Source organism: Phaethon aethereus (assembly GCF_964289735.1).
Source record: "Phaethon aethereus genome assembly, chromosome: 2".
NCBI lineage: Eukaryota > Metazoa > Chordata > Aves > Phaethontiformes > Phaethontidae > Phaethon > Phaethon aethereus.
This window is the reverse complement of record NC_138582.1, coordinates 51,190,544-51,478,901: the sequence shown is the minus strand read 5'-3', so window position 1 is coordinate 51,478,901 and position 288,358 is coordinate 51,190,544. Positions and strand designations below refer to the sequence as shown.

The 288,358-nt window shown below is 41.1% G+C and overlaps 1 protein-coding gene across 1 annotated transcript; it reads right to left on the bottom strand.

Moving 5' to 3' along the window:
* Positions 1-103,220: 103,220 nt before the first annotated feature.
* Positions 103,221-222,473, bottom strand: CDH2 (cadherin 2). The gene is made up of 16 exons (XM_081996546.1): positions 220,966-222,473; positions 210,008-210,119; positions 141,703-141,929; positions 139,711-139,857; positions 138,431-138,586; positions 136,564-136,708; positions 135,329-135,501; positions 130,753-130,890; positions 130,205-130,390; positions 127,682-127,938; positions 126,134-126,276; positions 124,651-124,884; positions 124,089-124,322; positions 122,218-122,357; positions 110,769-110,933; positions 103,221-103,491 (listed from the first exon to the last, which is right to left on the bottom strand). The coding sequence occupies exons 1-16, from the start codon at positions 221,038-221,040 to the stop codon at positions 103,285-103,287; spliced, it is 2,739 nt and encodes a 912-aa protein (XP_081852672.1). The 5' UTR covers positions 221,041-222,473; the 3' UTR covers positions 103,221-103,284.
* Positions 222,474-288,358: the final 65,885 nt, after the last annotated feature.

Here is a 288,358-nt window from a genome sequence, read left to right as displayed (position 1 = left end):
ACAGATATACAGCTGCATTTATTTGAAAATTTAAGAAGATATTTTCATAGCAGTTTACCATATAATGGGGAAGACTTTAAATTTTCATTTGCACAAATACCGTCAAAATGAGATAGTAGATACTTGTCAGTTACAAGTAAATAAATCCTAATCCTTGAGGGAAAATGGGCATTGAATGCAATAGTTCACTTGTCAGCCCTTTGGATAAACTGGTGATTAAAGAAAAACACTTTGTAATGCGTGATTTAACCCTGCTGATTTCGTTACAATGATCTGAATGAGACACATATGATGAAGTGACTTAAGACCCCCGAATCTCTGGACTGTAAAAGGAGAAAGCAGTCTCTAAAAGGAGCCTGGTGAGACATGATCCCCCCACCTCCCCAACTTGATACCCTGCTGATCCCTTATAGGTTTGTTGTGGAGGAAAATGCTAAGGTCTGGAGTCTAAAGAGGACTTTATTGCCGTGGTGGTGGTGGTACTTTATTTGACTTATGGTGCCTGGTCCTCCAAGCCTGGTCCACAACCCTGACTGGATGGGCAGCACAACATCTAGGGAAACCAAGTGCCTGAGAACGAGACTCACAAAAAGCCTCCCACTCAGCTCGAACTCCCCACACAAAAACCTCTCCCTAAAAATCCAGGAAAAAAACATGTTATTTCTCTCTTGTATGTTAATGTTGATCAAGTAGCTGTTGCAAGAGTGCACCAGGCTCTGTCCAAACCTCTCAGAGGAGGAAGAAAACGTAGATCCCAACCAGTTTGGGCATGAACTGGGCTCTGGACTGCTTAACCACACCTCCTACGTGTTCTGGTCATGCTCAAAAGCAGATCCTAACGCACGGGGAGCCTGCAGCAGCCCACGTGCAGTGGAGCTGGGTGGCAGCCTCCCCGCAGCCCTGAAGATCGCAATTTTTCATTGGGAACCATAGACTTTACTTCAGCCACTTTTGGGATCTGTGCCTAAGTTTCTTTCCGGCATTTTCTCTCCAGCTTCCGCATAACTGGGGGGCTTTTTACAGGGCCTGTAAAAAGGCCACGGGGTGGGGGGGGGGGGGAAGCAGAGGCTGCTCAGGGGATGGGAAACAAGGGTGAAGGCAGAGGCACAGCTGGCGGGCGCTCAGGCTGGAATGCGCCCCGAGGCTGGGGTGGCATCGTTTCCAAGGTGGCTGTGCTCCCACACCGCTTGCTCAGCTGGCACGGGCTTTTTCTCTGCAAGATGCAAACATATAGAAGGGTGTGAAAGTAAACGTCCTTCCTTCATCCGACCCATCCACTGATCCCACAGCCCACTCCTATCTCTACACCCGTGGGTGCAAGCTATCATCTGTCACAGGGTGTGCATCTTCCTGGGACAGATTTTTCATGCCTGGAGAAGACAATCTGCACATGGATATGTCTTTTCAGGTATATATCCTGTAGGGTACAATCCAGGCCAAAAGCATATCTTATTCCCCTCCTTTATATGCCCTTTTAGTAATTTCAAAACCTGTCTACCTTCCCTGCTTTTTATGGGTGTTTTTCATACAACTTTTAATTAGCAATAACTTTTCACATTAAAATTTAATTAATTTTTCCCCCCATAGTGAATCATTGGTCAACAATTCTCAGCAAGTCGTATTAAAATCTGATGTAATTACTCTCTGCACATCCTCCGAACATTACAAACTCTTGGTTCTTATGGTCACAATGATTAAACAATTGAATTTGCTGAATATTATTTTTAGAGCTTACATATCCACCAATTCAAATGTATTGGTCCTTTGTGCTAGACTGTAAAAACTACACTTCACCCAGCCAAGCTACTCAGCTAAATCCTTTCTATCAGATTGGAATTGGAAAGGACCGTGGAGTTTGTAGGAAAATTTGTAAGTGCCATTCTTCTTTTTGTTCTTATTTCTTGGATTGCTGATTGCATTCTCCCCTGTCTGCCTCACTGGATTTTCCACCAGGGATTTACGACAGCTCACTCTATAAAGAAGGAAATAACAAAATAATTAATGACCCATTGACGTCTGCCAGTTCTGAAGAGGTTATTTACCTGGAGTTTTCAAGTATTTCATAATTATTTGACACTACTGACTGCTTTTGCCAAGTCCACATATTTCTGCACGCCTGCTGCAGACTGCAAAAATACATGCCAGGGTTCCAATTATGCACCAGCTCAGCCCAACACGTAGCTCTTCCACTCAATTTACAATGTTCACAGGTGTTCCTTAGGATTCAGCGTGCACTGCACCACTCATCACATACCTGCCATCTCTTCTTAAGTGTCAAAGGCTCATTTTGCCTTCTTTGTCCCTCCTCGCTCTCTATACTTGCACATAAATCACTCCTGTTAGTGGCGCATAAACTGCAAGATTCTTGCCATGATGCTTCATTGAGGCCACTTTGCAATGAGTTTAGAAAACAAATGGGTAGAAAATTAATTATTTAAAATGCAGAAGACCTCTGGTCTATGTTTCTAAGAGCTGGCCTACATTTACAAAGCAAAAGTCCTGTTTAAGCAGAACTAGATTAAATGCACGAGAGATCTTATTGACATTTGGTTTCTCAATAGCTTTTGAGACAGAAAGACCCCACTCTCTGAGTGAAGATCAGTGCCTTCCCGAGTCTGAAGGCAGATTGCATTTCTCTATCTTTCCTTACAAATCACAGGTGTTGCAGAACCTTCACATCCACCCACCATCCGGTGAGTATTAACATTAAACCCTGCTCTCCATTCCAGATGGGCTTGATTTTGATTGACTGTGATTCCTCTGCACCAATAAAGGTGCCCCTTTGGGTGTTAGTGCAGGTGATCAGGGCAACTGAAACCTGGTTTTACAGAAACAAGGGTATACACTGTCCCCTTTCTCAAGCTAGTAGTGAATCCGTTCACAGTCTTTTTATACTTATGACAACATGTTATATTTCAGAAAGTAATCTGATAGCGAAAAAGCAAATACATCACAACTGTCATAACTAAATAAAAGGGAATAAAAGATGTTTCCTAGGACTAGTCACTAGTTTCAAAATTCAACTTCAAGGATTTAGGTGCAAGGATCTAATTCTTTGTTCAGACAACTGGCCAACAATAACAGCAGCCTTGAATTTTTTCCTCCTTTAATAGAGGGATCATGCTAGAATGACTGATAAATCCTTGTATATGCACAGCTCCCCATGAGCTAGGCGTTTCTTTTAAAGAGAGGGAAGATAATTTTCCAGGTTCTGCCTAGCTGCGGTTATCAACAGGCAGGTTTCCTAGGACAAAATTATAGTGCACGTATGAAAAGATGACTAAGATGAGGGGGAAAAAAAAAACCAAAACCCAAAAAGGAACTGCTAAATCACACTGCTATGAAGCTTTCTTCCAGTCAACGTCTCAAGAGGAAAATGTACAAAACCAGCTATGAGGGGAAACCATTACAGTGGGGTTGTGTGTTTTTTTGTTGTTGTTGTTTTCCTTCCCACCAATGCTTTGGCTACCACTTACTAGACTGCTCCTGACATAGCTACGTAGGCAGGAGATGTATTCGGACAGAACACAAAGAGGTAGAAATGCAACAGGGAAGGACAAAAACAGCTTACAACACCAGGACAATTTTGCACACTGATGCTCTTCAGATCAAGGAAGTAAAGCCTGTGGGGAGGACAAGGGGCTGGAAAGGGGGTTATATTAAGTATCACATGAAAAATCAGTTGCTACCAGGGCTTTAAATGAACTAGTTTGTCCCTTCTCTTTTATTATCTTCCAGCATTGCTTATTTCCTCTCTACCTGAAAAGTAGCTCACGTGTTGGCAAGAATTTTTACTCACAAAGGGAAGAACAAGACCTTTTCTAAATCACAGCTAAGACCTAGCATCCGCATTTTCTGATAAACACAACAAAACTTGCACTTCGTTTGAGGACAGACAGAAAAATGAGATGACAAAAGCCGTGTGAAACTTGATAATAACAACAGCAACAGTCTGCGTGGCTGAGGCAAGAGTTTTACACTGCTTTGCTGTCTGTGTGAGCTCACAGTAATGTTCACTTTTAGTTTTGAAAGTTACAAAAGAAAAATTACACCCTTTAGCTAGGACAAAGGCACTGTGAGCCCACAATAAACTTTCTGATGCAGAAAGTCTACTCTTCCAAACCTGCGATGCTAGGTGAGACTCACGCACTGTAAGCAAAGCACATTCCAGCTGATTAGGTCCTCTATCATGTGCTGCTTAGCACACAAACTCTTGCTTCCTTAAAAATACTTCCATAGTTAATGTCTGTCACATGAACTATTAATAACAGGACTCTAAAACGGTGCCAGCACAGCCAGTTGTAAGCCACGCTACTTTATTCCTAAATACTAAGTGTAAATATGAAAATGGAATTGGAACAGGCCTGGCTCAGTGTTTTTTAATACTGAGTTTAGATTCTGCCCTTCAGAGCACACGTAACTGGTTTCTCTTTCGGTGTTACTCTTCCCTTACGTGTGTTTGATAGGTGCGTAAATGCATCCCATAGCCCTGGTGAAACACGTGCTCATATAATATCCTCAGAAGGGCCACTTTTCAGGGAGAAATAAAAGACTGCAGTGGCAACTGCAGAACAAACATGAGTTGACTACTTTAGTATTGTCACTGCAAGGATTAGTCCTTATGAAAACTCACTTACGGTTTGTCATATTTGTGACTAGGCAGCTGTGGAAACATATAAGAAGCCTACACAGATTTGCTGTTTCCTGCCAGCTCACAAAACCAAGGCAGTGTGGCTCAGAGAAGCGGGGTACAACATAAATGATGTAGTAAATCTTAGCAAGCCAGTTCAACTTTATGGCATGCTGCATGAGGGAGAAGGTCCAGAATTTTGTAGTTATCTGGTTCTCCAAGGCAGCTCACTTGAATGTCACTCACTGCACCACTGAGGGAGTTCTTGTTTTAGCATTTGCAAGTTGGAGAGCTGGGGTGATTTCAGCACACAAACTCCCAGAGCATGCCCTTCTCCGTCTAAATGCTGGGCAGCAGCTATTGCTCATTGCAGATTCACAACACAGCCCAGACCCACCTCTCCCTCCTTGCTTCATGGGCTGGAAGTGTTGGTTGTGTGCAGCTGGTCAAAGAGAGCCTCGAGCACCTGGTTATTCTCATTTCCCTCCTGCACCTTTCCCCACTGCTCACTACAGCTCTGATTGCCTAGAGTGGCTGTGGAAGAAGATTAGCAACTAGAGACAAGCTAAATGAGTCTTCTTTAAGGCAGATATGAGAATTTCATTGCAGTGTCACCATCCCTGTTTTCAGCCCTGAGGTAGCATCACCCCAAGAAGAAAAGCACAAGGAGAATTAGGAGCGAGGGAAAAATGATTACTGCTGGACTAGAAACTCCCTTAACACCTTAATCTCCCACAAAGCTTTGCAATTCTCTCCCTCCACTCACAGGTAATGTATATACAGACACCTACATACCCAGAAAAGCATAAGCCTTTTACTAATGCAGCTTGATAAAATATCCAACAGTAATTCTTGGTGTTATTTTTTTCCTCAGTGGGCAGAACTTTCTCAGGAGCTTATGTGAAGCTTAAGTTTTCCAAGGAAGAGGTAATTTTGAGTCCTAGCACCTTCATTCTCTCCTAAGAAGTGTATAGTACCTTGTCTGTAAAAGATGAAACAAACATCAAAACCAAACAAAAAGAAGAGACACCACTGCCCATGCTTCTCTGCAGAAGAACAAAATAAATAGATGACAGATGGTAGACACATCGCTTAGGCAATACGGAAAGTTGCTCAGAGGCCATCGTTGTAAATGAAATATAAGGCTCTGTGGAACAGAAAATAGAATTAGAGGTTGATGATTGTTAGGGGGAGGGCTGGAAACTGGAATCCTCTTCCCCGTATTGAACGCTGTTTTCAATTCACTTGTGTTGACTGGGCACCTGAAACTCTATTGGTATGACATTATTTTGAATTTCCTGGTTTGAGGACTTCCCTGATTTCAGGACAGGTCCCAGAATATCTTAACAAAATAGCCTGAGATGATTCTAAGACGTCCTGAAGTACCACTGGGCTACTGTGCATTTGCCACTTTATTTTAATGAAGTCACTGCAACATGACATTCTGTCATCCAGAATAGCAAAAGCCTCATTACATGCTGCAATAATTTAAGCTCGTCTATTTATTTTTAGGTTTAATGTATTTCCTTATTTTTTGTTGCTCTGCTTCCTCTCTTTGGTCATGGTGAGTGTGTACATTAGTAATCTAATTCAACTGTTTCACTCCGTGGATCTGTTCCTACTGGGCTGCATTCCCCGATATATCAGCAGTACCCAATACCAACTCTTAGATTTGTCCCACCTGTTTTATTGAGCTTACCCTGATACGCTGTAGCAAATTATTATTCTACAATGCACTGCCTAGTTATTTTTCAAATGTACCATAGACCTTGCCCACCTTGCTTTTGTAGGAGACCCTATTATTAGTGGTATTGCTTTACATATTATTCCCACATATGTTACAGATTATAAAGTAGTCACAACAAATATGCCAGTGAAAGCTGTTCTCTGATCAGCCTTTCTTCTTCTGCTAAAGAAGTTTCTTTTCTGAACAAGAAAAAGTCATTAAGATGTTTTTACTCAAGCAAGAAAACAAGTGAGCAAAAGGTTGGGTCAGAAAAAATAAACATCAGATAAAGTGAGGCAGAGGACTCCAGAAAAAGTGCAGAATAATTACTGTCAATAACTTGTTATTCATTTGATTGTTGCCAATCTAGTGGATTTTCATTGTATAATACCGAGATAAGAGATTACTGTTAGGAATTACAAGAAGGAAGACCGGAAGGATAACAACCAGCTAGCCAAGCTGTAAATATTCTCAAAATCAGGCTGCATTTGCAAAAACCTGACAGTGGAACTGCATTAGATTATATTAAGATCATACGAGCAGCATAAAAATGCCCTGAATCAATCCTATGTACCTGTCTACCCAACTGGAGGCTAAGCAGTGACAGATGTAGGGCAAGGACACATCAGTCTCCCTCAGCATTTCCCCAGCTGCAGGCAGCCCTACCCCAACCACAGAGAGCAAATAGGTGTTTCCAGGCTGGAAAGCTGCTAAGAGAAGCTCTGCACCCCCGTCCGCGTGTTGTAGAACAATGAGGTAGTGGAACTGAAGCAAGAGAGCAAGGTAGCTCTGTGAAAGCCCCCTGCTAGCAAGGGGAGGGGTGGATTTCGGATGGGTCTGTCTCATAGGCGGCTATCACTACTGACTGACAGGCCAGCAGACTTGTAGATTTTGCTCGGTCTGTGACCCTTTTGTAATGTTAAGCCTAATCACATGGCGTGTGCACGCAAGACAAGACCCAGAGCTCTGGATTTAAGCAAGCCTTTCTGACCTTCAGGGAGTATGTGAACTTTAATACAGCTCTGCCATGAAAAAATAAACAGAACCACTCTACTATCTCTTTTTTAAACAAGCAAGGAAGCAAACAAATCTCCGTGTCCTTTACAGCTGTGAAGCTGTGGTGAAGCAATTCTGTGTATCTGGCCGGTGGAGAGCACACTCTCCACCTGTGTGAAGCTGGATACCCAGTAGTGTCTCTCCCCGCACAGACCCTGGGGCTTTCATGGCAACTGAAGCCCTTGTCCAGCCATGCCCACCTCCCCAGAAGTGGTCACAAATTGCCCTGTGCAGGGGAGGGAGATTCCATATCACCTTCGTGCAAAGAAGTAGATACACACGTGGACAATTGTAACTGCAGTGATCTTGGGATAAGGAGACAGCGTAGATTAAAACTTCTCAATTAAACCTCAGTCTTCCATGGAAACTACTAGTGTTTGACATCCTCTTGTGGTGAATCTGTAAGTATTAATTCAGAACACGTAACTACCTGACTCCCCTGGTCCCTTTCTGCAGCAATTCATACAGCCACAGAATCACAGAATCATTAAGGTTGGAAAAGACCTTTAAGATCATCAAGTCCAACCATCAAGCCAACACCACCATGCCCACTAAACCATAACCTGAAGTGCCACATCTACATGTTTTTTGAACACTTCCAGTGATGGTGACTCCACCACCTCCCTGGGCAGTCTGTGTATAGTCAGACTGTGTAGGGGAATTTCCAGTCCCAACTTCAGATTGGGGTCCATGTTGAGCACCCACAGAAGATAACCAGCAGGGTGAAACGTAGGCTCAAAAATATTAAGTGCTTCACAGAACATGCAGATGAGGTTGTAAATAAGACTGTGAGTTCAAAACTAACTAAAAAAAAAATATTCAGGGGATTTACTAATGGCATCAACATGGTGCTCTGTAAGGATCTGTCTTGTGTCCACCAGCTTTCAATATTGTTTTTAGTGGGCTGGATGATGGAAAGGATAATGTTTCCTAAATCTACAGGTTACACCAACATGGAAAGAGAGAAAGGGAAGAAAGAAAGAAAATTCTGACAAATTGGAATCACAAATTGAAAAAATGAGCTCCACTTTATTAAGGACAAATAGAAGTTTTTAAACTAGGCAGAAACGATCACCTGAATGAACACAGCTGGTGAACATCTGGACATGTAGGAGTTCTGCAGAAAAGAACTTGCATTATGTAACACATGAGTAAATAAAATCAGATTTGTCAAAAAAAACACCCCAAAAAAGTAAGCAGCATCGTGCACTGTATAAACACGAGCAAAACCTACAATAAAATGACATTTTTCTTTTCTTTCGATTGTAAAGATTCAGGTGAAATAATGTGTTCATTTTTAGGTACTGTGTTACGAAGGGAGAGGCAGGGGGTGGAAAAAAGAATAAAATTGAATACGAATAGGCACAACTTGCAACACAAGAGATTTGGCATAGACATCGGGGAAAAACTTTCTAGTGTTAAGTATAGCAAGGCACAGGAATAGATTGCCTGGGAAACCTCCCAAAATAGGTTGGCATCTGTCAGCTAATGATGTAAGTATAGCTGATCCTACTGTGGATAAAAGGATGGATCGGATGATCTCTTTATTCTCTGATTTTTTACAAAATACAGTATTAAATATACATTTAAGCAGATGCAAAAAATGCTACTGGCTTCTAATGACCATGTTACATCACACAGCTTAAACTGCAGAAAGAAAAAAGGAAGATTCTACATGTTTAGCCTCCTACAACATTTTTTTAGTTATTATTATTTAAAGGAAAAAAAAATCTTGTGAATAATAAGACGTTAGCATTTAAATTACTCCAGCTGTGTATTAAAGCTCATATCTTCCCAGAAATAAGCAATGTCCTCTCTTTGACTGCTGATGTTTGTATGGAGACAAATTACCTGTGCACATGGCTGTAGCCTCACAATGCAAGTCAGTCAATGTAATATGAAGAATATTGGAGGACAAAGTGCTGAAGGAACTTAAATCATGACTTTACTTTTATTCAGATAGAGAAGGGGTGTGTTTGTGTGTGTGCACACACAAATACAGGTAGGTTTCTATGTATATACCCATTCATGGCTACATTCACATTGTATCAAAGTTATATTTATCTTCTTGTGGTTTTTTCTTCCTTTTAAATTCTATTAAAGGACTCTGGCTTTACAACTTTATAGTGTTTTTAAGCAGGTAATGGCAGTTTGAATGCAGTGGTGTCAGTACCAGCCTCTTATCCACACAGGCAGAGGAAATTTTTAGAGACGACTACAAATGGTTCTTTGCACTGAGTTACAATCTAAGCAAAACACTCATTGAGCACACACAGAGGTGGTCTTATTTTAAACCTTCTTCCTTCATCTCCAGCCAAAAAAATCCTTAGCATTTGCTATATCCAGGCCAAGCTTTCATCTTCAGCTTGTTGCGCAATATTATTGTACTAGGAAAACATAGGGAGAATGTTTGGATAATGGATTATACTTTTCAACCTCAGGTAATTCAAAAGGTTGAAGGGATTTTGCTCAGTGTTACACCCAGTAAACAGAGTATCACCTTTCAGCACAGCCAGGAATGGAAATGTTCAGCTGAAAATGTAAGCGTGTTAGTAAATTATGAATGTGAAGAAAGAAAATGATACTGTTTTGCTATAAAGGTTCAAAATATCCACTGAAATGGCTCTAAGCAAACCTCAAATCTTCCAGTCACATGCAACTCCCAACACTTCTTATTTAACTTGCTATAAGGACTAAAAAAAGTAAACAGATTTTTATATTAAACAGCTTTTCTCTTTTAGAGAGATTCCAAAATGCTTTAAGGGTTCAAGCAATCAAATACAGCTATGGAGCGAAGCCACAGTTTCAGAAATGCACAAACTGCATGTGCCAATTTTTCTAAATGCTTAACTAAAAACTGAAGTTATAAACCCAGTAATGGCACAGGTTATCAAAGGGGTGCCTGGAAGAACGTTCTGTTACTGCGAGATGGAGCTATGGGCTCCAGGGCTATGTCAGGTATGTTCTCAACTCTTGTCAAGGATCCCTTGATTAAGAAAATAGTCCAGCTAAGACATTGTTTAAATTTCCTCCAGTACTTCTGGTGTCTATGATTTCACACAAAGCAAACCTGAGCTAGGGCGTAGGTCTTGCAAACCACCTTACTGAAACTGTCTACAGCCACTAACTGATAAAGTCATTATCAATGGTGACCTTCTAGTGCTCTCTTGGTGGAAGCTTACTTTGCAATAAGCTGGTGGTCATCTCTTGCCCCTACCCTGCTCACCACCACATCTGCTCAGACAGGTTCCACCTGTGTGCTTGCACAGAGCCAGGGACGTGTTGGCTGGAAGGGACCTCTGGAGGTCATCTAAGGCTACTGACTGTGCAAAGCAGGGCCCTTGTCCCACACTAGGTCAAGGTCAGCTGTAGGTGATAATGCAAAGTTTTTATACATCTGCCATAATATTCCTTTCTTCATCTCTCTCTCTCTCTTGGTCTCAGCTGGGCTTCTTAAGCTTGTCAGGAACTTCATGAACACTCAGACCTGCAAAAACACATGCATAGTCTTCTGCACCACACACTGCAGTCTGCATACAGATTTATCACAGAGCCACCTGCTTGAATAGCCAAAATGGTGAGAATACACCTCGTTATTAGGTATGTATGAATGGCTGCTCAGGTATGCAGGAGAGAGTGGCAACTCTCACATTTGGACCTACAGGGCTGTCAAAGTGACCTCTTAATAGACTGGCAGGCTCTGTAAATATCATTCATTCATTTTATCAGCTTATTTGTTAGAGCTTGAATCTCTTTCTGATATGTTTGCCTACTCCCAATTTTCAAAGGTCAGTTTGGCTAGTATGAATTATATTCATGATTCACAGAATTACACTCCCTTGTAACACTGCCAAGAAAACAAGCTGAAACACTGTATAACAGCCCCAGGACTAACATTCACTCTTCACCAGTTATTCTGGGGTTTATCTCTAATGCTGCAAGAAGGAGCCACTTCTATTGCTACCACGAGCAGCAAAGAGATTCAGATTCTGGTGAGCAAGCTCTCTTCAAGCTTGAGCGGCTGCCGTTGTTCATCCATTAACTGTAGGTCTTGCTCATACTGTCCCTTCATGCTTACTGAGTTTTGATTGCTTTGGCTGGGAGTAACAGAGAGACTGTGGTTGTTATCAGCAAACACTGTCGATCAGCTTATTTGTTGACTTTGGTGCAGAAATTCACTCACTTGGCTTTGCACTCCATACACAGCCCTGGTAGTGCGTTGCTCTGTAAAACAAATGTGTTCCTCTTTATTCTTCCTTTTTGTTGCCAAATCTCATCGATACTGAAATGGTGTCCTGGTATATGGTGATAGAAAGCAGCACACAGGCAACACATTTAATCCATAGCATTTTGTTTCTTCATTTTCAGTTTACAGCTGGCTGTTTCCAAGTGATGGACCCATCGGTGTTTACCTTCAAATTAAAAGATATAACTGCCTGGAATTTCACCACTAGATATGAAAGACCTGTAGTAAATACACTGCCTTTGGATATGAAGTTTAATAAGCTTAGTGCAATTGCTCTGTAGCATTAGAGATTAATTTCAATGCCACCATATTTCTCAATTTAAAAACATTTGTCCATTAATTGCCTGTTTAACATTATGTACTAAAGGCATTTGCGGCAGCCTGTTATTAAGGTAAATAAATACTATTTTCCTCTCCTCAGTGCAGTTACCAAAGAGCACACTGTTTCATTAGCCTGCTACAGACAGCCTGCCTGTGCCCCACGGCCACCAGCCTGCACCCCACGGCTGCCTGCCTGTGCCCCACGGCTGCCTGCCTGTGCCCCATGGCCACCAGCCTGCGCCCCACGGCTACCAGCCTGCGCCCCACGGCTGCCTGCCTGCGCCCCACGGCTGCCTGCCTGTCAGCTGGGCATCCCACAGCCCTCTGCCAGTGATCAGCGCCAAAGAGGTGGAGGCTCTGACACCGACTCTCTTCCCTTTGCTGTGAAGCTCAGCTCTCGTCTTGATCACAGCCGTCCCTGCTTAGGATACTCCCCGTGTTTAAACATTCCTGTCTTTCCTTGCAATGTTGCAGAGAATGCCGCATATCTTCAGAGTCCTGAGCGTCTCCTGCTTTTCCAGGCATCCTGCATGCTTGGCTGCCTCCAGATACCTTCCTCAGGAGTGTCAAGTGCCAGCAAAACGTTCCTCAGGGAGTTTTTTTGTTCTTAACGGCCTTCTCAGACAGGCCACGATGGAATTAGGAATCAGTGTGGTGATTTCATTGGGCAGTTTGCTTTATTTTCTGCACACCGGAGATTTTCCCTCCATCTGCTCTCATGGGAATCAGAACTACAGTCCTTAAATGGGGAAGTTGGATTGAAATTGGTGTATTTTACTAGCATGAGGGCTGAGCAGAAATTAAAAAGCCAGATACCGAAGGAGCGTTATTTCTAGATGATTCTCAAAGCTGAATACTGTGAACTGTCATTTTTCTTTTTCTTATCTTGGTATAGGCCGGGAATGCGTCTTCTTCAGCCAAACTGCACATGGTGACATCTAAACCTGGGCATGGAATACCCTTGCCTGACTTTGAAGAAGCTCCTGAACTCTTTCTGCAGTGTTTACTTCTGTCAGTGTTACTCCCTCAAGCTCCCTTCCCACATTTGCAACGTCCCGATGCCTCGTGGTTTGCCGGCAACTTACAGTAATAATATTTAGTAGTTACATCAGCAATAAGAAAGTGCAGAATTATGCCAGATCTCCTCCCAGTTATGTTTAATGACAAGTAAGCCTACATTTCAATACTCAAAGCACACTGCAACAACAAAACATGTCAGGACTAAGGGCAGAAATTGGTTTAATCACGTGGAACATTTTATATGAAGAAAAGGTCTAATGTTACTTTGACTAAGTTAAGATAGCATTAAATAAGAGACGCTATCTTAATGTAGAGCCAATCAGAACTATTAAAATCCTGCTTTATAAAAATTAACTTTTTCTATAGAAAAATATCTGCTGTTAGACTAACAGAAGTGAGTCAGAAAAAAAATTACCCCTGGACTGATCAAGAACATTTCCAGCCTGAACCACATTACTTAGCAGACATTGGTTTTATTAGTCACATGGTGGTGTTCCTATTATGCAGCTGAGTGCATATTCAAACTCCTTGAGCAACAGGGATTGCCTGGGCAAAATATAATATTTGGCTTCTAAGGACACCTTTAAATAAATTGCTAAAATGTATTTTCTACAAACATGGAGGACAAAGTTCTCTTCACTTGAATGCTCACAGAAAGAGAAAACAAAAGGAGTAGAGGCAAACATTGTTGCTTTCAACACAGCTCTACGTTACAGCAAATAAACAGAAAATGCTTTTACTGTCTCCAATCCAAGATTTCAAACGTCTCCTCTTTCTGGATTAGGAGGGAAAGAAGACATTTCAAACTAGGAAGAAAAAGAGGCCTCGACACACAGCGGTGAGGGTCGCCAGTTGTGGGGGATCAGATTGAGTCTCAGTTACCAGTTTGTTAGTTCTACAAAACACAACTACTATAGGAAGAGCTGAGTCAACACTGTCACAGCACAGCTGGTGGCAGAGGTTTATGTTACTGATTTGAATTAGTGAGTCAAATACTGAAACTTTAAGCCCCTGGTCCTTGTCCTAGCGTAGGGTTATTGCTCATCCTGGGACACGTTCCTCGTTCTTTCCAGAAACGCCTTCTTATTCCCTTGAAAACTTTTGGTCTAGAAGAACTGAAAATTCCCAGCAAAAGACAGTTTTGTCAGGTGCTATTTTAAAGAGAGGAGATGGTGACTTATGTGAAGATCGTCTCCTTATACCCAACCTCAAGTTTACTAGTGGGTTTTGCTATACAATGCTGAATGAATCTAAGTGTAGCAGGGAAATCTCCTTCTCAGAGAAGGATGAAAAGCGTTTTTCAATTGCATTGCATACGAATGGCTCACTGTATCAGGATGGTTCTTCACCTTAGAGACTACGTAAATTCAGCTTCTCTAAGACTCAAACTTTCCAGTCATCCAAAGGCAAAAGGTCACTACTGGTACACATTAGGAGTAAAGTCTTCAACACAGAACCACACTACAAATACATTTTCTCATTTAGCTCTGAGTATTGCTAAGCCTTACTATTTAATAGGTAAAATCTCTTTAGATGCAAAACTTCATACACAAAGCAGGCACCACTAATAAAATGTTGTTCTGTGTCATCTGGCAAATCAGGAAACTCCTGGCCACATTAATCAATAGGGAGCAATCACTTCAAAAAGTCCATGTTTCTGACTAAATGCATGCATGTTGAAATTAATGTAAATGGATAATAAAAAATGTTTTCACACTTTACTGGAAAGTAATGGTAGAAATCATTATACTAATGGCTTATGAACTTTATATGTTAGAGTGATGTACAATGGAAATATTATGATCAGCAGCAGACTTTCTATTCTGCACTTGACCTAATAAATTAATGGAAATTAATGCACAGCATTTCATTTCTGTTAATATTTTATGTTAACTACAGAGGAAATACAAGTGATGTTCTGTCCCTCATCAAGTCTTAACTTCCAGTCTTCGTTTGCACTCGCATAACAGTCTCTCTAGCTACACTGGACTAAAACCAACACAGCTTCTCTAATGTGGATGCAGTTAAATCTTCATACCAATAGAGCTATTCTCAGAGGAGGAAGACAGTAAATTGGTTTTATGTCTTACCCATGTCTGCACCTGTGCCATCAACAACAGACTTGTTTCATTTATTTTTAATTTTAATGTGATTGGTATTTTTAACATATATGAAGAGCTTCTGTGTTTGGATTGAACTTAATTTATAAATTGACATCAGTATTTCTCCAGCACTGAATCCACACATTCTTGTTAACTTCATGCTGTGTCTAACGCTATCATTGATATTTAAGGTAAGCATTGCTGTGCCGTTGGGAACAACCCATGGTGTCCACATGGACAGCTGCTGCAGCTCAGCAGAATGGCAGCAGCATACCAAACCCCTGTTACTCAGCTATGCTTGGAGTTGCAACAGCCCTGAGTTACTGTCCTGGTTTCAGCTGGGATAGGGTTAATTTTCTTCATAGGAGCTAGTGTGAGACTGTGTTTTGGTTTTGGGATGAGAAAATGTTGATAACGTGCTGATGTTTTGAGTTGTTGCTGAGCAGTCAAGGACAGTCCAGCTGCTTGTGATGGCCTGCCAGCAAGAAGGCTGGGGGTACACGGGGAGCTGGGAGGGGACACAGCCAGGACAGCTGACCCAGGCTGACCAAAGAGATATTCCATACCATACAACGTCATGCTCAGTATATAAAGCTAGGACGAAGAAGAAGGAAGGGCTGGACGGACGTTCAGAGTGATGGCGTCTGTCTTCCCAAGTAACCATTACACATGATGGAGCCCTGCTTCCCTGGAGATGGCTGAACCCCTGCCTGCCCATGGGGAGTGGTGAATAAATTGCTTGTGTGCGCGGCTTTTGCTTTCCCTGTTAAACTGTCTTTATCTCAACCCATGAGTTTCCTCACTTTTACTCTTCCGATTTTCTGCCCCGTCCCACCATGGGGAAGTGAGCGTGGGGCTTATTGCTGGCTGAGGCTAAACCACAACAGTTACATAGTTTGCTGGAATTACTTGAGGTGAGGGATCCTATATCACCATAGCTTTCACACCCTCTACTTAAGGTGATTCTGCTAGTAAAACACCCTAACACAGTCAATTATGACCTTAATTTTTTTGCCACTGTCACTTAGGCTGTTCTGCCGCACCACCTGAGCTACTTACCTGTTATACAGGATTCAGCTATAGTTAGAGTGCACACTATAGATATATTCACAAATTAAGTTGTGTAGAACCTTTGTCCTCATATATCTGTGTCCACATTTTTGGGAAAGGGAGCCCTTATACCAGCAGAGTTAAAGCAGAGTAAAGGAATATGGCTTTACACTCCGTAAAACAAAAGATTTGGGGCAAGAACAACTCAGCCATCTCTCTCTCAATGAAAAAGAAAAAGAAAGAAAAAAAAAAGCAACTTGCCACATTTTCATAGAAACACAGTGATGTTTGCAAAATCTAGAATAATTATAACACTTCAGTTAGATCAGGCCATTGCCGAAAAGAAAAAAAACCTGACGTTCAGAATCTCCCTTCTGAACAACTTCCTCATCAGCAGGTCCTTCCAGCCAGGTCACCGGTGTAACGGGTCAAGGAAGGTTTTGAGGTCCTCATGACGGCTCGCTCCCAGCCGTCAGTGCATCCAGAGCCAGGAGGGGACAGAGGGGACATCACCTCTGGGGACGCCGACAGAAATAGACATTTGCGTGTAGGGTTTTGTTCTTATCGGCAGGAAAATGCCTTTGAGGAATAAAGCCTAGATTACACAAAAGCATAAAAGCAGAACTCCTTTTTTCGTCTGCAGGTACTTCCGTTAGAAAAGTTCGGGCCTGCTGCTCACAGAGACCTCGGTGCCAATGAGAGTCTGCCCTTGCACAACTGTGGCAGAAGAAAAGAGCCTCAAAGCAGAAATCAGCACATGCCAATTTTAAGGCTCCTTGCAAAGGCCATATGGATAGCAAAAATCATGTGCAAGGCGCTTGTTCCCCTCGTGCGTGTCCACACGTAGACGGGGCGCACAGCCTGCTGAGCCCGTGCTTTGCCCTGGGCAGCCATGACTGCCTTCCCAATTAAAAAGCCACGCGGCAGCAGCAGCATTCGCGTGACACCACAGTCGGACTAACAAAAATGTGATGAATTACATGGCTTTCATGTGAGAGCTGACTCACCCCCAGCTTACTCACAGCACAGAACGCTTCCTGCGCTGAGCTTTGTAAATGTACCCTTAGAGACACTGCAGACTACTATTATAAACACGTAAATACAGAGAAGTAACTTTCTTATTGTAAGCTTCTCTCCCCTCATTTCAGAGCATTCTTTTCCATCAAGCCCTTATGTCTTGCTGTCTATTCCTCAAAAGCCAGGCAAGAGTAAATTGAGATTCTCTGAGGGATAGGCTTAGAATGAGAACATGCACAGTACTTCAGAGAAAAAAAAGAAAAAAAGATTTTCCAACTCACATAAAATTGGACTTTCTAGTTAAATACAATTTCTCTGCAATTATTATTGTCTAGTATTTCAGCTGACTCAGCTATTGCCTATAAACACAACTGTTACCAAAGAATGCTCAGTCTCCAGAATAGTCAATTTAACAAAAAGCTGGAGTCTTGCAAAAGCATGATCAGAAACATAGCAGCGTTTTACAGAACCTAAGAGAGGAAATAAAGCAGTGACTTAATGCTGAAAGACTTCACAGGTAGTCAGTAAGCTACCAAGCACCACTCCATTCACTGAAAGAAGGAACTTGGATGTGTATTAAACAATTTGAATAACAGAATAATAGGCAAGGGTTCCTCAGCTAACACTGAACGAGCTCCAAGGTGTCTCTTCAGGGTACAACCCAAGAGGTAAAGGGCGTCAATCTACATGTATTAGAGACACAAAGGAGAGGAACCCCCTCTGCTGTTGCTGAGGTTTCTACTTGTGTCAGTGCTGTTTGATGGCTGTGACACTGGGCTACGACAAGCAGGGGGGAACTAACAAATCCATCCACCTTCACTGAGGATGAGCTCAGGAGTCTTCCAGTGAAGGGGTACTGTTTGGTTCACGCCAAGGGATGACATGCACCTGCAAGGAAAAATTAACTGTTCCTCTCTTGCCTACCACTGCATGACACCAGGATCTTTTTCAAGGTCATTTGAGAAATGAGTCTGGCTTCTGAGGCACAATTTTTTTCCTCTTCTTTAGCTGTATAACAATATTGACAGCTCAGTGGTATGACAAATATATTTCAGATGTTCCCTGAACCGGTTTCTTGCCAATGAAGTGGAGTCACCTGACTCATGTAGGAAGGCGGTATGTAATGATTCTGTTTTGCTTTACAGCTAGAGCAGACAGGCAAGGATGATACAATGCCTTCAACACTCTTGACATGATTGATATGTGTCCATATTCCCAAGTGTAATAGTGCAAAATAAAACTACAAGGAAGTAGGCTCTGATCAGGGTGTACTGTAAGCACAGTAGTAGAGCTGGTTGCACTCCTGCTTGGTGAAGGCAGGAGAGATTGGTTAATACACTAATGGGCACGTTGCTACCTAGCTAGCATAAACCAACCCTGCCATTAAATAAAAGAAAATAAACATGACTAAACAGTCTGTCAAAGTACTATCAAGAGAAGAGAAATATTGAGGCAATGTCAGTCTGGTTGCCACCAGGCATGGCTTGATGTTCGTGGAGAGTGACATTGTGAAATGCTCCTGAGAAATCTCCCTTTGGCATGGGAGAGAGTTTTCACATTTACCCTAGAACCACTTACTGAGCTATTTGCACTCACTGCCACATGAGTTTCTGTCAAGAGGATAGCTGGGAGATCTGGCAGAAAAATGTTTCTTAGGGTGCCATTCACTAAGAAATACATGATACAATTAATCCAACTTTTCTGGGTTGTTTCAACCATAATGCAAACACTACCCATCTTGAAAACACAGAGATGCTCTAGATGTGGAACAGAATTTTGATGAGACCAAAGGGGAGACAAAACTAGGGAATGTCAGGAGAAACATGTGCTCCTTTTGTCCTGCATGGCAAAGATGAATTACAGCTTCAAAAATCTTTCCCCTTTCTGCAGTTCCAAATTGTAGCAAAAAGGGAGATAGAAATATTTTGGTGAGGGTGAGGAGGAAAGAGGGGCATTAGTTGCTTGCTTGCTGTTTTAAAAAAATAAAATAACTTTTCAAATAAAAATCTTGGAAACAAGATGAAAGGCACATTTCCAGAAACATCAACCTTCTGGAGACAAATAATCTATTGTTTGGTTTGCATAGATTCTGGTGCCTGGTCATTTTTTACTAATGCTCACAATCTGGAACAACATTATTAATAATAATAAGTAGTCCAGGTAACTACTGGATGGTGTTTGACAATATGAACTGATCAACCCTATCACACTGTTGCAAAGTTAACTGTGCCTGATTTCCTAGACTTTTAGGTAGCTCTTCTTTCAGACATATATGCTTTTAAGTATCATATGTTTAAAGCATCGTAGCACAGCTGATGTGCTTAGATATTAAACACCTGCTTAAATCTTTCTGCTCCACTACGTCATGCTGGATCATTACCTGACTGCACAAAGTTTCATTCTCCAAGTGGCAAATCTTCCCATGCTTTTGGACACAGAGTCAGGCTTTCAGACCAAATTGCCTGCCTTCTGCAAAATTATTCTGCAGGAGTAGAAGGAGCATGGCTGAGCAAGTTAGACAAAGCCTTGCATTTTAATGCTCTCTCTCCTTCACAGTCCTTTTTCTTTGAGCAACAAAATCATCTTCAAAACATGTTTTCTGTTCATTAAGACAATGATCTTGGCCCTGCTGCTCTCCCTGCTTCATTTACATGATCTATTGAAAGTAACTCTGCTAATGCTAATCACATACTGCTGTGTTGACAATACAGCCAATCTGATTTCTGCTCAACTAATGCACTTGGATTCTAAAAACCCTGGATTTCAGGTGACTAGCACAAAATTCAATGATACCTGCAAGTTATCCAGTGCTTCACCAACACAAGGTATTAGTTAATTTCTTACTTACTGTCTTTGCACAAGAGCACCAGGTGATTGCTCTTTTGAGGCACTCATCCCAAATCCTGGCTGCACAATTCACATGCCCGCTGCACAGGCGGTCTGGATTCTAAAAGGTAAAAGCAATAGGGTGTATTTGCAACTCTATAACAGTGGGAATTAAAAGCATAAATCCTATCATCGTGTACAGGAGCTGTGTAACTTAGTCCTTGTTAAGTGTGTGGAAAATTTGAACTAATCAGGCCACCACCGAGAGGTACAATTTGCAGGGGGCCACTCAGTATAAAACGTGTTAGGACTTTTCAGGTTCATTCTCCCTTCTATGCATTTTAGACTTTTTGCCTTACTTTGACCCTTTCCAGCTATTTAAAGGATGTTAAGTGCTTTGTTCATTGCAATTCGCAGTCCATAGCTCCTATCCTTTCTTTCATCTCTGAAGAGAAAGACAAGAAAAAAGAAAAAAGGGTGGGAAAAAAAAGCCTCTCTGTCCTCTGTACGGTCATGTGGCCGATGTTAATGTTTTTTACAGAAGTGACTCACCTGGGATGTTTTACTTGTTCCATTTTGACTGATGTTATTAAAGGTCTTTGGAGATACTTTTATTTCATCCTTCTGTTCTAGTTTAGCAAGGGTGATGACATACCGACTGAAATGTCTGGAGGCTTGTTAGCAAAAACCCTGTCACCAGGAGGGATCAAAGTGTTTTTGTGCTGGGTCCCTAGAGCACCAATCCTGGCAATACAGCTGGACTCGGATGCAGTCTCCACATGGTCTAACATGACAAGCAGCTGGATCCTCAAGCCAACAGACAGAGAGTTGTTTTCTCAGGATGAATAGCGTTTCCCAAAACCAAAGCGTGAAAAGAGCATCATTGCCAGAAAACCTTACTTAATTTATTTCAGGTTGTAAGGGGAAAAAATGTTTCTTCTTTCATCTTACTGAGAAGAAGAAACTGGTTCTTCTCCCTGCAAAAAAAAAACACAGAATGAGGACCTGAGCAAACTCATCCCTGCACATCAAATTTTTGAACAACAGAGGAGTTGGGAACAATTCACTTCAATTCACTTCAATGAGGCCAGCCCTCTGTGTGGATAAGTAATGGTTTTAAGCTGAAAATGAGCCTGAGACTGACTGTTAAATGTATATGTAATCATTGCAGTCTAGCTGGCGGATGATCCACAAACACAAGCTGGCTGTACATCAGTAATCAAATAATTGACTGGCTGACAACTGAGACCCGTATTTGGCTTGATGCCCCTGACTAGATGGGAAATGGCATTTCCTGCGTCTTGATAAAGCAGATGTCACTTAGTCCCTCCAGCAAAATACATGGCACCGGGGCCATCTTTAGTAAAGGTTCCTTCCTACACATGTAGGATGGGTCAGTTAAAAAATATACCCCTCTTCCTGCAGTTTTATTAAGCAGTGGCTTTTAACAGGCTAAACATTTAGGGGAAAAATTTACACAACAGATACCTCTTCATAGCTGACTAAATCTGTTGCCGTGCTGCTTTCCTGGGCTGGTGCTCCTGCTCGCATTTAGGTTGTGCCCTTCCCTGAGGGACACACCCTCCTTCTCAGAAAAGCAGGCATAGGGCAGGGGCTGCCGAGTTCGGAGCGGCTTGCGTGTTAACTGCATCTTGGGCCCTCTGTAGTCCTGAGCAAGTTGTTTTTTCTGTCTCAGTTTCCATTAATTTAGCCTACAAGCTTCCATTCTTTTTGTGGTTTGCAGGTACAGAAATAGTAACTGTTACTGCAGTTAGTAAATAGCACGTGATTGACGTTTTCCAGTTTGACCCTGTGTTTGTGAATAATATGTGCCTTTCTCTGGCAGTTTACTACATAGACGTGGATTTAACTTAAAATCCCCAAGCCGTCTTGCGCGTTGTTTACTTCGCCGCCCAGCACGAGAGTTGTGTGGAAGGTAGAGTCAGCTTCTCAGGGGACAGCCAGGGACGCGGAGGAAGCAACGTGCAGTATGTGCAAGTATCAGACTCTCCTCTTCCTATCACTAGTTTTCAGTTGCTTTACCTCCCTGGACCAGCTCACCTCAAAATCACCCAAACACCAGCACGGAAGGGAAGAACGAAGATGAAGGAGGGATAGGGCGTCAACTGCAATGCCAGCAGGCAGCGGCCCCTCTGAACGTGAGATCAGGCTCCCAGTAGATACAGCCTTTCCCAGAGGGAAGGGGAAGTAGTTTAGTTCTGTCCCTCTGGGAGAAATAACAGTGCTGCCATCTTGTCAGAGCTCAGCGCTGCCAGTCTGTTTTGCCAAGAAGCATTTGGGACTGCAGCGTAGATGCTCAATTGATTAAATATGAAGAATTTGCATTACCAGATTACTCCACTAATCCATCCTGCTCCACATTCTGTCCCTGACAGCAGCCAGCACAGGTTCTTCAGAGACTGGAGCGAAGCCCTCATTACAGACAATTTTACAGCTAATAAAATTCTAAAAGCCTGTATGCAGACAAATCCCTGCAGTTTTCACGTAAGGAGTTTGCACGAGTTAAAGCTGAGACCTGACCGTAGGATTTGGCCTAGCAGAAAATGTCAAGCCCCTGTTACCCTCAGAGCTTATGCTGCTGATAAACAATGAAAACACAGAAGCATGACTAGAGTTATCCGCACAATAACAAAGGACTGTCCTTAAAGAACTAGCCTTTATTTAGAGTTGCATTTAGAGGGAAGACGGGTACATCTTCCTGTGGCTGCCTTTTCCTTCCCGCCCCAACTGCAGATGTCTGAAAGCATCTCTCCAGGACGAGTGCTGCAGGCAGGATTCCACATGCAAAACGCAACCCCTGTGTAATCCGTCAGGCTGGTTAGGGTGCTTGGTATGCTGCAAGGATAGCCAAGCTGAACTTAAGGAGGCAAAAATCGATTCATAAACAATGTTTGGATTTGATAACTGTCCAAACGTTCACCGCTTGGGTGAAGATAATTGTACTTGCATGCATTTCTGAAATCTATGGCCAGGGTGAAAATAGGTATCATTCAATAACTCATCTCTCAACAGTAGCTGTAAATATACTGGCTGATCTATAAAGATGGCTTGGATTACTTTTTTGCATTGCTTCCTCCACTAGTTCTTCGTCACCTCCTTTTTCTGCTACTCTCCCCACCTCCCTGGAATTAGCTTTTATTTGCACAATCCCTATAGTACAAGCGTGTCATACATTTATACCACAGCCTGTTACCGCCCCACATGATGAATACAAAAGGCCCAACGTTGTTATAAGCATTAACACATGCAAGCAACAACAACCACTGCAAAGGACTGCTTTGGAAGGTGGTAGCAAGGTCTAGTGGGCTTTTCATTCTGGATCAGTGAGAGTGATAGACATTTCTAGGCATGTCTTTGGGCTAGACAGTTGTTTAGGCATAGTCTGTAGTCAAGGGCTGTATATAGCTCACTTCTGCAGGGCCAGAAGCAACATGAAGCACTCGGAATATTTAATGAAGCTGCGATTCCTTAGTAGGTGAGGTTGATCCAAGGCAGCTGTGCCCTAGCCCGGCATTGCATCCAGCAGCTCTGCCCCCAGCTGTGCTCTTCCCCATTCCTTGCACCAGGATTGATACCCACACAGCTGCATGAAGAGCTTGTTTGAGGAGCTGAAACTAACTGTATAAAACTAAAAAAAAAAAAAAGTTCAGGAGCATTCAGTTGGTTCAGATCTTATCCTATGACCTTAAAAGCAGCAGCTAAAAGACAAAGGTGGGTACATAAAACTGGGGTCAGAAGTGATGGAGGAATCAGACCAGCTCTGTTTTAGACTAGATTACGTTGCATAGCATGATATTCTTACTCACTTCAGGGCTTTCACTTACACCACTTTTGGGAGGCAAAGAGACTTCAGTACTTTATGCCTTCTTTGCCTCAGTCTTTGATAGCCAGTCCAGGTATCCGCAGGGCATTCAGCCCCCTGAGCTGGAAGACAGGGATGGAGAGCAGAATAAACTCCCATAATCCAGGAGGAAGCAGTTAAGGACCTGTTAAGCCACCTGGACACCCACAAGTCTCTGGGGCCTGATGGGATGGCCACCCAAGAGTACTGAGAGAGCTGGCGGAGGAGCTTGCCAAGCCACTCTCCATCATTTTTCAGCAGTCCTGGTTAACAGGGGAGGTCCCAGAAGACTGGAGGCTTGCCAATGTGACGCCCATCTACAAGAAAGGCTGGAAGGAGGATCCTGGGAACTACAGGCCTGTCAGCTTGACCTCCGTACTGGGGAAGATCATGGAGCGGTTGGTCTTGAGAGTGCTCCCAGGGCATCTGCAGGACAACCAAGGGATCAGGCCCAGCCAGCATGGGTTCATGAAAGGCAGGTCCTGCCTGACCAACCTGATTTCCTTCTATGACCAGGTGACCTGCCTGGTGGATGAGGGAAAGGTTGTGGACGTTGTCTACCTGGACTTTAGTAAAGCCTTTGACAGCGTCTCCCACAACATTCTCCTGGCGAAACTCATGGTTCATGGCTTAGACATGTTTACTCTTTGCTGGGTAAAGAACTGTCTGGATGGCCGAGCCCAGAGAGTTGTGGTGAACGGCCTTAAATCCAGCTGGCGGCCGGTCACAAACGGTGTTCCCCAGGGCTTGGTTCTGGGGCCAGTCTTGTTCAATATCTTTATCGAAGATCTGGATGAGGGGATCGAGTGCTCCCTCAGTAAGTTTACAGACGACACCAAGTTGGGTGGGAGTGTTGATCTGCTGGAGGGTAGGAGGGCTCTGCAGAGGGATCTGGACAGGCTGGATCGATGGGCAGAGGTCAACTGTATGAGATTTAATAAGGCCAAGTGCAGGGTCATGCACTTGGGTCACAACAACCCCATGCAACACTACAGGCTTGGGGAGGAGTGGCTGGAGAGCTGCCTGGCAGAAAAGGACCTGGTGGTGCTGGTTGACAGCCGGCTGAACAGGAGCCGGCAGTGTGCCCAGGTGGCCAAGAAGGCCAACAGTGCCCTGGCCTGTATCAGAAATAGTGTGGCCAGCCGGAGTAGGGAAGTGATCACGCCCCTGTACTCGGCACTGGTGAGGCCGCACCTTGAATCCTGTGTTCAGTTTTGGGCCCCTCACTACAAGAAGGATGCTGAGGTGCTGGAGCGTGTCCAGAGAAGGGCAACGAAGCTGGTGAGGGGTCTGGAGCACAAGTCTTATGAGGAGCAGCTGAGGGAACTGGGGTTGTTCAGTCTGAAGAAGAGGAGACTGAGGGGGGACCTTATTGCTCCCTACAACTACCTGAAAGGGGGGTTGTGGCGACAAGGGTGTTGGTCTCTTCTCCCAAGTAACTAATGATAGGGAGAGGAAATGTCCTCAAGTTGCACCAGGGGAGGTTTAGATTGGATATTAGGAAAAATGTCTTCACCGAGAGTGTGGTCAAGCATTGGAACAGGTTGCCCAGGGAGGTGGTGGAGTCGCCATCTCTGGAAGTGTTCAAAAAATGTGTGGATGTGGCACTTCAGGACATGGTTTAGGGGACATGGTGACGCTGGATTAATGGTTGGACTTGATGATCTTGAAGGTCCTTTCCAACCTTAGTGATTTTGTGATTCTGTGATATACCCCTGAGTCCCCACACCTCACCACATTAGGGTCCGTCATGCAATGTAAATGTAAATGTAAACAAATGTGAACTCTTGGGGGAAGGATCTTGACTCGGACAGTAGAACCAGGCTTCTGGTAACACTGAGAAGAGTGAAGGGTTTTGTGGCGGTTGGTGCTCCCAGTCCTGGAGGAGAGTTGTGGTGGGGGATACAGAAAGGCATCGGCACTGTTTTTGCCTGTGCACCCCTAGTCCTTCAGTTCTCCTTACATGCATATACCTACCATCATGAGGATACTTAAATACCATATAAATTTATTTATAAATTCTCTCCATTACCTTTACTGGCCCATCCATTAGAACAATTTGCATTACATGGTCTGCAGAAACCTCGCAGTCTGTATCACTTAACAATAGTCCATAAGGCAATTGTGGCTCTAAGGCCTAAGTCAGCATAAACTTGTCTTGCCACCAAGTAATTATTAGGGCAGCAGATCTCCCCACTTGGGCTTCTCATTCCCATCCCTATGCCATTTCTTCTTCTGCATGGGGCACAGGAAAGGAGGTGATGCAGGGGCAGGATCAAGTGGGTGTGCATGGCACAGCTTCCTCTGGCTGTAGTACTGGTCTTAACTGTCTGAAAGCAAAAGTGAAACAATAGCCTAAGGAACTGGGCATATTGCTGTAGGCTTAAATTTGCTGACTGATGACCTCCTGCCCCTCTGAAAACATTGTCTAAGGGTTCACAGAATAGAGGAGGCTGTAACACCATGGCATTACACTATCCTGTGTGTATCAGAGCTGCTTCAAAGAGGAGGAGGACAACTGCCATCTGACACAATGCAATCAGACCTCTGGCTTCTCCTCCATACCTTTGGGATTTATGGTCTTTTCCTTTTTTTTTAACCTTCAGTCCTCCTGCAAACCTAATCTATCTCTTATCCTACACAAGCATGTAAAGGTTAAGCTTGAGTGACACAAAGTTCATAGAGAGGTAAGCATCTATTATTACTTCTAAGCACAAGTCAACTTACTTCTCTACTATCCTCATGTTAACGTTTCACTTTTAACATGAAAGAGTTCTATAAGGCGGCACAAAACACATGGTGAGGGCAAGGAGTATGTGCTGAAGCAGGTATATTCACTGCTTGCCTCTTGGACGGTGTATGAAGTACAAGCAAAATGTTGCATCTTTTCATGCATTAACCTGATTTGCAGTGGTACATGTGACTACATGGGAAACAAAATAATTGGGTGGGGGGAGTAATACAGAGAGGGAGCCCTTAGCTGCTCCTCTCTTTCAGGCTGATGAACAGCAATTGCACAGTGTTGTATTATGGCCCGGAGACTGCCTAAATCCTAGATTAAACAATCATGGACTGGACTGCTGACTCCACTACATTCCTGTGCAGCCTGGTGCCACAGATATCCATCCTGTTGTCACTTCTGTTTAATAATAAAAACCCTTTCCGCTTTGTATTGTGCTACACACGGGAAAAAAAACAACGGAAAGAACACTCTGGGTGCAAAGTCAACTGTTCAAAGGTTAGAAAATGGCAGCTTTAAGATTTTCTGACCCCCTTCCACTTACAATACAGCCTCTAATTATAAGACCACATGCTATTTTTTCCTAATGAAACCCTGTGCCTCAGTGCAATAGATGGTGCCAATGCACAGCTGTGAAATATATTGTTTCATTCCCTTCGCCTACCATCTAGTTCCAAGCTCTGCTTAACTGTACACTAACCAAATCCCTTCCCTCTCTATAAAATAATTCATCTCTTCATGGACTCTCCTGTGGTGCTCCTCAATGTGCCACTTGAATGCTTCAGAAGCAGAAGTTAATTTATCTTTAAATTAGAGAGGAGTTTATATTCCCTCCATTTTAAAGATGGGAAGCTGATGAAGCGAGGCTGCACTTAGAAAGCACAGCAATCCACTAAAATGTGCCCTTGCACCCTGTTTCCTCCAGTCATCCAGCCAGGTGCCCAGGCTGGAGCGTATGCTTGTCTCAAGGTCTGCAGGCAGGGGTGAGTGTCTACCCCCAAAAACGGGGCTGTGAGAAGGGGGGTAGGCACCTCCACTGCATCTCTCTGTCGTGGAGTTGCAACACAGCACATGCAGCCACTGCTACCGTGCGCTCCTGGTTTATGCATAACTGAAGTGAGATGAAGTTAAAAAAGCAGCAGATATTTCTCAAGAGCCACACAGATAGGTCCCAGATTTTTAGAGGACTTTTACTTCAACACTGTCAAATATGGCCACCCTTGAGTTTACGTAAAACCATAACTGCTCAGCATTTTGCCGTGGGGATGTAAAATCTTCAAGATCTCCAGTCAGGGAACTAGGGAACCCAGTCAAAGCCTGTGCTGATAGATTTTCTCTGCTGCCGTATTTAGTCCAACATTTTTGCAAATGGAAGGGTGTCCACACATAAAATACAGGATCTTTAGAGTGGACCAGACACTTCCAAGTGACTTGGTGCCTACAGCCAGTAAAGGGTTATAGCTCCATCATTCCTCCAAAGGAGAGGGTTTGCATGCTTGTGCAGAAGGACCCTGCAGCCTTATCACAGCAAGATGTAAATTCCCACAAGCAACTCCGTGGCCACGGTGGCACAGGTTATCAGTGCTCTGGAGTCTGGACAACCACCAACAGCCAACAGCTCTCACTAATGTTTTGGCCATTTAGTAACGAGATCAGCAGCAGAAAACACCTACCTCCTCCGGAGGAGGATTTGTAGATATTTGCTGGTGTCTGAGGCACGGCAAGGCTGGAACTGCAGATCCCCTGCCAGGGAAGGATCCCCTTCCCGTGTGTCCTGATAGCCATGAGCACTCCTCTTGGCCCTCCCAGGGCTCACCCATTTTGATGTTATCCCTTCCCACCAAGTCTGACCCTGACTCTTCCCCGTGCTGTTTCTTTTTTCTAGCCATAGCAGAAATAAAAAGCATCTGTTTAGTTACTCAGAGAGGAACCTTTTTACTGCATTTCCCAGGCCTTTCATTAATAAGCCTGTCTCATAATGTTTATTTTGTTCACCCCAAGGACTTGGAATAGCCTTCTTCCCTTTCAGATCTTTGAATATCCTTTATTCATTTCTTGTTTTGTCTGCCCGCATCTCCTCCCTGAAAGTGCTGACCGGTCAGTTTTTCTAGACCCAGTGTACTTCCAGCGCCTGGTCTTTTTTATTTTACCCTCAGATCCCAAAGCAGTCTCTCATAGCCCCATTGACTCCTTTGTATCTTTTGAATTTTTAATTTACAGTGAAATTGTCTTCAACGATACAGTAATTACTATTACATTTATAATCTAGCCTGCTTTCACCTTCCGAGGTAGCGGTCTGGGAGCTGTATTTGCTGCCCACAGGGACTCACTCCCTGGCTGGCTGTGTTTGTTGGAACATTTTGCTTCAGGCATGACATTGCTTCCTCGCCCCAGTCACAGAGACTTTAGGGAGGACTCCTTGCACTGAATGGCAGCCACCTTTCCTTTTCAAACCTCGGAGATTTCAGGGAATTGTCAAACAGCCAAGAGGTGTTGCTGTACTTAAAGCAATCACCTCCTAAATAGCACCGAATTAAAACAGCTTGTGCTTGTTATACCCATGGTTCTCTCAATCAAAAAGCAAAAGGTACTTTTTTAAGATATGCTCTTTTCCTGAGAGTCTGTCAGGTGATGTTTATGCTGGAGTGAAGACTCACTGTAATAATCTTTCTTTGGCAGCATTTGCCGCACAACTCGACTGGTTCCTACCCCAGCAACGTGTGTGATCTGACAGCTCTTTCCCTTCTACTGTTCCTCTCCCATCTCTAACGAGTTTTGTCCTCAGCCCCTGCGAGCTGCTCTCAAGCTTCCCACCCGTTTCCATCCCTCTGCTCCCAGGTTTCGTCGCCGGTGTGTGAGCAGCGGAGGGGCCGCTGCCCGCTCCCTCGCTGCGAGGGTGCTCCCCGGGTCACTCTGTCCAGCACGCAGCGAATTTGTCATTTAGTGTTGCTTTCTGCCTCTTCCTTTTAACTTCCCCTACTCCTAACATGAATGTTTGGGCACATTTTCATATTCCTCCATTTTAAATGTGTTTTCTTTTTCAAACTATTTACTACCCTGCTGAAGTGAGACCCACCTCCTCTGCACTACATCACTCAAAACCAAAACATGCAGCTATCGAGCTTCCCCAAATAAGCCAGAAAGCCCAGTGAGGGAATTCCCATCCCATCGCCCACAGTTTCTTTTGACCCCATAAACCAACCCATTTCCTCTCACTCCCCAGCTGCTCCCAAGGCAGCTGCACCGGCGGCACGGCAGGACCCACGGCGTGGTTCTGGGCATGTGGTTTGCCCTGCAGCCAGCAGCTGGGCATGCAGCCCCACGCAGGTGGGACAACAGGGCTCTGCTTGCTTGCGGGCAAAGGGAGAGGAGGACTAAGTTTTGCTGATAAGGGCATAAGCAGAGAGGAGAAGAAAGAGAGGAGTCAATCTTTGCAGGGAGGAAGAGAGAGGAAGGATTTAAGGGCAAGAGGCAGTCTTAGAAGGAAATAAAAAATAGAATCCACTCCTAATTTCTAGAAAGTGCCATTCCCAGCCCCCTCCACTTATCAGCTATCACAGCAACTAATAATATCATCAGATCACTCAGAAGGCGGAAAGGATGGAAAGCTATAAGAGCAACAGCTTGACTCCTGAGAAAAAGTCTCTGCTTATAACCTGGAGCTTCTCTGACATGGCTGCTGCCTGCCGCTAGTGCTTTAATACAGTAATAACCTTCCCTGCATCTGTTTATGTGGAAACTGTTTAATCCAGTCACATCATCACGAGGAACAGGCTGTGGCACCCCCACACACTCCAGGATGAACCTTTTGCCTTCCTCCTTCACGTGGCAGCAGCGGGATCACAACATATTCACTTAGTCCTCAATTCTCTACCTAAGTCTCAAAAGTCCTATTTCATGGTATCAAATACTAAACGTGGGCTGATGGTTAATTTTCAGCACAGGTTATGTACTATTCCAGAGCAGTGATCTATAGGTCTAATACTCTGATATGTGCTATATACCTGTTCAGTATATAACCACACATTTAGAGAAATACTGTTGACTTGCCATGCAGCTATTTAAAATGGATTAAAAGCAGCCTCAATTTTCACATCTGCTCCCAAATCTCCTTGCAAATTTGCAACATCAGTTTTCTTTAGACGCTTTTTTTTTCCTTCTCACACATATCACTTTTCCTGGAGTACAAGACATGCAAGATAACAAATTAAAACTGTATGAGTGATCATTCTCACACACACCTGGCACTGACTGGCCTCCCTTTTGGTGGGACATAGCCCCCAAGATATTATTCAGGTCTCACTTCACCATGTCTGGTACATTTTAAGCCTTCAGGGTCCAAACAGAAACCAAACCTCAACGTAGCATAAAAAATGTAAGCCCACTCCAGGGGTATAGTCCATCTATAGCTTTGAGTCTCTTTTAGTGCATATGCCCTCCCCTCCTCCCCGAAAGACAAATCCTAACTTTTCTGGCCTCAGACTCCCAAGCTCTGTTGATTTACAGAGAGGCATCTGAAGAACTTGCGATGGTCAGCTCTTGCATGTTTTTTTCTGCTCCTGAGCCGCTGCACTAATGGTTTGAGCCCTTACAGAGAGCACCAGAGCAGCTGTACTTGGGTTACATCAAAGGTCCAGCAAGTCCAGTACCTCATCTTTAACAGGAGGCAATAGCAGATGCTCATTATAAGCTGCTATCAGTTTACATTAATATGCCAGGCTGCACAAATCACAGCTGAAGCCTCTGACTCATCATCTATCTTGGAGTTAGCTGCCCTTGTTACAACTCTCGCTCCTGTTTTTGGGAGTAGTTCTGGTAGGGAGACGGTAATCGGTTTAGCTGCGGCTGTACATAAGGAAAAGTGAAGCAGAGTCTCTAGACTCTTCCACATGTTTCAAGAGAGACTTCGTCCTTTTCAGTCAGAATTTGAACCAAGCGTCCAAATTGCTATAGCTGTCTGCCTAGCCTCATTCTTCTGCCCCTGACCCCAAGAATGAAAGTATTTCTTCTAAAGCTTTTCTGTATTGTAGATTCACCTAGAAAAAGAAAATGTGTTTGAATGTGTAAAATAAACAGTAGAATTAAAAGATTTTCCACCTTTGTCAGTTTGAGCATGTAGGTACTACTTGCAATAAAGAGAGCTGGAAAATTCTTAGATCAAGCTGATCTTTAAGTTGGAAGATGTCCCTTAAAGTTATCCCCCTTGGGGTACAGTTTTACACATTTGAAGGGCTATTAAATCCCATAGAAATCATCATGGATTTTCGCTGGTGGGAAAGGCCATGGATATACAGCTTCTTGTAAGAACAGGTATTTTTGTTTGGAACTGCAGCTGGACAGATAAAGTTTGGATCAGGGTTGCCTTGTATTAGATCACCTGGTAAATTTGCTTTGATTAATGGGCTCATATGTGCTTAAGTAATTTACAAACTACACCGTTACCTGATGAAGCATTAGGAAGTACGGAGGCAAGTAACAAGTATTACTTCTTTCAGAAGGAAGGTTAAGTAGCAAGAGACAATGGACAAAATCTGACCTTTGTAATATTGGTATGGTATGAGAATAGCTTGGTTATTAGCAGATGGCAGGACAGGTTAATATTTTGGCTTTAAACTCATTAACTTTAGGGGCAAGTAGCATATCTTTAGCACTGGGCCTGAAATCATCACTGCTTTACTCTTACTTAGTTTGGAATTATGGAAGACTATAGGGAAACAACACTAGCCAAAATTGGAATGCAGTACTAGATAGAAAAATGAACTTTCACTTAAAATCACATTTTCACAGGAAGTACCCAGGCTCTTGCAATTTTTTTTTTCATTGTCAAAATATTGAATGCTTGGGCAGCACCAGAACTCTCTCAATTTATCTCTGAAAAATATTCCTTCCTCTTCCCTCCTTTCCTAGACAGAAAATCCCATTTTTTTCCTTGCATGGAACCTAGTCTCCTCATCAAGCCCACAAGTAAATCAAAAATGTTTACTACTTTTGCATGTGTACTATGCAAAGTAATGAAGATAGGGGCTGTAGAACCTCTGTGTACTCTGTTTTTTTCAACCCCATCATCCTTCATGGTTACAGCTTTTTCTTCTTTTTCTTTTTCTTCTCTTTCTTTTTCTTCTCTGTATTCCTTATGCCTTCTTTTTGCTAGACTGTAATCATAAAAAGAAATACTTGAAGGCAAAATTCATAACAACAACAGGTTGGAACTACTGCCAGATTTTAAAAACCATTGTTTAATTGAAAAGTTATAAAGTAAAAGCAAGTACATGAATTGTTGAAATTGTCTGCATGAAACATTTATAGTGAAAAACTCCATTCCATAAAGATAGATGGAAGAACATCTCTTATGCAAAAATAAAACAATTTATTTGCCTGAGAAGCTGACATCTTATAAGCGGGCCTCTGGAGAACAAACTGGAACACAGAGCTGCAGAAAAATGCAAACCCTACTTGCTTGAAGAATTCCTGCATCCACATGAGTGACCTAAGGGAGGGGATGGGGAGCCAAAGGTGGCACTGAGATGTAATGAATTAACCTGCCTCCTCCCATGTGAAGTGTAAATAAGAATCAAAGGGATCTTTATCCCACTGACAATATGGTATGCAAGGTCACATGGCCTAATATTTTAAGAGGATTAGAGATAAATCTCTGCAAACTTTGAAATGGCCCAACCAAGCTTGTGAGCTTTTCAATTTAAATGGGTGCACAGCATGACTTCTACAATCAGCTGGAATTTGGCAGGATGAGATGTAGTGAAGTGGACTCTGAAACAATTCAGTCCTGCAGTGATTGGTTTTACAGGGTATCTGTTAATTTGGAGCTGTGCAGGAGGTGGAAACAAAGCAGATCACCAAAAGAGCTCGACACTTAATTATGAACAAGGTTTGTGTGAAAAGGAAAAAATCCTTGATATTTATTATTCACCAAATTAAGAACAGGATTTCTATAGTTTTGCTTCATTTCTAGGAGAACTGCAAACACCAGGGTCTAACTGGAGCATCACAAACCACTTAAGCAGCCCTTCCGTCACTCTCAAAAGCCATAGTTCCCTGAAAACATGCAAAGCATACAGGAGAAATCCCTGCTCTGGACAGTGAAGAACAGCCTTTTACTAAAACATCTCTATTTGAACCTCAAATGTTATCACACGCAAGATGCATGTGGAGTAAATCTATTCACCAGATGGGGAAAATTGCTAATTGTCCATCAGAATCTAGCCACCAGCTGGCAGGCAACTACCATCACACGGACACGAAGCAATCCCAATAACCACACATCAAAATAGCATGACAACATGCATTTGACCTGAACCATCAATTGTCATTAGGGGCACAGCTGACAAAAAGAAAAAAATATATCTGCTCTGAAAGCAAAATGTGTGAATTCATGTGCCTGTGTTTTATTGGAACAGTTTCCATGTTAAGAACAGTAGTAGTAAAGCAGTTGGGAAGATAGATTCCCTCCAATGCTGGTGGCTGCCCTTTGGTGCTCTCACTTGATCCTCCACATTTGGAGAGATGTGGACATTTGCTTTCCAGAGTAGTGTCCCAGACAAGTACTTTTCAAATATTTGTGCCAACCTGGCACCTGCAATTATCTAGGAATTGAAACTGCTGCTGATCTGCCAGAAAGTTTGGAAAGATTCGATAATTTTGGCACGAGTGCAGAACCCTTCTAGATCTTAAGAAAATGTTTGTTTTCTGAAAAAATGAGAACAACTTAAATTATTTATGGAAAAGAAGGAACTGATGAATTCTGGCTAGCTCTGTATCTTTTATCCTTTCATGTGGAAGTGCTGATGCGAACACGCAGCATTTCCTTTCCTTTACCACAGCCAATGGTTTTTCTACAGCTCTGTCATGTCCACTTTCTTCCAGCCTTCCTGCTGCTTCTACTAAATGAATTCATGACTTAGCCAACAGGGTCTTGGGTGAAATGGAAAACTGCAGGAGAGACAGTGAATTTTTCAGGAGAAAATGTCAGGAGTTTTTAACCAACCACAAGACCCGCTCAGAAGGCAATGTTCAGCATGTGTGGAGTGAGACTCCTTGAGTAACCCTTAAAACAACAAAAAAAAGTGCTGCTTCAAAAGTTTTCTTCTTTTCAATGTTATTCAGTACCAGTGTGTTCCTAGAGGCTCCCCTGGCAAAACACGTCGGAGGCAGCAGGACCAAGAAACTGCCGGGCGGGCTCAGCGTTCTCCTGATGCAGTTCATTAAATCAGACTCTGCCCTGTACTCCTGTGTGTCCCTGAGAGGTCAAAACAGAAGTGTTGGGCGGGGTTAGGTTAAAAAAAATAAGAACAAAAACCACTCAAGAAAACAGCATTTTTAGAAGGCACAGTCAAGTAAGCAACATTCTACATAATAACCCAGTTTTAAGCACCTATCTGAAGATCTTAATTAGCCCATTCTGCTGTTAATTTCACATATCCCCTCTTTGCCTTCAGTATCTTTATAGAACAATTTGCAGGCAACTGCATCTATGTTTAAACCCGTACCCATCTAGGCAGGATATGATTATGATTATTTATGATTAGTCCTCCAAGCATTCCCACTTGATCGGCATAAGAACACTGAGAAATTAACTCCCTGCACTCCTGTCCCTAAGTAACCCCCTGGACCCCACTAGAATAATAAATGTTTTTTCCCAACAAACCTTTTATGGGTTATTTTTCCTTTTCTGATAAACTCTTGTTAGTTTTACAGAACATTCTCAACTATGTTTTTACTTGAAAGAAGATGATTATCTTCTTAGTCTTCGATATTCTTGTGACAAAATGCCAGTCTGCAATTTGGGGCCAGCAGTTTTATCTGTTCCTGTCCCAGGTAAGGTGCCTCAGGACCATGCTTGTCAGTGTTAGACGTGGCAGCAGCTGCCAGCGCCCTCGAGACTGGAACGGGCACAGAAACAGTGACACCGGCATGGCCCATCGGTTCACCCAGGCATCCCCTTATGGGCCCAGGAGAGCACCTCATCTCTGGGTCTGGAGACTCCAGATGTCCTGGCTACAGCTTGGACCCTGTGGTATGGTCAGAAGAAGAGGTTTGGTTTATTTGAGCAGGGATGACCATCAGGTACCCCTCAGGCAGCACTGCTCAGTGGGATTTGGGCTCCTTATTATCCCCTGTCCCATTTTTGATTCTCCTTTTTGCTGCCGTCATACCTCCCTTTACCTACCGCAGCCTCTTCCCAAATAAACAGCAGCCCTTTTTTTCCCACGAGTGCCAGTTTTGTTACATCTATGCCCAAACAAAGTATTACTGATACGGTTATCTAGGCACTGGTGGCCTTGCAGGACTGTGCCCAGGAAGGTCCCCAGCACTCCCCGGCTCAGTTTTCTGTGAAGCCTGGCCGTTTCTCACATAGCTCCCTCTTAGCCACCTGTGAAATCCAGCCATCCCTCATGGCGCTATCTCTAACTTCGGTCAGCTCCTCATGCAGTTATCTGTCACATCCAGCAATTTCCCATGTCACGTCCCATCCTTTTCTGCTGAACATCCCACCTGGTTGGCTTAATGGCAGGGCAGAACCCCGCCAGAGGTACAGAGGTTTGCCTGCAGCCCTAAGAATCAGGTGAGGAGACCCAGCATCCGAGTCACTTCTCTCTTCCAAAGTGAAATGTCCTTTTGTGCACAAAAGATACTGTGCGCTCGTGTCCAGCATTTCCTGATCCTTCCCCAGAGGCCACTCCGAAGGTTTTTTCCAGCTTCTCATTCATTGCTCCTTTTCTGGGCTGTAACTGAGGCGATACACTGTACTTTTCGGAAGAGTTAGTTTCTGCCAACAAGCCTAACAGCAATATGCTTGTCTGCAGCGGGAGACGTGAAAATGGGAGGCCCTTCACATCTTGAACGTAACATATCTATGAAGCGGTCTGGTTGAAGTTTAGCTGCTCAGTGAGATGGCAATAAAATGAAGTTTTGTGTTACAGGTAAATTGATCGAAAAGAATATGCAATCCCTGATTACCTTCTTGTAATCTGTCCCCCTTATATCAGCTCTGGTTGTTCATCTGACCCCACAGCAGGCTGCTGCAAAAGGGAAAATACCGCAGGAAGTTCTTCAACAGCATAGACAGCAACTCATGAATGCAAGCTTAGTTTACGCTTCAGGCTCAATTCATTTTTGATTCGAATCATAGGCAGAGATGCCTCTTCAAAGTAAATGCAATCTGGAAGACTCAGACTTCTGCACTCACACTGAGCCATGTGCAAAGCCAGTGGAGAAGCCAACTATCCCAGACATGGAAGACCTCTCTCACCAAATGGGACACTGGGGTGATACTTCCATAAATTCCACTTCTTCATACATAGCTACTGCAGCTAGATTACTTCTTTTTGTGGAAAGCAGATATGACATTATGTTTATGTTTCCCAGGTTATATTTTATTTTCCATAAGCAAGGAAAAAAGTTCCATCTTTCTAAAAAATTGGCTTCCTTCCAGATTTCTCTGGATAGTTACCTCAAAAATGAAAGCATTGGGTGAGGAAAAATGTGGGAGAAAGACGGACTTCACAACTCTATGAGAGTTATATTCCGAAGCCGTTCATTGTCTTGTCTGACTCCAATATATATCATAATTTTTGCTTAGTCACTGCGCAGACACTCGTGATTGATTGGTTACAGCTTGTTATGCACATTATTGCAATTGGCTATATACAAAATATCACGCGCTGTCCACGCGCCTCTCACACAGTGAGGATTGGCTGCCTGCAGGTGTTCCTGCGCTCCTTTGCTTCCTCTTAGTTGTTTACCACGGCTCCTTCTCCTCAAGGCCGAGCCGTGCAGATATCCAGCTCTTTACCAGCTTCTCAATGCCACAGCTCCTTCTCCTTAAGGTCGAGCCGTGCAGAGTGATCCCAACAGAAAAACAGTAATTTTTGAAAGGTCCTGAGATATATATTTAATGTAGAACTATTAATATCTTTGTTGGACGACACAACAATATAACATCTGAAAGACGCCAATACATTTTCAACATCGAAGAGGCAGAATACTTTATACTAAAATTTCAATATATTGACTTGGCCTCCTACCATTCATAAGCATTTGAAGCCCTCACCTCTGCTGTGGATGTCCAGACAGTCCCGTTATAGAGCAGAAAAGATTTTCTTTTGTAAATTTACATGGTATCAACATAATCCCACCTAACAAAATGCAAAGGGAGGACAATAAAGGTTGTAGCTTCTCTGGGGTTAGAAGTGCATTATGGGTAGCAAGTAGAAAATGCCGGCACTAACCATCAACCAAGTGAGCAGATTTAGCACATCACAGAATTTAATGAGTCTGCATGTAAAAGACGATAGCAATTCTTTCCTCAAAACTACCTCCTTGCTTGCAGCACAGCAAATGCAATTTAACTTGTTGAAGGAACGGAGACTGTTCTCACTGAAATGTGGAGAGAGGTGAATGAAGATGCCATAGTCCCTAATGCAAGGAATGCAATAGGACCTTCTGTCCTAATTTGCTCTGCCTTCCTTCAGCTTGACGTCCCTGAGTGAGGGACTCCTAGCTGCACTCCTACATGTTTAATATGTGATGTTCCTAGCAAAATATGTTTGCTGAAGCACTTGATACTTTCATGCTGTGGTTCTCCCTCCCCATCCTCCTAGTAGCCTTTCTAGGTAAGGTCTTTCTTTAATAAAACAGAAAAAAAAAAAAAAAGTAAGTAAGGTGGAGGACAACTAGCAAAGGGAATGAAAACAGAAAGCTGAAAAATAAGACAAAGCACAACCTGGCCATGTGTCATTGAGATTCCCATGTTAGTTTATTTCCACCCAGTATCGAAGTTCCCCAGGCCACATTCACATGCTAGAAATGGTCCACCTGAAATAAATAGCCTGTCTCCTCACTGAGAAGCCGCCACAGGCCTGGAAAACAATCAGCCACAAGGGACTGAAACAAAATGATGGGAAGAGTATAAGAATCATATAGAAACACTGAACCAAGACAAAGCAGAGGAGTCTGGAGCATCATCACCTCTTTGAAAGGAACCTGAAGGGAGAGAGCTAGCAACTTCCAAGGGATCAACTTCTGTTTGGATGCTCAGCACAAACTGGGACTTGAGGTAGGTCCCTGACATGAAGCAACTGCATTTCAAGCTGCTTTCCTCCTGTCAGGCAGCTGGCCATCTTTCTTGGTAGAAAGGAGAAGCTGAGGAGTGGCAAAAAGGACTGATAGAGAAAAAATGAAAACAGAAATGAAACACCTGTAAGACTGATTTGCTGTACTGCAGAAAGCACACACTCTGGTTTCTTACCTCCCATGACTCAGACAACTGTCCAGGGAATGAGAGAATTGCATCATGATAGTACACAGATCTTGACTGAGGAGTTACAAGGTCAAGAGTTTGCCTTAAGAGTGATGAGGGAAGAATTGATCCGAATAGAAATAGTTAAGCATATTTAAGAATTAAGATACATTAAAGGAAATGCCTCATTTGCTTTCTCACTCCATTATCTCTAACGTCACTGTAGTTCTGTCATGAGAGGACATGTTTCTAAGGGTCTTTTTTCCACATGGACTCACTTTCTTCCCAGTGTGGTCTTTTCTCATCAGTCACTCCCAGCCTCTCCTCTCTGTCCTCTAAATGTCTTGCTCCAGCTGATTGTCTTCACCCTTCCTGAACGGTGGCTCCCTCAGCTCATGCTGCGTTCACACCTTCTCCCACCTCCTGCAGCCTGCACAACTATGCCCTGCCGCTCCAATCACTCCAATACTTCACAAGCACAGCAGTCGTCTTCCTGCAGGGTGACACCCAACTGCATCATGCAGAACCGTGAAATCCAGGAATTAAACATGATATTCTGCAAGAGAGTGATTAGAAGAGGACTGTGTGTTCATCCAAAATAGGACCGATCACAGTAATGTACCATTCAAACAAGGACAGGTAATGGCAGAGCTATGTGCACCAAATATATTGTCATGGGGATTGGAGGCCCTGCTTGTTAAAAGTCCTACTACTCAATTTAAAGAACAGTTGAGTAGCTTACTTCGCCTCTGACGGAGTCTGCTGCTTGTCTGCCAGCTGTCATATTGTCCCTATCTGAAGGAGTGTTTGTACTTGGAGCTCATAAAATATAATTCTGATGAGCTCTCTTTGCCTTTATAAGGACATAGTTTATATTGTGCTGAAGGTATTTTCAGACATGTTCTCAAGGGAAAAATAAATCCAACACTCCAGAGAGAAGCTTCACCTTAAAACTGAAGTTGCACAAATGGTGCACATCTTTTCACCAAGACTACATAGTGCAGTTCTGCAGTAGAATTCCTTGTGGTATGTGTTTACCAGTTGATTTTGTCTCTATAATCATGACAGAGGTGTATGTGTTTTGCTTAAGAGAAGAAAAAGTGTTAGCCCTTTCCCCCTGTCTCTAGTACATAAATACTTTATGCAGAACTTGTACCTCCAGTGGAGTAGGAAAAGTTTGTGAGTCCTTAGTATACCACAATCTCATCACCAAGATTTGTGAGTCCTCAGTATACCAGAATCTCATCACCAAAATACACAACCCACGTGTCCTTACAAGCCGTGAAAAGTGTCATGCACTAAAACTGTGTGTGATTTTACCAAAAAACAGTGGAGGGATGTTTTTCTACGCAAGTAGCTTCCTATTTTTAACATCTCTACACTTGGATGATACTCAAGGAGGGGGAAAAAAGTATATTCCAACATAAACAAGGACAAACATTATCAGTTTGAAAACCTACATAAACAACAGTACCCACTTCAGCTACATCTCACGTAAAGGGGGAACTCATCCAAAAATTGGTCCCAGACTTGTAGAGTGCTCCATGCACATGGCAAGATGCACTTACAAAGCTATTGAGGTCTACAGAGGAAGGCCACGTCAAATCATGCCCATACGTTCCTCTAAGCAACTCCACAGGCAAAACCTAAGCACTTGAGCAAATCATGAAGACCACAACAGCACACCAGGAGATGGGGAATAAGAGTATCTTCTGCTGCCTCTTCCAACTGTGTAGACTGATACATGCCAATCAGAGAACAAAAAACCAAAGCAAGGATACCTTATATCAAAGCACTCCCCAAGCCAGGTTAAAGTTAGAAATTAAGGAAGTGGCAAGAAATTTACTGTGTTACAATTAGTTATGACCATGCTGAGAAGAAAAGCAGACTGCCAGTGCTATTTGTCCTATTAAATCATTGCCTAAAGCATATCGACTGTATTCTTACAGTCAGGAACCCAGGAAGCTCTTTTCCCAGTCATGTGCCTTGTTCTTTGGGTAAAGAGTCACACTTGCTCAAGAAATATTACTTCTTTCTACAACAGAGAGGCAGAACGTTACCCCCAAAATAGTCTGTCTGTTGAGGTGCTCTTGCAAGAGGCAGGCATTTTAAATCACTAACTCTTCAAAAATGCGCTACACCCAAGCATCTGGTCACCTGGGTGGATGCTATCACAACTATGCAACTATGTAAAATTGAGGCAGCATTCAAAGCCTCAAGGCTTTTTAGAAAGGTTTGCCAGAATCCCTGTGTTTTGCACAGAACACAACGCTGCTGGCAAATGTGAAAAGCAGGTACATCAAAGGAAGCTGGCCATAAAACTCCCACATTTTTAGCTCATGACCAGATTTAGGTGGGAGATAGCTGCTGAAGTGGAGCTGTCAATACAGCAGAAGCTCTGGGACCAGGCAGAGCAAGTTTCATCGCTGAAGCTGCATTTGAGTTCTCAAATTCCAGGTCAGGGTACAGGCCCAGAGTGTCTTCCAACCACAGAAACACACCAGCAAACAGCTGCAAAAAAAAGATTTTTGCAAAAAAAAAAAAAAAAAGATTTATCTGCAAAAAAGAGATTTATCTGGACAGTCAGGGAAGTGTATCCTAAGGTTATGACGTTAAATTTGGATGCGGAATTGGAGAACTTTACACAAGAAAAGAAAATTGACTACCATTTTTCAGATGCCGAATAGGACAGGCTTTAGACAGGACTTTTTTTTCAGTCTTAGGAACAGAAGTCCTTTTGTGGACTTGGGTTCTTGTCATGTAGTTATCTGATCCATGTAAAAGATGGTACTTCTGACATTCCTTCACCCCTTCCAGTGCCTCAAAAAGGATCCACAAGCAGATCACACATCAAAGATTACCTTGGATTTGCCCAGCCAAACCCACCTAGCTGGATGGTGCAGACAGGCAGAGAGCTGGGTCTTCACCTTCTAAAAAGAAACGGTAGACTTTTAATAGCTGACAGGCCATTTGCTGGGGCTCACTTCTTTGCATTGCTGTACTATTTTGTACTTTGAAGCTTTTTGTAGACCTAAATGAACAGGAAAGTGAATGAAACTGCTGCAGTCCCACGACTATGTGCTGGAAATGGGCAATATTCAGCAACCCAGTTGAGGAGGAAAAGCTGGGAGAGGGTCCACAGTCCATCCAGATAATAGTTGAAGCTCCTGTTTTGATTTTTGTGCACTTGGTGGGATGGGCCGAAGCTACCTGAAGAGTGGCCTGTGACACAGGCCAATCTTAGAACTGTTGACTGACAGCTATGGTTTGGGCTTAGCAAATACTTAGATGACGTTTCAAGGTTTTGAAGATAATCCTCATGGGCTGAGATTGGGAATAAGACACTTTGTGGCTCTGAACTTTTTCTTGTCACGCCAGTTACTTGCTCTCGCCACAGGGCAGCCAGTAAAGGGTGGTTTTCCGAACCCCCAGGGGACCTTAGCTCCCTCAGGGCCTACATTGTTTCACCACGTGTTCTTGAAAGTCTTGCAGGAGACTGCAGGACTCCATAGAGAACCAAAATGAATAAGGCAGTGAGTGAAACAGGGAAGGAGGAGTGGAAATATCAGATAAGATATAATGCTTCTGTATTTTTGGCCCAAGAGTGAAGGAGCTTGTTACTGCCCATCATGACAGCAATTTCTTACTTTGGCCCCAGTTCTCACTTTTTTCTTTCTTTCTCTCTCCTTTTTATCTCTATTCAAATTTCTTTCTTCTCATTTTTTTCCCCCTTAACAGTGTATCTGCCTCTGTTGCTGTGACTGCAGCTTATATCTATACTCAAAATACCTTGAATCTATGAACTTGCAGTAGCTCAAAGTAAAAAGCAAACCAAGGAGATGAGTAAATATTTGGGCAGCTACACAGCTGCTGGTAGTTGGGATAGTTAGTTTAAGGCCATCTTAGGCCTCCTTGCACCCCTATCCTGCTCTGTCACTATAACTGCAGCAGCATCTCATAGTAATTGGCATCATGTTTGGGTTTTAGTTAGTTTTCTATCAGTATTTCCAAAGGTTTTACTATGGAGGGGTAAAGCCTGTTGGAGAAAGCCCCATGCAATAGATAGTGCTGATATTCTCTGAACCTCTGCTCTGTAGATGGAAGAGCGTCAAAAGAATAAGGAAAGTTCAGTAATATATATATATAAAATATTTATATATACACACACATATATATATGATCCATACATGTATTTGGTTATATCCCAGTTCCATGTAAGGTGATAATGAGCCTGACACACTCTTTACCTCCAGATAACCTGATCTTCACATAAAAAAAACCCATATGTGTGAGGCAAATAGGAGCCACAGCTTGCTCCAAGAGGCAATCAAGAAGCAACCATTGTATTTTTTTTCTCTAAATCAAGTTTTAGAAGATAATTAGTTTATTCACATAAGTATCTGTTTCCTCACTCATGTTCCAGTCATCTGTGGTACAATTAAATGCATGAAATAAGAGAGTTTTCCCTGGACAATGCTAAATTACCGTCTATTGGAAAGTTGTTTTCAAGAAATTCATGATAAAGGCAAGGCTGTTGATCTACATAGGCAGAAAAACATATCATGCCAAGTTTTATTTATGTATGTTTTTGGTTTTTCACTGTTTTGTCAAACACCCTGCAGCACAGTTCAGTGATAGTGGGTAGTGTTTGAATGAATGGGTAAAGGATGTCAAACTGAGTGTACAAGAATGAAAGCATTGGCCTTGACTATGGAAGGTCTGGTTGATTTAAAAGCTAATTCAATGATACAAACCTTCACTCAGCTGGTTTGCCAAAAGTATGCAAGCAGACTTTTTCCTCTTCTTTTTTCCTTCCTGTCTTTTGAATGTGTGTTGCAGGCCTCAGGCATCTGTTCACAGGCTTTCTCATTCCTACCGTGAGAAAAAGCTTCTCACCTGCCTGAAAGATGGAGTTAGGACACCACGCCACTCTTAATTAGTTGTGAGTTTTCTTCCATCCCTTTGGTTCTGGGCATGCCTTTTTTTGTGTTGCTCATGCCTCGTAAACCTCCCTTAGCTACATTGCCTCAAGACACTCACAGCCTGGTACAGCAAGTTGTGAGATGCTCAGCAGTTGCCTCTGATCAGTGCTGGTCCTCTGTGAGCTGGCTGCTGTGCCGTGGGGCGGATGGGGTGGGCATGAGGCAGGGATGGGAACTCTGGCTGCTTGGGGATGGAGCTGATCACCTCCTCATTAGCCTTGTTTCCAGCCCACTGGCCTGCAGAATAACAGTCTGGAGGTCACTTGCTGGCCTGGATCTCCAGCTGGGCTCATCGTGACACCTAGTCGGGAGCTCGGGCTGTCTCATCCCGTTATAATTGGATCAGTCTTCTGGCTTGTCTAGGCAATAGAAGAGTTCTGTAACATTTTCATGGATATTCTGATACTGTATGTACTTACCTTGTCACAACCAAAGTGGCTTAGTCACGTAAGAAGAAAGGAAAAGAATAAATCTGTCAGATCCTGCAGGATAAAAATGTCCTTCTTGAATCAATCTTCATCTGACGGTAGTGTAATTATGGATTGTTTACCAAGATCCAGTCTTCTACTCAGAGCACAAAAATTACCAACGTGTCTGGCGCTAGTAAATTAGATAATGCACAGGGTGATTTGTCGTTATTACAGTTCATTAGCTCTTTTCATGTTTAAACTTGCCCTTTCCAAAGACAGATTTTTTTGGGGTGTCTGGAAGATACCACATGCTTCAGTCACGACTCAACTGGTATGTTAATCGTTGCACTGGATTAATTCTGCCCTCTCCCAGAAAACAGCATTAAAAGCTTTATAAAGTGAGAGCAAAGCAAGCAAGCCACAAATAGACAAATAAGTCTTTGCCAATAGAGATGCTGTAAGGTCAGGAACTGTATCAGCAGCCACGGTGTGAAAGTTACTGTTCTGTTGCCTATTCCTGTGACACTGTCCCCATCCTCTGTTCCCCAGCCTTTAAGAAAGGGGATCTTTTAATGGGAGTATGTGAAACTCCCGGAGGTCTGACAGAACTGTCTGAACTGGACCACTTGGAAGTGATGGCATCCTAAAATCCTTTCCCTTCTAGGTGGGAAAATGTTACTGTGCTGCCCTCTAATGCTCACAGCCTTGCATTCACTCGCGGGTGGGGAGGTTTAAGGTTAGTGCCGCTGAATAGGCAAAACACCGCTACTTTGTCTGCTCGCATGACATAAAATTGGAAAAACAAGCTTTATGCTAAATTCAGTGTCGCTTTTCCTGTGCAAGCACACTTGTTATTACGCAGTGAAAGCATGAATTACTGAGTGCTTTGGGGCTGTAATCCAATTTGTGGATATTTCATTTAAAGTGTGCCATGCGTGAATTGTCCCACAGTGATGTATTGATAGGCCTTAGGCTGATACTGTCACTGAGAGGTAAAATAAGGCAACTCAGCACAACTGGAAAAAATAGGGGAACTTTTTTTGAACAAAATCATGATAGCCCTGTTAGGTTCCTGTTCCTTTAAATTTGAGAGTGTATAAAAATGATGCTCCCTGGTCTATTATATCTTGCAGAACCATTTCACAGGATCACTTAATCTTTTCCAGGAGCTTTCCTACCCTGAGTTTCTTATTGTTCTCCTTCTGCATCACCTAAAACCTGTCAAAACTTAAAACCGCTATCCTAATCCAAGATTGACCGTCTGTGCTTTCATACATCCTGTTCTGCACTTAAATAGATGCCAGCAGATCCCCCTCCTCTTCTTGCTTGCCAAGAGGTGCAGAAAAGTGGGGGTGGGCAGGAGCTTCAGTTTAAGGCTCAGCAGCGTTCAGCCCTCATCTAGCTTCAAAACTTGACCTTGGAGTCTGAGAGCTACGGCGACAGCAGCAGCCACACGAGTACTACCAGGGTGGGGGCAGGAGGAGGAAGAGGAGGGAGGGAAGGGATGCAAGCAGGGAAACTTGTCCACAGAAACCCAGTGAGGGACAGGATCTAAACTAGCTTATCAAGCTGCATAAATATTAATCGTATCGTTTAAGCGGACGTTCTGCCCCATCTGCAGAGCTTCACTGTAAGAGGTTTCTCTAATAGGGCATGATGTCTCCAAGCGCCTTTTATTAATAATTAAAATGCTGTATCTCGAATTACCACCCGGTTCATGGAAGATAACGCCGTGTTGGCAGTGTCAAGCAGGGGAGATCCTGGTGCATAATGCCGAGGTGAAGGGGTTAGGTATGCAGCCTTCTGCCTTTCTCTTCATTATTTACATTTCAGTGCTTCCTAAAAGCCATGAGATTATGCCATTCTTGTGCTAGGCTCCTTGCTCCACACCTCTTTTCCCCATTTGCAAAATGACAATGCTTTCACTTGTCAAGCACTTTGAGGCCTACCAATGAAAAACATCATGTATGAGCTGGCCTGAAAAAGGACTCGTGTGCCCAAGAGCTCATTTGTTAGAATATACCAGTGGGGTTATTAAATACTAGTACCAACAAATCTTGCCTTCACTGTGCCCTTAGACTGTCACGGGGAAGCTCTCTCCAGGCACATAGTAAGAGATGGTTCTGGAAAAAGAAAATACACATTAAGGAAAGAAAATACACATTTAAGAATTCCTTTCTGCTGAGGAGGGACAGGAGACAAATGCAGCACAGAGATTCGGCAGTTCTTCAGCTAGGAGCGCTGAAGGGCACCAACAAGACTCAAGTGGTGAGGGTAGAGGAGTGTCAGTGCCATGGACTGGCCAGAAAGGTGGAAAGGTAAAGCACCGATTCATCGTATGGCTTGCAGCACACGGGAATGCATGTGTGACCAGCAACAACCCTCCTTCAGCAATCTCAGCAATCTTTCCCTCAGCCAGAGGGAGCGGGAAAGAGTAGTAATTAAGGGGGAAGATACAATCAATCCAGATACAAAATACTTTAATTGCAAGTTTGTTCTTTTTTTCCTTTGGAGCTGAATTTACCTCTGGCAACAGGCATAAAAATCTGTCTGTGGCCACTGGTCTGACAAAGTGCAGGGAATGAAGTAGAAATGGCACAGACAGGACTGAGCCCACACAATGCAAAACAGACCCTGGCACAGAGATGTCTAAGGAGATATTCCAAGTAGTATGGTTAATGTAGTGTAATCCATACTGTATCAAGATTATGTGTTTAGCTCTGCATGTGGTGAAGCTGGAGCGACCAGAACTCTGCTGGGTTGTGGCATTACAGTGCATCCAAGCTCAGAATGACTTTTCTCTGGCCAGCTGGGATGTCCCTAGATCACCCTCTGCTTCCTTTTTGATCCAAAATGAGTGGAGCAAGTGAATTTGTGGGCACCTGCAACTGGATCCATACTTGGAGGTCTCAGTGTTTACATCAGTGCAAGCAGGTCTTGCATCTAGTTGTATTTGAAATTCCTTTTGTCAGAAATTTCTTTTTGTGTCTAGAATGATGTAAAAGGGTTTCAGAACTGGGCTTACATCATTTGCAAAACAATGTCTTCCACATTTTTAACTACTGTACAGATATACTTTACGTGTGTGTGTGGGGAATCACTGATGGGAGTTGAAGTTGCCAAGGCAGCTTTGAGTGAGCTACCAGATTTTTCCAGACATGGAAAGCTACTTGTTCTCATCTGCTCTTGCTATAAGATTACCTTAATTCTAAGAGGAACCTGGATGCCAGCTTTAGTAGTCAACAAAACTGGAAGAAGAAAAAGAAATACCTAAGAAGCAGATGTTGATGAGATTGTTTAGAAAAAGATTTGTTTAGTATTAAAGAGCTGACAGTGCAACAAGGCACTCCTCACATGAATGGAGATGGACATTTTTATTTCCTTTTTGGTAACTATTTTAGTACCCATTACCTTCTTCACTTTCCTTTTGTGTTCCTTTTGTGATTGTTTTCTAATTTTTTGTTCTCAGGGTAGCTGGTTCACAGGAGGCTCTTAATCTTTTGTCTAGGTGTTGCAATTGTTTGAAAACAAATTAGATAGCTGAACTGAGGGGCAAGAGAATTAAGAGACATGTCTGAGGTCACACAATAGGTTAATGGCTAATCACAGTTTGAATCCAGGAATTTCTAGTTATTAGACTTTTGCTGCAATAGACTGTGTTGTCTCTTGCAACTCTGGAGTGCTATAATATCACTTGAAAATTGATGTAAGGGTTGCATAGGTGAAAATTAAAAATGCGGTCAGGAGAAAAAACCTGACTTATCAGGAATCACTAACAAGCATTGAACACCAATCACTTCTTAAACAAACAGACTGGACTCTGCTGAGATATATTTGATACCTGCAGCACAATTAGTCAACTCTTGGAAGTAGCAATTGTCAGTAATAATATCTTATCTGTAGATCACGGAATACTTGGTCAAGACTATTCTTGTGATAAAAAATTTCTTCTTTTTGTTTCCTTGGTGGAATATGCTGGCACTTACTTCTCTGCTGGGAATGTTATGTGGGAGAAATTCTGGAAGAAGGCAGAGTACTGCTCTCCTTCACCTGTCTCCTTCCAATTAAACCTCCACGGATTTATGTCTTAATAAAACGGCAGTTATACTTTCTTTTTTCAATTCATCTTTGTTGTTAAAAACCACTACTCCAAACATAATAGGTATTGTCTGCAATTGCTTAAATTGGGCATAAACATTTATTGCCTTTCTAGCTAACAAATGCAACCTTGCTGTTCATGGGAATGAGGCAAATTCCAGTCAAGGTCAAGTGACCTGATGTTTTCAGGCAGCCTCATTACCCACATTAGCACTGTAGAAGATGAAGCAGAACATCTGGTAGTGCCATAAAAATGATAGAAATGTATGTATACTTGCTTTAGCTCTTCATGCCAACATTATGCTTGTGCTCCCATTTTGGGTCAGTGTTCAGAAGTACTGATAGAGTCTCAGTGTTTAAGGTTTAGCTCAAAAAGTTTCTTGGTCTCTGCAATTCCCTATGTCTGAAACAAAATCATGGGGATACCGACAATGGCATCCCTGCTGCTTGCCAGCACTATCAGATTTCAGCCAATCTGATACGCATGTTGTCTCGTGCGTCTGACACCTGGGAGGTAGCTGTTTATTGGAGAGCTATCAGTATTCCTCTGCCGTCACGTCTATCAGTGAAGTTTTCTCACCACAATGAAAATGAGCTACAGAACTGGAAGAAAAGAGGATGCTTGGCAGCGTGACAATTTCTGTGCTCCTCTATTGCTGCCCTCTGATGAGTTTCTGCCCCAGTGGCTTTGCAGTATGCCTTTCACACTCTTTGGAGGGCATGGAAGGGCAGCAGCATCTCACCAACCTCTGAAGGAGGAACCCCTCTAGCTCATTCGAGGTGCACGTGAGGAATTTATTCAGCTCCTTGTTTTTTTGCCTGACTCCAACCCTGATAAGGGTAGTTCTGTGTCTATTTTGCATCTGTGGGTTATGGTCACATACTGACAGCTGAAAGACATTGTTTTCTGGCTTTGCATTCCTCCTGAAGTCTGACACATCTGAGGCGTGGAAGGAGGGAAGTGCAAGATCTGGCTCACCAGCTCCTTGTCATATGGAAATGCTGCTGTTCAGAGTATCTTTAGTACAGAACTTAGAGGAGCTTCCCCTCCCTTTGAGGCAGGGGAGCACTGCAGAAGAGTGGGGCTGGGCTGAAAAACTGCCTGAAATACATGTACAGCATGGTCCATCTACACAGTATGACTGCTTTGTATCCCATTAGCATTCCTGTTCATTTCAGTATAGTGCAAATGTCTCTATTCAGAATTCAAGAACTCCTGCTGCAGGTGCTGTGATGGTCAAAAGCTGGACCTTTTGTGATCAAAAGATCCCAGAAACCCAGTCAATCCCAGAAGCTAGAGAATTAAGGTAATGAAAACAGAAGGATATCTACCAAAGGGCTGCTGTGATGTATGCTGTGTTGGTCTGGACCTGTGATGTAGAAGGTAGCTAGGAAAACAGGGAAGAGCCTGGTGAGGAAGTATCAGACTCCTCCATGAAACTGGTCCTCCCCCACTCCCACCCATTCTTTCCTGACCTGCATGTTTTCAGCTAAAGTCTAGAAGGGATAGCAAGGTCATCCTCCAGTGAAAATATTTCAGCCTCAGTCCTCATGCTGCTGTGGCCGGGGATAATAAACACAAGCTCTACACACTTCTGGTGACCGGTTGGAAACCGCTGCAGACAACAGAGCATAGGAACAACACAGTGATTAACAGTGAGCCATGCTGCCCTTTCCAAGGTGGCCTTAGTGGAGTTCCATGCAGAGATGTGACACCGAGATAACCTAAACCCCCCACTTCACTCCCTATGCTGTATTGCTTTAGCACGCTTCCTTGCCTGTATTTTAAAGTGCCTGCAATTCAGTCTCATTTAAAACCTCATCAGTACTCACTAGAGAGTTGGGGTTTAGAACCTCAGTCAATTAAGTCCATGTAGATGAGTAATAGGAGTAAAACACAGTTTTCAGTGCAGAAAAAGAAAGAAAAAAGAAGAAAAAAGATTCTACAGCCTAGCTATTCAAAAGCAATTATATTTTTAGTTACACAGAGAGACATTTTCAGACTTCTAATTGCTCCAAATCTATCTGCTAAAGAGTCATTCCATTCCATTTTAACCCCTCTCTGACACCAGGAACTAATGTTGTAATTGAACTGTGTCATCAGTGATCTCAGTTCAAAATCATTAGTGGAGTTATTCTTTTTCATATTTGCTCTAACATTATTGCTCATTGCCTACAGGCATGGGGCCAGATTTGCTGCCAGCATATGTGGGTACAACACCACTGAGATCGGTGCTGTTGTGTCCAATTAGGCCTGTGATGAGGCTGGCCCCATGTGCTACAAGCCTTCATTAACCAATATATTCCCATTACAGACTGTGTTCTGTTCACCCAACTATATCCTCTTAAACATGTGGGAACGCAGTAGAATAAAACTCAGTAACGTCATGTTTTTGAATCCCTCCCAACTTTTTTATGTCATAACCCTATTTTGGGGCAATTTCATATTCACACACGTGATTCTGATTTCATGTGCAGACAATAAAGGAACAATACTTTTAAGTAAGGTGGGCTGCAATGTGCTCTCAGGTTTGTAATACTTTGTTGATATTACTGTGTGTATATAAAATACCCGGGATCATCTCCTTCCTTTCCACAGACCTTATTTGAGGAATGAAAGAAACTGAATCAGAATAATTACAGTAAACATGTTAATAAGATTGCATGCAGTTTACATGTCAAATTACAGTACAAGTTTTGTTGTACTTATAAAAAAGAAACATTAAATGTCAGGGACATTGCTAAATGCAGGCCTAGAAAGTGATATTTAACCATATACAATATGATAGTTATTGGCAACCGATAATGTGAGTCCTATAGCAATCCTTTAATTAAGATTTTACCCAGATTTCTACTTTAAACCCTGCCATAAAAATATGCTCTGTACTATAATTTGGAATACAGATCTTAGCACAGCAGTGATTTTTTTGTTTTGTTTTTAATTCCAAAAAATCATTCAGCCATTTTACAGCAGAGAAAGATAAAGAGTACGCTGGAAGTTTCCAAGCCCTCAGTTATGATCTTGCACAACTCCTCTGAGCCCAAGATTAATGCTTGCAAATGCAATAACTCAATCTCATTCCCACGGCATTAGACAGATTAGAGCTCAGCATTTAGTTGGTGAGTACTGGAAGAGTTTGCTTGTGCCAGTGTCTATCAAACCAGTTGATTCATAACCCACCTTACTACTCCAAGCACAAGTTGACCAGATAAATGTAATTATTTATGGCCTAATTCAGCTTGTGTCCCCCCTTGATGGAGCGTACACCATTTAGCTGTGTTTGTTAGCATATACCCAAAGCTCTTGTCAGTACAACTCACTGGCTTGAGCACAACCATGCGACTAACCTTGGCAGGGCCAGAGCTGGCTCATCCCTCATTAGTGCAGGGGACAAGAGAAGGTGGTTTGTGATCATCTACATATGGCTGCGTAGACAGCACCCGAGGAGAAACTCCTTTCTGGGCCAAACTAACTATGACCTGTTAGAAGTGTCACATTGAGAGGAGCAAGCCCATTTCCATTTTTACCTACCTCATATTGAAACCTGGCTCCCCAGGGACAGAAAAAACTGAGCTTGTATCTGGGCCAAGACCCTGGTTAACTAGGTCACCACCATGACTGTGCCACCTGCAGTCAGCTCAGCTCCCAGGGGAAGAGCAAATGCCATGTGGTGGCAACCACAGTGCCGCACATGCTTCCAACAGTTCTGCCGAAGGGAATGGTCCTGCTCTCTCCCGACTCCGGCTGAACAGCTCTTTCCTCTCTGTTGGAGAGAGCGTCAGTGCTAGCGAAGGCACACAGCGGTACGGAGTGGGGAACCGGTCCTGGGTAAAACTCACCGGAGGGGCAGGGGAAAGAGAGAGAGAGAGAAACCGCTTAGTTTCAACCTCCGTGGGTTCCCAACCTTATTGCCCTCCAGCCACATGAGCACTTGCGGCATCATCCACATGCAAAGGCTGATGCCTGAGCAACGGGGGGGGGTGACCAGTGTGGGAGCGGTGGAGGGCGCGGGATGACTTGCAGCAGCACTGCTGGCTGAGGGCAATTTCAGGTCCACGGGGGAAATCCACAGCTTGGAAATTCAGGCACGGCCGTTTAGTGACAGCCAGCATCGCTCCCTAATCTACCGTCTCTGTTTTGAGAATCCAGTTTTTGACTCAGTCTATGATCAATACCTAATAGCTTTTGTAATTTTGAGGACATAGCAGCATTAGAAATTACTAACAGCCTGAACATTTGGCTCAATGTGTATACACGTGCTTCTTTCTCTGAAGCTTAATAAGAGTTTGTATGTCATTATCACACAATTTTATCTAAATTTACTTCAGTTTTATTATTATATTACTACCAAATCAAGAATATGATTTATTTCCAGTATTTACTTAGCATAATAAAACCTGAAAAAATAACTAACAACAAAGCGAAAAAAATTTCCCAAGCACAATTAGAATTAATAGACTCTAAAGACCCCGTACTCCCAGCTCCTTTCACTTTAGGTAGGCATTAGCCTGAGCTTTTCTAAAGCCCGGTAGCGCTTTGGCTTAGTCCCCAAGCTCAGAACCCACCCACATAAACATCCCTGACCTTTTCATGGCAACTGGAGGAAGGCTGTGTGAAAACCTCTCTACAGCCTGCCACCGACCTACTTTTCCCCGACGTTCCTCGTTCACCCAAAAGTAGCTTCACTTCAGCAGCACCAAATGCATCCAGATCATACAGGAGGCAAGACACTAGTATAAATGTTGATTATTCTTATTAGCTGTTGGAGAATAATCATTATCATTACCTTTCTGAAATTAGGTTCCACATTAATGTTTTCCTGTGGTGCCCTTTATATTAAACAATAGAGGTTTAATCTGCATCTACAGTTTTTCTTGCTTCTCTGGGTTTATTTTATCACCTTAACATTCCTCTAATAGAAGGTATTTTTGGCATGTGAAATTATGAGTGTGTATTGTAAACCAATTAAGTTTTATTTAAAAAAAAAAAGCAAAAAGTGTGATAGGCAATGGAAAAATATCATGAGGCACTGAGAAATGCTTGAATTTCGTGATAGTTCCTGCCTTCAGAAACTGTTCTGTTTAGCCAATCTGCTAAACCATTGGAACAATTTTATTTTTAGATTATATGGCTCCTGTGCTAACATTTTTCCTGGTCTGTAGAACTAATTACCATCCCATATACTATTGTACATACCTTCAGCTTAAATCAAAAGTTAGATGTATTCAGTGATTCTTTCTAAAGGAGCAGGAGACAAAGATATGCATGCACTCGGACTAATTTTATCCTGTGGAAAATTTCATTTTACCAACCTTCATATTTTAAAGAGTTAATTTCCATTTTGACTGTGTTTTATTAATAGGCCACTGGAAGCTTATAAACACTTCAAGGCTTTTAAGACTGTGTTTTTGCAAAAATGATTAATTATGCAGTGTTATGGATTATGATGCCCTCTTTTCCATGGTTTCCGGACTTCTTGCTTGTTGTCATGTAGTTCCAACAGTTTGATGAACACAAGAATATTTTGCCCCTGTTTGTTCTAAAAGAAAGTGTGATTCTTTATAAAGGACATATTGTGAATCGAAAAGCTGACACTTGCACAGGCAGGTTTTCCTGTGGTGCATACCACATAAAACTGCTCGATTCTTTTTGAAAGACTGATTTAGTAGTCGTGCAAAAACCCAGACTATCAGCTGCAGAGATTGACGATCTGTGGCAGTGGCAGTGGCAATCATTGAGACTGATTTCCCACACAATATAGACAATATACGTTCCCTCTTTAATTCTTTCAAAAGAGAGAATTTTTCCTCCTGAACATGAGAGCTATTTTATCTATGAGACAGCAAAGGGACAATGTCACCTTCTACCATGTTTCTTCATTTTTTACTGAAACAATGTCTGAATAGTTTCTTTACAAAAGTAATTCATAGATTCTTTATGAATCATGTGAACTGGAGCTGAGTAAATCTTGAAACAGGGATCTCTACTGGAGAGTATCAATTTCAATTCTTAATTAATTAGACAGTGTGTCCCAGCCCTCCTAAAACAGACATACCTTTTCTACTGTCTTCCTGAGAATATCACAGTGAGTGACTTTATTCCCAGGAATATTACTGCTTTTCTCAACACACAGACACTCAGAGAAATTGCACTTTTGACTTAATTGCAAATTCCCACATCGGAAACCTGACCTAACAGGCCTATATGACTCTGCCTGGAGGACAACCCCTCACTGCAACAAAACGTTTTTTCGAATGCAGGCAGGGAACAGCTGATATGCCAGGAACTGTGCACGGATGTTGGCCGTCTGTAGGGCGGTCTGATGGCCAAGTACGTTCAGGAGCCCTGGAGCTGCTTCACTGGTGAGGCACCAACAGAAAGATGTGCTGATCATGAAGAATCACACTGTGACCTGGCCTGTCCATCCATGTAGAGAAGCATGGTGGGGAGGAAGAGAAATCTCGTGTTACCTGAGGGATTTTTCTTGTAACAGGAGACAAGAGACAAGAAATCTTTATCTTCTGCAGCAAACAGACAGACATGGGTGCCTGTTTCTCTTGTCCCTAATATAATAGCATGCCCAACTGAGCCTGCACAGACAAGAAAATAGATGAGCCTCGAAGGCAAAAATGACCTATCTCCTCTCTAGTGGGGGTGGAAGGAGTTGCTGTGACCTACAGCCTGGCTTGCACTTTGCAAGAGCTGGGCAGCCACATAAAGCCTTTTCTCCAGGGACACTGGGGGATGCAGTTCTTATCTGCGTGAGCAGTTAGCACGGAAACAAACCATTTACTTAGTTTCATGGCTAAAAAAATCCTCTGTTAGGATCTGACATACCAATTCATAATCACATTTTGACTTTCTTTGTGTTTTCCACCCTTTTTCTTGGAGTAGTTTGCACACATTGATGAACTCCACCTTGCATGAAGCGCAGGGTACAGTTCCAACCCCATGTTACAGAAGGCAGAGGCAAAGTACGCTGACCAAAAGAGTGTGGACACGTGTCGTCTTTTATGTACACCTAAGCTGACAGAAGGAGCTACTGCAGCTTACCCAGCGCCCGGGGCTAACCACCGCTCTCCCAGCAGAAGCCATCGCTCCTCCAGGCTACCTCAGCTCCTGATGGCAAAGCTCCCCAACCCATTTCAGCCTAAACAAGTGGGCCTTGCTTAAGAGGGGCGTGAGTAAATCTCTGCTAACCCAGTTGGATTCAAGTACATTCCTGAGGGCAGCTCAGGCTGGATTGCCTCTGGCAAGGGTGGGTAGCCAGGAGGCAGGGGTGGACTGGCAAGCTTTTCAGCTGGCACTGCTGCAGCTGGAAAAAGGATGTGTGCTCACACAGTGACTTGCCCAGGGTCAGACTGTAACATAAACAGACTTACAGTTGCTTTAGTTAATAAGCAGAGGATAAGCACAGGGAAGGCAGGAAAAATTTCATAGCAGAAATTCTGCCGTGCAGTAAAAAGGGAAGATGTAAGAAAAGCCAACGGGAACAACAGTTTTCTTTGTTAGAATAAAGTCCCTTTTTCAATATTAGAAGAAAGCACCTTTGTTGCGATTCTTCACTTTTTGCAACAAAGTCTTTACACAAACAGCTCCTAGTTTTATGAGGCAGCAACAAAACAATCCTTCTCCAGAACCATCAGACAGTGATAATTAAAGCTGCTCTTGAGGAGACTGGATTTGAACCACCACTTGACAGAGAGCGAGCATTATGCAGTACCCTGCGCTCCCTCTGCATCACACAGTCTTTCCGTCACACTGAACTCACTAAAAATGAAAGTTAAACCACATCAGGCAAACACATAATGATCTTGTGCTACAATGTTTAATAAGTTAATCAAGTATGTTAATGATATATATTTACAAGAAAGGAATTTGACTCAAAATCAAGTCAGGAAACAACAAAGGCTAGTAATAAGAATAGCTTTGCATTGACGAAGTCCAGATGAATATGAGATAATTTGGGCATCAAAAAGAACAGAGAAACCGGTACTAGATGGAGCTATGAAGAAGATCTGAATTTCACAGCATATCCTATAACAAAAGTCATTACTGATGGCAATAGCAAAACAACTTGTCTATACAGGATATGAGTAGAATTCAGTGGATTAAATTGTCTAAAACTGTACCACATTTCATATTTACTTTTAAAAGTGGCTTGATACTGTGGAATTTGTATCTGAATCCCAAAGTCTTAGAACATCTGGAATGTCTCAGGTTTTTGTTTCATTCATTAGAAATGGAGGCAGTTGTGAGGTTACAGTTTCAAACTTTACTTGCTCTCTACATCATAAAGCCTTAGTTAAGGTTTCTGTTTGGTCATTTTTCATGTCTTCAAAAATAAAATTACTGGAGTAGAACCATCCCACCGTAAAAGTCCCGGTTTTAGATAAGAAATGGCACCCTTGATCTCCTCAAAACTGTGAGACTCATTTGGATGGCTGAAAATGAAGAAAGACCAAAATGCACCCCAACTAGGACTTAGTGACATGACTTTGAAGAGATTTTGTAATGAATAGAAAACCCATTTTATCTCTATTTTCTTTCCGTTAGAGCGGAAAATTATTGGTCCTCTCTGTGTTCAGAGTTGAGAGTGTCTAATTTCCAAAGGCTAGAGGAAAAGAACCAGTAAGCCTCATTGCAATATTGCATAAGTGTGAAAAAAATTGTAGGTTTTTTCAGTGACGTCGATGTGCTGGGCAGATGAAGGGTGAACCCAGAGGTGCTGCAAGGCATAGCAGCCTCCCTCGTTATTGCCCTGCTGTGCTGCACTCCTACCCCTTCAACTTTTGTTGAACCAAGGTGGCACGCTCACAGGGTGCAGTGTCACCCTGTGTGAGGACACTCCGAAGGACTGATGTGTTTTGCAAGGTTAACACTTTTTGACAAATTGTGAGTGCTGCCTAATATTTTATTTCTGAAATTCAACTTTATTTGTATTAGGGGCTGCACTAACAGCTACTAGCTCTTCATCAGAAGGTTAAACATCTCACTGAAAGACAAAAGACAGCGTTAAAGTGCTTGAACAGTTAATAATATTTTCCTCTAGTATAAACTTCATAACCCAGGTGTTAAAACCACTTGGAGTTCTAAATGATGACTCGTGTAAACTCATCACGTCTCATCGTCAGTGGCTTTCCAATGACAACTTTATAAAATCCCACCTAAGACCAGCAGCCAGCAGGGTAGATCACCTGATGTCTCTGAAAGGTTTTGGTGAGGCTGCTTTGATGGCCAGAATTCATCATGCCGCAGACCCTGGCAGAGAGGCAGACTACAAGCGACTGTCTGCATGAAGGAACGGAAGGTTTCCTGGTGCTGCTTCTCTCCTCCTTTGTTCCTCTCCTGCTCTCATCTCAAGGGCTACTTTCCCTTGGTCTTTCTGACAGTTGGACTTTTACCTCCCAGTTCCTCTCTCATCAGTTGTTCCACTTTTTAAGTAAAACACATAGACTAGGTGGCAAGAAGAGGTTTCATGGACTTCAGTGAACATCTTTTTCCTTCAGGGTTAACCTCGTTGCACACACTGATGTTTTCCTGTACTGTCCTTGGCTCCTTTTTTTTACTTTCTCTACACTGAAAAGCTTAGCCTCAAAATGCATTTTCCTCTCAGCCCTTGCAGCAGGAAAAAAGCAGCGGTGCCATAGCTTTGTTTTTTTAATTTCTTACTGTTGTTGGAGACACTATTTCTTTTCCACTACAGCAGACTGGCTGTCTATGTCTAGCTAAGAAATGACTGAAAATAATAATAAAGCAGTTTAATGCATTGAATATCTGTGCAAGGCACGCACTTAATCCCGAGACTTTTCTCCTCTTCACATGCTCCTTAGTCCCTGTTATTGTTCACTCAGCATTTTATAATGACAGGCATAAACATTATAGAACCGTGCAGCTGGAGCATGCCTGAATGCAAATTACCTCACGCAGGAAATTGTGTAATGCACTCAGTACCTGAAAATAAAGATCCAGATAATGAAAATGGAGATAGTTCTCTGGATGTGAGTGGAATTATGCTAATTTACAGCAGCTAAGGGTTTTCCTATGCATATGTCTCAACAAGCAGGTGAAAAACAGCTTGTCCTGTTACTAATTGGCATCTTTCCTGGCACCATACCTCCCTCCCCCCCCAAATTAGATGTAAATTGCCCCTCTTCCCTCAGGATTGACATACTGGGACATGGGGGGTTTGAATTGGACATGGTTTAGGTATTAAAAGGTTTTAAGAGCACAGATGTGTCAATCCAGCACAAAGGTTAAATTCCTTCAGGGAGAAAAAGCTCTACAGTCCTGTCCTTTGCCTTGAACTGATATGTCCTCCAGATAAAATGCCAGAGAGTTCAGGAGGTAAGGAGCCGATTTAGAAAATTGTAATGAAGGGAAAACAGGGTCTTTGGCAAGCAGTTGATGCACTGTAGCTAGCAGAGAAAGCAAGTCAATTGAGCTATGATGACAGAATGATGATGATTACTGAGTCCTTCTCAGTAATTCCTTTCTCTGCCTGTACTTTACAAAATTTAAAAGGGATTATTATGTTCCCTGGACAACTAAGAAAAGCAGACCTAAAATTAATTAGTTTTACAGCATCCTTTCACAGAGCAAATGCATTTTACACCAAAGACCCCGACACAGTTTCTGTTTTGGAGGTGGCAAATGGAAGTAACAAATACTGTAGAGAGAATAGGTTGGGCTAAAGTTCCTTTATGGAGATTTTGCTTATACTGACTATATGCTTTGGTTTAATTACTGCTTTATGAAGAACTCCAGTTGCCTCATGTGCCATACAAGTCTTAAGGAGGCATTTGTAGAGTTTCTTACCCTTCAGTTTCCCTCATGGATAATGTTGATCCATCTGCCTCAAAAGCCATTGAGGTTCTGAGTCGATGCGAGGAAGGAATGGCGAATACCCCATTACCCCATGCCTTACATCTTGAGTGGTTATTTACACCTCAACAGAAGCAGACTAAATCAAAATTACACTTTCTGGTACTTTGTGTTACGCAAATTGTTCTACAAGGGGTAATACCAACGCAGAATGAGGTCCAGAGACCCACAGGAAAAGACTTGCACAGTAATTAAATGTGAGCTGAGTGAAAGGCTAATGGTAATTCACAGGACGAAGAGCTAAATGTCTTCATTTTGCAGCATGTGAAGGAACATTCAGGAACAAGGCAGTCACTTAGAGCAAAACACAGCCTTCACATAAACCTTTAAAGACATTGCACAGGCATTTGCAATGGAAGAATTACATGATAGCAGAGGATATCATTCTACCATCAGACTCAAAAATTCTCACACCTTTAATATCGTATGAGTGGAGATGTCTCCAACTGATAGACATGAATTCTTCTGTGCCGATTTGCCCAGAGCATTATCACCCTTGGCTCATTGTGACAGCAATAAAAAACATGTTGCACACAAACTAATGTACACCGCAAGTTCCCATGCTGGAAAGCACAATATCTGTCAGTGTAACACCCCCCCATGCATGTCCCCAATCTTACTTTATTTTCATTAGTTTTGTCAAAAAACATGAATTCATCCACAGCCTAGGAGGCAGTTTGCATGTAAGGAAAACAGAATTAAGTTCAGAAGCTACGTGACACTACAGAAAACCAGCATCCGAGTAATAGCTCATCTATCCCAAAATGTAGTACAGGACTAATTAGGAAAATACTTGAAATAGTGCATGTCAAAACTTAATATTCAGCACTGTGTAAATAATATTCAGTCATGGCATTCCTCAATCTGACCTGAAAAATAGCTGCCTGAAGGTGCAACTGGACTTGTCTCTTCATCATTCAACACCATTGCTATTCCTTCCCCAAACAGACCTGAGATAAAAGCGAGCTAGAGAAAAAAATGAAAAGCCTTATGCAACTGTGCTCTTGAATGTCTGTCTGGGTTTCTTGGTAATGTGACATCAACAGTGTGAACACGTTGGTTTTAAATTCCTTCAGTGGTCATCAAGAAAAAGTGCAGAAAGGTCAGGGTAGCACAAAACTAATACTGGTTCTATTATTATTTTTGTCCCTATTAGCTCCCTAACAGGAAGAAACTGCTACCTCGGCCTCAGTGAAGAGCAAGAGAGGAGCATTCATCATTTTGCTTTATTTCAGAAAATTCATTTAATTATACTACACTAGACACCAAGCCACTTCAGCTGGCTTTTGGGGAGAACTGTGTATTATATTATACTGTATTGTAGTGTATTGAAAAGTGCATCTATTTCAAGCTCTATGGAGGTCAGCAGAGGACGACGTTATTAAAAAGATTTGAAGAATGGTATGAAAAACATGACATTTTTCAAGGTTCTGTTGCGGTCCTGAATCCTTTAACATTTACGCACAAATTGGGTGTGATAAACAAAAGCAGGCATACAGCTAAGATGAGGGGTTATCACTGGGACAGGCAGCAAGGCCCATTGCAAGATCAAAGTTAATGTCTCTCCATCCGTGGGGAACTTTGAGGAATGTGAAGTCAGAAATTTGAATATAGGATTTTTCTCCTGGGTGCCATCAAATTCCTGTTCTGTTTCACTTGATTGAATGGGATCTGCATCAGGGACTTCCTATATTCCTGCCTAATCAGGTGAAAACACACTGAAAGATGTGACCAGCCATCTGTAGGGAACAATTTCTGGGCAACAGATAGGTGCACACATTTGCCTTGCTATAAACTGATTCAGCCCAGGATTCATCACCCATCCTGAGGCCCTGCTCCAAAATGCACTGTGATGGATTATATATGTCATTTCCAGAAACATCTGAGAACATGTCTCTGTGGGCTACATTTATCAGCACAAATACAAATATCCTTTGTTACGGTGGGTCTCAGGCCTCGTCTAGGCTAGAAGTAAGGGTGATTGCTGCAACATCTTGGTTTTTCAGATGCTTTCACAGGGGGAATGTAATGAAGTTCAGGAATTAAAGTTTTACTGCGTTTTGGGGTTTATTTTTTTTTAGTTGGGGAAAGAAGGCATAGGCCAGCGAAAATAGGATGTCCCATGAGTGATGTGCAAAAGTTCTCAAGCAAGCTGCTTTCCACGTAAAGGATAGGTTTTGTTTTCTCCTCTTCTTTGTGCTGGGGATACAGGTCACTCCTCTGTCAGTATGTGAAATAATATTGCAAGACAGCACACAATGTGACTGAACAAAACTTTCAAGACACTGACCCAACAGTAAATAACTACTTTTTTCACTTTGTATTTAAAATAACTGCTGTCTTTGCTATCAGCAGCACAGCTTGTGATGTGGCACCTGTGACCAATTTCTGCAAAAGAAAACTGTACAGTCATCTCTTTTTGTTTTAAGTAGGTGCAGTAGGACTGGGAGATGTAGCGACGTGTAGAATCCCAGCAGTGAGTTTATGAATGATGCATGAAACAAAATCCCTCTCTGCCTGACGCACAAAGGGAATATCAGACAGGGTTTTGAGACCACTGCTGGGCTGGGTTGGTCTGCTTGATGTAATATTCAGCTCAGACACAGCCAGGAAAGTCCACCGAGCACACTAATTTCAAAGTAAATGCATAAAAACACAATGAGAAAAAACAGAGAGATAATGATATTAAATTATTTGGCATAGTGGGTTTTTTCCCTCTTCCTCCCTCTCCCTTGCTACTATTCCCTTTCCCAAAGCAGCTGCCTTCACAGATTGGGCAAGAGTAAAGAGTGTTTTCATGACTCCTTAAATACATTCTTTAGAAAGGTATCTTAGTGAAATATGCCTACTACATTTCCAAGGGAGGTCTTTCACTTAAAAACAGTGATCCGTGACCTTTTTAATAATGAAATCTCTCCCCCTATCCCTATTGCTTATACTAGTAGAGGGATCTAAGAAATACTGGAAGTTATTTCTGTGGTGTAAAAAGAAATCTATCCTTTCCTTTCTATCAGTCCATTCTGCTCTTTCAGATGAAGGACCAAGAAACAGTGGTTATATAAGGACCAAGTTCATATGGGCATGTATCTGAAAGGTGGGGTTTCATTTCTTAAATGACCACCGAACATGATCCAAAGCCTAGTGAAGTCAAAAGGTCAAAAGGCGTCTTTCAATTACAAGGTATTTTGCATGAAGATTTTTTTTACACTGTTTTATACTTCACTTGGAGTTCTAAATTCTGAGTCACAGAAAACTTGTCTACAAAATATAGCACAGGAGATGGAAACTACACTAGAAAACAATTTATTTTCAGTTAAATACTTCAGCATAGGCAATTATTATTTACCTAAACCTGTTACTGATTAACAGGCATTTGTAATAGCCTTTAACTGAATTGCTTGCGCCAATGGAGAGATGCGTATGAGAATCAATGTATCTGTCAGTCCCAGCAAAGATAACAAATCAGCAGGCAGAATAAGTCATCTTACTTTCATGAAAAAGCCAAACATGGAAATTTGTTTTCTTGATGCTGATGGACCATCAAAAATTCCGTATCAGCGTAATCTGAAAAAAAAATTTTGTTCCCTATTTCCTACATCTCCACACAGATAATCTTCAAAATGTAAGTGCTAAGACTCACTACCTTCTCCAGCATTTGTTAATATGTAGGGCTGCAAGAACTTTTATCTTTTATTAGATTTACAAAACAATTAGAGAAAAAAGTAAGTACAGACTTTGGACTTCTTTTTTGACATCTGGTAAGAAGCAGCACATCAAAAAGAAAGCTAAAAAGTTAGATATATTTGCTCGTAGCTTAATCTAATTTTGCTAATTCATTAGATCACTTGAGAGGAAAGCATTGACAGAGATATGACACACATTAACAGGGAGAGAGCAGACAGATCTTATGGAACAGACACAAAAAAGAAACCATTCATGTCCTTGAAAACAGGGTCGGATGGCAAATTGTAATGGCACATAATGTGATAACTTCATTATTCCCCTTTTTAGTAACCAAAGGAGTTACAAATTTTAATTCTAGACTTAGCATTTGAAGGGATTTGTAGGTCTCCCTTGAGGTTTGCCACTGAGAAGTCAGAGAGGCTTTCTGAAACATACTAGAGCTGAAGATTTCTACCCTTTATTGATTATCTGCAAAGTTTATTTCTTATTTCTGCACACGGATTATTCTGTTTCACAATGACAGCACTGGCTGCATAGGATATCAATTTTCAAGGAGAATGTGCACAGATTCAAAGTATTTTTATAGGTCTATTTGTGGAGACATTCTAGATGTATACGTTACATGGTCCTGGAAGACTTGGGTCCATTTTTAAGTATTAGTGTGTGGAAAGTTTTCATGAGTTTATTGAGGATGGTATTGTTTGAGAAGCAGAAATGAGGATTTTTGAAAATGTATTTACATGTGTTATTTCTAAGGTCTTAATGCATAATCTATTTCGATTCCAGGAGATGCAACAAGTACACAGAGACTGCAACCCATTTTGCAGAAACTGAGGGACTACTACTCAAGGTGTACTTGAGGACACTCTTTCACCAGTCTTTTGAGGATACTCTTATATACTTAAAAAGTAAGACTGAGGAACTCAAGGTAACAACTCGGATATATGAATCAGTTATATCAGTCAGGAATGTTTATAGAGAGGAAAAAGTGGGAAAAGCCTGTGTTATTGCAGAAGATGAGAAGAACTTCAAAGCCAGCCTTGAAGCGTTGGTCCTTCGAGGGAGCCTAAGTGAGGGGGTGGGAAGTGAACTGTTCATCATAGATCTGTCAGAAAAAAATCTGGTGTCAGTGTTGTTTAGGAAGCACACCCAAGCCTGACCACTCTCTGCGGTCCATTCCCTCCTACCCTACTCCTCAGCTTCCACAGTTGTTGCTTCTGGTGTCAGAGGGTGCATCCCTGCCTTTGCTCTTAGCATCTGTTTATGGGCCTCTGGTCCATGAATCAGTCTCACCGCTTTTTGAACCTGTTGAAAATATCTGCCTCTACAACCTCTGTGGCAACAAATTCCAGGTCATTATATTCGTATAAAAAGTACTTTCTTTTGTATGTTGTGAGCCCACCTCCTGCTAACAGTCCATGAGTGCTCCTTAGTTCAATTATTGCAAGCTTGGTCAGTAACAGTTCTGCATTCATCTTGTCCACAGCCTCTGTGATTTTATAAATCTTCATTTATCCATTCATTATCCCCCTGTCCCATTTCTGCTGCATGGCACAGAATACAATGTAAGAGTGTATCTAACAGTGGTCAGGTAGAGCTGAGGCTAGAAATAAATTATATTGGCAGACAAAAACAGTATATTCCTTGCTTTCATATGTCAGTGCACAATTACATTTGAAGATCAGCCCTTCAGTGGCGGCTGGATACCTAGTTGTTTTTTTGAAGTTTTTCCAGGGAACAGCTGCTCATTCCTTTCTCTGTGGAATGCCTATCATATTTGGAGCACTGAAGCATCATAATTTTAATTCAGAGGTGTGAGTGCAGAGCAAAAGGCAATTTGAAGGCAGGAAACCTTGGGGCAGCCCCTATATCATAACGTTCACAGGATGCCCCTCCAGGTCTGCTGTCACCTGCACGGAGAAGTAAGAAAAAAGCAAGGCTAGATACTGCACAGCACAGAAGTCCAGGGGCCAAAACCGGTCCCTGGGTATCCAACATATTGCTCTGGAGTGAAGTGAGCTGCTACCTCCAGCAACCCAGCATTTAACACATCTGACACAAGACAGCAAACTAGCCAGCTGCTTCCAACTGGTGGTTACTGGCCAGGAGAGAAGAAGAAAGGAGAAGCTGGTGTATAGGAGTACCCGCTAAGATGAAGACAAAAACGGGGAGAACAATTAACCTCTGACATACAATGTAACATATTATGGTCATCACCAGCTTAATTGACTAGAGTGGCTGCATCAGGAACATGCTCTTACATGTGCATAAGTCTTGCAATGTTCATTTGCAAAATGCCATGTATTTGCATTGTATGGAGGTAATTTGCATTTCAGTTCCCCAGTCATTTTCAGACAGGTGAATGTTAATGAAGCTACCCAGGTACCAAAATACTAGGGAGATTTAGAATTAAAAAAAAAAAATAATCAAAGCCTCTGAACCACATTAAAGTACAAGAGTACAAGACATCTAAAGATTTAAAGGAGGATACAATTCTGATCAGGTCTTGGGAAAACTTTACTCATGAGACGTTCCAGTGACTGGCACAGGCCAGCCCATAGCATGGTATCTTGGAGCCTGGAGACACAAGTTCTCTTTCCAAGTCCCTCAATTGTTTCATCTTCTTGAACAGATTCGTTTGCCATTTATCCTGGGGACAGGGAGGAAGGCTGTATGCAAACTGATTCTGCACGTCAGCACACACAAGCTCTACAAAGCACCTTGCTAACAGACACAGCACATACTTGAGCAAGCAGGGAAGAATGGGTGGTTTGGTGCAAGTACATAGGAGCTGGAAGAAAATGGGTAACATTTGATTAGGTCTATCTGCAGATTCCTCATCCCTAAAATGGAGCCATTGGCACTTCACTCCATTGTAATACAGTTTCAGATCACGGGAGTAAAAGCATGACAAAACATTTGGGAACGCTTGAATTCTTCATATTAATAGAGTGACCAGCCATCTGCTTCTCTGCCCATGCTTATGGGCTGTTGCTCCATACTTAAGCACCCATTCACACAAGAGGAATTTTTGTGTGGCAGGCAGCTAGGACTCTGTCATATAGGTCTTCACAAACATTGCAGTGTGTTTTCCCAGGCATTTTTAAATTTGTCTCCAAACACATCAGTTTGCCTGTGTGATTTAGATTTAGATCTGTGCAATTAGATGTTATTTTTGTGACAAAACTGCCTTGGGAAGTTTCTCTGTGCTGCCCTGACCCAGCCGCTGCCCCTCTGCAGAAGTTTGGTGTCTCCTTGAGGGAGGCGATGATACTGTTTGTGGAACACTCTGCATCTCAGACACTTGATATACAGTCCAGGGCAAAAAGAAAACCTCCATTAAAAAGGCTTTTGTCCTTGTTTTTGTTTTTTTTGCTTTTTAACGCAGATCTCCCTAATCTGCTCCATGAAATGATCGCACAAGCAGTTGTGCTGGGACATCTAAATGAGTGTGGGAGCAGGCATAAAGGGCTGGAGGGCAGCGGAGGAAGGGCAGCTCATTTCTCCACCAAGGAACACATCCCATGTAACTAATCCTAACAGCTCTCTACAACAATGAACCAGAACTGCAAGTCTTCTAAACTATTTACTGTACTCGATTCATGCATTTCACTCTTGAAATATTCTAGGTGTGGGTGAATTTTTTAAAAAACACTTCTCTTTTTTTTTTCACTAAGGCATACTGACAAGAGACTATTCATTTCTTCCAAAATAGAGTGCCAGACAGTTAAATGCAGCTTTAAGCTAAAAGATTTTTTTTTTTCTATGTAACATCTTTCTTGTCAGTGGAATAAACAACCAGCATGTATTTCCAGCTGGTGCTCAATTCTTCCTCATATCTGAGTCAGCCCTTGTACATTTTTATATGAGTGCTGTTGTTGCTGTTTAAAGTATGCAGATCATTGGGTATTTGTTTGCTCAGTGAAGCAATTTTTTCCCCTGGGATAAATAATTGTGGGTATTTTATTTATGAAAAGCTCAGTACTGAACATGCTCATACCAGTCCAGCAAAGAATGTAAGTGTGTGCTTAATTTCAGGAGTATAATTTCTGTGGTGCTCATCAGGGACACTATTTACCTGCAGAGAGCAAAGCATGTGTCTTGCTGGATTACAGCCAGCGTGTTCAGAACCTCCCAAAACTGAGCTCATAGCTAATTGAAGTTACTACATGCACTTCAGGAGGAGTTAGCCACCTAAATACCATTGGATATCTGGTCTTAAATCCTCCTTGGAATCCTACTAATTCCTTTTTTTCAGTTATATTTTACAGTAGTTCATACACAGCTGCATGCTATTTATGTTTCCAGAAACATCCTTTTAACAGTTTTAAATTGGTTTCCTTTTCACCTTATGGTGTCTCTGTATTTTTCTATTATGGAAGCAAACTTGTGTGTCTGTCTGACCTTCTCTGTTCTAGTCAGTATTGGATATATTTCTGCTATATCATAATTGATTTGTTTCTCTCTAAAGCATTCACCTTTATAATCACTACACACAGAGTAGACAACTTGCTATTCCTCTGATTTTTTTTTTCTTGCCCTTCTCTGGACGCATTCGCTTTCTAGTGCTACCCTTTTTGAAGTGTTGTGCCCAGAATTGTAAACAGTATTCAAGGTGAAGGTATGCTCTCAGTTTACGTTACGATACATTCTTAGTATCATTCTTTTTCTTTCTTAATACAGCCTCTTATTTAACTTGAAGCTCAGCTTCCATCAACAGGTGGTTTTCATCAAGGAGACTGCAATGAAGCCACCTTTGTTTTTTCTGCAGGCACACGAACTCAGAACTGATCAGTCTATACGCAGGTCAGTATTTTGCTGTCAATTTGCTTCCCTTCAAATTCTTTGACTACCAACATTTTATCTTGGGATTAAATGTCTCCTTCTCAGGCCCTTTCCAACCCAAAGGTTCAAACCTGGAGAAACACTGGTCCACACAACAAATCATGGCTGAGTTACCATCTAATTTACCCTTCCTTCACCTGCTTCCCAGTACAGCTTAGATCATTCTCCACACAGACATCCGGCTGAGGTCACAGTCCTATTGAAAATATAGGTAGGTAACTCCCCCTTCCATCCCCTGCACAATGCCTACGGATAAGCAAGAAAACAAACAGAAGTCCTACAGATACAGATCTCCCAGGATGAAACTTCTTGTTGTTCCAGCAGCAAGTTCCACTACCTAGGGGTAAGGCACTCCCTTGTTCAGACATGTAGCACAGCCTATGTTCCTAAAACAGTTCTTTCTTTTTTAGCTGTAACAAGGCCATTTTGTACTGTTCACAAGCTTTGCTGTATCCTCCTTCACTTCTTTACACAAACATTGATGAATATACTGGATCCTTCCAGTCAAATGTTTTTTTATTTATTTTGCAAGTCAACCCCTCCCCAAGCTGAAAACAAACTGCTTACTATAACCAATGCTGCTGACAACTTAGCAGTTTCTAATTAATTATATGACCATTCTTTCTCATCCCACAACTGCATAGCTGCCTTTGTGGTCTCCCAAGGGACATTGTCAGGAAATCTACAGCAGGTGGGAGGGCTCATGTGTCATCTCCTACAAATGAAGGCTGAGAGACTACTTACCCAAGCTCAAGCATAAATAAGTACCCTAAAATTAGCTGGGCATTTGGTGGCAGCAGCTGTATGGAGCAATGCACTGCAAGATGTAGAAACAGATGGCACAGCAGAAAATGTGGGTGTTGTGTTTGCTGTCCAACTGGAGGCCTCTCTCCTTCCTTCCTCTAACATCGTTGCAGGTTTTACTGTAGATAAAGTGGGGTTCCCTTTCTGACCCCCTTCCTGCTGCTTCTGCAGTCAGCTTTTCTGGAACTTGCCTCCATTCATAGTTGGTCATTCCTACTGCTTCTTTTCTGGTTTTGACTTCTTTCTACTAGAGCCTTCTTCTTTCGTCTGTACTCTTACATTTTTTACTCATCACCATGACACTCGCTTTACATGGTAGCAATAAGCACAAAAGTATGTTTTGACATTCACGAGGGAGGCAAGTGTACATATCATCATTTATGTCAAAGCAGTCATTGGAAAAATTTTAACTATTTACACCAAAGTATATGCATGGATATATGTTCTGCCACAAAAATGCCAGGATACACAGGGAAAAGCTCTTTTATTTTTTTGCAGAAAAGAACCATGGGGAACCAGTAAAGTTTTGGTAAAGTTCTGCAAACTTTCAAATTACTTATTTCCAAAGCAATGATTTTTTTTTCAATTTAGTTGAACATTAGGGCAATTTGGCTCAAAGAGGTTTCTTCAGCACATGTCACTAAGCTCTTTCAGGCACAGATAGCTCTAGACCTGGGACACCCACTGACTTTCTGCAGCAGTAGTGTTACACAGCACTTCTTGGGGGGTAGGAAATAAAAAGCAGAAAACTTGGCTAATGAAAACTACAAATTTAAGAGCAGATTAAGTGGGAGTATCTAATGTGTTTCAGGATGCAAGGGGGCATAGTATACACAGAGGACATACCAGTGCAACCTTCGGGGACACCAGTGCAATGTAGGCATTTCAGCCAAAAGCCTAGCACAACTCCACAAAAACAGAGTAAGACACCCATCACTTCCTAAGAGACAGTGACTTCTCTCAGCCGGACAAAGACCAGCCCTCTCCTCAGGAAGCATACAAGCAGTGCCACAGCTAAGTCTTCTCCTGGACCTTCTGTGTCTCCACTCTACTGTGGTACACCTTCCTCTGCTGGTCTTCACAGCTTGTCTTTCCATACGACTCTTCTCCCACCCTCCCAAAAAGTCCCTCTGCAGCATGGTTTTGTAAAGCCCCTCTGGCCTCTTGCCTTCCTTTGCCGGTGCTGATACAGTTCTCCTGATCTGCTGGCCATACTTTCCTTCCACATGAGCTGCCTCGCAGATCCTTTATCTACCTTCATTCTTTTGAAGTCTTCCACTTTGTGAAGTGCAGAAGTTACTGGGTCCACCCATGGGAGACCCCCGCTGTTGCAGAGACACTCAGAAACAGCCTGTCAGGAAAATCAGTGAGTGGCAAAAGGCAGTAGAAGAGCATTACTGAAACGTCCCCACCTCCTGCTCTGCCCATCATCTCACTGGGGGAAAGATAAAGTAAGTTGAGACTGGGGATAAGCATTTTACCTATGTGTTTGTAAGTGCTCATATTCTCTTTTTCTCTGTGATCATAAGTTTTTGTTTATTGGCAATGAATTATGTAAAATTCCTCCACTTGAGACCGCTTTTCCCAGGACACCCTCATGATTCACTCTGCTTGTGGGACTTCCAGTTTACAAATGCATATGTATATAGACGGAGACAAGGAATGCATTCTTATCCTCCACACCCTAGCTTTCCCTAACTACTTTTGTCCTATAATAGCTATGGATGTAAGCCCTGTGCACTTGTAAACCAGATGACAAACTGAACAGTACTTGTGTTCACATACTCCTGACAAACACAAGCCACAAAATCCCCAGGCGTTCACCAGCCTGCCGAAAATTGTTATGACCTTCACTTTGACGTGGGATAGAGTATCTGGGGGCAGAAAGTAGTTGCTGATCTGTGATTGCTTTTGAGGCAGTGAATCATAGTCATGTTATCCCAGGACAACAGGGTTGCATGTCTTCCAAATCACTGAAAATTTCAATTTCAGTCATCGTATGACCTGATTTGATAAGAGCTTCTACATGTCTTTCATCTATTGGAAATAACTGAACAGCAATCTTTAGAGCCATTGCAGTCTTCCTTTACAGTTGCTACAATCCATTCTCGTTAATTAAAACCTGGAAATGAGATTTACATTGCATTCCAGAATCTTCAACATACAAACATCATGTATGAAGCTGTTTGTAATCCAACATGGACATTAGGGACTGCAGCAGCAAGGCTCTGTTTTCTTGTGAAAAGCAACTCCGGTGAAGTTTGGGCCACCAATTTAAAAGTGTTTTCTTTCTGTTTAATTTTGGAGAAAAATCACAGGAAGTGTTAGGGTTGACACTGTTTGCTCATGCTGTGGCTTGTATAAAGCAAAAATTTACATTTTTCCCAAATTCTGCCAGAGTACACAATGAACAGAGAAGAAATATACTTAAATTTATAAGTGTAGGCATACCATAAGGAACTGGATATCAAGGTATAAATGCTTTCTGTTCTTTAGGAAAAAATATCGTTGCAATCACAGGCTGTAGGAACTAGCAGTTATTCTGAAGCTTAAAAGAAACTCACTTTTTGGCTATAAAATAGTTATTATTCATTTTGCCCAGGTTAACTTTATTTTTCTTCTAAAGGAGCTTTGACACTTCAAACTGGCATTCATGAATTTAGTGTAAATCTTTGCAGTATTAACCAAGTGAAAAGCTGGCTGCAGAAAATGAGAAACATGACCTATGGAATAGCCCATTTAAACAGAAGCATGAGAAGTTAGGGTTCGGCCTACTTGCAAGCACTAAACAAGGTCCTCAGACATCTTTGCACTGCCTGTCTACAGAGATTGCTCCATCCCAGTGTCACAGTAGTTCTCAAATATGTGTTAAAATATTTTCTATATAATCTTCTTTCTTTCTGTTTTCCATCTCTTTCCTAAGAAGTTAGTTTTAAAATTAGTACTACTACGTAAAAATTTCCTTAGGATCATAATTTAAAAATGAAACTGAATTAGGTCTGGTGATGTTCTAACCCACTTTGTGCTTGTCTTTTACATGCCTCTAAGCAAGTAAATTTTGCTAACATAAGTGCTCAGAAAAAGTTTTGAAATTCACAGTAAGAGACAGTGTATTTTAGGGCATTTGATGTTGTTTATGCAGAAAGTGTCCGACCTTCCAAAATCTTTTCACACATCCTTAGCGCAGAGACCAGGCAATGATTCAGGAAATGTTTTGGACACACCTTCTGATAATTAGGAGTGCAGATGCAGCCATACCACCAGAGTGGTAATATGTTCACTGCAAAGTTAATTTGGGGAATTAGCATCAGGAAGGATGAGCAGAAAAAGCAGCCAGGTTGAAAAGCCAGATGATGTCACTGTCTCTACTGGTGATGCACTTGTATTATTGTTTCTGGATCATATATCACTGTTTCTTAAGGCTGCAGAAAGTGAAGCTACTCCAGATGATTCCTTCTCAGGGAAATACTGGAGAACCTGTCAGTAATTTAGTGGTTTAGAGTTGGCACTGTAGATGTTCTCCAAAAAGGGTACCCTAGGTGCAACAACAGTATAGTCACAGTGTGGAAAAATAGTCACGGACACTGAAGAATTCAGTTGCTGCTCTTCTTTTGTGGCAATAAAACCATACATCTCTCAGATAAAACACATCATCTTTCCAACCATAACACAGACCTCTCTGCCTCCCCACAGAAATAGTAAGATGGAGCCACTCAGAAACTTTATGTGGATGAGTGTGGCTGGCTTTGAGTGGAGGTATCTGTGAAACAACACAAGAAGAAACACAAATCCCCCTTTATTTTCAATAGAAACATTGCCTGACAAAAATCAAAAGGTTGAAGCTGAATGTTGACTGAAACCCACTTTGAGCTGTGAGCAAACACATTGTCTCCCAGTGTTTAATTCTTTCCACATTAAGGGCTACATAAGTAGAAAGGGATTAGCTCAAAGACACCCATCTCTGTCATCCATTTTTACTCCTAACACAGAGCTCTGAGGCCCACGAACTTTGGCGAACAGCAGAGGTCACAAGGGTCTCTTCATATACCAGTTGCAAAGAGAATGTAAATGAAGATAGGCAAAGGATGTCAGATTTCAAATGAGAAGTGGGAGTAATAACAGTGAATGTGTGAAATTATCCACCCAAGCAGCTAAGACTAGAAGGACATCTAGGGAAATACTGAACACACCAGACAGAGTATTTCAGTGCACATCAGCACAAGAAAAAAAAAAAAAAGATTCCAGTGGAGAAAAGCTGAAAAGCTGAACTCACACTGTGCATGAGAATGGGATTATCATAATTCTTTCACCTCTGAACTTGCAGAGAGTGAACAAAATCAATATTCCAATCAAAATATTAGAAGATTGTTGCACCCATACGAAAACTCTGCGTTTGGTCACCATGTGTTCCCAACAGTTGGCAAAAGAAGGCAAAGCATCTGATTGCTTTGTAGCAGCCTTTCAAATATCTTTCATATCAATGTTGGAACATCCTGTAGAAGGAATAATTTCTCATGGAACTACAGATGGTTTTGAAAGTGATGTGGGTAAGGCAGTGATAGAACAAACTAGAGCAGCTATAATCTCCATAAAGTGCGTGGAGGCACACCAGGCGAGTAAAAATCTGTGCATGGCACAAGAACAAATGCAAAGGCTGACATAAGATTGCACAGTAAGATCTGTTTAAAAAGAAACTGTGTGATAGCAGATCAAGGAAATAAATGCACTCTTGTACTCAAAAAAGAGAATGAGCTTAGGCAAAAGTCCCCAACAAATCTCAGAGCTGTGAGCAGCTAACAAAATCCTCATAGATGACAGCTTTGAAGAAAAATAGTTTTACAGAAAAGGCACTGGGCTGAGCCTCAGGAGGTTGGTGTCCCCATTGCTACACTGATGCACATGGTCTCTGGGACTCTGGAGGGGAAAAAAGATTCAACAAAGCTTTCCTTTATAAAATGGAGATAATATTTCCCTTCCCTGACATACTTTGCTTTATCTATTTATGAGGCAAGAACATCTTTGCATTCACTCTCAGCTGAACCTGCCAGGAGTTACTGTGGAAAACAGCATTCCAGGGACACCTTACAGAAGAAAGTATGTACCAAGAGAACCGTTCTGAAAACCTGCAGACTCAGAAGGAGAATATGAGGCCATGAATGCCACTTACACAGAGCACATCTTTCATGGGATGGCAGGGAGGCTGAATCCACTTGCTTCTTTTCATGTCAGTCTAGGTACTTTTATGCTCTACAGATTGTCAGCAGGTAAATCTGACGGCCAAAATGGGGTGTCTTGAAGTCCATTGGCACGCATTCAACCAAAAGGACTTTTAACGGTCCCTTTGACCCTGCTTTGAGCAGACTGAAAGACATCCTGAGGTCTGTTCCAGCCCAACTGATTCAGTGACTCCATTGTTCTATGAAACGCTCTGACTAAAGGATAAACAAAATTAATGACATGATTTCTGTCCAGCAAATGGGCACAATTAGTGTCTGACCTTATGATATGGGTTGACACATGCTGAAGGAACAGGTCGAGCTCCATTCCTGAATATCTCCATCAGCCCTGCTCCTAGCCATGCCCTCCCACTGCTCACTTTGAGATGACTCTTGTACTTGTGTAAGTCACAGAGCAAGCCACACCAGCCTAATCAGATGGCAAAAAGGGACAAGGTGAAGCAGTTTCATTTGAGATCCGATGAGCCATTGTAAAGGAATCAGGAGGGAAAGTTGGTGGCTGGGGACAGAGATGGGGAGTGGAAAGAGGAGAACGGATGGAGAAAGGAGGAGTCAGAATAAAGGTTACCACAGCTTCCCCCTTTGTCAGTGGTGAACTTGTACATCAGCTTGGCTATATTGTGAAAATGTACCCTAAAACCAGGGTGATTTTAGATCTGCAGTTGATCTCAAAATTATCCCACTCTACCCATATCCTGTCAAGCCACCCTGTGATGTATGGGCACAGCAAGCAGGGGCTTTTAGACCTCAGCAGAACTCTGAACTCAGGAATTAAGTAGTAGTGACAAAGTCTTACGCAGCACAGAAAAAGTCGATGCTCTTGTGCACTGTGTGCTGTCATGACGACACTGTAACATGGTGAAGGAGAGGCTGGGAAAATGAGCATGGTAGAGAAAACATGGTCTGAGTGGCTTGATCCTTTACAACGCAGACATGGAGTTACGGCGAGGATGGAGGAGAACCAGAGTTTACATTCAAGGAAAGGACAGCTCTGTGCCTGCGGGACAAAGCTGGCTCACAGCTTGTCAGCAGCAGAGGCAAACTCCAGCGTCAGGGCAGCGCAGGACGGGCGGGTGAGGCCGTGCGGAACAGGCAGGTGTTGGCACGGGGGAAGCACATGCAGTTGCCACTCTTACCTCTTCTCTGCTGCCTTCTTCCTCGCCAGACCCAGCTAGCAAAGCCAGGCTGCCTGTCATTGCCTATTACTTCTCACCAGAGGCACATTTACCTTCTCACTCCCTCCTCCAGCCAGTGATGCTGCTCTCACCCAGCAGGGCAATGCTCAGCCCCTTCTGAGGCTTTGCTTTGCTGCCCCATATAGGCAGTTGCCTAAAGCCAGCCCGGCTACCAAATAATTTCCTACCAAGTAAGAACAGTAAACCTGAAAAGGAGAGTACACTCCCACTCACACCACAAATTCCAGCATCAATATCCATACACAGTCATCTGAACACACACAGGGCTCCTGATTATACACTGTCCTCTCTGATTTATTCTGAATGGGGCAACATGATGACCGCAGTGCAGTGCTCCATAGCCTCATAACAGGATGTGTCTCTCTGCAATGACCTGCCTGTTGCAGGCAAACAACTTCGTGTATGTATGTGTCTTTGTTCCCAAGGCTATGCAGCAAAAAAACCCCAACACCAAAATGCACTATAGGGGTCATAAATGGAAAACAACAAGCCTTTGACGCAGGAAAATGATACACTCAGGCAAAAGCTCAGGATAACCTAGAGCTGCTGAAATCATGATGAGTGGTACAAAAGTATCAGTGATAATGGACATGGAGCTTGCTAGGCAGAAGAACACATGCTATGTAACAATGGCCTTATTAGTGAATGGCATTTAGGGACAGTCAAAGTAGACATACAAAGATTGTAAGCCATAAGAAGTGATCGTCTTGCAAGAAAACGTCACCCCAGACAGAATAAACCCAGAGCTGTAAGTATACACTTCGTAACATTAAGGAAAATTTAATACCAAAGAACTGGAAAGGACTCATTCCAAAATAAAAGGGATGGCTTTAGATCAGTGTACTTGCTTCTAAATTTGAGCTTCTTCACAGTTCACAAGTGTTTAAAACCATGTTTTTAAACCAGATCTCCTCCACAATAAAATGGTTACAGTTGACACTGTGCTAAAATGGCAGCAGCGGTTGGCTCATCCCAGCTCTTGAATGGAACACATGGAGCTTCTAGGGCTACCTAGAACCTGCTGTTCACATAGTCTGACCAAATGAAGTGTACCCTGAAGGTGACTGCATGATTTAGGAACATTAAGGAGAAAGAAGAGGAGCTTTGAGAAAACCTCTACCTTATATCTGGCAGCCGTGGTGCCCAGTAGCTAAGCGCTGGGCAAGGATCACCTTTTGGGGCAGTGAAAGCTGCCCTGGCAAGGGCAAAGCAAATTCAAAACAGCCTGAGTAACATTAGGACTGCGCATGGGTTGGGTGCACTGATGACTCTGACCATGTCTGAGAACAGAATTGCCTCCATTCTGGTTGCTTTCACGTTTTGTGCTGCTTTAGTCTATTATTTCCATTACTTACCGATTGTCCTCAATTTCTTCTTCTCCCTAGTCTGAATATGCGGGATAACACTTGGTAGGAATGCAAACATTTCTTTGGTTCAGCAAACCTTACTGGTTCCTCAACTATCGCAGTCTAATCCCCTTATTTTCTTCGCTGTTTCCGAATGGCACCAGTTGGTGCTAATACAAAAGAACAACCCCATGGGGAGCACCACCGTAGCCTCGCAAAGCTCCAACAGATGAGCTGGGACCAGTTTTGCCACAGGCTTGTAATCGGTGCCTCCAGCTGCCCACCCTTCCCTCCAGCTGCCACCCCCAAGGCCTCAGAGAACATTCCTGTGTTTCAGTGGCACCCACTTTGCAGTCCTACATGTTCATCTGATCCACCAGAGAGGAAGGGTTGGACTGCTGGAGAGATGTGGAGTGGTAACACATGGCCCTTTCTATTTTGAGGTGAAAGCCTCCAATGGATGGGCTACAATAAACAGCTGGGGCAGTAACACCTTCAGTGGCCACAAGTGTTTTCTCACTGAGGGAGTGAGCTAGATCTGTATGGGGTACATAGACAGGGCTGCTGCCTGAGTGAGTGATTTCTGCAGAACAGATCTGCAGTTCCTTCTTGCCAAGAAAAAGCACTAATGTGACTTTGCAAAGTTTTTCCCTCCTAAGGTCAACTCAGAGAAGAGTTCAGCAAGCCCAGAGCTGTATTTCTTTTCTTTGGATGAATGGCTACCCTAAATTGTTACAGAGGTGCAATTTAAAAGAGCTGGTAACAGGTTTGCCAAAGTCTTCTCTGTAGAATCCATATCAGCTTGTACTCATAATAGCATTTCAAACCATCATGTACTGAAGTCCTGAGCATCTGGGCCAGGAAATGGCAATGGGAATTAGCATTTCTCCTCTGCTAGACCCCAGTATGCTACCCTGTGGCTATTACAGCCATCTATTTTGCATTCTGGTTCCCCTGTGATATCCACAATAAACAGTAAATAGTGCACTTGGTAATAACTTCTCCAAAGGCAAAAAAAAAACCACTCAGCAAAAAAAGCATAATGTAGACATACTCTGTAGGAGTTTCCAAGATGGTTTGCAGCAGCTACTCAGGCATCAGTGCCAAACAAAATTATCTGAGTGGTAGATAAAAGTCCCCAACCAGCTGCCACCAGCTGTAGCAGACCAAGTTAGAAATAATGAAAGGAAGGGTTTTTTTCCTGAGCATTACAAGAAATGGAAGCAGAACTATGTAGAGTGTCTGCACCTTCTAAAGACTCTTTTGTTGCACATAATCCTTATAGCAATTTACATATGTCACCGTCTGCTGGTACCCTCCGTTACTGCATTGCAATATTATATTACTCTACAACTTAACAAGATGATTCATAAAATTCCCATGACTATGTTTAGAAAAGAGTGGATTGAAGATGTCAATGTAATGGAAATGGCCAAACTAATGTGAAAGCACCAGAGCTTGAGATAAGTTTGCAAAGTTCAGCCCATATTTTCACATGGAGAACCACACAAGAGGTTTTAGAAAGCCAGGTCTGGGAATGGGGAAAGGGACTGCCACCCAAAATAACTTGCTACAGAATGACAGAGGGATTTGTTTGATTGCTTGTTATGGATGAGAGAAAGAAAAAGGTCTACAGGCAGCCAGGGACAAAGTAGCACTTTAATCAATTTGCTGTCCAGTCCTTAGAAGCCCAGCTTTTGCCTTTCCATCCTTTTACTTCTGCCCGAGTTCTTGTTTAAACTCCAGTCCTGCAGTCACTTATTTCAATTTTTTGTTCAGCTTTTTTACAGTGATCTTCTCCAGCTTTTTTGGGTGATCTTGAAGAATAGCTGGCAGCTCTACTTCCCTTTTGGACGGTGAATCTGCCTAATAATGCTTTCTTCATCCCAAGGTGAGAACAGTCAATTCTTCACCATGGATCAGTGCAGTGCTCACAGGCTAACATTGTGTAATGGTGAATCCAGGGAGTTTTACAGGCTTTATATTAAAAAATCTTTCATAAATTACTCTCTGTATGAAAATATTGTGTAAAAAAAAAAAAGTAAAAACACCTCATGGCAGCTTTGCTCTCCTGCATACATAGATTTAATATGTCCATCTATGGCTTTTCTTCATAGCCAAAAATGTTGCATTTCTAACTGCAGGGAAATTAATAAAAATGGTCTACCCTGAGGTAAAGAATACAGTGAGGACAAGTTGTGTTACGTTTCCTTCCAGGTAAATTTACTCCAGGTGTGACTTCAAGTGGGGAATAGGGTTAGTCTAGGTGAATTCCTGAGGGAACTGGCTGATGTAGTTGCCAAGCCACTCTTCATGATATTTGAAAAGTCCTGGCAGTCAGGTGAAGTCCCTGGAGACTGGAAAAAGGGAAACATTGCACCTATTTCTCAGAAGGGTAGAAAGAAGGGCTTCATCAAAAGAAACATGGCCAGCAGATCGAGGGAGGGGATTCTGTCCCTCTACTCCACTCTGGTGAGTCCCCACCTGGAGTCCCATGTCCAGCTCTGGAGCTCTCAGCACGGGAAAGACATGGACCTGTTGGAGAGGGTCCGGAGGAGGGCCATTAAAACAATCAAAGGGTTGGAACACCTCTCCTCTGAAGAAAGGCTGAGAGAGTTGGGGTTGTTCAGCCTGGAGAAGAGAAGGCTCCGGGGAGACCTTACTGCAGCCTTCCAGTGCTTAAAGGGGGCTTCTAAGAAAGATGGGGACAGATGTTTTAGCAGGGCCTGTTGCGATAGGACAAGAGGTAATGGTTTTAAACTAAAAGAGGGTAGATTTTGACTAGGTAGAAGGTAGACACTTTTCACAGTGAAGGTGGTAAAACACTGGCACAGGTTGCCCAGTAGATGTCCCATCCCTGGAAACATCAAGGTCAGGTTGGACAGGGCTCTGAGCAACCTGGTCTAGTTGAAGATGTCCCTACTCACTGCAGGAGGATTGGACTAGACGGTCTTTAAATGTCCCTTCCAACCCAAAGATTCTATGATTTTATGAATTTACCTTGAAGTGAAACTTTGGTATGTAGTTTTCATTATGCTTTTTCTTTGGGATAGACAATGCTTAGACCAATGTAAAAAACACTGCTTGTTTAGCAATAAAGTCCAGACCTCAGAGAAGCACCGAAAAAAAAGAAACAAATAGCAGAATAGAAATTGCAGAGGACAAAATGTAAAAAATACACCGCAGTTGCTTAGCTGTGTCATCTTCCTCATCTTCTGCTATCACCACCTCTTTTTTTTTTTTCCCTACAAAACTGGTAATTGCTTATGTTCCTGGCAATACTTATTCATGTTATAGTCTCTGCAGTATAACTGAATTAAAGAGCCACAGCCTCTGTGTTTCTAACAACAACATAAATAAGAACACTTTATAGTAGTAGTGCCTTGAATGCAAATGTTTGCCTAGGAAACATTTAATTATTCTTCGGGGCAAGCCTTGACTATTGACTGCAGGTGTCATGCCTGGCATTAGTGTAGGCACTTTCAGCACTGCTGGGGGATTACCATCACCTCCGAAATTCCCAACAAAGAGTATCTCAGTAACAAAAAAGGAATTTGGGGATTATTCTTTGGTGAGGGGGTATCTCTGTGGCTTTGGATGGAATATCCATTATATATATCCATTATATACATCCAATATCCAGTAATCTTCTAATCTAAGCTTGAAGTCAGCTATTAAAAACTGCAACTTTGAACCATCTGTTTACTTTAATCATCAGTTTATAGACATTAGATTTTCTTTGTCCAGGTGTCATTGTATGCATTTCACACGAATATTGTTACTTCATCTTTTTGTAGTCTTACATTCAGGAGACATGCTCTAAGCTTTGGGTAAAAAAGATTTGTAAGATAAGAGTTAAATGCTGTACTTTATTTTAAGGAACAAGTCACGTTTGAGAAACAGCTTTATCTAGAAAGGAATTTGAATTTTTTTGTAGCTTATCATGTTTCTGTTGTATTCGGGCGAAATGTCACATATTGGCACCTATAGGGGAGCTATTGTCAGTGACCTTTACACTACCTTGAAAAAGCAATAGAAACTTCTTTTTTTTTTTCCCCTGGTGCTCAATGAAAGAAGAGGGGAAATGACTCTGAACTCTTTCATGAGCAGCTAAATCTTCACTTACTTACTTCCTAAAAACAGTCCTTGTCCAGAGCAGGTAAGGAGGATCCCTGTCAATAGAAAGAACCTAAATAAATCAAATAAATTCTGAGGAAATCTTAGAGTAAAACTGCATTGTTCATGGCATTAAAACACCAATGTATTTGCAACCTCAAATATTTTCTTTTTCTTCACGAGGCTATGGCTCTCCACATAGGGAGACATAAAAGTGAGTGCTCCACTGTTCAAAACAAAAATTAAGACCAGTCTGCACAGCATTGTAGATTAAACAAGAGAAAATGTTAGGTAATTAAATGCTAATGATTCAAGCTGGGTGCTTATGTTTTGGATTACTTGCCTAATAATGTTAGCATTTAAATGGTCAGCTTTGAAGTTAACAAACAGCCCATTAGGATGCAACTGGGGAGTTGTGGGCTCTTTGGGTGCCGTTGTATCAGTCTGGCTGGCTGCAGACTCAACAAAATAGCAGTGATGGGATTTACATAGCGAAGACTATTTTTGCAATTGGAAGGGCTAGGAGCTTTTTGCTCTTAGTGAAAGCTTATATTATTGAAAACACAGCATGTGGGAAAAGCTTAAATCTACTCATTTCTTCTGAGTCCTGGAATTTCTATTGTCCCTGCTGACTGCTTAAATAAAAATCACTTGGTTCCCAAGTGCTGGCTCTGTACAGTGATCATCCTACTGCAGCCTTCAAAACCCTACCAGATTGTTGACTCCTCGGTGGTATTGCTGGGTATTTGCAAGGGTTAATATAAAAATGCACTCCTGTCAGTGAAAGTTAAAGGAGCTGCAGTGATGAAAATTTCATCACATAATGAAAAATCCTCAAAGTAGTGGCTACTTAAAGGACAGAAATAATTAAGACATAATTGTCAATGGAACAGAACATTCTCCAGGATAATGGGCTCCTGCAGACACAAGAATAGCATGGCAAAGCCAAAGCATTTATGGAGAATAAATGGCACGGTGCAGCTCAGGTTCTTTCCTCTTCCAAGCGCACAGCACTCATCCAGTGACCATGGTCTGTTATTCCAAATCATTGATGTAGGCTTAATTATTTTATCTAATGGAGGTTGATGCAGGAGTTACTGTGCCACTGTAGACCTATTGCATTTTGAGTGCCTCTGACAAGGAAGGCACTGTGGATTTCAGTGCCTGGATTTCATCAAACGTTTTGTTATCCCTACTGTGACTGCTATTCCCTGTACTTACCATGTGGTGTTATCCAAGGAGACCTGGCTTTGCATTATCAAAAGGGGAGTGCTGTGACAGTTTGATGTTTCTTGGTGGCAACTGTAAATATTGACATTTTAGTGACTATCACAGTGGGAACTTGATGCAACTCATTAAAGGTAATGGGGCTTTTTTACTGCATTTAAAGTGAATAATTTCAGGCCCTGTTTGGTGCATTAAGAGGAGGAGAACAGTTCTTAAATTGGCTTTGTTTTCTGATGTCTTCTACATGATGTATAAATGCCAGAACAGTCTCCTCATAAAACTATCATCTTTCTTACTTGTTGGTTTTGATTTTTTGTGATCTATTAAAAGATTTATTAAAAATGCCAGAAAAAATGTACTGCTGGATCTCAGATCTTAATTGAAGAAATAGGTGATCCGGATGTTTAGCAAAGACTTCGTTGTGCCAAAAATGTGAAATAGTGAAATAGTTCTTAGTTAGAAACATAAATCAGTTACACTAAAACAATTTATTTCAATTATTCATTTGCTACCTTTATGCTTGTGACGTAATTTCTGTAATTTATTATAGGTTTCTTTCTCAGAAATGTTAGATACAACTTCTATTTATTTTGGTCTTCTGTTCCATCCTGTGTTGACTTAGGAAGAATATCCTTTAAGGGATATTTCTACATGTTACCACCCACACATGACATGACCAGCAAAATGATGGCTCTTTTAATGCTGTGTGGGCTGTCTGTAGCTGTACAAAAGGGCATAGACTTGGCCCTCTGTATTTCATGCAAAGGCTGAATGCATTAACTTAGCAGGTTGTGCAAAAAAAAAAAAAAAAAAGAAAAAAGTGAATCCAAAATACAATAATGACATAGATAAAGGGAGATCAATCGTATGATTAAAGTACTAGCATCAGACTGATTTTTTTCCAAGTGTCTACAGCTGTTAGAGTGAATGTCTGATGATTTTTTAACGAGCCCAGTTTTAATTGGGTAGGTGGCTGAGAAAGTCACGTGAAGCCTGCCTTTACTTCTGCCTTCGCTTTTGTTACAATGACGTTAACAGCGTATGATCAGCTCTACAACCTGATGCACCTCTCTTGCTTTAAACCTAACAGAAGCAAGGACAGTCAGCAAAGCACCCTCCCCCTCTGCCAAACCTTTCTAGCTGTCTAGTTCAAACAAATTACCTTCTTCACAGACATTCCCATCCTGACTGTCAGATAATCAGCTACGAGATCACTACAAAACGTTGGTGATTTTTAAGCCGAAACACATCTCTCTGTTACAGTTTGATCCTTCTGTTACTGTAATAACAATGCCTATAAACATTAGTTGGGGTATACAGAAAAGTTTGCTATACCTTGCTTAAGCCCTATATGTGAATCTGGCTACTGGCCTTAGTGAAGATTATGCCATCTGCATCTTGGATTTAGCCTGGGTTGCTCCTAGAGAGGCTGATGACCACTTTTTTAGTATAATGTATCTGTTTACTTTTTGCCAAATGCGATGGTTTTGTCCATGTCTGAGAGTTAAGAATATGTGGACGTTAATTCTGAACAACTTGGCAAACCTTTTATCTTTACTACAATTTCGCTGGCTTTGTAAGTGGCCATTATATGGACGACACAAGTTATATGGATTACTGAAGTTCTTCTGTGCTTAAGACTTATTATTATGTGTTGCAGCATTTTAGAATGGCAGTCACAACCTGGGGTCTGCCTCTGAGTGCCGAGAAAGGCCGATTACAAACTAGCTCTGCCTGTCTGCCTGCTAAAACCTTGTGATGTATTTCATGTTGAGGCAGGAAGCAACTGCACTGGCTTCTGTAACCTTTTCCCCTGACCATACTTCATTCCCGAGTCCATATTCCAAAGATAAAACTTTGTTTTGCAGCACCTTGAGGAGGGGACTGAAGAGCTTTGTGAGGACCTGCAGGTCGCCTCAGTATCTCTATTTTTCTTAGGACTTCCCAGACAGAAAATTTTCAATGCACTCCACTGCTGACACATTTATCCATCGAATGACTAGTGTGCTCCAACACCGCCTCTTCTTCGAGTCCTTTCTCCTGTACCAGAACACCAGACTGTAGGATTTACACAGCTGCTGGGAAGAAGTGATAAAGCAACACTCCATAAAGCAGCTTTCAGGTGGGAAGGTATAAGCAGCTTGTGAGAGTGTGGCTGCATGGCATGCAAAATCTTCCCTTACTAACTGTGGTGTTGAACACACTCTTAGAGGTACCTAGTTGATGATGACGCCACTCTATATCTAGAGAATTTACAGTATTTTTCAGAAAAGACACCCTATCGTCCTTCCTGTGTCTGAAAGTCCTGCTTTGAGCGTGTTCAAGGCTCTCTTCAAGGTTAGTCCTTGATTTCTGACGTTGTATGGTTAGGGGTGGATTGCACGCAGCATCTGATGGTGCCTCAGAGCTCCCTATCAGTGGACAGACTCTCCGTGCCACTATTTCTGCATGTTGCACTGACCTGGCCACCTGAGGTTGATGCTCTTTAAGTCTTGTGACTTTTTTGTCACAAGTGGCAGAGGTCCCTAACTCCCTCCTTGTGGAATCTTAGCAGTGCTCGAGATAGGATGGATCCTGCATTGCAAGGCTGCAGTCTATCATCTGCTCTCTGCAACTACCTGAAAGGGGGTTGTGGCGACGTGGGTGTTGGTCTCTTCTCCCAAGTAACCAGTGATAGGACAAGAAGAAATGGCCTCAAGTTGTGCCAGGGGAGGTTTAGATTAGATATTAGGAAAAATTTCTTCACTGAGAGGGTGGTCAAGCATTGGAACAGGCTGCCCAGGGAGGTGGTGGAGTCACCATCTCTGGAAGTGTTCAAAAAACATGTGGATGTGGCACTTCAGGACATGGTTTAAGGGGACATCGTAGCACTGGATTAATGGTTGGACTTAATGATCTTGAAGGTCCTTTCCAAGCTTAGTGATTCTGTGATGTCCAAGCCAAGACAGAGTCAGCCTAGGATAGCAATCCAGCAATCCCATTACTAAGCTGTTAAATATTCAGACCTTGGAGAATGACTAGCACTGCTTACGGTGGATACAGAGGAGAAGAGATAACATTTGTCACATACATATAAACAATGTTCTACGGCAACTATTGACTGTCACCAGCTATAGATAAAAACTGTATACAGCTACCTCTTAATTTGCATTGTACTACACAAGGAAGTGCAAAACAATTCATAGACAGTCAGAACTTGCAAAAAATGTTTCTCCAAACCTGTAATAAGCATAATTTTTAAATAAAAAGGCAACTTTTAAAATATTCATTTTTATGTTTTCTGTTTTACTCAAGGCAGAAAAATGATACCAAAATTCTTCTGATGTTTTACAGTTAACCTAAAAAGGAGGTAGTCATAAATCTCTTATCAGAAAACTAGCAGTGCTTCAGTTTTGGACAATTGCAAGTCAAAAAGATGCAAATAAAGACTGCTCATCCACAAAATACATTTTTAAAAAACAAAATTAAGTGCTTCAAAACATTACTTTCTAGAATAAGATTTTCAAACATGATCAATATTACCCAGCTGTATTCTCACTGGAGGCAATGCAATGGCTGCCGTTGGTGGAAATGGTTTAATAGGTCTAACACTGGGTATAACAGGTTAAGATTAGCTCAGAAAGCAGAAGATAGGCGTTTCCCATGCCTCTCCCATGGCTCTGCTTCTGCAGATGGCTAACTCTGCAGCACTTTCCACCTGGATGTCATTCAGCACCTTTGCCTCTTTGACCAGGTCTCCCCTGGTTCTACCACCACTCTTCACTTACCCCCACCATTAGTAGATTTGCACTGTCTTCCTTCAAAAGTGCTAGTTCCCAGTGTGTTATTTGTTTGGAATCACCAGTTGCTGCAAGTTAGTAATTAATTTTTAAAAAGCAACCTTAAGAACAGTTTACCAGCTCAGTAAGACAGAGGTAAAATGGGAGAGGCCACGGGCCCACAGGAAAGCTGTGGCCTTTGGAAGACTTGTAGTACTGATGTTAGAGGCACCTGCAGCGGAGGAGAGCTCCCCACTGTTGTGTGTGATAGCTGAGTGGGAAACCAGCTGTGCCTGTGACATTAGGGCCCCTCTACAGTTGAACAAACATATCAAAGGGCTGCATCACATTCTGCAAAGCAGGACTACTTGAAGCAAACTCACTCTGCTGCTGCCACTCTGTTTTGATTGATATGAACAAGTCTTATCTTCAAAAATATGTATAGCGAACATGAGCATTTCTATAATCACTTCAGATTGCATCTTAGAAAGGAAGACAATTTTGCCCTCCTCCTCCTCCTCTCTTGTTCCCTCCACCCTGGAAAAAGTCTTATGCATGGTTAAAGCATATGCTAAATGTGGGAGGAAAAAAAGTACCTTCCAAATCTTCATGCCTTTGGCAGCAAAGCAACTGTATATATCTTTCTTTAAAGGTATGAATTAGAACTGAAGAACTACTACTCCAAAATCTCTTATCTTTTGACAGGTCTTTTTTGTGTGTGATGGCTATGGTTGTCAGCAGCAGTTTGTTAAGTTTGTAAAACTTTGATATTGGAGGGAAGGACCATCTTTTTTTTTCTTTTAAGGAGGAGGGGATATCCAGGAACACAATGACTGAGCTGGCCATGCACAGCTTTGCCTACATTTTCAGTTTGACTGATCTTGCAGTCCTTATTCAACAGTACAGATCTTGCAGGCTCTAAAAAGCAGAGCTGTGCCTTCAAGGATGAAATCCCTTATCTCTGTCGATCTCTGTACAGATACTTAACTCTTGGCCCAGATACGGTGGCAGTGCTCGGGCAAGACAGAGTATAAAAAAAAATTCCTCCCCCAAGATACGTTGAATGTGATTGCGGCTATACAGGGAGTGAATCCTGTGCTGCATTTTTTCAATAGGTGTTAGACCGCTTTTTTGGAGAGCCAGCAAAAATTTTGGTTTTAAAAGCTGATTCACACAAAGAAAACAACTCTAAATATCCGAAGCTGGCTACAAAAGCTTTGGGGAAAATAAAACAAGAGACCAATAGCCACAGGAAGATAGAAAAATGCAGGAGATTTTGATGAAGAAAGAAATCCCCTAAAAGGTTAACTGTATTTAAAAATAAGGACAAAGAAAGTAGGCAAAGAAATAAAGAGAACTGACTCTAGGTTAGAGCCAATTTACAAAGGTTGACCAACGATAATCAATTGCCCTGCTGGTGGTCTTTAAATAAAGGTCAGACAAAATTGTACCGAAATCCACACGGGAATTATTTAAGTGCTTATTTAAGACAGTGGGTTGCCTGTGGGAGGCAGTGCTCAGTGCTAGTTTCACTGTATTTCTAATAGTGATTAATTAGTTTATTATTGCATTTGGAATTACTCCTTTCTCTTAGAGTCTTTAAAGTCTTTTTGTACTGTTCAAAACTCTCTTCCATCCACATATCTCCCCAGAGCTGAAACAGAAACACAGATTTTTGAGTTCAAATTCTGTAACTTCATCTTTGCATCTTGTCAAAGTTCCCAGGCCTCACCAATAAGCTCCTATGCAAATGATCAATCAAAATATCACCCTCTGCTCCATTTGTCAATGCTCGTCTTTTGCCCCTATCATTGGAGCAGCATGGCATGAGCTCCATGCACTTGAGAACCTTGTCATTCCAAGATTGATGATGAAATAATGGCTGTTTACCCTTTGGCAAGCTTAGTTATCGGGCACAAGGTGACAAAAATATTTATCTAGAATGGTCTGCTGACCTTCTGTTCCCACAGAAGTTGGATAATTGGAAAACATGTGCAGTAACACAGTCTGTATGTTTGCACAGGCAACAGAACTGTGTACCGCTCCTGAACGGAACCTACACAGATTGAAAAAAACCTTCTGGAGCAGGGAGAGCGATGCTGTATATTCTCCTTGTCTCTGTAACACCCTAGAATGCTTTAAATCAGATACACAAGCTTGCAGACAGTTTCCTGGTAGTTGCGAACACACAATGTTTCTTTGCTAAAATACCTCATGTCCTTATCCAGCCAAGGGAGAAGCCAAAAGCTTCCAAAAGACAGTCCTGTATGTGACTTTAGTGCATCCAAGATACATTTTTTTTTTTCCAATCTTGCAACTCAGGCCTCTCCAAAGCTTTTGCAGACCATTTAAAGCCTCTAGACACAATATGTGAGTGTAATGGTCTTGTGAAAAGCTTAGGTTATAAATGCTGTAGTCCTTAGAGCAAGCAGCTTAAGACCAGTTGTTTTTGAGACCCAAAAGGGACGTGTGAGTCCCCAACACAGGTCCCTTTCAGAAACTGGTTGTTCTCGTGTTTGTTAGGCCACCTTCAGCTCAGCGCTCCCACCGCCTCCGAGGACCATCAAGGCAGCTCTGCGCCGCAGGCACGGAAGGGCTGGAGGCACTGGGGAGCAGCTGCTGCCACCGCCAACCTGACACGGTAAGAAATGTGGGGAAGGAGCACTACACGAAAAACACGGAGCTAGCGGCTGCTTGGCTGCTTGCCACCGTGCTAGCCCGTTGTGCTGCCCGGCGTCAGGCTGTGGACGGGGTTTGAGCTCACTGAGCGAAGCCCGTTGTTTCAGACAGCTCATCTTTTTCCCTCGGCAATAAAGTTGTCACTCCCCGAGAGGCTTGCAAGTAGCAGGCTGAACTCTTCCTAAAGGTGCCAAAGCTAAGCTTGCCTTCAGGAAATTCTGTGGTACTAAGGAGGAGAAGATATTTTTTAGGCGTGTTGGTGTGGAAAGTGAGCCTTGGTTTGTGGAGCAGAAAAGCAGATTGACCAGCACTCTATAAAGGAGATGCGAAGAGAGAGCACCTTGACCTACTGGAAGAGTTAGATGCTTGGCTTAAGCCGGTGTATGTATTGTAGTGTCTAACTGGAACTTTCAAGACAAAAATTTTCCGGATCTGAACAATTCAGACCATTACCATTACTGTGAGTTTAAGCCTAATTTTACACAGAGCCTGAAACGGGAGCACTGTTGGGTGCTTGTACTGCTTACCGCAATATAAATATATGAGGAGCACAGCAACATACAGACCTACTTTAGGATTGAAACTCATCTGAAAAGTGTCCTTTAAGGCAAAATTGATTTCATAATATGCAAGTACTGCAGGGAACATTTTCCACTCCTTTTTACAGAGAGTGTGCAAGTTGGTCTCCATCTTTTACAAAATGGTATTTGATATGAACTATTATTAGCTGAAAAAGATAATCTGTTCAGTGAAACATGTTCATTTTCTGGTCCTAAATTGTTTCTGTTCCCTAAAAGCACCAATACCACAGTAATTCAGAACACAGGCTCTGCTAACATTATGCTTGATGCACATATTTATCAATCTGATAATTATGCTTAAAATAAGGTAGGGAAACAAAAAAAGGCTGACTGAGAAAGAATTCTGATCAAATGCTAGAGGCAGACACTGTTCATGTCTGCTAGCACAGAGGTTTACAAGAAAACAGAAAGGTAAAATGCAATTTTACATTTTATTCAGTGCTGTTTATTCAGCTCTTTTTCCCTACGAATCTTTATCAATATTCTGTAGTTATTTATGCTTCCATTTCTGATGGAGTTCGGGCTTGGTCAGCAAATCTTTTCTAGAATAAAGCATTCTTTCTTTTTTATATCTGCTCACAGATGGTTTAGGATGAGATATTGATTATCCTGTAAATGGACAAGAAAGCAGTTGCTTTTGAACCAGAGGCTTGTTTTCCTCATTACAGCTCTAAACCACTTGCATTTTTTTTAAACCTATTGAATCCCTTGGTTCTGTTTTGTCAGCTTCCGTTCAGGGTTTTTTTTTTTTGGCTTTTTCTCTCTCAGATCTTGAGGTTGCAAAATTCCTAGGGTATTTCACTATTCGTGCTGCACAGAGGTGAGAAAACTAAGGGATGAGTGTGTGTGTTTGTTTCTATATATGCTTTGAAAACTTGGTGATGCAGTGATACTGCCACTCAAATACTATTCATTATATGCTTTTGTGGTGGGTTGACCTTGGCTGTCCACCAGGTGCCCACCCAGCTGCTCTTTCACTCTCCCTCCTCAACAGATGGGGAAGGAAATAAGACAGGATCGAGATACAGACGGGGAGATCACTCACCAATTACTGTCATGGGCAAAACAGACTCAACTGCCAATTAAAAATAGAGTAGGGTAGTGAGAAAGAAAGACAAAAGTAAAAACCTTCCCCACCCCCACTTCTTCTCAGGCTCAGTTTCATTCCTTCACTCTGGACTCTTCTACTGGAGGATGTGGGGAGGGAGGAATGGGAAATGGGGGATGTGGTCAGTCCGTCACACTTCATCTCTGCTGCTCCTTCCTCCGCGCACTTGCTCTCCTCCAGCGTGGGATCCCAGCCATGGGCTGCAATTCTTCAAGAAGTGCTCCTGCATGGGTGCCCCATGGGCTGCAGCTCCTGCCGGAAAACATGCTCCCGCAAGGGCTCCTCTCCATGGACTGCAGCTTCCTTCAGGGCATGTTCACCTGCTCCATCGTGGTGCCCCATGGGCTGCTTCACCACAGTCTTCTCCAGGGGCTGCAGGGGAACCTCTGCTCCGGCGCCTGGGGCACCTCCTGCCCCTCCTTCCCCTCTCACCTTGCCGTCTGCAGGGCTGTTTCTTTCACATTTTTCGCACTCCTCTCTCTCTCACAGCTGCTGCATAGTGTTTTTTTACCCTTCTTAAATACGTTATCACAGAGGTGCCAACAGCGTTGCTGAGGGGCTCAGCTTTGGGCAGCAGCAGGTCTGTTTTGAAGCCAGCTGAAAACGTCTCTGTCTGACACAGGGGCAACTCCTGGTCTCTTGTCACAGAGGCCACACCTTGCAGGTCCCCTGCTACCAAAACTGTGCCACGTAAACCAAATACATTTTTTTCCTTTTCAAACTTCAAGAGTATTTAGCTTGGAACGTAGTGGCCAACAAGGACACTTTTGAAAATCTTAGAAATCTGATTTTTTGACATTGGTATCAAAATACTCTGAGCTGAACATTAAGAGAACAGTAGCAGGTTGAGAACAAGAGCTAGTTCATGAGTGTCTTGTTTTCTTGTTAAACCAAGAAGAATTAGCCTCCTGAATAAGTAATTCACAGCCCTACCAGCTTCCTAAAGACCTGTTTGTACTGGATGCATCAGATAAAGCTGGAAGTCCACAAGTATGAAAACCAAAGAAATCATAGGAGACAGAGAAGTGAGGGCTGAAACATCAGAAGAGTAAATAGGCAGCAGAAGTGAATGGAGGTATCCTGTGTTTATTTGCGCCTCTTTGGCCTTACAAGAAGTTCTGAGTGGCCACAAAGCGCATATGAGGCAGTGGTAAATTTCTGAAGTTTCTGAACTATAAAGTGAATCGAAAGCATACTCTTACTTGATTTTTGTAGTCAAACATTTGTGTTCCTCAAGCACCACAAACTTTTGTAATAGACACCCATAATTTTAAGTGGAAAAGTGTGAATGAAAAAAAAAATCTTCGTGCCATAGCACAATTTGGAGGGTGAGGCAAGCAGTGCTTTTAGCAGAAAAACATGTTTGAACTAGGAAGAGATTTAATATCCAGAAGCTGATGTTATAATAACCCCCAAGTGTTGTAACACAGTATCACATACCATCTAAGTCTTGGGTCACCATCGTTCTCTTCCATGGACAGTCATGGGCTCAACTTTTGCCTTCCAGTAATGAGCATGAATATCAAGGTCTGTGAAGTTACACTTGTGTAAAACCGTGTGGCTAGAGTTTGTCATTTAGAAAAGTGATGAATGGAATCACAATAATCTTTAAAAGTATTCTTGAAGGGACGTTGAGGCATAGCATCTCCCAGAGTCAGCGCTTCCTAAAATGCCACCGTTAATGAATGTATGACAAAAGAATTTCGTATCACCCACATTAAAGAAAAAGTGTTTTGCATCTTCTTGCCTCTTCTGTGAGCTAGACTAACAGTTTTCTATTGCAATATCCTACCACATACTTCCAGTCAGTGAGAATAAAGCACATTCCAAGTCACACGTTGAAATAAAGCAGCTCACCAGGGTTGCAGCATGGAGAGCTACTTCCTTTCTGACAACTGCTATTTAAAAGGCAGCGCCCTGCCTTGCTATATGCCCATCAGTGTGTATAGATTTACACCTCTTCCCTTGCCTTTTCTCTGTTTACAGTAGGGCTGTAATTGACCCCTACTACTTCACACCTCTTTTCCCTTCCCAAAAGTGGCTGAACAGCTTCCAGGCTATGGTAGGAACCCGTCTCCCCGCCAGGCTGACACTCATGCTTCAAATTCTTTGACAGAACACTTCACACACACAACTCTTGGAAGAATTTGAAGAATTTGACCAGCAAAAAATGATTGGCTTGGTTACACTTTTAAGCTGGGAATTATGGTCCACTAATGTGCTGCTTGGGAGATTCGGGGCTACTCCACGCCCTGTGCAAGCCCCCCCCCAAAAAAAAAAAATTCACATCCATTTCCCTCTTGTTTCTTGAGGTATATTCCAAGCTGAGCTGTCAGTGTAAGACAGTAAGACAAAGACCTCTCAGTGAACATAACAGTGCAGTAGGGATTTTTTTTGCTTTTTCAAGGAAGGACTTTCTTGGCTAAAGAAGAGCCGTCAGGAGAAAATTCTGCTTTGCCTGGAGTGTTTTGAAGGTCTGGGAAGCACTTTGTGTATGGGGGTGGCCATGAGAGTCTGAAGGGGCAGTCAGCCTTGAGAATGCTGACTCTGCGGGTACCCATCATTCTAGGGCCAGAGTCAGTTACTGTGATGGCCCTTCTACATCCAGTGTCACTAAAACCACACACTCAGAACTACTAATTGATCGATACCTGTAAATATAAAGCAAGTTAAATTAATAACACTCTCAACTACTATCAGTTATCTTAGCCTGAATGCAAAACTGAAACAAGAGATAGGGTAATCTGCTCAAATATATGAAATATGAAATAGTAGAATATATTACGTGTGTGTTCACATCCATATAACAGGAATACTATCACAGCATACTGTTTTAACATTTTTTAAACTCAACCTCAAAATGGATCAAGTTGATCATATTTTGAGGATACTAAGTTTTATAAAAAAAAATCAAAAGGGAAAAAATCTTGTAATGCATGAAGGTCTATCTCAGCAATACTGTTTCCTAATGATGGCAAGAAGTCCACGCAGCTACTATTCAGAGCTGAACTGGAACAGCTCTGAGGTTGGGTGACAGTGACATGTCTCTGACAAGATAAGCCATTCAGAGGTGGTTTCATTAAAAAGAATATGCCATTTTCTGAGTACAGTACTTTGCATAGCAAAAGACAGAAAAAATATTGTTCTACCTAGAACTTTCCTCCCTTCTCTCAGAACTCCAATAAGGTTCCTCCCAGCTACTGAATTATTCTTGTTTTTAAAACCTTCTTTTTCCCTTTAGCTTCTGATGATTGACTCTCCCTGTAAACTGCTTTGTAATACTCTGTATGGAGGACAGTATATAAAAATAAATTGCATTGAGTTTGATCCAAACATAATTTCACTCAAAATTACACTGAGGTTTTGGGCTGGTTTTTTCCCCCTTCCCCATTTCTAGATCTGACTGGCAAGCCAAACCATTTCTATCTGCTATCATAAGAGCTAAATAAAAGGGCAAACAACTCCTTGCTGTTTCAATAAAATTCATGTTGTTATTTCAAAATGTAGTTCTCCTTTGTCAGCTCCCACCCCCATACACTCATTCATTCCCAGTGCCACTTGGATCACTGATGTGTGTTTGCATATTACAGAGGCTGCAGAAATGACGGGCTCAGGTTATACCTCTTTTGGTGAACCTGATCACTGGAGAAAAAGTGGGTCCGTTGGAAAACTAGCCTTTATTTGCAACACTGAAAACAGTAAAAAGATGTAGCTTCTTGCTATTGTACTGAGGTTACTACTTTCCTTGTAGTAAATCTCAAGACACCCAATTCAAGTTAACTCGCAGATTACAACAAGCAGCCTGTAAAGTGTGCTGGAAAGAGCTGCCATATTGTCATTCAAAGTACTTTATACTAAACAGTGCAAGACAGTGACAAAACATCTAATTGTCTGATTATGCTGTAAGAATAGTTTCTTACATGTACTGAATAGTATCGACGAACAGAGACTGTGTTCCTCACTGACTCACAGAAACAAAAAAATAAAGAAAATAAGATAAAACAATGGGTTTCAGCTACTATTGTTCCGAAACAGCAGAGACATTTTTGCTGGTACTTTGAAATAACAGACGTCTCCAGCAAAGTGGGAGTTCTGGGGACGTCCAGCTCCGGAACAGAGGTTTGTTCTGTTCCAGTTCTGACCCTGCACGGGGCGTGTGGTGGCTGGAGAGTGGGCGTCTGCGTGGCCAAAACCAGGGCACCACGACGAGAGCTGCGCAGCGGCTGTTTGGCAGAGATGGTGCTTCTTGGAGTCAAAAGATTTTCTATGAGACAGAGAAGAAAAAAAATGTACCCTGAGGCTTACTATTTCACAGTTGCCTGCCCCTGGCACAGTGGGGCCAATACACAAATTCGTGTGGTGTGAAGGAGGGTGGGGATCAGCAGCTGCTTCGTGAGAAGTGCTTGTGCATTTGCTCTTCCCCTGGAGAGACACCATCATAGCTATCGGAGCCGCCTGGGAAGCTCAGACCCAGGCCGTTAAAGAAAAAGGAGACATTTCAGTTTTATGGTCAGGTTTATCCCACAGCTGCTTATTTGTTTTAGCTATAGAACCAGTGACAAAGGCAGAAGAGCACCAGCAAGGAAGCTGCGCTATTTTCCCGTCATCTTTTCTTTTCTGCTGATTAGGCTCACCATGGCTGGCCTGCCAGCCCACTGCATCTGGTACTCCACATGCAAAACTAAACATCGTGCTCTCATTTCTTTTACTACAGTTTGGGGCAAGACAAAGGGAGAAAAAGGGATTTTTGGATATCTTATGACAATAACAATTTCAGTGGAGGCAGTTTTTTACTGTGTTGTGAGTATCTTCACATCAGCCATAATGTAGTCCTGCATCTTCACAGCCCCAGCTGTCACACCATTAAACATAAATCGTGGCCTCAAGGGACCCTCTTTTCCAGAAGGGAGAAGCAATTTAGCTTCCATAAAATATCAGTCTCCAGCTTGTCCTGAAAAGGCTGTCAATTGTGCTGAATTATGTATAAAATCAATGCAAGGTGCTGTCTGCCAAAGATGGGTTGACATTAGCAATTTCATTTTCACTGAGGGGGGTCACAAGTCCCAAATCTTCATGACCGCAAAATAAGTGCCCATTCCTTCCCTACTTCTCTAGTTCCAAAATGATACCCTTTTGTTTAGAATTAAAAAAGGTCACAACAAGATGTTGCCATCATGAAACACCTCTTTAATTGTCTGCAAAGGGCACATTTATATGTTGTTGTTAATGGGGTACCATTATAATCTGCCCTTTTCTACTCTAATTTCACTATACTCTCTATTAAATGGACATTCACAAACACTTTTTTGTGTGCGTGTGATCCCACACAGTGTTACATTAAAGTAACAAAAATTAGCACCCTGAGGGCTCGCAAGGATTTTCAATGGTGGATAAAAATCTCCCCTGCAATGAGATGCACAAATATGCATAAGTACGGCATATTCATATGAGCTGGAAGAGACAAACAACTTTGTGATGATCTTCAGGGAAGCCTGATGTTTTATTTGACAGTGATTATGAATCCTGTCCTTGTAAAATCACCATCACTGTGCGGGTGTACTGAATGATCAGGGACTGTGGCCCACAGACCTACAATAAATATGCATGCACTTTATTATATGCTTTTTTACTACTGTATGTGTGAGTGGAGCAGTGTTGACATCTAATTTCACAGAGCAGTCTTTTCCCTCTGCTCTAGAATGGCAGCTGATCTGATATTCCTGTGACAGCTACTAAAGGTTTGAGAGTCTAGTGGTCTTTGAGACCATCAACCAACAAAATTGCCATCAAAATTCTCTTCCAAATACTCAGTTCTGAAATAGATTTCTGTAAAAGCTCATTTAAACAGGGTCATCTGTCATCACAGAATGGTCCAGAGTTCAGCAAACATAGCGCCTTAGTGAACATAATGAGTTATAGTAAATATGAAGTCATTAAAGCACATTTTTCAAAAAGAACTCAACTGACAATTCACAACAACTTGGAATTGTTATGTCAGAAACAAATATATTCATGCTTATATTACTGGTTATTCAAAGTTGTTTATCTTCATATACTATCATATATGGCTGCAGGGATGCTACAGATGTTAGTCTTTTCTCTGACCTGAATGCTGCTTTGAGAGCATCCACAATGGGAGCATCTCCATTGACTCAGGAGCTTTGTATCTGAACCCACCTTTAAAAGGCCGTATTCTGCCACCCAACATTCTGTAAGTCATTGCTCCAGTAGAAATGTTGACATTATTGAGTTTCAAAACAGCAAATTTTTTCATGAGAACTTGACCTGATGGACTGCTATTCAGCAAAGGATTGTCTTCCAGTCTCTGAAGGACAAGCCTGAAGGTTTGTGCTCAAAATATTTGTGGTCCTCATCCCATATGAAAACTTTATTGCCATTTGACTCTTGCCTTCAAAGAGCTGCAGGCTGAGTGGAATGTCCAGAAAACAATTTATTATGTGAATAAATGCAAAGGATTTGTGATTGTGATTCCTTCAGGAATTCCTTCAGGGCTTTCCAGAGATTTTAATGGTAAAACTCAAGAGACTGTTTTCAAAATAATGGTTAGGGCATTCATTCAGCATATACAATACCAAGGCACAATTCCCTGTTCCTGATCATGGACTGGAACGTTTTACAACCCAAACAGTAATTTAGGCTTTAAAGTCTTTTCTCAGGAACAGCAAATATTTAATTAAGTCATACCAAAAGGGAACAACAGGAAACACCAAAGCAACTAACTCAAAGTTAGAGCTTGGACTTATATGCTCTGCAGTCAGATCACTTGGGCTCTAGTCAGCTGAATTCTTGCCACATAAAAAATGGGAAGATCAAAAAACTTGGCAATAGCCCAGAATTCTTCCATTATGAGATACGACAGAGCAGGTCTTTGAAGTTGCCTCTCCCAATCCATGAGGAGTTTTTAAGGGTTGGGTTTACTTTTTTTAGTTGTTTTTCTTTGTTGCCTTCACTCTATCCAAATGAGGAAAAATCAGTTCTCGGAAAGATAGGGCACTGAATATTGCTTCCTGACTAGGTCAGGCTAAAAGATTCATTTTTGTTTATTTCTCAGTTTATCTTAAAATAACCTTGCTGAGCAAACTGCTCTTTATTAACTTTAAGTCAAAACATAGCAGTAATGATTCTACGTTTTTAGCGTAATTTTCTCTAATCATCCTAGCACAAAAACTCTGCTTGTTTTTATATCTGCTTTATACAATGCCACCAGTAATGAATGTTCTAGAATTGGAACATAATTTTGATTATCTGGCCATTACTTTTGATTTATGGAGCACAGAGACAGCTGGGTTTTTATAAGCTTGCCCTGCAGTGCTGCAGATAACAAATGTAATGTAATAATCAAACTTCTCTAACATGGAACACAGAAGGGGTGGGCCCACAGATCTGTCTATCTATATACACCCATACCACATCAACAAATTTTATCTTCAGAAGCAGAAGTATAAAAGTAATTTGCACAATGCTACTATTCATTATTCATACCCAGAGCGAAATATGTTGCTTTCAGAACCAGGATCTTTGGGAGGGGGTGAACCACCTGAAGGTGGTTTCACAAAATTACATAAATGCGTACCACCATGAAGTTTACAAATGCATTAGTGTTAAAAAAAAAAAAGAGCCCTCAAAAGAAATGTATTTTAAGAAATAGTAATAAATATAAGCCATTGTGAATGATGCATAGTTGTTTTTCTGGGTGTCACACAGGAAAATACAAAATCAACAAGAATGTTCCCTACTAGAAGGAAAAAGAAAATCAGCTGCTTCAAGGAAGAAGAGTTTGACCATTTAGTTCAGTTACAGGAGATTGATCAAAGGTCTGAAAGCAACAGCAAACAAGCTGGTTATGCAAACTGAAAATGGGGAAGGGGAAACCAGAAACATTCTCTCAAGCTTGCCAAGAGAACTAGGAAAGTAGAATTTGTTAACGCAAGCCAAATGGGTTTTAAAAGTATATACTATGAATGGGAAATGCAGCAAGGAACAACAGTAAGTCATAAACCAGAGAGCATTCCCTTCATTAGTAAGGGACAAAAGGTCCTAAATAATTTCTAAAAATTGGTCTCTCACAAGGCAGGGGCGGCGAAGAAGAAAGATAGAAGCAATGAGAAAATAATGACCACCTTCTCCAGGTAGCCGCTGATTGTAAAGGTGATAAGGGAATGGTGGGGAGGAATGAGGTGAGACGTGTAGGTGCCCATGAGCAGTCCAGGGGTCATACGTGTGTGGCTTTTGTGTGCTCAGGGAAGAGGGGCAAGAGAGCTGTGACTACGCGTACATCCTCTGAGCACCATCAGTTCATTACACGCACACAGATACATTCTCTTTAGCCAGAGCTGCATGCAGAGCAGTTCAGAGAGCACGTGCCCACCACCTCACCCTGACTGATCCTTCCAAAGAGCTTTGTGGGGGTTGCAACTTCACGTTGTTACCACATTAGTGTATGCCCTTCTGTGACAGAAAAACCAAAAGGGCGTACAAATATGAAATCTGATTATAAGTAGCTACTGTATCACTGGCAATTGCTGTATTTTTAGATGTTCTAGAAATCCACTGAGGTTGCAGAGGAAGAATACTGTTTGGTACACTAAACTCTGAAAAGGAGGAAAAGTCTTCCCAGCTATTGCTATGTTGAGAATGCAACCTCAAGTCTACAACAAAACAACCAAACCAAACCAAGACTGAGACCTTGACTCTTGGAAGCTGTAAATTGAAGAATATGTAAAGCTTGATTTAACATTTGTCACTGTTCAACTATCTAGGTGAGTTGAGGGGGAAAATTGGGAAAGCTCGGTGGTGGAATTCACCCCAGCAGGAAACCAGCAGCATGACACCGACACAGGGAGCTCCAGAGAAGAGGCATCTCCAAGTTCTCCAATACACCAAAAAGGTGTTTGGCCAGTACAGAAGCAGCAGGTTGGCTGAAGAGTGCCTTGCACTGATTCATCAAAGGTTCCCTAGCAAATAGAATGCTCTTTGCCCAGCCGTCCCTGTGGGAAGCGCTTGGTCTTTTTTCCTTAGCCATTCTTCTCCTCTGTTTCCCAGCTGGGCTTTATGGCTAAGGGGAAAATAAAGGACAACTATTCCATGCTTTAGTGAAACTTGTAGCAAAGATCCTTGCCTACAGTAAAAGTAAAGTTTATGTAAGGAAATGTAAAGGAAATGAAAGTAGTAAGGATGTCATACAAATCTAGATCATCTCTGGATGAACGAGGAAAATTGTGTATAAAATATACCATTGTGAATTAGGTATTAAGGTATTTGAACGACTTATCTGCATTTTGTTTGAATAATTAATATTGACTGAGGTAAAGCAGGGACTTTGCTTTCACATTCCTGATCCAGAAAGATAAATCTGCCAAAATCATGCTACTCCTGCTAGAAGGAAGGCTACTTAGGAAGGTGGGAGTACTCGTGTAAGGTAAGAATTGGCAGTGGCTTACTGGAGACACCTTGAATGACTACAGACAGGTTTGAGACTCTTTTGGGGGATGTGTGTCCCACCACCTGTCAGAAGACATTTTCCCTTGTGTGTTAAGGTGAATGGGAGTAGATCTAAATGCTTTTCGGGGTACGGAATTTGGTAGGTTTCCAGAAACACTACATGCCAAGAAACAGAATTACCAAGAAGCAGACTCCATGTGGCTTTCAGCATCAGAGTGACTTTGCTACTTTGGCACCAGAAGAAAATAAGGGGCTATATAAAACATTTTCGTTCACAACTGAGAAGTATCTCCTGCCTGCAAACCAGTGCAATACAGACACAAACATCTTCCATTTAAAATTTGCATAAATGTATAAACATTTTATAAAGTAGCGTCAAGCAAGACAGACTAACTTGGAGTAAGGGGAAGAAGTCAGTGCTCATTGTCTGCCCTATCAAACTGATTTATGTGGGGTTTTTGTATTCAGGATGATCACAGTGAGCTTCACAGCCAGCATGTAACAGTGCTACAGCACAGCCGAGAGCACATGACCACCAGTGGAATCAACAGGTGAGAACTCAAACATCACTTGGTTCAACTACTTAGAGGGTTCATGATTAAGTATGTTTTAGACTGTTGTGGGATGAGTATTAACATCCTTCACCAATACCTTGCAATCCCAGAAGAAACACAGGAAGCTAGGTCCATCCATGTGTAAGGCCTTTAGGATGTTTATTCCCCCAAAAAACCCTTCTCATCAGCTGTTTGGCCCCTGAAATTCAGAAGGACATAAACTACGAAGGACTATCATTGGAAGGAAATAGAAATTGTAGGAAGGCTGAGAGGGGAAAGTTCCTAAGGCCGTATTTCTTGCTGGTGACTTCCCTTGAATACAGTATATTCAAGGCAGAGATAATATATATCACTGCCAAATCCCATTTCCAAAACAGGCTGTCAGAGTTTCCCAAGACAACTGTAGGGTCTAAAGTTCAGCCATCCTCTTCTTCCCAGCGGAGTCCTCTGACAGGGATTTAAGCATATATCATGGGTACAAAACCTGGTTGCACATTTCTAGGATAAGAACCAACCTGAAGCTTGATGAAAGATGATCAAGTTCAAACATCTTTTTTTCTTGTAAAAGCATGAGATGCATAAAAATGATTTACCCTTTGTTCTGGTTCAGTAGACCTAAATGCTGACCTAATACTAGGTTTGAGAACCATTGCTACAATTTCAAAGCGGCTGTAAATAGAGGTGGAAGCTTGATCAAGATAAAGCTCCTATTGCTGTGCAGAAGGGCTGAATGCTCACAAAAGACGACCTCTGCTCCATTCTAATAAAAAAAATGTGCTATAGCCCAAACTGGAAATCTTTCACAAACCTTGCCCTCTCTCCATATCTTTTAGCATTCAATGTCACTTAAATAAAATTCACCTAACATTTCCAGTATGTCAGTTCTAAATAACACCAGAATTATTATGCTTAAAATACATTTTTGCATGAATTACAGAAGACAGAAAATCAACATGCTAGAAGTGTTCTGTTGCTTATTTAACATGTATTTAGTTTAAATCCTGCCGTTTATAAAAGTTTTCCTTACTTAACTATGCATAGCCAGATTTTCATTTTCGTGTTTTGCTCTACATCTTTTTTCCCCACACTGCTAATTAATATGGAAATAGCTTAAAGAAGGTCATTGATAATTTTGACACATCACTGAAAAAATCAAGGCTTTGTTACAGCATCAAGCTACAGTTAGGAATGCACAAGGCAAAGAATGGCCAGGTATGCAGACACTGAAATGCTATATCCCAGTCTGAGCGTATTGCTGCTGCCTCTTAACTTTCACAGGCATCATCTGGAACAGGGAAGGAGACATGCCCATGAAGAGGAGATACCTCATGTGCAGCGCTTAATGCTCTCCAACTCAGATTTCAGGATTTACATCATTTGCCTGTGACTTCCAGAGGTAAATTATGGTTTGAGTGCTGACGAAGCCTTGAAGTGGCACCACACTGAAGAGCATCACCCACAGACTAACTCCTTGCCCACTGAGTCTTCCCCAGTGCAGAAAGCTGCTACGCCCATCCCGGGGCCCGGATCCCCTCCCGCTGCTTCAATTCTCTCAAGAGACTGCAGAAAATGTGGTGTTTCTGCTGCGTTCGAGCTTCATGCTGTTCACAATCAGGTCCTTAACGAGTGTAAATGTAGACATTAAACATGAGCAGACTGTTGCAAGTAAAAGAAGGCACAACTGCTGTACCCACTATGTTTGCTTTGTTTGCAAATAAATCATTTTAATAGGTTAAAAACATGTTTGGTAATGACTAATCTCCTAATGGGACCTTTTTGATACAAGCTTCACGACCATAAGCACCCCCTTGAAGGACACAGTCTGATCAGCACTGAAGTTAAGAGGGCTTGTCTTTACTTCAGCGTAAGAAAGTCCAGGCAGCAGATGACTGCCAGGATCTGCAATTTATTTTATTTATGCAACCTGCAGCATAATCACACAATCATTAAACTGTCAGTCTAGAAATGAGCCAAAAATGATGCAAGCTCTATTATTTAGATAACGTACATTAAACCAAAGAGCTAGCCATCAACGTGGAATTGATAATTTTCAATTCCCAGAAATAGCACAGATCACTTTGCTTTCACCTGGGAACCCACCTTCCAAATTTGTGCCAAATTCTATATGCATCTTATTTTCAGTCTGAAGAAGCACACATAACTTCTCACATAACTCAAATGTACTTTCTCTATTTTTATTTACTACAGTCAGGGCTGCCCAGGTACGACAAAGAAACGCCAAACCAAGCACCAGATCCAAAATTAGCATTTTATTCAGAACGTTGGGGTCAGAGGTGTATCATTCATATTCTGGTACGCAATACAGAGGCAAAGCTGTTCTCAGAAGTCTCTCCAGTTTGAAAGCTCCTTCCCCCTTCCCTCCCAGCCCCCAAAACATACTGTATATTTACTCGTGCCACCAGTATCAGGCCAACTCCCCCCCCCCCGCTTTTTTTGGTACAAATTATGTAAAACTTTTGTGCTAAGAACTTTTCTCCCTCCCCAAACAAACAAAAAAAAATAATAAAAATAAAAAAAATATTGAGTACTCTAACTACAGTTCAACAATTGAATCAATGTCACTTGTTTGCAACCTGTTTTGTAAATACTTTATCCATAACGAAAGATATAAACATGCAAAAACCTGAATCCATAGTCCAAATAATACATACACGTGTTCTGAAGTTTCTGCACTTCTCCACAGACTATGCCAATAAAACATTATGTACACATACCATTTTTTACAGTGAAGTGGGGAAAAAAATACTAGAACTTAAAAAAAGAAAAAGAAAAGTGTACATGGATTAAGACCAAAATGTGTCTAACATTCTAGCATAAGAAAAAAAAAAATCAATTCTGCTACAAACTGGTGATATGAAAACTCCCTTTATTTGCAACCAGCTGCATAAGTTTTAGAATTTTAGTGAAAAAAATCCCCTAACATCTAAAACTAGAAGTAATGTACATTGTTCCACCTCATGGTCTTCTCTCCCAGATAATAAAATTGTTCCATGAGGATTTTTTTCTGTTTATTTTTAATCTCCTTATTTTAATAAAAGCAATGCGATGTAACAAAAGCATGTTGAAGCATATTGTGTTTCACCTTACTCCTCCCCACCCCAACATATTTTGTCTCTTTAATGCATCATTTCATAAATCAGTACCATTAAAGCCTTAAACATAAAACTAATTCCGATCTGAAAAAGGTACAAAAAGGCACATAAAATCCCAGTGCTTCTGTACTGTAAAATTCAAGTGTAACTGAGCTCAATATTTTTTTCCAAACAGCATTGGATCACTGATATTCCACGGAGCCCAAATTGGTTTGCAGCCTAAGCCAAAGCCTTCAGCAAGCACTTGTGCTAGTAGACTACAAAGTTAAAGCCTAGCTTCTGTATGCTTTTGGGGAATATCAGTTGAAATGTTTGTACTTGTCCAAAAACAAAGTTCATGTTGAAGTTCAGTCATCACCTCCACCATACATATCAGCAAGTTTCTTGAAACGTGGGCCCCAGTCATTTAGGTAGTCATAGTCTTGCTCACCACCACTACTTGACGAGTTAAGAGAGCTCAAGGATCCAGCAGTGGAGCCACTTCCTTCATAGTCAAAGACTAAGAGGGAGTCATATGGTGGGGCTGTAGGGTCATTGTCGGCTGCTTTAAGTCCCTGCAGGGAGGAGAGGGAGAAAAAAGATAAAGTTCTGCAGCTGAGAGGCAAAACAGGAATATCACAGTGCAGTTATCTATCAATCGCCACTTGAGAAAACCAAGTTCTTGTTCTTCTGCAATCCAATTCAAAACAGGATTCATGTCTCTGTAACTCCAGCAAGAACTTTTTTCAATTCATTTTGGAATGGCCAGGTTTCCAGCATTACAGCACTGGACATTTTGAATGTAGCTGCAAATCCAGTTTTAATAGAACCTTAAGAGAACATCACAGCACTAGGACCGATGCTAATAAATACACAGTTTCAGAGCTACACAGAGCTCATGTGGCATGAGCAATACGGGACGGCTTGAACAGACAGATGGGGAAGGAGAAATAGGCGTATTTGCAAAGATTCACTTTAACAGCCATCTCACATGGCCGGTAACATATCCATTGACATTGCTGGCCTGCAGTCCACCTGCATGTGCCAAAAGCCATATTTAGTTCTGTAAAATTAATGTACCTCTGTAGGCTGCTGTGAGAAAAAGATACAGTATCTTGGCTTAAGCATTATGAGCTTTGCTATAACCACCCATAAGATTCCACTTGCTCTTCAGAAAATACACACACACAGAGTGACATTAAAACTAAATACATGATTATAATAACTTTTGTTTCCTCATTTCAAAGTATTCAAGTTATGAACACACAAATACCAGGTCTTCAGTAGTTTTAAATTTCTACTTTCTAGAGCTGAATAACCCAAGTTAAAACCAAAACAAACTGAACAAGAGAAAAGTAGGGAAAGAACCACACTTATTCCAGAGAAAAGTCTCCTCCCTGCCCGTTTTCTTACACAGGTCCAAATCTAAACAGTGAGTTTAATTTTAGAATAGGAGACGATTGCTCTGTGCTTATCCTGGGAAGAATTACAAGTTGAATATAAAAGGCTGAAGCCTGAAGTTAAAAGCCCTCTTGTATTTTGGATTTTTCAACCTTGCAGTTTCTTCCACAGGATTAGCGATGCTTTTTCAAGATCTTCCACTTTGAATAGGATCTACTCTGGCAGTCACTGACAAGGGATAATGTATCTTCCAGAATTCTATAAGGCTGAGCTAAGATTTTAAATTGCCTACTGTTAATTTTAACCAGTGCTATTTGTGCTGGTTTTATTTTTAATGCTTATTTATTTAAAGAATGGCTTTATTATACTCCTAATTATTTGAAGACTTGAGTGTGCCTCCTTCGAATTATTTAAGATATTCTATTTTTAGAAAAGTATGTTTTACTCTCAATTGTGCTTAGTCTACATGTAACATAATGGATATGGATGTTGGTTTTTCTTCTAGAAATATGTATAGAGCTAAACCCATTAATTGAAGCATATGGCACTGATAAGGTAGAAGAGAATCCTGATTCTTCACTGCCTATCTAAAATCATTCAGAAGTGTTAAAAAAAACTAAAATAATTTTGCAGATCAGTGGTGGAAAGGCCCAGCATATTTATCAAACTAATGACCTCTAATCAAGAACACATTTTGGACTTAAAATGATCATTTCATGTGGTATAACAACATCAAGAAGATTATTAATAGCCTGCATTTCAAGCGCAATTTTGAATTATCTGGTAAGAATAATTGGTGATGCTTGTTATCTTTCTCTTTGGAGTTTTCCATCCTGATGGCCATAATAAGGACAAAAGATCTGAGATTCTGAAAAGGCAATAGCGAGTGTTGGAAGACTTCCTTTATCCAACTTCAGAGTTGGAAACAGTTTTAAGGTTTTCTCTCAATTTCTGCTACTGAAGCAGAAATGCAACTTTACTTCTTAGGCAGTAACTGGCTTTATAGTGTTTATACCTCCCCTTAAGACTGCCTGGGGTGACAGACACCCATGTTTTTCAAAGACAGGGGATAGGGAATGAGAATAAATACCACTTGAGCTTAAGGAGTGCTGCGGTATAAATCCCCAGTATCCGTGTGTAAAAGTCATTTAGAAAGCAGTCTTGGAGAAGAAATTTCCCTGCAGTTCTGCCTAGTAACAGCCAGCCAACCATGAGATACTGATTTATTAAAAATCAGTGAACAAGCCATTTTCCTACATCATTGCAGAAATTCTGATACCTATTCAGTCACCCATGGCAAGATGGCAGGCAGCCTCTTTCCACCTTTTTCTCCAAAGGGAAAGTTGGATTTTTTGCAATTTGCTGCTGGTATCATGATAGCATTTAAAAAGAAAACTGTTTTTGAGCTAGTGACTTACAAGATAGCATCTCACTAACAAATTCACTGTTCCAAAGGTTCTGCTTACTGTGTAATCCACTTAATTCCGAGAACATAGCTACAGGCCATATTATGGAGGTATTGACTCAACTGCACAGCCCAAGTTACACTGATATTTGCACCTATCTTCTGGTTAAAAATTCCTCAGATTCATAGTATAATGACTGAACTTAGACTCTAACTCTTCAAACAACAACCAAGTTTTCCACTGTATTTGTGTGCCAAGTTACATATTAAAATGAAAAAGAAATACTGTAGTTTTTTCACTTTCCCTCTGCTAAGCATATTCTCTGAACCTACCCCAGTGCACTGCTCCACTTTGCTGTTGAGTTCTACAGCATGTCTGAAGCTGGAGTTACCGGATGTCAGCTTTGGCAGTGAAACTGGCTTATGAAGCTCCCTTTGGTTTCAGTATTGCCACCTTTTTTGCTTATTATACCATCCCTTTCGGTGGGTGGTACCTCAACCTACCATACTGGCACAATTACAAAGGCAAGAAATGGCTGCCAAGAATTGGTTCTGCTGCTTTTGCTGCCATAGTGTTGTCAACTGCTTCTGAAGAGATCTCTTAGTTTTTCCCAGATGCGTTCAAGAATCTCAGCAAAGTTGTTATAGTTACTTAGTTTACAGTTTCCTGATCTAAAAACCTGAAGTTTTTACTAGATAGAGAAGCTTACTCAACAACAGAGTTGTGCTGGGGCACATACTTGGGACCAGGTGGTGCTGCTGGGAGATAGTCAATGAAGCCCCATTTCATTGCATTTGCTATACTATCAATGCCCAAGAAGCAGTCACCAAAGAACCACGGCAATACAAAGGTCACCTTGAGACCTAGGACAGACTGAGTGGCAATCTCATTTTTTTCCTCTTCCTTTTTCATATGTGTTATGGCAACTTTCATTAAGGAGGATATAAGGGGCAGAAGAGGAGAAACTACAGTGCTTTGACTGAGGAACAATGGTAACCCAAAATTATACTTTCCTTAGCATGTGTAGCATTTTCAATTTGTCTCAAATCGAGGGAAAAGCAAAACCCTCACTATCTTGAACTAACATGAAACATTACAAAATCTAATGCTTTTATTTTCATTAATCCTACTACTTAATCAGATTCATCAGACTTTTGATGAGAAGGAAAGGAAGAACAGAGCACTACAGGGAAATACAAAAAACTGTAAAACTGGAACCACTTATTTACTTGACAAGATGAAAGAGAAAACATTGAGGGACCCTATTCTGCTTGGACGTGCACTGTATTGATAACCATTTACTAAGAATGAATTGAGGGTCCTCCATGTCCTCATGGGATAAGACCTTTAGTTTGTAATTTAAATTTAATTTACCTCAGGCTATGTCCTCTATTGATTAGAAATATATTCTTAGCCACAAACTCTCCACCACAATATAATTTGTTTAAGATTTCTAGGGACAGCATAGGTGGTTCGTGAAAACAGGATTAACAAAGCTACTTCAAACAGGCCTAATTTATACTGTCCTGCAAATCCTGACTATTCTAAGTGTTAATTATGCCCACACTCTGCAGGTTATGTTTTAAAAGGCTCAAAATGGAAAACAATGTCTACAGAGGATTCTTAATAACACATGACTTATTCCACTGACTTGTTTGTACAGTGGACTGGAAGAAAAAGTTTTTTCCCTTCCCTCCTTAAACTAGAGATTCATCTATCCATTGAAACAGACAAAACAAGAAAGTCCCCAAGGTCATTTAGCTTATGCCTGCACAACATATTTTGATTATAAGGCACCTCGGGAACCTTCTTATTTTAGAAAGTTCATAGCTCTGTACGCATTATCTTAACTTTGTAAGTGTTATAAAAATATTTGAAGTTTTTATCATACTTGTAACTTGTTTTTCAACTGAAGTCATTCGAACACTACAAAATACTCATACTTATGTACGTCTCATTGAGTTAAGTAGATGACAGCTAGAAACTAATATATGAGAAGAAACAGGAGTACTGCCAAAAGGAAAGAAACACAATGACCAACTTGGTCTTTTTTACTTTTTGTTTCTATGGCTCTGTAATAAAAGAAGGAAGGAAAAAAAATATCCCATGCTTGCTCAGCGATGGTAGCTAAATCCTCCAATATCTGAAATCAATGACCTATAGTTCTTTTTTGTCAAAGGTTTGAGTAATTCAGAGGCTAATGTGAACAATGCTGGCTGTGTGTCTGAGGTGCTGGTGAGCTTTCAACAAATTAATTAATAATTAATTCCTGCTCATGTGGGACCCCAACGGATCATGCTGATCAGCGTCTCTGGGAATAGGGCCAAGTCCTCCAAAAGACCAGATTGATCTCCAAAAGCGTTGCATATTTTCAAACCAATGGGGTAATGCAGACTTTGCTGCCGAGGTACTGACAACTCAAAGGCAGCCTCTCCCTGCTCAGCTAGCGACTGGGCTAGTTTTGCAGGTGGTTTGGGTTAGGGCTGCCCAAGGGAAAAGTTATGGTACGACTTGTAGTTACAGTGGAATAAAGTGCTTTGCCTAATGATGTTGAAGCTGGACACAAAGAGATAGGAATTTTGTCCTTTCTTATCTTGCTATGTTGTTTTCACAGCTCAGCGTATCTTCTGTATGAACTGCCCTAAGAAATGTCTGGTATGGGTTTTACCCAAGATGTTTCTTCCATTTACTCCAAGTAAAACTGAGAGGAACTTAGCAATTTGTTTGGGTATAATCTTGCCAGGACTGCAGGTGGAATACTCTGAAGAGAGTCTGAAAATCTGTGCAGCCTGAATGTTTATGCTCTAGATGATGTTGATTTGGAAGTTTAACTGTAACAGTGAATACTACTGTGAAAGACACTTTTTTTTGGTTGCCCGCCCCCCCCCCCCCCCCCTAGACTTTTTAGAATCAAATTTGCCATGCAAGATAAAACACAAATTAAGATGAAACTGTTTTGGAGAAATAAAATCTCCATTTTGCTCAGACTTCTGGCAAAACAGACAGACCATGAACAACCTTTGGGTGGCTACTGTCTGATAGGAGAAGGTTAAGTGGAATGCCCTATAATAAAATGATACACTGCCGTAAAACCCTAAGAAAGAAGTATCTTATGAAAAAAAGAAGCTAAATACATGATGCTCGAAACATAGAAACTACCTCATGTAGTTCCTTTCAATCAGAGGATATAATTAATTCTGAGCTAACTTGCAGACAAGAAAATTGCCATGTTTTCTTTAATTTCGTATGTATTTCCAAGGTTAATTTTATTTCAGCATCAATGACGTTATTGACATTATTCTACTGTGTAAGAATAGCTGGCAGAAGCTTTCTCTTTTGGTGGCTGGCAAGGGGAAGCATAAAGGGAAATATTGATCTGATAGAATAGATGGCAGTAAGAAAATGACTCCATGCTCATCCGTACTGCGATATAAATATATTGGGTTAAATCAAGGCAGCACGTATTGTTTCTAGAGCTCCATGTATACACATTGATGCTATAAACTTCAAGAGTGATAATGTACTGAAAATATTGTATTGCAATAACAGCTTGCTAAGTAATTTAAAAATTGTAGGAGGCCGGACAAACCCTGGCCCCTTTCTTTCCAGGAGAATCACACTCATTTCTTGTTTTGGCTCTGTAAGAGTTTGATAGCTGCTTTGAGGACAAGAAAAATCAGGATCATGGGTTCTTCCTGACAGCCTGCCAGGTGGGTAGTGACTGGTCACAGCTGTGTGAGAATAGGATGGAAAACTCTGATTGTCTAGAAGATGATAAAGCAGCACAAGGTAAATTTTGTGTGCACACCGCCTTGGCCAACAACGTGGGCCTTTTATTGTCCCATGTCTCCACTATTTTCCAGAAACTGATTATAACTGTAATATTTAGAAATGCAAGGCACTCCAAAATCCTCCTTGTTGAGACATCTCTTTCTAATACAGCTCTTCCCCAAACCTGAAGTCTCTAGAAATACAATGTCTTATTGAGAATATTTGTGTGTTTCCTGCTAGTCATCTCCCTGTAAGTTTTCTTACAATTGTATTGCTGTATACCTTAAAAGGAGCAAACTCAATTTTCTGCAGCTTGCTAACACAGAAGACTTCAGTATATTAGCCTGACTTTTCTTTAAAGCAAACAATAACAAACACATCTGCAAAAACCATTCTGCAATACCTGTCCAGCTCTAATTGCCAAGGAAAATATGAGAAAATTAAGAGAAAATAATTAACTACTGCTATTCATCTACAGAATATAGCTTATTTTTAAGTAGTAAATTTTAGGTTAGTATTTGTTTTCCTATATACAGAAAGCATAAGAAACACATTCTATCTTAAGTTCTACAAAACCAATGATTTAAGACTGACCAGTGATGAAATAACGAAACAAATATTTGTTGGAGCATTTCTTCCAGAACTGTGAGTAATCTGGTACAGTCTGAATCCTACTTACATTTATCTTTATTAGACTGAAGAATCAAAGACCATGCAAAGACTTTTAAAGCTCTATGACAAGACAAGTATTAAAAGCACTTACATAACATTTAATTTAGCTGCCCTGCTCACTAATCGTATTTGATGGAATTCTTTTGGTCTTATTGAAGGTACTGAACTTACACTATTATCTGGATTCAAAGGGCAATGTATGAGGAAAATGAAAACGAACTTCTTCCATTATTAAATTACTGTGAATTAATAAATTAATTTAGGCTAAACTATAATTTTGTTAGTCTATTTATTACTTGGAACCCACAGAATAATCCTGCTTGGAGATACTGTGGTTGCAGCTGATAATGTATTATGAAAGTAATTAGTACAAAAATACAGAAGTTAATTGATGTATCTTCCCTTTCTGTTTGAATGAGTTAATTAAATTTGTCTGCACTTTAAAAGAACATATTTACTTCTATCTAGCAAGACAATTTTAATTGTCTAAGTAAGTTTAAAAAAGTTATTATGTTCAAACATCACAGTTACCCATGCAGAGTACAATTAACAAAACATAAAAGCTTATCAGATCTTAGGAGGAAACTTTTTCTCTCCTTTACCTCATTAATGAAGTCCCCAATGTCCCCAGGATGAGGAGCAGCTGATCTGACTGGATACTGAGGTTCTGCATGGATTGGCCTTTCATCAAGACGTCTGATTCCAACAGGTTTGATGGCATCTGGTTCCACAGTGTCAGGCTGCTGGAGCTGGCTCAAGTCATAATCCTGCAAAATATGAAACAAAGACAGTACGTTAGGAGAATTTCAAACAGTATCTGTCAGGGGGAAACATCAGGAGGAAAAAACGGAAAATGCAAAGTGTCACTTCACCAGAAATTCTATTTTCAGAATTGTAATGCTTACTGAGAATAAGTCAATAAGTCAATTGTTATTTGCATACCAACAGGATGTTATTTGATTTATACACCCTGAATCTACTGTTTTGATTCTATTCCATCAGATTTGTAGAGCTTCTCATAAGTTTTCCATTGAGAAGCAAGGATTTGAGTAGTACTATTAAGAGACTAAACACTTTGCCTAGTAATGATGATTTACTGCATAGAGCAAAGACGCAAAATCCAACTCTTATTTTTCTAAGCAAATAATGCTAGGCATTCTCATTCTGAGAAAGATGCAAGCGCACTACTTTGCAGCATTTTATAACACCTTCAAAGAATGAATTTAAGACTCCTTGCTGATTTCGTGTGGCTTCCATAATATGAAAGCCAAAGGGGGGAAAAATGTCATAAGAAGTACAAAGCTCCTCAGATTTTGCCTTAATTCTAAGCACTCTCTAAAGATTACTCATGGATCTGTTCATTACGTACTTGATGCCGCAGTTTCAAACTCTGGCAGGCTGATGAAGCTAGCATAGCACTATGAATTCCAATAAGCAATATGTAAGTATATAAAACTTTTAATTAGATGAATGTTTATGCATTTAAGATAGATATGCCTGAACACTATTTGTACAGTGTGAGGCATTTCAGCATCGTCATTAACCTCACTGTTGTCATGTCTAAAAGGTAGTCATGCTCTAGGATGCCTTTGCACAAGGCACTGGTAAAAAGGCAGAATAACGAACTGGTCTTAAAAGCTTAAACTAAAGCCACTGATGAACTACCAGTAGACTGGGGCTCATGCCAACTCCACAGTATGCCAGATACCCTGGCTCACAAATAATCCAAGTAGTTGAGGGGCATCCTTAAATAAGCTCCTTTACCATCAGTCTTTATTTTTCAACAGTTACTTATAAACTCAATTTGCTGGAAACTGTCTGTTCAGACAATTATATTTTCATTGGTTCCTAACTGGCTCCTAAAGGAAGGAATGCAAGGATTTACTTCTGCTGTCACCTCACAGGACGTAGGTCCTTTTTGAGACTATTACCTACTGTGACCCCAAAACCAGACTTTTAAACAGGAGGAGAGGTCTGTTGACAGCAGTGAAGGTAGTTTGTTGTGAGAACTGTAACTGACTACCAAATCCACTACAACTTCCAATTTGTTACTCAGATCCTCAGTTGACTGCACACAAATATATAGTCAAAAAAGGTGGAACAGCTCCACTGAGATCTGAGAATGCAGTTTCATGTGCTTTAATTAGATTACAAGTTCCTTGGGGCACAGCTGTAACTTCTACCCTTCAGTTCTTCATGTACCAAACAGAAAAATAAGTGATCTTCGTGAAGTGGTATGAATTGAAGAAAAGTAAACAGAAACAAACTTTTTATCCTTTCCCCTTTTATTACATAAAATAAATCAAAATAGTTTAGAGACATGCTATCAGAAAATCCTATTAAACAGAGAAGAATGTACTTTTTAGAATTTATAATTATATAACACGAGTGATTTTCATACCTACATAAAAGATAAAGGTGGAAAACACCAATAGAGGGAAATGAAAAATATTTTTTTTAAATATACTAAGCATTTAATTATGGAGGAAGTCAAACAGGCACGGTTAAATAAAAATATATTAAAATCAGGAAAGCCTCTCTGGTCATCTCAGTTTTATAAAATGTTTTTTCTACCCACTCACATATGCATACACTTCTTTCTGATCAATGGTCATACATGCAATATGAATCAAGTCAGTCAGTCTAGTATCTTCACATCTAAGGCCATCCTCTTGTGGGTATGTATAGTTTGAGACATCTCCAGGCTTTACAGCTAAAAAGACAGCAAAGATTGCCATCCGCAAGGCAACATCAGTGCAGAATGCGTCCTTATGTGGACTCCCACTTCAGTTTTCTTTTCTAGGGTAATTTATAACACTGCCATCTAGCCTTTTATCAGAAGAAATTTATTTTGCAGGTCTATTAGTGTCTGGACAGGAAGAGAAGATCCATTGTGCTTATTACCACAGACTCTCAAATCTCTCGTATCATTAAAATCAATACTAACTGTGCATCAGTCAGGGATGGCACGTCATCCACCATCTCCCCAAACTGGCTTAGTGCAGTACAAACACAGCATCATGCAATGACTCCAGCTGTTTTAACGTTCTGTCTAAAGTCAACTCTACTCAATTATTGCAAAGTAAAAGTAAGAAAAATGTTTTAAAGAGCCACGGCATAAGCTGTTTAGGGCTGCTGAAATTCCATCTCTTCGCTCAATGCTGCATTCACAGCTAGAAAAATGGGTAAATTTTTCATGTATTACCTAAAGCTCCTGAACAGACTTTAAGGTTAGTCTCAAGCAGAGTTTGTTAAGATAGTTAATTGCAGAAGTGACAGTTAAATGTAAAACTATGACATATCAGAGAGAGATGACAATGTGCTGGGGTAGGTTGGGGACAGCCAGCTTGGAGCAACATTCTGGGTCATTATTTTTACTCTTAATTTCAGGGCCACAAGTCAACAATGTTTTGTCTTTGCTCCAGTCTTTTTCCATGTAACCTGTTCATAATTACAATCTGCTGAGGGACTAAGGAGGAACAGGATTAGGCCCTCCACTGGGAACATACTTGAGCAAAAGTTGTGAGCATCTAATTCACACGGCGGCCAATTTTTGTCAGAGGTATTTATTTACTTATTTATGCTGTTTAGCCCTAACTCCAGCAATTTTTGAACAAATACCTCTTTCCCTTCCTTCAGTTTGGATTTAAGCAAATCTAAACAGAAGATTTGAAGTTTTTCTCCTCAAACTTCTGGGCAAGTTTATATTGTTGACGGACGGGAGAATCTAGTATTAGTTTTTTTTCCATTGGAAGGTCACTAAAACATGCTACGTTTGCTCCCACTTTGCATTTAGCAAAATCTCAGGCCTTTAGAAACCAGAAATTTAGACTAGTCTGATTGTCCAAGTCTACAGTCAACAGGGAAATGGAAACCACCCATTCTATGACAAGGATCTAAGTGAAGCAAGCTGAATGATCCCTTGTCTTTCCCCTTGTTTATAAAGGGGTCTGATATCACTGGATGAGACAATACAGCTACCTTTCAGATAACTGGTGGTTAAAGAGATGACAATCTTAATGCTTTATCACTATAACTCTCTCGATGTAACCACCAGCACTTCTGTCTTTTTGGTTCTGGCATCACTATTTGCTCTTGATGAAAATTCCTTGACATCTGTATTGAAGCAGAAAAAATTCTGGTTTTGATTTGCTTTTGTTTTAAGAATGAAAATAAAGTCACCATGTACTAAAAGGGCATTTTATCAGACGTTGCATCTTGTGAAATTAAACAACCTCAGAAATACCCCATGAAATTCCAGCAACTCCCTCCCCTCTAAGCTGATTACATTGACCTTATTAGCTATTCTCTTAGTTCCAGACAGCTTTAAGCAAAGACTTACACCATTACTACCTCCCACCTCACATTCCTGAAATGTGAGATCCCAGTGAGACAGTGCGAAACGTCAAAACCAGCTAGCCAAGCCCAATAAATTAACCACCTTACCAGATGTGTAGGCAGAAGTGTCCAAAACTCCAAAAAGCACTTCTTTAAGAACAGCTACACAGTAGTTGGAAGCACAGTCCAAGTATCTCAACTTGAACAGAAGAAACATCCAGAATAGAAGAAAACGCCATTTTATATTCCCCAGTAATCACTGATTTACAGGGAAACAAGATAATGCAGCTTCCAAAATCTCCTCCCTTAAACAACTTCCTCTTGTGCAAGGTCATTTAACAGCACTTAAGTAATAATCCCTCATAGAGCAGTCATCAGTTATGGTAGTAGGAGAGATTTTTTTTAAGAAGTACCTTGCTTTCTGACTGACAGTTACCAGATTCTACAATCCCTAAAGAAAAAAAAAAAAAAGGGGGGGGAGGATAGGCCAGGAAAGAAAGTTTCCCAGAAGCTTCTAGTTTTATAAAAGCTTCTAGTTTTATAAAACTATTTTTTTTTTCTCCTGGATTAGCTGTTCTGGTTGTGTTTGCATTTTAGAAGATTTACTCAAGTTCTTGGCAAAAACTTAACAAAGTAAAAATTTTTACAGTAACTGGGCCTGCTTTATATGAATGCATACTGGAACATTATAAAGCAGAACTGCAAACAACAGAATCAAACCACAACTTACTGCAACTATAAATTGCTATGCATAGATGGGACTGGCTTTTTTCCAGATAAGAAAACTCTGAAAAATATTGGAATATATTACATCTAAATTGAGCTTTCAACTACTGTTTTCTCTAACACTAACAGTGACATATCCTAGTACATGCAACCTGACTTGACATATTCATTAATGATTTATGAATATGGCTTCTCTGTTACCTCAGAGTTCTGAGTATATTTCCTGGCCATTCATTAGACGGTGTTATACACTTTTAGGGATGACTTGTTTTTTTTTTACCTTGTACAGAATTAAGTTTTGGCTATGCATGAATACAGGCCTGGACATATGACCAGTATAACAAAAACACTACTCGTTTCTCATTTTCAAAGGATGAAGCCTTTACAAAGAAATGGGGAAGTTCAGATCTATCCCCACGCAAGGAATAATCAATTTAATTGTCACCAGATCACTTAACTTCACAATGAGGACTGTAAGTGCCATTCACTGAACAAAGTCAGTTGCAGTGGTCTAAGTGCATTGAAAGTAAAGCAGCATTGGACAAAGTTTGCATTTCACCCATCCCTTTTACAGGATGGTGCCTTAGTGTAAACCAAATTTTACTGTTGGCTTAAGGGAATAGAGCAAACTATCACTTGAAGTACCTATGAATAAAACACATGTTCTGCTTTGCCTTTGTGTTCCAAAGACAATTACTGTCTACTCCAATAGAGAAATGGGATGGAGAAGCACAACAGAGAAACGGGATGGAGAAGCAGGGGAAGAAATATTTTACACAGCTGAAGGTTCCAATCTGCCAAGGTCTTTTAAAACCAAAGAAAAAAAGAAGTGAAAACCAATCCTGCTGTATCTTACCGTTCTACCCCCAAACATCACCCTTAAAAATTATGAAAAATTTGCACATAAAATATTGCTCGAGTTCTGCAAAATGCTCCAACCTGCCCTAAATCTTACATCTGCTGAAATAAAGGGACTCCAGAAAAAGCAAAGCACAGAGGACTGACTAGACGTAAGCTGCAGGTGAGAGGCTAGGTAAAACGTCTCTGCTAACAGTTGCTCTTTATTTGCCACTCACTTTCTGATTACTCTCTGCCATATTGCTTTTCCGCTTTGTTTTTATTATAGATGCATCTGGAGTGTTACAAGTTAATAATTTTTGAGATAACCAAGAAGCTAGCTTATCTTTTTTAGTAATAAAAAAAGGTGAAAGTTAAACTCTAGCTGCAGATAAAACACAGTGACAGGTGTAGGTTCTAGATAGGATAAAATAAAACACGAAACAATTTTGTAATGGAATTATGGAAGCATTACTTTTCATATGATGAAACAAAGATGCACCAAGGAATGACAGTAATTCCTATACAGGAGCGCTGCATGAGTCACTCATTCAAAAAAAAATGAAGGTAATGTCTTAGTAAGCAAACACAATCCCCAAAATAACTACCTTCTAATATATTCCTAGGGATATCTTAGCAACAGTTATTTCATTCATTATTATTAAAATTTCTAAACATAAAATATGCTCCAATCTTGATGCAATACAAAATAAAGGTTAGAAAGTGCGAGTAAATAATCTGAGTAGCACTCAGATAGGGTGGTGAAAATAAAATATAATCAAATAGATTTATAAAGTTCATCAAGTAGGTAAGGACCATTGCTACATTTGCAATACAAGTTATGACAAGATCCAGCACATGAGATCAATGTAATCTTAAAATGCAGGCATACAGAAAGTTATGACAAAAAGAAAAAAAACCCCAAAATCCATAGGATTGGTTAAAAACTAATTGAGTAATGACACACAAAAGCTGGAATAAAGCTACTCCTATAAAGGAGCAATTTCTGTTTAGAATTTAGATCCTGTACACATAAAATAAACCATTATTTTTTAAAAAGCTATTATCACCTTTAAAACAAATGGTACTATTTTCTTTCTCTATATAAACGTGTAATAAAACATGACAAAAAGCAAGCTATTGACTAACGTCTGAATACGCTTGTAAGAAAACGCAATGTAGGAAGGAACAAGCAGAATCCTTACGAAGAATACTACTTGGAATAATGCTAAAATCATTGCATTAGAGACTCTTGTGCTGAAGAGATCTGAGGGCAAAATTAAAATACAGGTTCAAACCATCTGATCTGCAATACTTGCAAAGCATGCCACCCACTTGCTCGGGCAACTTGCTTCAGTTGCACCGTCTGCATGAACAAGTACCACTAAAATTCTCGTAGTACTAGAAAACACTATAGAAATTGACTCAAAGGAGATGAGAGGATCATCTTGGCCAATGAGATGTATACAAAAGCAATTAAATGGAAAAAATATGTATCACAGTTATCAGGTTGACATATGCTGCATGTATCCCAATCGAGCACCCACTGCTTCGATGTAAATTACACGAATGGCCTGAGATACGCGATAAAAACAAATTAGCAGTGATCTGTGATCTGCTGTGATCTGCTTGGGCGTGAACAATGCTGCAGATGTGTGCTAAGTCCTTTAGCACTCAGCCAGCATGAAGTTTTGACATTCAGAACTGGGAACAGTATTACAAGTTGAGAACACATCATAAGGGGGGACAATACTCCTCATTTGTACCTCACACCTCCCGTTTGCTAAATGACTACCATTAATAATCAAGACAATCACTACTTCGTAACACCTGAACTAGGCACATCTGTTTCAGAATACAGCAAGCTATAGTGTGTGTGTCGTCCCCTGTCAACTGCTGGGTTAAACATTCAGATGGAATTAAAAAAAAACCCACCCCGAAGCAAAACAAAAAAATCCCAGAACACTTACCCCTTCCCCAAACCAGTAACCAAACCAGTCCCACTGACTTCTATGGAATGATACTGACTCAAAGGCTGTCACAGCCCAGCTCCTCTAAGTCAGGTAGCTAAATTGTTAAAACCAGAAAATATTATACAAAATCCCGAGAAAAATCATGGACTTTCTATCTGGAATACCTCTGCCCCGTCTCCTTCCTCCCTTGTCCCCAGCTTCTGCTAGTACTGCGATCTTTCCCGACACCAGGAAAAGATGTTTTTGCCTGGAACGACAGGAGTGCTGTGCAGCTTTCAGAGCCAGTTTTTCAGACCACATTTTTGAGAAGCAGAAGTTTAGGCAAAAGAAGTCCAGAACATTTCCAGTGTTGACAACATTCAGTGAGGACCAGGCGGACTTCAGTGATGACCTACAACTCAAGAGCTTTTCTGGCTTAGGGAATTAAAAGCATATTTCTCTACTGCTGTGGAGATCACACAACCTGGTGTACATCATGTCAGGCTAGAGGAAGACTATGAATCATTCAAGAACCTAAATTTTCTTTACAAGCATTCAGTCTGTCAGAGTGAATGAAGCAGGCCAAGATGGCCTCAGATGGGATTAACAGGAGACCTTCACAACGGAGTAAACTGCTCTTTTACGACAAGACTTCACATCATAATTCCTTGGAAATGCTAGCACAGGCTGGGGGGGGGAAGAAAACCAAGCAGGAATCCCACCTTATTGACAGTTGCTATGACTCAGAGGAACTCACTGGTTTTCGGAACTCACCAACTTTGTGGCGCGAGACATTACTCTGGTAGCGGGTACAAAGAGTTGGAAAGCAACATGCTGAGCATGCTTTAGGAGTTTCTGTGTCTGCCCTGGCAGCTAAGGAACCCAACTGCATAGCTTCCAAATAAATAAATAAACCCTCCTAAATAAATAAATCACTCCAAGAACAAAACCAAAGGTTCTAAAAGTAGTTTGGTTCAGGATGCAAAGAGTCCTAGGTTCCATCAATTATTTTCAAGCCCTAACAGCCATATCTTCAAGTCACTTAAACATCTGGAATAAACAAGAAAAATATGAGGCCACATAGGGTAAATCTTCAAATATTTATCCAGAAAAGCAGGTGATTTTAAAAAGGCCTAAGTAATTTGCTTGCTATAAACAGAAGTAAGTAATTTTAGAAGATGCAGATTATGAAAATATCTGAAGCTTTTAAAATATTAGTTTCGCTGAGATTCACATGAAGCTTTGAGCATTCCCTTCTGTTTTGCTGCATGAGATGCCCCCTGGGTTGGACAGTTCTGTGCTTCTGAGTCACCTTGTGCACTGCCTTCTACCAAAACTGCTTGTTCAATCAATCCTGCTAATTTTGGGGAGAGTGCACCATAAAAAGTTAGTATTGATGTAGAGCATTTTCCTCTGTCATTTGCCGATGACTTGTGGATGCAAGGTTGACATGAAATAATTTTTCTTGATTTTAATAGAACAGTGTCAGTTTTACCCTATGAGCCCTCGTTCTGAAAATAGATTTTTGATGGCAGTCTCATGCTTTTTTAGAACACCTTAACTTTTACACTTTAATGCTTACTTTAACTTTGACAAAAATGCAAAGATCTTTATGGCCAATGCCTTTTGCCCACAATGTTCTGCACACAGCTATGCTTGTACAGTATTTTGCTAAGCCACGGTTTGCACAAATGAGATTACTACTTGTAGGGAATTTGTTGGGGTATTTCAAAAGCTTAACATTCCAAGTTCTTAAATCTCACACAAAATGCGTGCAAAACCAAATAAAACCCAACCAAATACAATCCTCCCTCTTTCCTCTGGGCACAGGAGGTGAGGGGCGCAAGGAGGGAATCAAGAAGAAATGAACCTAGGAACTATTATTGTCTAGTTAAGCACAGGCAGAACTTAGATTTTACAAAACGTCCAACCAAAATAAAATAATTTACCTGAAAAGCAAGACAGAACTTATTTCCATCATTCATTGTAGATAGAAAATTAAGTGCCTATGTGAAAATTCTGTGTTTTCTATTCAACCATTCTGGACAGGAACAAATTCCTAAATTTGGAACTGTGGGAGAACCTACCCCCTTTTTGCCTACAGTGGTCTAAAACTCTTGTTACAGAAGCAGTTACAAAAGCTTGTTATACTTTGTATGAGCTTTTTTCTTCTTTTCCTGCAATGTTTGTTTATGTTTGGAGTGTACAAAGACCTTTTAGACCCTCAGACATTATGGTCTACTGCTCAATGAATCAAGAAAGGGACCAGTGTACCTGAACTATGTGGCTGGCAGCTAAGATAATTAATTTGCAACAGTGGCCTTAAAATTTGTCTTAAGCAAGCAAGCAGGGGTTGTGTGGCTAAAAATCATTCCATTTTCTAAAAAGCCCTTAAACCTCTCTGCATCTAGGTGCTTCCTCTGCTCACTGTGAGAAGAAATGATGCTAATTTCACATTTCTTACCACTTTCTGCTACTCCACCCATTGACAGTCTTTCCTTTCATTGTGTGCACTACGCTTATTCACTGCTGGTAAAAGGCTGCATTTATGGAAGGTTTACATCCTGTTAATCTCTATGGCATTCACACAATGATACCTCCTGCTGCACTAATATACTGCTCAAAGTTAGCGCTTTCACTGGAGAGGAGCACAGTACACAAGATGGACAGAAGAGAGACTGCAGCACCATTTCTAAACTATTAAGTACTTTAAGCAGTGTACAATGAGAGTAAAGTTTCTGATGAGCAGCATAACCTCTCTCAACACTATTCTAGCATCACCTATGACTTCCCAATGAACAACTTACCAACTCTGTCCTGAGGATTGTGTGGACAATAATGAAAAATCAAAACCACATGAAAATTGCTGAACAGATCCTCCAGTGAATTGTGGGTGAACAAGAGCTGGGGATATGTGAACTGCAAAATTAGTTGTCACAGGACTGAGTTTTCTTGATGTTTTCTTAAGTTTATAACTCTATGCAACAACAGATGCACAAATAGGATGCAATTTTTGTACTCAAATTATCTGTGTACAAACAACTGGAATACATACACAGACTCAAAGGTTGACTTCAATTTATTTAGTAACACAAGCAATTTTCCGAAACTGCATAAACTGAAGTTTCCTTTGGAAATTGCTTAAAAAGAAAGTTACGCAGAAAAGCCAGGAAGTAGGAACAGTACTTAGGGAAATGCAGGAAGCATGGAAATTACTAAGGGGAACACAAATTTCAGAAAAACAAATAAGCAGAGGGAAGCTATAAGTGTCTGTACACTCAGTGAACTGAGACACTTTCCAGTTAACTCTAAGTGCCAGATAACTGTGACTGAGGATACATGGAAGAATTACACTTAATTTTTCAAGGCCTTTTATTGGAAAATGTCTTAGGCTCTATTATATGCACTGTCCCCTTTGTAATTATTACACTTACTTCTACTAATAATCTGCAGAAAAACCTACTGTTTGTGATGTTCATAAAGCACTTAATAAACCTTCTCTGAAGGAAAGAAATCACACTGCTTGGAAATTCACTAACTTGGAGAGAGGGGGAAAAAAAAGCTATTCTTAGCATATACGCATCACTCCTAGTCCTCTGACATATCAGCAGTGGTTCAACCAGAGCTGACGTGAGAGTAAATGCATATGGCACCTGCCTGGAAAGGTATCTGAGTAAACATGGATGTGCCCTGACAGCTACTTGAAACATAAATACTTTCCAAGCTGAAATCCCAGTAGTGGCCAATCTGTCAATAGCCAACATTACTGTGTATCTAGAAAGGCATTCACCCACTACCAAAAAAGGGTCATATTTGGAATAAACTGTATTAGGCACTCTGCACCGGTGATTTTGTACAACAGGATCTCAGGCAAGGAGTGAAGGTTTACACACTGCCATGAGAGTGGATGTTAATTTTCATTTAAATAAAACAGCCTTAGTTGGAATATGGTCAGAATGCTGTGACTGTCAGTGGACAAGATACTGGTTTTACATCTCATCCAAAAGGTAAGCAACTGCTATTTCTGGAACTGCAAAAATCAACATGAGAAAGCAATGTTATATTTCAGGTTTTTAAAACATCATGCACTGCCTTCAGCACTTAATGCAAAAATTAGCTATGTGTCAACAGAAACAAAATAGATAAAGCACAGAGTGAAGTGCAAATCTGTATGTAAAAATTATTAATCATTCCTCACCTGATCTTCTTCTCCACCACCCTCTTCATCGTATTTCAGAATGTTGTCTCTCACATCATCTTCTGGATCAATCAAGAGCTGCTTTGCCTGACGCTCTTTATCACGGCGTTTCATCCATACCACGAACATTAAAACTAAAACTACATTGCAAAAAGGGAAGACACAAAACCACATCACGATTCTGAAGGAAAGCCATGGAAAATCGTACAAATTTAACACCGAGATTTAAAGAAAGTAAAAAAAAAAAAAAAAAAAAGACGGAAGAAAAAAGAAAGCTGCCTTTGACTGTTCTGGATGAGTTTTTATCTTGTTTTTTTTTTAAATAAAAAATTTCATAGAAGGCAGCTTAAGCAAAAGATGTTGAAATTCAGGCTACTATAGGCAATTTGATTTGGAAATCAATCACATATTCAAGGTCGTAAGTCACAAATCCATTCCACACCTGCAACATAAACTTGTCATGAAAAGAAATAAGACAGACCAAGCTTCATAAACTACTGGATTCAGATGGGAATCTCTCCAGTAGTGCCAAGAATTTTAAGAGACTGTATTATTTATATTTTTTTCTCCTATGTCTCAAGAATGTATAGCAATTTATGCAATTTAAGCAATTTGACTTTTGAACATCACTAAGCTTAGGCCATTTTGGCATATGGCTCAGCAGTCCACGAGAACAGACCATATTGTTGGCTAAGTTTAGATTTATGTTTAGAAGCAAGAGGAATTGAAGATGAGGAAAATGCAGTGGCATTTAGAGCTATGTATTTTTAATCTTTATTCTCAACAATCTCAAGTTGTTCTGTTCAATTACAAACCAAAGCTTGTTAAAGAAAATCAAATAAGAAACAAAACAGAATAAATGTGGATAAATTAATTGCTAATACAATAGACATTTTCCCAATTACAACCACTTTCATAAAAGAAATTCCAATATACCTAGAATGTCAATATATGAAGAGTATCTTAAAGGATTTGATAGTTTCAATAAGGCTCTGTTAATTCAATTCCTAACATTTTAAGAATATCTTGTCTCAGGAAAATAATTGTACTGCGCTTGTGTGCAGCCATGGGTTTAGCCAGGCTCAAATACTACTTTTTTTTTTTTTTTTTAAATTACCACTTTCCATCATTTTGCATGTTCTGGACTGGTGCACAGTATACTCTGAACAGATTAATCCCTTCCTTGTGTTCCACCACAATCAGAAATCAGTTAAGCATAATGTGTAGGAGAGCTAGCATCTAATTTACTACACTGGACAGACACTTAAGTCACGATCTTTAGTCATTCCCATTACTGAATGAACATGACACACAAATAAAATACTAGCACAGCTTTATGTAATTCTTAAACGCACACATGCGTCTCTGTTCCTGCATGGCTGCCTTCTTGTCCAGCCTTATAGGAAGGGCTGTGATGTATTAGTTTCCAAATAGCCTACTTATATTAATCTGAACCACAACAGTAGTAACACCAGAGCACTCCTTGAAGGCACTGTTACCCGCTGTGGGTGGTGTCACATCACACAGTACCACCAGCACAAGAGAGACTAGATGTCTGGGGGCTAATCACATCTTCAACCTGGTCACTCACTGACGCAACATAACAAGTGCCCATGGGCACTGACCGAAAACCTCCTTCACAAACCCACTGTGGGGCCTGACTGCCATGCAAGTGCTATTTATGATCCGTCTCACGACTCCTAATCTTTTACCATCAGGAAGCTTTCATACTTGTCCAAGACATTAATCTAAGCAGCAACAATTCTTGGACTTGATTCTTTAATCACTCCCCCTTCTTTGTCAGGGTAAACAGGACTAAAACATAAGATGGTACTTGCAAAACAAAAGAGTTAAGAGATTTATTTACTCACTGAGCAGGATGATGATACAAAGCAGAATTGCAATGATGGCACCAGTTCCCAGCCCTGCGCCAACAATCCGGTCAACATCAGTGCAGTCTCCGTTTATGTCACATTGGCAAACTTTCACTTTCAGCACAGAAGTGCTAGATGCATGTGGATTTCCAGAATCTGTAATTACTATGGGTACATCGTAGATACCAGCCTCCAGGAACCTGATCCTTAAAGAGAGCTGGGCGTGATCACCTGTGTGTGAAAATAAGGCACTTGTTAACAAGTAATGTACTGCTCATGTGAGTTTAAAACAGTACTGGCAAAAATGGCTCATCTTTGAGCTCTGCATTAACTTATTGTTCAACCCACTACGTGACGCTCAGGATAACAGACTTCTTTATTACTGTGAACATCTTTTCTTTCTTAAAATTTCTTGTTCTTTGGGGAACTTACACTATGGTGCTTTTCTATTCATATTAACCAAATTCATGTACGTTGTGAAATAACACTAAAGTAAAATACAGAAAAGCATATGCAATAGTTTCTTTAAAATTATTAAGATTTCTGTAACGTTATTTACCACTGATTCGGACAATAGTCCAATTCCTCTTAATACTAGCAGGTGTGTCAGGCAGTTCAAAGGCAAAAGGGCCTGCATTTGGATCTATGTCAGGGTCTACAGCAGTGATGTTAATAGCGTTAGGCTGTAGTGTTTCACAAGTCGTAGCTTCTTTCGGATTCACTTGGGGGGCATTATCATTGATGTCCAGCAGGTATATCTGAAGTGTGCCAGTTCCGCTCATCGGGGGGATTCCTTAAAGAAAAGAAAATGGTATTGAACCTGTTTCCAATTGGAAAGTTACTTAACTGAAGCTATACCAACACTTCGCAAATTATCACATACATGTGTTCACCTCAGTTTTGGGATTCTGTCTTTACCAAGCCAATCTAACACTGTCACTGCACCTGCTAACACAAATTCTTATGTAGTTCTGTCTTCAGAAAAACTGTCCTACTTAGCAAAAATCAGCAAATAACTGCAGATCCACAGATCAGAGACTCAACTACTTTACTGACTAAACAGCCAGTTCCTCTCTAGAGACAGTCCACATCAAATGCTTGAAAGAAAGAGGTGCAAAAGTGGGATAGTTTATCCTCTGGAGAAATTATTCTGTAAGTTTGAAGACTTATGAACACCCTTTACCACAAGTGTGCTGTTGAAAGTCTTTCTAATACTGACTTTTAGCATGTTTTGTCTAGACATTCTTGCTATCCGTACTGAATGTGTGATGCTTCTGTAAGCTTTGCTAAAGTCACACATTTATGTGAATGTGTGGCACTGAATTTCTCAGTATAATTAGCAATGGTTCCCATTCCACACTCCCCCCACCCATCCATAATCTTCCAGTTCCATTTAATTTTGTTCTCCAGAACAGAGCCAGAAGGATAGAAATAGTTGATCTAGCTTTGTTACACGGTATCGGTTCACAAAATTTTACCATTTGTCTTCTCTCCGAAGTAAATAGCCCCAGTGTTTCAGTTTTCCCTTCTAATGCGAGAACATTCCTAACTGCACCTGTCCATCTTTCTGGTATCAGCTATATGAGCAGTACAGTGCTCCAGCCAAATGCAAAGAACTTCCTTCTGAGCAGAGACTGTTAATTGTCATTAACAAACTGACAATAAAAAGACATTTTTCTCTCTGTACTGCTGTAGCCTGAATGTGGAAAAACACACCACCCATCCCTCAACATGTTACTCCCCAAAGTCCACTCGTTCTGTGAATTCACTCAGTCTACTGCACTCCTGTGCAGGTTTTTTCAGTTTTCTGTAAACTTGACTAATGTAACTAAGCCAGTGCCTTTCTCCAAACTCATAGAATTACTTTTCACCCCGTTTCCGAAGTAGCGGAGAAATATACAACGTCTGATGCTAACATGCTAACACAGACTTCTGACTGGATGTGTTCTAAGAGTATCTTGTTTCCTGTCCTGGAAAAATTGAATGCCATTCAATCACACAGAAGAAACCCTTTTGAAAACATATATAATTTTGATACATACCATTATCAGAAGCAAGAAATGTTGCATTATACATATTGTTTTGCACATATATTGACTCTCTGTCCAAAACAGCTGTAGTAGTTATTTGTCCATTAACAGGGTCAATTTTCAGCCAGTTTGCAGGATCTGAAAGTTTTGAGTACCTGTGTATTTGATCATAAGATGCCAACATAAATATTGACAACATAGACAATAGTAGTATTTTAATTTGTATCTTGAACACATTTTTTGAATTTGGACACAGTATGTGGCAAATTTCCATTTATTAAACCTTATCACTAAAATTCTTGAAAATACTTCTAAAAAAAAAAAAAAGAAGAGAGTTCTACATTTAGATTCTTGTCCTGCCATGTAAGTTATCATCTGATTGGAGTAAATCATATAATTACTGTAAACTATATAACATTCATATTCAGACTCTATTAAATATTCAGACTCTTGCTTGTGCTCTACCTACAGGGCAGTTCATGTACAATGTACACTTTTATCTTATCAGAGCACTGAGAGCAGGAGAGAGGTAACAATGGATAAAGAGTGTCAGAGTAGCACTAACTCGCATTATTCTAGTGCTTCCAGTATCACTTAAGAGGTTTTACTGTATGCTCTCATCTTAATTTGAAAGAGGAGTGTCTTTCAAAATCATCCTTCTACCTGATAAATTTGCCCTTTGACATTAATCAAGTGCAAGCTATCTTAGGTCATTAAAAATGCATATATCCTTAACTCCTCATGCTATCATGTCTATGATATTCTTCTCATTTCTGGGTGTAACCATCAGCAACAGCTAACCAAAATTAAGAGAAAATAAAATAGTAGGAACCTCGAGTTTCAAAGGAAAGACAGAAAGTAAGGTCTGGAGTTTCCTCCACATGAGCTAAAAAAGCTGTTGGGTAAGCTAGGACTGAGTCCTGGCCCAAGACTAGTCACTGTGTCTTAGCTTTGCAGTCAATGACTATGTTTTAAATAAGGTATGCAAAAATATGCTTTAAGATTTCCATGTTTTATCCTCTTCACTTTTCTCATTTAGCATAGTTTTGCACATTGAAGAACTTATGACCAAATTATGATCATAGCTATCAGTACAAGAATTCACAGATGGATGACAACAACAGCACTCTGCATTGCCGGAGAATGAGAAGAAAACCCTTAAGGTTTGGTCAACGATATGACGTGGTTTTGCTGCCATGCCAAAATTATTGGTTAATTTAAATTGCAAATGATCTTAGTTCACACAAGCATGTGTCTGCTCTGAACGAATTTGTTGGGACACCATGTATACTTTAACCCAGGTACATAACTTCATTATACCCTGATGAAGTGGGACTTAGCGTTAGAAGATGACCCAGTTTACAGATCTATAAATGCTGGTCAGGTCACTTTCTCTACAGCCAAAAATCCTGTTAGAGTGCGTTGCTCAAAAGCTACAGCAGGTATTGGTATAGCTGTGTGCTATGATAAATGCAGTCATTTCCTATGCAGTCTCTTTGCTCCCCACCCACTCAATGTTGCATTCCAATTGTTAAATAACTGCAAAATGTTTATATAGACCTTAGAGAGGTTTGCTGCATGTAGCGATCTGGGTCCTGAGCAGTGAAAGTTGTCAACATGCTACCCGCAAGTAGCCCTTCTTCTTGACGTACAAGCTTAGGGTTTGGAACAAAATATGGGCTCTCGTTCACATCAATGACCGTAATAGACACAGTTGCTGTTGACTGAGGGGGATGCTGAATCCCCTTAGCCAAAGGCACTTGATTTTCTGCAGCTACGGTAAGTACGAACATCCTGTTGGTCTCGAAGTCAATAGGCTGGGAAAAGCAAAAAGCAAGAAGTGTTAACATTTACTCACAATAGTGATGGACACACAATAACATTTTTACTTCAAAGTACATTTTTAAACATTACTTGTAGTGCTTTTCTCAAAAACGAGCACAGACCCTAAGGAAAACACAATCAATATAACACCTCAGCACGAGTCTGGGTTGGGGTTTTGCTTAGCAGCAGCAGCTTCAGAAGTCAGAAGAGCTAGAAACCTCATCATTCTTGGATTTAATTTACTCTGGTACTGCAAGTAGTGGTAACTGAGGAAACAAGAAGTTTCACCAGAAGATGATGTAGAAACTCCCAGCTTTATGCCAGGCACTCATGTGAGCAGCTGTACCTCTTTGAGGATCTCTCACAGGGAGAGAAACCTACTTCTCGCTCTTACGAGGACGAAGGTTTCCTTCAAAGAAGATCAGAGATACCCATTCCCCTAATGTTTCACTAGAAAGACTTTGTAATTCCAGCTAACCCCACTGCTGGTATACCTACAGCTCTCATCTTCACAATCCAACCAACTTTCAGTTTGGGGACCTTCTTACTGAGCCACAAGTCCAACTTATGGAAGAGTAAAACCAGTTTGAGGCTAGAGTTCCTCTGCAGCACTGCATAAGGGTGAAGCATTCCCCAAGACCCGATTTGCCTTAGTACTATGCACTGTGCTACTCACGCTAATTCTAGACTTAAAGGAACCCTGCACCTTACAGGGGCAGCTGGCATATGATAGCATGAAGTCCGTGACAAGAGACAGTCCAATCTTCATTACAGGTTGACAGATCAACTCATTGCACTGCCAATAAAAACTGTAGGCAGGCTTCCAACTCTTCCCATGTCTGAGTGCTTAAAGGAGTGCTGCCGGCCAGACTGTAGAACTGCCATTTACCACCTCAGGCTAATTTTCCTATGTTGTTTAAGAGCCTTTGATTTCAGATGGTATAGCTGGTCCCCTTCCAAACGGGCCCATCATTCCCTTGCATTTGTAGGAGAAAGCTCCTTTCCCAGTGAGGCTCCCACATGCTGCTACTCTGTTGTTAAACCAGGTCAGACGTAGCAAAGCACTGAGATACTCTGGCAGTAGAGAGGATAGAAATTGTTAAAAATAAATTTGTAAGTGAGCAAAGCTATATCAAACAGGTTGGACATCTGGAATCTTAGGCTTGCTTCTCTTCAAAATACTTCAGTTTAACTTCAGCATTTTTAAAATTCCCTTTTCCAGACATTTCAAGTTAGATACCATTCCTAGATCTGAAAAACATGCTTACGTGCCTAATTACAAAACCCAGATACTCATATAATTCTTGCTGGAAGACTGCAATACAACAATTGGTACCCCTGGGGAAGTGTAGTTATCAAACAGACAGTTCTTAAAACAAAAAGACCTCTACTGTGAATTACCACTATAGCTGTAGAAAAAAAAAATGTATCTTTTTCTCCCCTAGTTACTGAGAAGATAAAAAAAAAAAAAAAAGGGGGGGGTGGGGGGTGGGGGGGGTGGGGGGAAGGTGGTGAATGTTTTAATTTCCAAATGGGAACATTGGCATCTCACACTTGACTTCGTAAGTGGATCAGCCAAAACCAGAACAGGCCAACTCAGAGACGAGACACTTATCAGAGGGCTATGAGGAAAGGTGGCTACTGTCTGGCAGGTTTAATTATAGAACCACATTGTTATTATCACTTGAAATAAGTCACCCCTCAACACAGAGCTGTTGGCTAGAGAATGAAGATAGACAAGTTATTCCATAAAAGGAATTTAAATGAGCTTTTAAAAATAGCAAGCCTTTAAAAACCTCTTGTAAAAGTAGCCTCCCACCTATCACTTTTTCCTCTCCGATTGTGCCTTGACTGCCTGTATCTGTTCCTTAACAGGAACATGTTGACATAAAACCTGCAGACAAGCATGACTACTAATGGAAGCCAGTAGGTAGGAAGCTGTTCCTTTACACTAGCAACAAATACTAAGCAAATGCTTTTTCACAGACTAATTCCTATCTTTTTGCAAACAAAGCTTCAAAAATCTGTCATTTTCAACAACCTAGGCTGATTTTTAAAAGCGATCGGTTAGAATACTACTGATAGTGTAAGCAAGGTAACACTCGAAGGGACAGATGGCTTACTTCCACGAGACAGACGGTGCCCATCCATTTAACTTTCCAGACTCGTGCTGGTCTCAAGAGTTCACATTTTTCCCCCTCAACGTTCTCCCACTTCTTCCACCTTTGCTTAATTCTCTGAAGCACAAGCAGCTCTTACCTTCACAACAGTCACCAGCCCATCGTTGCTATTGGGGTCGGTCAGGATGGTAAATCGACCTGTGGGGTCTCCTCCAGTCATTCGGTACATCGCATTCCATGCAGGTGTGTGGGGCTGATCTTTATCCGTTACCGTCAGATTCGCCACGATCACATCCACCCTGTTTTCCGGTACTTCCCCATAGAACTGCAAAAAAACCAAGAAAACATTCTACCTTGGCTGCAGAGGCACACAAGTGCCACACCATATGGAACATTCATCAACATTAGGGAGTGCATCTCTCTTCACTGGAGCTCTGACAATTTATCTAATGAAGTTTACCTGAGGCTACCCACAAACCTGATAGTTTGATTCCCTTGTCAGCTTTTGCCTTTTGGCCCAAGCAGAATACCGTATCTAAGGGATATATATTCTGCACGTATTTCAATTCTGTCTGCCAGTACACTATTTAATAAATAATAAATATTTACCATCTATGAATATAATGAGAAAAACGGGGAAGGGTTATAAATATACACATCCTTCAGTTACTCCCACCCTGTACTTACAGTCATGGCGGTGAACTCTGGAGGATTGTCATTGACATCTGTCACAGTGATGACAGCAGTTGCTGTGTTTGAAAGACCATATGTTGGGTTTCCTTCCATGTCCGTAGCTTGAATTATTAATGTATATTGTTGTACTTTCTAAAACACAAAATGACATCAACATAAGCTTTAGACAAAACTAACATTACCACAGGACAGAAGGTGTTTCCAAAATTGCACTTTGCTAAGCAATGGAGCCTATCGCACTGTTTATTCTAGTTAGCATCACCTGAAATGACAGGAGCAGTTTGTGCCACAGGAAGACAGCACCAGCTTGCATCTCACTATACTGAACTGCTGCTTGATTTTCTTCAAATATCACCGAGACAAGAGCAGACTGCCTGCCCTCTACTCTCAAAAAAATCAAGGACACTTTATACAGTTAATGCTATTATAACAGATTTTACAACGCTTTTCAAACGGGGAGAAAAACAAGAGTTCAGTTTATATTAAAACAGGGTAAGTCCTCAAAAGCATTTAAGAGAACTGAGCCAAGGTAGGTTTGTTAGCCAAAAGGCCACAACTGCCAAGGTTTTGTTTCAGCCAAGCCCAAGTATAAAACTGCTCTTGCAACTTCTTGCCATCGCTATGGAAACCAAAGATGTCAAGGCCAACAAAGACTAGTAAGGGCAGTGGGAGAAAGGGGGAGGGAACAACCACATGGGTTATTTCCATAAATGTTAAACACCCTGGCCGAAGATGGCCATCATCTCCCCCTCCCCTCGCCCCCGCCACCACTAACGGCCCTCCCGGCCAGGCGCTCCACTCTCCCGTCACGTTCTCCCGTCACGGCTGGAGCGGGGCCAGGGCTCCCTCAAGCACAAGGAATGTCCAACTGAGACCTGACCTCAAACTGGTTAGCTGTTTAAAACAACGTCGACACGGTTGTGTTAAAAAAAAATACATTAGAAAGATGCTTTTTGTGTAGAGTTGCTGAGAAGTTGATTTTAACTCACCAACGGTTTCTACTGTGAAATGCAAATATTGTGCGTGATTTGTCATTTACCAGTTCAGTTTCCCAGCTTGGAGAAAGCTAGGTGTTATCACTCAGTTCTTTCCAAAAGAAAATGCACAAAATAAGAAGTTGCTATTACTTTGAAATATCACTTTCATGAATGGTTTTCTAACACGGGCAAAAATCCTTCTGGCAAAATAAAAATACTTAAAGAAAAGCACAGTTTTTCCACTCGGTACCTTATTTTCTCCCACAACTTAAAGACTGGGGTATATGACAAATGACTTCTCATGGAAACTGTTTACGTAAAGGGACTATGGGATAGCGATGCAAAAAATAAGCAAGGTCTGACTTTCTTTCAAGCTTTCACCACACACTATGACAGACATTAGAGTTTAATGATTATGCACACTTCTAAGCAGCAAATATGAGCCACTGAATAAAAAAGTTTTTAAAATAAGCTGTATGAATCTGTCTCCCACTGAAGATAATTTACGCTCATGTCCTCTTTCATAAAGGAACCCTTACAACACACACCAAATGGGTATTACTGCATATGTATCCTTTTTTAAAAGGAAGACTAATATTATTTATACAGAAATGCAATATATGTTTAATAATGCATAAATATGTATACGAATTCTGGCTTGGAAAATATACTTGAAAAGTGACTTTCAAAAGGCTTAAATAAACATCCTAAAGGTTTCCTTCACGACACCAACAAGAGAAGCAGTCACAAGGGAATAAAAGAAATACTTTTACCACTTTCATCCAGGAAAAAAAAAATATACTTATTGTGAAGCAATAAAATCTAGAGCAGTATTGAAGCAGGTCTTGCAGCCAGATGATTCTACCATTATTGAAACAGCAAGTGCTTCTGATTCATCTGGGTCTTAACACATTGATCCCAAGAAGCAAATTTCATTAAGGAAACTCCATTATTATTACATAAGACTCAACTTCCATACAATCTTCTTATTTAATTCCAACAGAAGCAGCACACTACAAACAGCCCCAAAAAGTGCACCAAAAGACAGCGTATGTGTGGTTTTGCTTGTTTTTCCCCCCTTCCAGAAGATCAACTGCTGGGAATGAAATCCCAGAAATCAACAAGTGCACAACTTTCCAAGCATGGGGAAATTAGGGGAGGTTGGCTCTCCTCTTTTAACTGTGGGTTGAGAAGGAGCCAGGAATAAGCCATGGAGCATGTGTCAGCAGCCTGCACAGAGATTTTGCAGCAACACATCCGAAAATGAACTGGCAGCTTCAAGAAAGAATGCAGACCTCATCAGGTCACAGCTTCCCACTTCAACACAGGCCAAATAAAAGAGCACTTCACTGAATTAACCTCACGTGAGGCAGGAATGCCAGTGTGTAAATTTAAGTACCCTGCCTGACTTCTTTGGCACCTCCAGCAGCAGGGCTGATGTTTTAAAGCTGAGGTGAATTCCACAGCAATAGCGGAAGAAAATAAGAACAGATGGATCTCACGAAAAAGTATCTTTTGGGATAGCAAGTGAAAGACAACTTCTGCCTTTAGCCGAGTCTCCTACCTAAGCAACTCTCCTCCTGTGTGCGTTAGCATAGATAATGCACTGTGCATGTTAACCTAAAATACTAGCAGATGAGGAATGCTACCAGAGGAACCACCTTTTTTTTTTAATGCCTACAACACTTATGCACCCATAAATAATGGGTCACATAATTTAAGAAATTTAAATTGTGTCTAGCATTTTATGAGCCTAATTAAAGTTTTACAAAGAGAGTCAAGACTTAGAGAAAAGGGCAGAATGGCAGAAGTGGGTAGCCCACCTGAGTTTCCTCGACAACAAGGAACCTTGTGCAAAAAAGCATTCCCTAGCCCACTGTCAGAAGACCTGCTCAATTCAGATCTGGCTTTCTAGACTCCTTGTCATTTTAATTTAATTGAATTCTATGAAATTACTCAGGAAATGAAGGAAGCAGAGCAATGGCTTGGGAAGGAAACCATTTTATCTCATATTAGTCTAATTTAATATTTGAACGATTTAACATTAATCATTAATATTCAACATGTGCAAGAAATGTTTATAAATACTCATTTGGGTATCAGTACAGTGATCAATCAGGAAAACTGATGGCGAATGACAAGGCTTTTCCAACTGTTAATGTGAGAGCCTAAGCTCCACAGACAGCTGGTTTCTTCCAAGTTAAATCACTCCGGTACAGCTAGTCACTAAGCAATAAAACTCAAGAGTTATCACTATGTCCTTCTGAAAGTTCACCTGTCAAAGATGACCAGGGGATTTTAAAAACAAGGGCAAAGCTGCCCATCATTCTTTTAATTTAATAAGGCAATACTGTAAAGTTCAGCGTTTTCCTTTCCTCAAATTCATCCCTTTCAAAACAAACTTAAATGGAATGAATGTTAATAAAACTTTAAAAATTAATTGCAATATCTAACAGTCTGTTTAGCTTTTCAAATCTTCTGATTGCCCCTTTCAAACTGAATTGCATCAGAATATTAATAGCCAACCCAGAGCATCAGCAGTATTTTTGTTCTACATTTTAAATAAGTATAAGCAAACAGCTAAAAGCTGAACAGCAACTCCAGTTTAAAAAAACCTTCAGATTTAATGAGGTTAGTAAAACAGAAGTTGAAACAAGATGTGTTGAAATAAGATTTGTTTGGATTTTGTAGTCTGTTTATAAAATAATGCTTATCTTTTCTGAAGTTTTCAAGTGGTTCAAAAGCACAGTTAGCCGGTGTGACAGATCTGGAGTTGGGAGGGAAATATTTTTATTTGCACCTCACAGACAGGTGAACCAGAGCAGAGGATGTGGCACCCTCCTTCTCCAGCGGTGGGCACAGTGAAGAACTGTCTAGACAGAATGGGACTTGCCCAGCATGTAGCAGGGAATTACTGACAGTCAGATTTTTTTATTATTCTCTTTTTAAAAAGGTTTTGAATGTGTGTCCAGGCCTTGAGACAAGTCTCTGTCTATGCAGTTTCCAATACTGACTGGTTTATTTCTTAGAAATGTGCTTTTCAAATTTTAAAATTGTTACTGTTTTTCCTGCTTTATTTTAGTAAGCAGATTACTGCACATTTAACAACAGTGCATCCAGAAGATTCCAAGTATTTGCCACCTCTCTGTGAAGAGCAAGGAAGAGGACAGAGGGAGTACAGAAGCTCTCCTGGAGCTTCCAAAATAAAACATATAGCCAATTCCATTTTCCATCCACTCTTTGCCTACAGAGCTCAGCAAGAGGAAAGGTCTGGAGCTGAGGAGCAAATCCCATCTCAACACCCAGGCCAAGCACCTGAGGTCCTCATCTGCATCGCTCTGCTTCAGTGTGTACCTGGTTCCTTAAAAGCAAACAGGCTTTTGAAACAAGATCCTTTCCATGACCCCACGGAACCGAGAGTAACTGCATGTACAGAACATGTGGGTCCAATTTTCATCTCCATCCCAATTTCCTCTTTTCCAAGGAGAAAATTCAGATGGGGAAGAAGAGAAGTATTTGTAGGTTACTAGCAAAAATGCACTTCTTCACAGTATTAAGTACAACCCAGCCTACGGGATTAAGACCTGCTGTACCTCTCTGTCAAGCCCAGCTGCTACGGTGATAATGTCACCAGTCTCGTTGTTGATTGTAAACATGTTTGGAGAGGGGCTGCTTGGGGCCTGTGACAAGATTCTGTATCTCAGCATCCCATTCTGTGCATTGGGATCATCAGCATCGATGGCAGTAACAGTCATCACGTAGGTTCCTAGCAGCAGGATAAATAATTGATGTTATATAAACAGTTTACTCGGATTACACAAGATCACTTACAAGCAATGGTCAAAGTATGTATTTCTTTTGGTAAACTCTACACATTCCTTCTCTTACTTAAAACAAACCAGTTAAACCCAAGACTCACCAACAGAGTAACTAAAATACATAAGAGGAGATAAAAATACTTTGTGTTTATAAAATAACAGATTTGCTTATAACTGAAGAAGCTCCATAAACAATGAAATTCTACAATTCTGCCATGAATAACATTTCTGTAACAACACAGCTCTTCATGTTTAGATAAAAATGTTAATAATTGGGCCAAAGGAAATATACTTAATTTTCAGAATTGGTGCACATACTGATAGTGATTGAAAATCAATTTAAATAATATTCTCTCAAAGGTCTTTAAGATGCATGTTCTTTCCATCTCAAATGCCAAGTAAACACACTAAAGTGAGAAAATACATTTCTTGTGCTAACCTTTCTAAAAAATTGATTTTGCACTACTGAAAAATTAAGAAAGTGGTTTCAGCCACAGTGCAAACTTTAGTCTGAGATTATTAGAATTTTAATGAGATGTGAACATCATTTAGGGTTTTCTTGAGAATTCAAATGAAACTGTTTGATTTCAAATCTCAGTATTTCCAAAACCTCTGAGATTCAGAACTAGAACTGGATCTGCTCATAATTTGCAAGTCTCTTACACCCTGAGCTGTCAACTAAATGAACGTCTGTGGCTATCATGAACATAACTGTTAAGAACTGTGACACAGGATTTTCAAAAACAGGAACCTAAAAGTCATATTCTTAAAGACTTCTCTGTTTTAGTTTATGTACATAATACTTTCTTCTTTTGGAAAAATAATCCTAGTATGCTAAAAAGTGAACCAAAAATAAGGTGAAATAAGAAGAGAGTACCTGAGATTTTGCTCATCATGCTAGTAAGAAACCTTTGAAAGTGTTACAAGGTCTGAAGGCACCCTCTCCATCACCTTCAAAATATTACTGCATACCTTCCCCCACACACACTCTCTGAAAGCCCATGTATTACCTGGCTTGGATCCTTCGGGGACTGTCCCATTCCAAACCTGGTGTAAGAATTCAGGTCTATTGTCATTCATATCAATGACATTAATAACAATGTCAATAGGATTTTCCACTTGGTTTCCATTTACATCCACTGCATGCGCTCTCAGCTGCAAAAATCATCAAAAGTATTAGAATTTGCACAACATAACAGGCACAAGTAGATACAATAATGGTGGCAGGAGGTTTCAGGCCAGACATTTTTAGCTCCATGTATTTTATCTGCCACTGCTCCCTCACATCGACTATTTGAGTTTTCAGGTTGCTAACGGAACTGTTGTTTAGATTAAGCTGCAGTCTTACTTCTTTGATTTGCTGAAATTGATTTTGAATCATGTAATTTCAATTAACAACAATGCCTACTGTCATATATAAATACCTTTTTAATAATGGCTGTTAGAAAACAGACTCTAGATATATGCAGATTTACATTAAGCAGGTAGCAACTTATTAACAATCCATAGGGAATGAACACAGGCATCGCTTTTAAAAATTCTGTTCTGATACTATGGATATTGAATAGACATGAATGCATAGGCAAAGCGTAAGGTTTATGATAAATCACTGTCAGTAAACACACTGAAAATTCCAGGCTAAAATTAAGCTAAAGTTTATGGACTGAGTTTCAAAGATACTGAGACACTTAAATTTAATGCCCCGATTGTCAAAAAGGACTGAGTAACTACCTTTGACAGTCAGGTTTACCTAAATCATCTTAAATTGGACAGCCAAAAAAAAGGAACACAATACTTTCTGAAAATGTAAACCAGGTCAGAGCCTGGAAACTGCTAAGCAAAAAAGCAGCTTTCTCCTATAGCAGTCCTGCTGAAGCCCGTTACATATATATATATATATATATTTATATATATATGTATACCTCCCCCCTCCCCCGCCGCTTCTGGCTACAAACCTACTAGAAAGGAATGAGAGGGCATAGGGCATTATTAACTCACCACTCTGGAAACGACTCATATAAATGTAAATTCTTTGAGTCAGTAACTCTTGAATCGCCAATGCCAAATTCTCAGTAAAAATCTTACAGATGCCGGAGCTGTTGTGCTCTTGTGAGGGCCATTCCCTCCATCTCCCCCCAGATGCCTCCTGCTGCATCCTCTGTTTGAGAGCAGCACCCAAAGGGCTTCCTGGAGCATGAGGCAATGAGTGTTTTAACCTACAACATGCTAGAAAATTCTCTCTAGGAGCTGAGCGACTTCTGTAACAATTTCAGCATGGTCCCTCAAAAGCAGAGACAACTTTAGGTCACAGCCTGAGCTCTCCCTTCCTTCAAACCTTTCTTTTCCACTAATACTGGAATCCACGGTCTACTTTGTCAATTGCTTTAGAGCAAAGAATATCATTTTCATAAGCTGACAGACCTAATTTACAATTCCATTAAAATGCTTAGATTTGCCCCTGAAAATGAAAATTGGTAGGTTATTCTTCCCATCCATTTCTCAAATCACAGCTGCTGCAATTCTAATAAAAGTCATGGCCTAATTGAAGTTGCTGAATTAAAAGTAAACTTTTGAAAAATATACAATACAGTGGAGACTGTGATCAATGGTATTTGAAATATAAGCTACAGTATCCATATTTCAATCTTCTGAAATTACTTTTCTAAATATATTTAATCACTGTTTACATATGTTAATGTATTTAAGCTGCTTAAACATAGTAAGAGTTAGCCTTAGTAAGTACAATAAGTACAAATCTGCTACAAACTCTTCAAATCAAATCTCATAGAAAACTAAATGCCGGCTGCTCAAGTCATGTTTGAAGCAGATGTTAATCTTCAATTTGATAATCTGATTTATGGTAAATTAAACTCTTACATGAAAAGAAGCAATCTGCTCCCGGTCTAAAGGCTTTGTCACAGACAGCTGTCCTGAGATGGGGTTGATGATGAAGATGCCTGTTGGAGGTTGGTCAGCTCCTGGGCCAGTCACACTGTACCGTAGCGAGAGGCTTTTGTCACGATCGGACCTAATCTATGTGTCAAAAAAGATAATGTTTACGTTAGCTACAAACAACCAGCGGATGGGACAGCTGCTGAGACAAGCAGCAGCTCTTTCCCTGTCCCCTCCCCACCCCCTGCCTTCTTTAAGCTAAACTTCTAAAAATAATTATTCTGGAAATGGTATAAAGTTAGTATCAAGCTTGAAGGTTTCAATTGCACTCTTTGTCAGAAAGCTGGTCGATGAATTTTCAGGAACATAAAAATATCCCTGCTTATTTGTCATAATAGGAGAAATTGCATTAAACCGATATAAGTAAGTATTCTTACCTTAGACAGAACTGTTTAGATAACATATACTACCATAAAATTACAGAAGAAATAAAAAGTCTGTTTTGTGTGTGTCCCTGCCCCCCTCCCTGCCCCTCCTCTATTTTCCCAGACCAAAGCTACAGACTCTCTTCTGCTACTGGCAGCAGCCTTTCAGAAACTTGACATTTTTGTTTAAAGACTGAACTTTGGTCTCATCTTCCAAGGAGAAAACTGAAGGGCAGTGCACCTGTGAGGAGCAAGTGAATCACCACCATGCACATCAGCAAAGCAAAGCAGAGCAAAACTACATCCTACCAGCTTGGACTAATGCTCTACCCAAGTTCCAACAAATCCTCACAGAAGTTGATCATCACCAACCAGTACCATGGTTGGAAGCCCTCTCCTGTGCTGGGCTCCTGGCAATAGCCATGTCTGTGCTACAGTCCTGTGGAGCAGCTGGTGTCCTCACTCCATCACATCCCATTTCCTCCAGCCTCCTGGTGCACTCCTCCTCCTGCTCACCCCCACACCCTTCCCTAGGTGGAAAACTCCAGTGCAGAAGACTGGAGAACTCCTGAACTGGCAGAGATCCTCCTTAGCCACTTAAGGAAGTTATCACAGCACTTACCAACAGGACCAAGGTCACTGTCCACCAGTACAGGAGCACAGGGACAACTTAAACAAACCTAGTAAATGCAGCCCAGCCCGCTATGCACAGAGGTAGCAACAGAAAGCAGCCCAAAAGACTGATAAACGTTTGGACAATGAACAAGACATCATTTACACAAAACCTCTTCAAGAGCTCTCCAAGGGACACTGAAACCACATTTCTATTAACTCCCTTACCCTAACTAATTCTTGAGGAAAAGGTCCTCTGGAATTTTCTGGTAGGTTGATTGGAGGAATAACCCAGTCTCTCTTCTGCCTCTTCAGAGGGCTGCTGTGCTTGTACTGTTGCCATGGAAATACGATGTCTTCAATTTTCTTTTGGTCCTTTCCCAGGTACAAGATAAAATTAAGCATATGTTAGAAGAATCACTCATAGACGTTATAAAATAACTCAGATAAAATTACATAATTGACTGAAAGGCTGTCTTTCCTCTGTGTTCATAGAAACATAGAATGTTTTACTTGCATTCACAGTGCAGCATGAAAATAACTAATATTATTTACAACTGCATTGCAAAATTTTAAGAACTCCTTTTCTTTTTTCCTTACTCAAGTTGGAAGAGAAATGGAATTATAAACCATTTGTAACATGGCACTTACTGTGTAAACTATTCTGCACTTTCTGAAAAGTAGTTAATATTTTGCAGAATTTAATAGTATGCCTTTATGTATTTCTCATTAGCTAGAACTTCAGCTCAGGTAATGTGCTACTGTACATTAAATTTAGATCTGGGTGTGCTAAAATATAATTTGAGTTCCAAGAGAAGTTTAATACATACTGGTAAGGAATGTCTCAAATATTTATGACCCTATTAAATCCCATAGAATTAATGCTGTAATTATTTTAAACCTATGTCAGCCATGATGGATGCAGTAGATGACCCACTTTACACATTGGGCATTAATCTCTGCTGGGTGTCAACATCCCTTTCCTATTCCCTTCTATGTCTGCACTCATTTCAGCTTTTGGATGCCAGCACACATATAGCCATGCTAGCTTGCTTAAGAGTGGAGACAGGGTGACAAAAACTTTTTCCAAACCTTTTAAGAGGAAAACTTTTAAAAAAAACAAACCTCTAATCAAATATGCCACAGAGTAAAAACAATGCTCAACTGAAAGCCAGATTCCACTACTCTACATTCTGCTGGTGGCAAGGATGCCTGAACTGGGTCTTTGGAAAGAACGGGGCATGCCCTGGCATACGAAGCACCTGCTCTTTTACTAGACTTTTACACACAAAACAACAACATTTCCTTTGTTAAAAACATGCCTTAGAAGATTTAAAAAAAACATCAGTAAGCAAATGAAAAACTGAGGATTACACAGCTTTGGTCTCCAGTGTGTTCTCCGGAAAAATGTCTTGCATAACCACACTGTCTATTTTGACATTATGCTTAAATCTTTAATGGGTACTTATTACGGGTACGTTAATCTATGAGTAAATTCTGTTCTTTATTTGCAAACTAAGCACTTTGTAAGAGAAGGCAAGAAACAGCAGGCAGCAAGTAATATAACATAAAAAGGTAGCAGAACTAATACTGTTTTCCTAAAGGGAATGCATTGTTATTTATATATTGCTAGGTTTGATTTTTGTTATAGTACATGGTTTATCCTATGGCAGCTTCCAGCAGAGGGAGACTATCTTCCTTACCAAGTAGTGCTGGAATCATGAATAATTTACAATGTCCAATTTGATTATGAAGGGACAAGACAAAGCCAATATTCCCTGCCAGAAATGCTTTCCTACTACTGCTGTAAATCTACAGCTCCCATCTAATAAACGTGACTGATGCATTCTAGCACAATTTGTTTATTTTGTGGTTATATTTAACCGCTTGAAGAAATGCTGTAATACTTTCAAGCAATTTAAAATAAAGAAATGACCATGTCCAACTTAAATTCAGGTATAAATCTCAAACTCCTGAAACAAAAAAAAGCACAAACATAAATGAATCTTATATACCTAAACAGGCATGCCTTTCCATGCCTTAGCAAAGCTACAGAATAACAGGCTATAAAAACATTCTTCCTGAGGCTCCAGTTTTGCATGCACTCATTGTCCATTAATAAAATGCCTCATGGAGAGGTACAAGACAGAATCAAAGCCCTATTTTTAGGCCTGCTTATGGAGATATATTTATGCAGGCTGCATTTAATTGTTGTTTTACCTTTTCTGAAGTCCCTGCAAAGGCCTGTTTGGGGGTTAGCTTCACTCTCATTTGCCATTCTTCCTGGGTTTCCTTGTCTTGAGCAGACACGATGAACTCTGTGGGCTCTGCTGAAAGTTGAAAGCTTCTCTCCGCATAGACCACACCATCTTCACCTACTCTGAAATCTTCTGGCTCACTGCTTCCAAAGTGTATTTTTTTGTTTCCATCACAGCTTTGAAACCTCACTGTAACACACACACGCACACACACACAAAATGAAGAACAAAAAATTAAAAAGCAGCCCACTTGAACTCAGTGTGACATAGAATGCATTAAGAACAAATATTAAAAAGCAGAAAGACTTAACTTGTTGCTGCTATTATCACATGCAATTATGAGTTAAGACTAGTACCTCAGGGGTCAGTTCACATATCAGTGATACCCTTCTGCAGACTGCTAGGCAGAGGGAATTTTTTAACCCCAGATACACTGGTCTCCCAAAGACACACACCGCCCACCTCACCTGCCCCACAAGAAAACCATTTCCCTCCACCGCCTACGCTATGTTTCAGTTGGTTTCCAGTGGAATGGCTGCAGGGTTTTGTACCTCAAGAGTCACAAAAAAGATCCAGTCAAGTCAATTCATCAAAAACGCTCAAATTTAATTACACTGCAACCATAATTGCAAACACAACCGTACTTCCAGCACATTCTCTGCCAACAGAGGTAAGGCAGAAACCCAGAAGTCCATTAAGAGATTAACTCCTGTGCCCAGCTTAGCCTGCGACTCAGCTGTATCATCTCAGGTAGGTCACTTATGGGCTCTGGGCCTGAGTTTCCTCATCCCTCATCCACAAGACGAAGGCAGCAGTAAATACTTACTTCACAGAGAAAATCTAAGTTAAGACTCTTTTTTTTTTTTTTTTTTTTTAAAGCTATTTCATGTACCACACATGTCCATTCATCTACATAGCTACTTAGGAGTTAACCCATTCCTTTTTACACACCACCCCCCAACCCCATTCCTTTTGTCCCATCTGAAGGATGCACATTGGAACAAGAAGTCAGTAAAACTGATTGTACGGATGACATGAAGTGCACAAAACAGGACTGATAACAGGTTGCTGCTTTCTTTACCCAATTGCTTTCACTACCACTTGTCTTCTGGGTTACGGCAAATAATAATAGGTAAAAAATGAAAGTGTGCTTTTATAATCAATGATCATTCTTTAATATTTCAAAAGGATTATGAAATATTTTGATTGTATGGGCAATAGAAGCACAAAACATCATTAAGAAGGTTGTGCTGAAATGCACATGGTGAAGGTGAAATGAGGCTTTATGCCTCGTTTCAGTTATTGGACTTTTTATATTGTGCTAAACCATGCACAAACTATTTAGTTTCAAAACCTAAAGGTCCCTCTCAAGAAAAATCACTACTAAATGTCATGCATCATATGCTTTCTTCCATAATGCACTGTTTTCCAGGAAGGTACTGAGAAGAAGAATCATACCTTTTGTATTTGAACTTCAAGGACTGAGCTGATGTTCAGATGACATATAAGATTTGTTTCCTTATTGCACCCTTTCAATTATCCAGAATTTCCCATTTGCCCTCTCCTGACAGAAAAGCCTGTACAAAATACTTATTTAAAAGGGGCCACCACGGGTTCCAAAAACGAGACAAAGCACAGCATTCCTCAAAATAAATGATAAAACGTCAACCTTCTTAATACTGATCTTGCTGGGCTAGGCAGGGATACTGCTCTATCCAGACAGCTTGCAGAGTTTGAAGGTCTCCGTTGGTGAAATGCCAGCCTTGCCTGGGGGAGAAGAGCACGCCACATCCCACAAAGCACTGAACCCAGGAAGAACAAATCTGCCCGGGTAAAAGGGTGAAGCCTCACTGCTAGGGCTCCTCCTGTGGTTCTCCTCATACGTGTTGCCTCAGGTCTTCCTCAATAGCAGTGAGAGTGCTTCACTGAAATGCTAATAAATACTCAGCCTCCCACGTAAGTTTTCATATATATATTACTCTCTACACAATCCCTGTTGCTCCTCAAGCCCATCCTACCTGCTCCATAAAGTACAACTGAGACTTCTTTTCCTATGGATCTACAGACTTACAGGTCTGCAAGGTTTGGAGAAGGTGACAACAGAACCTCTGGTTTCCTGTCAACATCGGAGGAACAAATCGACAGGCAGAAGGTCCAGCTCCCAGATATTGACCCATCCCATTGACCTCCCACTCTTCAATACTGAGCCTCGCGGCTTGAGTCAGCTTACCACAACGGTATGCTGAAACGCAACAGTCAACTGAGAAAATGCACAATTCTAAGCCAAAGATATAAAACTCGCAGTTAAAACAACTATACCAGTATCCAGAAATTATTACCAAAGCCCTAATTCTCTAATTCTGATTAGACAACCTTCAGAGATGGATATTCTGTATTGTTTAGCACAAAAATAAAGAGGTGTCCAAGAAGAGTTTACTCAAAAGTCACTACATCGAATGATTTAAGAACTTAACGACTGGACTACCAAACAGCACTGCTGCTGTTTGGGTTCACAGGCACAGACCACCCATACCCCAGGCATGGAGAAAGCTGGGCCTCCTCCAAGTCTCATCTCTGTTGACAAACAAAACACAGTTAGAAAGAGTTCAAATTAAGCGACTGAGGAAAAAAACCAGCCAGCAATATATCCTATAGGTCCATGCCTCTGCTGACCTCTCATCTCAGCTACAGCTGCTCTCTAAATCTGCTCTTCAAAAGAGTGTCTTGACCGAAAGGACAAAGAATGAGCCAGATTCACCTCTGGCTCTTCTCAGATTTAGTTCTGGAAAGTAGGGAGTGAGAAAGAGAATGAATATTAATCTAAACTTTAATCATTACTGTTGTTCAAAAAGGTGAAATTTAATTTAACATTACAGTCATTGTGGTCCAAAAGACCAAGATATCACAACAATATTTTATAAAAAAATATTTCCCAACTATTGCACAGTTACTTAATAGATTCATTTTTTATATATTCAAATTCATAAAGAGGAGGACTTCTTTCCCCCCATCTTCTTACACATAGATGCTAGCAGCCAAAACAAAACCAAAAAAACTCAAGAAAAAACCAGCCTGCTAGCCACTTCATTGATATTTCTCCTCCAGGCAACTGTACATTATGAAATTCAATGAAAATCCCTTTCCTTTGACAGCATCCTGGTAAAAATTTATAAAATTGTCAATGCTTTGTGAGAATTATTCTCCCTTTGCAAGGAGCACACATTAACAAATTATACTAAAGTATAACCATCTATAATTAAATTACCCTGACAGAGTACAGGTTGTGCAGTAGCTACTCTCCCCCCAATTGCATGGTTATAAGTCTAGTAAATTCGATTTAGATCACTTTGCTTCATTTTTCAGTGTTCAACTGGTATGAGCAAAGAGTGATTTCTGACTGTAGGTTTTTAGGCAAAGATTTTTGCAAAAATGCTACAGGAATTTTTTTTTTCACTGAGAATAATGACTGTTTATACCAACCATGTTCTTTCTAACAACCACATGGAAGGGAGGCATGCTTTTCAAAAGTCACTTTACGTTGACACATCAATCGTATGGATTTTTTCATTTTAAAAAAGGTTAACTAGATATACTATGAATCATCTTAGTCACTTTATGTGCAATAGAAAGAGTAATCAAGTATCTGATTTTACTGCTTTTTAATAACACTCTCTGCATAAATGATCAGATGCGAGTATCTCACAATCTGTAAAAACAACTCAGGGATGTTCCTCTTTTGAGTATCTTCTGCAAAGTATTTGCTTTTAAAAAGTGTATTATTTGAAAGCACTAGGAAGTATTCAATCATAATCTGAAATATAACTGTTCTGGTTTTAAAGAAAATACCTTTGAACATATCAAAGCAGTAATATGCAGCATGTGAGTAAATGCAGTTAGTTCACATGCTCAAAATAAGGCCGGGCACACAGATTTATAAAACCCGGGTCTTTAAACAGAAGAAAAATTGTATTTAGTATTAGCATATGATTATTATTAAACATTCGACCCTAAGACAAAAGACCATTAGTATCCTGATCTGGGAGTCTTTTCTTGTCCTAAAACCAAGGCAAGTATGATCTATTAAAAAAGAATAAGAGGAGACTACAACATTCTAAAATGAAAACCTACAGCTCTGTGGTATTAAAGCAAGCTTTCAAGTGAACACTCATGCATGGAAATAATTACAACATATGCATACATGTGTAGTGTACGAAACATTAAGAACTAAACATGCAAATTCATTTAAAGTGCACTAGAGAGCTACACCACTCATACTTAGGTCTAATGAGATGAATGATTCATAATATCTGTAAAATACATGTCTAACCTCATGTACCTTACTAGTAATCTTCTATTACCTAGAAGCGTTTCTCAGACAACGAAAACCCTTTTTCAGCTACTCATGTTGGTTTGCACTCTTTTGACAACCTGCTTCTGCTCTTTTTGTCTTAGGCAAACACCACCAGAATTACTTGACCCAAGGACTGAGCACAGAATGATATAATGGGCTATATTATTAACACCACTTTTTCATGCACATATTCATGTACCATATAGAATATTAATACAGAATTTTCATTACTCGCAACAAGACAGTTGCACTCAGTTTGCCATCTGGATTTTTGCACTTGGAAAATATCCAATTCACTTCTAGGTAACACCCACATGCATACAAACAAACAAACAAAAAAAAGTGTATTTCCTTCTGCAAATTTGCTGGAACGGTATTACTCCTCTTGAATGCTATTCTCAATGCCTAAGCACCAACCTCAAGGCGAAGGCTCACTGAGAGGACGTTGCGGAAATTGCAACAAATTCCAAGTGCTAACAACATATGCACTCCAGCGATACAGTTAAGTGTGTGTATCATAAAATGGAAAAGCCAGGTATATTTAATCCACTCAGGATGACTCTGCAGTAGATAAACAGAGTAAGAAAGTAGCTTACATACAACTACCTGCCACATACCACTTCTACCTTTGACAGAAGGAGAAATTGTATGGAAACATTCTGCTTGAACTGTCTAGATATCTGCATACTTAGTATCTTAACACCACCTTTTCCAAGAACAAGCCTTCCTACTTTTCAGAGAGAGAAACTGGAGAAAATTACACTAAAATACATTAAAAAATGTAACTACTTTATAAATTAGTCATTTGCTCAGACTGGTTATTTCTGTATCTGTAAGGTGATCTGTTAGTCCTACTAACAGAGTGCACATGCTCATATTTCAGCTCATGGCTTGTTGGAGTGGCATGTGAAATGCCCATGAGACATCCTTTACTACAGTTACAGATAACGTACAAGGGAAGTGTGTTTTTGACATCATGGTGGACCGCTATAATCACAAAGAACTGAGCTACATTCTAACTAACTTGCCCCTTCGATCACCAGCAGCACTTTTAAAGTAGGTCTGATTTTAGAACTTCCTGAGACCAGCTTAAAAACAAATATTTAAGTTTTGATTTTTTGATACATGGGTGGTCTACAGCAGCCAGAAAAACGCCTTGTTCTCACCTGTAGGCTGAGAAAATTAGCTACAAAAGTTGCTGGTGCAAAATAAATATGGAATAAAATCAGGTTATTTTAGACAACAGCATTTTCCTACCTGTATTATAATTTGATTTGTCATTATATCCTTTAGAGATACTTCAATACACCAATGTTGTTTTGAATAGGTTCTTCTAACCTTTTTTCTAACTCCCTTTTCCTTTCTGCTTTTGTATTCAGTCCCATACTCCAGACCATCCAGAAAAATCTCAAAGCACTACTCATTTTGAGCCTTTCTGGAGTAACCAACCTATGACACTTCAAAAGAAAGCCTGGTTATCAAAAGGCAGCTGCTTACCACTTTCTGAAGGGAAAGCCTGCTAATTCAGTAATTGCTTTTGAAAACCTCTGCCTTCGTGCTGAACACTGCATTCCACCACCCCAGCCGACGCCGAGTGGAAGCCACTTTAGCGGGTCACGTGAACCCAACTGGAGTTTTGCCACTTAGTAAGGGCCAAATATGGCCACTTGCTTCTAATTCCTATTTTCACTTGACTTCACAAGCTCTGCAACCTGGTGCCAAGTGAAAGCCTGGCGATGAAGCTTGCGAGAAAAAAAAAAAAAAAAAAAAAAGTCGCACCAAAAAGCTTCAACTGAGTTAAAACTGTGGATACATTCAAGCTGTTTCATGATCTGACTCATAACAGCTTAACTTTCTACATTTCCATGCTGTACTGTTTGCTTAATTCCTTACCTATTCAGTGAGGAAAATAATAATTCAAAGCAAAAGTGATTTGCAAGAGTTATGGTTTAATTCATACCGTACACTTATTTCATTAACTGAAAGCAGTTCCAAAGTGATCTGCAGCAGGCATTAGGTAAAACCTAGTACCAATATAGGACTTTACTCTGTGGAATGAATATGCTAAGTGAGTGGCCTAACGCAGAAAAGCTATAACATTGTATGAAAAGTTGTATGATACGCTGGTAAAAATAATTTCTGCTAGTTACTGCAACTGATGTTCATGCAATGCAATTCTTTTTCCTGCCCCACTCCCCAGACTGCTAGTCCTAGATACACAAATGTACGCCTTTCCTAAAATAACAGTTTCAAAGCAATCTGTCAGTCTACACAACAGCAGGTTAGTGGACATAGACCTCCCTCTCCCTCTTTCTGCAGCATATATTTTTCATTCTTAATTTGTACAATTGCATTTTGATATTTTTTTTCTTTTCAAGTATTTTGGCCAGGGTGTAAATGGGAAATATTACAGCCCAGCGCATACACCGTCCTACATTAGAGGACTGCCTCCTCATAAACCCTACTAACTCAAACACTAAGGTCTATTTTATAGTATTTTCTTTCACAGGTAGCTATGACGGTCTGATTCTTGCATTCACAGTGAAAGACTGGCACAGTTGCTTAATAAAATGCCATCTAGTTTCCAGTTCCCATAATCCTCTTTGTTTACAGAACAAAGTCGTAACAGGCATGCCAGAATGAAAATGGGGATAATGTTCTTTCGATTCGATAGAAATGGCTATGCAAGCTTTTCAGAACAGGAATACAAGCCATCAGCAAAACACAGGACTGGTATCTCAAACAGAGTCCAAATTATATCTGATTCACTGATTCTTTTCAGTCCTTGCCTCTCCCACTCACTGACACAAAGATCTTCTGCGCTTTGACACCCCTTTTGTCTTTATTTTAGAAAAAATAAAATGCAGAGAAAGAGAACAGGCATCTTTGAGAAGGGGAAGTACTTATATTTCAACTTTTGTTTTAAAACACAAAAAAGTTTCTTTCCCTCCGCTCTGTATTGTTTAAGGCAGTTTCACTATAGATGAGTCTATAGGCCCCTGCAGAGTTCTCTGCCAGCTTTCTTCTAAACGATGCTAGCTGAAAGAAAATTCCGTAATAAATGTCATTTCTGTGCGCTGCATAGTCCAGAGTACCTTTAATAATTTCCCAAGTATACCAATCTACACAGTAATAAAAAGAAGGATTAAACACTAATCTCTTATACCCATAATGCATCAACTGACTACACCTGCTAAAATCCAATTTGGTAATTAAAAAATGTATCTACTGAACAGCCAGTTGTTTCAGTAGGAAACTAAAGGGAAAGTACTGTCTCTGCAGATAGCTAGCAGAAAACAGTTTCAAATTCAAGCACTTAACACAAACCTATTTTTACCTCTATTCATTTTTATATGACCTTAAGCAGCGTAAGAAACAAACACCTACCATTACGGTGCAGCAATTAAAGGGCAGTTTTCCTGCTATAGTAATGACGTAAATATCTAGTAAAAAATAGATAAGCAGCTTTGCCTTTTAGTCTACCTTTAGAAAATGCAAAAAGAAGTTAGCTTATTCTTTTTCTACACCCTCCGCCCCGCAATAAGGAAAGTGAGAACAGAAAATAGATGCTTTCATATGTTCCCTTTTGCTAACCATTCCTGGCCTGAAGTCCTTCCAGGCTTCAGGTTTCATGGTTTCTGCTAGCTCTTCTTTCTTTCTTCTGTATGTGTCCTCCTCCCCCTCTCTCTAGGTGTTCTGTTTTGTAGATTTTTTCTAAACTTACTTTATTCCCTGATGCTCCCATTTTTCCTGCCCCCTCTTTCAACTGTGCTGCTGACCGAGGTGCAGAGGTGCCGAAGCGTTACTGATTTCAGGCTGACAACACAGGCTGGAGCTCAGGCTTCAAGCACACCTATGCAGAAAGAGCCTGTCTCACTGGAGGGCAAACTTTAAAAAAATAAACTAATTAACTACCTAAATAAAAATGCAGGCTCCTGGAGTTTCTATAAAGAGCCAGGACTTGCTCAAAGATCAAACAGGCGCATACCTTCAAACGAGCTGTTTCACCAGTTCGACCCGTCAGCAGTTTTCCACAGTGGCTTAAGCCCCCACGCTAACAGGGGTTTAGGAATAACAACAGAACATAGGGGAGAAGTGTGCATGTATCATGTTTAGGCTGTATGTCACTTCCTGCCATGAAAAGAAATACAATAAAATAAAATTAGGGATTTTTCTCATTAAATTACAGGACTGCTCAGGCAGAAGCGAGTGTTGTATATCCGCATTGCACTGCAATGAACAAAATTCACAGGTCTGACAAAATGGCAGTGATCCTGCAAACACTCCTGCTTCCCATTTTAAAAAAAGAGTGTCTTGAAGCAGATGTGGGACCATTTAATATTCTGCACACCCCGGGATACCACGCGTTGCTTGGGAGCAGTCCCTCCCACGTGGCTACAGCTGCAGCCAGGGGAAGGGGACAGTTTGCCCTGAAGTTGCTCTTTAAGAACCAGCGCACATTTGAATGTGATGACCCTCCACAAACGTCAGCGCTGCTTTCCCTCTCCCCACTCCTTCCTTCCTCTGTCTTGTCTGCCCAGCACTGGTGGCTTTTGTCACTCTCCTATGGGTCATTCCTCTGGGCACACTACAGCTTAATTTTCCAAAGCTGCAATTATTTGTAATGATTTTTAAAAGGTCCTTAATCACCCTCAAGTTACCACAGCAGCTCTGTATGCCACTTCTTTCCTAAAAGATGAATTCTGTTATCGCCGAGGGGATAACAGCCTGGAGAACCTCCCAGCCAGCAGAGGCGGACATGGACACGTGGACACAACGGCACTTGCATCCCCGCAGTGAACAGCAGGCAGAGCCTATCTCAAAGCAGAACCACCCTACAATGCAGGGGTGCTCATTACCTTAGCAAATGCATAATGGTGAAAAAAATACCCTATTTGCTTGAACACTGTGCTTTTGTATCAAAAAAGGGCAAGAAACCTACCAGTTGCTGAATGGGGTGGAAGAAGAGCAGAGACAGCCTAGCAGTATTTACAGTGATGTGTTAGACAGCAATAAGAATCATAAATCCCAGGGATTATACTATCACTGGATGATGTCCAGTAGGCCTCAGGCAGAAAACTAGTTGCCATGGTAGCTTAATGTTATCTAGTCAGACCTCAGGTTTCTATTACTATTAGCAAACACATATCGGACCTTAAAAATCAAAAAACCACTTGCAGGCTAGTACAGTGTATTTCACAGCCGGGCCACAGTAGTACAGCCCGTAACAAAGCAGAGGACTCAAAAAGCTAGAGCAGTATGTCTGTCTCATTTTAAGGGAGCACCTGTGGGTGAAAGTAACCTCTAAATGGGTCTTCTCTTCCTCTGTGTATTGCTTTCATCATTTAAAATGGCAGAAGTGGTGTGCTAATTAATCATTAATGAATTAATCATTAAAAAAGGGAAATACCAAGAGAACTGGCAGGAAAATGCCTAATTTCATATATTTGAAAGTAACTCTTATCACCTGGGTTGTTTACTCAGTAGCTTGTCACAGCATCTCTCCAAACACATCTCACATTCCCCCTACATGCAATAAATGTGTGTAGATACCTTAAAAATAAACCAAGGACCACTAATATTAGCCATCCTGTGTAAATGCATTAGAAGTATATAGGGAATCAATCATTTGATACTGTTCACCCTGGAAGTTCACCTAAAACATTGCAACACCGTAGTGAAACCTTGAAGTTGTATTCAGTCCTACACATAGCAGCAAAGAGTAATTAGTACGTATTTTACATGTTTTTCCTATTGTACAATAAGTACAATGATCAGAAAAAAATAGTCCAGTGCTGGAGTATTTTTTAGTGACTGGCATTTAGTGAGTGCTCACAGATGATTAACAACTACTTTTATCTTCTTGGTTGATTACCTAAACCATATTCTCAATGAAATGAAAACTGTCCATCGTTGCAACGTTACCACATCTCAACAGCACCAAAGGAAAAAACAAGAGGAAGTCAAATCTGGCTTCTTTGGGTCAGAGCTACAGATTCAGGACCTCAGACTTCAGTCTTTGCAAATTACTGTTTCCTTTCATGTAAGGTCCACCTGGCTCTAGGTAAGTTAAGAGAAACACTAGCTGCAAGCAGAAGTATTGTCACTTCATGTCTGTCTGCACTGCATAGTGCAAACTCTTTAAAATGCCCAACATGAGATCACTTGTGTACAGCTGACACAGTTTAAGTCAAAATTCAAGTGATGCTACTTTCCTTCAAGAACATTTACCATTCTTTGCGTATCTTGTCTGAGGATTACAAAATTACGAGGCTCAAATAATCCACTTAAATTCAAATTGACAGTAATAAAATCGACGAGAATGAAAAAGGTGTTATGCTAGGAAGAAAAAAAAACGATAAAAACTGATTTCTTCGCAAAATGCAGATGAGCGTGACAACAGCACAACATGGTACCTCAGTTAATACAGGAAGGGAAAAAAAAATCCTCTGATACAATATATAGACAAATGAGAGGGACACAGACAGACTTCACTCAAGAGGCAACTTTCAATACAACCACCACAAAATTAAGTGATACTTTAGGATCCTATGCCAAGACAATGCTGTGCAAATGTATTCAATTTATTCCAGGTGGGAAGAGAGACAGACCTGGCTGAACAGACTCACACTTAACAATCGTGATTCAGTCCAGCAACAGAAGGAAGGAGAAAAAAAAAAAAAAGGTAAGTGATAAATTGATCATGATGATTTAATTGATATATGATAAAATGATAAAAAATAATAATAAATGCAGCATTTTTTTGTGTGTCTAGACTTCCCTGTGAGCACAAAACACAAGACACTTGACATTCAAATTGTCTTAAGTTGGAATAATGCCTGAAAATGGCAGGGGCTTACCTGATTGAACTAGAACTGAAAATTGCACTTTTCACAGAGCCTAAGGATGGGAGCAGGATATTACCTTCCTGAACCCTTTTGCTGGGTTGAACAGTTACACGAGCTTCAAGAGACCAAAGATTATAGTTATAAATACTGCAATGAAAACCCCACATGGGATAATGGCTCCTAAAGGGAATCATTAGGATTCATTTCTGGATGTGGCAATTAACCTATTACTGTCTGAGTCAAGACTATTTTGCTCAGAAGCAGTGAGGTATTATACTCTATGCAGTCTTGATTTTTCAATTATTAGTCACGACACTCGGAGTTTCTTAGTAAAGATTACGCAGCATCACCCTCCAAACATCCAGACTGCAAAGTGTCTGGGGATTACCCCTACAGCAATCAGTATAATGGGACTGATCCTTGACTCAAGAGTCCTAGGTACTAAATGAAAATAGTAATAACTTTTAACATTTACATGAATCAAACACGGTCCAAGCACTGGATAATGGAAACATTCAGTGCTAATTTGCAGAACCTAAGCATCACAAAAATGAAACTAAATTTGCCTTTAGAAACCCAAGTAGTGTCTTATTCCACTAGGAAGTCATTCCTTGCTTTGCTTACCAGAATATTAAATATTCGTTTCCAAAAGGAATCTGAGGAGAAAAGTCCCACTGTAATAAACATTTCAACATTTAAATGGCTATTTCAACTGCCACCTGTATTCCTCTTAATTTTCTTCAAATGTTTGAATTCCCTGAAAAGACACCTGTGGCATTCACTCATGAGGACAAACCTATCTTTTCACTTCCTCTTCACAAAAACAATGCCGGTTTGCAAAGGGAATAAAGCAAGCCATGCTACACTTGCTATGTACTTCAGAAAATACTACCCAGTGTGTCCTACAGTAATGTCCGCTGATGCAGAGATATTCTTCCTTAGGATAAGCATTATCATGAACATCTTGTACAAAGATCACCGAAACGCTGTACTTTGCCAGCTAATACAAACAGATTCATGATCTATCCCAATGATTGTGAAAGTTACTCATTCTTTCCTTTCCTGGTCCATGATGTGTGGTTCCTCTCCAATAAATCTCATACACTTAGTACAACCAAGACATGTCTTTGTATGCATATGAAAATGCTTTTGGTCCATAAAAGCAATAGTTTCACCTATTGAGAGAGGGTGAAGTCAATTCAGTGAGACAACATACTGAGTTCCTGTTGAAACAAAGTTGTAGAGCGTGAAATAGCAACCTGTCATCAGATGTTGGGCATCTGATGTTCATCATCAGCAGCTAAAACCATCCTCTCCTCCCACCTATGTCTGAGAGAATTGACAGCCATCTGCATACAGGTCTGGCCAATCTACATCCTGCAGGCAAGGACTGGAGTTAAACTCTGCAACACTGCTTAGGATCCATTTCGCTAGGGTTTAAGGCTGTGTTCTAGGAAGCTAGGAAAAAAAAAAACCACAACACAACACACCAAAACTCCGAAGCAAAACAAACGAAACCCCCCCCCCCCAAAAACACAAACAAAAAACTAAACCAAGCCAAACCAACCCAACACAAAAAAAGCCACTAACCCCACGCACACATATGCACACCCTGAAAAAAAAAAAATCAAACCAAAAGAAAACCAAGGCTCAATGTTTTCTATTCATTTCAAGTAACTTCAGTGCAGGTGTTCTCCACTATGATCTACTTTCTAGAAAAATGTGCGCACTGTAATTGGAGAATGGACCCAAATCCACATCACCCTACTGCACTTTAATATAAAGGTGAGGAATTCAGTTGCCCTCAGGCAGAGGCTTCCAATGAACGCAGCCTGCGAACCTGCGAACACAGGCTTGGTAGTTGTCCAAGACACACTATCTGGAATACGTGGCATCACACATCTTTATCTTTGTTTGGACAGGCTGTTCACATGGATGGTACTGCAGACCTTCTTGCCCAGTGGAGAGAGCCTGCATGGCTGGTGCATAACACTTTGACGAGGTAATCAGACAGCTTAGCATATAATATAATCAATTTGAGCAGCCACCTCAGCCGAGTGCTCCGAATCCAGAATAACTCTTATTAAGTTGGGCAATGCCTACGGTAAACGAGTGATGCGTTATTTTGATTTGCCTCTCAGGGCTCAGATAGTGGTATCTAAAGCTCACCTTCCCCATGAGAAAGGGATTTCTGCAAACTAAAAGCAGCCTCTCTGGCAGCAGGAGGAAGCAGCAAGTGAAATGGAACAGATCTGACCTTACACTAAACATCTGAGCTACATTTTAAAATACTGGCACTGAGACATTATTACTTTGCTTTGATACGCTGCCAAAAAAAAAAAAAAGCCATTGAAAATTGAACTCCATTTAGAAGTCACGTCCGTCTTTCAATAATCCTTGTAATACTGTGTACATGACTAAAGGAAGTTACAAAAGACAACAGAGTGTGATGTCATAAAATAATCATATTCATGTGAAGGTCTTAACAGATTCATGCTTATTAGTGTCATAAATCAGAAAAACTACTAAGGAACATATAAGCGATGCCACAAATGAATTACATACAGTAACCTGGGTATGGAGAAAGGCATTTGGGTAAAATTAACAAGACTTTTGACTGACAAGCACACAACATGGCTGCTGTTCTTTATTAGACGTTAACATTTTGATAAAGTTCACTGCAGTGCTTTTTAAAAAAAACAATGCAGTGATGTCACTTTTAATGTGCAGCTATTGGCATTTTTCCCATTATAGACATAACTTACATATTTCCAGAAAACTGGTATCACCAATCTACATGCTTTTTCCTCAACTCCTTTGTTGCTGCATGTCTCCAATACTACAATTCAACTTCATCTTTGAGGACCAAGGAAAGAGAATAACTTGAGACATCTGGTATTTTAGTCATGCAACTGTGATTTATCTGTGGTACTCAAAAAGCCCTCAGGATAAAAATCAGTAAATGCATTCAATCTATTTAGAAATCACATTCAACTGTTTCATGTAGAGCTGCATAGCTTTGTTTTTACTTTAGCTTACCTTTATATCTGATAGATTTCTGCTCTTTTGCCAAGTACTGCAATGTTAACTTGTTTTGGTATTAATCTCCCTTTCCTTCATACACCTTTGTCTCCACCATGTCTTTTCTTAAGCTGCCTTCTACAATTGACAGAACCTGATTCTCTGCCTTCACATTTTTCAACTAAATGTCTCCAAGAGGTGTTTGCCACAAAATGTGTCCATGTTGTTCAGGGCAATACTATTGCTACGTAGGTCCTTGTCTCTTAGGTGCCAGTGAGATCTCTTCTGTTATTCTACCAAGTTGGAAACACAGGGAGAGAATAAAAAAGTCTCAGCTCCAAAGGTAGCAGACACAATGATCTTCCCAAAATCTTGATGCAGGGTGGTAGAGCCAAGACAAACAGCAGTGCCTGAGGAAATGGATCTCCCTCACCTGGGATGGCATACTGCACGGTATTTAGGAGATAGCAACATGGGACAAGTCACTTCTTTCCACTATTCCATCAAATGTGTTCTCCCCATCACAACCAAGCATGCTTTTATCTAACAATGGATGAAGAGTGAACATAACTCACGCTATCAGAAACAACTGTTAAAGCCATTCTAACAAAACAGGCAAGAGCTAAATTCAGAAGACTTCGACAAAGGAATCAGGAATCGGCACAAAGGTCTGTAAAGAAAAATTGGAAAGTAATATCGAGTAACCAAAAAAATGAATGAGGAGAAACAAAACACCACTCTCAAAACAGAGTCCTGAAAACTTGTCACCACCTAAACTATGTATAGAAATCTTTGTCTTTTTATTAAAAAAAAAAACAAAACCAAAACCAAAAAAACCCAAAAACCCGAGCATGATTCATGTAAATGATTCCTCTCTTGCCAAATAAGATCATTCTTCTCTTTATAGCCTCATCAGGTCAAAAACATAGTCGAGCCTGTGGTGCTCACTGACCTGAAGGGAAAATTGAATGTTTGAGAACAAAAAACCCTTTGTAATTTCTCTAGATGGAAATGGGAAGGATCCATCTCTTCCTAAGTGTCTTTTCAGTCAGGTAGCAGCTTTTATGTTAAAAATATTTATTAATAATATTTGATACTTTTGTTGATTATAGTCATCAGCTGCAAAAGGCTGAGATGGTGGGGGGTTTGTGTGTAAGAAAGAAGGCTTTGTCCTTTACTTTTTCATCTGTGCCTGAAATACATTTAGAAGGCCTAGTCAACACACACATATAACTTTGAATTAGAAGACATCAAAACTAAGCGCAGTTTTGATACTTTTTAATGCCATGCTGTAAAATATCGCCTCTTTCCAAAAGTAAATTTACCAAGTTTTTAAAAGATGTATTTGTATTTCCTGACATCGTACTTTATTACATGTATAGGCGAAGCCAATATTTCTCATCTGCTCATAAACACTGTGTGCAGGTAGTAATAATGGGACTATTTCCTTTCCTTACCATGGATGATAAAGACAAAGAAAAACAAACAACAAACTTCTTGGGGGCTTCAAACACGTCTGCTACAGAACATAATCTAAGGTAAATAAAAACTGTCCAGTAAAGGAGTCAGGGAATGGGTTGTAAGTATCTGTTCCTGCCCCTGTTAATGCTGCTTTACTGGGTGACCCCAAGGAACGTCCCTCCCCAGTCAAACAGGAGGAATGTCCCTGCAGAACCAAAATGGAGGTGGAGAGATGAGAGGTGAGGAGGATCCACCGCTACCTCCGGGCAGTTTCACACAGCACAGGGCAAGCACCATCTGAGCCTAACCACAAGCAACTACTCCTGTAACGGCTACAGACCTCGGTCTTTCCAGACAAGAGAAGCCATCTCAGCCTCTCCTCAGACGAGGAATTTATGCTCTGACACACAAACACACAGCTCGAGACTACAACGTCAGACGACACAGAAATGCGCTGGCCCCGAGTTCTCCGTGACGCCGCTGCAGGGGCAGCTCTGCCATGCAGGCAGGACAAAGGGTCACACAGGTCAGCAAAATACCAAGGGCAGCAAATTGTTTAGTGACTGTTTTGTTTACTGTGCAAGTGGCTTCTGACTAGGAGAGGCGGTAATTCTTTCCAGCTTGCCTTGGGCAGTGAAAGCTATAAAAGCGTTTGTACTTGACTGGTACCTAGGGAAATCAGACCGACTCCTAGGTCTGTTTCTCTAGCAAGTTTGCCAAGTGGCACGCTACGTGTGGCACACTTGCCCCCCCGCCCCTCTCCCCCTGCCCCAATTATTCCACATAACACGTCCAGAAAGAGTATTAAGCATGCCAGTCCAAAAGCAAACAAAAAAGCAGGCAAACCAATCCCTCAGACACTCGGTATTTAGCAAGCTGCTTTTGCAAAGGTTTACAGTTCGAGCATGAATTTGCCCCCATCTTGATAGAAATACAATGGCGTGCAGACTGCCGGTGAGAAAACATCTCTCTCAGTCTAAAGATTTGCATGGCAAGTTGAAAGAAGCAATAAATGGCTGAAAAATAATCTTATTTACAGCTTGGAAGAAGGTAAGTGGCCGTGCCCACTAGCAGGCATTACCAATGATAAAAACAAAATATGGATTTTTAAAGTTTATTTATGGGCCATTATATGTAGTTTATGTTGCACCGCTATCACATGTTAAATGACAAATTACAACACAGCTGGTGACAACAGGGAATTTCAGTAATAACCTTGAACAATCTTTCTCCCCCAACCCTTATCTAGGAAAAAAAGTGCAATTTTTATCAAAACTCCAAAAACTGAAGTCAGCTATAAAACATTACATTCTTTGAAGAATAAGAAGGTGACTTTGGCTAATCCTGATCCATTTACAGAGAGGAACAATCCACTTTTCAAAATGATAATGTTACATTTAACATGTAACACTGAAATAATTAAAAATTTAACAGATTCTAAATTGTGATTATTAAGTGCAACTACCAACAGTAACTCATAGGGAAGTGCTTTGTCTTTTAGGTTATTTTGATAGTGCACAGTAGATTAGAACTAATTATAGATTCAAGGTCTTCATAATTACGCAACTCAATGCCCAGATCAGCCAATTTACTAAAAATGCTACATACACGTGAAACAACTGATTTATGGTGCAACTGAACAACTAAAGCAAAGCAGCCAAATTACTAAGGTGAATTTAAGCAAGACCTGAAAAGCCTGAACCAACCTGTTAACGTAGCAGGTCCAGTCAAATCAACCTTAAGTTCTTACAAGTCCATATAAAACCCTAAAACTTAAAAATAATTAAACCCCTGCCTCCCAAACTTTTCGCCATTATTTACTGCACTGCTTTGTTAAAATGGTCGGATGGCATCTCCTAGAAATTTGAGTTCATGTTGTTTTCAAAAACATCCCCAAAAACTGAAAGCGTTACAGTAATCTGGCTATTATTTATACTTGCTTCAAATGAGACAAGAGAGGAGAAAATGAAGAGACTGCTACAGAAAAGGAAAGCATTAGTTCTCACTTGTGATTTCATTTGAAAGTTAAACTCTCCCCCCTCCTTGATAGTCTATCGCCTTGCCCCTCACTTAGGCTGCTCTGCACAGACCCTGGTAGAAAACCAGTTGAAATGTTTCTAAGTGGACAGTGCCAAACGAATACACAACTGGTCTCAACAACCGCACGCAAGGCAGGGGGAAATGCTTCTGCCAAGTTCGTTATGACCCTGGTCGTACATATCACTGGTTGCTCTCGCTCATTACACCGCAGACTACAGCTCCGCTGACACCGTCTTGTTCCCCATCCTTGCCTACTGTCTACAGCCAATCCTTACTTACCCTTTCAACTACACCAACAAAATGCTTGCAGAAATCAATTTATCTTCAAGATGCTGGATTCTGACATACAAATAAGTTAATGGTCTACAACAACCACTAAAAGGATGCAGCATCTTCAGGTTCCGAGATGGATTTGAAGTCATATATAATACAGGCAGAACTGATAAATTCTTTTTAATAAAGATTTTGCAACATACATAAATACGTTGTCTATCTATATGTTTATATATTTATACAGTACATTGGGGTTACCAATGGAACAAAATTGCAACCATTCAGGCTGGAATTTGCCATAAGATAATTTTATTTCTTTTTCTTTTGCCTCAGCATATGGGTCTCAGCCATTTCTGATAGTGACAGTAGGAAAAACAGTTGCTTTAATCCTACAGATGCCCATGCTAACTACCTCAACAAGGCCCATTGCAGGGATGGGGCGCTGCTCTTGACTGTTGCAGCTATAAAACACAAATAATTACATATCTTTAACTACTCTTCACTTTAGCTCCAGCTTCTCGTGAACAACCGCAAGGAAGCGTAACAACCTCACAGGAGACCACACGGGCTGCCCTTGAAACCACCTTTCATCACCAGTTTTCTCTAAGCAAGTGGCAGAGAAGTAGCTTACAGAGAAGGTCCCATGGGGCAGATGAGGACTGGAAAAGCCTTGTGGTGCTGCTGCTCCGAGAACAAGTACCATGAATGATTCCCCCTCCACCTCCAAATTCTGCAGATTTGGAAATATGCGAACTGACAAGACAACTATACAGAAATCCTAAAACTGTAAGTATTGTGACTATCTAAGCTTTAATTTGAAACCAGCAATCATTCAAGAAAAATGCACACATGGGCAACAAAGAGCATGCAGAACACAAGACTCAGTACATCTCTATTCAGCGGCAGGAAGGCATCTATTATCAGATGCAGAATGGGCCTGAAAACGCAAAGAAAGCCAGCATTGTTGCAGGCGTCACTGGGAACATCCTAACTGCTCGTTACAATTATTCAAAGAAAGATGAGCTGGGAGAGCCCAAAATAATATCTTTGAAACTGATAAACCAAATCTTAATTCTTGCAGTAAAACTGAAACTGAAGCAAGCACATAAAGTACTTGGGTACTACGCAGAAAACTCACAGATAAACAACTGCTGGAGGTTGGCCTCCACAGCCCGTCTCAGCAAGCTCACTATAGAGCAGCAGTGAAAGATGCAGTCAGCCTTTTAGACATGGTTGTCTTGGAGACACCAGAACACACTGTATTGATGACAAAGGAAACAAAAAGCTGGATGCACTTTCTAAGGCTTTTAGTCTGCTCTCTTTCAAGCGGGGTTTATGGAGGAGGGCCTCCCTGGGATGGGTATGCGGAGAATGCTGGCAGCAGGACCAGCTCATTGAGGTAGAAATCCGCGCTTGCTTCGGACAGCGCTTCATGCAGCCCCAGAGCACCCTTCATCCCCGGCAACATGCAACATGGCAGCTCCAGCAAACGAGACTCATGTTTGCTCACTTTGAAGGTTTATCTCTGCACGATGGTTAAACCTTTCCGCCTAAGGAACTTTTAAGGGAATTAAAACAAGCAGTGTCTCCTGGTTTGTGGAGGGCCCTGGAGCTGCTCTGGGGACCCTTTCCATTTATCCGAGTGGTCTTCTGTTGGGCTGCTTCCAAACTATAGGCAGAAACCTGGCAACATACTTTGAGGTAACAGAGCCACAGGGATTCCAGCAAACAGGAATGGCTAGTGGCATTCAGCCTGCAAGTATGAAAACAGCAACTTCTATATCTCACTGCAATCGAGATATGCATGGAAAAGAATTTCAAATGGAAATTTATTTTTTTTAAAGAGACCATGAACACTGAATCCTTCCTATTCTAATACCTAAGTAACTCTTCTAACTCTGTAATGTGTAACTTCCATATCAAACTCTTTTGGATACTAGCTTTGTGAGAAGATAGGCTAAACATGTAATTTTTGTCCCCCTTTAACCTCCTTGGAGAGGAAGGCTATTACCATGAAGCAGCACTCAGTTTGAATGGACCTCTTCTACGCTGCACTGTAATATGTGCATCATGTACAAGGAACTCTTCAATTTGCAGTACTTTTCATTGATAATGTAATTCAGACCTACATCAGAGAATACCATGACAACAATAATTACTGCCGGCTTTAGATACATACTGTCACATGCACCTGTCAGTCCCTGAACTAAGTGCTAACACTTAGGTCTAGCTGGATAACATGATAATGCAAGCCTAAATATGTATGCTACAAGGGTTCTGGCCACCATCTCCACATCTAAACCTCTTGTAGGACAGGCATCATATTGACTGTTACTTGCTAAGAGAGCACAGGGGTTGTAGCCATTTCTCAAAAAAAAAGATGGAAGGTCTCACCCTGCCACAGGTCGTCTGCTTGCATGAATGTTTATAAATTTCCTGATTTCACAAGCTGCTGACTTCTACATGACCACCTTCAAATTTTGTGAGTACACCAAAAATTGTGCATGATATAGCAACATTTACTTCTGACTGACAGAAGGATGGGTGAAAATGAGACGAACTGGGAAAAATTTCTAATTTTCCGCATCATAACCTTTTCTTCTTTCATGCTGCTCCTCTCTTTTTTCTGTACAGTCAAAGGAGGGAAGAAGTGAGGCAACACAAAGATAGATGTTAACTCCTTGCCTTGCCAGTCTGTTCTGAAGGGCTATAAAATGGACAGATAATAGGTACCTGACAAAGGGATACTGGAATAATCAGCACCACCACCATCACGCCTTAGAAGACCTCTCAATATCTTATGTAAAACCATGTGTCTGTAGCAGATGATTGCTACCCTCTCAGAAGTATGAGTGGCAATAGCAGAAAACCTGGGTCAAATGATGCAGAAGACACTCAACCTGATAGGATCAACTGCTGCTGGTATCCTTATAAATCAGATCTGCCAATAAAATAAAGCAACATTAGGATCACCATCTCTCCTAGTTTTGGCTCAATTGTCTTGCCACTAAATGAAAAACAGTGTATTTTTTTTATTAGCTCAATCACTGCCAGCGGATGTGTTTTTTGGGACTGCTAAAAATCAAACTATTTATAGATACTACAATATAGATTTTGGAATCTCATTTCAGGCATCACATATCTTGGGCATATCCAGACCAGGCCAAACATAATCAAGGCAGACCACCTCTCAGTTGGGGAGCCTGTGATTTCAGCAAAGTTAAAAAAATGCAGAAGACCGGTGTAAAGCATACCTCAAACATCACCCAGGACATCAGCTGACTGTACCCTTTCCAGAGCTCAGTTTGTGGTGCTTGTTTTTCTGCTAAGGCTTCACTATCCTCCAGCAATGTCTTCTTGCAGAGACATGCCACTAACAGGACATACTGCCATCCATGTTGGCTATACCTCTTTGCACTCAAAGCGCAAAGCTTACTTAACTGGCTGACGCTAACACGTCCTTTTTTTGTAGGTCTGTAATGTCATGGGTCCATACTAGAAACAAATAAGATCTACCCAACATCCCAGCTTTTTCTTTGAGTACAAGCCAAAAATCCAAGGAATCTGGATTGACCACTTATGGCAGCAGCATCCTAATGACCAGTGCTTGGTCGTTCTTTCTGAAGTGTAGTCTTTGACTTCTCAATCATCCATATAATGCAAAACTGCCACTATCGCTTTAAAAAAATTCAGCAGTGCAAGTACAAATCTGAAAACCGTGTTAGTTTCCAGGACTGGGCCAATCTGGCAGAAAAAAGAAGTCTCTTTGATGCATCATTTAGAGTTTCTTTGATGAGGAGGAAATCGATACAGTCCGTGTACAGATGACCTATTCCTTGGTGTAGCTACTTCATGTACCTGAAGCATCTGTGACAGCAGAATTCAGCAGGATTTCTTGAGGGAGAAAAAAAAAAAAAAAAATCTATTTCCTCAGTTTGTAAAATTAAAACCCAAACTATCCAACAGGGAACACCAGTGGTACAGCGCAAGATCCTGCCTCCCACAGAGGGGTCCTCTGATATGGGTACAGGTGAATTTTGCACTCATGGTATCATGATTCCTGCTGTGAAGTTTATAGGAACTAAACAGTCAAGCTGTGCTTTCACCATTTTGGACATTGAACCCAACAGTATAGATGAGGCTCAAACACGTGACTATGGTTTGATGATGATGCATGAGGCAGAACACACTATACAACATTCCTTCCCCACCCACTTCCATTTTTATAATGAACTAAAAGAAATGTTATGCAAGATTCATATAGTAAACAATAGCATCCATTGTGCAATTTTGCACTACGGACACATTCTAACAGGCAGGCAGAGCAACCAAGACACTTGCATACACTTTTGCATCACAATCACTTTTCAGGTTTGATGCCCATCTGCTGCCTACCTCAAATACTGCTCAGCATTGGGGCACAAGATGTTTTCACACATCGAACCCACGGACATTTGGTAAAACAATTACACAATGACCATAACATACATCCATGGTAAGGAAACTTTTAGCTAGCCCTGTAATCTTTCCCTAGACCCAATTCAAAAAACCTCAAAACCACACACAAAAAGTCTCCTCCTGACTCCCAGAAAAAAAACATTTAAAGTTCTAATCCTACTTTTCAGGCAGACTATAATTAAGATCTCCTACCACATCTATTTCTGGCCAGGTACAGCTGAAAAGATAACATACGTTTACTGATGAGTGAATTGCTCCATTGTGCCCATGCCCTATTGGACATCTATTAAAATTATTTCACCATAGCAAAGCTGGAGAATGGCAAATTAGAGGTTCACTCCTTAGAGAGCATTCCCCTCTGTCCCAGTTCAAAATCTAGAGCATCACTGCAGCTCAGTTTAGCAGACCTTTTGTAAGGGTCCGTGCTCCATGTAGCTGATGCACACAGACTGCCAAATTTCAAAGTTACTGCTGACCCACCTACTACATCCTGGTACAACAAAATCTAAAAGGAACAAAAAGGGATCTAACTGCAAAAACTTGAACCTGGATTATTTTCTTCCTTCTTTTTCTCATAGAAAAGAATGACACTGCATTACCTATTAATGTCTGGACAATAAACCTCTGTATGTTTTCTGTATCACCAATAATCAGCCAATGGATTAAATTTTCAAAGGATCAATGCCCCCCAAAAAATATTTGCAAACTAAAGTATTGAGGTTTTTATTACCAAGTAGAACAGGTCTTCTCACTCTTTGCAACAGAAGCCACTTACTTCCATTACTCTGTTTTATGGGAATTCTGTTCTCTAATTTAGACTTCAGCACTAAGGGCTGCATGGTTTATGGATACAATTCTAAACCCAGGTCTGCTTCCAATTTTCCAAAGCCAAGCCTTCATCTTAACAAAGTCAGAATTACAGGAGTAAAGGGTGATCATGGAGGAATGATGTTTGTAATCTAAACATACACAGTATTATACCACGCAATCAAAAAGCATCTTTTGTAGCCCTACCTAAACAAATCACCATGAGATCATTTGTAGGATTTGCCTGACTGACTGGAAAGCAAAGCCTGAACCAGTAAAATCATTTTTGGATTAATACAAATACTCTCAGTCAACAGGACTACTTATATGCTTTGAAATGGACATATCTATAAATCCTTGTGGAGATGGTGTCCTGGACTGTTAATGCATCTCTGTATTCACGTAGTAGTGAAATACTGAAGTTTTACACTCCTGCTGCTAAGATCACTTTTGTAGCTCTAGCTGGTGTTTACATCCATGCTGTTCCTGTGGTGGAAACTGGCAGGATAAAACATTTGGTAGGAGATGCTAGTAAAAAGGTATCCATGACTGATGGCTTTACTTAGTTATCTGCTTACAAAATAGCAAAAAAATCACTTCAAACCCATGAGAGCAGGCTCTTAATACTATATTTTAATGTTATTTCCTCTAGCTCATTTCCCTATTACTTTTTTAGGTCTGTGTATTATATCCTTCCTCCTTTTTCTCCAGCTAAATCTCTTTTCTGTTGTGCAGATGAAGGCGGGGGGGGACGCAAAACAAGCCTGTATTCCCGGTGTGCGATTATGTCACCAAAGCAGAAGGAAGTTCACTAGAATTACATACTGTCAGCTCTGCTCTACTCCCACCGATGCTCACAGAGTCTTACTGTACAGGAGGGAACAGAGATGCAAAGTTCTAACATACAGCCAATATGTATGGGGGTAGAAAAGCAAAATGGGAAGCCTGGCATACAATAAATATTACAGATGCTGACTGTGTGCATAACAGCTTGCTAAGCAGAAGCAACAGGAAATGCTGGTTCTATAACCAACGGTCTTCCAGTTTGCTTCCAAATTATAGGTGTGTATAACTAATGGAGTTGGGGGTACATCATTGCTTAAACTCAGTAATGTCAAATAAACTATACATTAACAATTAAATGTTTTTCCCATCTAATACAATATTCATAACATCAAATCTGACAAGATCCTTTTTAGCTAAAGACACAGCTAAGTACACTTCACAGAAGAGATCTGGTTGCCTGTGAAGTTGTTAAGACTCAGAATCACTTCAGTGCTCAGAGGAGGGTCATTAAAGTTTCTGATGGATGGGAATCTTATTTTCAAAATCATTTCAACTTTTAAGACTTCAAAATATATAGGTTATTGCTACACTTACTCCAAAGTGGTCACACTTCTCCATTAGAAATTCCCTGGTAAAGAGTCAAAGTTTGCTAATAACACTGCTGAAAAATTTTGATTTTTGACTGTATCTGTAATTGATATTAAAAGCTCAATTTCCATTTTGAGAGCAGAACAAAAGAATAAGAGACCAATGCTGAACTGAAACTTTTTGTATTAGCTTGTTTCCATTAAAAAATGTTTTCTTTGGCCTTTATCCAAGGACAAGTACTAGATATGTAAGAGGACCTCACATACATTCAAAAGGACCATCAACAGGCATATTTTCAGAATTATAGCTTACCCCTAACAAGATTGATATTGTTAGTAGTTGGGGGTACTTGGAATGTAAAACAACAGGTTTTCCTGTATCTTAGTACATTTGCATTGTCTGTATATACATGCATGCTCTACACACACATACTAATAAGCATCTATGGATGCATATCAGTGCCTTAGGACACCAAGTGCTACTTATCCTAGGCCTAAGTGAACTGTGTATTTAAATCCTTGATATGGGGATGCTGTTGATGTTGCAGTATTCATGTAAAGGCGTCTGTCTTCAGCTGATCCTCCAAGAACCAGACTTCCAGAAAGTATGTGGCATATCTTTTAGGCCATTTTCTACTCAATTTATAAAACAAATATAAACATTTTAAAGACGGCAATGACTGTCTGAAGATGGTGGAATTCATTTCAACCAACTGTAGTGAGTCCAAATGTCTCATCATCTGGACGCTTTCTGTATTCAACTGAAAGACAAATTGCTTTCCTAAAGGGTTAAGACAGGCTGGGCAAACTGCCATCTAAAAATAACTCCCTCTCCACTGGAGAGGCCAGAGACCCAGACAACATATACTAGATGCTTTAACAATGAATGATAAGTTTTATATGAAGAAGTATCTTTCATTAGGCCAACTCGCATAGTTTAAAAAAATGACACAAGATTTGGGGCACACAAACCCTTTTTGTTTTAAAATCCTCACAGCGTTATTCTCAGCTGGACAAGTGTTCTTATTTTGGAGGTAAAGAAAAGCAAATATACAAAGTCAAAAAAGATTTGCTGAGGGCTACTGTGCAAACCACCAGCAACCTAAGATTAAAGATCAAGTGGTTCTGGATGTACATTTGGAGGGGCTCCTTCCCCAGCTAACATCACTTCTCTGATACTTCTGGAGTGTTTGCACTGAACAAAGAGACACTTGTGAAAATGCTGTGAGTTTTTGCAGGGCATATTGAAATCATGAAGGTACTTTGGTGTCATCCACCAAATGAATACATCGGTTACCAATGATAAAAGAAACTAGTTTAAGTCACAAGAAAACCCTATGACCCACTGATACTGTGTATGTTTTGAAAATGGTCTAATCTACCCATGCAAGTATTTCCACAAAGTCAAAGAACAGCCATCTGCAAGAAGGAACAAGGATTTTTTGGGTTTGGTTTTTGGTTTTTTGTTGGGGGTTTTTTGAATGATAACCTTACACTGAAATAGATTTGTCCTTAGTAAGATTAACTGGACTGAAACAAGAGTCTGTTTTTAGGCAGTGTTTCTGAAAAGGAGAGAGTGTGAGTCAGTATAGATCAGAAGTGGTTTATACATACAGATATCCAGAGGGAAAGGTCGTGAAAACTTTGTTTATAGTTCTGAGGTCAAGACTGCCTACAGGTAAATAGTCTAGATGAGAATTAGTGTCTGAAGGTGACTGCTCTTTCCAAAGTCTCTGATTTGATATAACCCTTCCAGTGAGCTACAACTAGATGTCTGGGTACTTACCTCTCAGGGACTCGTACACGAGTCCTGACCTTGAATGGATACCAGCTGGCCTGGCAAAGGCTTCTACCACCAGATCCAAAATAGCCTTGACTATATCCCGACTGTGGGTCGCAATTAGCACTGCCACTTGACAGGGAGTAATGAATTCTCTAGTTTGTGTTGCAGTTGACGGGCACAAACAAAAAGCTTCCCATAAACTGTTGGGCAGTACCCAACTGAGCAGGAAGAACCCAGAGGGAAGCTTTAATAGGCCATTGAAGAAAACTGTGATGAGCTAAGTATGAAACGGCAATAGAAATAATAGAGGAAGATTGCAAAACAAGGGCATAAGGCCTAATATATGAGAAGACGTGCCAGTTGGAAACAGGAAGGAGCTAACGCTGGGAAGGAGAGATCACAATACAATTCTTAGAGCAATGAGTCAGATAAAAATACCAAGTTCCTGTTGTGTTTTAGCCTGCGATGCATTTAGCTTCACTGCATACCTAGGGAAGCTGCCCCGCTAATTTCACCGTGCTCCTTGCCTCATTCTCAGCAGCATGCTGTGCCACTAGCTCCTGCTTCCCTCCCAATGAAGGGGCCCCACAAACCTGCGCTCAAACTTGCAAAGGCTCACACATAAACAGACCGCCGATTGCTTTACCTTCTTCTCCTCTTTCCATAACCTGTAAGAGATACCTCTAAAACATAATTCTGAAGTTTAAGAACTGCACGTCATGCCGCTAAGCACTGCAGACAGGCTGGGAAGCAATACCTCCCCAAAGAGCATTTTCTATCCTTCTTAGAGGCTCTGCTTCGCTCTTGGTACCACCTCACAATGCTATGGTAGCAGGGAAGCTATTAAGACTAAAGGGCATTGAACAAAGCTCAGTCAGAAGATGATGCAAAGTTTCCAATTCATACATTTACCATTTATGGGAAAAAAGTGACTTGTGATTACAGAGGGAAATCAAGTACGATGGCGAAGATATACCATAAACTTTTTTCTAATTGGCTGAACCTTTGGATATATTTCTTCCCTCTGTGCTGTTAAGATCTTACATAACCATTGAAGCTACTGAAAACACACCATTCCTCTCAAAATGCCCAAGCAGACAATCAAAACATGAATTTGAACAACTATGACAAGGCACTTCCCAATCAGAACCCATCCAGGTTTAAAAGAGTACCAGCAGCTGAATATGGGTTAATGAAGATACACTCTCTGACACTCCTTGTCTTAGAGAAGCCAATCTCCAAGAAAGACATTTCCTTCTTTAGAGAGAAGCCTTTATTCTCTTTGAAAATTTCTGAGTTTTGAGGTAAGAAATGCACAGACAGAAGGGAACAAAATTACCAGCTGGGAGTTCAGCCCTTCAGACAAGCTGGCAGAAGAGATCACATACTTACTCTTAACAAGTATCTAACTGCAGAAGATCCATTGCTTGGAAGGAGGTCTGTCCAAGTTATGTATGAGAGAGGTGTCCCTGCTATTTGTGCTTTGAGATTAAGAAAGAAATCGTGTACGTTTGAATACTTCCTCATTTATTCTATTCATATTTTTAATTATTTTGACTCAACCTCTTCAAAAGCCATTCTTCCACTGACTAAGGAGAGGGAGGAAACACGTGCCAGGACACATGAGTAAGTACCAGGCTGGTCCTTCCACAGACAGAAACCTGGTAACTACAGACGTAACTAGGCTCATGGTTTATATACTTCAGTATATTAGATTAGCACCAGATGATGCAGAAGGTGGGACATGAGGGACATAGGCTGTTAACAGCAAGGCTCCTAGGTCTGCTCCAGGATTTGCTTCTCAAATGATTTATATAATTCGTAAGAGTTCTTATCTAATAAGCATTTCACTAAATGGCCTACATGGTAAATTGATTGACCAGAAAGAATCAGTGCAGAATTCTGACCTGCATAAAACAAGAATCACATCAATAACATCTATAAGGCTATTGTCAGCTGGCAGCATTGCAATGAGGAAAAAAAAAAAAAGCACTTTGTACCTGTAGAAAGTGTTCTTACAACCTGGACATATAAAACACTTAACACTAAAAATATTAAATTAAAATATTATTAAAATAAATATCCACTATTCCTTCTGCATTCAGAAACAACCTTTAGTGGTAGTAGTTATGCCCTTCCATCTGCATGGACAAACATGGTGTCTTCTACCCTGTCACTAACAGAGGATCACTATGATGATGATTTACAGTTGACCACACTTAATAAGATAGCATAGTGAAGAATGCAATGTTTCCCTATCAACTTGCCAAAGTAACTGATGAGGCTAAAATGGGATTTAAAAGCCAAACAGTTTGAGATAAGAACAAAAGAATTCACTTTGTTCAAAGAAATCACTTTGCTTTTTCTAGGACACCTCAGAACAAGTTAAGGTTTTATAGTTCTACTACAGCATAGATGCAAGACAGCTGCTTTCAGAGTCACCCTTAGCGCTTCCAGTAGCGAATATGCCTACAGATAAGTATGTGCCTGAGGGTTTGATGTGCCTCTTGAGTACGAAAGTCTGTGAAACCGTTTTTGTCCTTTTTAGGTTGTTACTTCAAAAGTAGTTTAAGAACACTAGTTTCAATTAAAAATAAATCTAAAAGTAGTTCTTATGAGTAGAGCAGATGATACTTTTGCTTTAATAACACCCTTCACAGAAATGTAACATTTTTGTTTCTTGCATTTCAAACAGTGATATTCCAACTGGTAAACCCTTTTTATGTATTCTGTAATACATTAGGTTTCAGTTGCCCAAACTGCCATTACATTATAGGTTTTAAACTGACCCATTTTTTTCAAGGAAGCCTGAAACTTCACATTTCATTAATACTTACTCACAAGTCCTTCTGCATCCTCCCTCGCCTCCCCTGCTATGTTGGCTTCTGAATGGTGCTAAGCAACCTGCTGTTTTGTTTCTTTTTTAATACTTCAGTGGCTTTTTGCTGAACAGACACAGTCTAAAAATCAGGAGGCAAGACCGCGAATCCCAGTTTCTCTACATATATTCCAGCCTAGTTACTTAACAACATTATTATCCTAAGAATAGAAGCCTATTCTTAGAAAAACAGCCTAAAAGTTACAGAAAAATTTACTGATTGGCCCTAAAAACCATTCATTGAACAGCTGGGCAGGTAACAACATAAGAACAAAAAAAAATATTCAACACGTCCATCTTCTAGCAATAAATCTACCTCATAATTTTGTATTATTTCTCTACAACTAGCTTTTCCTCATTAGATACCAACATTCAAAACCAAATCACATTCTGCTTTAAGTAGTCGTATTTCTTTTAGTCTTTCAAAAACAACTACTCCATTGTCTTGCCTCTGATCATTTAGACACTACGCTAATACGTTACTTCTGAATTCAACTCAAGAGAGGGGGACATAACTACAAAGACTGTTTAGTGCATAAGGCAGAGGCTTGTTAGTGCTACCATTGGACAAAATCCTAGCAAAGAAGGAAGATTGTGGCTACTGTTACGCATTATTAAAGTGGACAAGAAACATTCCCATGTTTACACTATGGAAAACAATCCTTTCAGCTCTGAATTTGAAACAACCAACAAGCAAAACTGCAAAATGTTTTTTTAGAAATCCTTCTTAGCAGATTAAAGCACCTTAAGTCATACATTTTATATATGGTTAATTTTGCAAGCAATGGGAAAAAAAAAGCATTTAATGTAAGGATTCTAAGCTTCAACTCTAATTATTAGCTCTTCTTGAACAGAGACAGAGGTTACGCCAGGGGAGGTTTAGACTGGATATTAGGAAAAATTTCTTCACCCAGAGGGTGGTCAAGCATTGGAAGAGGCTGCCCAGGGAGGTGGTGGAATCACTTCCATCTCTGGAAGTGTTCAAAAAACGTGTGGATGTGGGGCTTCAGGACATAGTTTAGGGAACATGGTGGTGCTGGATTAATGGTTGGACTTGATGATCTTCAAGGTCCTTTCCAACCTTAGTGATTCTGTGATTCTGTATATTCATTTGTTTCCCTAATGCCTCTACATTTCTGCTTCTAAAACAAGATTTTCAGGACAAGGTATGCTAGACAATATGTAATAAGCATAACATTTTTAGCCTATACATGATAAGGAGATGCTAAATACTACAGGAAGCCCAGGGCTATCCCAGGACCATGAGAAGTCAGGAAGTATTTCGGATCTCCCTTTGAACTTATAAGAATTAAAAGGTAATCTCCTTTTCACAAGGAAGATTGCTGAAAGCTTTCCGCAGTAGATAAAATCTTTACTAGATGAACTACATCCGTTCATCACATCATTTAGAGTCAGCCACACGAATCATTTTGGAATAAAACGTAACAAATCTGGGTGAAGGTTAAAAAGTGATTATTTCAACTTCAGTCCTTGCGCAGGCACGCCTCAACGTGAGCTCCCCCCGTTCAACGGGGGCTTGTGCTCAGCCACCCTTTCCCAGCCAATGCCCGCATCTAATTACAGTTTCTGTATCCTCTGGTCCTGCGGAACTCCCCTTACCTTCCCCTGTGTTAAGGCACTAAAGACAGTAATTTACGTCTAATTAACGGAACTGAGTCATAACGAGCTTCTTTCTTTTACGGGACTTGAATGTTAAATGTCCAAAATAACCAGTGAAACCCGGCTTTTAGTCGTGCTCCGTGCGTTAAGTTTCTGCAGCACAAAGCTGTTATTCAGGCCTCCTTGCTCTGCATACAGTCGGAGGGTCGGGGGTTATTCACACTGAAAAATTCTTAAGATGGCACGCACAGAGGGGTTTCACCGCCCACCATCAGCTTTCATATTTTAGCTAGGCAGCCATGTTGAGACAGGCTCATCCTTCAGGACTTATCAATTTTTCTTCTCCACCTTTGAGATGGCATCCCTTTACCACCGTCTGAATTTGACGGAGCTCTTCAGGAGGCATCAATGTCCGCGCCGAAGAGAGACAAAAGGCGGGATGCAAGTTGGAAGGCAGGCGCACAAAAAGCTGTGCACCTGCCCAAAGAAAAGCACGATAAAGCAGTTCTGCTGCTGATCCGAGATGAACCACCAAGCTGTCACGAGGCAAATGGAGGCTATCAAAGAAAGCAACTAAAGCGGTAACAAAAGCACGCACAAAAACGTAGCAAGCAAAGAAACTGAGCTTCTCACTCCAGGAAAGAGGAAACAGTTGCCAATTCAGTGCATCAAACCACAATAAAACAAAACAAATAAACAAAATGTTTAAAGATACTGACCGATCATCCCAAAAGACAGGCCAAATTCTTCTGAACTATTTTCATCGTTGTGTTTTAAGCTATACAGATAATGCTGATGGTGCATATATTACACAAATACTAGTATGTTACTATAAGCAGAAAGACAAAAAACAGACTAAGCAGGAGCAGGTAGACCACCAACCCACAACCTTGGACAATGTCCTTCTTCCATGTCCATGTGTGGTACCAGAACTTTGGAAGCGAAAGGCCCTTGCACCTGCACAGCACAGATGCGTCCCCCCCATCCACTCAGCTGTGGATGGAAACAGAAAAATTACAAATACAGACTCTTTGTATCAGAATACTATTTTGCAGGCTATTGAATGCGAAGACTCAGAATTATCTTTTTTAATAATTTTCATTGAAGTAATTCTATGTGTAGCTGTAGCATTAGATTTAAACCTGATTTTTTCCAAACTTAATTATATCTTCTTTAATGCTAAACTATCATGCCTGATGTCAAGTGACATGTAAATAGCTACACATCCACCTACTCATTTTTATCTGTAGTTCAGCAAAAGTGCAAAGTGATTTCTGTGACAGCAAAAATAAAACCTTAGACCAAAGTTATTAATACTGAAATCATGTTAGTATGGAAACACTCAGAGATTAGACTTTGTGTCAGTATGGTCACCTTACCTGCAGCAACCTGCATTTCCATACATATTGTTGCCTCTAACTTTTGCAGCCACCCTATCCAAACATCATGGAGCAAAGAACAGCTTAAACAGGCACGGTATTTAGTTTCCAGCTGTTTTGACTTACCTCCCCATCCCCTCTACATCATTCTTTTTATGCAAACTTCTGCTAGTAAGACAAAATGACAGTTTTTATACTATGAAATTAATGCAATATGATTTACTGCATAAACTTCCAGGGTTTTTTGGTTACAACAGATTGAATATATTAAGTAAGAACTACACAGCCTCCCTCCCACCCTGTATTGGTCAAAATAACTGATGCATATTAAGCTAATAATCTACTTGCTTGGTAAAAATATTTAAATTGCTTAATAGAAAGAAAAAGTAATTATTTTTCAATTGGTAAAAGCACCATTTGTTGAAACTGAATTACAGTAAGAGCACTTCTAATTTTACAATCCTATGAAAAGAAAAAACAATGTACATTTAAAAAATAATGCTTGTCAAACATTCATTTTGTTAATGTACTATTCTAGTCCTCCATGTTAATGGCTTATTAAATGTAGTTTTCAAAGAAATTTATCATATAAAGAAAACAATTTAAGTACATCATACTATATTAAAGCTAATCCTCATTTGAAAAAATACCGATAATGAAGTAAGTTCATAAGTGGAATTGCTTTAGGAAGCAGTATAAGTTCTCAATCAATTAAAGAATTGGTTAATCAAACAAGAATATTCTTAGTAAAATTACTGCAGACTCTTTAAATTCCAGCACAGAAAGCAGGATATGTAGTTTTCCATTTTTCCCCCCATATATTTTTCTTTATATGAAAACACAGAAAAAAAGACAACATATCAAGAACTGTGTATCATGAGTTTGTCAAGGATCCTCTTCCTCTTTCTTTAATCAATCCAGTTCTGCTCCTTTAAAACTGAGTCAAATGGATTTTCAAAGGTTGATTATCATCATTTGCATGTAAGATGCATTTTTACTGAAGGAGTACACAGGGCAGATAAAAAGTCAAGGGGGAGGGCAACTGCTAATAAAAACGAACACCAAACACAAAAAACTATTTCCTGAATCGTTTTTCCCCAATAATCCAGATGAGCACACAACTGAAGCACAGAAATGGCAATTTTCCGATGAGACCATCTTGTTTGCTAAGAGCATAAGGTTCAGGGTGATGTGCACCACTTTTTCTCAGAAGTTCCCAGAGCACAGTTGCCTGGAAGAGGTATTTTTGAAATAGTATACACAGTGTTTCTGCCCACAAAGCACAATGCAAGGTGCATCACAGATTACACGAATCCTTCCCTGACAAACAAAAAGCCTGACCAACAAAGCTGCATGTAATTTTCTACTTCAGTATTTGCAAAGGACTTTAATAATATCAAATTTGGTTTCTTTTAACATCCATTTCATCCACATTATTTTCTACTCATCCACTTTAAATTTTTTTTAACATGCTTTATGCAGGTAAACTGAATTATGAAGAAAACCTTGGTTGATTGACAACATATCAATGGATGACATTGTTGTGCTAAACTCAGATTACTTCAACATGTGCTGTACTAGACCTTAGAGCATCTTATCTTCTCCTCTACTATGAAAACTGAATGTGAAAGCCTGCCTCCTTTTACCATGTAGATAAAAGTATGTGTAATAACAATTTACTCCTAAAATTTAGCTGTGGTGGTCAATGAAATTTTAATGTTAGACAAAGACACCTGATAGGATTAATTTCTGCAATTTAAGTCTCAAATTTGTTTCATTTATGTGGCAATGTAGTCATCCATTTAACAGCCTGTCAAAATAAAACTTGCGAATCTATGGGAAATTTGGTTTCGAGACAGGGATAAAAGTGGCTGGAACAGTGCTAATAAATTCATGTGTGTGTTTGGTTAATAGATGTCTCCCAATGGGAAGCCCCCCCGATTCTTCTGGCTCTTCCAAATACCAAGTTCTTAATTCTCAGTTACTGGTTCCACCTTGTTAGAAACTCTATTCTTTACTTACATATAAAAGCCTTTTTGTTCCTATTCTTAGAAAATGACCAACATGAACAAGAACAGTGACAAAAATTCAGGCTGGAGAGAACTTGTTTCAGGCCTCTTCTCTACGGATGGTCTTTCAAATTCCTGGGTTACTTTTCTTTTGCATTCATGCACCAATGCAGCTGCACCAATGCCAAGCTCACACAACATAATGGATGCAACATTTTTACAGCAGTAAAAAACATGTGCATCACTATTACCACAACATTACAGGAGGACAGGGTTTGCAATGAAACAGGAGTGTTTCCCACACCCTTAAGTTGTTGCCTTTATAAGGCTTCTGCTTAGGAAACACAAATAATTTCAAGTAGACTAAATTAAGTGTTTGACAAAGGCTATCTCTTTGGGAGGGCAGTTTGTGTCATTGAGAGTTTATCTTTGCATAATACAACTTCAGCAGAAAACATGCAAATGCTCTGAAAAGCAAAACTGCGTCCAATAACAGTTTTCCATATTGGGAACAAGGAAACCTGCGCTTTTCCTATACACAGCAAGATAATACCTTGCAGCTCTTTACATAATCATAATAAATAGTCAATATCCAAGAGCTGGATACCAGATCCAACTTTAAAACATTGCCTCTCAGTTCAAGGACAGTTAAACGCTAATAAATTTTGATCAAAAGAAGTTCACCATCACAGTTACATTTAAGAAATATTAAATAAATATGGGCTTTTTGCCAATATCAACCCCAAATATTGCTTTAAAGGCACTCATTTCAGGCTTTTATTAAGGACATAATGATGACTGCTGAGCCATCCAATCTTCTCTACTTTGGAACTTACTCCAACTTAAAATTGGAAAAATTCTGAAATGTAACACTAAAGGCATTTAAAAATACATTACTTCAACACCTTGGGACATGGTGAATCAAAGGGTTGCCTTTTCATTCTTTTCTTCATTTCTGAATAATTACACAGAGACAAGCAAAACCTCTTTTCAGAAAGGCAATGTATTGTTCACTTCAGAGCAGAATTCACATCCCAGCACATATTTCTTTCTGAGTATAGGACTCCACTGAATAACGTTTTCACAGTACTGCAGACCACAGTATAAATCCTGGGTCACAATTAAAAAGTCCGATAGCTCCCATCACAACAGCTAAAATCCCTCATGTGACCTAGCACAGTACAGCATTGGTATGTGCTGAAGGGATGGCTCGGGCAGAAACATTGTGTATGTGACTGAGGCGGAGAAATACGTTGCATAATACATGGTTCTCTCCAGTGCTCATTTCAGACGCAAAAACGCATGGACAAAAAAAAGCAGGTATTTAATTTTGGCCAAAATTAAGCATGACTTCCACCAGCATGAGAACAAGAACGGAATACAATAAACTACTTCTAAAACTGCACTGCTATTTTATAGGAAAAGAGTCAGGAATCCAGGAAGGTCCTTCTCTACCTTACCTTATTATGTGTTTGGGTTTATTTTTTAAAGCATCTCACAGTGCTGATTTCATCAGGTAAGCGAGCTTGTCTTGCTGTTAGGTAGACCAGTTACACATACTGGAATTTGGTCTTTGCAGTACAGAGAACAGCCTAAACTGCTGAGGGTTTCTATCTTGGTAGTTCTTCAGTTCCCTGCATATGACACCACCTCCGTGCTGTTAGAGCTGACCAAAAGTGATGCTCCCATGATTGTTATAAAAAGAGTAAAGAAAAACTGTCATCTTGAAAATATTGAACTTCAACTACAAATTTTCAGAGAAACTGCACTGATTTATGTGGTCCACTACTTGCCATGTTTCCCCCCCCCATTTTTTTTCCTATTATGTAAATTATTTCCCTAACTACTGAGTCCTTCAGGTATGAACATATACACTTATACAGAAACCAAGGCTTTTGCATGAAGTAATTTAAAATCTAACCAGTCATCTTACTGTAAGGGACTGTTCTACTGCACATGTGGTGGTCAATAAAATGTTGATGACTTCCAAAAAGGAAGTAATCAAGCTGGAGAAATCCAAAACATGGCAGCGTGTATAGAAAACTATTTCCCATATAAAGATAACAGTTGTGCCTGCAAGTAAGTCTTTGCTATCCTGAATACTCTCTGTTAAACAGTATCTATAAGGATTATTTCAGTAATAAATAAATATCCAGCATCTACCACCCAGACAGTTTGTTCCAAGCATATGGATAGAACCATGGTATCTGGCGATTTACATAAAAAAAAAACAAAACCAAAAAACAAACCAAAAATTCTTTAAGGATGAACACAACATTTAAAATTGTACTACCAACAGGGTTGAAAAGTATTACACCGCCCACTGAAGCTTGTCAGAGGGAAGACTACCTGTTGATGATTATACGTTCTTGTATACCTCTTTCAAGTCACAAGAAAGGAAACACAGGATTTGGAAAGTGGCACTGATTTCAGGAAGTTAAAAATTCATAAAGAATACCTAGAATGACAACTTTTTTTTTCTTCCTTTTCCCCCCCTTTCCCATCCAAAACCAAGTTTACAGAGGGAGGAAAATGGGTAGAGTCCTCATCTGTTTCCTTAGGACATCCAAAAAGAGCTAGGAACACATGGAAGTAAGTGGTTGCTAGATTTTTTTTGTTTCCCTTTTTGTGGAGGCCTAAAACATTTTCCACTGGACATGTACCTCCCCACCTAACAAACTTAAGCTTCCTGATAGCAGAACTTCATTTCTTAATACATCTCCAGCAGACTTTCCAAGATATACAAACAGCAGACAGAAAACATAGCAATTAAATAGTTATCTTCATTACAAGTGAGATCTAGAACTGACACAAGGCAGCTGGCTATAGAGATAAGGAAGTCACGGTTGTTCAATGCATTTCAAATCCTATGATATTTGTTGTTTCACTCCGCCATAAGATGTTTTAAAAAAAACCCCTGCTATGCCAGAAAAAAAATATCCGAGATTGAGAGATTTTACCTATTCGATAACAGTTCTGGAGGACAATGATCCTTTTATTTACTTCAGTTTCAAGATCCGTCTTTCCTCACTAGTGCTTACTTGCACCCAGGCAATGAAACTCAAAACACATTATTCCTTAAAAGGCTGCTGTTAAATTTGGAAAAGCATATATTATTTGGTGGAAAGAAAAGATCATTCTTGCTTGCAGTGATCTCTTGCAGACAGCTGCCAGATGGGACAATTCCCCAGACTGATTTGCTTTCTGATTCTGTTTCAGATACCCAGCTTTCCTAAATAATTTTAATTGTCTGACATAAAATGTCTGGCAGTAAGTCATACATATTTGTTCTGTAACATGCTGTAAAAATTCTACTAGTTCTCACTAGAATTAGAGTTGTCACCACTTAAACATTTGTAACAACCCCCTCCTTTCTGTCAACTGCTCCTTGATCTTTGTTTTAAAAATACCATTCAAGCATACAAAGTGACTAGGGGTTACCAGGTCAAGAAAATATAGCTACGAAAGGACTACAAACCTACAGCCTCTCTCATAACCAGATTGTGACTAAGTTGCTATGCTTCTCTAAATCATTTTCCTCTTCACCAAAAAAAACTTACATTCATTGTATCTGCTTGATGCTGACGCTCCCTTTAAATCAACACAATAATACTAGAGATGACCTTCCTCTTCTAATGACCTACAGGAGAAAAAAGAACATGGCATACGCTGTTTTTGGCTACATCATCCAGGAAGCCTAGAGGCAGGATAATTAGCGATAAAGGCTCAATCTACTCTATTATCTTCTCTTACTAGTCCTCCAAATCCTTTGTTTTTCCAAGTCTAAGAAAAAGAAGAATAAAGACAAACCAAAGTAAGTTAAGCAACAAACCTAAGGAGGAGCCTGGCAGTAAGAATTAATATTGGAAAATTAAAGAGCTGAATATCCTGTTTATCTTGGCTAAGAAACAAACGAGGGAGTCATGATAATTATCTGTAAAGCATCTGAAGGACACAGAATAGGGAGGAAGAGGAATTCTGCAAGCCTGCATAACCCATGAGGGTACCATGAGAGCACCAGCCTGCGTAGGTATGGACAAAGGAAGCAAAGCATCAGGAAAAGTCCTGAGTAAGAATCACTTACCATACAATTGCATTTAAAGAAGTAACATTTCCCCTGATGCTCTTAACTTCCAAAACCCTGCACGATCTCTGGAGAAAAATAACCTTTTGTGTGGGAATAGATCTTAGCTCTTTGCAAGCTATGTGACAATGGCCAGTCTGTGTCTTTCACCTGCAGAATTTGTTTTCTTCTCTGCAATTTTAGTCTTTTCCCACAAGGGCTTTGCTGGCACAACAGCAATTATAAAACATGGATTTGGAAAGCACTACCACTGGCCAGATGAACAAGAAACGATATTAAAAAAAAAAACAACCAAAAACACAAACCACAAACAGGAATAGCAAAAGGGGGTGGGCCTTGGAGAATCCTTTTCAAAAAAGAAAAAAAATGCAAACCTTTTAATAAGAAAACCCCACCAAACCCACAAAATGATGAGAAAACCCCCACCTACTTCCCCAGCAGAATCTGGAGACAATACCGACATGCACCAGGGATGAACACCTTGCCACAGACAAAGGCATGAGAGAAGTAAGATGCACTTCCCTTTTCCAAGTGTTGCATAAGATTTACTAAATCTTAGCCCACCTTTTTTTCAGTTACATCAACACCTGAAAAGCATCCATAAAACCATTTTATGAACCGCTTTCCAGCCACAGCATTGAACAGAGCAGAAGCAAAACAATAAGGTTGCTGAACCTGCACATTCATGCACGTGTCAAAGCAGCGTAAGATAGAGCAGATGACAGAAAGGTTTAAATCCCAGCAGTTCATCTATTTCCATGTAGGGATTTTCTCACATTGGCTTTCTACATGGCATTGGTTTAGAAAAGCTATAATGGGACAAGAAAAAGACAATGTTTTTGGATATGTCTCACTCAGGAAAGCGTGTATATGACTCCACAAGATCAAGGAGGAGATGTCTCCTGAGGTTCAAGGTTAGCAACACTGACACTCTAGGACAGCAAATTTTTATCTAGTTTTTGAAAGGGTCTGCGGTTCTCAGATTTACTAAACTAGGAGAAATAGGTGCAAAAATAAATCTATCAAAAATATCTGACATTACGTTACCTAATTGCCCAGGAAAAAAATGCAACCAGAAGCAACTAAACCAAATGCATCACTGGATACATACTTCGTAGGTATGAAGGAGACGCTTATGTATACCCAAAAGAAAAGACAAGTAATGGCATTATAGCATCCTTTCTAGAAAAATGCTTTCCTGAACGAAGTAATGTGTTAATTACGAAGTGTGAACCAAACGCAAAAAGATGATACTCATATGAGAGCGTAAATAAAATTATTTTGTGATGGTGATGGGGTGCTTTGACTAAGTACCAGGATTTATTCAATATAGTGTCCCTTGGCTCCGCACACCAGGTAGCAATTAGATTTTATCCTGTTTGAGGGATGGCACTCAGACTACCATGTGACCACTTCTTAATTTGACTGCTGCCCCCTTCAATAACCAAGTTCTTAAGCAAGAGACACATTATTTTGATTTTCTTTCTACTACTCAAGCAATGTTTGTTTGCAGTCTCCAAGAAAAATGCAAAAGTAAGAAAAAGAACTGCACCCAAGTTATCTGTTCCCCAAATCCTGGACGGGCTGTCAAATAAGATGCTTACTTACAGCTTGTCCTTTCAGAAGGTGCCAGGATTACATTTCATTCTTCTACTAGCTTCCCTCCGCCTGCAAATGTACCTTTGGCAGAGGTTGTCAAGTAGAAGTGTCTTAAATGGGCCATCTGCATGGAGTGAATTTCATCCACAAATCCCATTTACTGCTACTCAGTATTTGTATATTTTGTGCATGAATCTTCTCCTATATAATTTATGCAGTCAGTTCAAAAGTACACGGAAGTCATTAGATGAAGCTGAACATTTAGTCTACTCAGAATTATGTTACGGAACTCTGAGCAGCATCAGAAATTAGATTATCTGAGTCGCAATGGAAAAGGGAAGCAAGCATAGAGCATCTTCAGTCAAATAAACCCTCGCTTTTCTGAGCTAACATTATGCATTTCAAGATTGCTCTTTGAAAAAGAAATTTTTAAAAATAGCAATTGTAATACCACATAATACAGCATTTTGTCCACCTCCTTTTTGGATTAATAAACTGATGTCCTAAAATAATCAACATCTGAAAACTTCACGGAAAGCAAGAAGTTTTAACCTATGCTATACCTGAAGTCGATGCTGGGGAAAGCATGTTTTGGTGTGGTGCCAATATAACCATCACAGAATCCAAATAAACTTCCATTAAAAAAAAACAACTGTTGAACAGTTTTGTAAATAGAAGCCATTTTATAACATTTTAACTTTTCTCAAGTTAATATACGTGTAAAAAATAATTTCTAAAAGAATCTTAACAAGAATGCTTATTTTTGGTCATTTTATGTTTTACCAGTGAGTATAAAGAAATTAGTTTTAGGCAAATGATCTCTTACTGTATTAGAAATTTTGTTTGTAAATTTCTAGTTGTTCTATGCATATAAAAATGTGCCATAGATAATTATATATACACTTTGATTAATTTATGTTCCCAAAACTACATATAACCTACAATTTGCAAAACTTTGCAAATTCCTCATTCTGAAGCAACACATTCTTGAAAAGGTTAAGCAAAAACTTACTTCATACGTTTTGGTTAGCCGGCTTCCAAACCAGAAAGGAGATGAAGGCAAACCATTAACAACTTCCTCAGTCTTTAATAGTCAGGCCAGGTATCTGCAGGGTATTCAGCCCTCCGAGCTGGAAGATGGGGATGGAGAGCACAATAACACGCCCATAATCCAGGAGGAAGCAGTTAAGGACATCTTAAGCCACCTGGACACCCACAAGTCTCTGGGGCCTGATGGGATCCACCCAAGAGTACTGAGAGAGCTGGCGGAGGAGCTTGCCAAGCCACTCTCCATCATTTTTCAGCAGTCCTGGTTAACAGGGGAGGTCCCAGATGACTGGAGGCTTGCCAATGTGACGCCCATCTACAAGAAAGGCTGGAAGGAGGATCCTGGGAACTACAGGCCTGTCAGCTTGAACCCTGTGCCGGGGAGGATCATGGAGCGGTTGGTCTTGAGAGTGCTCACAGGGCATGTGCAGGACAACCAAGGATCAGGCCCAGCCAGCATGTCTTTGTGAAAGGCAGGTCCTGCTTGACCAACCTGATCTCCTTCTATGACCAGGTGACCCGCCTAGTGGATGAGGGAAAGGCTGTGGACGTTGTCTACCTGGACTTTAGTAAAGCCTTTGACAGCGTCTCCCACAGCATTCTCCTGGAGAAACTGGCAGCTCATGGCTTGGACAGGTTTACTCTTCACTGGGTGAGGAACTGGCTGGATGGCCAAGCCCAGAGAGTTGTGGTGAATGGCATTAAATCCGGCTGGTGGCCGGTCACAAGCGGTGTTCCCCAGGGCTCGGTTCTGGGGCCGTTCTTGTTCAATATCTTTATAGATGATATAAAGATGAGGGAATCGAGTGCTCCCTCAGTCAGTTTGCAGATGACACCAAGTTGGGTGGGAGTGTTGATCTGCTGGAGGGTAGGAGGGCTCTGCAGAGGGATCTGGACAGGCTGGATCGATGGGCAGAGGTCAACTGTATGAGGTTTACCGAGGCCAAGTGCAGGGTCCTGCACTTCGGCCACAACAACCCCATGCAATGCTACAGGCTTGGGGAGGAGTGCCTGGAGAGCTGCCTGGCAGAAAGGGACCTGGGGGTGCTGGTTGATAGCCAGCTGAATATGAGCCAGCAGTGTGCCCAGGTGGCCAAGAAGGCCAACAGCGTTCTGGCCTGTATCAGAAATAGTGTGGCCAGCAGGAGTAGGGAAGTGATTGTGCCCCTGTACTCAGCACTGGTGAGGTTGTAGCTTGAATACTGTGTTCAGTTTTGGGCCCCTCACTACAAAGAAGGATGTTGAGGTGCTGGAGCATGTCCAGAGAAGGTCAATGAAGCTGGTGAGGGGTCTGGAGCGCAAGTCTTATGAGGAGCAGCTGAGGGAACTGGGGTTGTTTAGTCTGGAGGAGAGGAGGCTGAGGGGAGATCTCATCGCTCTCTACAGCTACCTGAAAGGGGGTTGTAACGATGTGGGTGTTGGTCTCTTCTCCCAAGTAACCAACACTAGGACGAGAGGAAATGGCCACAAGTTGTACCAGAGGAGGTTTAGATTGGATATTAGGAAAAATTTCTTCACCGAGAGGGTGGTCAAGCATTGGAACAGGCTGCCCAGGGAGGTGGTGGAGTCATCATCTCTGGAAGTGTTCAAAAAATGTGTGGATGTGGCATTTCAGGACATAGTTTAGGGGACATGGTGGCGCTGGATTAATGGTTGGACTTGATGATCTTGAAGGTCCTTTCCAACCTTAGTGATTCTGTAGCTTCTGTAGCTCTACCAACAGAAAACCCTGCCATGTTTTGCCTTAAAAAGACTGGTTTTCCTTTACCATCCTTCCTGTAGCTACTGACAAGATTTATCCCGAAAGAACTCCTTGTTTACAATACAGGTACTATTCTTCCATGAATTAAACCAAATTACCCAGATTTAACTGTTTAAAAATCCCCTAGTGCCATTTTGGTCAACAAACAAAACAATAACCCACAACTGGTGGGGAGGAGCTGGGGGGGTTGGGAAGTGGGAAATATGGAGGCAGAGGGGGCTAGCAAGCCAGTTAATTAAAAAATTATCTAGATGTTCAGTGAGCATGAAAAATGGTGAAGAAATAAACAGACTCATTTTCTAACACTTTAGTCTTGGCGTTTGACCAAGAGATCCCTTCCCGGCAAGGAAACAAAGCCCTGCAAGCTACTGACCGCTCAAAGCATCTGTAAGTATAAACTTCTTCTGGACATTTATTAATTCTTAACTTACACCCTCATTAACTTTCTCTTCTAATTGCAATCTAAGTTAGTGGATTTTTTTACCTTTTTTTTTCTTTTCTTTTTTTTTTTTTTTTTTTTTTTAAGCTGTTACCAAAGGACAGACTGAAAGTACCCAGCTAGGTCCAGGTGCTGCAATAGCAAGCAGCCAAAATGCAATTGCCTTCGCCTGGGGCTCTGCCAGCACCAGTGAACCCCAATGGGCTGGTGCTGGGGGCTTCACCACATGACTGCTACACAACTCTTTCCATCCCATTAGGAGCGTCAACCTCAGCAGCAAAGCCAAACTCAGAGCTACTAAAAATTGGGTTTGCTCTGAGCAGGAAGGTGGTTGGACTTGTGTGCTTCATTTGTACTCTAAAAATGCACGGCATTTATCAACAAACTTTTCAAAACTTGTAGTATCTTGGCCATCTCGGACATCTTTGTAGTAAAATAAGCCAGTCACAGTTTCCTCTTCCTCAGCAAATCACTAAAAATACAGGCTGACTTCAAGGTCTTGTTAGCCTTATCATTGTTACAAAGACAGTTAAAAGGGGGAGTGAATTTCCCTCCCTATTTTTAAGCTGACACCACCTCTCCCCACCTTGTAATCTCACTTGGAGAATGATCACAGCCCTTTGAGTACCACATTTTGCGGAACGGCTTCCTACAAAGTAAAACCATGGGCATTTAAGTAACTTGGCAGATTATAGGGTTTATGAGAAAATAAGTTAACTTTGGTCTTGCACCACATCCCAAGAGAGCAAGAGACAACTGCAGCATAACTTCTCATTATTCCTGCAGAGCCAGTTACGCCTCTTTGCTGTGTAACCCCTGCACGTCTGGTCTTTCACTACACTCTCAAGAACATACATCATCTCTTGTTAAGAATAATTCCACTATTCAACATATCATTTACATACAACTCTTGAGACAGTGGGGAAGAGATTGTTTTTTGCTCTGCAAGCCTTATGAGATGATCAGTTCTTAGCACACAAACCTCATGTGGGCCTGATGTCCCAACTCCCAGCAACACACACTTCAGAGGGCTGTCTTACAAGAGACAAGAAGGCTGTACAAGAAAGAAAAAGTAGACTTGCAGCCTGATCTAGTTAGAACCAACAGCACTAGAAATATGTACCTTATGCCTACAAAAATTTTTGGCATATGCTAGCAATGGATGGTAGCTTTTGGTTTCCCACCTTCTGGATGTGCCACTACTTAAGCACATGCACAAGGAGGCTGTCAGCTGCTAAGCGGCAATGGTAACCTGTTCCCGTAAGAGAGTACTGCTCCTACAATGCCGAAGCAAAGGTGCATTTGGTTCTTGAGGTGTGCAGTGAAAAGATGAAGCCTTTCTGGTTTGGCAAATTGGGGATACAGAAGAGGAGGACAACAGCAGGAACAGCAACAAGAGCAATCCTGGGGTGTGCATTTAGGAAAGCAGGAAGAAAACATGCAGAAGGGCAGGGCAGCGTCCTGCTTTCTGGGAGGTTAGGAACATAGCAGGAGTATAGGTAAGACAGTTTTGTGAGTCCTTCAAGTAACTCCAGAAATTCTTGCCGTGTGGTGCAAACTTAAGTCAAAAAGGTTAATTTAGCCTATGTGCAACTACTCTAAAAACAAATGAAGAGTGGAGCAAGACAACTCTATCAAAGAAGTTTGGGGCTATTTTTGTAATGCTATCATTAGTTCTTACATACAGAAAACCCTAGAGAATGTCTCCCAAGGCAAAACCAGCTTTTTGAAGATAATTTAGCTAACTAGTAAAAAGGATGGAATGAACTTTACGTGGCATTTCAACATCCCTGTCCCGTCAGAAGATTATAGACATCACAAAATATGCGTACTGTGCAATGGTTAGACCACAGATAGCGGTAATGATAGCCTGCACTACACAGGGCTTTTCATTGTCAGTGAGCTTTGCAAACAAAAAAAGCACCACCACAAAGGTCCTTCCTAACAAAATTTTGTCTGGAAAAATACGCAAGAGTTTTAAACCCCTAACATCTTCCTCCCAATTTTCCTTCTTGACCACATCCGTCTTCAGACTTCAGTTGGCAAGTAAGTATTCCAACTCAACTCTCCTTGCTCTCAGGAGTGTAAAAGATGACAGAAGACCATCTTGATTTAATGCAATGGCACATTCATTCTCTCGTGTATTAATTCTATATCAAACATCTGAATCACAGTTGCCAGAGGTTCACAGGTCTAACCCTGGGAAATGGAGAGTTTTAGCCTTTTCTTCAGGCAGGAAACATCAAGGCAGGCTCTAGAGAATTAGCAGTGTACAGCTGGTGTAAGAAGCAACTTGATAAAGCTCATCCCCTCCAAGTCAATATATTTCAGCAGTAACCTGGATCTTTAAAACAAACAAAAACCCCTACACTCACAAAAACTTCAGTTGTCACCAACTGCCAGAAAGTTCACCTAAAATGTTTTGTGAACACAATGCTGCTACTGGCACTGACACAATCTCTGTTTTCTGTTCTTTCTATATTGAAAATAACTTCCAGGGTGCTGTACCTCAGTGTAGTATACTCCTTCCCTTTAAATTGCTCAAAGAAAAAATTTAAAAGTGGGTTATTTTAGTAGGCAAAGGGTACAGATGGCTGGGTTGTATGTCAGGTCTAACCACCTAAGGACCAAAGATTCTTCGTATTACTGCCTGGTCACTTTAAATCAATAGTTCTACATGATTTCATATAGCCAGACAGACAAATAAATGAGAAGCACAAAGACTTGTGCTCACATTGTAATGATTTTTGCCTACCACCACCACCTTAAGGTTATGTCATTTCCTTTAATAGTTTTTTTTTGCATCACCTTTGCATGCTTTATTGTCATACATTGCAGACTGTGCTAGTAGAGAAAGAAATGATTTCTCCATCCAGCATGGCAGAATTTGACCTCAATTCTTCCTCTTTCAGCTGTAAAAGGATGCCCACAGAAACATGAGACAAAAGCCAGCTAATGAAAGTACTTAAAGTGTTACTAGAAGTATTCAGCATTTAAATCTGCACTGCCTCTTTCCCTTGATGCCTTATTTTTTTCTCCACTTTTGCCTGAAAATTTCTCTTTTATGTTCTAACTTTACTTAATGCACAAAACAATAATGACTAACAATTAATAATACATCCAGCAGAAGGACAGCAAATACCTGTATGCTGCAGTTTATGGAAAGCCTTGTCACCCACAGACAACTTCTTAAATCACACCCACTACATGCTCCTGGAGGCATGCAGTCCTTTTTATTTCATATCTCTGCTCTGTGGCCAGAGACAAAGTCACTGGACCAAAATAAGCCACTACCACTTTCTGCCAGCTGCCTGGAGACAACCAGATGTCTTCAGCATCTGACCTCGGCGCTGCTGCAGCAGGACGGCGGCTTGGGCGTATGGCACATGTGCCTGTGCGCCCAGGTCCCATCGAATCTGACACCAAAGTGACAGCTAGAGATAAGGGCCATCAACTCACTGCCATATCACTTATGTCATTTGCTTTAAATAGCCCTGGTATCTCTAGCATTCAAAGAGAAGTTTGATGCATGTGCACTTTCTGGTCTCACTCTGAATTAACTCACTCAATACTTTATTTGTCTTTATTTTCTATGAATTAAAAAAAAAGAGAGAACTGTATTAAAGAACAGACGTTAACTGTAGCAAAAAAAAATCATCTTTCTCCAAAGCATAACACTAGATTAACAGAGGCTAAAAAACTAGAGGGGAAGAAAAAAAAAAACTAAGGGGGTGGAGGTTAAACCATCATCCTCAGCTTTCTCCATGCTAAAAATACTGACAGCAAAAGGTCTGAGGTTACTGGTATCTGTCTCCTATGAGAAATTCAACTCTGAGCCTCTGTTGAGGTGAGGGAGGTTCCCCATTTTTCTTACTACTTTTTCCTTTACAGAAGACTATTTCAGCAAAACATGTAAAAAGACTTTATGTTAGGGTTTCTTACATTGTCTCATGTTACAAAGGCTGAATCTAGGGGCTATTCTACTTGAGATGGTCTCTGGAAGCTTATTCTACAGCTAGCCTCTACTTAAATAGAAAGATTATCTTCTTTGAGACTTGCTTTTTATTCTCTATTTAAACGCACTTTGAAGAAATGCATCCCAACTGACCCAAGACTTTGAAGATCTCGATTGAGCCTTCATTCCCAGGGCAAGGGTGGAGCACAGGTCTAATCGCCTTAGACAGAGATTAGCCTTGCCTGGTAGAACTGGTGGCACGTTGCGCCTCAGTAAACCCAGCTGCCCACTGCCCTCCCTCCCACGGCACACAAATGCCACCACACCCGGGGGCTGCCCGTGCCTCTGCCCCTAGTACCATGCCTGTCAGCGGGCAGCAAGACCTCCCTGGCACGTGTAGCTCCGTTCAGAGCAATCTGATCCCAGAGCTTTCCTTCCCAGGTGCACAATACAAAGGTCAGCCCCCCAGTCACATAGTAAACTCGACGGACCACTGCTGAAATAGATCTTGCTATGAGCTACAGTAGTGTAGTGCTGGTGATAGAAAAACCAATACGGTACAGAAGCAATGACAGGACACAAGCTACCTTGACCAGTACCACACACAAAGCCAAGCAGCATGACAAACAGACTGTGACAAAATAGAATGTTTAAGGAGAAAATGTTTTGCTTCAGTAAAGGCAACCAAATGACTTCTAACTAACCTTACGCTTTCTTTGAGCTAGATACTCTTCATGCACATGGTCGTCTCCTGTATGCATGACGGTATTCTTTTACGAGCAAAGGTTGCAGTATGGAAGATGACAAACTGGACTAGGTGTCAACAACTGGTATTTCATACTGAGCTGTTCCATGAGGAAGTGCATGAAACAAAAGATAAAGGCTGCACGGCAGATTACATAAAACCAATTTTTTTTGTTTTGTTTTTTAAAAAGTCTTTAGTACACCACACATTTATTGCATTATTGAAAAGTCCACCCATGTCTCTTAACATTTTCAGCAGAAGTTTTCAGTTGTTAACTGCTCTAACCTGTGAGCACTGCTCTGTGTTTTTGAAACCATTCTTCTTAGCATTTCATGCTAGAAATCCTGTTCTTCTGACTTCTCCAAAGTTGTGCTTACCTTCTAAGTCAAAGCCACACAGCTATAAAAGTGTTCCCAAATACCGAACACCACTGCTTTTGAAGTTTAGGTAATGATTAATTTAAAGCCCACGTCCAAGTATAAAGACCTACAGTACTAATACCTGTGCTGAATTTGTAGCAGGGGAAAAAAAAAAAAATACTTGCACTAGTTTATCTTTTTTGTTACACAGTTATGAGGGATGTACATCTTGACAGTCAACTGAACTTTGAGAAGAAAGTGGTAGTGCCAGCACAGTGTACATGCTCTGCAAACCCACAGATCATTTAGAGGCTCGGCAAGATGCTTAAATCGTCAGGGTCTGGCCTTCCAGTGCTCCTCCCTCCTACAAGGCTCTACCTGACTAAGCAGGAAACAATGAAGTAGGAAAAAAACCCAAAACCCCACAACAGAGAAAAAGAAAAAAAAAAGGCAGGTCTTGGCCCACTCCCAAGGGAGCAGGGTGGCTGAACAAAGGAGGAAACCTTTTTGGCAGCTGCCACCCCCCAACCAACCTCTCCCACAGCAAGCACAGGAAGTACTTCCCCTCCAAACCACCTCCAACCCTTTGAAGCTCCCTCTGACACACCAAAGGACATGGGCTCTAGATCCCAACAGCAACCATGTTCTTCTGGAAAGTGAAGGGATTCCCAAGAAGTAGCGTTATGTTCCCTGTAGAGTCCCCTGCACCTTCTACACTACATCAGCTCACAAGATGTTCTGCTGTTCAGCACTCTGTGGCAAGATTCATCTTCACTGTTAACCGTTAATTTCTATGAAATAAAAATCATTTAAGCTTTGAATGCAACTTCTGTGCTGACTGCAAATGATGAAATTTTACTATTTGCTGCTGCTTTGAAAACGTAAATGAGAAAAAACAAAACTATGCATTTAACAAAACCTGAGCACATCTAACTTAATAGTCACCGACATACTGCATTTATTGTTTGAGAAAAACAGAACTCCCTCGTTTTCATATCTACTGCAGTTTGACAGAAGTATGAAAAAGTTACAAAAGTAATGTGTAACTATCAATCTTAAATTGTAATGGTAAGTACGCATGAAACTCCAGATTCCCATATTTTGTGTCACTCAATTTCCCATCTTGTGACTTCGAATAGGAGAAAAACCCATGGTAAAGTCAACCAAATCATTCAGACTTGTCTCCCAAGTCTGTTTTCTTCCCCGTGCTTTCTTCCTTCTTCTCCCAGAATAATTCCAGTAAGACCAAGATGCACATTAACTACCATGAGCTCTTTATTGATCTCTGCTTAATAGGTGCACAGATGCAAGCATATCAAAAATCTTTCTTTTAAAATATAAGCTTTGATTTTTGTTACCTTTGACTATTCACATTCACTGCCTTCTACAGGATTCCTGAAAACCTGAACACTATCAGGTTTCTAACACTCCCTGAAATTGCTCTACTTTTTTCTAGTATTACAGTCTACTTCTGCAGTTTTGGACCACGACAAGTACTCACCCATGCAAGGCAGGCAGTCACTGAATTCAAATGAGGAAATCCTTCTGTAATACTTCTGTTTAAGTAAGGCAGATTTATTTTCACAATGTTCTCATAAAAGCACAAAATTATTTTGAATGTAAAGGGAAAACAATAAAAAAGAAAAAAGACTCAGCAATGAAAGCCCTCCACTCCCTTTAAAAGTCTGCTTAGGAAATTAAAATTATTGGCAAAGCCACACTGCATTGCATTGAAAAGCCCCCTCTGGCCAAAGCTGTCAGTTTTTACTTTTAGAATGAGGATCTGCCCATGGGCACAGAGATAGCTTGTAGCTAATAGGCTCATTACAAGTCAAGGGCAAATAAAAAAAAAATAATCCATGTAAACCAGTATAAAATGCTAATTTAACTTTGGATGCTTAGATTATGCAGTAGTAGCACATCAGTAATCTAATTAAAACGAAAAGGTACTATCAAACATCCTGGGAACTACAGGCCTGTCAGCCTGACCTCTGTGCCGGGGAAGATTATGGAGCGGTTGGTCTTGAGAGTGCTCACAGGGCATGTGCAGGACAACCAAGGGATCAGGCCCAGCCAGCACGGGTTCATGAAAGGCAGGTCCTGCTTGACCAACCTTATCTCCTTCTATGACCAGGTGACCCACCTAGTGGATGAGGGAAAGGCTGTGGACATTGTCTAACTGGACTTTAGTAAAGCCTTTGACAGCATCTCCCACAGCATTCTCCTGGAGAAACTGGCGGCTCGTCGCTTAGACGAGTTTACTCTTCGCTGGATGAGGAACTGGCTGGATGGCCAAGCCCAGAGAGTTGTGGTGAATGGCGTTAAATCCGGCTGGCGGCTGGTCACAAGCGGTGTTCCCCAGGGCTTGGTTCTGGGGCCGTTCTTGTTCAATATCTTTATAGATGATCTGGATGAGGGAATTAAGTGCTCCCTCAGTCAGTTTGCAGATGACACCAAGTTGGGTGGGAGTGTTGATCTGCTGGAGGGTAGGAGGGCTCTGCAGAGGGATCTGGACAGGCTGGATCGATGGGCAGAGGTCAACTGTATGAGGTTTACCAAGGCCAAGTGCAGGGTCATGCACTTTGGCCACAACAACCCCATGCAACGCTACAGGCTTGGGGAGGAGTGTTTGGAAAGCTGCCCGGCAGAAACGGACCTGGGGGTGCTGGTTGACAGCCGGCTGAATATGAGCCGGCAGTGTGCCCAGGTGGCCAAGAAGGCCAACAGCGTCCTGGCCTGTATCAGGAATAGTGTGGCCAGCAGGAGTAGGGAAGTGATCGTGCCCCTGTACTCGGCACTGGTGAGGCCGCACCTTGAATCCTGTGTTCAGTTTTGGGCCCCTCACTACAAGAAGGACGCTGAGGTGCTGGAGCATGTCCAGAGAAGGGCTGGTGAGGGGTCTGGAGCACAAGTCTTATGAGGAGCGGCTGAGGGAACTGGGGTTGTTTAGTCTGGAGAAGAGGAGGCTGAGAGGAGACCTTATCGCTCTCTACAACTACCTGAAAGGGGGTTGTGGCAATGAGGGTGTTGGTCTCTTCTCCCAAGTAACTAGTGATAGGACAAGAGGAAATGGCCTCAAGCTGCGCCAGGGGAGGTTTAGATTGGATATTAGGAAAAATTTCTTCACTGAGAGGGTGGTCAGGCATTGGAACAGGCTGCCCAGGGAGGTGGTGGAGTCACCATCTCTGGAAGTGTTCAAAAAACGTGTGGACGTGGCATTTCAGGACATGGTTTAGGGGACATGGTGGCGCTGGATTAATGGTTGGACTTGATGATCTTAAAGGTCCTTTCCAACCTAGTGATTCTGTGATTCTGTGATCCAACTTTAAGTGAAAACCCAAACTAAGAAAACATTTAAGCCATAATAAAAAGCAAGCAACAGAACTCCTGACCACTGGTTCAGCTTAAAATAAAATCGGGTATCAAAAAAAATCTTTATCTGAAGAAACACACCTATGCCATCAGATACATTCCATTCTTTATCATACACAGAAGTGCACTAATCAGTCTCTGGAGACATCCTTATTCCTATTTGTCCCTGAGCAGGAAACCAGCAAAACTGTCATTCCCCATAACATTCACATAACATACACAAAAATAACTTGCAAACCTGTTTCCATAATATAAGGTCTATAGAAGATTCTACAGAATCTCTCTCTTCCAGATGAGATATTCCAAAAAAGAAAAAAAACTCTAAATACTAGAAACTTACTAAGTTTGTGATTGATTTTAGACTAGCCAGATTTGCCTTGAATTTCAAGTATTCTCAGAAACTCTGGAACTAATTTTCCTCTTTCTTATACCACATTTATACTTAAGTAAATCCACCAGTTTTGATGCATTACTTTTACACTGACCACTAATTTCAGAGGAGTAGATTGTGCTATATAAAGATCATTGGAGTAGAGTTTACAAAAGGCTTCTTTTTTCTTTTTTGTTCTTAAAGGGAAGCTTTAAAAATGCATCCAAAACAAATCAGTCTTTAGCTTAAAAGGAAGCATTCCTGTTGTTTTCAACCTTAGCTGTGGCTATTTTGTGCCTGAAGAGCAGCAAGCCCTACTACCCCAGGAACTTATTGCAGAAAACAGCTGTAGACCACTTCTGACGACTGCTTGAAAAGTCCCCGTGACCAAACGGAGAGCCCTGGGGTTCTTCTGCCTTCCCCCCCAAAACACTACCACTGCAGCCACTTATCTTGCGTCTCTGCTGAGAACGGTTTCCTAGTGAGACACGACAGAAGGGCATATGCATCCTTGTCTTGCTGCTCTAGTTCTTCATCTACTGCTTTGGTGTTAGCACATCTTTATTGCTAAGCCACAGGGGCTTTCACTCTCAGAGGCAAAGCCCAGGTAGGCAGCCTGCAAGCCTCCAGCAGAGAGCCAGCATGGATACACGGAGGCAGCAGCATCCTCAGCTGCAGTCCCTCAAAGCTCTTCATACAGTAGAGTCTGAGGAGCAAACACGCTGCTGAAGCCCCTGCAGCAGCCGAGGTAGACTGTCATGTTCTACATGACCCTAGGTGACTACAGAAACAGTTCAAGATGGAGTACATGCAGAAGTGGCTTACAACTATGGTAGTCAGCTTTGCTTGCTTTGTTCTGTATTGCGGATTTGCACTAAGACAACATATGACTCTTCTTGTCTGAAGAGACACCTGTTTGTTTAGGGGTTTACTGCTGGATTGTCAGAGAGGAGAGAGAGAGACTGGACAGACTGGAGAAAAGATTAAAATACTGCACATTATTCTCATATTTCATAGAAGGGCTTGAGATAATGGTGAAATATCCATGATTTATACGTTCATTAAAAAATGTAATCACAGTGAAAAGGTCATCTCATTTGCATACTAGATGCTCAAATCAACCACTCTAGTTCTGCAGATCTAAAATGACAGCAAAGCAATACTGTTGGCCAGTCAGAGATGCAGGATGGAGACCTCAGTAAAGGATGAGGGATATTTACACACACAGCTAGGATGCACTTCTGGCATGACAATTAAAGTGATTTAGGCAGAAAATGCTGCTAAAGGAGGTGGTTTGCACCCATGGTCCCATCTCCTTCTTCTCCCAGAAGACGCTGCGGCAGAGCCGCAGGACAAGTCAATTCATCTGGCCAATCCAAGGGAATATCATTGCTCTTTCACTCCAGGGTAAGCCTGCCATTTGATCAGCCCGATGCATTGATTCACACTGAGGCTGCACAACCGCTACATCCAGTGCACAAGAAGCATGTGGACCTCTGGGTAGGGCTAGGAAGATATGTGGGACTGCCCTCTCCCGTGGTAATTTACCCTTAGGTGACTGTAATTGTAATACAGAACTTCAGCCTCGGATGTGAGAAGGCAAATCTGCTCAAGGTCCTCTATCACCACTGAAGATGCACTGGGTTGTCCTCTTCTCTGAAGTGTGACTCACATCAGAAAAGTAGCTCCATTCAGTCCCTCATCAACACAACTCTTCCCCCCCCACCCCACCCCCAGTCCACCACCCTTTGGTTCTGCCACCTTTTACAGTACCAAAAGAGACCAAGCTTTAATTTAGCCACCTCATACACAGCTACACAAGTGCCTCTGCACCAAACCTTTTGGTGCATTGGGAGAGTGAGGTACAAGCAGGACTATCGTCAACAGACCTTCTTTTACTGCATGTCTGGTTTACGTTTGTGTCTCAGTAGCAAGATACACTTTGTTATTTGGGAGCTGCTGCTCTGCAATTCTTATACGGTCTAAACTGTGGGAACTGTTCTCTTACTGTGAGGGATCTGGGGGCAATGAATCTCTTAAATTAGCCTCCTAATCTTCCCGGCACTTGTCAATAACCCCACACGACAGCATCTTTTAAGTCTTTCAATCATAGATGAGTTAACTGTCTTGTTTTAAAAAACAGACTACAGCCTGGAACCTGCAACATCCATCGCTGAGGATTTCAGACACCTGATGGTTCAAGTCATGGAACTATTAAAAATGTTGCAGCCTGCAGCAAAAAACATTTTACAAGCTAAACTTTAATTTTCATACTCACTATACTGAAGAAAATTTCTTCCAAACGTTTTGTAGAAGCATCAATCAAAAAAAGAAAAAGAGAAATACCATGTTCATCTTCATGCACATGAGTTTGGGAAGGCAGTAAAGAGACTGTGTATAAATTAGTATTGACCCCTGGTCATTTTATCAGAACTGAGCAAGTACATTCTGAAACAACCCAAAACTACTTGCCTGTCCCTTACTGAGTATGTCAGGCCTGACTGCCCTCTGGGCATCTCCAGCTCCTTCTAAAAACTTGTCTAATAATACTACCATTTTGTTAATAAAACATTTTACCTTCTGTTGCTGATAAAATGAGCAAAGTTAACAAGGCATGTGACATAAAATGAATAATGGCATCAACACAGTTTGCGTTTGTCACACAAAGGTGACCTTTTTCCTCTCTGAGTTTACGGCATGGTACTCTCAATTCAGCTTTTACTGTGGCAGATCAGTGCATGGCTAGCAAAAAATTTAGAAGGAAAGACAGTAAGATAAGTAAGACTAAAGCAATAATACAAACAGAGACTTGAGAAGTCTAGCACCAAATAAAAACAAAAATCTCTAAGCAAACAAACCATGTTTTGACCTTCAGTGACATTTTGACACTATGTATAGCTGGGAAGATTCTCTGCATCATAAATACATGTGGCTGACAGACATTACTAAAAACATTTGTGTAACAGCTTATCAAACCATTTATCTATGTGTACGCCTTCTACAAAGCTATGCTTTGTAAGAAGGTATTGCAATTAAAAAAAATACGTATAGGGAACTACATAAAAACCCTTACCAGACTCTGCTTATGTGCTAGGCTTACATCTGTGATATTTTAATTCTTCGCAAATTAAAAACATCAACTCTGACCTAGAGGAAAAAGCACAGACTATCTCCAACAACAACAATCAGGAAACAGCTTGACAACAAAATACTCCAAAACTCTTTTAGATTTCCTTCTTTTTAAACACTGAAGCAGTTATCAATTTATTTCATGGTATGTTCAAAGAGAAGTTATCATGAAAAACACAGAGCATCCAGTTCAGAGATAACCTAGGAGTTCATACTACAGGATTTTCAGAGTTTGTAGAAGAAACTAAGAAAGGTTATCCAATCCCTACATGAAAGAAAAAAAAAAAAAAAATATTCAAACCTGATTTTCAGTTTTGATTAATTCCAGAAAAAACAGGCACTTTCCTGTCCCCCCCAGTGATTCTTACCAGGGAACTGGAGCACCGAGTTCATTACAGCATATTGATCTATCAAACAAAGGGGCTCGCATCCATCGATCAGCTCCAGCTAAGCCCTGTGCTGCTTGCGAGGCCACGCGAGGCGTGCGGCTGTGGATCACTCAACAAGACAAGCAATACAGCACATTTTCCTCCCTGGCCAGTCCCAGGCAGAGCATTCTTCTACAGTATGCAAGAGAAGTCACACAACCACCTTCGAGCAAACAGCAGGTAGTCTTCAAAACCAGCTTTTTCCAAGATCTTACTTGGTTACCCTACAAAAAGTTGAAGTACCACATGACAGTTGATGGGCACCTACCAGAACAAACCTTCAGTCTATTATTGATGTCCGACATGATAAAAGGAGCTTCAAAAACTAAGACTCATTTTTCTGTACTTTTTTTTTTTTTTTAAGAGGAACACATAACTAAGTATTATTATAACTGCAAATGAAAAGCAAAGTTATTGAATCAGCTGGAACATAAAACCCACAGATTGAGAGACAGTGGCCACCTTAAGCTGAGCTTCATCCTCACACTATGATCCGCCCCGGAAGACCAGAGCAGCCACCCAAGCTTTGCTGGGATCATGACACAGATTTCTCTCTTGCAAAATTGGGTCCCAAAGCCAGGTGCAGCTGTGATTTTGCCAAATTTTGCTTCCTTTCAATAACAAACCCACTGAAGGCTAACAAAATCTTTCATTTTAGTGACTACTTTGGGTTTTGGTGCGGGGGTTTTTTCTGTTGTTCAGTATCTGTAAGTTACAAAGCCTTTGTTGCAAAAATCAGGAGGAGGGAACAACTAACAGATCATTTGCAATTGTAACAACTGATAAAACCACCTTCTCTGAGGAGAAAATGATTCATTTTTATAAATAATGGCACATATTCTTAAATATTTAATTTGCACACAAGCATAATGATGAGATTTTAACTAAAGGAGACTTGACACAATCAGAAGTGCAGATACTGACATACAGCATGAATAAGAGGGAGGTTTTTTGTTGTGTGATTTTTAATTTTCAATGCAATACAAACTTAATTCAGGTTCTGGGAAACACACTGCCTACAAGCAGACAGAAACACCTCCGACACCTGAAATGCTAAATGTGCTTTTTGCTCCAAGCTGTCCAAACTTCTACCCTAATATATCTCAGCTCCGCATAAATACCCTCCCAGCGGTTAAAATCTCACTCCATTTCATTGCTTCTCCCTTCTAGACAGTCTGGAAAGCACTGTGATACTGACCTTCTCCAGCTACCGTCATACAACACAAACACTCCCTGCCCGCATGTGCTGGCCCAGTTTCCACTAATTTCAGCAGTATTTCTGCTCTTATGTAATAAGTACCTTTTCAACACAAACTCCTTCAGAAGAAACCAAAGGAGGCTCTTTTTGCATAATCTAACAAGCAGCTATCTGTTAGTGGCTACTGGATGCAGATGACGGATGGGATCTGAACCTGTGACCTCCAAGGGACCTACACTCCCCCATTAGCCATCCCCCGAGAAATGAATTAATCATTTTTTTATAAAAGCACAAACATACACTAAAGCACTGTAAAGGGAAAACTGCGGTTATTTGAACAGAAAAGCACATACTGAATTAGAAAGCCAAAAGACTTTCACTGATGTATTATTTCCATGGTGTAAAAAGAGAGTTTTCTGTAAAGCAGCTAGTACAAGTAACAACAAGAAAACACTCATTTTTTGGGTTTTGGTTTTGTTTGGGTTTTTCCCCTTGAAGAGCTATGATGATAACCAGCACTGAAAGCTAAATCTATGCAAACAATAATTGGATTTAATGAATGCACAGTGATAAGAATTTGATTTAGGGAAGTATGTTTCAAAGAACTTTTTAGCATGAAAGTTGATGCTGAACAATAAACACCATGGACAGCTGACAAAAGGAGTACGTGGGGATGGTAAAACCACATAGCTGACCCACTGACATAGTCAGGCTTCCATCTATCAACAAACAGTAACCTTACAGAGAGTAGTTAGCAAGTTATCAATGTGTCAATGACAGAGATGTTTTATAGATTAGAGAGTAAGCAGTTTAAAGACACATTTAAAATTTGGATTTCAGGGTATCATCTGTATTTATCTTTCCCCACAACAGTTCTTATGCACCAGCTTTGTTGCATGGTTCTCCTTTATAGAAAAATAAGTTTACAATCTACTTAAGCCAGGCATTTAGTTAAATTCAAGTTTAAGAACTTGCATTTTCTATGCAGCAGAAAACCCTACAACACAAACATCAGTAATATTTTATGCATCCAAGTTTCTGTCACAAGGCTTGAAAATTAAATGGCTGTACTATACATCAATAGTTTTTATGATGAACATACACACAATCCAAAATTCAGGACAGTCAAAAGAATAATTTCCACTGACTTAGCTACGCATCAAATCCTATGTGCACAACCAGTTGACAAACCTTGAAAGAAACGAACACAGGAAAAACCTCATACACACTCAGTATTATGTTACTAATGTTTAAAAGCCACTCACTTGTGGAAGAAAGGGCATTTTTTTTCCTCTTTTCATGTGCTTGAACAAAAATATTGACCTAATGTAACCAGCGAGCCACGATTAATAAAAGTTCCATGCTGGAAAACAACTAAGAGCTAACCCTCCACCCACACATAATTTTTTATACAGGTATGCTAAATGCAGAAACCAAAGTCTATTTACATAGATGTTTTGCTTGTATTTGATTGCCAGTTTACTTGTATTTGAATATCAATTTGCAAGCTAATTAGAGAACATTGCTGAGCCCATTACAGAAAAATAGTGCTCCACCATTAACTGCAGTGCTATATCACTAATTCCTTTAAAGACTGGCTTCAAACACCATCTTCATCTCCATTCAAAACAATTAGTGTACATTTATTTCACATTTTAAACTGCAGAGAGTCAAATTTTTAAACACTTTAACAGATTGCACGGCTATTTTGATAGCTTTTATGTTACAAATTATGCTTTTAGGGATTTGTAACTTTCCCATTTAAGGGAATGTTAAACTGGAACTCACAGAGGGGCTTAAATAATTCCTCTTCTCTACAACCTGAGAGGCATGTGCCATTAACTTTCAAAACCAAACAAAACCTACTTCTTCAAAAGGCAGCATGGTGCACGACGAGAAAGAGCTTGCTCCTGCAAGGTGAGCAATACCTGCCACTGCTCACAGGTCTGACAAAACGCAACAGACAGTAAAAGGGAATAGGAAAAATTCAAAATGGGCCAATTCCTGGAGCTCTGTGAGAAACTCAGAGGAGGAGACGCGCCTGAGCTGCGACGTGCTGCTCCTCTGCCCTGAGCACCGGTGCCCAGCGGCAGGCAGCAGCTGCAGCAGGGCGAAGGACAGCAGCCGCAGGCAGTGCTGGGTGCCCTGGTTCTCTGGGATTATCCGCAGCTGGGCTGGCGGGTTAATGGGATTGCTCACTGTCATCTGCAACCCGGCTAAGAACTGCTGGTGCAATTGGTCACTATGCCTGGACAGAGCTGGGATGCAGCAGGCAGCAAGGGATGGGCAGGGAGCTGATCCTCCTGGGCAGGAGCTTGATTCCAATCCTGGAATAAATTAAAATTGCAGGAAGAAAGCTCCTGGTTGCACTGCAGGGAGAAAAGGAGAAGGAGAAAAGAGAAGGAGAGGAGAGAGAAGAGGAAAAAAAACCCCAACAGAGCATCCAACACAGTGGAGTCTCGTTCAGCTATGATCTCCTTTTCCTTCATCATATCTAACAGACCCCTTTTCTCATTAACCTACCTCCTTTTCCACAGCAGGTCCCAATAAACCAACAAAGCAAGCTGACCCAGGTGAGAACTAGCCCACCACAAAAAGCAGGGATAGTTTCGTGTCAGATCAGCTTGCTGATCTAACTCACTCATCCTGTAGCCACATGACTGCGATGTATTTATAAGTCAAGCAAAGTTGCATTTTTGGTATATCCTCTCCTAGCTTTACTTAAGGAGGTATTTTCACATGCACTTAAACTACACATCTATAATCAATGTGAGAAACAATGAAAAAAGCATTACTGGTACCGATTCATCTGTAGCAAGCAGCAGCAGTGGGTTTTGAGACCACTCTACAGACACTGATGGACTCTTGAGTGTTCAAACCCAATGCTGCCTCCAGAACCATGGACAAGCCATGACGAGCAGCTGTAGGTACTTCTTTAGCAAACCTCATATCCTGGCTATAAGAATAGTTTATCTTCAAAAGGCTCTTCACTATGCATGTTCTGCTGACTACTCAGATAATTAAGTTCCTTGGTATTAGTATGAATTGCAAAAAAATGGGAGATGTGGGCATCATGTTGTCATTCTGATGTCAAAAAGGCCTAGCAGTTTCTCCTAGAAAAGCTTCTTGGTGCTACCTGCTCAGTTAATTGACTTTGGTGAACTCCACTGGGTCCTTGGCATTTCCCTCAGGATGGATATCAGATGTCCATGACTAGCTCAAACTGGATGTAAGAAGGAAATCTGAAAGCACTCCAAGATACTTTCCTTCCTACCTTAGGTTACTTCTGCCATCTTCTTTCAACCAATGCCAAGTTTCTCTGTTCTTTCTAGTGTGGAGAACCTGTGCTTTCCTTTCCCCCTGGAACTACACCAGGGATTCCATTCATTCCTCCACCCATTCCAGCATCCTTCACCACCCAGTCTTCTGCTTCCATCCTTTCCCCAGCCTCAGCCCCATTCTCCGCTCCAGAATTTCACCCCACTCATCCCCCAACATTATTCTCCTTGCCCTCTGGAGGACAAATCACCCAGCTGGCGTATATGGAGATGAGTGGAAAATCATGTGTTGTGTTAGATTTAAAGGGTACCAAAGGCCAGTTACTCTTTCTACAGCCTAATTAGAAGAAAATAGCAACTCTAGTCATTTCCCTTCCATTCAAAATCTGAAACTGTTCCCTTGCACCTTCTTTCTGCCCCCTCCCATCTTCTCAGTTCAGTAGGGCTGACTGATGCCTAGGACATGCCCCGAATTCCAAAAGTCATCATTTTCAGATTAAAAAATGTCCCCATGTTGAGTATTAGAAGTTCAACTAAAAGCAATGAATCTGCGAGTATTAGAAGTTCAACTAAAAGCAATGAATCTGCCACACTGCATTCAACTGAAATCAGAGCAGTTCAAACTTTACTTGGATTTGTTGATTGACATCCAAGTTTTCAACACAGTGGTATTTGATTTAATACAGTCATTAAGTGTTTAAATACTACTGGAATTCATCTCTGTTTGGTATGGTAATATGTTCTGTAATAAAGGGCATTCACCTATAGTATCAGTTCAATATGATGCTCTAGGAAATTTGTCTTCCAGATTGTTAGAAAGATGACAAGTCAACAAAAGATGTATTATAGTCTTAAGTGACAATTTGAATGTGGAATTATACATACCATGTGTCTCATGTTATGCTAACACAGATGGCGTCACCTGAGTTTTTGCTCCATGTATTCCATATACTGATCTACCCACATAAAGAAATATTTTTTTTCTTTTTTTTTTTAATGCAGCTGTTGCAAGCAACAGCAACTTTTCTTCTATCACTAAATAAATCTCCCGTACCTAAGGGCACCTTTGTGTGCTGGGAAGGCTTTCTGCATAGCTTTGCAAGTGCCATTCCTCTCAGCCTCTCCTAGAGCATGGGTCAGCCTTGGAGAAGGCTCTAATCACAGGGATTCCAGAAGAAATAATGGCCCCTTGGGAATCAAGGCCAGGTGGCATAGTTTAAAACTGAGCTAAGGCTACACTAAATGGTGTTAGAAATAGTATAAAGCTAGACCCGGCCTCAGAGGCAGAAACAAACATCTCCTTTGCCATCCCCTGTTGAGCCATGGCCAGACCTCAATGGGGCAGCTGACAACTCAGCTCCCGTAATTCATACTTCTGCACAGAGGAAGGACACTACACTTGAGATCCTCACAAGTAACCAGCTGAATATAGGAAAAGGGTATAAGTACTAATTAACTCAGTGCATTCCAAGTAAATGCACCATAAACAGAAATGACTATCGGAGCTGGACTAATTAACTAAGATAGTAATTTACACATCCCAGAACACTGCAACCATTCAGGATATCTGTTATTTCTCTCTAAGTGTATTTTTCTCTTTATCAAGATGTAGTTATAAGAGTCTACATTGGAAATAGAAGCAGTGTTCCTTTCACAGGGAAGAAACGCGAGTCAAGTTTCTTCTCTGGAAAAAGTGGACAGAATACTGCATTTTGGATTTCTTTTAACCACAAAATGTATTTCCACCTTTAATCCAAATGTTCCATAAAAGGAAAACATACTGTTTAGTACATGTTTATAGGTTTCTTTTAGAATTACTTTTTATCTAGAACTCAAGGGATAAATTCTTTGATACTGGATATACAAATTGATCCAAACACTACAATTCTGTAACACCTTTAGGGTCCACCAACGGATAATGGAGTTCTGTTTCTGAAATGTTTGTCCTTTGTGCACATCCAAAACATCACTGAATTTCATTGTTTACATTTATTCTCTATTTATAGATATGTAATGTTCTACATACAAGCTTGCAATAAGAAAATAACAACAGTAATCAATAGCTTAATACTAAAGAGTAAAATCAGGTAACATGTACAAATCACACCTAGAACTTCACAGGATTTGAAGTGAGAAAAAAGGAGTCACTATTCAAATAGATATTTTACCACTGTTCAGTAAGGTGCACGTTATGTATACTCTAGGATACATTCTATGTTTAACTAAGGAGCAGGGAAAATGGAGTAAGGAATCCACTTCTCAAGAAGCAACCTCTTGCTTCAGCAAAAGAAAGCTCCAATTTTCAGAGGACAAGTATCTAAGAATACATTAAGAACTTGGTACATGAATAGACAACTGGCATCATAAAACAGGCACTGTGCTAGTGTAGTTAAAGCAAACAGAAGCAGCTCTTCCAGTTCAGGATAGTGAGCTCAATACTGACACAGGAGAACTTAGGATGCTGTGGGGTGCGGAAAGAGGACAAACAGGAAAGCTGTTTGTGAAAAGAAAAGGAAAAGGATTAAAAAGGCAAGAGACTGAGGATTGGAATGCAACTGTAACAAAACAAATCGACAAGGCACAGCATTAAAATTTACTCTGCTTCACATGGAAGAGGGTAAACTTACTAAATGTTAAGCAGAACTGGGGGAAAAATATAAATATACTCAGAGCATAAACTTCTGGGGAAAAAAAAAACTTCTCACTCCCACCAAGGCTTAAAAGAATAACTAGAAGGATGGTGTTTTGTGGTTGTTTTTCATTTGGGGTTTTTTTTGTTGTTGGGGGGGAGTACAGGAAGAGAACTTCCAAAAACAATACATTTGGGAAGAATTGAAACATTTTTTCCCCAGCTTGTCAGCAGCTCATAGAGAGACCCCATCCCATCTGAGATTCTTTGGCCGTCTGCCTGGAAGGGACTTGTCAACTTGTCTTTTTGCTTCAGGCAAGGAGACTTCAAACAAAGTGGTTACCGCTTTCACTTTTTACATGAAAAAAAAAGACGACTAATTTCCCTCTTGGAAAATATGATTCTGCTAAAAACACTTTCCCTGGCTCTATTGCTAATGTGCACTGGAATAACAAAGCCACCAGTGCATGCTATCATAGTAAGAATACAATTCTATAAGAGTTGTTTATAGAAGAGAATGAGACATAAGCCTTAAAAGATGTGCTGCTGTCTTCAGTTTTAAGCACGATGACTTTTTTGAAAGGAATTTTATTCATAGCTGATGATGGGCATTTTTATACATAGAATGATAAAACACCACCGGCAGCAAGAAAAAGCCGAGTGGCCTCACCTGGACAGACAGCGCCCATGTAACCTCCTACGTCACGAAGAAACATTAGTTACTTTTAAATGCTAGGCAATTCCCAAGCGCCACATTCCCAGCAACACATTTTTGGGTTGTTTCAGACCAGCTAGTATTTTCAATGGTAAACTACAAAATAAGTCAGTGGGAATGCCAAAAATCAAGTTTTGCCACTCAGTTTGAAAGCATCAGAACAAGTATTATTTTCTAAGCATTTCACTGCTAGAAGAGAAAAGTCAACAGGGACACCACGGCTCTGTTTAAGCATACAAGATCTTTCAGCAAAAATCTAAGGAGTAGGAGTGTGAGCTTATCCCAAATAAATTGGCTAAGCCGGTTCATTTTATGGTTTCATCAGCACTTGGTGCCAGGCTTAAAGAGGAGGGAAGGCGTAAGCATGCCTCTTTTGGCAACACTGTCAGCTTGCTCTGGCTTAAACAGCTCATGAAACCGCGCTGTTACTTACCCATAACCACCGCTTATCTCAGTGATCAACAGAAAAACATTTTTTTCTTTACCATTGTGCAAGTCAAAGAACTTAGAAATATGTTATAGCTACAAAACGCTCAAAGGATACATTTAAGAATCTTGTCAAGACAACTAATTTGCTTAGCAGAGAACTAAAATCATGCATTTAGTAACAGGACAGACAATGATAAATAAAGTCTTTGAAAGATAAGAAACTGCTAAAATAAATTATCAGAGCAAGAATCTCTAACTTTAAGATACAATTCTGCAAATAACCATTCAAGTAACCTTCCTAGGTGAATGATTTTAGCAGAAATACATTATTTGTATCTTAAAATTTGCAGGATATAGAACAAAGATTAGATAAGCAGGCTGGATGTACATATCAAACTGCCACAAGTACTTTTTCCTGGATGAACTACAAAACTGTGATAAAACCAGCACAAGCAAGGGCATTTAATATATTAAACAGAACTCCCTCTTTGACTTAACTACTTCTTCTCCAAACACATCTTATTTATGGTCCTCCAAACAGTAATTACACTTTAGTTACAGAAACAAGTCAGAAGTGCTGTGCCTGTAAATTTGGGTTAGATAGCTACTTCTACTAGGTGATGGCTGGTGAGTTATTTGCATATGATTTATTTTCTTTTTTTAAATGCTGGACCATTTAAGTCCTAAAATACTTCACAGTATATTAAATTCTAAAAGAGCTGGAGATCCAAATAACTCCATGGTTTTAATCAGTAAGAGACTTTAGAGGTGCATGAAGCTTCTTTCAATTTTACTTCAAAGATTACTGCTTGCTTTTTCCTCCCTTCACAGAAATGAAAGTAGTAGTTCTGAGCTCACGTAGTTCCTTGGTAAAAATCACCGTAATTTCACCAAAGTAACTGGTACCAAGTGCAACAGCATGAAAAACATTATAAATATATTCAGAACTAAACCTACTGTACTTAGCTTACATCCGCTTAGTGACCTGAGCATACTGCATCTTGAAGTCAGACCTGCCAGACTGTGCAAGACAAAGCTTAAGACATCAGCTCTGAAGAGCCTCCAAGGCTGATGCAGGCTGTACCAAGGAACGCAGGAGCACGGCACTCCGGTGACTATGCCAGAAGGAGGCAACAGGACACAGCCTACACTTCAGGCTACTACACAGCTCAGTCATGACCTACTAAAGGAGTAGTTTGCAACTTCTTTTGCTGTGTCTTCACAACTAACCGCATCTTTTCCCTATAAGTGATTCCGTGTTTCCTGATCCCAAACCAAGGGCAGCCAGCTTTCCCTCCCTCTACTCACATTAATAAATGTGGGTTTTTTCCCCTTTTCCAATTTCTGTTATTCTGAATGTATTGCTCCACTGATTTTTCACATACCGTTACAACTGAACACGTGGATACCAACTGAACATGTAGTGGCCTCTCATGCATGGAAGGAGAAATTAGTAGAGGCTGACATATTATCCTAGCCATATGAATGAGCAAAGCTGGTATGAATTACAAAGACACTTTTTTTTTTTAATATAATAAGTCCCTCCCTCAAAAACAAACAGCACCTGAATACAGAAATAGAAACCTCTCCAGAAAATACTATCATGTAAGCGCATGGTGGAACCCTGCCCCATACTCTAATTGTAAGTATTTCTTACAATAATACTTTAAAAGTTACTTATCCTGTGTTATGGTAACTGAAAGGCACAGAACAACAAATCGTATGATAACTCTAATTTTATTTAGGTTTTGGTGTATGAGATGGAAACTCAAGACCTTAAGAGACACTTATCCCCCAGTATACAAGATAAAAGCAAATTAACAAGACCGAAAACAAACATACGGTCATTTTCTTCGTCAGTATTTTAAGAAGTCACTTTTGAAGAAAACATCAAGTCAGGTTCAAATTATTCTACAGCTGGCCTCTGAGCTTGTGGTATTCAAAGCATAAAACCAAAGAAAATTAAAGCTTTCGCTTCTAAAATATACAGAAAACCTACAGTTATATGCCTCACTTCTGAATTCATACTAGTATAAGCATGCAGTTAAGACAGGCGAGGCAACCAAGATCAGAAACAGGCCCATGGTTATCCCTAAGAAGCAAATGTCATGCAACTGTACTTAACTTGCAGCGTCATCTGAATCTAGTTTAATAACCAGAAAACAGGCTTTTGACAAAAATAGTATTTCAAAATGACAGTGTAATTAAATTTAAGTCAAAGCTAAGCAATGACAGAATGTATGTTTATGTGTAACCAGGAAATTATATGCTTTTAAGCATGTCAGAATTTTCAAAAGAATTAACCATTACAGTAATTCAGCTGAGGAAACGACTGTAGGAAAAAGAACTCCCCCAGGTCATTCTTCAACCAGCTGATATGATGTGATACATACTGTATGCCTTGTACAGTTTTTTCCAATTCCTACTTCCCTAAAATGCTATGCGTTTTAATACCATTCAAGGACAAACCAACAGTCATGCTTCACTCAGTTCTGAGACGCAAGGGAAGGGAGTGTGCGAATGCAATGAGTAATGAGAAAGGAAATCAGTCTGCCGTCCTACATTACTAGTTCAGATCCAGTTAAGGCTGGTCAGTCATTATCATCAGATTTGTATGAGCAATGCCAACAGAGAATTAGTGGGCAGTCCACTGTGGTTGCTAGCTGGTGGGAAAAAAAAGGGGAGAAATTGCAGAAAGAGTCTTGATTCCATGAAGAGTGAAGAGAACTTTCACAGGACAGGGTAGGTATCAAAACTTATACGATCTCCATTTTAAGATGGCAATTAACAAGTAACAAATACTTGGTGGTTTCAAGGCAGACCTTTGGAAAGCACCTGCCCGCAGTGCTCCCTGGCCCAATTTCTGTCCCTTTCTTCAGTAGGTGATGCACAGACCTGGAGGAGTTCTCCGTGCCGATGGCTATTGCAAGAGTCTATCGTACAGTCATCTATTAACTCCCATTTGGTGGAAACGCGAGGAAAATTCTCTTTCCTCTTTATTATTTTCTCAATTGGCAGAACATTTACTTTAATACATGAATTTCTAAGCTATCCTTTAATAAAAGAAAAGTCTGTGGTGGTAGAATACGCTTCCTTGAAACTGAACAGAAGAAGCTTTAATAACCCAAGTTTAAATACACTAAAGCTAATCAATTCATCCTGCATTCAAGTTTCCATTATACTTCTAAAAAAAGCACAAAACAGGTCTGTAAAATGTAATTAAGGATAGACTGCTACATACAGCATGTAAAATCAAGACTACAGCTTTCACTTCATTTGTTTTGCAGACTCATTAGAATTTTTTTCATTTAAATGTCTTGATCTGTGTAACCATATTTATATGTGAAAGAAACAACAAATTAAATTAGTCCGTATTTAAGATGTACTCAAAATCATCTAAAACTAGTGTTCATAGTCAGTTCCACAACTTCCAAATTAGATGGAAAAAAATAAATTATGTTAGCAGTTCAGAAAACGGCCAAATTAATGCACATTTTTTAAAATGTTCTACTTCCACAAACTTGTATACTGAAACTTAACCAGTTGGGAAATCTAGGAAAGATTCAGAGCAGGTGCCTCTGTGTGCTACAGATGACTACTCTGTCGTTGAGAAATAGAGACACAAAAAGTGCAACAGACTGAATTCCCAACCTGGACGACCTGTGGGCAGATGTACCGACTGCAGCGCATCCCCAGTGGGGGCAAGGGCTTACACTCGCCAAGCACGCTGCGAGCCTGGGCACGGGTCATCCTCAGCCTGGGCACTGTGCCATCAGACACAGGTAGGTGCCAGGGTGAGAGAGCAGCGCAGCGTCCAGGAGACCGCACCGGTGCTGCCCTGCCTCTCCCGGCACGGCTCCTCGCAGAGCCCGCAGTGCTGCGGTCACCGACCAAGGGCTCGTGGGCAACTGCTCTATCGTGGTGCTGCCTGTCCCGTGCCTTGCTTTCTATAGGTGTCTCTCCTGAGGCTGCCAGGAAAAAGCAGTAAGGGAACTCTCTCTGCATTAACGTGAGCACTAGGACTGGGTCTAACTGCAGTACTTCTGCGGGAGGTGTAAAGCAAAAGGGAAATTTTCTTTACCTCCTCATCATTCATACATGGGCTGTAAGTATAGACTGATGGCATAGATATCATCAGTGATAATAAGAAACATCAGTGTGAATGCTGTGCTGAGAAAGGATTAGTGGACGATCACGGGAAAGTTCACAACACCCAGTATTTTCAAATTACTGTCAGAGGTGCATGTGCTATCACTAATGCCAACAGATTTTCCAAGTCCTATGACAATAATAAAAAAATAATCATAGAGCAGCTGACGTTCTTTCCTGCAAAAGTTTGTGCCCTACTTAAGGATGAAAATCCTCCAGTGATTTATGGTTACAACTAGAGGAAATTAAAAAAAATCAAAACATCTTTTCTAACCATACCATTGAGAAGCGGCTGTCCTCCCTGTACGCTCCTCGACACCACTGCACTGTGAACATCTTCAGGAAATCCAGTCTTGCACGACATATCTTCACAAGTTGCTTTTATTGGTGCCTGAAATGCAAGACAAAATTTATGTAATACTCGCAACCCTCATTCACCGGAGAAACATTCCAGTTGGCACATACTCCATTTTGCTGCTGTCTTGTACAAGCAGCGTCTTTGTTTCTGAACAACTGCAATTAGGACCACGAGGGCCAAGGGTTAATCTTTCTGATAACTGGAATGGAAGGAACAAATCCCACTTGTCTGGTAAGATCTAAATAATACACAATCTTGATTCTTCTGACAACTGAACATTTCCACTAAACCAGCCATCAAGACTGAAGGTGAATCATAGGGGGGAACAAAAACATTCTTTCCTCTGGAAATAAATGTTGCACAAAACCCACCGGCAACTTTTTCATAGCCAGATTACTTGAGAGGAATGGCTTCAACTGCTGATTTAAAATGCTTTATTTAGAGTAGTTCTGTGTGAGGCTGCACCAGAATAAGTAAACTAAGACAAAATGCTACATTTGCAGTAACTTAGCAGAACTTATTTTGTGTTAGCATTTAAAGGAATACCATACAAAGCCAAATGTTTCCAATGCAATCTCCTCCTATTTCAAAGGGTTATTAAGTTAAAAAGAGAGCAGCTCATTAAATTTGCACAAGGGAAGAGCCGAGCCACTGAAACGGTTTGTCCTCTCACTTGTTAAGAAAGTTACCCCTCAAATCACATTCTTAAAGTTTCATAAATGCCTTTTTATTAAGAACTATAATAGAGCATTTGGAAACATGCTTGTTCTGTAGTGTTCCATGTTCAGAAGATACTTCTGATAGCTAAGCTCGTTTCCAGGACAGTTTGTTGCTGAGCTAAAAAAAACACATCCTATTTTCTGTGGCAAAAGACTAAGGTTTCTTTTCAGTGGATTGTTTTTGTCTCATTTTAGCGCTGCACAAGACAACAGCCCACCTTGCACGCGGCTAAGTGACCATACGTGGCAAAACCCCTTCCACGCTGCACGAGGCAGACAGGCCAAGCCCACGCCAGCCTGGGCTGAGATACATCTGAGAAATCGTGAGCGCCCTCGCACAATCTCAAACACGCCTACGTGCCAAGGACAGGACTACCCATGTGCGTACCCAGATGTAGTATATCGTCTTTGACAGCACAAGCAACTGTGCTGCTATATCATACCTAAATCTGATCAAGACTTTAATTAGATTTTCCTCTTTACTTTCCCAGATGGGCTTTCATCAAGTAGACCTACTCTAGGCCATGTAAGCATATCTGCATACACTTGGCAAAGCAAGCCCTACAGTAAAAAGCAAAGAAGGGATGGAGAAAGAGGAGATGATGGTATTATACCCGTTTGCCACAGTAACCTCAGGGAAAGAGAGCATTAGAGCAGAGGTGGGACAGGAGCATCTCAAACCGCAAGGGCTTCCTCAGGCAAGAGGGGTCAGGCAGAAGTGTAATCTCTCCACTGACACACATGGCCAAGCTCAGCATGCCAACCCCTATTAAAATAACTTTATCACTAATACAAGGAGGTATACATTGTGTATAACACATTACGGTGCACTTACACCAACATGGTCCTAACTAAGCAGCTCAACACTGACACTAGCAAAAAAAAAAATTAAAATTAAAATTTACTGTCTAACTGCCGAGCTAATACACTATCCAGGTAAGCACCCAGTAAGAGAACTTGTAATTATCAAGTGTCAGGTTAACTTAAACTATGGTGAGGATTTAATCGTGACTTAATTACCACACAGGTACCTCACCTGCATACAATTACTTATGTATTTTAAAATGTTTATATGGGGACCTTAAAGAGAAAACAAACATAAAGCGAGAGTTTAAGCTACCGTGGGACTCTGTTACCTGTAAAGGTGGAACTTGGACTTGTAGCTAAGCCTCAACAGTCCAAGTTGTTTACACACTGCGTTTTTAAGATAAAAAGATGGCAAATCAAAAATAATTATGATTCCATCTGCCAGTTTCCTCAGCTTTAGAACTCCAATCACAGGTTTGATAAGGTTTCTGTAATTTGAAAGAAAAATAGTAAGACTCGTTTAAACTACTGTACAAAAGGTGACCTCAAAGCAAATGTGATAGAGAAGGGGAAAAAAAATTTAAAAAAAAAAACCAAAACCTTTCATGGTATCCTTGAAACAAAAAGGTCCTGGGTGGGCAGCTGAGGAGACAGCAGGATTTTTTTAACAAGTCTGCACTGATGCGCCTGGGAATCTTTCAGCCTTTCCAGCAATCTATATGTACTAAACAGCTCTTATAAACTGAAACAATGCCCACTGAAACAAAGGCTGGGGGACATGAATAGAGAGCCTTCTTTATTCTTTCATTTGCAGCCATCAATTCTATCCAGAAACAAAAGACTGTACTCTGCACTCCAAAAACAGCCCTTTGTAAAGATTGTTTGAGAATAAAAACACAAGGGAAGGAAGAATTCAAATTTTCAGCAATTCTTAATCGCCCTATGTTAAGCATTTTGAATTAAGTAGAAGTTGTAGCTTCAGACACACTGGGTCATATCAAGTTCAGCCTAAGAGTACTGCAAGACTTAAACCATTTTAACTAAGCAAAAGAGGATGCTGAAATATTTTTATCCCTTATCTGGGGCAAAAGGGGAAAGCTAGTGAAGATTATGGGGCATGTTACCGTCATTCCCAGGATTTTGTGCGATTAGTACAATTCCCAAGACTATTTTAAACGTAAGATAATATTACTTGTACATTCATCTACAGAAGGACACTACTTAAAAAACTGTCTAAGATGGAAAGCAATTACCTTAGCTTGTGCCCATATAAAACCTACTTAATGGAGTTACAGAGCTTTGAACAAGCTCAGCACTTGGAAAATTCTCCTCTCAAGTACAAACAGACTTCGCTAAAGCAAAATAGGGTTACTACTGAAAAATTGTTCTGCTTTCTTCATTCTTTATGTCTTATTTAATCAATTTTAACTGTAAAATGAGTAACAAGCATTACTATCTCCAGATGCTAAAGAGCTAACGGCTCGTCAAACGTGGTGTCAGATCATGCATATAAACTCAATACTGTAGATCTCAGATTAAATGCAGTGGGCAAACAGCAATTATGAAGCAACATGATGTAAATCAGAAGTCCTCTGTCACAGTTACTATTCCATCAATTAAAAGAATTGGCCGTTTCAATATACTTACGGCAGTTAAGCCTGCAGTTTTCACACCCTGCCCCTCAGTTACTTCAGTTTCATATCTAGATATCCGAGTAGCTAGAAACTGTAGTTTAATGTCAATTCCAGCTCAATTAAAAAAAAAAACCCAACCTGTTGACAATCTCAACTTTGTAATTCTAAAGGATTCATGTTTACATCTTTCTAAACACCACCAGTGAGCATCTTGCAACAATACAGGCCTCACACTGGTGAAAAGATTGTAACTTAAAACAAGAATAAAGCCAGACAGGATTGATTTACTAGTGTTGACAGTTCTGAACTAATACCTCTTTCCACTTTCCATGCTTCCTAAAAGGTAGCCACATTTAGAACACAATTCTGTAAATAAACATCTATTTAAAAAAGCAAGCTCACCACAGGAGCGTAGAAGCAATTTTGTATCACAATATGGAACCTAAATTTGCAGAATTGGGCTCTTAAACACAGCTTTCAAATAGGGCTGATCTTCTCTCTGTGTACACCATACAGCACTGGAGTTCACTAGTAGCTATTAATCTGAAATATAAAAGTCTCTGTTTTTCCACTGTTTGCATCCATATGTACTACAACATTGGATTTCTTAATAATGATTGTACCAAAATGCAAGGGAAGTTGTTTTTTGAAAGACTGCTTTCTTTTATGCTCAGTGTAGCTTACCCCTATAGGAAAATAAGCCTGGGTAGTAAGACGAGAAACAGAGGGGTATGCAAAGAACATATCATACCACACAGTTTTAACTGGCCATAGTACAGCTGCTAGTTGCCAAGTCCAGCCAATTCACAGGGCATTATTGTGCAAAGCTCAAAACGACGTCTGATATAATAATTATATGTATGACAGAGCACGAATGGGGTATTTGAGCTCTCTCTCTAATAACCAACATTAATTTGCAATTATGATAGTAATATTCAACTTAAGCACAGATCACAGAAACATTTGTGGCTGTGTTTAAAGACTGGGTGCCTGCTCATTAATTTAAAGGCCAAAATGGCACCCAAAGCACATTCACAACTTAGGTAAATCGGGCATCGTTCTACCCATTTTTAGGTTTATGTACATACATCATCTGACACAGCGGGATAGGTTGTACAAGGTGGATCTTATTTTATGATGAGCTTCTACTTACTACCATAAGGCATACGAAAAACACTCTGCAGGATGACAGACACATCTCTGAAGTGCTTTAGATGCTAAACTCTCAAACATTCAGCAACTCCTTAATCTCAGACTTGCTGCAAAGAAGAGCTGCAACAGTTTATACCCTCATGGCACTCAGTACTCCAGCAAATGTAGTAAAGTACAGTTTGTTTTCAACCATAGATTGCAACTGGAGAAAAAGAAAAGTGCCTTTCATTCAAATAGTTCTGGAAGCCAAAAGCTTCCAAAGTGGGTGCCAGGCTATGTCCTCCCACAGGTCATCCAGTTACACCAGAAAGGGCTTTCGTTATGCCATCTTCACTTCTAATTAGCACTCTACTTCATGAACCAGGAGATTTTAGAACAGAAAATCCAGCTCCTTAAACCAACACTTAACGCTCTCAAACACCTTCCTCAAATCACAGAAGCAGCAACTTCTGTGGTTTAAAATGAGCTGCCCTAAACCACCACTGGTTACTACAGGTTACTGTAACCTTACAAATTAGCGTCTCACCAACAGTGTTCATAGCCTCTTCTGTTAACCCCAACTGAGAGACAACCGGGACTCCATTCATTTGCTTTACTAAACACAGAGATATTTATTGGCATATTACACAGCACAAAGCTGTAACCCGGTTTGGACTTTCCCCTTCCTCCAACTAGGAGAACTGCATGGAGTACTGCATCTTCCAGGATGTGGTTCTCCAGACAAGCCACAGCACCCATCACAGAAGGATGTCTTAAAGTTTCAATCGCACTAACAAAACCCAATGGAATTTCTGTAAGTCTCACTCACATTTTTTAATTAAAAAAAAAAAAAAACACAAAAAACAGTTCTATGCTTGACTATACATTCTCATTTCTCTAAGACAAGAAATGACCTCTCTCTGATTTGATAATAGCCATTGTATTGCTCACGTTGAGCCTCTCCGCCCGCGGAAACTGCTGCTAATGCGTACAGGAGGATGCTGTGTTTTCCCAACCTTTGGGGAAGGCCTTGCAAGGTCTATCTGGAAGAACACTTTTGAGGGAACACAAAATTTTAACTATGTCTTCAGCTGCTGGGTGATAATTATATGCTAATTATAAGGAATGGAGGAGTCCCTAGAGGAGTCTGTTGGTAAAAATATATTTTTTAAATATGTCAAGGAGTGCCTAGAGGAGAGGATAAACGTGCCTTCTGGAAACATGATATTTAATTAAATACACGAATGCTGACTAAAACCAAATAGTTTAAGTGAAACGTTGAAAAGATTTGGCAGAGATACACCTTCCATCTTGGAAGCTGCTGATCCCGTATCTGTTTTCATAAGCCATTTAAAAATAGAAAGCCTAACTTCCCCTCTTTATTCAGACAGAACTCCCATGATCTTTCAGTGAGAACTGCAGGATCAAATCTAATGATGAATCACACAGATTTGGTTAGATACCTCTCAAGGTGAAGAGCAGCATGGCCCAATACCCAGGTGAAAAAAGTCCTCCTCAGAGCACTCACAAACATGCTTTGGCAAAATACAAATGCTCGCTAAACCCATCCTGCAATAACGTAGACCACCTTTTTCCCTCTCAAGACTCACCTCTTACATATGCCTGTATTAACTTGGCCAACCAGTGTCTCTCGGTTCAGTGATGGGTGAAGAGAAGTGCTGTCACAATTATCACTGCTATTGCAAAAGATGCTAAGTATTCCTTCTGCTCCCCTCACTCTCCACCCCGACACAATGCATAACATCTTATGCGCAACTAGTGACACTGGGTGAGTGGAAGTACACAGGATATTCAGTAAGGACACTACAGGTTCCTCCTATGCTGTATAACAAAAAGCAATTTAAAATTAAAACACCTGGGAACATTACAGGTTGCATAGCCTTTGGGGACCAGACTCATGTTTTGTATGTGTACATTGTTTGAAATAAATTAAATTTTCATCCTAAGGGGAGCGCTGGTGAACTACTGAAACTACTGCAAGTCTTCTAACCTTTTTTTTTAACCTAGAAAGGCATTTACAAAACTAGTGAGAGACAGAAAGAGAGTTTAACTGGTAAATGATCCTCTTACTCAGGCAAGAAAAGCTATTCAACAATTCCTGCTCCTTACCACATGACAAAGTGTCCCTTACGCAAGACTGTCTGTATTGAGCAAAAATAACTTTACTCACAACTTCCTCTAGCTATTTTTAAATATACACATGTACTTCTGTCACAACCAAATTGTCTTACGTGTTACAGTGTCCAGTTACTAAAACACAAAACCTAATAAATTAAATTATTGACATAAAAGCGACATTGAAACTAATTAAGATAGGACATGACAGGGCTCTTCCAGTGATCTTTCTGGGAGTTTCTCCAATTTCTGAGAGCAGAAAGAAAAACAATAGATGGGAAGTTTTTGAATTACACACTCTCGACCAGATGTAGTTCAAAAATATGATCATTTTGGGCAATAGTTTAAAAACTGACATCATAAAAAACTATACATTCATCTTCCTAGCACATTAAGCTGCATGCCTACGTAGCAGTACTACTCAGAAAGAGAGAGAGCAGTAGAAGGCTTTCTAGAAAACTCATAACATTTATTAAAAATACATAAATTGACAATACAAGAGAATATATACCTTGTTACATCAGTAGGATATATATTTCTGAACTTGCTACAATATCTGCTCAGATAATCAGAACTTGTTTAATACACAAAATTATCTCGTTTTGTCAAACAATGATTTCAGTTCAAAAAATTCATTGTTGACTTATGCGACCTTATCTGTCCTATAATAGATGTAAAAAGCAGTTAAAAAAAAAAAGCCTTTTCACAAAATAATTTAAAAAATAATAACTCAAGTTTAATATCCAAAGAGATACTTCCAATTTTTTTTTCTTCAGTTCTGCAATTATCTGAATTTTGAGGATGTGTCAGTGGTATCACTATCACCTACACCAGACAGACGAGGATTAGAGAGTTCTTTGCTGCAATATCCTGCCACATTTAACTTTTCAGATAGATTCTTTGAAGACAAAGCAAAACCAGAGCAGAAAGATCCATGTCCAAAAAGGCTGAGCCACTCACATAACTATCCGGTTCTGGGGCTTATGAAAAGCATTATAAAACACATTCAATTGACTTTGAAAGGATTTAATGATGTTGGAGTCTGATTTGTTAAAGAGACACCCTGAAACTCATTTTTGTGCTTATACAATCACATATTTACTATATTACTTAAAACAGACCTATTTAAAACTAATAATAATCTAAGACACGGGTGTATTATGAGAGACAGAAGATGCACCCAAAATATGGGATGTCACTGCCACTTCTGCACAAAACCGCGCTAATATGCCTCACCCCTGATTCTGCCAGCGACTACTGCTGGGGGTGACTACAAGAGGGGTGTAGTGGCAAGAAATGCCATCGCCAGATTCTCAGCAGAGGCAGCTTAACAGGGGTGTCATTCAGGGTAGTAGCTTTATCACCTGGACACATTCGCTAAGGCCTGGAATAAAACCAAAACTGCCTGCAGAGGGTAATAACTTTCGTCCTCTGTCACGGGAATTCGAATTCAAACCAGTCACCTAGGCACAACAGGCTCCAAAACTGCTTTAGTGTTCACTTGTTTCTCACTTAGAAATGGTCAACATCCACAGAGTGATCCAATCACCTTATACATTTTAAAAAAATATTCCCTTTTTGAGTACTTTATTTCTATTCCCCCTTCCAGTTCATTTCTAACTAACAGTAGTTTCATTCCTGTAAACTCATGCTAGCTTTCCCATTCCTTCTTCAATCCTGTTGTTATCCCGGTTCCAAAAACTGGAACCATCGTTGTGGCCAGAAAAGCAAGCCTGACTCCTTTTTATCCTCTCTTCTGTCAGGTTTTTTCACATATATTTCCGGACTCATACTGATCTGTTAAGCAGCAAAATAAAGCGCAGTTTTCATTCTCTTATGTCCCATGCACATTACATATTGTCAAAAATCTAAAGCCCGATTTCCTGAAGATAAACAGCACCCACAGATCTGCCTTAAAAACCTGCTGCCAGTTACGATCTTTCAAGTAATTCCATGATGCCTTTTCTACATCACTGATGAATAACTAAGTGATCAATAACTCCAGAAAATAAAGGTAGATCGCTCTCGCGTTGCAGAGGAAAAACTAAGTAGAAAGGTTCAACATTTCAAAGAACCTGATACAGATAACCTCCTACAAACCAAAAGTAGTAGTATGATGACGGGGGAAAAAAAAGTTAGCAGTGCACCTAGCTTGTAAAGGATCTTTGCAGTATGCATGAAAGAAGAAAGCGGGGGGGGGGGAAGCTTTTAAAATGAAAGTGTTGTACAGACACAGGTCTATAAATCTGATTTCATACCCAAGTTCCAATTTTGTTACACACTATTAAAAATCAACCCTAACCTGATTTAATGGATACCCAAACAAGGGGGAAATTGGATTCCCCAACCGTAACGTGCCAGTGACACCGAGTGATACATAAAAGCAATACGGCTAGTTCCTGTCCTTAATTCATAGCTTGTGCTTCAATTTCAAACCTGCCCTGGGTAGGAGAAAAAAAAATGGAATGAAAGCTTACTGCAGAATTTCTGCTTTGAAGATTTATTGATATAGGAAGACTAAACAGAACGGAAAGCACATACAATAAACAGCACATAAAGATTTGGAAAAAAAAAAACCAAAAACAACCTGCATGTACGGATCTGCCGAGACACTAGGATACAGAGGAGGAAAAAAAAAACCCCCACAACACAAAAATCAACCCGCACAAAAACCAACAACAACAAAAAAACACCCAAAAAACCAACCCAACACAACAACAGTCTGGAAGTGGCATTATCACAAGTTTCTGAACAGGGCGGCTGCTTTCACATGGAAGACGCTCAAGCCCAGTCGGACACGACTCCTGTGCCACGCCAGCCAGCCCCGTGTCCTCTGAAGACTCAGGGAAAAGCCCCGGCTGCCGTGGAGCAGCATTTCAGCACCTCGCTCGCCTAGCGCAAGTCATCAGCCCCCGACAGCTTAGAAACTGCGGGGAAGGAGCCAACGGCCCGGGGACCCCGTGAGCGGACAGGGGTGTCAGAGACAGGGGGAAGAGGAGACGACAGGAGGACGAGCGGGCTCCTCCTGTCCCCGCTGCGGCGGAGGCGGCGGGGCGGGCGGGGGCAGCCGGTGCGCTGCACCATGGACAGTGGCTGCCGCGGCCGCCCCCTGCCCTGCGCCAGCCGCTGCGGGCGCGGCGGGAGGGCGCCACGGAAGCCCCGGTCCCCGCCTCGCCTCAACCCGCTCCCCCGGCCCGCCAGAAATGCCCCAACCGTAAATACCATTAAGAGGCGATGATCTGCGCCATCTGTCCCTCAGACTTACGGCCCTCGCCACCCCCGGCGCCGCGCCGGATACGAGCTCAGCGAGCACAAAGCGAGGGGGGAACTCACCGCCACCCTCCACTTAACCCGGGCCTCCGCGTTCGCTCCGGGCACCCCGCGCCGCCGGAGGGGAGCCCAGGCCAACCACCGCCCCGCGGGCACTGCCCTCGCTGTCCCAACCGGGATCCATCTTGTCGTCCCCATCCTCCCCCGCAGCGTCCCGTCAGCCTCATCTCTCCCCAGACGCTCCCTCGCAGGGGCGCGGGCCCGCAGACCCGTACTTTCTCCACGGAGAGGCCGCCCCCGCCCCGGGGCACCCCGGCCGGCGGGGCCCGACGCTGCCCCGCGGCCCGGGGCTGCCAGCCCAGGACCCCGCCGCTCGGGGCAGGTAGGGAGGCCGCCCCGGCGAGGCCGCCGGGGGGAGGCAGCAGCAGCAGCAGGACTTTGATAACAATAAATTAAACAGTTCGTAGCCCGATCCCGTCCCAGTGGAAATTCCCGTTAACGGCAGGGGGTGGGGAAGCCCGGCGCCCAAGCGGAGGCCGATTAAAATCCTCCCGGGGAGGGATTAGCGGGCACGGGAGCCGGGGATGGCCGAGCCACGGCCCGCAGCGGGCCCCAACCGCCCGAGGAGGGGCGCGGGGGCTGCCCCCTGTCCGGCACCCCCTGGCACCTCCGCCCTTCCCCACGCGGGGTGGAGGGGGTGACGGCCGCTCCGACCCGCCTCTCCGGTACTTCGTCCCCCCGCGGGGCCGAGGTCCCGTCCTCCTGCCGGCCTAGCGGGTGCCGGACAGCCCAGCCCCCCGTCGCCCGGCACCTGCTCTCCTAGGAGCGACTGTGGGGAATCCGCGTCCCCCCAGCGGCGGCACGGCCATCCCTCACGTCCCGGGGACCCCTTTCTCCCTCTCCGCCGGCCCCGGGCACAAGCTCCCCTCTCCCCCGAGCGCGGCGCCCGGCGGCGGGGCTGCCCCCAAGCAGGTGGCTCCGTGCAAGCGGCCACAAGCCACCCCGCGGCACTCCGGCCGCGGGGGCAGCGGCGGTTGCCGCCTTCCCCTACCCTCTCCCCAAGACCCGCACCTCGGCGGCGGAGCCCCCCCCGCCCCGATTCTCCCGCCTTCCACGGGCCCCGCCGCCCGCGGGGGAACAAAGAGACGCAGCCCGGCCCCACTCCCCGCCGGCAGCGCTTACCTGCTGCAGGGCCGCCAGCAGCATCAGCGCCAGCGGCGGCAGGATCCGCGGCGGCGCTCCCGCTACCCGGCACATGGAGGCGAGGAGGGGCGGCGGCAGGGCGGCCCCCAGCAGTCCCGGAGCGCGGCTGGAGCCCGCGGAGCGGGCGAGGGGAGCAGCGGGGAGGGTCGGGCAGCGGCAGCTGCCGGGGGCTGCAGACGGCGTCTGCCCCCGCCTGCCGGAGCCGGCTGCCGCGGCGCTGGCTGCCGGCTGCTGCTCTAGCTCATGGGCAGCGATGCAGCGGGGGAAGAGAGAGCCGGGGGGAGGGGGGGGGCGGAGGATGGGTGAAACTCAGCTCTGGGTCAGGCTGCTTTTCTCTCTGCCGAGCCCCCTCCGCGGTGCAGAGGGTGGGCAGGGAAGAGGAGGAGGAGGATGGGCAAACAAAAGGCTGGGAGATAAGAAAGAAGTAGTCGCTGCCGCTGCTGCGAGGCCGGTGCGGCGGCGGCGGTTCCCCTCGGCTGGCTGCCTTCCCCACGCCCGGATCGTGCCCGCCTCGCTCCTCCCGCCGCTGCCCCCCAGCGAGCTCGGGCAGGCGGCTCCGCTCAGCGCCTCAGCCCGGGCACGCCAGCAGCACCGCCGCCGCTCCGGCCCCAGCCCTGCTGCATGCTCGCCCCGCACTTTCTCTCTCTCCCTCCTCCTTCTCCTCCCTCCACCCCTCCCCCTGCACGCAGAACCCTCCGCTGAAGCAGGATGATAACAATGCCCCGGCAGCCTCTGCCTGCCGCGCCTGGCTGTACGCGCTCGCCCGGTGCCTGCCTGCTGCCGGCAGCTCCCCCCCCGCCTCCCCTCGCTCCCTCTCGGCCAAATGGGAACGGCGCGGCGGCGATCACTGCCGCCTGCAAATAGTGCTGCCCCTCCTGGGTCCCCAGAGAGCCGGCGCCAATTCACCCAGCAACGCCAACAGCCGAGCGGGGGAGGAATAGTAGATCCCAACCCACCAACTTGGTGTGCTGCAGTTGTTTGGGGGGCGAAGGGAGAACTTGCTGGGGAAGGAAGGACCCGACCCAGCCGTGCTCGGTCGGGGATGGTGGGTGCAGCGAGCGGCGCGGCAAGTTTCGCTCAGCTGTTACCGCTTAGCGAGTTCGCTTTTTTCTTCCCCCCACCCGCTCGTCTCCGTGTTGTGCTTGGTTTTGTTTGGTTTTTTTTTTTCCTCTCAAACTACCTGCTGAATCTTATCAGCAGATGTTTTCAAAGGGTTGGCCGGGGCTGTAATCCACGGGTCCAAAAATGTCAGCGTGCATAACGGAACTGGGGAGTGCTGCTGAGTGAACAGTTACAGAAGCGAGTATCAGTGCTGGGTCATTTGCAGAGCTGGCAAGGATTTTCTCTCGCCCACAGGTCACTGAGCAAAGTTGTTCTATGTCCATGCACCAGAGCTCCCATCCTGGGGCATAGTAAGGGGAGGATTTGTAGGCATTGGCCCCTAGACAATCTCATAACGCGTTGATTCAAAATGGTGCATTATTTATTTTAAAGCATCTTATTTTACACTTGAACTTGGGAGAAAAATACTGATTTTTTTTTTCTTCCCCCTGCCGCTTTAGAACATAACTCAAACGCCATGCTCGTGTCTCGAAAGGAAGCAGCGGCTTTCCTTTTGTATTTTGTCGGGGAAAGGCGGGGTAAGTACATGCTTGTAGCACGACGCCGATTTCCTTAGCTTCCAGATTGAAAATACCGGTGGCTGGCGAAATGCGGCGCAGCTGCTGCTTTTACCCAGGCCAGGGGAGATGCAGGAAAGGCCGGAGGCGGCGGGGGAGAGGCGCCGGTGCCGGCTCCGCGGGGCAGGGCCCGGGCAGCGGGCGAGCCGGGAGCCACCTGCCCCCGGTAAAAGCCAAACGAGGCTCCGCCGAGGAGAGACAGCCCCAACTAAGAGAAACAGCCCTCGCCCGCCCAGAGACACATACACCCCGTCCCCCCCCGCGCTCTTTTTAAAGTTGTACCCCATGAAATCGTACCGAAGCCAACAGTTGTGAAGAAGAATAAATGAGGGAAACAACGTCTCGTAATGAGTTTCTGAATTAAAATTTAGCCTCGGACTTGAGGGAAAGTAAGCCAGAAGGGCACAGCTGATGTTTATATACTGCTGCAAGGGAGAGTTTTGTGGGTTTGCACCTGATGGAGCATGTGTTGGGTCTCTTTAGCAATTCTAGTGTCTTTGCTTGGATTTGCTTATAAATTGGTGATTTTCCCTGAGTAACAGATTCCTGTTTGTATTTTCTGGTAGGTAGATATAATATTAACATTTACTAATGACTGTATTTGATAATTTCTTCACTCTTAGAAGTGTTCTACAAAATGCAGAAGTGCACAATATAAACAACTTCATAAACCAACTGTCCAATGAGAGTAATTACTTACCATCTAAATGATCCTGGCCCCTCATATCCCTCAACCCATCCATCCCTAAAGGCCTGAAAAAAACAGAAGGCTCTGCAGCATGTCTGGCAGGTTACCAGATCTGAGCCCTGGCTGATGCTTCTTATGGTTCTGCTGCTACTTTTAAATTTACTTAGTAGAAATAGTAACACTGGCAGAAAAATTGCTCTCACCAACATTGTTTTGCTGAATCTTTTAGCCTTGAACAAGTTTCTATCGAGCAGTTGGCTTCCCTTGTTTACATGGTCATAAGCAAAAGTTTCCTCCAGCTCATAGAGTTTCCTAGTTCTGGGTACTGTGATAAACTAAGAGAGCAGGGGTGGGTTATACGTTTTGAGGTATGATCGCCACACCGCATCCCTTTATGGGTCAGAGGCATATGTTTGGGAGAGCAGAGGAGAAACTTGTGCATTGCTTCCAGACATGGATGGTTCCTCAGGGTTTATGCTATTCATCTGTAGCATAAACCCAAGAGAACAGCCTTTTTTTGTTCTTCCCCCCCCCCCCCCATAATCTAGCATTAAGTAGGCATAGCTGGAGATTCAGAATTAGAACTGCTGCTGGGTTGAGATCATCAACCTTTTCACGTATGTCATGCAAAAGCCAGCAAATGGTGGCAATTTCTGGCCAAGATTCAAACAAGTGATTTACAACTCAAAGGGTTTATCTCATAACTCAGCCACAGATTGCATTTATGAGTGTGTTTTAAGTAGTGTAAAAATAATGGACATAAGTTAATGTTCAACCTAGGAGATCTCAAGGGCTTCCAGAAAAACCTTGTTAAAATTCCATGATTAAGTTGAAGAGAGGATTAGGGTAATTCCCATGTTAGTCATGGAGTTGAGTCTCTCTTTCAACTTGTCCAAATTAATTTTCGTTCCTAGGGTTCATAAAAATTCTGTAAAAAATGAATGTTTTCAATTTGGAACATACGAGATGCTCATGGCTTCAAATATTTTGGTAGGAAAAAAAAAAAAAGACTTTTTCCCTTGTGGGTCTATCCTTACATTTAATCTGCCAGGTACTGCCACTACTACTCTCCTCAATTCAAATTATGCAAATTAAGCACTCTACTGACAGTTTAGACCTTGATCTAACAAACATTTATACATGTGATCTCAGCAAATGGAGTCCCACTGCACACAGGCATACCACTGTTCGTATGCCTAAGTATTTACAAGATGGAAGGATAAATGTACTGAGCAAAAGTACTAAGGGCACAGTAGTTTACCCTGTTTCCTTGTATTCTTCATTACAGATGAAGAAATATTTTTATTTGTTAAAAAAACCCAAACCACTTAATTAATGGGTCTGAGAGCATTCAGTGTTTATTACTGAGTTTTATCCCAGTAGTGGAAAAAACAGTAGTTATTTCTTACCATGACTGAAGGCTGCACACACTATCAGCTAACCCAGATTCCTCAGGATATTCTTTTAACAGAAGAGGAAGAGGCACTAACAAAACCAAAAATCCAACTTTTTAGGACAGTGGTTTTCGACTTGGGCTCTCTGGACCCCTTGAGACTCCAGATTTATTCTGAGTAGTCTGTGACAGGCAACAGGGAAAAAGCAAATTTGTATATTCTATATAGCATCTTCACACATGTAAAATTCCTAAGGGGGGGAGATTTTTCTGAATTGTAAGATTGTTAGTTGTTGACAACACTTGAAAATTATTCTTTTAGGAAGTTGGTAATCATGCATGGCCAGGGAGAATGCAGTTTTATGTATATAACGTCAGGTGGGAAAAAAAATTGAGCAGCAGAGATGCCAAAACAGCTGAAATATTTAAAAAATTGGGATAATTAAAGTTTTGTTGTTAGTGCTGCTGTCCTTCTATTCCTTTAGTAAAATAAGTATGACCCTTTGAATTATCTAGTCTCAGTGCTTTTTCTAAATACGCTTTTTCTTGTTGATCACCTATGTGAACTAAAAAAACCCTAATTTCTAATTGTCCTTTTGTTCAGGGAATAGTCTCAGAAAGAAGAAAAAAAAAAGTCAGTCCCAGCAGTAAGTAGTATTTACTTGACTATATCTTGTAATTTGTCACAGAACTTAACCAGGTTATCCTCATGGGATTTTCTGGCACTGTCATTACCTAACATGCACAGCCCTGCATGTTTCTCCAGCCTATTTCTTACATCAAGACAATGCAAGACATGGAAAGGTAACAACAGCTGCTGCCGTTAGTGGGCTGTTCTGCCCCAAATTTGAAAATCAGCTGGGTCAGGATGGAAGAACGTTGTATACAGCAGTTCTGTTTCTGTTTCAGCAACCCTTGGCAACATCAATCTCCTTCAATCTCTATGTATGTAGAATATAATATGATTTGGTGGAAGAGGATGTTTTTTGCCTTTTTCTGATAGCTAAATCGTATCAGTCACCATAGTTATACTTCTGTTAATTGCTAGTAACTTTTGCAAAGGATTTCTCTATGGGGAAGAAGCTGAGCATATATAATCCAGATGTGATACATTATATTTGCATATTGTGTAATTGGCTTTATGTCTATACCCTCAGTGTGATGATTTGGGAATCAACATAGTCAAGCTTAGTGCTTGTAATTCATTCTTCCAGGGATCTCATTCAGCATCACTGCCCAGTGCCTGAAAGCTGTTTGGCCTGGAGAGTTTCTATTGAAAATCAAGATAGAGAAAAAGATCTTCTGATCAGCGTAGCATCTCTATTCAGTCAGATATCTTCAACAAAAAAACTTCTTTTCCTGAACAAGGCCTTAATCATATGGTGTGAAAAAGGGCTGAAAGGATGAGAACTGGTAACAAGGGCCAATGATAATTTCTAATCACCTCAAAAGAATGGGTGTTTCATAGAACTGCTTCATATCGAATAGTCCTGTAGAAAGCAGTGGACTTGCTCTCAAAAAGCTGGCTTCAGTAAATAAATCTTTTTCTTTTTTTTTCCTTTTAATTTGCTGATAATTCACTTCTATGAAGTATCTCCTTTTTCTTGATTGGCTTTCCAATGAAATCAAGTAATCATTGATTAATCACAATATGATAATATGATCACAAAATCACAATAGTCTTGGGATAACTTTTTTCTGACTCATGCAGGCTGCAGCATCCCAGACTCCCCCCTTAGCCATAGCCAGAATTCAGTGGCATGAATGAACCTGTTGGCTTCTCTGCAAATATATGTAACACCTACAAAAAAGAAACATTGGAAATTTCCAGAAGACCAAACTTACTCTTGACTTCTAGGTAATACAAATGAAGAAAGTGGAATGCTAACTGTTTATGGTAAACCAGTATAGATAATAATTTGCTTTAATGAAATTGTAAGAGCTGTCATGTGGATTGCCACTTTCATTACTAAACAGAATTTTTAACACCCACAGTTAGAGTTGCCTAGTATTTTCTATCCCAAAGTCTTGTTTTCACTTACTATAATATTTCTTTTATTTTTTCAGTTAATGAGATTGAATTCTGTGGGTGCATTGACTGTTTCAAGCCAAGTGCTTTTTGAAAACTTCAGAAAAATCCTTTGTCCTTTTTGAAGAATGAGATCAAGGAAAATATGTCATTGTATTCTTGTTATTAAATTCTTACTGCCATTTCATTGAGGGATTTTACTCCAGGCTCTGGAGCATAGACTTTAACTTTGGGAGGGGCATGGTTCTTGAGTTGAGGTTGTGCCTTTTTCGGTCACAGTTAAAGTTGACCAAAATCTGCCATTTTTGCAGGTCTGAAAATTACGTTGTTATTGTTCAGAAGAATTTCACATGTCTATCCCCTGATGGATCTGTCTGTATCTAATATACATTATATTCCTCCAGCAACTGCTGTGTTGCAAAAATTCTGCCAACAGGCCATCTTTATAGAACAAGTCAGCATCCCCTGTCTGGAGACTGGAGGAGCTGCTCTGGAGTTTCCAATGTTTTCCGTTGTATTAAGCACTGGAGAGATGGTAGAGACCATCTATGTGTTGGTTGCTCCCCTTGAAGGGCCCTGACAGCACAGAGGAGCAGCTGGATCTGACTGATGTATCGAAGGGTAAACTGAAGGAAAAGGTTGAGACAATACTTCTCTTGGATGCAATACTGGGAAAAAAAAAATCAGTGCTTTAAGAATTCCTTGGTCACAAAACAACAGAAACGCATGGCTTCCTCCAGCGAAGAAACTGTTGTCAATATAAGCTGTAGTTACCGTTCACAGATACCTTCTTTTGTCGTGGACTATAATAGTGATAATTATGTTTTCCATAAGAAACATGAAGGTAGAATATAAAATGGCCCAGCATGATAATATAATTGATATGCTGTTAATACCCTTTTCTGCTCCAAGGAGAGAAAACCCAATTACCAAAACTGAGTTTTAGATCACAATGTTCCCAAAAATTGCAGATTAAAATAAACATATTACATGGTCTGTTCCAAGGATTCAAGAAGTTTAGAGTATTTTATAAAGTTAGGAAATTGTGGATTCAAGCAGCTGAAAAATTGTTTTTATTGACAAGTAGATTAATAACAGTAGTGCTCTTATTAAAGGCATTTATGATTTGTCTGAAATTCAGTCCAAGTTAAAATTTGACACACAATGAAGTAGGCATGCAGAAATATCTTATGTATTTTCAGAGAAATCTGGTGATTAAAAAAATCTTACTGGTTTTTGAATCTTTTTTACATTAGTAGGACTTCAAAATGGCTTTCTTCTCTGGAATGACATTTTTGAGATCTTCTTTCTGGTTTGCAATAATGCAAGTCTAAAATATCCCCAAATGCTATCTGAATTTACATGACTGGATTATTAACCTGAATTTATTCATAGTGGAAGAATAGTCTCCCTTGGTTACACTAGACCCCCGGCAGCCTGGAGACTTGGGGTTTTGACGTTTTGTGCCAGGAACGTCCTGTGGAAAGGCTCATCTCGTCGGGCACGGCTGTGTCTGAAATTAAGTTCTTCAAACAAAAGTAAGCTTTTTCTTGTGATACTGTGGTTTGCTACTGTTAACAGCTGCCCACCTTGTATCTTCCCAAGAGGTCTCCATCCCCAGAGCTGAGGGCAACACTTGCTTGTACCCCTCTTCACCAGTTTGCAGTCCACCGTGTTAGTTCAAACTCATCAACAGTGTGAGCTAAACAGCTGAGCAGTGCCCCTGGGTAGCTACTGGCCAGTGGATTAAAAAAAAGCACAGCAATTCTGAGGCCCAGGGGCAGGAAGGTTGTTCAGATTAAGGTGTTAACAACTACCATGGCAAGATGAGCCAGGGCTCCTTTGTCAAAGCCCAAAATCTAGGTCATTCCTCCTTATAAACCCCGCTCTGCTGCTTCTGACCTTAGGATCAATGGGAGTTGCCGAGTGCTCGTCATGTTTGAGTTTGTTCATTTTTTTTCCCCAGAGTCTTAACAGAAGTATTTAGGAGTTGAATTGAAGGATTTTCTTTTTTTTTTTCAAATCATGTCCCCAATTTTAGTACAATTCAGTACATGTGCAGATTATTAATATAAATAAATAAATAAAACCCTAGGACTTTAGTTCTTTGTCTTTAAAATAAACTCTCTTACTTTTTTCTCCACTGCTAACGGATCACACCCACTGTTTTGTATATTTTCTGAAGTTGGGACTAATTTATTTTGACCTCATCAAAACACAGTCTTAAGAATATTACTTAGTAATTTTCCTAACAGGGCCACAAAGTTGTGCGGAGCAAAGGGATGTTTTTGAGGCAGACATGGAAGCTTGATTTAGAGTGACAGAATCCACCGCAAGTCTTGTTACAGTTATATTTTCCCAGTGAATATGGCTCTTCTGTGGAAAGTCTTATTTCACAAGTCAGGGACAGACACTTTTTCCACCTAGGCCTTTCTTTGAACCACTTTGGACAGGGTACAATATCAGCTGCTGCTATAACCTCATCTGTTCACAGTTCCTGAGCTGCAGGCAACAGCAGGGAGCTCAGCATGGGCTAAACACCCAAGTATTCACTTTGATTTGCAGAAGGGTTTTGCATCCAGTGCTGAGCTTTGTGCTGCTGCTACCTGCTCTGATGCTACTGCAGTGGTATCCACGTTGCACCGCAGTTATTGCACAGCCAAGAACAGTTTTTTGAGGAAAAACAAATAAACATTGAAAATGCTTATATGCCTCACAGGGTTTGTAGTCAGGCATTGTTTATGCATGCTTGTGATTTACCTTAAAATTGTTAGATTGGAAATGTTACATATCCTAGATTAAATGAACAAAAGTCTATAGGCTGACCTTTGATGTAATATCGGTTATAAAACATTGCTGAAATAGTTGCTGCTTGAACTAGACGATTTCTTTTTTTTTTAAAAATCCAATTTTCATTTAAAAATTACTGGTGATGGAGAATCTAATGTCACCTGTACTAAGTTGTTCCAGTGGATGGTTACCCTTCTCTTTAAAAATGTCTATGTCGTGAGTAGGCTGCGTTTATCTAACTTGTCTAATTTCCAGGCATTCACTCTTGTTACTTCTTTCAGCACTAAGCTGAAGAGTTGCTTTTTCATGTGTCTGTTCCCTGTATTGAAACTACAGACCAGCTACCTTTGATAAGTCAAAGCTTTTCCTCATTGAGCTGACTAAATCAAAGTCCTTGAGTGTTTCATTAAAACACATAGTTCCTAATAATTTAATAAATGCTCCAGTTCTTCCCTGACCCTCTAATTTTTAGCATGCTGCTTGAAATATTGGTGCTAGAACCGCATGCTGTATTTCACCAGCAGCTGTAGTCATTTGAAAAACCGAATTGATAACACGTACCAGATTCCTACTCAGTGCTCCCGTGTTAACAAATACAACGATCACAGTAACCCTTTTGTCACATCGTTGCTTTGGTTATCAGTCGACTCCCCGGTCAGAACCACAGTTTCCCAAAATAGTGTTCCTTGCTCTGAAACACACCCTGCAGTATTTGTTCCCAGGCATCTGACTTTTCCAGGAAGAACCCTCATTTTCCTTTGTGCTAAGCTTTTGTAAATACATTCTTTGCAGCAACACTTCTGGCAGTCTTCCACTTCCATCCCACGCTCATCACTTTACATCTCTTCGTATTCTCTCCTCGCACTGGTTTGGAGTCATCATGACCAGACTGCTTCTACAAATAAATGCCCTTGGGAAGCCAGGAGTGCCCCACTCCACTACTAAGTAATAGCAAGTTTCCATATCCGTTAAAGCAGCCATGTCCCCTTTGATTCTGCCTGAACATGTCCTAGGCTTCTGAAAAGAAGCATGTGTAATCCCACCTGCAGATGAGTCAGTAAGTTGTAAAATCATGCAAGATTTTCAGCACTAGTGAAGAAATCCTTCCGAATCTGGGCCTCGTGTCAGGGGCTAAGAAGTGGCAACAGTGAAGCTGAAGGATGAGGGGAGCAGAAGAGGACTGCTGATATTGGATGTGCCACAGTTGTGAGGAGCTGGATCATGGTAGCATCAAACCAAAGAATTATGTGGTGTTTAGTCATCCACAAAACCCACAACTGCTGTGATCCATGGCTGTACCTTTGCACTGTATGCACTAAATGCCAGGCCTTGGGTTGGTTTGGAGTTTTCTCCATGCATATTACTCTGCCTCACGTCTGTTCCTTCCTGGGGCTGTTACCTCTCGAGAGTCAGAGCGCTGTGTAAGCTCCATAAACTTCGCTCTGAACTGAACGACTCTGCTGAGCAACATTTAAGTTTTGGAAAGAGGTTATTCTTTCAGTGACTTCTGCACGTGTTGCATACGCATCCATATCATGACTCAGCCCCCTCGAATCACCGTGCTGGCTCTTCTAGAGGAATACTAGGGAAAGAAAAATCTGGCAATTATTGCTGCTGAAGACAGTATTTTGCTGGGTGCTGGCCAAAAGCAAATTCCTGACCATTGCTTACAAATACAGAGGTGAGCCTTTCTCCCTCCCATGTTCCTAAAGAGTTTAAACATTTGGGGGATTTTAACTGCTCTGTTTTCCTTTGACAGCAACTTTGTGATGCAGGTAAACAGCCATTCATACTCTTCTCCCTTTCATCTCCAGTGAAAAAGTTGGGTGAATGAATACAAAGCTTTAAAAGGTGTATTATCCATTCACAGTATCTCCCCCCAAATATCTTAACACTTCTGCTAAAGAAATTGGCATATCATTATGGGGTGCTCATTTAAAAATAATTCCTAAATTTGTTTTCTTCCTGGTATACCATGTCCAATAAAGTCAAAGAATCCTGTATAAGCTAATTTCAACATGTGTCTCCTTCATAACTGGTAGGTATTCCTAAATGTGAGGCTCATTATGGAATAACAATTTGCTTCAATTAATTCTTGTGAGAACCTTTTAAAAGTTGCATGCTTCTGAGACCCGGTCTCCTGGTCATCGTTTCTCCTGCAGAGAACAGGCAAATGGGATTTATATGTTCTCAGGTGTCACTCCGGTATGGAGATAGGATGTGGCTACAGCTCACACTTAGACTTGAGGAATTTAAAGTGTTTGTGAGTCCTCTACTTTTCCTCCAAAAACCCGACAAACCAGGACGTTGGAGGAAAAAACTAAACAAACGTGATGCTTTGTAGAGGAAAGATGCTTACTGTAGTGACAGATCCAGCATGAAAAATAGTGAAAGAACATTGGCTCATGGTTTCATTAGTGTGCTCGGTTTTTCCTGCTACTGAAATTTCATAACATAAATGGCCAAAATCACATTACAGAGACCATTCAAACATGAGTAGAGATTTTTAAGACATTGCAAACTACTTGCCCTTAAACGGTTCCTGCAGAATGCAATTAATTTTGCAGTGTGTTTTATAATTATTAGTAGGTGTAAGAAAAAAGAACTGAAACCTAAGGTGCACAGACTTCAAGGAAGAAAAACTCTCCTGTACCTGCTCATATGGTCAGTATTTCCCTTTACCATTCTAGCAGCTGGAGTGCATCTATGGTTGGGAGTAAGATGAGGAAAAGATCATGATAAAGAGCACCCTTGTGCATCTTTCCAGTTTGCCTATTGGCTGTTTTGAGTAATATCTTTCTACACCTCAGGAAAGTCTTGCCTCTGGGTAGCATCCTCAAGAGTAAGAGCAGCTTTGATGGATGCAGAATGTTATTAGCAACCATCTAATTGCTGTTCTTTTTTCTACCTACGCACCAAAGACTAACATTGCTGGTCAAACACACAGCTACTGCCACAGAAGCTTGAAGTAGGAAAAAATTATTTCAGATATGGCTCAGCCTCTCAAGAGAAGTCAAAAGAAATCCCAAGGTAGAAGAGCAGCTGGAAATGGCTCCCCAAAAACTTTGGGGGAGGTGGGAAAGGGGAAAAGGATTATTTTGTGTTGTTGGCACTGATACTATGAAGAGGGATCATGAGGTGCCTGGAATATTTCTGTCATGCTGCAGCTTGTGTAAAGGAAGTAGCTCTTCTCCACTGAGAAGCAGGCAAATCTCCACAGCAAAAGAAAGAAGAAAAGATCTGTTTGGGGGATTATTGAATTTTCTCTAAGACAGCTGTGAAGAGACAACTGAGAAGCAAACAGTTTCGTATCCCAGGACCAAGGGACGAAACTGACGCAAAAGACTCTGGAAGGGGTCAATAGAAAATGAAAGGAAAAATTATGCCAATGGACATCTTCAGCAAAAGGCTGAGCAGCATGGTCCCAAGCTCTGCTGCCATCACCATGGGAAGCACTCTTTCAAGCAATGGCTGTAGGAACTTCCCACAGCAATCGCTCGCTCCTTCTTTCCTCCCTGCAGAATAAAACAGTCCTTTCCACACATCCTTGGGAGAAATTCAGCATTTAACCACAAGTGGTCCAAAAGCATTTTCCATTTTCAGACTAAGCAAAATGAAGCCAAACTATTCTTTCTTCTGCCTGAGGAACCCAGAGAAAGCACCATATTCTGGGGAACTGAAAATAAACCAGATAGTCCCTATTGAGGTGTGAAATCTTAACATCATTAATATCCAGATTATCCAGAGAGCCAATGTCCCTTTGGGCACTGCTGGAAATGAACCCCAGTTCTTGACAACATTGATGTTTCCACGTTAATATTAGTGAACTTTCCTTCATAATTGATGAGGCCTTGCAGCAACATGAAAAAATACCTTGTCCTGTAGATGAAGATTTCGGCTTGAAACCGTGCTGAAGGTTAGTCATGTATATCCGTCTACGAGTACTAATGGAAGCAGGAATGCAACCATATAACACAATTCATAGGCCTCTCTGAACAGCCAAAGTTACTGATAGGACATAATAGCACTGCTCCTTACAGTACTTCCAATCTTCCCTATAATTGCTCCACTGTGATCTGCTCAAATAGTTAGCTAAAGACAAGCAAGCAGCAGGTAAGTGAGCTTTCTGGTGACAGCGAGATGTGGAAACACCCATGCAGATACATAGGAAAGCAGCCTTTGTCATCTTGAAATTCTGCTGCCATTGTTGGCAGCATCATTGCTCTGGTTCTGGTCACTGCAGTTGCCTTATCTCAGTAGCAGAAGTCAAGTAAGAAAAGCTCCGCCATGTTCTGTAGAATTATCTTTTCAGCCTGTTACTCCTCTTCCATGAGCCAAATGACTATGACATCTGAAGGCACACAATACTGCACAGTGATATCCATCTGCTATAAAATTCCAGTTGCATAGGCACAGCCTATTTGTATTAATAAGATTTATATTCACAGCATTAATCAAGATTCCTTCAAGTATCATGACAGCAGTTCAAAAACAGAAATGGCAAAAGTAATGGATGTCAAAAAAGCAACAATGAGAATGTTAGTCTGAGTCACAGTTTGAAATTCCTGTCTTTGGGGACTATACTGCAGTGTGAAAAAAAACCCCAACCCAAACATGGAGAGCAGAGGTGTGTGATGGAACGTCACACCATAGGGCATCTTCCCAGGCTACAGAGTGGTGCATTTGAACAAAATGCGATGAGACTGCTGTAAGCTGGTGTTGTAAAGTGACACAGACCCGCTTGGGTTTGATATTGCTAAATTGCTCTGCTTAGAGTAAACTGGTTCGTCTTATGTAGAGCCGAATAACAGGTGCAGCCTCAGAATCATAGAATCATAAAATGATAGAATCATAGAAAAGTTTGGTTTGGAAGGGACCTTTACAGGTCATCTAGTCCAACCCTCCTGCAGTTAGCAGGGACATCTTCAACTAGATCTGGTTCAGATCTCTGGCTCAGAGCCCCATCCAACCTGACCTTGAATGTTTCCAGGGATGGGGCAGCTACCACCTCTCTGGGCAACCTGTGCCAGGGTTTCACCACCCTCATTGTGAAAAATTTCTTCCTTCTATCTAGTCTAAATCTGTCCTCTTTTAGTTTAAAACCATTGCCCCGTGTACTATCACAACAGGCCCTGCTAAAAAGTCGGTCCCCACCTTTCTTATAAGCCCCCTTTAAGTAATGGAAGGCTGCAATAAGGTCTCCCCAATGCATTCTCTTCTCCAGCCTGAACAACCCCAACTCTCTCAGCCTTTCTTCAAAGGAGAGGTGTTCCAACCCTCTGATTGTTTCAGTGGCCCTCCTCTGAACCCTCTCCAACAGGTTCATGTCTTTCCTGTGCTGAGGGATCCAGAGCTGTATGCAGTACTCCAGATGGGGTCTCACCAGAGCAGATTAGAGGGTGGGAATCACCTCCCTCCACCTGCTGGCCACACTTCTTTTGATGCAGCCCAAGATGTGGTTGGCCTTCTGGGCTATGAGCACACATTGCCGGCTCATGTCCAGCTTTTCATCCACCAGTACCCCCAAGTCTTTCCCAGTAGGGCTGCTCTCAATCCCTTCATCCCCCAGCCTGTATTGGTACTGCTGAGTGTCCTAACCCAGGTGTAGGACCCTGTACTTGGCCTTGTTGAACCTCATGAGGTTCACACGGGCCCATTCCTTAAGCTTGTCCAAGATGCTCTGGATGGCATCCCATCCCCCAGGCATGTCAACTGCACCACTCAGCTTGGTGTCATCTACAAACTTGCTAGGGCTGCACTCAATCCCACTGTCTATGTATGTTATTGATGAAGGTATTAACGAGTACTGGTCCCCATATAGACCCCTGAGGGACACTACTCGTCACCTGTCTCCATCTGGATATTGAGCCATTGACCACTACCCTCCAGATGAGACCATCCAACCAATTCCTCATCCACTCAACAGTCCACCCATCAAATCCATACCTCTACAATTTAGAGAAGGATGTTGTGGGGGACCATGTCAAAGGTCTTACAGAAGTCCAGATAGATGACATCTGTAGCTCTTCCCTTGTCCATTGATGTGGTCACTCCATCATCGAAGGCCACGAGGGTTGGTCAGGCAGGACTTGCCCTTGGTGAAGCCATGCTGGCTGTCTCAAATCACCTCCCTGTCTTCCATGTGCCTTAGCGTAGCTTCTAGAAGGGTCTGTTCCATGATATTCCCAGGCACAGAGGTGAGGCTGAGAGTTCGGTAGTTCCCAGGGTCCTCTTTGCTACCTTTTTAAAAAATGGGTGCAAAGAAGGTGTATGTGAGATATTATTTCTTCATTTGATCTTACTCGCTATTCTTTTTTCAAACCTGTACCAAAAAGTATTTTAAAAATGCTGAGAAAGTCTGTTTTATTGACTGACACAGCTCTCCCCTAGTCCATTCTTGTCTAAAAACTGGGCAAAGCCCTGTAAACACACAGAAGTACAGAATTAAGATTGAAATTAACTTCAATGCAGTTTAGTGAGACCATTTAAGCAGTCAGAGTCAGTGTGGTTTTACACCAATAAAGTATTGTTACAAGGCAAAATCCCATTGAATAGAAATCTGTCAGTGTTTAATACAAAATAATGTACGTTATCTTAACTATAGGAAGTCATGACAGAGTACAGTGCCAATACATGTTAAGAACTCTTTTGCAAAATCTTAGCAAAAGTTTATACACTGACAGTGTCAACTGAAGGACAGCAGGAATTTTGTTCATGTCATGCTGGGTCTGAAAAAAACTCCCAACACAAAATATTTAATATGATATCATTGTAAGTTTTTGTTTGTTGCAAACTAAAAGGAAGTAAAGAAATAATAATCCTGTTACCACAAGGTTCTCTACCCAGGTAATGATTCATCTGAATCCAAACTAAAAAAAATAAAAATTAAAGAAAACTTACTTTTAAAAATAAGATAAAACAACCCCCTTTACTCTGTCTGTGTTACATGGAATACTTGATGGAAGAATCCAAAATATAACTCTGGCCAGCCAATACCTTCATCTGTCTACACAAGCATAGTTTTACGGGTCTCTAACCATCCAACAATCAGTTCTGTTATTCTTTATTTGTGGAGAAGCATACAGAAAAGATGTGGGGGTATCTCCTTACTCCTTACAGAGCAAGTAAATCTTAAAATGAGTTCCCAAACAGGCAAAAACATTTTATTCGTGCCCTTCTACACTCAAGGCATTAAGCAATATCTCTTCAAGTGTCTTACCAACAGTTCAAACATGGAACTGTCAAAACTACTCCTGTAATCACCTTAAAGATAGACAACCTTAAAGCTGGGGAGACCTCAGAGGCTTGAGTAAACGAGTCTGCACCTGGTTTATGTTGTTGCTTTTATGGCCTAGTTTTTTTAACTGGTAATTCTCTGTTATAAAAGCTTTAACTTTCCATAAGTTTTAAATGAAGCACTGTATAGACAAATTAAAGAATTCAGAAATTTTAGACTCCCTGACAATTAAACACTGGGATAACAGTTTGCTTTAACTTGCTGAAGAAACCTGCTAGGATGAACTGGATAACAAAATCCACAAGTCACTGAAAAAAAAAGAAGCAATGAATATTTTGACCATATACTAAATATTTTGACCATTCACATTTGAACCCTGCTTGTCCTTGGTGAAGCCCAAGCAATATTTGCTGCTAGGATTGAGTCCATTGACTTCAGTTGCCTTTAAATTTGTCCCAGTCTGAGAATCTGCCATCCCCTGGCTCCTACTGTTGGGAATAAACACTGCGCCTTCTCCTGTGGTGAGGGCTTTACCTACCCGCCTGCTCCTTCCCTTGCCTTGCTCCTGTATATCTTAAGATTTATCCTAGTTCCTTGAATTCAGTTTCAGGTTAATTTCCATTGAACTCCATTGATATTATCTCTTAGATTCTGAGCAAATGTTGCATGAGGCTACTACATCCTTAAACAAGTGCTGTAAAGGTGATTAGACCTTGATAGCTGGCTGGTGTTGAAGTTGTTGTTTTAAAGATTCCTATAGTTATTTTTTTAATCAATCTAGAAGTGATGTATTACTAGATGATACGATGCATATGCAATCAATTTGTTTACAGAGGAAGATACAGAAATTCTAATATTTATTATTCAGTACTCCAGCCACTTATATGTGTGTGTGAATTACAAACCGTACTCCTGAAAAAAAAAGCAACAGCGCAACGGAAGGTAGTGTTCAAAGACTAACAATGCTGACAGTATGTGTCCTTTTAACTGAAGACTCTTTTGTTTTTCCTTCAGGTCTCTTCAGTAAGGGTATAACTTCTTTAAAATAACAAAGTTAATTGTAGCTAGCACTGAAATGATAAATAAAAGATTTCTCTCTACAGGAGGCTATTTTTTCAACTGATAAAAGGAGAGAAATGTCTGACAGAATAATGGGATTAATTTTAAAAACATGCTCAGCTTTGGACATTATGTCCAAAGGCAATGACATGATTACTGTTGCCTTTAAAGAAAATGCAAAAGTTTAATTTTAGGGAAAACACTGGAAATACTAAGACAATAGGCATTTGATTGGCTTTGAGGACTTCTTAATAGGCAGTTTAGCTACCTTTCAAATTGATGCTGACATGCCAAAGGGTACATTTTAAATAAGTTGCCTGGATTTCATAATCATCTCAGCTACTACAGGCTTTATTGGAAATCATACTGGTAATATCTTTGGTAACAAGTCTAAGTTTTCTTGAGCCAATTGTTTTGGGTACCACCAACTTTGTCTGTCAAGCAACATGGGCAGGGAACACTCAGACAGCTTCACTGTGCTGATTAAAATGAAAAAGTTAGTCATGTTTCTGAGGATTTTATTTGGAAATGAGATCCTGATCACCTTGAAATTAGTTTATTTTCAAACAATGTGAAAGAGTATTTTGTCACATGAACACACAGCTGTCTGCAGAGAAGCATTTACGTGTTCACACACTGAAGCAGGGTAAGATATTATAAGAAGCTGTTTTGAATTTCCTGACCTTCACAGAACTGAAGTTTCAACTCTAATCAGTGCTAACACAGTTTCTCTTCCCCCCTCCTTCTTTTCACACTACAATAAGATTTTATTTGAATATTGTAGTGTGGGTTGTAAAGTTCCAGAGAATTGAAGTGGCAAGTCTCCAGGATCTGACTGTGCTAAGGGAAGAGATAAATTATCTTTCTTAAAGGAGTGAGCGATTGCTTCATGTTTAAAACCTCTCTGCTATTAGGAATGAAAAACAAGCACTTGGATTTTGCACTGTGGCCTCCCTACAATGTCCGTGAAGAGAATCACATGAATGTCAGCTAAAGCAGACCTGCACATAGGATGGGCTTTGCAACAATTTCCAGAGCGAGTGGGGGCTTCGCTAGCTCAAAAAAAAAATTTTTGAAAGACGTTTTGGGGACAGGTGTATTATTATGCATTACAGCAACTGAACTCTTCCAACTTCTGTTGTTTTAAGCGAAAGAAATGTTAGGAACATTTTAGATTAATATTAATATAACTTCTAGCTCTGAAACAGAGGGCATTTATAACATTTTAAAAATGAATAAAGTATGCTTTGAGAAGTATTCTTTGTTACACCAGAAGTATTTTATATCAGACATGTTGTTACTCTACAGGATTTGTCTGTCTCTACAGTATATCTAGTAACAGAGTTCTAACATTAAGAAACAGAAACCTAAGTAATATAAGCACCTCTACTTAGAACATTAACTACAATACTAACAGTCCTTGTCATTGTTAAATTTTAAATCTTCATTGCCAAATACACATGAGACAAAATAAATCATTCTGTGTAACTGCAGAAACCTTTCTCCCCCGGATTCCTTTCTTTTCCTCTCCAAGACTTTTTCATGCTATTTTAGTGGTAGCATAACATGTTAACTTCTTTATGCTGCAGTTTGCTGATAGGAAGTTTTATTGTACATGCTAATATAGGAAAGCTACAGGAAAGTTGCTTGATCTTCTTCCAAGTTTTAAATACCAATTTTAAGCAGCAATAGTCTCATTCACTAATTGCTGTTTATTTCTTACATGCTACTATATTTTTCCTTTTCTTATTTTCTCTCTCTAGCACAGCTGAGTCTAATTGCAGCACAGTTTTTCATTCTGCTCAGGTCAGTTTTATTTCCCTCCTTCCTCCAACATTAATAATATTTGCACAGAAAAATACTGAGCGCTGTATTATTTTTGGCTTTTGATAAAAGTAGGCAATCTATTCTAGCTTTGTGTTACAACTAAGGTTAAGTAGCATTATAAGTAAGGTGTGGACCAAAACTGCAAATGCTGCTTAGCTAAAATATTTTTTTTGAGAGGTCTTCTTTGCATTCAAGCAAGAATTCTCAGTGATGAAAAGCTGGAATCTCATTGCTTTTCTGTTAACAAGTGAAAAAAAAGAAACAGAAGGGCAAAATCTCTTTTTTTTCTACTTCCGAAGATGGTATCTTCTTGTTCTAGATGCTTTAAACATGAAACAACCATAGTGTCCTACGCCCACATATTCTTCTCATACGTTCTTGCCTCTACAAGTTGCTCCTCTGCTTTGAGACTCCAGTCTTTTCCTCAACTTTGCCTCTCAGGTCAAGATATGGAAATGGAAACATTAATGAAGTTTTTGCTTCTATTGCCCAGGCTCATGGTTTCTTCAGGTATCCTGAAGGCTATTCTAGAACTGCTTAATGCTTCAAGGGAAAAGAATAAGCTTCTTTGTAGTTCTAGTGTTACCAAACTGACCTTAAATTAATCTGTATGTTCTTCAAGGAAAGAAACCCCCTCTCACTTTATGCTTCCCTGTGTGTGTCTAGCAAAATGGGGTCTTAATTCTGATCCAAATCTAAAAATTGGTCACAAGATAATCAAAAGAAGCTCATATTCATTAAATGCTCTCTGTTCATTCCCTCTCATCGCTTACTTTCTTCTCTGCATATTTTTTTCTCTTTCTCTATTTCTTACACTGTATTCATAATGCAGTGAAATGTCAAGGTATTTAAACCAAAATAACTCAGTATTAGATAAAAGAAGTACTAAAATTGTGGGCTGTTTTTTCCCCTACCCACACTTCTTCATATCCAAAAGATATTAATGATGGTAATAAGAGGCTATTCAAAATTTCCATGGAAGGTGGAACATAAGTGCAACTTAATAATGAGATTCTTAGCAAAACCTCTTTTGATGTGCCTGTATTATTGACACTGCTTACCAGGCTCCTACTGAGTTTAGGGCCTTTTTGTTCTGAGCACTATGTAAACAAAGAAGAAAAATAATTCCTGAGCTAATGAGGCTACTTTCCTTCAAGAAGGATGGTGAAGAGGGTTTGTATACACTCTATCCATGAGAGTATCTCTATCCTGATAAGATTTGACTTATGAGAATGATACTACAGAAGGTGTTAAATGAACCTGTTAAGACAACCAAGAAAAGGAGGCTCTGTAAATTGAGTAGATGTTGTCCTGTGTATTCTTAAATTTTAAAAATCCCAGATTTCAGAAAAGTTGGACAAAACCCAAGACTTAAGACAGGACTTTTCAGAAATCCACTATTACATAGTACTTGAAACTTAATAAACATTGACTTATGCTGTTAGAGTTCTGATAAGTACTTACATTACAGTTATTGTTGGAACACTCTGCTGAGGTTTTAATAAAAATAAACAACATGGAACTGCCAAAGAAAATTCTATTTAAAAAAAACTTGCACATAATTCGATATAAAAAGGTTTTGGTAACTAACTGAATAAATACAGCAGAACACCCATAAAGAAGCTTGAAAATCTGTGCTACAATTTTGTATTACTTTGTTGTAGCATTTATGTTAAATAAGCCACTTTAATCTCAACTCTTTAAGATACATGCAAGCCTGTTATATCTTCAGTTCCTCTTCCATCTTCACTCCACATACCTGCTACTTACCGCAGGTATAGAAGATTTTAAAATTCCTACTTCCCTCTGTACACAAGGCTGGAGTAGAGGACAGGTGTGCATCATAAGGAAGAAAGAACTTGTATAATGACCAAACAATTAAGTTCAGTCTCACAATCTGACTGAAATTTACCTTTTCCTAACTGAGAAGCCAACAGAAAATATGAGCACCTTCCAAGAACTACTGTCTCTCTTTGAATCATTCTTCCCATCTCATCACCTGACTTGTCAGGGGTTTTTGTTGGCATGTATGCAGCAAGCAGAAGAAAGGTTTAGGCTGGAGCTATGATGTGGAAAGCATGGTCTGGAGGAGACAGATGTAGAGCCCAGGAATTTTTGTCAATTTGTATTACTTTGTAAAGCTATAAAGGCAGTTTGTCTTAAAAAAGTAAACCAATATTGCCTCTGTACAAGCACACATTCTCAAGTCTCTTCTAGATAGGCAGTTTTCTGTTATCCAGTATGGCTTTACAAAAAAATTAGGAGTAAACAGCAAACATTGGATCAAAAATAAACATTCTTTGCTTCTAAGGTTGAGGCAGGATCAACAGCAAAATTATTCCCCTTTCCAATTCCAGTATCCTGTCATACGGTCCATAGTGTGATCAGAACAACTCCTTTCTCTTCCAAGTTTCACAACTCTGATGTTTTTCAATTCAGGAATTAATTTCTAAACTCAGCAGCAATAAGATTTCCTTTCCAAAATATTAAATCCAGACATTTTCCTTGACTTGTGGATTCTTTAATTTTTGAACTGAATAATAATTCAGTCCTCAATGATTTATTTGCTTACAGTTTTTTATCATCAATGCTTCAATGGCTATGTTGCTATTCCAGCTGATGCAGATGTCATAGACTTCTTTGTACTGTCTATCCAGTCACATGCTATTCAACCATTGCCAAAACCACCTTCACACTTTCCACTAATAAAACCACAGTATAGAGAAATTGTCACATTTATAGTATTACTAGAAATAATAATCCTTTAAGACTTAATATACTAAAAGGGCAAATAAAACAATGTCCCTCAAGATGACTGAGGCCATGAAACTCAGCTTTAATTTTTTTTTTTTTTTTGCTGCTGCTCTCACACTTTGCCATGACTTCATCTTGTACTGAAGAAAACATAAATTACGCAACAACAAAGTAAAATGAAGGAGATTTTCTAACTCCTAAAAGAGAATAAAGTATACTCAATCTCAAAAACATGTGTTAGGAAGCCTGCTTTACTCACATCTTTTTCATCCTTCCACCCACAGAAGCAACTGTAAAAACTGAATTTTGTATTAGTCTGAGAAAAGAAAACCACAAAACCAAAATTGTTAATGTTTGGAGTTCAAGTAGGTGTGCCTAATATGTTTTTCTAATTCTTTTTCTACAGTGCTGTGGTGGGTTTGACCTTGGCTAGATTCCAGGTGCCCACCAGAGCTGCTCTATCACTCCCCTCCTCAGCTGGACAGGGGAGAGAAAAATATAATGTGAAACTCGTGGGCTGAGATAAGGACGGGAGAGATCATTCAGCAGTTATCGTCATGGGCAAAACAGACTCAACTTAGGGAAATTATTTTAATTTATTGCCAATCAAAATCAGAGCAAGAAAATGAGAAATAAGACCAAATCTTAAAACAACTTTCTTCCACACCTCCTTCCTTCCCAGACTCAACTTCACTCCTGATTTCTCTACCACCACACCCCCGCATGGCGCAGGGGGATGGGGATGGGGCTGTGGTCAGTTCGTCACAGGTTGTTTCTGCTGCTTCCTCCTCAAGGGAAGGACTCCTCCCCTGCTCCAGCGTGGGATCCCTCCCACGGAAGACAGTTCTCCATGAACTTCTCCAACATGAGTCCTTCCCACAGGCTGCAGTTCTTCAAGAACTGCTCCAGCCTAGGTCCCTCCACGGGGTCACAGGTCCTGCCAGGAGCCTGCTCCAGCGTGGGCTTCCCACGGGGTCACAGCCTCTTTTGGGGACATCCCCTGCTCCGGCGTGGGGTCCTCCCCGGGCTGCAGGTGGAGATCTGCTCCAGCGTGGAGCTCCATGGCTGCAGGGGCACAGCCGGCCTCACCATGGACTTCCCCAGGGGCTGCCGGGGAACCTCTGCTCTGGCGCCTGGAGCCCCTCCTGCCCCTCCTGCTGCCCTGGCCTGGGGGGCTGCAGGGCTGTTCCTCTCACATCGTCTCACTCCTCTCTCCAGCTGCAAATGCTGCGTGCTGGGGGTTTTTTTCCTTCTTAACTACGTTATCTCAGAGGTGCTACCACCGTCGCTGATGGGCTCAGTCTTGGCCAGTGGTGGGTCCATCTTGGAGCTGGCTGGTGCTGGCTCTGTAGGACACAGGGGACGCGTCTATCAGCTTCTCACAGAAGCCACCCCTGCAGCCTCCCCACTACCAAAACCTGACCATGCAAACCCAGTACAGGTGCATATATATGGTGACATCCCCTGAAATGTAGTAATACTACATAAAGAGACTTGAAGAGGTCTATAATTTGTTCTCTGTGGGAAGCATAAGATGTGTGATCTCTAGGGAAGATTGCTGAGGGGGTGAGCGTGCTCTATTTCTTCCATTAAACAGCCCCAGCTGTATGTGTCAACCAAAAAGGCGAGCATGGCTCCTCTACCAAGTAATCTGCTTCTCTGGACTACCCAGTGATGCTGCATGCTGCATACAGCTCTGAATCAGCACTGATTCTGCTATCATGTCACACCATTATCTCTCCACCATGAAGGTCTTTGCATCTGCATTCTGACGCACCCACCTGTATTATTTGTATTATTTTAAAACACAACAGCAGGCAGCTCTCAGAAAAATTATGCAGTTGCCACAAAGCATAAAAAGAATGTGTTTGTACTTTACAGACTGGGTACAAACTAGCCCAGGTTTCTTTTAAGTATCTGGTACAGAAAATCCAAGCATGTTATGACTGCATGAAAACCTGTGCTTTAGATCCTGCTAGGATATTTATCAAGTAACAGGCTTAGTTTCTTTACCCCTCACAAAAGATGAAGTGTTACAGTCCTGTAGCTCTGTATTCCCAGCTGTGTTAGCATTATGGACCCAGTCACATCTGGCTAAAGCAAAATCCTTCCTGCCAAAGAGTCTGTGATCAGCACACTGGGTAAAAATGACTCAAATTGAGGTATTCATTCATTCATTCAACGAAAATAGAAAAGCAGGAAAAAGATAAAAGTTTAGGTATATACCTATATTTCCTCTTAACTATATCTTAATCTTTACTTTCAATGCTTTGCAAGTCAATTTTCACCCAGTTCTGGTCTGGGAAAAATAAAACTAAGCCTCTGCAGTGTGCTTTATTGAGCTAGTGGTAACTTCACAGTGATACAGTCTCAGCCTTAGGTCAAGAGGATTAAACTGAGCAACACTTATAACTGTTCATCGTACTGTTTCATCCAGGCAATGGAAGTGCATTTGGCCGCCTCTACATCTTAGAAAAATTAGGTTAAGCCTCTCAACTAGTGATAACAGAGAAGTACCTCTGAAGCCATTCCTAGAGACCCCAAGCCTGAGTTTTAAATCAGTGAGAATTGTCACTGGGGTTCCACTGCACAGAATCAGTCCTGCGCAGCCTTTTTCTCATTTAAATACCGTGATATTTACCATGATACCACGCAAAGGGGAAAAAAAGATTGAAAACTCGGTGTACATATTTGGTATGCAGGAAAACTGCAGTGTTTTAAATGAAACTAGGGTATTCGATGGTGGACTGAGTGCAGTTCTAGGTGTTACATTTCAAGAATGATGGGTGCTAGCTAAAAGTACAAGAATTAACGTAATCCAGAATTTGGAAAATCTGACTTTCCGGGGAAGGCTGCAAAATCGTGAGATGTTTTCCATAAGGAAAAGAGACAGGGGAAGGGCATGAATATTTCCAATATGTAAAGAGTTGCTTGTTGTTCTCTATGTCCATGGAGAGTAATGTAGCATAGGAAAAGAGAATGTGCAAGGAATAGGCGAGGAATGAAGTGCTCTCAGGCCTCCCAGGTCTCCATGTCTCTTAGCAAGGACTGGGAGGGGAGAGGATGATCAAGTTAAGGGCTGCCTAGATAAGCTGGATGTATGGGGTTGTGTGGGATACCTTGGGGGGCGTTAGGAGAGCTGGGCACTGTGAAGCTGCTGTTTGTCATCTTTGAGCTCGTGTCCTACCAGCGTTCCCACTTGCAGGTGCAATGAGATCTTCACTATCTCACAACTTGACAATCAAAGCTGGGGCAAAATTATTGCTATCCATTAAGTTGTCTGACACCTAACGTGTTAAAACTGAGAATTTCACCGCTTAGATTCCTTTCTAGATTCTTTTAATTACTTTAAGTTGACATGATGCTGTTTACGAATATTAACATGATGCTACTTACGAATGTTAACATGCTGCTACTCATGAATATTTGCATTATAGTAAAATTTGCAGTAAATTTATTACCAGATCAGTGGGTTTTTTTAATTCTGGAACTGATTTCTTGACCTCTTTTGGTTCACAGCTGAGGGTCAACAGTAGCCAGATATTCCTGTTCTCTCCTCTTTCTTTCCGAGCTTCCCAAACATGAGTCGGTCCGGTGCAGAGTGGTAGCTGAAGCAGTAGGCTGAAAGGCAGGGTGCATTAGCACCCTGCTAATTTGCCTCTCCGGCTGCTGAGCCAAAGCACACTCACAGCTTCCTAGCTTGGAGTACAGCCAAAGTAAATCTGTGACTACACTCATCCGCGCAGATACGCACTCCAACGTTTAATTCCTTTTAACGAACATCATTCTAAACCCCCTTTCTTCTCTCAGCGCAGGAAGCCACTGTCTTTATACATGGCTTTGCGTCAGTGTTGGGGAAGGCAGCGGGAGACAGCAGCCATTTTGAAAGAGAACAATTCTTTGTGTTTTGCTGGGGAAAAAAAAGAATTGCACCGGCTTCTAATGAAAGTAAGTTTCGTCTCTGTGTTTTTATTGTTAATTCAAAGGCCACCCATGTGCCTGCTGTCCTGCAGCTATTCCGAGCAGAGGCGAGGCGGGTGGGGTAAGGAGGGGTGAGTGTGCGTCTCAACAGAGTGCGGCGGAGGAGAGCACGTGTTGGGGGTATGGGCCTGCCGGGGAGGGCAGGGAGTTGTGAGGAAGCCCAGCGTGGACACCTCAGCCACCAGAAGGAGAAAGAAAAAGGTACTTTCATCTGTCCTTGAGTAGCATTCCTTTTCACAAACAGTCCGCTGAAGGATCCAGATGAATGCCTGGGTTCTAACCTGAGGTTATGGCGTTATTTCTCAGGGCATCGGAGATCAGAGGTGAGGTTGATTGTGTTCCTCCAGTGTTCATAGCCAGTGAATTAACTTTTAACATTTGTTATTTATATGTATTTTGTACTTTTGAACTATAGTTTGGTTACATTGTGGGTGATGTTTTTTGGGCAGAAAAATGCAGTGGAGTTGGTCGAACAAATTTTGAGCAGGATTTTCGATCAGACCCACTTGTGGAAGATGCGGTTTTGACAAGAATTTGACAGTTTCAAAAATTGCAAATCGAGAGTCTTTGTCTAGAAGACAACAGAATCTTTTGTTTTATGAGTCAAAATAATTTTTCAATTGCAACTTTAAGTTAATCAACTTTTAAATAAGGTGACTGGTTGACATTGATTACATCATTGTATTACATTGTAATACATTGTTGATTACAATTGACTCAATTGTTTAAATTGAGCTGGATTGAACTGAATAGCTTTGTGATCTCAATTTTTTCTTGATTTGGGGTGGGAAGAGATTACAAAATCTTGACCTTTTTCATGATGATTAAACTGTTTTCCATACAGTTTTAATTTCTAACAGTATAAGAATATGTTTCAGTATAGATTTCAGATACATGCTGTCAACCTTAACTCAGTTTTATTGTAGGTTTCTATAGCAAATTTATTAACTGACACAAATACATTAAAACTTAAAAGGAGACCATATTGTAAGCCAACAACCACTGATATAGACAAATTGAGGCTTAAATTCTATCTCAGCTCTTTGTTCTCCCCTTCACCTTCCAGCACTTCATTAAATGAAATTATTAACATTGATCACATGCAGTTGTAGAACAAAGTGGCAAGATTTGTAAAGGCCATTATTTCATGTGGTAGCTTACTTCATAGTCTTGTAGACACCCCTAAAATATTCTGTCTCCTGCATAGGCAAGCTTTACCTCTATCACAAAATCGCCCTTGTGTCTGAAGAACAAAACTACCACACATTAGTCATCATTTGAGAGCTTCAGGTGATTTTTTAGTTACCTTGGTTCCATGCCAAGAGTTGTCCTGAAGATAAAGACTGTGGCCTAGCACAAGGAGTGGAAAATAGGTTAGATGTGCCAATGGTAGGTTACATTACTGAGGACATGTGCTTCAGCTTTTTTTTGTAATTAGCTTTCAGAAGGGCTGATAATTTCCTGTCCAGGTAACTTCCTGCAATAAAGTTGTGATGGGACAAGAGGCTGGATGACGATGTCATTTTCCTCTGGGATGTGATGGGGGTAGGAATCACCAGCAGATTTACATTACCAAATACTGTTAATAGAAAAGACATTTCATAAACAAAGTTGTGGAGGAACCTGGTACAAGCAAATGCTCCAAAACCGTAAGTCAGGTTGACCAACTGCTGACACATACTTTCAACCAAAGTGCTCTCAATCATGGCAAAGTACACTCCACAAAGTATACTCTATTTACCTGCATGACCTTTGCCTTGCTCAGGTTCACCTCCATTTGGCTATACTTCACTCAGGAGATGATCTGATTGCCATCTTAGTGATTAGTGCTGAAGCCAAAGTAGAGCTAAATGTTAACTTAAAATACCAGCTTTATCTCTGCAGTTCTCAATGTCTCCATAATCCTGTTATTTTAAATACAGCATTTCTTTGTAGTAGTTTTTGTTTGAAATTGTTTTCCTTTGCCATTGGAAAAATACCTGCTAACTAGACGTGTCCATTTTGTGCTATAAACTGTGTATAACATTCTTATGCTATGAACAGATACCAAGAACTAGGTAACTGTATTACCCATTATAAATTGAAAATATTCACAGTTTGACACAGTTCAACCATGTCAAAAGGGAGAATTAATGAAATATAGGTGAGCAAATAGGAGATAGAGGAAAAGGTTAGGAAATGATGCAAATGATCCTAAGGCTTTTCAACACAGATGAAGCAGTGTCGGGCTGCAGGCATTTGGTGCTAGTAAAGTCTGGCACTGTCCTTTTCCCAATTTCTCCTACATGTGGAAGGACATTTCAGAGAGATATCAGCACAAGTGTTTAAGGCATATATAACGTCATTGACACCCTTTGATTAAGACTATGCTTGAGAGCACATCCAAATATATATGCGCAGCAATATACAAGTGTGTATTATACATACATGCATACATACATACACACACGTATGTGCGTGTACATAGATAGATAGATAGATGTGCAACACGTAGTTAGCTATATATTTAGTATAGAATATTGTTCAGTTTGCCATAGTAAAAATGATCAGTTTGATCACTCCATATCATCTATATATATAAGTGTGTAGCTTACTGGGGAGAAAAAAAAATTTTACTTTGATTTGAAAGGTGAGTGAGATATGGTTTGTTCTGATTCATCTCATGTCAGTACAAATACAACCTGTATTTTAGCTCGAGAATTTTTATTGTGAGTGGATGGAAAATGATGTATGGAACAGAAAGAACATAGTTTCATTTTTTTTTTAGGCAGAGACTGAACAGGGAACATAGACTGTGGGATAAAAAAGCAGTTAAAAAAAAGTCTCTTTTGATTTGTAAACTGAGCAGATTTAATCTGGAAATCACCAAGGGAAAATAAATACAGTACATGATAGATGTCATCTTTATAGTGTTGGGTTTTTTTGACCAGAGTTACACTTTAGCAGTTCTGCTGACGTGATAGATGTTCCAGAGGTGTCTTGTGCCTCACAGAATTTTAACTGCAAACCTTTATACTTAACACATATCTCCTAAGGCAATAAGACGCACCGCAATCAACACTAACATCATTTAAACCTGCATCAGCCAGAAACTACAGGTCTGTGTCAGTTATGAGTGCTGCCCATTAACGCAATCCTTCGCTATTAAACCACCTGTTCTTTTACCACTTCTTATTATATCGCCTGTCTCTAGGTGGTATGGATGCAGTTTCCATTATCCAGTAGAGGGAAAATGAAATATGAATATGCTCATAGAAGTGTTATTCTCCACACTGCGTTGTTTCAAAGTCACGCAAACCTGACTGATCGGTGCCATATGGGAGAAGAGAACTAGTGATGGTACCTGGAGATTTGCAAGACATGCGTTTACTGCAGTACGGCCCCTAGGATAAGGGGAGAGCCTGAGAGGTGATAATTTTTAGAGAAAGAGTACAGCATAAGAAATGATGGTAGGCAAGTAAAAGAACTGGAAAAGAGGAAAAGAGAAGGTGCAAAGTGAATGCTGCCACTAAATCCAGCACAAAGTGGTAAAGGAAAAAAGCAGATATCCAGGGGAGTGAATAAGCCTTTAGTTATCCATAAGTGGTCCCATTACCAATTTAGAATTCATTACAAGCATTAGCATGGCAGACATCAGCATCATTTCTGGAACCTCCCTAAATGCTTTCTTTCATCCTTGTGAAAACCTCCAAAGCATAGCAATGCAGCGTGCCTGGCGCAGCGCCAGCTTCGAGCTTCTCAGCTGCATAGCGAAAACAGAGCAAAAAATACTACCCGAAGGTTGAAAAAGTGGGACCAGGCCAGTGTCCTCCCCTGTCACTGGAATGGGTGGAGATGGGATGAAAGGGAGCCATGGGGAGGGAGGCTCCTTCCTGACTTGGATGAGGGGGCAGGCTGTGTTCTTCTGGGAGGACCTTGACCCCACGCCTTCCGTCGGCTCCTTGAAGCAGGAACAGCATCAGTGGTCAGGAAGATCTCCAGGGTTTGGCACGGTAACCTGCTTTTGCTGGAAATCTGTGTTATCCCAACTGCACTATGGTTGGGTTCCCTCTATTGCCAGCTGAAGCGCAAGAGAGACGGACCAAATCTCTTGATATTTTGGGCATCTCTGGTTTTATATCTGATAATGTGTGAATTGGCGTTCTCAGTGATAATAGCTAAGGAACTAAAAATGGAGATCTGTTGAGTTAAGAATGTTTGTTGTCAAATGGTGTTTGATGAAAAATGCATTTCTGAGTACAGCTAAACCTTTGCAGAAAATTGTGCTGAATTTTGCATAAAATTTTAGTTGATAAAGGTTGCAATATTTTAATGTTGGGCAAATATGCTTATTTGGTTTTGCCTCAAATATTTAATTTTAAAATTTAATTAAAAATAGCAATGTAAAAAGTGTTAATAAGTAAGAACATCCAAACCAAAGTGAAACACATCTTTTTGCTAGACAAAATATTTCACTTTACAAGAAATAACAATTTTTTTCTAATACCATCAGTAAATGTGGGAGAAATGTAAAAAAATAGATCCTAAAATGAGAACTACGCCCGTAGCTTCTCTAAGGACTGCTGCTTTTTGTTGTGTCCTTGGAATGCATTTGTGCAGTCCTCCAGTAATTGAGACAACATTGTTTTGGCATTTTGTTTTACTGAGGCAGTGGGTCCACGTTGCAGAAAACTGAATATCTCTTTTTTTAATCAAATATTGAATTTGCCTGGGACGCTCAGAGATTCAAACACATTTACAAAGACAGACAGCTGTACCAATACAGCATCCTTCATGGTGACCCTCAGAGTGTCTTCAGGGAAACAATATTCTAACAGCATAATGTTTTCTGAGAAGCATATTGTTTCCCTTGTAAAAAGGAGCAGCCAATTTTGAAGTTAGCTGGGATAAGCTGGTGTTAGTCTGACGGTCTATCAGGAAGAATTCTGTGCTGCATTTTGCAAACAACATTAATCTCTCAGACAATTTTGGTGTAAGAACATATGGCATCCTAGCACCAAAGCCAAGTTTCAGGCCTTGTAGAATGGTGCTCTCTCTCTGAGTATGCTTGTTGGAAGTTACCTAGGGGCTAGTAGTGGTATAAAAGGACAACAAAGCAGATTAGCTATTAAAGGTATAAATAGCTGTTTATGTGTAGATATATAATCAGCACTCCACCCCCTTCTCCCTTTTCATAAGTAGTTATATTTGTAAAAATAATTTGTTTTGAGGAAGTTTAAAACAGGCTCCTAACTTCTATAATTGGTTCAGTTTTCTTCTTGATATGACTTTGGCAATTTCTTGAAAGCAAACAGAAAGTGTTATCCTCTCTGACATCCCCATTGCTCATGATGACAAAAGAATCAACTTTTGTCTGAATTCTGAATCTAAACTTTTGTATTTCAAGAAGTGTAGTAATGTTGTTACAGTTGAACATTTTACATTGCATCACAGAAAAGTTGGCCTAATTTTCCTTCTGAGCTCATGCTTTCTCATCCCTGGGTCAGATTTACATAACTGGATTCCTTGATAGTGTGAATATTGAAATGCCCTATGTCTTGAACATGACTCCTTCTCTTTCACCCGTATCTCCAGATGAATGTGAAGAAATGTTTACTGCACGGCATTCACTCCTCCTGGAAGACATGCCTAATTTCAAGGCTCTTTTTACCTTTTGAGCAAATTTTTCTGGATGTTTAATGCAAGTAGTCTAACTGATCATCTTCAGCTTTTGTAATGACACCTGATGTTCAAAATGCAGCTTAAAATGCAGACTTCTTCCAGCTCATCACTTCTGGATCCATCAGGCACCATTCTGTGATGGTGCTTGTTGAATGAGAAATAATACAGACTTAGCTTTTGTTGGAGTATTCATGAAGACATTTCCGATTTGAAAATGTGGGACAAAATCAGCAGCTTACCTGGGTGAGCCATACCTGCTGGCAGGGAGCAGTTGGTGCAGGCAAAAACATTGGTCTTTCTTTTCTTTTTGCTTTTCATTTCACCTTGTTGAAGCAGAACAGCATTTTTCCAGAGCAGTAACATTTCAGTCCAGAGCAGCTTTTTTGCCAAATGTCATTTATTATGCTGAATGACTGTTGGTAATGTGCTGCATGCAACCCAGTTCACACAGGAGAGAAGATTCTTCAGAAGCCGTACAAAAACACTGAGCACAGCGTGGTTCCTGACTAGTAACAAAAGAGGAGAAAGGGGAGAAAGTCTGTAAAACTGGTGTGTAGCATGGTGAGGTTGTGGCACCTGTATCTTACATTGTATTCGTCACATGTAGATATCTTCATTGCCTAAGTCCATGTCTCAACAGAAGAGGACCATCAGGAGAACTTAAATGAACAAGGTTGTCTCCAGGAGAGCCCTGCATGGACGTGGCACATGTTTGGAGCATTATAGCAAGCACAGTGAAAATAATAGGAGGTCTGGGGCACTGAAGCTGATATTATCCATGCAGAGTAGGCGGTGGCCAAATATTGAAGTCAGATAAAACAGCGAGAAGCAGACCTGGGGGTCAGTGTAGCAAAGGAACAGGAGGCAAATACATCCAAACAGGGATGTTTAGGTCACTGGTCAGCAAGTATGATTTCAGCAGTAGCATCCTCCAAAGCAAATAGAAGCAACACGGACTTTAGTGAGATCAGAAAAGACTGCAAGCAGCAATTAAGCCTGGAAACGAGAAACTAGAGACAACTGTTATTGTTATGACCATTACTATTATTCTTACTATTTGCTTGAACAGACAGAAAAGACCAGATACTATGTATGTGGAGAACAGAGTAGCAAGGTTTGGATTTGACAGACAGGTGGCAAGGCAGCAAAGTGTAGTGCCTACGTACATTTTAAAATACTCCAGTAGTCCTTTTCTATCATAGCATTAGTATGTACATTACTGTACACCAAATGAGTCCCAGAGGTACCACGTACTCGTGAGCTCACCATCATATCATATTTCCAGCTTGTCACGTCAGTCCCACATGTGTTTTACATCTGTTGTAGAAGCTGAAAGCCTTAGTTCAAGCCTGGCCTCATTCTTTTTAGCTATTAAATTGCCCCAGTTCAGTGTAGAGGGTTTCGTTTTTTCATTATTTATTTGCAATAGAGGAATTTTAGAGTAGGAAAAAACACATAAAAATTGTATTCCTACTTGGAAAAAGCTTATCATCTAAGATGTACAAATATCCTATGCAACTAACTCAAGTGGCGGATAGTATAAGATATGTAAACCATATGGAGGTGTTCACCACCACCAGTCCTGGACTTTAGCAGGTCTTTCCTGTGCAGGAGAACAAGGGGCAATAATTTTGGAGAAAATGAGAGTGCTCATGGTCATTGAGAGCCTGAGAGGAGAGCCTTATCTGAGGAAGGGAACATAGGGAAGAGGAAAAAGCAAGTTTTCCTTGAGGGATGATTCTTTCAGCTAAAAGACAACCTGCTAGGTCAGCAGGCCTTGCCTCAAATGATGCGGGGAAGAACAAAAAACTAGAGAGCCCCTCACTATGTCCCAGCTGCTGGTAAGCTGAAGATGTCCTGTGCCCTCAGGCAGGGATGCCGAGTAGGGTTGGCTAAAACCCAACAGTTTTGCTTTGTGAAAAATTTCAAGGTGGTTGGGATTGACACAACATGTCAGCACACATGAGACTGAGATTTTCTGATAGTTGTCGTGGAAGGAATATGATGAATCTATTAGCCAGTGAACTAAGCCTTTTGTAGGGGAGTGACCTGTACAACAGAGTGAGGACGTGGGTCTGACTCTACGTAAGTGCATTGTGGGCATATGAGTGGATGTGTGTAGTGGTTTAGCCCCAGCTGGCAGCTAAGCCCCAGGCAGCCGCTGGCTCACTCCCCCACAGTGGGACGGGGGAGAGAATCGGAAAAGTAAAAGTGAGGAAACTCATGGTTTGAGATAAAGACAGTTTAATAAGTAAAGCAAAAGCCGTGCACGCAAGCAAAGCAAGACAAAGAATTCATTCACCACTCCTCATGGGCAGGCAGATGTTCAGCCATCTCCAGGGAAGCAGGGCTCCATCACTCGTAATGGTTTCTTGGGAAGACAGACGCCATAACTCCAAACGTCCCTCCACCCCTTTCTTCTTCTTTGTCCCAGCTTTATATACTGAGCATGATGTTATATGGTAGGGAATATCTCTTTGGCCAGCCTGGGTCAGCTGTCCCAGCTGTGTCCCCTCCCAGCTCCCCGTGCAGCCCCAGCCTGCTCGCTGCAGGCCAGCACGAGAAGCTGGACTGTCCTTGACTACTTAGCAACAACTCAAAACATCAGCACCTTATCAACATTTTCTCATCCCAAATCCAAAACATAGCCTCACACTAGCTCCTGTGAAGAAAATTAACTCTAGCCTGGCTGAAACCAGGACAATGTGTGAGGGTATCAACTAGCGTGTCTGGTCCCCACATCGTGCAGCTGCAGGCCCTTGGACAGGGGTTTAGAAACTCCACGAGTTCTTGCGACAGGCAGACTGGATCCCTGCTCAGCTCTGCCTCTCCTCCAGCTAATCACATCAGTCCGACAAGCCCAGCGTTTCTCGCTGCCCTCATCAACATTGCTGTTTATTACTCCCTGTCATGGGGCTTATCCATGAGGAATGTGTGCCTCTCACAAATGGAAAGGTAGAGCAATACAGCAGGGGAGGAGGGAAACTCTCTGTCTTTTCCTTTTTTGCACTGCTTTTCGCCCCAAATCTCTGTGACCAAACCCAGTTCCTTACCCTGCAGGAATCCCATTATTTCTCTTTGAAAATCTGGTCAGTCTGCTCATCGTTAGGTTGAATCAAGATTCCCTGTGCTGTGCCTAATGTGTTATCTGGGGAATTTAGTAATGACGCTTAAAATCCCTTCTAATTTAAGTTTAAATCCCTCTCTACAATTGAATCATCCTTTCCTGACAAAATTATTCTAGATTATTTTTAAACAATCAAATTTGCCGTGGACATGTTTCCCTTGATATGCTGAGCTTCACCCTCCTCTCCCCACCCCGGAGTGACTTGGAGCCCCTGTGTACTCCTCGCCCCTTGAGAGAATATCTCAAGGACAAAAAAGCTGTCAAGTGACAGAACAAAGCCCGGGGAAATGCTGCTCATCCTCCTTCTCCCACCCAGTCCCTAATAAAGAAAACTAATAATACCCATTTTAGGTAGCCTGCTTCTACAACTCTAGTCTCATTATTTCAGCAAAGCAGGGTGAGCTGCCAGCTGTGTCTTTTATACCTCCAGTCACACTTTGCAGAGGAACTCTTTGCTGTTATTTTGAAAGTGAGTCCCCCCCACTCGTCCCCCTTTTCTTCATGTGGCTTTCCTAAATCCTGACTGAAAGGAGGGTAGGGAGAGCGCTGCACGCGAGGCTGAGGAGGACAGGCAGGGCAGGGGGGGTGAGCACCAGCAATCCCTTCGATTACCTGCATCATTTTCTCCCTTCCTTACTAAGGCTCTGATAATTAGAAGGGTTCTCATTAAGCTTATCCCGGTTCCTTGGTTTAAATGCAAACCATTTGTTATATCCAGTAGTATCCCGCCGACCGCTATTCCGAATAAGAGCATTTCTGCTCGCATCCGTATCCTCCCGACTGCTTTTCCGAATAAGAGCATTTCTGCTCGCATCCCCAAAGCTTTTCCGCTGTGGAGGCCCTTGGGCAGCCATCTCCCGGTTCCCAGTGCAGAGGGCGGATTCCGGGACCGTACAGAGCGATGCTCCGGGGCTGCAGCAGGAGTGCTGCACCCTATCTCCTTTAGCGCTGTCCCTACTGGCCTCAAGCCAAGTGTAGCCCTTGCTGAACACAAGAAAAATCCAAGTGTTTTTTGGCAGAAATACAAACCATTTGGAGCACTTTGGCGTATGGATGTGAAGTGTTTTACAAGCATCCTTAGAAGGCCGGCACAGCTCCTTGTATCATAAATTTCTGTAGTGTGGACAAGCCTTGAGAAAATACCTAGGAGAGGAATAGGAGGCAACTGACAGCGTAATTACTGATTTTGAGGGGAAAAGGAGGCCAGAAATGGAGGGGAGAAGAGAGACTTGTTGATTGGGCAAAATTTTAATAGTGCAGTTTGATCAACAACTGGAAATCAGATAGGAACTGAACACAAAGTTTCAATTTTGATGTTTTTTTTTTTTCCCTACTGGTAACAAAACCTAAAAATAGCTAAAGCCAGAATAATTTGATTTCATCAAATAGAACATTTAAATTTAATAAAAAAAAGTAATAAAATTAAACCAAGTTTTCCCAAATTTCATTTTGGAATTAGAATTATTACACTACCCTTAATTTACTGTTACTTCCATACTACACACTCCTCCAATCTCACTTTAATTTGCATGGCGACAATAAGAGGTTTCTGCAGAGACTATATTGTATTTGTGTCTGTACAAACTCTCTGCATCATTGCATTCTTCAGCATGTTAATTTTGATACTAGTATTTTCTGCATGAATTTCCACATTTTTATATCTCAACTGGTGCCTTAGATGCAGACTACAATTTAATTCTGTTTCATCAGAAGTGATGACAAATGTTCTTTGGTGAAACTGGAAGATGATATCAGAATATAATTTGTGTGCAGCACTCTCATAAGTACATCAACAACCTATTTTTCTTAGCCATTTAACTGATGAAGAGGAAGAAAAATTCCTGCACTAGAAAAATCTAAAAAGAAAGTGACTCCACTGACTTAAATTCTTGTCTTAGTTTCACTTCTATGAAGCTGGAGAGAAAAAAAAAAAAAGAAGTAATATCATCTTCTTTTGTATCTCCCATCTTTATCACTTGAAGACTCACTGGCTAGTTAAGTTTCAATAGCTAAGGAGTGGGACACATTTGTGAAACTGCTTGAAGATCAGTGGGTACTCAAGACAATAAAGCAGTGATAGAATGACCCCAGTTAACAGGTTTTATCTTGGCAAGGAACTTATTCCCATCTGCCATAACGAGCTTGAAAGTAAAACAAGCAGAAGCTGTCAAGGTCTTGGGAGGTGTGGGCATCACTCCTGAGTGTTAGTGCAGTTGCACAGAGCTGAGGAGGCTCAGGAAAAACTTAGAGGTCCCTGCTTAGCTCTGGTTCCTCTATTGCATTCAGACCACCCCAAACATGTCCCACCACTAACGGACACGACGTAGAATTTCAAGCCAAGCTAAAGCAAATGGTTAAGCAGCTTCGTATCCATTGCTTTCATATAGGACATATTCTTAAACATGAAGCAGAGAGCACTAAGGTATTCTGCCTCGAGTAAGCCTAAGTATATATACTATCACATCTCTTTGTAGGGTAAAATGTACATGCTATATGCTGCTCTTCCATTAGTGCGTGTGGATACAGGTTTTGTGATGAGTGAACTAGATGATGCTCCCTACTTATTCTTGGTATCTCCTTTGGGGAGAGGACAGACCAATCCCTGTGCAGGACTCCACAGCTATTTACTGCTTTCCTATGTCTTGCAAAACAAATCTCCTCATCTCCTATAATAAACCGTGTACCTACAGTCAGCAAACGACCCTGTGATGTTACTGATTTATTGGAGAAAACTGGGGGAGAGGAGAGCAACTGGATGAGAAACAAGTATTGAGGAAAAGTGGGCACTACATGTATTTTCCTAGCATGGCAGTGCGGGGGAAGGCTTTGCAGAAGGCATGGATGTTTCTTCTCTAACAAAAGAGACATTGTCCTTCAGTTCTGCGTCTGGATGACTGCCAGTGAGTCTTCAGAAAAAGAGAAGAAAAAGCAGAGGGCTTCTGAAACTTAGAGCAACCGCCTAGAAGCTGGAAAGAAATCTCAATGAACGACCCCAGCACGGTGAGAAGCAGCACAGCGCAGGATGTGGCCAGAGGTGCGGTGGCCTCCCCTCCCCTGCTCTGATGGCTGCTCCTAAGTACCGGGTTATTCTGGGGCCTGCTTCTCCCAGGGCCACCAGCACGCTGCTCCTGGGATCACTGCTTACTCTCAGCAGCCAAAAAGAGCTGGGCTGTCTTGCTCGTTTTACCAGCATGGCATATTCAGATGGCAACTGATTAAGGAGGACTCGCACAAGAATTTATCCACTGGATCTGAAGGACGGTCAGTCTTCAAGGGGACAGCGGGAGCCCTTGCAAAGGGAATGTCATCAGCTGGCACTCCTAGTTTTGGAAGAAGCTGATCATGCATAGCCTTAATTGTAAATGACCATTTAAAAATACACTGCTAGAAACTTTAGCAAGGTGCAAAAAAATTTTTAAATCAGTAACTAAAGACAAACCTTTAGGCTGTTCTCTTCAGTTATTCCCAACCTGTGCATGTGTGTGGGCAATTCATTGATATATAAATTTAGGAGCACTGAAGTGTAGGATACAGGCTTTAGCTGGTAATGAAAAAAATGGTGTTTTTGATTGCTTCACCTTCAACAAGTAGGACAGGAAACAATAAGACAAATAGGGACATCTCTTCACGTGGTGAACAGCCAAATATCAAACATCAACTAAAGATTAAAAGTAATTGTCGTATACTCTCAGTCTGTGTGCTTTGATATAGACTGAGAAGGCGGCAATTTAATCAATTTGTTATACTCTGTGATATGCATGTCTCAGAAGTTTGTTGTTTTGAAGCTGTTTTTCAAAAAAAGAGAAGGAAAAAAAGGCAAAGAGATTTCAGCTACAGATAAAATGCTAAAAGTGGTTATCAGAGAGGCCTAGAAAAATATATTAGTAAGTAGGGAGTAATAGAATTTAAAGTAATAAGACTGGAGGTTAACATGATAATAAAGTTTGGCCAGAGAGGTATGAGGAGTCCTTTCACTGCATGGCATGAATATGTACCACACCTGCCTCCTCCAAAAGGTTTCCTGTACCCTCTTTGAATTTTTCATGTGCAGATATCTGGACTAATATTAATTTGTCCTTACTCTTTTTTGACATGTTGGTGAACTGTCCTTTAGTACTGATATTCCATTTTACATAATCTTTAATTAAAAAAAGAAATTATCATTAATATACTGCAGGTCAAGCCTTGCATAAAATCCCTGTTAGAGTAATATATTAGACTATGGAATCTGCCACACAAAAATAAGATAAAGACCTTAGTTTGCTATTATAAAAATGTGGCCAGCTACAATTTACAGGCACAGCAAAAGAAAAACTAATGTTGAAAATTGGCACATTGAGATATTCTCACTGTTCAAGTCCAATTATCTCCTTGGTAACAAGTTCTTTCATTCATTACATATTGTATTGTCAGAATAAACTATGTAATAGTACTGTATCTGGGTTTGTACTGCTCCTGCAAATATGAAATACAGGAGCATGAATATGCAACCGGCTTACCAGTTTCTTATGCTTGCTGGAAAATTAAATTATCCCTGTGAATCCAGATCTGCCAGACAACACTAGTCTTCATTTTACATGTGTAACTTTCCTTTTAGATACAAGTCACCGGAAGTTAATGGGCTCTAAGTAATTTACCAACTGGTGAAAGAAGAAACTCCGCCTGGCTCTGCTTTAAAATCCACCTCTCACAAACAGATTGTGATTTCACCATGGCTATAACCTCGTTCAAATGAACATGTTTTATACGTTTCATGCTTTTACCAAAGTTGAGTGGACTTCACCCGAAGCATGGGTGAAATATGCTGAGATTATTTACATAACACCTCGGACTCGATATAAGTGGTTGCAGCTCTATGTGCTGAAGGTATATCTTGGTGTTGTCGATTTTTGTGGGATTTTTGTGACTGATTCCAGCTTAACTGTAATTAAGATAATGGTTGCTGGGGGCTGAGAGTGGAAGAGGCCATTCATTCAATTATTATCAGACCTAGCGTCAAGGAAACTGCTTCGTGTGAAAAAGAACAAGGCAGAGCTAGGCTTTTACAGCCTTGTGCACGCTGCTATCTCTTTCGGGCCAAGATCCAAAAGCGCTTCATGGTCTAAAACGGCATCCGGAGGTTTCGTCTGGGATAGGAGCCCATTTCTCTTTGTTGCACAAGCACGTAGGAAGAGATGTTCTGCCACCAAAGACTTTGTGGTCTTGCTAAAACAACTGAGAGAAAGGGGATGGGATGGAAAGTTGAAGGCACCTGGGACTCGAACACAGCTTGTATATGGCTTCGTTATGGCTTCTCTTGTGAGGGTGTAGAAGTAGTGAAAGAGAATATCAGACTATTCACCTCTCGGCTGGTTCCTTCTGGACATTCAGGGGATCTGAAATATTGTTTCTTGGGTCAGGGAATAACATTGTATAGTTCCAGTACAGTTAGAAACCAAGAAAGACGTAGTAGAAGGATGATGGCCACAGCTCCATTGCATAGGAGAGAACATTACCATTTTAGCAGGAGATATGCACCTTATAGGTTAGAGCCTGCCAGCCTGCTTACATCCTGCTGCTAAGTCTCTGGAGTTAACGTGGCATGTTCTGTCTGTCGTTATGCTCAATGTCAGTCCTAAGCTTTTCTTGGTAGTAGCAAAAGTGGGAGCATTAGGAGAGACAGCACTGCCGTGCATTAAGTAAATAAGAAGTCTGCCCTCCTCTGATAAAAGCTCGTCTCTGTCAGAGCATCCGCTGCTGCTGCCAATGGCAGTCTGTGCAGGGGTGGGTGATTTGAAGGAAACAATCTAGTGTAGACGGGTAGTTATCACAAAGTTGTCAAATTTTAGGTTGGTTAGGGAGATAGTAAATTGGGAAAGGAACCAAGGATGAGCTACTAATATTACTAGGACTCACATAATGTCCCAAGGACCAAATATCTGAATATCCCAGAGAAAGCAGTGTCCCCCAAAGTCAGATGAAAAGACGAAACCAGTGTATATGTGGTTCAAAAATGCTGCTGGGAACTAACTGTATCAGCCCAGTTACATGTATGTTAACTCATGTACATGTGGCTATTTAATAGAAAGCAGAGATTTCAGTGGGCTCCTTTAGTCTGTATTGCACCACATGGGTGATGATTGCTTGAGCCCCACTGTGTCAAGTGCAGCCAACCCACATCTGGATTTACACTGGCAAGTACAGTTGTGTAGTTTTATTCATAAGCACTCAAAAATGTTCCTAGCATGAATACTCTTCAGCTACACATTGTGTGTATGTCGGCTGACAAATGCACACTCTGGCGTGTGTTGATGGTTACTTAGGAACGGTTGCACTTTCCTTAGCCAGCTTCAGATGGCATGTTGCCTGAACACAGAGATCTTCCCAATTGCAAGGAGTGCCATCATTATGGGACAGTAGGTTCATGAAGAAGAGACGTTATTTTTATATTGGACTCTTCAGAGGAAACTGCCACGACCAGCAATCTGATCTTGGACACTCTGCCATTTTGGGTGTTTCTGTTTTACCATCTGACAAAAGGGAAAAAATACACTAGCAGTGCTGCTTTTCTGCTAAGCCTTTTGAAGTTTAACATCAGTGGGATTTCCTACAGTTTTTTCATAGTGACAAGTGAGAAGAGGTTCTCACTTAGACATAGTGGGAAAGTGTTTTCTCTTATCACAGAGCAAAAAGCTGCAGCCTAAGGAATAGATCTAGAAAGTTCTGGGAAAAGTCTTTCACAACTGGACATTGAAGCAATTTCTCATTAAAAAAAAAAAAAAAAAGATTAGTTCTGTAATATCTTGCTTTCTTCTCATAAGTTCTTATTCCTGAAGTTCTCTGTTTCAGTATTACGCATGCTGTCACATGGAGGAGAAGCATGAAATCAGTATTTATGAAAGTGACTTGAGTGATCATTCAAATACCCCTCCCCATGAAACATCAGGCATAAAAAGGATACCAGACGGTGACCACACACTACCCAGTGGAGTCTCAGTTAGATAAGAAAACACCAATTCTGAAGAGGGATGTTTTCATTCCCCAAGACAATGATAATGCCACTTAAAATGCCACTATATTTCTGATCTTTGAGCTAGCTGCTGTCTTCTGTAACTTCAGATGTGTTTTAGGATTACTAGTGTTGAATTTGGAAAGAACTTGAGAGTTCTAATACAAATATTAACGTCAAAAGAGAATTACAGATATGCATATTACAGGGTGCTTTCACAAGATTCTGTTACTGGAAGCTAAGCAGAAATTAAAGTACTTCCAAAAGGAATTTGAATAGGGAATAGGGATTTTCCCAGCCCTATCACAAGTTTATGAAATCTGTTTGATGTGTGTTTTTGAGGAGGACAGAGAGCCCTATGTCTAAGTTTTGAGATAATTTAGAGACCCAAGTAGGGCACTATTAACTTGCCACATTGAGTTTCTTAATTGGTATTGGGTCTCAGTGACTTTTAACCAGGGGTGAACACTGTCTCCGACCATTAAACCATGACAAAATACTGATTCATAAAAATAATGCATATCTACAGTGGGATTTACTTACTAGGGCTGTAAAATCTAGGCAGGCGGAATTTTGTATCATCAGCTCAATACAGTTTATACAGGTATCTTTTTCATTGGCTTAGATAAACACTGGTGGTTCCTACTAAATTAAAGGAGTTAAGGTTAACAGAGTTAGTCCTGATGGGACTGAGGTTATGCTCAGAGGCTGACAAGAATGGAGGTTTATCCCTTTGTTTGTCAAGCTGCTTCATGCCATATGGTCTTGTCCCCCCTAAATCAGCACTTTTTTTTGTGCATTACTGCCATTGTTCTGGCATTCCTTTATTTTCACCAGCAATGGAGCTGCAGTATAGGTCTTAGCAGCTGGCAATGTTTGATCAAACACAACAGTGCTTGATCAAAGCAGATATAGACTATACAAACCTGCCTTTATTACTCACTTATTTTTTTCATTGTTCTTTCTGCTGGTGTGATAGGTCCTGGTGTTGAATGACAGGATTTACTCCAACATGGAGTCCATGACTTCAGGCTTTTTTGTCTTTTGAAGCTTTTTTCTATGTAGTATGCATCTCTGTGTATTTATTTATTTAGGAGTGTATAAAACTTATTTGATTGACCTTAGTTCCAAAGTGATTGTAGTACGTATCATCTTTTGCAAGTTAGAGGTATCATAAAAGATAGAGACTGCCTGGGGGCACCTGTAGTGAGATGGACATGAGGGGAAAAGAACAGAGACTCAGAGAAAATCTGGCTTCATGAGTTCTGCTGCTCATGGAAGAATTATTGTTGTTGTCATTATTATTATTATTATTATTATTATTATTATTATTATTATTACTACTACTACTACTACTACTAAATGTAGTCTCCTAAGTGCTGGAAATTCAGTGCTCTTTAAGTGACAGTCTTTGGTATGACAAGTATGTTTAAAAAAAATATGGTGAGAGAGATTACATCCCCTGAAGCTGGAGATATTTCTTACAGTATTTCTTCTTCCCAACTCATTATCTGTATGGCTCATTGTCCCAGTGCTCTGTCTCCCATAGAGAGTTAAAAAAGCGATAAACAAATAGATCTCAATTTAGCAGCAGATCCTTCTGGGAGAATATTTGTAAAGCTGGAATTTTTCCATCTTCCAAATTTCCTGGTGATATTGTATCTGAATGTTTTTCAGATATGAAAGTCTTTTCATATCAGCTTGACAGGAAGCAGTGCATACCACACTACTGTAAAGTACCTAGGGTTTAAAATGAGAGATGAACAACCTCGCTTAGCAGGGGATGCAGGAAGAATTGGTTCAGCCCTCGAGCCAAATCTCTAACCGACCCCAAACTAATTTGTGTCTGGCTGAATGTTGTCTTTGAATCTTATTTGTTCCAGAGTTCCCTGGAGAAAGAAGATAGCAGTGAATTTTGAGCTGCCTCTTATGCAGGGAAGCCCCATAACTCATGAGATTTGAAAAGAGCATCTGGTGGAAGCCCAGCAAGAGGCTGAAAAGGATGCATAAAAGACAGAAATAGGGCCCAAATTCCTCAGAAGTTGTTTACCCTGTCTGCTAAAATGTCTCTTTGGCTGTTTCTCTGAGTCATGCCATGGTAATAACAATACTCTCCACTATTACAGGAGTGGTTGGTGAGAGAAGAGAAAAAGTAAGGTAGTTCCCTTTGCTCTAAGGCACCCTCAGTGAGTAACACATACGAGTATTCACATTCAATTCCAGCTATCTTCAATAAAAGGATTGTTTATTTGCCACAGGGTAGAAAAACAAAGTTAAACCAAAGAAGAAATAATCAGAAAATAAAAGTTAAGCAGACTGTAAGCACAATAGACCAGATTACTTCAGGGATACATTTGACCCAGCTAAATATATTATCGCGAAAAAAGCATTCAAGCTGGGCATGAAAGCTGACATCTTAAAACTCTTTTAGTGTCTAAAGTTAGGCACGTAAATCTAGATTGTGAGTGCTTAAAAAAAAATAAAAAGAATCTTTCCTGAGGTGATCTCATTTCTGTGGTTCTCACAAATGTGAGCAGTACCTGAGGGGAATCATGTTTTGCACCTTTGCAGTTCAAGCGCTTCACTTGAGACAACCCAGCACCGAGCTGTAGTGAAACTTCAGGGCATAGCGTCACTTTGGCACCTTTCTTCCCTGCCTTCCTGCCCATGGGGGTGCAATGAACGTTCAGGAAAAGACAGAAGCAAGCAGTTTGTATCTTGATTACAGCTCTGCTATAGGGAATGGGTATTTTTAACCATTTAACTCATGTTCTCACTGTGTTTGCTCCTAATTCGCAACGTTTTTGCCTTTATGTTGTAAACTCTCGCGTCTCTTCTAGCTCCTGCCACCTTGATTGTCTAAACATCCTAGCTTCTCGGTGGGAGCATGGGAATGGGCCACATCCGAGCAAGGATTGGGAAATATAAGCTGTCCTCTCCGTTTCACTTATGATATATTCTTTATTTTCATTTCTGGAGAAAAAGCTTCCAGCTCAAGACCTCTTGTGAAAGAGATTCAATTGCCATAGTTCAGATCCAACAAATTCTACAGTTTAGATATCAACAAATTCATACTTCTTGTTGATTTCAGTGGGAAATTAGGGAGGTCAATAAGAGTTAGGAATACTTTCCTGGACCTAGAGACCACGCTTGGTAATGCAATACATCTCTCCCAGTCAATCAGATGAAAGTTGTTTTTGCTATAACAAAACCCCCCACATTTCTACTGTGAAATTGCCTTAGTAGATACTGTAGAAGCTGCATGCGTTGACCCGTGCATTTCGAACACTGTAAACCCAATTTTCCCTCATTATTTCACATTCAGTTTTGGTTTACTCTCTATTTGTATTGTTTACAACATTAATGATTTGCATTTAATCAAATAATTCCAGTCCAGTTCCATTGTATAAATTGGTCCTCCAGGTGTTCACATAAAATCCCATTAGTGTGTTTTCTCTCAGCACATATTGGGATACAGTATCCCATTACTATGAAAATGGAAATAATTGTATTCCCAGGCAGGTGAAGTGTTGCATAACATAACTGCCATGATACTAAATTTTAACACTCAGGTTTTCTTATACAATATAATTCGTATCAGAAATGCAGGGCAGTGACAGTCACACATGATATATGCTGTGTTTTTTTTAAGTTTTAGCAAAAATCAATCTAGCTGCATGAGTTGTGAGAGCAAGAACTCCCTCCCCCACCTCTTCCATATGTTCCGAAGGAACTGCTGCATTCACATGAGCAAAACGGAGCTGGAAATAGAATCTGGAACCCAGATCCTCCTCTGGCATAAACTAGTACAGTTACACTGAAGCTAAAAGGCACTGGTTGATGTAAACAAGTGAGGGTATGGCCCTTAAAATTTCATTTATTTTATTGTCTTAGCCACTAAAAGAAGAGCATCCCTGCCTTGCAGGAATTCATGTTTTAAAAGACGGAAATGAGGGTGTCCCCTTTGGAAGTGCTGTGCTATACATCGTCTGAAAAAGTCTTGGTAGAAAATTCAAGTCAGTGATTTTTAAAATCATTATATGTTTTCACAAACAGCTCAGGCTAGAATATTAGCTATAGAAAATGAGAAGTCTCAGCTGTCTTTGTCAAGGTGGGGTTGGGTTAAGGACACCATGCTGAAGCAACAGGGAAACTCTGTGAGAGCTCTGAAGACTGGGAACAGCCGGAAGGGATGTATCAAAGGCAAACTGTGCTTGACTAGTCCCAATGTTTTCTGTGGTGAAATGCCGGGCTCTGTGGCTAAGTGGAGAGCAGTGGATGTTTGCCTCAAATTTAGCAAAGCTTTTGACATACTCTTGCAGAGTACCTACCTAGCTTTACCCAGGTGATAACAACTGACTGCATGGTGGCGGTTAATGACTGGAAGTTTAATTGGTAGCATTCTGGTCTTCCTGGGGGGATGACACTGGGACTGATCCTGTTGGTCTTCATCAACATCCTGGGTGATGGGATGGCACGAACGGGCACTCTGCAAGGTTGTGAATGGCACCTGTCTGGGGGATGTAGCTGACCTGCTAGAGGGCAGGGCTGCTGGGGAGGGACCTCAACAAGCTGGAGGTATGGACAGAGAGGGACCTCACTGAAGTCCAGCGAACGCCAAGATAAACTCCTGTGTCTGGGATGGAATTAACCTCACCATGGGCACCAGCTGGGGTCAACTGGGGAAGCAGCAGTTTTCCAGAAAGGGACCTTGCAGTCCTGTTAAACGTGCCAGCAGTGTGTCCTTATGGGGATGAAAGCTAATCACATCCTGGGCTGTGTTAGCAAGAATATATCCAGCAAGTTAAACAATGTGATTTTCCCTTCTGCTCAGTACTCACAAGCTACACTTGGATCGCTGTGCCTGGTTTAGGGGCACCTAAAAAGGGTTGTTGACAAACTGGAAGGAGTCCAGAGGAAGGCTGCTAAGACATTAAGGAAACTGGAGAGTGTGACATACAAAGAAAGTGTAAGTTTTTGTGTGTGTCTAACTGCGGTCTTCCATTACCTGAGGAAGGTTTACAGGGAGCACAGAGCCTGACTCTGATGTGCACAAAAAGAGGGTGAGAGACAGCAGTGACAAGTTGCACAAAGGGAAATTCTTACTCAAAAATTCTTAACACAAAGGGCATTGAGACAGGTTCACAAGCATGAAGGACTGTTAGCAAGGTTCATCCATAGCTGATGGTGTACATCAATTCTGATGATGAAAGCTACTTTCGGAGAAAAATATAAGGGTAAAGAAGGAGAGACAGACAGAAAGAAAGTACAGGGGAAACTGCTTACAGGCCAGCTGGGAAGGGAAGTAGTGATGAGGGTCCCCAGAGGAGCATCGTGCCTGCATGTTCCCTGCTACACAGCAGTGTTCCCCCATAGTAATTTTCCAATAGTAACTCTATAGTTTCCACCAGCCCTTGCTCAAACTCCTTGTTGGTTGTTCCTGCTGAGGAACATTAGTGCTGGTTGGAGCACACTTTGATGAGGGGCAGGTGCTGTACACTGTTTGGTGGATGATCTTTGTGTATGCTCATTGTTGGACCCCTGATGTAACCCAAAAGCTATATTTGAAGGGAAGAGGGGAGAAGGGGAGAAAGAAGGGGTGATTGTCACGCCAGCAGAAGTAATTTCCCATGAGAACCCCCCACAACAATGCTATCGATGTTTGCAGGTGCATGAGAGAAACAGCATCAAGAAATAGCATGAAAGCAACAAAGGAAAGATACAGTGGCGGAGGCTCTGGAAAACACTGCCCTGGCAGCTTGAGGGTAAGGGTGCAAAGCTGGGCATGAAAAGGCAGTCTACAACATTGCAGGCAGAAGTCCCTCTGCAAGCCAAAAAGCTAAGGCATCTAAGGCACTGTGCAATGAGACTCTGGGGAAGAATCCTTCACTGGGAGAGTGGTTTGGCACTGGAACAGAAGCCCAAAGAGACTGTGAAATCTCCCTCTTCAGAGATATCCAGAGCTTGACTGGACAAAGTCCTGAGCAATCCAACCAACCCTCGAAAGTAGCCTTGCTCTGAGGGGTTGGACTAGATCATGGCCAGAGCTCTCTTCCAACTTAATTTTCCCTATGATTATCTGTAAATAGTGTTGGGTACCATCAGCACTGTAAATGTATTTCAAATGTAGTGACTGACGGCTTACAACCTTGTCTAAAAATTCCTGTAAGGGGAGAAGACAGAGCTCATGCTCACACTGGACACATTTTGATCTGCATAGGAAGATGATTAAAAAAAGATTATTTTAATTGATATGATTTTTATAGGGATTTCATCTTTTTTACTGTCTTTGGATTGTAACTTACGAAAATTTTAAAAGATTATTCAAGCATAAGTACCAAACACTCTGAAGGTTTTGCAGCTAAATTTGACTCAATAGTGACTTCAAGGAAAGCTATAATAATGAAGCTTTCTTAATGTCATGAAATCTCTTTATAATACTATTCATAAAAATAGAAGTGTTTACTACTTGAGCTAAATGCTTCCCCAACATTAAAAAATCATCCACACATATCAGTTCTATTTCATTCCCCAGGCTTTCCAGTAGTTATTCTTGGAGAGATTGTCTTTGCCTATGTTTATAAAAAGGAACAGGAACAGGTGAGTAAATTTATGTATAATATGTGTCTTCAGGGAGTTATATAAATGAAATCTGAATTCTTTCTATTTACTATAAATCAGAGTTCAGATAAATGAGGCCTTGCCCATATTCTGGGTGAATTCAGTCAATGTATGTTAGGATCACATTTAAAAACAGCTTCCAGCACAGTGACCAGACACTGTGCAACCTAGCCAGCTACATTGCAAAACAGTTTCATTAGAATTACAGTTCCTAACTAGCATTTGAGAACTGCGGGGATTCTTTTTACATGCCCTAGAAGACAAAGTGAAAGGGATTGATCATTCCTGTATGGGTGAGTGGAATAAAAGATTTGAGCGAGCTGGAAAGTTGGGATGGTGTTATAGTTCTAGTCTATATCAGATGCTGGAGAAATTCCTACACAGTGCTAGGTCCAGCTGTTGAGAAAACTAAGTGCATATTTTGCCTATTTAGAGCAAAATTTTCATCTTGGCAATGCAGCCTTAAAGAAAATATGAGGTTTTTTGTCTTTTTTTTTTTTTTTTTGTCCTTTTTCTTTACCTGATTAGCTCCATGGACAGTTGAATGACTGATGGGTAGAGACCACTCCAAAAATGATTGGAACCAAAACTGTTTTCTGAGGGAGGGAATTATTCTGTGCAATTGTTTATTTACAAGATACAAGATGGCAGTGGAGGTCCCTACCAATAATCGCAAGAAATCCAGAGCAAACCATGGAAGATTGTTGGGATCACCCTGCAAGGGCTCGACCTTGAGGAGAAGGAGCTGTGGCATTGAGAAGATGGTAAACAACTAAGAGGAGGTAAAGGAGCGCGCGGACACCTGGAAGGCTTGACCTTGAGGAGAAGGAGCTGTGGCATTGAGAAGCTGGTAAACAACAAAGGAGGAAGTAGAAGCGCGGGATATTTTTGTGAGCGGCAAAGGGGAGGTACTGGAGCAGAAGAAGGACGGAGAATGGTTAGAGAAGAGCACATGGACACCTGCAGGTAGCCAATCCTGACTGTGTGAGAAGAGCATGTACTGTGTGTGGTAACCAATCAGGACGCATTTTGTGGCGTGTGAGAGAGCTGTAAGTGTATACAAAGCAGAGACTTTCACAGAATCACAGAATCACAGAATCACTAGGTTGGAAAGGACCTTCAAGATCATCAAGTCCAACCATTAATCCAGCGCCACCATGTCCCCTAAACCGTGTCCTGAAGTGCCACATCCACACTTTTTTTGAACACTTCCAGGGATTGTGACTCCACCACCTCCCTGGGCAGCCTGTTCCAATGCCTGACCACACTCTCGGTAAAGAAATTTTTCCTAATATCCAATCTAAACCTCCCCTGGTGCAACTTGAGGCCATTTCCTCTTGTCCTATCACTAGTTACTTGGGAGAAGAGGCCAACACCCACATCGCCACAACCCCCTTTCAGATAGTTGTAGAGAGCGATAAGGTCTCCCCTCAGCCTCCTCTTCTCCAGACTGAACAACCCCAGTTCCCTCAGCTGCTCCTCATAAGACTTGTGCTCCAGCCCCTTCACCATCTTCGTTGCCCTTCTCTGGACACGCTCCAGCACCTCAACATCCTTCTTGTAGTGAGGGGCCCAAAACTGAACACAGCGTTCAAGGTGTGGCCTCACCAGTGCCGAGTACAGGGGCGTGATCACTTCCCTACTCCTGCTGGCCACACTATTTCTGATACAGGCCAGGACGCTGTTGGCCTTCTTGGCCACCTGGGCACACTGCCGGCTCATATTCAACCGGCTGTCAACCAGCACCCCCAGGTCCCTTTCCGCCGGGCAGCTTTCCAAACACTCCTCCCCAAGCCTGTAGCATTGCATGGGGTTGTTGTGGCCGAAGTGCATGACCCTGCACTTGGCCTTGGTAAACCTCATACAGTTGACCTCTGCCTATTGATCCAGCCTGTCCAGATCCCTCTGCAGAGCCCTCCTACCCTCCAGCAGATCAACACTCCCACCCAACTTGGTGTCATCTGCAAAATTCCTGAGGGAGCACTTGATTCCCTCATCTAGATCATCTATAAAGATATTGAACAAGACCAGCCCCAGAACCGAGCCCTGAGGAACACCGCTTGTGACCGGCCACCAGCCGGATTTAACGCCGTTCACCACAACTCTCTGGGCTCGGCCATCCAGCCAGTTCTTTACCCAGCGAAGAATAAACCTGTCTAAGCCACGAGCCGCCAGTTTCTCCAGGAGAATGCTGTGGGAGACGCTGTCAAAGGCTTTACTAAAGTCCAGGTAGACAACATCCACAGCCTTTCCCTCATCCACTAGGCGGGTCACCTGGTCATAGAAGGAGATCAGGTTGGTCAAGCAGGACCTGCCCTTCATGAACCCATGCTGGCTGGGCCTGATCCCTTGGTTGTCCTGCAGATGCCCTGTGAGCACTCTCAAGACCAACCGCTCCATAATCTTCCCCGGTACAGAGGTCAGGCTGACAGGCCTGTAGTTCCCAGGATCCTCCTTCCAGCCTTTCTTGTAGACGGGTGTCACATTGGCAAGCCTCCAGTCTTCTGGGACCTCCCCTGTTAACCAGGACTGCTGATAAATGATGGAGAGTGGCTTGGCAAGCTCCTTCGCCAGTCTCTCTCAGTACTCTCGGGTGGATCCCATCAGGCCTCATAGACTTGTGGGTGTCCAGGTGGTTTAACATGTCCGTAACTGCTTCCTCCTGGATTATGAGGAGTATATTGTGCTCTCCACCCCCATCTTCCAGCTCAGGGGGCTGAATACCCTGTGGACACCTGGATTGGCTATTAAAGACTGAGGCAAAGAAGGCATTAAGTACCTCAGCCTTGTCCTCGTCCTTGGAGACAATGTTCCCCGCCATATCCAGTAGGGGATGGAGATTCTCCTTGCCTCTCTTCTTGTTGTTAACATATTTGTAAAAACATTTTTTATTATCCTTTACGACTGTGGCCAGACTGAGCTCTAGCTGGGCTTTTGGCTTTCTAATTTTGTCCCTGCTTGACCTAACAAGAACCTTGTACTCTTCATGAGTTGCCTGCCCCTTCTTCCAGAGGTGATAAACTCTCCTCTTTACCCTGAGTCCCAGCAAAATCTCCCTGTTCAGCCAGGCCAGTCGCCTTCCCCACCAGCTCTTCTTACGGCACATGGGGACCGCCTGCTCCTTTGTCTTTAAGATTTCCTTCTTGAAGGCTGTCCAGCCTTCCTGGACCCCTTTGTCCTTCAGGACTGTCTCCCAAGGGACTCTCTCAACCAGTGACCTGAACAGGCCAAAGTCTGCCCTCCGGAAGTCCATGATAGCAGTTTTGCTGATCCCTCTCCTTACTTCGCTCACAACTGAGAATTCTATCATGTCGTGGTCGCTAAGCCCAAGACGGCCTCCGACCACCACATGTCTCACCAGTCGTTCTCTGTTTGTAAACAGCAGGTCCAGCAAGGCACCTCCCCTGGTGGGCTCACTCACCAGCTCTGTCAGGAAGTTATCCTCCACACACTCCAGGAACCTCCCAGACTGTTTCCTCTCTGCCGTGTTGTACTTCCAGCAGATGTCCGGTAGGTTGAAGTCCCCCACAAGAACAAGCGCCAGCAATAAAGGTCTTTGGCTTGAATCCCCGCCAGAGTCTGTGCCTTAATACTTCACAGAAGATCGGGATTATTATGCTTTTTCCATATTCATCCAGACAGATGACATCCATAGGTCTTCCCTTGTCTATTGATGTGGTCACTCCATCATACAAGGCCACTAGGTTGGTCAGGCAGGACTTGCCCTTAGTGAAGCCGTGCTGGCTGTCTTGAATTACCTCCCTGTCCTCCATGTGCCTTAGTGTAGCTTCTAGAAGGATCTGCTCCATGATCTTGCCAGGCATGGAGGTGAGGCTGACAGGTTGGTAGTTCCCAGGGTTCTGCTTTCTACGTCTCTCTCCAAGTTTAATGGAGGAACCAAAAGTGCAGGAACGGCCTGAAACAGTCATGTTTTCCCCTGCTTGCTTCTTCATTGCAGGGATCAAGAGAGGACTAACTAATGTATTCTATTGTTAATTTGCCTTTGTAAGATATTACTTCCTGAGCCTTGAGATAGAAGGGTATATCTTGTGCTAATCAAACTCTCTAGAGGCATTTTAGCAGCTAATCTGGTTGAATCAAATCATCCCTGTTGCATATGATTAATTTTGGGCCAATTTGATTTTTATTAGTCATGGGTTTCAGTCACCTACAGTTGCATAACTATAATTGCCCTTGAGCACATGGAATTTCTTTGTAGATTTGCTTTGGAAATACATTGGGGTAGCCCCACCTCCGCTTCACTTATTTGTGCACTGCTACTCTTACCATGCCTAATTTGCACCCTCTTAAATACAGGTTGGTAAAATAAAACCTTTACCGCCGAAATCGGTGAGTCAATTTGCCGCCTTAATTGCAGGATTTCTCAAGTGAATTTAGCGCTTTAGAATGTGGTGGTGCCTATGGCACCCATGAAAGGATTGGTTTATGAAGGCCAGCTCTTAGAAACAGCCCAACAATAGTGCCTTATCCTCGGGATCACTTATCAGTCAATGGGAGTTTGTTCTCAGGAGGGCCAGAGCCAATGGGTAAACTCCTGTTTACGCTAGCCGAGGAACTCTGTCTCAATGTTTGGATAAATTATCACTTTGTATCCCGTTGGAGGTAGAGTAGTATGGGAAGCTTAGAGGAGTCTTCAGCTTTTGCTCGTACAGCTTTGAGCCAGCTCGCTCCTCCCTGTGCAACGGAATAAATTTATTTTCACGCAGAGATGCATTGCCTTATTTTGTGCTTCCTTTTCCTACCCATAAATCCCCTCCAGTTGCACCAGTGAAGCTAGGGCATTCCCAAGAAGTGCGTGGGTCTTATGGAACCTGGACAACCTGGGACTTTGCAATGAGGAGGGCAACAGCGGCTCTCATGAGTGCCAACAGGGATAACGATTTTTCTGGTGTGGACAGTGGAGAGAAAGTGCCAACTCACTTAATAGAGGCAATGGTAGCATTTTTGGCCAGCACCAGCCAGGGCTGGTTTGGAACTAATGACCTGGAAAGGTTCCCGGTACCATTACATCGCCCCCAGGCACCCAGCTGGCTTTTTAGGGACTGGATTTCTGCATCTCAGAGTGAACATTAGGTCCTAGGTGGCTGTGCTTGATTGGCATGACTTGAAGAACTGCTTCTTGTTTAACGACTATAGTGTAAGAACAAATTAAGGGAAAGCTACACTATCTCTTCTAATAACATTCGCTCTTTACTAAAATCCCATAGAGATGTAGCAGACATCGGTGGTATTAATATTATGCGACTTAGCTGATGCTAAGAAGCATTTGGGAAAACTTTGACTGACTGGCTCATGCAGTTGCTAATGAGGATATCTCACTTACAGGGATATGGCAGAGTAAAGAGGTTTATTTCTCAGTATGCTATTGCCCCGTCTGAGAGATGAGAGAAATATTCAAGCAAACAGGAGACGTGAGGGGTTGTAAACCTCTGACCTGCCTCAACCCTGACAACATGATGCAGGTAGCGATGACCTCCTCTCTACCTAATCGTGGTGTATAGACACCGTGATGCTTTGAGCTGCAGAGTGGACCTTTTCACATGGAGGTGAACACCCAGGAGCAGCAGCCAAGAGAGAATACAACCATGAGCCACTTTCCTAGTTGGAGCTCGATGAGAGACAGATTGCCTCATGGCTTAAGGTACCCAGGGGGGCTCCCTGTGCAAAACACTCCCCGCAGATGAAAGCGTAGAAGAATTGCTCATTTTAGAGACACCGAAAGTTTCAAGATATATCTCTGCCTGCCTCTGAGGAAGTGACTTCTCACCCTTGTTACCCTTGAGGCTCCTGGCTGACATATGCGTCTTCTATTACTCACCTACTTCTCTGTGGCTTCTTTGGGAGGAAATAGTTCTAGTTTTGTCAAAGCACGGGAAAAGGGTTTGTTTATTTGTTTATGTTTTCTGGGCTGTGCTTTTTTACATCTCACAATGGAGGTGGTTGGAATGTGTCATAGAGATAATGCGGACAGATTGATCTGCACTAAATGAATGTCATGACAGCTTCTGTGAGAAATGTCTTTATCAGTTTACAAGAGAACTTCAGCCACAAGATTTTATCAAGGATACAGTGACTTATTACATTATGGACTCCGATAAAGTTCGGATTCCAAAATAGATACAGTCACTATGAAACCTCTTGCAGGAATTGTTCAGAATTATTCACAACCTTGGAGTGTATTTGCAAATGTATAATTTTTAATAGTATGTTTCATTTAATACAACTAAATTCTCACATTGTCATTGTGGGATGTAATGTGACACCATGTTTAGTCCCACTGAAGTTAATGAAGCTCTTGTGGACTACTCAACATGGTCAAAATTATTTTCATCCTTGTGTAATGCTGAACAGAAGAATGTACGCTTTTCACTGTACACTTTTCATGTACAACTCTCTCAACTGTTTTGAAAAACAGTTGTAAATACTGTCTTTAGGGATCTACATTTTTCCATCCAAAGGAAAAAACCAATAGAATCCCAGCTGTAAACTTCAGGGTTAAAACATTTCTGCATATCTGGTCATGCCCTTTGTGGTATCTTTCAGAAGGAGGGTAAGCATAACTGGAAACCCATAAGTACAGTTTATATGCATTTTAAATGGACTGAGCTAACATTCGGTTTAATTGGAAAGAGTCCTGAATGCAAACCAAAGCATCCCACACGTAGAAATCCATATGTTAAAATACTTCCTTTTTTTAGAATTTCACAGTGCTATAGCCAAGAGTCGCTAGAACAAGGTCCCTGTGCTGTCCTGTTTTGAAAATAAACAAATTGACAAATCTGTTGGTTGTGCCGCAGCCACCAGTTCCTTGGTATATTTGCAAATGCAGAAACATAAAGCTGAATAATCTGCTGCTCTCAAGACTGCACATTAGGCAATTAAGAGGGTATGTTTGCAGGCAGGCACACTGGGCATTAGGCACACAACTATTAACAATAATAAGAATTGGGCATTTAATTCCCTTCATAGGGATGAAAATGTATCTCTGCTGTTTAATGCAAGCCAATGTAGTATTATGTGATAAACACGGATCAATAGAAAAGGATTTTTAAATTTAGAACGCCATTCCTCTACCACAGAATTGGCAATAGAGACTGTTTCCCAGTAATAGAACCAGTCTACCTCTGCTGAGACAGGCGCAAAGTTATCTGAGGAAGTAGCAACAATGTCATTTATTTTAATGAGGCTTGTTCTCCAGCAAATACTGTTTCCGCACTCTCGGGAAGGTTCCAGTAATGCTATAAAAACTGAAAAGGAGCTCTATCAAATGCTCAAGTGTTTATAGAAGCCCAGATCATGGCACATAGCAGGGCCCTGTGTTCAGGCAGTAGCAGAGTTATCTAACCAGGTATGTCAGGGCTTATTACAATGTCTACCCTTGTTGTGTATTCAGCTTTTTAGTCCAGCTGATAAACTGGTTTTCCTGTATCCTTAGGTGATTCATCCGTTTGTTGAACACTAAAAACTCCAGATTCAAACTTCTCCAGACTGATATTTAAAAAACCCTGTTCCTTCTAGGACATTAGCCTTTTATTATCCTTGGCCCTTTCCATGGTATTATGCTATGCACCCTTTTGTCTTGCTGGTCCCAGTCCTGATTGGGTGGAAAAAACCCCCACCAAAATGGCTTTGCCTTGGGGTTTGCCAGTGTAAGTCTAGGGAGAAAAACAAGCCAAAAGTGGCACACAGGCTTCATTTACTTTAAGCTTGTATTTCAGCAGTCTAGCAAACGCAATGGGAAACTTAATTTCTAAACATGAACATTATTGAATTGCAAAAGCTATATTTAGGTCAATCTCTTCATGCCAAAATTATTAGACTCTACTAGGAAAAAATACATTACTGGCTAGAAACATATTAGCACTACTTTGTGTTAAATGGAATAACTGTATTTTAATGCACTTTTAGCTAATTCTGAAGATCTAGTGTCTACTTCTGACATTTTAAAAAACCCAGGAAGCTTGTATCTGGACGTTTTACAAGTATTTTCCTTATCAGGTAATGACTCAATCTGGGTTAGACAGGTATTTCTGTTAGGGTAATGTTCTTGACCATTTTTGCCCCCCTGCCTGTGCCACTCCTTTCTTTGTGCTAGTGCAAGTGTTATGGTGGAGAGCTTGTTCAAGAAACTGATCTGTGAAAAATACCATGCAGAAAAAGGTGGGGGGAGTTAAGAGAATTTAAACATTTGGAAGCAGAAGAAAAAATATGCAATGGTATGGAACCAGTATAAGCATGTGGTGAAAATTTAATGTTCTTTTAGCAGGCATGTTTTTTTGAGCATGCTAGTTGGAGTTTCATTTACAGTGATGAGTTATCATGCCTTGTCAGATACAAAGCTGTGGGTTTATTATAGATTAACTTGTGACGTTTTTAACTTTCCTGAAGCAATTTTTGAAATGTAAGTTAGGGTAAAAGCCCAGACAATATTTGTTCCTGAAGTGGTAATTGATGAAAAAGGGTTTGATGAGTAAAAGAAATTATGGACCTTTCATTGAGGTTTAAACCCTATTCATAAAGAAACTTCATGCTAGGTTTTTGGGGTTGTTATGCTTTATGGTTCGGAAAGAGTGGGCAATGCTAGTAGCAATGTGAAATGGAACTTGAGCTCAGTGACAAAATCTTTTCTTCCTGTACACCAGCAACTAATGATGCTGACGCCTCTAAGGAAGAAGTGACTTAAACTGGGAAAAAATCAGAAAGGCACAGATTTTTCATGTAAAGTATAGCAAATATAATAATAATAATAATAAACCTGTTAACACTTGCTTTTGATGTAGCAATCAGTTTGCTGTAGTCCAGAGTAAGGTTTATAATCTGAATAGTATTTTTCTGGACTTCTCTTTCACCTTGTCACTTCTCTATTACGAGCTTCAAGAGAAGGTGATAAAATATCTTGATGGCCAAAAGTGCTACACTTTGTGTTCTTTTTCATTGTTAAACTCTATTTTATAAACGACATATCATGAAGCCTTTATATTCTGTTGTATAGGTTTGTAAAAGGTCAACCAAAGCGTTCTGAGTCTAATCTCAATGTATATTCTATGGACAAAAAGGAGAAAAACCTTACATTAATAATTTTTTTAATTAAAAGTATATCTGTATTTTGCGTTCTCAACCTGTAAAATTATCTGAGAGACAGTATCATCCAAGGTTAAGCTTAGATTATCTGTACAGTATTGGCAGTTTATGGTGTGTCACCCTTTCCTGTGCTTCTTAGCTAAACCCAGCAAATCAGTGGAAGGTTTCTCAGAGAAATTACCAAGGCAGTGAAGATGTTACAAGGGATAAGCAAAACCCGTTTAATTGTTTAGACCTCTATTAAGGGTCAATGGTTTAATGCAGAAGCTACTCCTATTTCCCACAAAAGCATGAGAGGTTTTTTTCCTATCATCAGAGGCAGTGCTACCAAGGTGAGGTGTGTGGTCAGGTGTATCAGGGGACACAGAGCATAAAACTTGGGTCCTACTGAAACCAGATGCTGGTGGCTCACTACTGGCCATGCATCTACTGCTCTGACATTACCCAGAGGAATTAAGGAGCCCAAGCTATTGTCCTGAGTGAACACTTATCTTTGTCACTCGGGAACTGGTTGGTCTAAGCTAGTTAATGCAACAAAATGAAGGGAATTATCCTTCAAAAATAAAGAACCGATCAGATTCTTCAAATGCTCAGAGTCTAAAAATGAATCTCTTACCCAATCCTGCAAATAGTCCTGCCTAATTTTATAATTCCTCTAAATTAGACTAGCCACATGCTTACTGCTAAGCTCAAATCTGTCTGCAGGATCTAACATATGTTAAATCATGTGCCTGATTCCCTGCAACCTATTCTGTAACTCAAAAACGCACCAAAAAGCTGTCCTGTAGTTTCTACTTATCTACTGACAACTGAAAACAAATCGTGACTCTGTTGCTGAAATTTTCGTGACCCAGGAACATTTTGAAAGAAATGCGTTTGTACAAAAACCCACCAAAACCAAAAAGGAGGGGAAATCTGTGTTTTCAGTGAATATTTTACTCTTCTGCAAAAAGCAAAAGCTATAACAGAAATTACTTTACTCACCACAGAAATACCTCACCTTTGAGTAACTATTTTTGGAAGTTCTTTGTTATAGCTGTAATTGACAAACTGTGAAGAGTTGCTTCTTTTGAACATATTGAACCTTAGTGATTCCTTTTTTGATTTTCTGAAAATACAAAATTAAGTATGATTATTTAAGTATGTACTCCATTTGGAAGGGGTTTATGGCATATTGAAGCTAAGAAATAGAATTCAGGTCACACTGCAGTGGACTGTCTGATTTCTTTACAGATAACTGATTTCAGCATGCAATATTAGCCACTCGGTTAATTTGCAGCTTGAATTTTTATTCATGGTTTCTTGACTTAAGCAGCTTTGTTTCTCCTGGATACGGTCGCACGATGCTTGGTTTCTGTACAAGTGAGTGGGGAAAGCTCTGTTATGATGCTGATGCAGAACCCAGGTGAAATTACTTGTAAACTCTCTGGCACAGGCAGGCTAACCAGCTACTTCTTTTCTAAGAGTTACTGTCTGCATCAAGCTAAAATGACTGGTAACTCAAAAAACCTCAGACCTTGATTAATTCCGAAGTTAGCCGTTGTGCAGCCCTTGAGTCGGTGAGCGTTAACTTCCCACACTGCCCTTTAATTGACCTCAACATTGGACTTCTGGAGCAAACACTGATAAGGGGTGAATGACAGTTCAGCTGCATGCAAGCTCTGAGCTAGGTGACTGAGTCACCTGGACCTTGCCTATCACCTTCTCTACTTGGGTGATGCTGCGGGCTGTGACCTTTATGTTGAAGGTGTTGAGCTAAAAGCACTGAACTTGTCTCTTTCAGTGCCTGGGTTTCCTTCCAAATGTCAGTGCTTTTATGAGAATGGGTAGTAGAGTCACTCTTTTGACAGGTCCAGCAGGAAAAAGAGTGAAAAAAAAAAGCTAGAAAAAACCTGCTGCTGTTTAAAATAGAGCGAAGTTCCACCAAGTGTACTCCACTGCAGGGTCACGCGGTGCCCACGTTTACCCTCCCATAATCAGTTGTTAGCTTTCATCTCCCTACTTTGCCAGTTATTTCTCACCTTCTTAATCAAATTGTCATAAATAGGTCAGGAATTCTTCCTACCGGTTTTATTCAACAACACCTCTTTATCTCTTACTTGTCCTAAGTCTTATCCAATTTTCTCTTACTTTTCCATGTGCTCTGTCCTCATGACAATCACTTCTGTTTGATTACTGCTGCAAGGCCCTGATTGCAGTTCTTCACTGATGAGAGAGCTCCGGCACTCGGGCGATTAGGATTGTATTCCAAATTCTGCCAAAACCATCCTGACCTCAGACAGTGCATTCTGGAGACACGTCCTGATACTTTTAGTCACACACAATATTCATTTACTCCAGGAGGAAAGAGTAAACAGGAATCAGGAAAATGAGTCTGGAATGATTTCCTGTATTCCCTGGCAGAATTCGCAGGGTATAGCCCGCAATCATTTTTCACTCATTTTTACCTCTGATAAGATAGTGCCTTCTTTTGTGGGAGACTGGAGGTGTATCTCTGTTAATGACTGTGAGATGTAATGAAAGCTGTGAGAAGCTTTCCGAGAACATGATTGCTCTCTGACACTGGTCTGACAAGTTCAAATAGAGGGTTAACAATCTTACTTCGTTAACAATGCACCGTGTTGTTTCCTTATTTCATCATGGCTTGGTTTTCACAGATTGTGTGTATTACAGTAGGATTTATCTCATGCTCTTAGGAAAACCAGTGGTTTATAATTGTAGGATTATATGGAATAGTTGCGGGATTCCCTGCTCCCCCATGGGAATTCTGCTGTCTTTCCCCACTGACTGAAAGGAGATGAGTGGTTAGCCTACAAGCCTGGGAACTGGGGAGTCCAGCTTTTATTCCTAGCTGTGTCAGTGATTTACTTAAGGATTTTTCAGTGCCTCAGTTTGACTAGAATAATGGTGCTAACTTGCCTTTTGATAGGAGTGCTAGGAAAATCCCTGGATTCTTTGCTGCTTCAGTGAAAGATGAGTTTGCTCCACACTTACCAAGGACAGATTAGTCATTCAGCTAATTCTGCAAGCAATAGCTGGAGACATCGTGCTTGTACAGAAAGTTGCATCTTGTGTCTTGGTGTTTAGCATTGTGCATAAACTGAGTATCGTTATTGTCCCAGCCCTATTGGGTGCTCCCTTTGTGGATTAAATGGGAATACTTGAGGCTGCTGTGGCAATCTGAACACCTGAGTCTATGGGGCTCTGTGCAGTGTCTGATCTTTGAATTTTTCTCAATTAAATACCCAAGCTGTTTAAAGTCTTCCCATTGTTTATATCTCCCCACATGCACACATACGTATACAAACACACATGCTCTCTCTTAAGAATGACAACTTCTCTGTCCTCTTTGTCCAGACTGGCAAAAAAACCAAAACCAAAACCAAAAAAATCCCAACAAATTAGGAACAAGGAAAGTTTTAAAAAAGCTATTCCCTTCATAGATAATTCATTCTAAGTGATTAGAAATGGCAAGGTACATTTGCTTTTATTCAGGAGTGATATGGTGAAGCTAATTATTCTTTTCTTTTTTTTTCCTCTATATATATTATCATTATGCCAAGAGTAGGTGTACAAAGCTTCCTCCTCTATAGTGAGACTGCTTAGGTATATTATCATATTAAGATGACTAAGGAGAGAAGGCAGCTCACAAACGTGTTTGCAAAATGCTTTTAGTTTTCTGGAACTTCTATGAATATTCACACATGATGTGCATGCATACATATATATAATTATAGCCCCTTTACCCCTTGCCCTGTACACCAAAAAGACACTGCAGTGTGTCCCCTTCACAAGCTATTTTATCTCACAAAGCATTCACATCTCCAAATGACCAGTTTTAATGAACATAACCTAGTCCTCTCACAAGGTACAATGACATAAGTGTCAGAGACTAATTAATCGATCAGGCTAGTGACAGGTTATACCTACAATGCTCCACTCTGTAAGTTCACAGCACCAGCCATTGCTTCTGCTGTTCCATCTTTGTTATTTTATTTTTTGCTTTCTACCCTGCAGCAGCAGCTCTGATTGCAGCAACCAATAGACATGGTTGGCAGTATGAAATGTAAAATAACAAAACCTACAGCCTGGCTAGCTTTGTGGATAATATTCTGCAACAACCAGCCATTTCCTGCCCGTGGCTGTGTCAGCTGAGCCATCCACAGTCCATTTTTTCATTGGTGTTATTTTTTTCAGTGTCTATGAAATCAGGAATGGGACACAGCATGCTTGGAATTTGGCCAGTATCCTGTTGAGTTAGTAGAATGGAAGGAAAATAAAAAGTACACTGACCCAATTTCTTTGACTAAATATACTGGGCCATAACAGCAAAAGCTATGAACGTGTTTATTCTTTGAATCATTTTTCACATGAAGTGGCTTAGGACAATATATTACAAATGGAGTTGGAGGTCAGGGAGTGAAGCCTTCTCATCAGGCTCTCCATTAACTTCAAAAGGCTCTTTACATCCCAGGTCTCAAAGACTTAGAAGTAGGCTTCATTATTTCTTTCTGTTGTTTTTCTGCCTAATTGCAGTTAACTGAAAGTTTCTGTCCACTTTTATGTACCTGTTTCAATTAAAGGAGCTTTTTTTTAAAAAAAATGTCAGTCAGTGTTTCCTTTACATGACAAGTACCTACATTTAGGATTTGGGGACACTGGTGCCCCTTGCTCTCTGGTGTGAGCAGAAATGCATCTGGCTTCATCTGGAAGTGAGGGGAAACATAATAGCACAATCAGTTAGTTTTTCAAATGCAAAGTGGAGGATGCACTTAAAACCTGGTAATCATCTAAATCGAACAGCTTGTGCCTACCTTTGGCTCCGCCACCCCTGTGCCATTCATCTTGCCATCCCAGGCCCTGCGCTCTTCCAGCGTGGAGGAGCGTGCCAAAGGGTGGGCTGCTCTATTCTTGGATCTGTGTCCCGAGAAGGACCAAACCAACCTGATTTCTGTCCCAGTTTCCTCATTCATAAAATGGGGACAATGATCTGCCTCCGTCTTTGCAGAGCACCTGGATATATCTGAATGCAAAGGTGTAGGACACAATGGAGCCAAGCAGAACTGTTCTCAAGTGCCATATGGCCAGCCAGGTTGCCAGCATTCAGAGCTAAAGAAGCCAAAGTAAATTATAACTCCTACCTCAAAAAACAAAAAAAAATAAAACCAAAAAAAGCATCAAGCCCAAACAACAAATAAAGGGTTAATTTAGCACTAATGAACAAAATGCATTTCAGAAATAATAAATAAATGGCCAAATAAATGTTCCCTCGCAGCTCCTCACCTGCTGGTACTGGCAGAATAATAATAGTACCTGCAGTATGGTGCACAGCTCTTCTTCCAACACCACCCTGTTTTTGCTGTCTTCTTCAGGTCCCTATCTTATCGCCCTCCTGCTTTTCAGTTTTCCTTTCCAGAGATCCACCCAAAATGTTTAAAAACTGTATAAAGGATTATGCACTAGGAAGGAATGAGAGAAAAATATAGTTATATGTGTGAATTTGTATGTGACTGGGTCCTGAGCTTTTGCCTAATTCAAATAGTTCAAGTTGAAACCTCACCTTGTTTTTGGCAGCCTCTGTCCTCAGCATTGAAACTCTTCATCGTGGAGACCAGGGGGACCAAGACCTGAAGAGAGAGGGGAGGGATCGAACATCTGAATGAGGGCAAGAAGGATGTTTTGGTCAAACTCATAGATTTATCTGCCCAGGAGACTTTTCCTTTCCTACTCGACATGACCCAAGGTGCTTTAAGGTATCCTGCTTGTTCTGGCAGAGGGACAAGGGAGAGCAGTGTCTCCAAGATGATGGCTTTGGGGAGTTCTGTGGACTAAAGACCAGGCTAAGCTGTGTGTTGGTATTACTCCAAGTAGCCTGAATGCATGAAAGCAGGAATCCCAGGATCCCAACAATTTATGGGTTGGACCTTAGATGGCCTTCAGGGCAAGGTCCCTCCACACAATGGTTTCACAGGCAACATCTGTTTTATAGTACATTCCTGTTAGTGGGGGCTTGATGAGCAGGACTAGAAGTATGATGGTACAAGGTCTGGGCACTGGCTTCAGGCAAAGACACTATTGGGTTTGTGTGACAAGGCTTTGGTAGTGGTGGTTGTTGCAGGGGTGGCTTCTGTGAGAAGCTTATAGAAACTTCTCTTGTGTCTGACAGAGTCAACGCCAGCTGGCACCAAGATGGACCCACCGCTGGCCAAGGCTGAGCCCAGCAGCGACGGTGGTAGCGCCTCTGGGGTAACATAGTTGGCGGGGGGAACCAAACAAAAAAACCCAAAACCAAAAAACTGCACAACTGCAGCTGAACCCATGAGTGAGACGATGTGAGAGAACAGCCCTGCAGCCCCTCAGGCCAGAGCAGCAGGAGGGGCAGGAGGGGCTCCAGGTGCCGGAGCAGAGGTTCCCTGGCAGCCCCTGGGGAAGTCCATGATGAGGCCGGCTGTGCCCCTGCGGCCATGGAGCTCCACAGGGGAGCAGATCTCCACCTGCAGCCCGCGGAGGGCCCCACGCCGGAGCAGGGGGATGCCCGAAGGAGACTGTGACCCTGTGGGAAGCCCACACTGGAGCAGGCTCCTGGCAGGACCTGTGGCCCCATGGAGAGAGGAGCCCAGGCTGGAGCAGGTTTGCTGGCAGGACTTGTGACCCCGTGGGGGACCCAGGCTGGAGCAGCCTGTTCCTGAAGGACGGCACCCTGTGGGGGGACCCAGGCTGGAACAGTTTGTGAAGAACTGCAGCCTGTACAGAACCTCCATTCCCCGTCCCCCTGCGCTGCTCGTGGGGAGGAGGTAGAGAAATCGGGAGTGAAGTTGAGCCCAGGGAGAAGGGAGGGGTGGGGGGAAGGTGTTTTAAGATTTGGTTTTTATTTCTCATTACCCTACTCTATTCGATTGGTAATAAATTAAATTAATTTTTCACAAGTCAAGTCTGTGTTGCCCGTGACGGCAATTGCTGAGTGATCTCCCTGTCCTTATCTCGACCCACGAGCCTTTCGTTATATTTTCTCCCCCCTGCCCAGCTGAGGAGGGCAGTGACAGAGCGGCTTTGGTGGGCACCTGGCGTCCAGCCAGGGTCAACCTACCTCACCTGGTTATTTGGTACATTTTTATTTTAGATGAGAGGTTTCATTGTATGTGAACCCCCAGCTAAAGTTTATTCATTATAAGAACTGACAGAAGTAAAGCTAGGCGAAGGAAAGCAGATGGCTGAAACATGTTGTTGAAAAAAATCAATAGTCCCACTTCTGATGCATCGATATTTGGGTGTGGACACGTTCGGAATTGATGTTTAAATGTCAGCTGGGCCCAATTTGCAGCATTTCAAAGCCACCTTTGTGTTTCGAATTCAGCAGGACTGAAGGTCAGAAGTTTTACTAAGTATTCGACTCCAATGATACATTTTACAAACATTCATTTTTATTTGAAAAGATCTTCTTTTATCTTGTTCCGCTGGTAGTAGCCAAGGTGGAAGAACATAGAGCAGGCATAAGTTCAAAGCTTGGTCAAAGGACAACAGTTGCTTATGTTATCTTGACCCTAAAGCTCCCATCATGGCTCCTGAAAAACTAGATAGCTGCAAGTCTGTATTTTTCCAGTGTAGAATTATATTATATCAATAAGTTCTTTTTTGTCCAAATCTGTAAAGATACTGTGGCAAATAAAACTCTTCACTGAGTTGGTTGTTTTTGATGTGTGCATCTTTTGTAGTAGAAAGAAGACTGTGGGGCTATTTAATAGAAAGTGTTGATAATGCAGAAAAGAACATAAAAGACATGTATTTCCTTTTAAATGATATATATGTAAATTACCAGAACTTCAGTTAGTACAATGTGGCAAAGCCTCTTTAAAACTAACAGAAATGTACATTTAAACCATCTGAAGAGTTAGTTATGCACCTTAAAATACAGTTAAACAAGATATACTTGAAATTGTAAAAAAAAAAGGCAGTGTCTCAACACTGATACCAATAGAATAGTTCGATTTTTAAATTAATTTAAAGATGTTGTTTCCTTATTCTGACATGGTTACTGAGCGATATTTTTGGACACGCAGAAATAACAATTTGGTTGTCCATTTGAGAAACCTAAGCGAAGGAGTCCCTTCTTTACATGTGGTAGGGACTTCAGGAAGTACTAGTTGAAGTTTGAACAAAAAGGACATTCTAAACAGGATTTTGCTAGTTAAATGCAAAGGGAGAGTTTTAAATCCATTTACTTTAACTGAAGCAGATGTCCGTCAGTGTACTGCAGGAAAATTTTGCCAGGCACCAGGGGTGGCATTTGCTATGTGCTTTGCAAAGGAGCAGAAGACTGCATGAACAAGACTAGTCAGGATGGGGAAGTCAGGCTTCAGAGCTGTTAATAGGCTACAGTTCCCTTGAAATTAGTAGGACTGGAGGCTGTTCAGAGTTTTTCAATAGAGTTGCATTTATTTTCATCTCAGCTACATTGCATATTATGAGTGACAGATATGTGGCAAAATAGAGTACTGAAATTTTACTTTAAGTTCTGAACTGTGAAGATAGAACAATGCTTGTCACATTTCAAACAGGCTATAAAGGAAAACCCTACATAGTTAACAGAGACACCAGAAGGAAACAAAATAGCCGAACTTCATAAAAAAAAGTAAAAAGGCCACCTCTATTTATAGCTGTAAAACAAGAAATCTTCAGAACTTTCTGAGTAATAGAGGACAAGAATTATCTCAAAATCCCAGGCAGAAAAATTAATTTGAAAGTGTGCTTTTTTTGAAGAAAAACTCGGACCCGCTTGTGTTGAGCAGAAGATTCTGTCTGTGAGGAAGGGGCTAGGAGACACATTGGAGGAAAACATTCCCAGCTTGCATGGCACAGCCAGGATGTGTTGTCTGGAGGATCAGAATAGGATACAGTGATGAAATCATCCAGACATGAAGGTCAGCTTGTCCAGAAGTTGTGTCAACAGGATTGTGGTTAGGAATAAAGCAGGCAGGCAGTTTCAAAAATAACCAACAGCTTCAAACTCAAAGGGAAAAAAAAAGAGAAAAGTCAGGACTTAAAAAAATGTTGTAAGTTTTCGTAGCTTGATCTTGGAATACTAGAGTAAAAGTTGGAGATTCAGCATGCTCAAATATCCGTTTAAAGCAAAGATGCAGGGATGGAAACATACCATGAGATACCCTCTCTGGAAGAAAGGCGGGTCCTTCAAAGATTCTTCAGTGCTACTGTGAATCCTTCAGCAGGGAGGAGGATGTACTTTATTAAGGAACCTCCAACATCTGAAAGAAATAGCATACCATGTTTTCTTTGTCTATTTTGCATTTACTTAGAAAATACAGAGAGCTTTCTTGTCCTCATTTATCCTGGGTAAGAGGAAAGAATAATTATATAGAGCCCTTAAGAACCAAAACAAAAGAGGATGAACTTTATGTCCATGTGCCCCATTCATACCAGACCTTAGAGACATGTTATAACCTTAATATTGTCAAAGAAAATTTCATTCACGAAGACCATTCTGACTTTCTTGGAACAACATTTTACTTGCAGAGATTATTAGTGGCTGGTTGGCTGGCTGGCTTGTTTGTTTGCATTAGAGTCTGCTATAGCATATTGACTTAAAACAAGTCACCTTGGTATCAGTTGTGATAGCCCCACAAACAGTGCTTGGATTTGCAGCACTAACCAGCATTGTGTCCTGCTGTTTTTTGAAGATGTTTGAAGTTTAAAGTTGAACCTATACTTAACCATGGACCTGCTTCTTGATCTTAGCTATTTGAAACATAACATTCTCTGTGATTTCTCCACTGGTATTTAAAAACCAATCTCATTCCCTACCCCCACATTCCTGTTAGATTTTGTGAGTAACAGTTCATAGATTCAAGTTTATGACTGTAGAGGCCCCCCATAGCACAGGAGTGTCAGTAATGCCGCTTACTCGATGTGCTGTGGCTAAAGGGGAGACTTAATTCCCCAGGGAATTGCAGCATCTTCCGCAAACACATCCCTTCTTTAAAAGGAGAAAGAATCTACTTTTTCAGCTAACTTACCTTTGTCTAGACAGCAAATGCAGACACCTTTTATGTAGCTGATTTAGCTACCCCACCTGACTAAGCTAAAGTGAATGTGATTCACAAAGATTTTCTCTTTATCCTGTGTTTGTCTTTCTAACTTCTCTGGTAGCTTATCTGTGCTTGTACCTATGAAACCTGGGAAACTCTAGGCAGCTATCTAAGCAAGCTGCATGCCAATAACCTCAGCAGGGATATACTAGCGGTAAATGAAACTCTGGAGATTCTAATGAGTAACGTGCAGTGCAGACGATGCATTTTTCTTCATTTTCCATTTCAGAAGTTCTTGTTTCTGCATGTGATACAGTTTTATCTGCTGGTTGTAGCTTACATAACAACAAAGTGTTTTTACAGCTCAAGACAGGTGTTTTTCTGCCTTCTTATTAA

Excerpts from the sequence above, each read along its gene's own strand:
- CDH2 (XM_081996546.1), bottom strand. The coding sequence starts at position 221,040 with ATGTGCCGGGTAGCGGGAGCGCCGCCGCGGATCCTGCCGCCGCTGGCG. Across the intron at positions 138,587-139,710 it reads TTCCTCAAGAATTAGTTAGG|ATTAGGTCCGATCGTGACAA; the intron begins GTAAGGGAGTTA and ends TTTGACACATAG. Across the intron at positions 127,939-130,204 it reads GGCTGGTGACTGTTGTGAAG|CCTATTGACTTCGAGACCAA; the intron begins GTAAGAGCTGCT and ends TGCTTTTCCCAG.